Below are 247198 nucleotides of genomic sequence, written 5' to 3' on the forward strand. Positions count from 1 at the left end.
CAGCAAGGGTGGACAGTGTCAACATTGTGGCATGGGGCTTCCTTAGACAAGCCACCACGCCAGGGAATTAAAGGCCTAGAGAGCCCTGCTTGGGCCCAGTGCCAGGCCCCAGGGCCCAAGGGTGAGATACTTAACCAGGTAGGCATTGGTTTTCTCATCTGTAAAATGGGGACAATGAACCTGGTCACCTTCCTCTTTCCTGGGGAGAGTTCAAGGTTAATGAATGCCCAAGACCGGACATGACTATACTGAAGATGGAGTACAAGCTGCCTGGAGGGAAGGGAATGGCCTTGGTGACCTTGGTTCTCTCTTCCTGCCTAGAACTGAGGGACTGTGAGACCCATAGTTCAGCTGTGGCTGCTCATCTTGGTCCCCCACCCTGCCCTGGGTGAGCCTTGGCTCAGAGGCCCTAAATGCTTGCTAAGCACCTACTACACTTATTTCTACCTAAACTGCCCAGCCTCATGCCCTGCCCCTCCAGTGCTATGGCCACTTCCAATACAGGAAATTGGATTTCCTTGTCCCTTCTAACAGAAGCCTACCCATAGTGTTCTGCTCCAGGCAGTCTTCTTTTTCATCTATCCTGGTAGCATTTAAGAAGGGCTTGGGCCCTAACTGCCCCTCAACCTTGACCCCATCCTTGTTCTAAGGTAGAACTGGGGCCCCCGGAGTGTGACCTGGCTGCTCCTGGGAAGAGCGGTCTCCGTGGAATGGGGGTAGTAAGATGTAGCTCCCTGTTGCCGTGACAACGAGAAGCACTCCTGTGAGCCTCTTCATTGGCTACTGAGGCTGAGATCCCGCCTCTGCCATCAGAAAGCACCAACCAGAAGCAAGCAGAGTGAGTCGGAGGAGGGGGAATTAGAGCGGGTGAGCCTCTAGCTTCCTATCAGGCAGGGAGACCCAGGGACACGTGATCGCACCTATCCTGGCTACAGTGGAGGTGTGTCCAAGAGCCTGTCGTGGGTGAGGGTGGGGGTAGGGGAGCATCTCGCTGGACGTTTCTCAGGCCGAGCTAGGTGAATGGACAGGGGAGGAAACAGTTTTTCTTTTCAGCAGTTCAGGCCGGGGAGGTCCGCCTCCGTGAGGCTGAGGCTGGGAGGTCCCCGAGGGCTGCCAGGTGGAGGCGGGGCGGGGTAGGAGGCTGAGGTGGAAAAGTATTAAGGAAGAGGGTGGGGAGAATCTCACTCGTAAAAGAGGTAAACGTTCCTGGAGGTAAGGGTCTGGGCTTGGAGTCCCCAAAGAACCGGGTTTGAATCCTCTCTCTGTCCTTGCCAGCACACACGTGTGCCTTCCTCTCTCCGTTTTGGGGAAGGATTCCAACACTCATGACTTTGTGCAGATCCTTGTGCTGAACATTACAGGACTTTCCCCTCCATGATGCCCTCAAAACGACCCTGAAATAGGTGGGTGCCATTTTATGGGTGAGGAAACTGAGGCTCAAGGAGGCTATGTGGGAGAAGCCGAAGGTGAGCTCAGTCCCCAGACGTGAGAATGATCCGGCAGTTATATGGAGGGAAGTGGAAGGTGCCGTTCCCACCCCCACCCCAGGCATCCTGGCCTGTCCGGAAGGAAGGGTCGTGCCAAGCCTTGAGGCTTGCGTGGTTTCCTTTAGCAAAACTGCGTCAGGCTCTCTCTGGGGGGTAAACCGCCTCTGACTCGTGACAGCCTCTCTACTACTTAAGATCAGAAAGGGGAAACCAGTAGATTTCATTGAAGTTCCCTGTGCAGGAGCCGTGGGTTAAAGATAAAGCCGCCCTTGAGGAGGGAGGGAGAGAGTGCTTATAACTTTTTGCCCTTTTCAAAACCACCTAGAATTACTAATGGAAGCCTTCATTTAACAATAACAGAGCCATTTATTAATTTAGCCTAGTTGGGATTGAGACTTGGCAAGAGGTGGCCCCACCATGGGACCGCACTGATGTGCTCCAAGGGAGGGGCTGAGCCAGCAGAGTGGGTGGTAGAGTTAATCTAACTTAGACTGTACCTAATCTCTGAGCCTCACATTCTTCATCTGTAAAATGGGCTTCATTGTGAGGAGTGGAAAAATAATCATGACACCCACTAGAGCTTTTCTTGGTGCCACCTGTGATCTGGATGGAAAAGCAGTCCTCCCTGAAGAGTGTCCTCCACCCCACCCTTACTCCCCAGTTTTCTGGGACCTCTCAGTTACAGGAAGAGGCTTTTTCCCAGGTGCTCTTGCAGTTCACTTCCCAGGGCCAGATTTGTTAACACTTAAGGTTACTCCTTGGAAGGAAAGTTATGACCAACCTAGACAGCATATTCGAAAGCAGAGACGTTACTTTGCCTGCAAAGATCCATCTAGTCAAGGCTATGGTTTTTCCAGTGGTCATGTATGGATGTGAGAATTGGGCTGTGAAAAAAGCTGAGCGCCGAAGAATTGATGCTTTTGAACTGTGGTGTTGGAGAAGACTCTTGAGAATCCCTTGGACTGCAAGGAGATCTAACTAGTCCATCCTAAAGGAGATCAGTCCTGGGTGTTCATTGGAAGGACTGATGCTAAAGCTGAAACTCCAATACTTTGGCCACCTCATGCGAAGAGTTGACTCATTAGAAATGACCCTGATGCTGGGAGGGATTGGGGACAGGAGGAGAAGGGGACGACAGAGGATGAGATGGCTGGATGGCATCACCGACTTGATGGGCATGAGTTTAAGTAAACTTCAGGAGTTGGTGATGGACCCGGAGGCCTGGTGTGCTGTGATTCACGGGGTCGCAGAGTCGGACACGACTGAGCGACTGAACTGAACTGAACTGAACTGAACACCTAGGACTTCCCAGGTGGCGCTATTGGTAAAGAAAACCCTGGCCAGTGCAGGAGATAAAAGAGACATGGGTTTGATCCCTTGGTTGGGAAGATCCCCTGGAGGCGTGGCAACCCACTCCAGTATTCTTGCCTGAAGAATTTTATGGACAGAGAAATCTGGCAGGCTATAGTCCATGGGGTCTCCAACAGCTGGACACGACTAAAGTGACTTAGCACAGCATACATGGAACACCAAAGAGTTGCTATTAGGTGGCTAACATATGTCACAGTCCGTGGTAAGTGTTGGACTCTGATCAACCCTTTGAATCACCCTAGAACAACCCTTCCTTTCTTCTGAAAAATGCTTTTATCATCATTCCCTTTTTGTAGAAGAGGAAACTGAAATTGACAGAGAGGTTAAGAAAGTTCACTATGTAAATTTCAGACTCTTTCTGATGCAAGTGACAGAAAAACCTGACTCAAACTGGTTTATGCCAAGAAGAGAATTTACTGACTTGGGAAACAAAGTTGAGGTATGGATTGATCTGGAAGCCCAAACACCTCATAAAGGCTGAATCTTTCCACTCTGCCATCAGTGGTCGTCTACAGCTCCAGGTTCATATCACCCCAAATTCTAGGTCGGTAGAAAAGGGTCTCTTCTTAGTAATCATGACACAGGTCCCAGGGTTTACTTTAATTAGACAACTGGTGGTCACATGACCACACAAATAAAAACCCTGCCCAGGAAGGCTCAGTGCTGTCTGATGGGTCTGGTCACAGGTCCCATGCCAGCAGCCTCACCTGTTCCGATGAGCTGGAAAGGAGGGAGGAAGAAGTGTTTCTCCAAAGAAGCACTGGAAGAGATGAGGGATGGATGCCCGCAGCTAACTCCCCCTCTGTCCCCCACGCTGATGTCACAAGGTCACACAGTTGAAAAGAGGTAGAGCCAGGGTTGAACCGTGGCAGTCTGGCTCCAGAAACTATGGCCCTTCTACTACAGGCGCTAGCCTGGTACTAAGGTTCTAGTAGAGAAAACTTAGATGTGGGAGATGAGGCTCCCCCTCACCCTGGGAGGGAGCCTACCACTTCCTCACTGGTCCCAGGTCAGTCCTCATCACATCTGGTGCGCATCCCCACCTCCGGCCCTGGCTCTGCTGTTCCCTTGCTGGTTCTGGAGCCCTTCTTATAGCTGGGCCTGGGCTGTTGCCAGCCACGCTGCCAGAGGCACTCCACGTGTTGGAGTTATGCACTGTCCTGGGGGCAAGTTGCTTTCTGTTTCTACAAGCAGAGAGGAGGTTCCTCAGGGACTGAGACTGTTCTCCCTTGCCCCCTGTGTGGTCCTCCTCTGGGACCTGGCAGAATTTGTGCAACAGGCAGCAACTGATTTTGAGGGACCCTAGGAAGGTCCTTCTCTAACCCCTATATTCCTCCTTTACTTTTGAAAATTCCACCATTAAATAGGATTTCACTCCTTTAATTCCTGTTAAGATTCAAATTCCTCTGAGAGGGGGGCATAGTAGGTCTTATTACTCATTCACACTTTAGTGAAATGTAGTTCACAGAATCTTTCCCAAGAGCCACCATTTATTGAGTGCCTGCCATGCATTCTCCCCTAATTCAAGAGTTTCTCCTATATTATCTCATTTAAATCTCACAACTCTGTGACGTGAGTGCTGAAATCTTCCTTGTTTTACAGATAAGAAAACTGAGGCCCACAGAGATTAAGGATCCTGCGCAAGGTTTGCAGGCAGTAGAGCAGGAATTTGAGTGTAGGAATTCTGGTTCCAGAGCCTAACCCTGCCTGCACCAAGACAGTCCCTAACACTCTTCAGTTTACAAGTGGGTTCAGTGTATTCACAGACATCTTTTGGACCTCCCTACAATTCAGTGAGTTAGTTGGTAGGATCATCCTCATTTGTCAGAGGAGAATGTTGAGGAGGCTAAGTTCAGTCAACTGGCAAGAGGCAGATGCAGAATTCAGACCCAGCACACTCCCATCTCTGCTCAGCTCTCCTCCCTGACCGCATGTGGCGCAACACTCAATGAGAGGAGCTTTGAGGCAGCTCCCAGGTGGGAGAAGGAAGATGCAGTGGCACGAAAGCAGCTCCTTCCTCTCTTCTCCCCCCCTCCCTCCATCTCTTCCTTCTTTTCTTCCTTCCACTCATTCATTCATCCACCTGGGCACCAAGAATGGTCAGAACAATGCCTCATGCCCTTATAGGACTGACGGTCAAACAAACAAAAACACTTGCCGTTTCTAAAGTGTTAAGGATAAGCTGGGCCCTATGCTGAGAACTGAACATGCGTCACGTTCCAGAGCCCTCTTTGTCAGGTAGGAGACTGGGACTTAGGAAGGGAAAAGTGCATTATGTCACTCATATTTTAAGTCCATTCAGACTTCCAGGTTCCAGCATCTCAGCATTTGGCTGAACTGCCTCCCTCTTGGGGTACAGTGAGGAGCCAGTGAATATTTTCGAAGTGATAGACACACACACACACACAGAGCCCTGGCTCTGTGACCCTAGCACCAGAGTCAGCTGTCTCTGCTGTCTCCAGCACCAGGAGCCAGGCCCCATCCCATACAGAAAGGTGACGGGAGAGGCTGGTACACTTCAGAACCTCCGGGTTGAAACTCCCAGGGACGTTGAATGAGAGGGATCTAACCAGAGGTGCTGGAAGGAGAAACCAGGGCCTGGGGTCCGGGGGCGGGGTGGGGGGGAGGCGTGGGACAGAGAGGCCCTCCCTGGGCAGCCTTTCAGCAAGTCTTCCTTGGGCCTCAGTTCCCCATTCTGTAGGTTGCTCTGCTCACAGCTGTGTTTGAAGTAAGAGCCATCAGATGCTTACTAGAGCTGGCAGGATGCTTCATCCTCCCCACTTTCTGACCTGGGTTTTCTAAGCTCTTCACAGGGATTTAGTTTCCTACTTTACAGATGAGGAAACAAGGCTGAGAGAGGCTGACCCATAGCCACATAATGAGTGTTAGAAATGTGATGAGAACCCACCAAGGTCTGAGTCTACTGCCCTGGCAAGAATCTAGTAAGTACTCAGTGGGGTGTCAGAGTCTGAGCTGTGCCCAGGACACACAGCAGTGAGCAGGACGGACTTGTCCTACCTCCAGGAGCATCAGTTCCAGTGGAGGGTGACAGACAAGGGAGGGAATGTTGAAAACGTTGACAGGACAAAGTGGCAAGAGCCAGGAGACCTTTGGCGGGCAGAGGTCGACTTAGGGTTGTCTCAGCTCTCGCACTTGGGCGGATCCGGGCAGGGCAAAGGTTTGGTGACTGGGGAGCTGAAGTGGGGAAAGCTGGGGTCTGGGACCAATATTCCCGGCTCAAGTGGGGTGCTGACTGGGAGAGGGAGTTGGAGCTGCCCTACCCTCAAAAATACCCACCCAAGGCCACTTTCAGCCTCTGTCGGCTGCTTCTCTAGTGTGCTCTGCCTGCAGGGAGTTTCCACCTGTTGATTTCCTTGTCTTGGGTGATTTCCAGTCCCACCTGCTCTCCAGTCCACTCATCGTTCTTGCCAGGCATATACCAGGGTCACTCTGAGTAACTCTAAGGACCCAGGGTGACCTTAACTGCCTCTGATTCAGTTTGACTCATCCTCCCCATTTCTGGAAGGCGGCTCTTGGCCATTCTTATGTCCTGCTTGGGCACCCAGGGCCTGTGGGAGTGGCATATCTCCCTCCCCACTCTCGACAGGTTAACCAGGCAGTTAACCAAGTCTGTGTCACACGGGAGGTGCGGGAGCCCTGAGGAGGGAAACCTCATCTGTCCAGATTAATTCACTCCCTCTCCAGCTCACTTTGGACATCTCCTTTCCGGTGATCATGGACATTGTCCAGCCTACTTTCCTGTTTTTAACCGGAAAAGGACAATGTCTAGGAAGACTGTTGCTAATTGACCGCTTACTATGAGCTGGGCACACTGTGCTGCTAAGTCGCTTCAGTTATGTCTGACCCTGTGCGACCCCATAGATGGCAGCCCACCAGGCTCCCCCGTCCCTGGGATTCTCCAGGCCAGAACACTGGAGTGGGCTGCCATTTCCTCCTCCAGTGCATGAAAGTGAAAAGTGGAAGTGAAGTTGCTCATTTGTGTCCTACTCTTAGCGACCCCATGGACTGCAGCCTACCAGGCTCCTCCATCCATGGGATTTTTCCAGGCAAGAGTACTGGAGTGCGGTGCCATTGCCTTCCATCATTAAACTCTCAAGAATTTCATTATTGGTCTACATTTTCTAGATGTGGAAGGCAAAGTTCAGAGAGGGAACTTGACTTGTCTGAGGTCACACTGCATGGGATTGGCTGAGCTGGAATTGGAACCCACGTATTCTTGACTCCAGAGGTGTTTGGCCAGGGCCCCTCACCTGACCACGCCCTCTGCTGCCCACAGGAGGAGGAGGTCAGAGGGAGATCATCCAACCCCCAGCCTGAGCCGGTGCAGGTCCAGCCTCACACATCCTCAGGATCCCTTCATTGTGGTATTGGAGGGGATAGAAGCCCCATGAAAAGCCACCATTTGCTTAACCCAGGGGTCTGAGGGCCATCACTGTCTTGGTGGGCAGAAGCCCAGACTAACATAGGAGGTGATCGCCTCGTGAGTGGGCCAGACCTGTGCTGCTTGGTAGGAGTCGTGGCTGGTCAAACCATCTCATTTTTAGGTGTGCCCAGGCCTGCCACCTCAGCTGCCCTGCCCTTTTCTCCCCTGCCTGCTCCGAATCCCTCCCCCAGGTCTCTCCCACCCAACCTGCCTCCCCATCAGATGAGGCTGCGTACCCCGTAGTGGACGCTAGTCACAGCCCTTGAAATGTGACTAGCACAGCCAAGGAACTGAGTTATCATGTTCTTTAATCAATTTACATGTAAGCTTAAAAACTGATACTCGACGCAGTGGCTAGAAAACATTACAGTATGTTTGAAACAACTTGAATATGCGGGTCTACTTTTTCAACTGCAAATTTCCTGAAATCTAAATATAGATCATTTTCTGACAAAAATTTAACAAGTGCTGCGTGTGCAAACGAGGTACCACATCTTGAAGACATAGTAAAATAAAATGTAAAAAGAACTCATTAATATTTTTGAGATGATAGTATTTTTAATATATCAGATTAAAATGTTAAATATTATTAAATATTTAAGTATTTAAACTATTATTAAGATTACTTTCACCTGATTCTATTTTTAATGTAGCTATTAGAAAAATTTTCAGTTACTTATGTGGCTCATGTTATATTTCTATCAAACAGTGCTAATCTAGAGGATAAATGTGTGGGTTCAAATTCTGGCTCAGTGTGTCCTTGAGCAACTTACCCAACCTCTCTGGCCCTGTTTCCTTACCATTAAGATAAGGATAATAGCAGCACCTCCCTCATAGAGTTGTTCAGAGGAGTAAGTGAGATAATGTTTGTAAAGCGTTTAGCACACTGCCTGGCATACAGTAGTCCTCAGGAAAAACAACAACAACATTATTATAAGCTTCCTTTTGTCATCGGACCCAATTGTAGTTCAGTTAAACTCGACAATGTATATGGAGGGCCAGCTGTGTGCCTGACTCTGAGGAGTCAGTGAGGAACAAGCTGGCCTCTGCTCTCATGCAGTGTACATCCTCCAGGAGGGAGGTGGCCTCTGAAAGAAATAAGTACAGGTAGTGATGAGTGCTGGGGAGAAAATGAAGCAGGGAGGTGTTGCTAGAGACTGCTACAGCAGGAGTGGCCAGGGAAGGTTTCCCTGTTTAGCATGGCCGACTTGGAACCAACCAGGTGACGCTGTGAGGGAAAGGTGTTTCCAGCAGAGGGAACAGCCAGTGCAAAGGCCGCAGCAAATCCCCTGTGACGGCTGTCTGTCTCCTGGATTGCACCATCTGCTTCATCAAACTTTCCGCTTCTTTCATCTACCTCTCTCCTGGCTACTGCCCAGCTCCTATGTTCATGGCAACCTTTGTAAAGCTAGTCCACATTATTCTCATCTGTTCTGCTGTCTCCTGTCTGCCCCGGAAAACCTCCTCCCTCCTCTGGCCCTCCAGCTCAGGTCCCCTCTTGCAGGAAGTTTCCTCTGACAGTTCCTGTCCCTGCTGGTCTCTCTCTGGGATTGTTCTGGACCGAACACTTTGTTCTACACCATCCCCATTCTGTCAGCCTGTTCTTCTTACTGTGGCAGTTGTGCCCTTTTCCCAGGGCAGGAACCAGAATCAGGTCTTCCATTCTTCCTAGCACTCAGCCGAGCTGTCCATTAACACCTATGGATTGCCAGGTCCCCGGGGAGGCGTGTCTGCCCAGGCGGAGTGGAAAATCCCTGGCTGCGGGGAAAGGCCGTGGAAATTTCTTCTTAACATTCTCCTTACAGACTTGGACTTGTCCCAGGAAGCGGTGAAGCCTTTGCCCAGTGATCTGCAAGGCGGCTCTGTTCTTCCTCCCGCCCCTGCCCCCACCCCACCCTAGGCTTGAACCCAGGGAGCAGCGATAGGGTGGGGCAGGGGAAAGAAGCAGAGCAGCAGCTGGCCGCTGAGCTCTGCCACAAAGATCTCTTGGTGTCATCCAGGCCCACCCCCTCAGTTCAAAGATAAAGAGACAAGGTCAGGGCCAAAAGCATTCTAGACTGCAGATTTCCTCTCTCCAGTTTAAGCTCCTTCCATTGGCCCACGTTCCTGGGTTTCCTCATCGCTAAAATGGGAATAATAATAACAGGACCTACTTCACAGGACTGGTGATATGTTAAGTGAGCTAAAGATGTAAGAATAAAGTGAAGTGAAGTGGCTTAATCATGTAAGACCCTTTGTGACCCCATGGACTGTAGCCTACAGGCTCCTCCGTCTATGGGATTTTCCAGACAAGAATACCGGAGTAGGTTGCCATTTCCTTCTCCAGGAGATCTTCCCAAACCCAGGGACTGAACCCTGCTCTCCCGTATAGGCAGATGCTTTACTGTCTGAGCCACCAGGGAAGTGAGCTAAAGATGTAAGGATAAATGTAACCCTAAGCCTGCCGTTGCTCTAGCCCTGTGGAGGAGTGTGCGGTTCCCATTCTGCCCGCTTCAGACTTCTGGGGGTGGGGTAGGGAGGCCGGGAGGGCCTTGAAAGGGGTCGATGTTTTCACCAGGGGCTGGCAGATTCCAGCAAGGTTTGCCTGGTGTTGTCTGAAGGTCTACAGCATGTCTGGCCCATATTCGTGCTGCTGCTTTTTTAAATGTCAGTAGATGCAAATTTGGTGAGTAAAGTACATATTCACTTAACATTGTTACTGAAGTCACAGGCTTGTTATGTATTCACTCAATGAATGATAGTAAAAGTCAAAATTTTTGGAGGCTGAGAATTGGTTGGGGGCAGATTCTCCAGCCCTCAACCGTTTCTCTCCTGGGGCCCAGGTCCCTCTCCTGTCCTCTGAGATGTGCCATCCCAAATCGACTCTACTGCTCTGTCCTCATGCCTCAGCTTACCCTCTCCCCTCTGAGGGAATGGGAATGTGGTGATAGGAGGCCCAGGAGAGAGAATGGGAAAAGCTGCCTTCACATTTTCAGAGCTGAAATCTCATCCTTCCTACTCTGGGACCCTGTGCTCACTCTGTCTCCAAATTCCTGCAGATTCATCACCCTCATACAGCCCTTTACCACTTACCACCTACAGCCATGGGTGCAGTGGGCTTGACTGTGGGGACAATTTGGACCTGAATTTAGATGTGGAGAGGCATTAAAGTGCTTGGAAGTGTGCACTGTTGGTAGGAATTTAAAATGGGGAAAATGATATAGAAAACAGTATTGTGATTCCTCAAAAAATTAGAACTAGAATTATCATATGCTCCAGCAGTTCCACTTCTGAGTATATATCCCCCCCAAAATAAAAGCAGAGTCTCAAAGAGATATTTGTACACCAATGCTCATAGCAGCATCATTCACAATAGCCAGTGGAAGCAACACAAATGTCCTTTGACAGATGAAAGAATAAGAAAAATGTGGTATATCAATATAGTGCAATATTATTCAGCCTTGAAAAGGAAGGAAATTATGACATTTTCTATCATATAATTGAACCTTGTAGACTGTGCTGAGTGAAGCAAGCCAGGCAGAGTAAGACAAATAGGGTATGATTCCACTTATGTGATGTATCTAGAGACATCAAATTTATAGAGACACAAAGTAGAATGGGGTGGGAGATGAGGCATTGTTATTTAATGAGTGTAAAGTGTCTGTTCTGCAAGATGGAAAAGTTCTGGAGATGGGTCACACAACAGTGTGAATATATTGAACACTACTGAACTGTCCACTTAAAAATGGTTAACATGGTAAATGTTACGTTATGTGTATATTACCATAATAAAAAAGAAAGTATTTGAAAGTGGCTCCAATGGGCCTCTCAAGGAGTTGGTGGGTTTGAGATGTCAGGATCTTTTCCATTTGTCTTTTCTTCGACATATATGCATTGAGCATTTTCTAGAAGCCAGGCACTTTTTTAGGGCTGACATTCTGTTGGCAGAGACAGACACTAAATAAAATTTGAACCAAAATGCTCATGGCTTCTCTTTGCCTTCCTTAGTGAAAAATTTACTATATTTACACTAAATGGAACCCTAATTATAGCACTATAATAATTTATGCTTTAAAACTTCTAGGGGTCATTTTATGTACTTTTTTCATATGTGTTAAAATCTTTTAATTGATGTATAATTTACATACAGAAAAATGCACCCTTTTATTAGGTGTTCAGTTCTATGGGTTTGAAAAATGTATACTTCAAAAAAAGTCTTATTGATATAATTTATAGGTGTGCTGCCATCCATGGGGTCACAGAGTCAGACAGAACATAGCAACTGAATTGCAGATTTCCCCTGTTAAAAGTGTAAGGTTAAATGGGTTTTAGTGTATTCACAGAGTTGCAGAATTTAGAATGTTATCATCACCCCCAAAAGAAACTCTGTATCTACTAGCATTCACCCCCATCTTCCCCTGTCCCCCAGGCCTAAGCAACTCATCTACTTTCTATGATTAGTTTTTTCTGGACATTTCATATAAATGTACTCATACAATATGTGGTCATGACTTGCTTCTTTCACTTAGCATGACATTTTTGAGAACCATCAAATGTGGTAGCATGGATTAGTACTTCATTTTTTTAATTGACAAATAATATCTCCACTGTATGGATATACCATGTTTTATTTATCCATTCACGTGGATGGACATTTGGTTTGTTTCTGCTTTGATATTATGAATAATGCTGCTATGAAGATTCATACATACGCTTTTGTGTGGACATACATTTTCATTTCTCGGGTATATCCTAGAAGTGGAATTGCTGTGTCATATGGTAACTATATGCTTAACATTATGAGGCACTACCAAACTCTTTTCCAAAATGACTGTACCATTTTACAAACCATCCAGCAATGTATGAGGGTCCAGTTTTCCCACATCCTTGCCAATACTTGGTATTGCCTGCATCTTTGATTATAGCCATTCTGGTGGTATGAAGCAGTATCCTATTTTACACTTCCCTAATGACCAATAGTTAAAACAATTTTGTTCATAAATGCTTATAGGGCATTCATATATCTTCTTCGAAGAAAGGTCTATTCAGATCTTATGTTCATTTTTTAATTAGGTTGCATGAGTTCTTTATATATTCTACATGAAAATTGCTTATCATGTATAGCAAAATATTTTCTCCCAGTTTGTGGGTTGTCTTTCTACTTTCTTGATAGTGTCCTTTGAAGCACAAATATTTAAAAATTTTATAAAGTCTAACGTGTTGAACCTCTCTTTTAAAACTTGTATTTTTGGTGTCATATCTAAGAAGTCATTGCCTAATCCAAGATCATGTAGATTTACTTCTATATTTTCTTCTAAGAATTTTATAGTTTAGTTCTTCCATTTAGGTCTGTGATCTACTTTGAGTTAATTTTTGTGTATACATAATCTTTTAAAAAGTTCAGATATTATGGTATAATTTACATTCAATAAAATTCACCATTTTAAGCATACAGTTTAATTAGTTTTATCTTATATAGGTATACTTTTAATCTTTCTTGATTGTTAGATTTTTTTTCCTGGGAAGTTAGGGGTAGGGAACATTGAATATATACCCATTTTCTCTCTCTCATTTTTCTTTGCCTCACAGTTTTGCTTGTAAAAGTATGTGTGTGATTACGTGGGAGTCTGTGTGTGTGAGAGAGAGAACTTTGACTTTACCATCAGCTTTTTAAGGGTTCCCACTTACTTTGGCTTTGTCTTGCAGGTCCATGGCCCCATTTCATTATATGCAGGTTGACTAAATGAATGCAGTAATCAAGTGACCATCCATCTACCAGTGTCTGCCCTCTGGAGCCATCAGTACTGCTTGGCCACAGATATTTTCATGCAGCTGCCCGTTGTTGGGACTGAGATGGAGACTCCCCAGCTGGGACCCTGCATGGATGTGTCTGGATTTAATGGACTGTTTTCTAATTTGTGATTCCTTCATAAGGAACCCCCCTTTCAGGATAATTATAGAGTCCTGTATTAATCTATTAATTGGGCCTGATTTCTATGCCTCATGTTTCCTCAGGTTGCTGCCCCAGCAGCAAAAGCAGGATGAGGCTGACCGGGACACCTGAGCTGGGGAACCAGGAGGGTTCAGTGAATTGAGCCAAAGGCCCAGGAGGTAGGAGACACTTTTCCTTCTTACCCCTGCTCACTGAGCCGCTCTGAGCCTTCGAATTTCCTTCTGAAACATGAGGCAGAATTAAAGGAACCTTATGTAGGCTGCTTAATATGCACTGGGCTTAGAAAACTACAGCTTAGAAGTGATGCTATCTGAGCACATTAGCCCAATATGATGTTTTTTACAAGAACTTATTAAGGTTATATATTGACATGACTGTTGTTAAGATGATGACTTTTGAGCATTAGAGGAAAGTCAGATCAGAAGGGAAGGCAGTCAAAGGTGGTTTCTATCACAGGGTGTTTGCTCTGCCACAGCTCAGGCCTCCCATCTCTTGCCCAGCCACTGACTTCCTCTGCCAGTGGTGGACTCCAGTTATACCTTTTCCCAGATGGAAACTGCAGTCTTTCATTAATTCAGAAAGGTCTGAGTGTCAGGCTAACTACTGAAAATTCATAAACCCTGAAAATTGAGGTCCAGAGGGAAGTGGGAAGTGACTTGCCCAGCATCTCAGCTCAGGGTCCCCATGCCTAGACTAGTACCTGCCCTTTCAGGCCACACTCATGGCCTTCCTGCCTCAAGATATATCAAGGAAATCAATACAAATTGTATAGGCCAAACAGAATGATTTCAGAAAGCAGTTTTCAAAGTTGGATTTTATATGGAAGTCTCATAAGCTTTATTAGCTTTCAGTCTTGGCAACAAAGAAACCTGCTTCATCTTCTCTTCAACAGCCCAATACCTAGGACAAAGCTCCCTTAGGCCTCATAGGAGGTCTAAGAGCCCCAACCGGGGTGGGGGGGGTCTTTCTATCCTATTTGGGGGGATTTTCAAGCACCATGAGAATGAAGAAAGATAGTCTGGCCACAGGAAAGAGCATTTTAGCTGACCCTTCTTGGGAACGCAAGCTTTCCTCTGGTCTTCCAGCTAAGAGAAGGAATGATCTGAGGGTTCTTGCTGCTTCCTGGTCTAGGAGAGGGTTAATGTTTATCACTCTATCCCTCTCTTGCCTCCGAACACCAAAAAGACTCTAGACATGATTGTTTTCCTCTTTAGGGGCCAGGGAAGCACAGCCATGAGCATTGCCCCTGATCTCGGTTCCTGGGAGAGTGCCCCCAGACACCACCCAAGTGCCAAGTCTGCCTTACTTTCAGCCCCACCCTGAGGGGCTAAGAGTGGGCAAGGACAGCCAAGGTCAGAAGATATGTTCATTTAGGGGTTAGGCCTCTGTTAGTAAACGTTTCTGCTCCAGCCTGGACCTCCCCCCAGCTCCAGAGACACATACCCGATCACCTACTCCACTTGGATGTCAAATAGACATCTATAAAACTGTTTACTAATCTGTAAAACTTTACTAACCCTCACCCCACCCACCCCTCCCAGGGTGGCTATCAGGAAGATGTGCCAAGAAGTAAGGGCTCTCTTAAAACTGCTCTGGGCACCTTCTTACTTTTTACCACCATTTTCAAATCTAGTTCTAACCACTTCATTCATCTTGGGGAACAAGTCATTTCATTCCACTAGAGACGCGAGTCTTCTAGACCATCCCAAAGTTCAAGACCATGTCAGGATCCTGAATGAAAATGCAGATTCCTGAGGCCCTGCCCCAGACACATGCAATCAGAATCTCCACCAGGGCAGGGGGATCTGTGTTTAATTCAGGCCCCAACAGATTTGACTCTACAATCCAGTGGAAGAAATACTGTTTCACAGTTGGGCAAACAAGGCCTGTCTCAGACAAGGAAGAGAAACAAAGAAGATAACAACCCTCCAGAGGCTGGTGTGGGAGGACTGGCCGAGTAGCTGGGAGGGAGGAGAGGGAAGGGCCCTGGCCTTCATCTGGCCCAACCCCAATTTCACTGATAAGTAAATTGGGGCCCAAAGAGTGTAACGAGTCCAGGTCACCAAGAACATTCATGAAATGTTCTGCAGTCTCCTGGCTCCCGAAGCCCTCACCACAGCTCCTGTGTATGTTGTGCGTTTTGTTCCTGCCTGGGAGGTCTTACCCCTCTGAGCCCTAAGTTCCTTGTCTAGTCAGAGGCTTGAACAAAGTTAAGTCTTTTTCAAACTCCATGCCTTTTGCTCCTGCTCCCTAGCCTTTTCTTGTCCGGAGATAAAATGTGTAATTTTCATGACTGTGGAACAAATATAACTGTGCCTTTTTTCACACACACACAAAATGTCTTTTGCAGTCCTTTAAGTGCCTGTAAGAACCTTGGGCTCAGCAGTCTTTTGTGCCAGGCCCTTCTAACCCAAGGCAGTCAGGTGAGCTCTTTCTACTGAGACTCTGACTCTGTGAGAGGTCTGACTTCCTCCTCAGTTTCCAGGGCTTTTCCTTGGTAGCCTCAACCAGCAGAGCAAAGGGGGCCAGGGTTCTTGACACAGAGGGCACTCAGCCTGCATACCTCCAGTACCATGCTGGCAGGGGGCCTCAGACCTTCCTGAGGAACAGAGAAACACAGAGCTGCACCAGAGTCTGATGAAACCCACCTTCTACAGCACCCATCTCCCTCCCTTTTATTTCATGGCACTAATGACAGACAAGTGTTTTAACAAACTTTTTTTTATTAGAAAAGTAAAAAACATTGCATAGGTCTTAATACTTGAACATCAAGTGTAATCATGAACAGCGAGTATCTTCATGTAAACAGTTCTAGATGGAAGATCCAGATGGTACTCCTCTGAGGGAGGGGTTCCAGCCCCCACCCCAATCAGCCCCATCCTCTCACAGCTCAACCCTTTAGTACACATCCAGGGATGGGCCACACACAGCTCCCAGGTGTATTTATTCTTTAAGTGTCAAAGATCCCCAAGTGATCCTAACACCCACCCCTTCCTACTCTTACATTCATGCGTCTGTAAGATAGCTGCCTAGAACAGGTCAGTAGTGAAGCTATGATCAAAAAACAAAAACAAAGAACCAAACACTTGGGCCCTTCAGACCATGAGATACACGAATCACCTCGATGACCTCCCCCCTCCCACCAGGGCCAGCTATGGTGAAACACAAGTCCCTTGCAGAGGCCAGAGCAGCCCAGCTGCCCTCCTGGCTCTGTCACGCCACTGTTGTCTTAACTGTCAGTAACAATAAAAATAACTGGGTACATGCTACATACACATCCAGTCAGAAGCCTGGTTGGCCCCTAAGCCTTTGTTTCATGCTACAGTACTGAGGGGCAGCGTGTGCCCCTAGCAGGGAGCCGCCAACTCACACCTCAGTGAGCTTCCTAGGGAAACACCGTGTTCCCCCACCTTGACTTTTCTACCCTCAGGTGGCTGTTGTCGGTTTTCTGAGGGCAGGCACCAGTTCCTCAGCCTCTGCTTGCCCCCCACCCCAAAAGTTCTCTGACATGGGGGCATTATCGGCCCCCCAGGCCCAAGTTCAACACTCCTCGATGAGAAGTTGCTCCGAGCTGTACAGTTTCTTCTTGATTACTCTGAAGCCAGTGCTCAGCGTCAGGGACTGGCTGAAGCCAGGGACGAAGGGAGAGTTGGCAGAGCTAAACAACCCCTGGATCTTGGGCCAGAGGCGTGAGTCCAGGCGCAGCACGAGGGTCAGCTGGAAGGTGGGCACCAGGCTGGGGTCGAGGGCCAGTTGCCCCACGCTGTGGCAGCTCTTGCCCTGCTCTACGCAGACGTCCAGCAGCGCCCCTCGCAGGCCGCACGGCTCGCTGTAGGCCAGGCGCAGTAGCTCTTTGCCCACCTGGCTCACCAGCTGACCCGGCATCAGCAGGCGCGCGGGGCGCCGCGAGCCCAGTCGGGCCTGGGCCAGGCTCTCCTGCAGCAGCTGCATCAGGCTGGCACACAGGTGCTCATCCTCGGGATCGCTGAGCAGCTCGAAGTCGGGCAGGGACACCCCATCCAGGTATGCAGAATCTGCAAGGGAAAGCAATAGGGGAGGATTAGGTAAGAGAAGCTCCAAACGGAGTAAGTGCTGTTTCGCTAAGAAACCAGCACTTCTTTCCAGTCTGTGCCTCAGTTTATGCCCCATGATAGTACCCTATACCTCAGTTCCTCTCCTCTGCTTGCCCCCTTCCGCAATCCAGATTCTGATGGGATAGGAAGTCTAGGGGGGCTTTGACTCCTAGCGCGGTGTTTCCTCACCTCCCCGGCCCTTCTATTCGCGTCCGGCTCCTGCCTACCGCTTACCTTCCTCCAGCCCAAAGCCACTGTTGCTGCTGTCCAGGGATTCGCAGTCCGAGCTCTCCAGGCTCTCGCAGCGGCCGAGTCCTTCTTCTCGGGCCGCCGACCCCCACGCTGAGCGCGGCGGCTGATTTGGGGTGGGAGTTCGGGACAAGGACGAGGACGAAGACGACGACGAGAAGCGATCCCAAAGGCTAGGCATGGTGAGGATGGACGCCAGGGCGTCTGCAGATGAGCTCAGGGTGCTGGAGCTCAAAAGACGCTGTAAGAGAAAAGCGGTTCAGATTGGGCGTCAGTCTGGGGGCTGGATCAAACAGAGAGCTAAGACCCCCACGGCCGAGGCCGCTCGGCTCAGCGATCAGCATACACAGAACGGACACTCACCAGTTACTGCGGTCAGCGAGAACTGTTGGGACAAGTGCGTACTGCCGCTTGAATGAGTGCGCGAACTGGTGCCAAGCCCCGAGCTCTGCCCAGACCTGTCCCTTCTCCCCACCCGCACCTCCCCCTAGGCCTGCCGAGGTCCCTAGCACCAGCGCCGAGAGACCTATAAGGGCTAGTGCAGAGAGGCCACACCCCTTCCGCGCGGCGGCCCAATCCAGACCCGGGAGTGTGGCCCACCTCGGCCAATGGGCTTCAGGCGCACGTTCGCAACGTTCTCTCCTGCCCAGTGACAGCCGCCTGGACCCGCCCCCGCTGAACCCAGAACACTCAGGGACGGACCCCCGAGCCGCGGCCACGCCCCCTTTCTGGAAGGGATCTGTGGCCGCTGCAGCTGCCAAGGTCCCCGAGGGCGCTCGCGGCAGGGGAGGATCAAGGAAAGACTTGTTTATTATACGGTCGTATTTCTGATGGAGGGGGTAGGCCGCAGCCGCTCGGGGGAAGAGGCAGGGGAACTTGAGAGGGCAACAGGCAGGGAAAACGGTTGCACCCAGCGTCTGAGAGCCTGCGAGCTATGGGCACAATTGGGTGCCCGGCTGGATACTCGTGGGACGGCGGCGCGGGGAGCAGACGTTAATCCAGCCGGCTCTCGCACACGTACCCCACGCTAACCTTGCCTTACGAAAGGACTGGGGGTGGGGTCCAAAGACTGGGCTGCTCCGGGCACCGTTCTCCCTCTTCCCGGCCGCCCCACCTGCCCGCCCGCCTGCCCTCCAGCCCCAGGGGATGGATTAATGCGGGGGCCAGGGTCCGTGCCCGGAATGTGAGCCTGGTCCCCAAACAGTGTCCGCTCCCTCCAGCTGCCTACAAGAAGAGGGTTTGGGAAGTGTGGTTAAAGCAGTATTGATGGGCCCGGGTTCCTAGCCCTTGGTTCTCGAGCTGGGTACTGACTCATTATCATAGAGACACACAGACCCACCCGCCTGCCCTATGGACCGACTGCGGTGCGGCTGTCTCTCCAGTCCGCTGCGGCGAGAGAACCCAAGGCGTCTGCTGGGTCCTAGCGCCCCTCTGCGCCAAAACGCTTTGTGTAAAAGACCCGGAGAGTTGCGTCAGGATCGAGGACCTAGATCTCCAGAAAAAGCCCCGGAGAGCAATCGCCATCCCCTGTTTCGTCAGTCAGGCGGTGCCACAGAAAATGTGACCCGACGGCGGTAATATAGAAAACTAACAGAGATTGCTGACGGTGGGAAGAGGTTCGGACAGATTCGACCTTTATTTACTTGAGATTTATCAACCTGGGATACCGAATCCTGATGGAAGAGAAAACCAAACTTCCATCAGACGCTCCCGTGCCGGGGCGGGCCAGAGCCTAACCAGATCAGACTGGCGGGCCTCGCTTCCGGGCAGACTTGTGTGACCAAAGGCACTTGCCACTGGAGTAATCAGGCCACTGCTAGCCACACACCCCGCTCCCATTAAAAAAAAAAGACTGACCCGTGGGTCTTCCGGGCAAACCAAGACTTAAAACTAAACGATCAGAATTCAAACCCTGCACCCCGTCTGCTTTCAGCAGATGAGAGAACCATCCCTGGAGACAAATTCATGGGTAAAAAATAAATCAGATGACTCAGATTAGGAGATACCTTAAACACTGATGCAAAATAGAATAGCTTTTTGGCTGCCAGGGCTTTCGAGGCCTGAACACTGGCCCTTTCTTCCTGTTCTCCAAGCTCCAGTAACTTGCTGGGAGCCTTAAAGACACCAGGTGGTGACAGTTGGGTGAAGCGCTTGGGGGACTAGGGGAGGTGACATCCTCTTGAAATTACCCTTTACTGAGGTGAGAAGAAAAGAGTTGGGGTGACCTGTATGGGTGTGTCTTTCTGTCACTCAGAGTAAAGATCAGGGAATTAATGTATCAGGACCATTCTCTCCTCCCAGGCTGACTGGACTGGGGAGACAGCAAGAGACAGGGTGGTTTTCTTCTCTATCCCCCATTCCCTGCGTGAAAAAACATTCTGAAAAATGTGGAACACTAATCTATGAAAAATAGAGGTTTTGTAAGCAAAAGGATCCAGAGCTATTCTAGAAAGGTCAATTTAGTAGGAATCATTCATTCTATTCAATAAATAGCCATGGAAGTAGTGTGTTGTGGAGCCATATGCTGTGTGCCAAGCACCTTTTTTCATTCACTGTCTCATTCTGTTAATAAAACAGCTTAAAAAAAAAAAAGACACACAGCTTTTTATAATCAGAAAGGTTTATGTTAAATGAGCACTGGATAATTTTGTTTCTTTAAAAAAATATATCCATTAATGTCTCATTTTCAAAAAGTGATGAAAAAAGGACAGTCTTAACCTTGAAGGTTTTTCCCATAGTAGGAGAGAGTAAGCTATAGGGTAAAAGACCACCCAGTAGGAGGCCTAGCTGCAGGGGGATGAGGGTGGCGGGCAAAATGGCTTCTCCACTGACATTCTTCACCCATACTGTTGTCTGTTAGGAGAACCTTTGGATCTAAAGGGGAGTTTCTTAACAACCCCTCCGAGGGGCCTGGTTGAAGGGTCTTGATTCATCCTGTGAGGTGAAGGGCAGGATCCCTTCCCCATGGCAGTGGCTGGAAAGACATTGTTACCATCTCACAGCCTGAAACAGATGGGATGAGGGGGGACCCCAAAAGGTGGTACTTGCAGGAAGGAGACAGCTACATCTCCTAGCCTCTGAGCCAGGTCTCTTCAGAGCCTTCAAAGATCCTATGAACCCTGCATTTGGTGTGCTTCTATCCCTCTCAGGCCTAGGCTGGCTGCTGGTGAGGCGTGCCTGGACATGTTTCCACTAGCAGATTTTGAGACCAGCTCTGGCATCCTGTCCTCCAAGAAGACCTCCCCAGCTGGTGAATCCAAGTCACCATCCCTTAGGTGTCCCTCCTCGGGTCCCCCTTGCACCTCATGCACATCTCTGTTAATAACTGTTTCCACTTTAGTTTTCTCCCTGGACTATGAGCTTCCTAAAGGTGGTGTTCTTCCCTCTCTCTCTCTCTTTTTCTTTTTTTTGGCCACACAGAATCTTAGTTTCCTGAACAGGCATCTAACCTGTACCCCCCTGTATGGGAGAGCAGAGCCTTAGCCACTTGAACCACCAGGGAAATCCCTGTTCTACTCAACTTTCAGCGTAAAGCACATAGTAGAGGCTCAGTGAATATTCCTTGTGTCACGCGAGTGTATGTTCCTTGGGTTCTTTGTCTCGTTACAACAAAGATTTGGAGTGACGGACATTAAAGCCCCCTCGGTGTGTCGCAGCTCTTGGGTCTTGGACTGACCGTGTTATAGCTCTCAGGTCTCGAAAGGACCATGTTATAGCTCTTAGACAAATCAATGTTACAGCTCAGTGTTACAGCTCTATTTTATTGAGAAGATAGCAGGAAAATCCATCTTCGAGGCATGGGGGCACCTAGATCCAAAGACGCGAGGAGAAGATTGCCCCAGTGTGCAGGAGAGAGAGAGAGAGAGGGAGCTAGCTTTGGCTCCTCTTTTTCTCTCCCTGGGCCTGTCCTATGTAAATTGGGCCAGCCAGGAGTGTTGTTTGTTTTGCCTGATGTCCTCACTCCGGTCCTCGGACCTTCCTTTCTTCTATTTTCGCGAGCTTTTCCCTTCTTTGTCTTTTAGCCACCGCCATTTTGGACTCCTTTTCCCTGTTCTACCTACCTAACACTTGGATGAATAAATGAATTAATGGATAAAGCAAGAAGGTGGATTTGCTGAGAACCGCAGGCCTACATCTGGATTCTCGTGATCTGCTGGACTTTGGGGAAGGCCTTCAGAACTGCTTGCTACCTTTCTATCCCATTTCTGACAAGTGCTGCCAAAAGTGTTGGATGTATCTGAATATTTCCCTTCTTCCTTTGCTCAGGTCTAGCAGTGGGGCTTCCAAAGTAACCTAATTCTTTCAGTTGGAGTACAGTCGGCAACCCCAGGAAGCTGGGGAGAGAGGTACATTGTGGGAAACGCACGAGGTGCATTGTGGGAAACGCACACACTGGCAGAGAGGGCTGACTTGTGGGAGATCTTTTAAAGCAATTTGTACTTTCCTTTCGAGTGCCTTAAAAAGACTTAAAAAAATTTTTTTAATTAAGATGAAATTCACATATCAAATGAAACTTTTTAAAGTGCACAAGCCACTGGCATTTTGTGTCCACAACGCTGCGCCCTCACCACCTCTGTCCATTCTACAATATCTTGGTCATTCCAAAGGAGACCCTGAGCTCACCAAGCAGTCACTCTCTTCTACTTTTGAAGTTTATAGTCCTGTGTTGGTGGGAGTATGGATGTCCCTTTGCACAATTCCAGAGGGCACTGTTAACCATTCAAGTCTGTGCATTTACATGCGTCTTCTGGGGAAAGCACTCCTAACACAGACACAGTGTGCAACATGGAATCTGCGCCAAGCGACCCTGAGAGGGAGATGGCTGAACTCCCAGTAGCAGTGGGCTAGTGTCATGTCCCTGTGACTCAGGCCTCTGGAGTTGGTAACCAGGTCCCAAGTCCCAGTCTCTGTGGCCAAGGCCCTGCCCATGCAGACACTCACTCCGCATCTTCCCAGGCTCTGCAGTCTTCCCGTAGGACCCACAGCAGCCTGCAATTTAAAGTCAATGAGCACTCACTCCTTGGCCACCTGCCCCTCCCTGTTCTGGTGGTTTCTGTCCTGCGCACAGATTCCCAGGGCCTCAGTCTGGCAAGTTGCTCCAGTCGGGTTTGGGGAGTTTAACCAGATCTTGGGGTGGGAGTGTGGTTCTGGGAACCCCAGAATTCAGGATGGGAACCCCCTGAAGGCCAGCCAGCATGCCTGTGTGGCTCTGCTTGGGGCGCCTCCACAGCCCTTTGGAAACATGTCATTGAGGGGAGTGGAAGTGGCTGGAAGAGCGTGGGAGGTAGGGAGAGGGTGGAGCAGTGGTGGGAGGTGGGGACAATGAAGCCAGCAGAAGTGTTCCCAGGACTTCTGCGGCTTTTTTTCCTTGAAAAACAACTTGGTCAAAATAGCAAGATTATAAGTGCACCTGGTTTACGAGGAGGGCTGTGAAAAGCTGTTGACAGCTGAGGACTACAGTAGGATTTTAACTGTGCTATTGGAGGGAAAATTAAAAATTCAGTGAGGAATCTTTTTGCAAATGAAGCTACTTTTTGAAATGGAAATACTGACAATACATTGTATTATGCAGCCTTTCAAAGAAGCTTTTGAATTGTATTATCTACTTACACCCAGAGGAATGAACACAATGCCATTCTACAGGGGAGCAAATTGAGGCCCAGAATAAGTGTCCTGTAATCTTTCCATCAACTAGTGGCTTTTAAGCCTGATTGATAATTAGAATCTTCTGTGGAGCTTGTAAATCATAGATTCCCACCTCCCCAACCCCCATTCTGATTTGGTAGGTCTGAATGGGACCCTTTTGTACAAAAGCTCCTCGGGTGGTCCTGATGCTCTTGTTTAGTTGGGACGTCTAAGAACTGAGGACTGACTTCTCAGGAAGAAAGGTAGACCCTGGAAGGAACACTGGGTTGGCTCCCCAGCCTCTCTGTGGGTGGGGGGTGGGTTCGGGGTTGGTGAAATGGCAGACAGCTATGGAGAGTAGGCCTACTTGTGGCAATGGTGAGCTCACAGACAGCCAGTTCTGCTGGGCTCCCAGGTTTCACAAGAAGCCATTTTCTCTGGGGACAGGACAAAGGGCAGAGGGAACCCCACGAAAGGCTGGCTTGTTAAACCACCATGACATAGGCGGAGCTAGGAGGATAGCCTGAGGCTCCTGCCAGAATTCAAGCTACCCCTTGCACTGATGAAAGTCCTGACGGCCTACCAGAACTCACTGCTCCCCTCCTCATCTCCCACGCAGCCAGAATTGCCCATGGGACCCAGACTCCAGGCACTCTTTTCTCACTGACACACTGCACTGCCTCTCAGGAAGGAATCCCATCTGTGGGGTCAGCTTTTGGCCAGCTTCCCAGAATCGCTCTCCCATCCTACATCTGAAGTCTTATGAGAAAAGAAAATAGTGAAGTGGAGGGAGGGTGAGGCGCAACACCCCTCTCCAGTTAGTACCCAAAACTGCTTTCTGAGGCAACCTCGGGTCCTGTGAAGGGACAGGAGTCGGCTGACCCCAATTCAGGCTATTTGGCTGCTAAGGATGAATAGGGTACTGGGCTGTGGCCTGAAGCAGCCCCTAGGAAGCATAATGTCTTTGAAACTCAGTATTTTCATTACAAAGTATCATTTTATTTTATTACTTTTATTACAAATAATATAATCTTGCATTCTATTTTATATTTTATCTGTGTATGGGAATTCGTGTTAATTTTAGTAGCAAACTTTAAAATGACTTAATAGTTAAATTTCTTAATCTTCCCTGCCCCCACAAAAACCCTTTTTAACAAAAGATTCACTGCGTTTATACTGTGGCTTCATATACTGCTGGGGATTTTCATACCCCAGTTTTGAAAACCCAGAACTAGAGAGTCTCAAAGGCCTATTCAAGCACCACAAAGATCGTAACAAAGAAAAAAAAGATTTAAATTCTATGGAGCTCCTTTTCTAAAACTCCCAGGCCTGACCTGTAGGGTGGTGGACCATCTGGAGGAGGCCTGCCAGAGAAGGTAGAAACAGACGTCCCAGTTCAGCCCTTTCAGTGTGCTTGCTTTTTGAGGGTTTCCAATTGCCATATATCAAAGGGGGGAGGCGGGGTCAGGTTGGGCTTTGTTCCCTCAAGCTGGGGGGTGGAGTGGGGGTGGGGGATGACCAGGGTGATCAGAAGCTGCTACACTGGGGACAGCCTGAATCCAGGCTTGCTGCCTGTCTGGGAAGTAAAATGAGCTCAGCCCCTCTACCCCCGCTGCTACACACACAAAGAAGAGAGACCAGGAGGGCTGGCCACCTTCTGGGTACCCTAAGGGGCTGAGGTGAGGTGAGCAGGGCTGGATTAATACTCAGCAGAGAAAGAGGTCAGTCTCCCACTGTCAGGATTCTTCTGTCAGTGGAGTGAACCTTAAAATCTTTGAATGTTAGGGCCTGCAGCTCCTGGGAAAGTGCCTCTTTTAGGAACCCCCTCCCCACTTTATGGATAAGGAACCAAGCTGGACAGCAGGGAGCCTCATGAGTTCTCCTAGCAATTAGGCCTTATTCAATCTTCAAGAACTTTCTTTTCCCAGGCTTGTAACCCCTTCCTTGCTCCTGTCAAGTTTCTTAACTTCACTCAGAATCATGGTTTTTCTCTCTAGTGGCCTTAGTAGCCAAAGGCTTGAAAAACTCAGGTCTGTGCAAAAAGGCAACCACCCAGGATCTGCATCCTGAGTCTTTGTCTGGAACTCCTTGGCTTGCTGGTGATAACAGCTGCCAGTTCCACCTGGCAACACGGCCACCTCTTCACAAAGATCTTTGACCTTTCTGGAACTCCTTATGGTTTTAAAAACACGCATATCTTTAGCATTTTCATAACTCTGTCAATAAAACAACTTTTATTTGCGTAGTGTAGACAAGACAGGCCTCATCAGTGTCATTTTACGGGTAAGAAAACAGGCTTGGATAGATGCAGGCACTTGCCTAAGGTCACATAGCCAGTCAGCAGGCTGGAGCCAGGACTCTAGATCCAGGCTCATTTCCTTGATTCCAAGCCCCTGACATCCTGTCAGCCGAAGGAGACTGCATCACTGGGAAAGGGGGCCGTACACACTGGGGACACATGCATGGCGTAGAACAGGTGGAGTGAACACCTGGAGTCGACACGGTGTTGTTGACAAAAAACTTTCTCTGCTGGTTTGGCTCTTATTTTATCTGATGAGGCTCTTCCTCCCCCTGCAGAATTCACCAGGGCCCAGCGGTGCTGACTCAATGGCAAAACACAGTGTCGCCCAAGGGATCACCTTCAGCTAAACAACCTCAAGCCCAGAAGTGACAGTGATTGTGTCACGTTCCCCCATCCCAGCATCCTCCCCGAGAGCTCTGGTCTCCTCTAGGAAGGCCCATCTGTGAAGTGGTGGGCCAAGAGGGGTCTCTCCCTGCCCCATCTGTTCCTCTTGTAACCCACAAAGGACAGACTTTGACAGAGGAAGCCAGAAGCCGTGGCTCAACCTTTTTGTACTTAAAAATCAAAGGCAGAGAAACACACACACAAAAATCTAGACCTCTAGATTCTGCTCTGGGAAGAGGTGAATTTAAGAGCTGAACTGACTTCCCTGCTGTGATTGGTCTGCAGTGAGGGCCCGCGGGATGGGGGAAGGGAAGACCCTTCTTCCCTCTCCTTTCCCCTCCCACCCCCTACCCTCAACCGAGATGCGCCCTCTGGGGAGCCTGGCAGTGGAGGTGACAGATGCTGAGCAGCTGACTGGCGAGGGGGTGTCCATCTCCACGGACCCCCTGGTGTGTGCCGGGGGGAACGGGGACGTGACTTGGAGAACGTGTGCGTGGGGGACGAGGGGAGGGGAGGAGGGAAAGCGAGACAGAGGAGGGCGGGGCCAGTGATAGCTCCGCCCACTGGGGGGGGTAAAGGAAGGGGACTCCTCCTACCGTCTAACAGGAAAGCGGCGGGGGTGCGGAGTTGCTGAGCTCAGCGCTACGGCCGTTCGGCTGCTGGGTGGGGGCAGGGCGAGGGGCCGGCGCCTCTCTGGTGAGGGCAGAAGAGCAGAGAGAGACAGGGAGGGAGGGAGGAGAGGCTGAGGAGGCCCTCACAACCCTGAGGCTGTAACTCTCCTCCGACCGGGTCTGCTAACAAAGCGGTCTCTGTTGGGGTCGCGGAGGCCTCCTGGGGACGCACAGAAGCCTTATGAGGGTGGGCGGGGGAGTGTTTGTGAGTTACCACCCTACACCCCGATTTAGGTGCAAGAATTCATGGCAGAGGCCGAGCCCTTGTGCCCTCTGACCCCAGGATTTGTTCGGTGGAAGGAGTGCACGGAGAAGTGCCTGCTCCTGTAGGGCTGCAGGTCAGAACTGCCTGGGCCAACTCCAGCCCGTGCAGGAAGGTACTTTTATTTAAGGTAACCTTATAAAAAAGCAGGGAAGGTCTGCTTGGGAGGGGAGTGAAGAAAACTCTTTGGACCCACTTGGCACAAATGGTTACCTAGGTCAAATGAGTGGGTGGCTATTTTTGAGCTGACCTACATACCTATTTGCCTCTTTATCTTTTTATTATCACACGTGGTTATTATGGGAGCTTTTCTTTAGCACTCGGTGCTGCATTTACGGAGGGCTGCACAATGAGGCTTGTTTCGTCATTCTCCCAGAAAGTTTTAAGAGTCTCTGGCCCAGGAAAGGACATCAGTAGGCCAACAGAAGCTTCACTAAGTTGCTTCCCAAAGGAGCAGGATCCGAACCCAGATTCACCAATCCAGAGACAATTAGCCTTGGAGGCCAGGAATGACATTCAGATTTGACAGCAATGTCCCCGAGTTTTGCACAGGCTGGTTTAAAAGCCCGCTCAGCCTGGGCCTCATTGTTTGCCAAAGTTGACCTGGGGTGCTACAGCCCCACACTGGCAGGTGAGGCTTCTTCCCTTTACAGGTGGAGAAAATGAGGCAGAGACGAGTTGTGGACAGACTTGATTTGGGAGTTCCTGCTGTGGTTGTGGAGGTAACTTTTTGTTATCTTAAGGAGAAACAAGGAGAGCCTAGTTACTATTGTTCTGCTTCCCACTACCTTTAGAGCAAGTCTGGCTCCATACCTTGGCCTCACAAACCTCCAGCTTGACTATCTCTAGCTGCATCTCCTTCCTGAAGCGAGGAGGGGAAAATCCCAGATGGTTCTAATTACCTCTGAAATGCTCTTACATTTTCCATACAGTACAGTGTGCCTGGCTTTGTGTGTACAGCTTTGCACAGTAATATGTATGTAGTTGTGCCACATACAGTGGGTCACAGAACATCAGCAAAGTACAAGCACATAATTCACAGTGTTTTCAATCATGCTAAAGAGAGACACGTAGACTTGGAAGTGGGACTGGCAGAGGGAACATTTCTGTCTTCTCCCATCTGGTGCCCTCTCTGGGGCATGAAATCTTTGGCTCCCATGGGACAACGGGGGATGCTTGCATTCCTTAAACTGCTCTTTTGTGCTTGGATTTTCTTCCAAGGCTGGTGTAGTTGACTTTGCTCAGTTTCCCTGTGGGTTAATTTTGCTCTGTGAAGTCAAGTATCTTCCCTTCAGCTTGTTCCCATCTTCACACAGATTACCCTTCCCAGATGCCCTTCTAGCTCTTCTGACTCAGACTCCAAGCTTGTCTCAGCTCCGGGCCCTCCAGGAGCCCTTTTTGAACACACTTGGAAAGTTCCATGTTCTCTGGCTGGGGAGTGCAGGACAGGGAGTCCAGCCCAGAGCTGTTTGCCTATGAAGCTAGTGCTCAATTCTCAGAGCTGTGGATGAACTGTGCTCTCTTCTCACCTGATGGATATTGAAATAATCCTCTCCTGGGTGTAATGCTCCATCAAGTTGTAAACTTCTTCAGAGGTCACCTATTTTAAATTTTTAAACACCTAACACCACAACTCGCCCCAACACACACACGTCCCTACCTCTGTATGTTATCTACATATGGTATATGCTCAAGAAGTATTTGGCCTGGAGAACTCTGCTACCATACCACTGAGCTCTGATAGCGTGTCTTATTGTCACTGAAAGTTAAAACTGCAAGGGGGATTTCCCTTCTCATCAGCTGAGAAGAGTAAAGGGGAAGTGGCCTAGAATGGAAACCAGATCCCACGGTCTGCCAGCTTCACTGGCCCTCGCTCCTCATGGCCCCATCCCATCTCCTTGGTTGTTTCCTTTCGAAGCCCTCATCCTATATGTAATTATCCATGTATTTATCTGTGTGTATGTACAGTGCCTTTCTTTCCCACTGAACTGCAAGCTCTGAGAGGCGGGGGTCTGTATCTGTTTCATCTCAGAGCTCCAGTGCCCGGCACAAGCCAGGGCCCCAGAGTTCTCAGCATACAAATATGAAAAAAGAAAATGAATATTCACATGGCCTGAGAACCTCCTTCCACTTTCCCAGGGCAGCACTGAGATTGGCTGAAAAACTGCACAGTTGATAGGGTGTCCTTGTCAGGACCTCTAAGGCTAACACCCTGTCCTGAGCTTAAGACCAAGGAGGAAAGATAAGACACCGCGTGTATAACCCTAATGCAAGGAAGACAGCTGATCGAGGAATGATAGACTGGGTGTTGCAATCCAGCAGCGGTGTGGAAGGCAGATTGGAGGTTTGAGACCAGAGGCTGAGAGTCAGCTAGATAGTGACAGAAAAAACTGAAAACCACCTTGAGTGTCTGTGGCAGACAGTTAAATAAGTTCCAAATCATGGAGCATTATGTGGATGTTAAAAAGAGTGAGGTCAGTTTTGGAAAAATCCCCAAGATATGTTGTTAGGTAAAAAGGACAAGTTGCAGAACGGTTTGTATCCTCTCATCTCATTCTGAAAGAAAAACAGAGGACACTCCCCAGCAGACACACACTTACATGCGCAGAAAAAACATCCAGAAGGATACTGTCCACAGAGGTTATCTCTGAGGGATAGAGGGGAGGGAGAGGCTTTTACTTTTTCACTTCGTATCTTTTTTTGTTTGTTTTTCAGGTTAAAAACCAAGGTTACCTTTATTTTGCTTTGTAGAGACACCGGCAATTGGATTTTTATCATGAGCTTGTATTACTCTCACAAGAGATTTTGGGGTTTTTTTTGCTATTGCAGGACTGCTGATGGGGTTGTGGGTTAGACAGAGGTGGGGTAGAGCTGCGGCAGTGGAGACCCAGTGAGAAGGGGGCACTGACAAGATCTGGACAGAGGGAGGGAGGGTCTGTGACAGCTCTGTGATTCCAGATGGGGAGAAGTAAGGATGGCTGTGGAGATGATTGTGGAAGCACGGGGCAGCGTAGGAGAGGCTCGTTCAAGGTGACTGACCTCCACAGTGCCTGTGACCCTGGGTAGGGGACAAAAAGCCCAAGGCCAGGAAACTAACATTTGGGAACAAGGGCAAGGAAAGGAAGAAGGTCGACTTTTAGGACCCTACGGATTCCTTGGCTGTTTCACCATCCTTTGAGTACAGACTGTTCTTGCTGCAGCTTGGAAACAAACAGAGCAAGGAGGGGCCAAAACCAAAGGAGCGGGAGGAGTCAGCCGGCCTTCCACTGGCCGGTTGCGGGTGTGGCCTGGGTCTCTGCCCCCACCCCCGCCTGCTCTTGTGGGCACACGTCCAGGCTCTGGTGAAAGGTCAGGGCTTCTGGCCCCTTCTGGAGGCAAAGCAAAGGAAATCAGACGAGAATCAGGAGCAAAGGAAACCAGAACACTGCTGTTCATGGAGAGATTGGGAAAGAGGGAGCTGAGTTGGGGCAGGAGAAGTTTCTTGGCTCAGATAAGCCCATCAAAGCCTGGAGAAGGTCAAAGATGAGGAATGTTCTGTGATTTCTAAGACAGCAGCTCATTTATCCCGTGAACACTTGCTCTGAGCCTGAGTCCGGTGCTAGGGCTGCCACCGTGCACGCTGGATACAACCTCATCAGAGGGACTCTGTTTGGAGTCCCATCTCCATGTCTCCCTACAAAAGTGCCTGTGAAAGGAAAGGGGCACTTTCACAGGGGCCTGTTCAGTCAGCACTCCAGCCTCCTAAAGGAAGTGTTCTTTTACAAATCAAGAAACTGAGGCTGGGGAAGATAGTCCCTTGCCCCTGACCGCATGGTTAGGACGTGTTAAAACTGGGATTCGAACCTGGGTGTGCCTGTGTCCCACTTATAATTTGGTTGCTTGGAGCTCAGAACACATTTTCCCATCAAAATAATGCTGTAAGTGGTGGTTTGGTTGCTATAATGGCCTAGCTCACCCAGGGTATAGCTGGAATTAATTCTATGTTTCATTGCGGTTGTGGATGAATCAGGCTTCTGTGGGCTAGCCTGGAAACCCACAGGAGAGGGAAAATGCATTTCAGGGTGTGCCCAGCTGGGAACTCTTGCCCTTACCATAGCGCCTGATTCAGGGCGGTCAGGGGATTGGTGGCTTAGGGAGCACTTGTTCATTTCCAGAGCTCTTCCAAGCCAGCCCTGGTGAGCTCCAGCTGTTCACTGGAGGGCGCAGAGCACTGGGCAGGTTTGGGGTTTCTAAGACAGGGAGTGTACGTGAGAATGTGCACTGATTTTCAGACTCTGACCATCTTAGTCCTCTCCCTTCTTTCCTTACACTGCCTCTCAGCTTCCTGTAGTCATCTTTTATCTTATTCCTCTAGGATAGATCCTAAAGACAAGATCTAGGATTTATTTTCACCACTAAATCTGATGTCTGTCTGTGAAGTATGTGGGCAATAATGACTCCACAGGGTTAGAAGTGATAGAGATCAGAGCAGCTGCTAAGAGAAGCAAGGATCCATCAGAGCTTCTAGAATGACTTCAGGGAGAGCAATCACATATTCATTCAACAAACACTGGCTGTGGGTGTGGTGGTCAGTGTACTCATTCCTTTCTTGGCACTTCTGTTGCCAAAAGAATCCTGGGAAGGACTGAACATGGGTCTCAAACCCAGAATCTTAGCATTGGAAGAAATCTTTTTCCAGATGGAAACTGCAGCCATTCATTCATTCAGTAAGGTGTGAGTGTCAGGCTAACTACTAAGAATACATAAATCCTGAAAATTGGGAAGTGACTTGCCCAGCATCTCAGCTCAGGGTCCCCATGCCTGGACTAATACCTGCCCTTTCAGGCCACTCTTATGGCCTTTCTGCCTCAAGATATATCCCAGTCACCTCTGATTTGGAGCCTAGAGCCTAGGGGAAAGCTGCAGGGAAGTAGCAGGATTCCTTTCTCATGGACAGTAACAACGGCTGGACTCTACCCTGAAGTGAGAACTAGATTTCCCACTGGTGGGGTTCTGAAGACAGAAGACATTTCTCAGTTCTTTCAATGAGTCACCTGCTTTACCTCTGCTTGAAGCTCCCTTTCCCAGCCTCCTTCCTCTGGCTAATTCCTAACTCCCCTTTGGGTCTCAGTTTGAAGAGCTCTTCCTCTTTTCTGGGCCCTCAGCGTCCTTAGGTCTCCCTGCTCTGCATGCAGTCACAGCACTCTGGACTTGCTCTAGGATAACCCTGGACCCTTGGAATTGTTCTTGCTTATTGAATGCGTTTCTTTCCAGAAGACTCTGATCTCTAGGAGGGGCCAACACCATGGCTGCCTTTCCATTGTTTTTATGTTTGTTTTTAGCAATTGTGTGCCCTTTATCAATCAGTGCTTACTTAGTACACAGTAGGTCCTCAGTGTGCAGATGGGAATAACTTTGCTCCATAGCTACAGGCACAGCCTTCTTTCCGGTGAGAGATTTCCATTCAGGTCGTTCAGCAACTGTTGACCAAGGACCAGCATACCCACAGGATACAAGGATGATTTGGAAAAAGAGGCTCACCATCTGGAATTGACAATCCAGAACTCACTTTGAAAATTGTAAAAGTCTCTTCTAACCAGAGCGCTTCCACCCCCTCCTAAGGCCCCTTTCCCGCTTTACTGGCCCATTCATTCTTGGCTCCTTGGGCTGGGGCCCAGCATATTCCTCTGAGTTTCAAGACCTACCCAGGCCCAGAACAAGCCAGGCTCCTGGTGGCAGGTCCAGGGAGCTGAAGCACAGGGCAGACAGCACTGGGCTCTCCAGGCTCCTCTGGACAGTTCTACAGCACATGCCTAAGCCTTTAGTAGTTTTGGAGAATTTGTTAGGAAATCACCTTTTCCTCAAATTCATCTGGAGAGAAACTTTGAGGGTAAAGGCTTACATTCATTTTAATGATTTGAAGTGCTGGTCTTAAAATAGTTATCCCTAAAGTGTCAGGTTTGCACAGCAAGTAAAAGACATTACTCTGCCAACAAAAGTCCATATAGTCAAGGCTATGGACTTCCCAGTGGTCACATATGTTTCTGAGATCTGGACAGTAAAGAAGGCAGAACGTCAAAGAATTGATGCCTTTGGACTGTGGTGCTGGAGGTCCTGAGAGTTCCTTGGACAGCAAGGGGATCAAACCTGTCAATCTTAAAGGAAATCAACGCTGCATACTCACTGGAAGGACTGAAGCTGAAGTTCCAGTATTTTGGTCATCTGATGTGAACAGCCAACTCATTGGAAAAGTCCCTGATGCTGGGAAAGATTGAGGACAGGAGAAGAGGGTGTCAGAGGATAAGATGGCTGGATGTCATCACTGATGCAGTGGACATGCACTTGGGCAAACTTTGGGAGATGGTGAGCGACAGGGAGGCCTGGCATGCTGCAGTCCATGTGGTCGCAAACAGTCTGACATGATCGGGCAACTGAACAACAGTGTCAGGACATCTGGGTCCAAAAACCTTGAATTTCTGATTTTGGTTGTTCCTCCCAGTTTCCCAGAGCCTCAGTTTTGTCATCTGAAGGCTGTTTTGTCATGAGGAACATGAGATGTTATTACGTGACAGTGCCAAGCAAGTTGAGGACGCTTCAGGATGATTGGGAACATCAGTGCCCACAGTCTGGTCGTGGGGCCTCACGCAGTATGGAGGGCACAATGGCAGTGGCCTCCTGGGGTCCCACAGTGGGCTTCTTGGGGTGCAGGTGAGCGAAGGCCGAGGCTAGTGAGAGGCGGCACTAGGACCCAGGGGCCGATTCTGGAGCGGGCTCAGCTGGGTAAGTTCACAGCCAGAACACAATGTTCTCAGTGTACCCACAGGAAACCCTGAAGAGGAGAGCTGCACATGGCCTTCTGCTGGGTGTGTTCTGGTCCTAGCCTTTTATTCTTTTTCCTAACCTCAGTCCCCACTTTCACATCCTGTGACCTGCAGAGCTGCAGGGCCCCACCCTGCTGGGCTGGTCCTAGGCCCCGGGAGAGCAATCAATGCAGGAAGCCCAAAACCTGGCTGGCCTTCACCATTTTCAAATAAGACCATTTGCTTCTAACCTTGGTTTCCTGAATCAGCCCTTTGTGATGGAAACTTTTCACGGTGCGGAAGGCAGACACAGGGGACAAAGTTGAGTTTCTAACTGAGGCGGGGGTCTTGGCTCAGAAGCAAGGGAAACAGCTGATACCTCTGAACCACCTCCTCCCTTCCTCCCTGAAAGCCAGACTCCACCTGGGATGGGGCGAGGGCCTCCACGGCTGCTGCATAAATCAGGAGGAACTGGGAGCTGCCTGGGAAACCAGGGCCAGGTTTGGAGCAGAATGTGGTATGATGTGGTTCCTAGTTTTTATTTCCACGAATGCTATAATATGTTGTCCTACCAAGCTGTTTTTATTGAATGAAAAGATTTTAAGAAAGCAAACCTCTACAAAACCAACAGTGCTCTGTTACAGGGAAGGACAAGGTGAACTTTTCACTTCCTTCCCCACAGCCTATCAGCGCATCTGCGGTTTGGTATCACCCACACTTCCGTACTATATTCAATCTCAATTTTTGCCTCCTTGTTTTTGAAACTGCAAGAGCAAGGCTTTTCAACTCATGTTGCTCCTGCATGTTGCATGAGACTTGCAAAAGAGTCTTTTTAGTGAGTTGTCACAACTGATTGCAGAGAGGCTAGATGCCAGCCTGGAGGCAGAAGTAAGCCCAGAGAGTAAACAGTAGGGGAGTCTGAGCAGCCAGCACCACCCAGCTGTACTCAGCAACCTGCACTGTTGGGGGCAGCAAATAAGCAGCAAAGCTCTTCCTTTATGACACCCATAGGTCTGCCTCCTTAATGAGGGGTCTGGTCATTGAAAATAAATCCTGGTGCTTATATTATGCTCCATTAATAAGGCTTTTTCCACTCTAGCATTTCAGAAAGTCAAGTCGCTCAGTCGTGTCCAACTCTTTGAGACCCCATGGACTGCAGCCTACCAGGCTCCTCCGCCCATGGGATTTTCCAGGCAAGAGTACTGGAGTGGGGTGCCATTGCCTTCACCTATCCCAGATGGTAAAGCGTCTGCCTGCAAAGAAGGAGACCCAGGGTCGGGAAGATCCCCTGGAGAAGGAAATGGCAACCCACTCCAGTACTCATGCCTGGAAAATTCCATGGATGGAGAAGCCTGGTGGGCTACAGTCCATGGGGTCTCAAAGAGTCAGATTGACTGAGCAACCTCACTTTCACTTTCATTAGTTATCCTTTAAGGGACTTCCCTGGTGGCTCAGATGGTAAAGCATCTGTCTACAAATGTGGGAGACCCGGGTTCAATCCCTGGGTTGGGAAGATCCCCTTGAGAAGGAAATGGCAATCCACTCCAGTACTATTGCCTGGAAAATCCCATGGACAGAGGAGCCTGGTAGGGTACAGTCCGTGGGGTCGCAAAGAGTCGGACACGACTGAACATTTCAGAGTCTTTCCCAAATCTTGATTTGTGAGAGAGTTTTAGTGTGTCCTCCCCACAGGCTGATAGAGATTCGACTGGGTGCTTCCCAGACTTGTCCAAGCTCAGAGATCCCCTTCTTAGAGAAGGAACTTCCCAAAGCCAGCACTACTGCTACTCCGGGGAAGTAAGCACAAAGCTTGCAGCGCCCAAAGACCTGGGGTCTAGTCTTAATTTTGCCAATTTGCTGTGCAACCCTGTGCAAGTCACTTTCTCACTTGAGACTTCAATATCCTCGTTTATAAAAGGAGAGGGTTTGGTTAGATACTGCCGCTATTACAGGTGTAATTGTGTCCCTCCTCAAAGTTTATATATTGAAGTCCTAACCCCAGTGACTTGGCGTGTGACCTTATTTGCAGATGTTGTTTAGTCACTAAGTCATGTCCGACTCTTCGCATGCCCATGGACTGTAGCCTCCTGGGCTCCTCTGTCCATGGGAATCTCCTGGCAAGAATACTGGAGTGGGTTGTCATTTCCTTCTCCAGAGGATCTTCCTGACCCAAGGATCAAACCCACATCTTCTGCCTTGGCAGAAGGGTTCTTTATCACTGAGCCACTTGGAGATAGAACCTGAAAAAAGGTAATCAAGTTAAAATGAGGTCAGTAGGGTGAGCCCTCATCTAAGATGATGACTGGCATCCTTAAAAGGGAGATTTGATACAGAGACGTGCATAGAGCAATGATGATGTAAAGAGACACTGAGAGGAGGTGATCATGTATAAGCCAAGGAGAGAGGCCTAAAATAGATACTTTCCCTCATAGCCTCCAGCAGGAACCAACCACAGTGAACCAACCATGGTGGCATCTTGATCTTGGGCTTCCATACTTCAAAACTATGAGCTAATTAAGTTTCTGTTGTTTAAGCTACCCAGTCTGTGTACTTTGTTATGGCAGCCCTAGCCCAAAGGAATACAGTTGCCAAGGGGCCAGGGGCCCCTCAGCTCTTAGATTATGGGGTTCTTTCCTGCCATCCCTTCTTTGGTGGCTTCCTCTGCCCCACATAGCCTTTCTGCTACCCTCTCCCTGTAAGTAAATGGCGTCATGTGTCTGACTTAGCACAGTGCCCCACATATAGTAATTCCTCACTACATATTAACCATGATGAACGTTCTTCGAGTCTCCAGTGCCTGGATATGATCTGTACCTACCCTGAGAGCCTGTGTGCCAAATGAGAAGTGTGGGTGCTGAGCCTGGGCCCTCATGGTTACTCATACTCCTGCCTTCATTCCTGAAGCCTTTCCTATCCCCCTTGGCAGCTTTTAAAAAAAATTTTGAAAACATTAATTTATTTATTTGGCTGCACTGGGTCTTAGTTTGTGACACGCAGGATCTTTTCAGTTACAGCATGTGGAATCTCATTCTTTGACCAGAGATTGAAGCAGGCCCCCTGCATTGGGAGCGCAGAGTCTTAGCCGCTGGACAACCGGGGGAGTCCTCCTCCCCTTGGCAGCTTTTCAACTGAAGAGTATTAGAGTGATACCTTCTAGGAGCTGAACTCTTTTTTTTTTCATGGAAAGTTCATTTTGGCCACAGAGCCAGTAGGACTCAAAAGAGACTGCGAAAGCTCAGGCTGGATGATGGTTCCTCTGTTCTTAGATTCAGTGATTCCCCGGGGTCATGAAGAGGTGTAGAAGTCTTGAGGTTGAGCCTCTGCTTTCATATTTGCCCAATGAGGACGCCCGCTGGTTGGCAGCAGAGTAAGGCTTAACTACGGGTGCAACCAGGGCTTGCGCTCCCAGACAGCCCAATGCTGCCTTCCTCCTTGGGTATCCCTCCCCGCTCCTGCTGCTTCTATAGCTCTGCTCTCAGAATGAACTCTCCTCTGTACTGAGAGATGGCATGGGGATGAGGTCTTACTTTCTTCCTGGCTCCTAAGTCTATAGGTCTCTGGAGGCAGCAGCACCTGGGTCCTCCAGCTGCCATCTCAGGCAGGCTGGGAGACTGTGATTTTCCTTTTCATGATCAGGAGTGCTTTCAAAAAGCACTCTAGCCTTGAGCATTGAATCAGTATCACAGAATAAGCCTTGAGTCTTCTCTGGGAAATGACACTGTTCCAGGATAGAAGGTCCTAGGTTGTCTTCTAGGCAATATGTTGGAGAGCTAAGTTGCCGTGACTTCATAGAATATTCCAGACTTACTGTATTTTGGAGAGTGCAGAAAGTTAAGTGGGTAGAATCTGACTCCAACAACCCCCAAGCATGAACTTTAGGTTTGCTAAACAGATGAAATGCCCATGCTTGTGTGGTTTATATGCTTGGAGATTTCTGAGAAAAGGAGAGGGAGAGAGGGTGTGGGAGTTTACTTCAGGCCTTCAGGGCCAGGCAAGGAAGGAGGAGAAACCAGTCCAGAGGGAACAACATCTCTCAGCATTGTCCATATACTTTAAATTTGATCCCTTCAGACCGCCTCTTATCCTGGTTTGGCTCAGAGCCCAGAAGGGAGGTTCCTTCAGTAATTCTGAGCTTGGAACATCTGCCTTCCCCTAAAAGTAAGTAAATAAGTACAAATCTGTCAATGCTTTGTTTCTCAGCCAGAGCAGCAGTACTGTGAACAGTACTGCCTAGTGGCCGGTAGAGATCACTTCGATGCCTTATGCCAGCCTAAGGGGCTTAACCTTCCGGGCCCTGAGGAGCCTGCTTCCTGAGTTATTCATTGTGAAGGGCAGGATTCTTGGTCTCTTTCTTAGGTGTACCCTGGCCCTGTCAGAGAAATGCTGTCTTGATGGAAAGTAGAGCATGGCTCAAAACAGTCTGGTTCTTGCTTCCTTCTCCTGAGAGGGCACACCCCTCCTCAGTTTACAGGCTCAGCTCCAGCCACACCAGATGACTTTCGGAGTTCCACGAACGCAGCCCTGCCTATGCGCGTGCTAGCCCCTGTACTTGGAACGCTTCTCTGGCATCTTCCCCTCTACCCCGACTGACCAGTCCGCTCAGGCCCAGGCTCACCTTCCCTAGGAAGATTTCCTTGTCATCTCCCCTTCCTTCCCACCACCAAGCCCCCTTGGCTTCCACAGCACCTCGTATAGACCAGAGTCACGGAGTTATGGTGCTGTATAGATTCCATGTTTCTGCTTACTTGTCTGCTTTTTTCACTGGTCCACGTGTTTTGTCAACAGGCTGCAGGAGAGTTACATGAAACCCCCAATTATAGACCTGCTGGCTCCCAGGAATCATGCTAGCGAGTCTGTACTTTTATTAAGCTTAATTCTGAGGCCCAGCTAGGTTTGGGAACGATTGCCCCTTCTTTGTATTTCTGTTGCCTTACATATTACCAGAGACAATAGTAGGCCTTTGAGAAATGTCTGACCCTTCTAATCTCTCTCTGGCAGCCTCTTCTTGTTTTCACTCCCTTCCCTCAGTAGCCTCAGACCAACCATCTGCTTACCCTCTTGTGCTTACCGTGTAACCACCAACTATGCATTTTTTTTTCTATTCCTACTGCCGGGCTGCTAAGAGCTCCTGGTATACTTCTCCAATGACTGGTGCCATGGCAAATTTAGGGACTTGAACTGCAAATGGCCCCTGAATGTGCTTGGCAGTCTGACCCTGGTCAACTCCTTCCCATTCTTCACAGGCACCATTCCCAATCCCACTGTTCCCGCCTCCTCCTGCCACAGGCCGCAGACCAACTTGCCTCCTGCATCACAGAGAAAATAGGAGACTTCTGATGGGAATTCCCTCAACGTCCTGCCACCTCACCGGCATTTACCCACATCAGCACTACCCTTTCACCCTCCTTCCCTTCTAATAATCGCTCCACCTGGGCTCTGGACCCCATCCCTCCCACTTGCAAGGGACCTCACACCCTCAATTATGCCTTCTTTCTGGCCTCTCCCAAAAACAAATGTCTTGACTGTGTTTCTTCCTTTAACTGTCACCCTCCCTGACCTTCATTTTTGCTTCCCCTTACCACTGAACTTCTTAAAACTGTTGCCTAGATTTGGCCCCACATTTTCGCCTTCCGCTCACTCTCCCAGCCACAGCAGACTGGCTCTGCCTCCACTGTACCACTTAGGTGGCTGCTGTTGAGACAAGGTCGCCAACAAGCTCCTTGGTAAAGTCCAAAGGCCTTCTTCACCCCTGTCACTTAACTGCTTGGCTACCCCCGATACTGATGTTTGCAGCAGCCCCCTTCTTAAAATGTCCTTTCTCCTGGTTTCCTTGATGCCATATTCCTCATTTTTCAGTTATTTCTGGTGACTTCCTGCCAGTTGCTTTCCTGGGCTCCTCCTCCTCTGAGAAGGTTCCAATTCTCTTCTCACTCTGGGTTCTCTGCCTGGGCAGTGCCATTCATGCCTATCTTTGGCTGCATATCTCTAGTCTGGAGAGTCCCAAATCTAACTCTAGCCCATATCACTCTCCTGAGCTATAGACAGAAAGTCACCTGCCAGATATCTCCTTGAATCCACATCTCTCCCTGTATCCCTGTCTCAGTGAATAGAATCCCATCCATCAGCTATTTAGACACGAAACCCAGGTGTCCTACTTGAATTCTCCAAGTCTAACGAGTCACCAGGTCCCACAGAGGCTATTCCTTGAGTAACTCTCAGTTAAAATCTATCCTCTTGTCTCTACATTTTTAAGGTTTCAGTTAGGTCTCCCCTGGATTTCCATGACAGCTCCCAAAAGGATCTGGGTCTTATCACTGCTAATTTGCACTGTTCCTTGCAGCAGCTGCTGCTGCTGCTAAGTCGCTTCAGTCCTGCCCAACTCTGTGCAACCCCATAGACGGCAGCCCACCAGGCTCCCCAGTCCCTGGGATTCTCTAGGCAAGAACACTGGAGTGGGTTGCCATTGCCTTCTCCTTCCTTGCAGCTAAGATTTCTAAAGTGAAACCAGATCTTGTCATTCCCCTACTTCAACCCCTTTAATGGTTCCCCACTGTCCTCTAGTTGAAGTTCAGATTCCTTAGCAAAACCCATCCGGTCCAGTTTTGTCTCATCTCTTGCCTTTATGAATCATCCATAACAAAGCAACCACAGCCCCACAGAAGCACAATGCCCTTCCTCACTCTTGGGCCTTTGCATATTTTGTACCTTCCATCTAGAAAGTCCTTCCTTCTCACCCCACCTACCTGTTTGCCAGGTCTTAGCTGGAGTGGGTTGCCATTTCCTTCTTCTTTTCTAACCCTTGCTCAGCTGGGTTAGCTGTCTCTGATTTTACATGGTTTCTGTTATCATACAGTTTTTAGACTGAAAATTACTTTTATCTCTTTTGATATATTTATATAAACTCAAAGCTGATGACTGTCTTGATTGACAGCATATCCTCAGCATCTAGCACATGCTAGACACAAGTAAGTGCTCAGTAAATGTCTTTAGAATGAATAAAAGACATTTGGAAATAAACATCCACTCTGTTGTTCCTTTGGAGTAGGAAATGGCAACCCACTCCAGTATTCTTGCCTGGAGAATCCCAGGGACAGAGGAGCCTGGTGGGCTGCCGTCTATGGGGTTGCACAGTCGGACACGCCTGAAGTGATTTAGCAGCAGCAGCAGCAGCAGCAGCAGCAGCAGCTGTTGTTCCTGGTAATAAACTGTATGTGGTTTCATTACCTTCCCTAAAGAGCTTATATTATAAAAATGAAGTAAGTGGATTCTGGAGAAACAGCTTCTCTAGGGAGACTGGTGGAGAAGGAAATGGCAACCCACTCCAGTGTTCTTGCCTGGAGAATCCCAGGGACAGAGGAGCCTGGTGGGCTGCAGTCTATGGGGTCGCACAGAGTTGGACACAACTGAAGCGACTTAGCAGCAGCCGCAGCAGCAGCAGCAGGAAGACTGGACAGACTGGAGAAATCAGAGTATCTGGAGAGGTGGAGGGCAGCTTGTGGAGCTGATGTGTAGAACCACCATCAGGCCTGTGTGCAGGAGCCTATGAGGAAGGCAGGGAGCCACCAGCATCATTTGCCCAGGCTCCTCCCATGGCTGTTTTGGACACAGCTTCCACTTGTCAGTACAGCATTATAGAGAGCTCTGGGCTGGGCTCTGGCTTATTGTCTTGTCAATTAATTACCTTAGGCGTTTCTCCAGTATGGATGCTGCACCATAGCTAGCCCAGCTTCCACATGAGGGTAAACAGAAACGTACAACAAATTCATACTTCCATTCACTCAGTAAATGCCTGCAGCATACCTACCATGTGCCAGCTAGTGTTCTAGCTACTGAATACACATACAGCAATGAATGAGACAGAGAAGGGCCTGTTAACCAGGCAGATGAACCAGATGGTCTCTAAGATTTCTTCCATTCAGCTCTAAATTCTGAGACTTCCTCTTTGACCAGATGCAAAGAAAGAAGGCAGGCTAGTAGCACAGGGTCCCGTTCCAGCCTCCTCCTTCCATTCTTCACTCTTGGTGCCATTTCCATCCCAACTCAGCTCTGGGAAACCAGAGATCAAGCATCATTTGTCTTCTGCCTGCAACCCCAAACTTCCCCAAGTATCTGTTAGTTAAACCCCGGACCTCTTTTGTGGAGAGGATTTGTCTTGCTTGGAACTTTGGGCAACTACAAGGAGGCCAGGTGAGATATTTTAGGCAAGGTTAGGTGCTCTGACAAAACGAGAGGGAGAAGCATAACTGCCTTCTCCCCCAAGTGTGTTATCTCTTGAGTTTGCCTGAAAGGGCACCATGTCCTTGGGCTGGTTCCTCCTCTTCCTTGTGGGTGATAGGCATCTCCTGGTCCTATCTCTTTTCTTCTACCTTTGGCTTGGCCTTAAGGTCCAAAGTTTCTACACTTCAGTATCTGGCATTCTGATCAGGAACAAGGGATTTAGGGCCTCCCAACCATGTAGGGGAAGGGAAGCTGAGGGTTTCGAGTAAATGGACTGAGCAGAGAGATCATAGGGTCAGGAACTTGATTTAGAGTTCCAGACCACTGTCATTCCAGGTGAGTATCAGGCGTAGGATGGCACTAATAAATAAAGCACTTATCAGTGAACACTGAGAACTTCAATGCTGATCTTAGATAATTAAAGTCAAAAAGTAAGATTTTTAACTTCGTAAAAGTAAAACCAGCTTTATGTAAGTTTACTATTTGTGTCTTATTACCATGAGACAAGGCACTTATATGGAATTATGTATCAAACTGATGTGAACAATTCTCTATTAGCAAATTCTGCCTTCACATTTTCTAGTGTATGACGAACTAGAAAGCATAAAGGTTTGAAAGGCCTATATTATTAACTACACTTTGGTTAATAATCTTGGTACCTTACGTTCTCTGTACTGGTTTCCTCAACTGTCAACTACCTGCCTCATTTATCTCACAGGGTTGATGTGGGATTCAAGATGAGACATTTATGAAACTGCAAAGTGTTTTATGCACTGAAACACTCGTTACCATCAGCTTTCTTAAGATGGAGGCTGTCTGTGAAATCCTGGCTGTTAGCTGCCATCTTCCCTGTCTTCCTCCTTGCACACACAAGAGGAAGACAGGTATACACATATAAGGTATGTATCCCTTAAGCATCTAACTTCATCATGCCGAATCTTAAAAGGTTATGTAGATACTGACATAGCTACTTCCTATCAGTTCTTAAAGGAAGAGGCTGTTCCTTCATTGTACCTTATCACCAAGCAGTGAGAGGAAGCAGGGAGGGTAGTAATAAGGTTTATTTCCTCCAGGTAGTTAATTCATTTTATCACTAAAAAAAAAAAAAAAGGTTTTAGGGTTTTTCTTTGTATGAGGCACTAGGTTGGGGTCAGTGGGATGAAGCATGGTACATATATGTGTGTGTATGTATATATATATATAAACCTTTCAATTATATATATATATAATATATAAAATAATCTCAGCTTTGGAGTCTGGCACATTCAGTTCAAATCCAGACTTGGCCACTTACTTAGCTAGGCAGCCTGGGCATGTAGTAATGCCTTCTCTGAGCTTCAAGTTCATCTGTATTAGGGTTTTTTTTTAATACATCTTGCAGTGTTACTGAAAGGACTATAATTAGTTCCTTTGAGTGACTGGCACATAATGAGTGCAGAAGTGATGAAAGATGAACAACAACAGGTCCATCTTCAAGCCCAAAGCGTAGTAATAGGAGTTATGGATGAGGCATAATGGCCAACAGAAAGGTGCAGAGAGGGAGAGGCCATCTTCAAACAGTGAGGGTCTTGCTTCTGGCAGCATTCAAGGAGAAGCCGAATGGTCACTGGAAAAGGGGCTTCGCAAAGTATTTCCACTGAACTGTAAGGCCATGAAAAGAAATGTACAACTTAAAGAGACAAAAATTCTTTAAGTTCAATACCAGAGGGTAAAGACGAGGTAATACAGTGTCTGGGTCCTATAGTTACATAAATCAAATGGAAGTTAGTGATTGCTTCTAAACTGTCACTGAAAATATGATTGAAAGGTTTATTGCAGACTAGGTATTTAAAATTTTTGCTTTGGTAATCATGAAGATGGTTGATACCCAACAGGACAATGTTAGGAAATTCAACGGCTTTCAATAATGGAACTGGTTTAGGTTAAGAAGTATTATATGGAAATTAGTGAGTTTGAGGGCTGGTAATTTTTGTGCTCTGATGTGCTCCAGAGACAAGGTTAGTGGGCTGAATTGTCAATAAACTGCAATCTGTTTTAAGATTTTCTTCGGTGTCTGGGTTATGTGGCCATGTGCGGGTCTTCATCTTCCCTGTGCTCAGACTCCGTTATCAACTCAATGAGGCCACCACCTCCCTGTCACGGAGTATGTATTAAAACATTCTGAACTCCTGAGATTAAGGCCAACTGCTACTGGGATTTTATTTATTCATAATTAACTAACTCTAAGCAGGTCAGGAACAAGTTATTAATGAGGAGAAAGGCAAATTCTGTCTGGGGCAAAATTTGCATACAATCTAAATGACTCTCCTAACTATGTAGGGTGGACGTGGGGGTCCCATGAGAAAAAACAAAAGATCATCTCTTAGCTTATCAGGTTTTCCCTTATCATGGTTAAAAACCTACTTAGATATTGATGATAAATTCATATACTTCTGGGGTGGGAGGTGGGAGGGGGATCCGGGATTGGGAGCTTGTATACACCCGTGGTGGATTCATGTCAATGTATGGCAAAACCAATATAGTATTGTAAAGTAAAATAAAGTAAAAAAAAAAAATTAAAAAAAAAATTCATATACTTCTAAAAAGACAAATATCCCTGAGATGAAGCAAATCTACCATTTGTTTAGGAGAAATGGTTGTTAGATTCCCTTCTTATAAAAAAGTAATTTGACCTCTTCCCCCTATCCCAAATCCCTGAGGCTTTGAAAGGATAAAGAAACCAATTTGGAGTTCTTTCAAAGGATTTATTTGCTACAGAATTGCCAGAGCCCACCAACAAGATGAACTCAGGATTTCTGTGTTTAAAAGGATTTTGCTCACTGCTTTATTTTTACAAGAACTTCAACATTCAAAAAGCAATTCTTTTTGCCAGCATTTGGCATGCCTAGAAGAGGTTAGAAAAAGTTAGAATCTATAGAATTAGATGTCTAAAAATAGAAAAAATCCCAAACATTAAAAAATTCCTAATTTGGACAAGTCCTGAGTCGAAATCACATTCATCTGCAAAAAGAAGGGTTTTAGGTCAGAAATGTATTTTATAATTCCAGATCCTGACCTTGGGCTTGACTGGTGAGGATTCTAGGAACTGTGTGAATGACAGGAGGGATGTCTTTCGTCTGGCCAATTCTGGCATGTGTCCTGGATTGTGAAGTTTTATAAATCTCTTTTAAACCCAAACTTCCTGGTTCTCTGATGTCGATTGTCTAAATCCGATTCTCAATACTTTTTTAAACAAATAAGCAAAAAATTTCCCTGCAAGATCACACACTTAAGAATTTGTTGCTTGTGTATAGATACAGAGAAACCAAGTATGAATGTGAATTAACAATTCAGTGGTGGAGCCGTGAATCTCTGGATGGCTATATACACTGTAAGAAAAGTTCCTTGCTAGACCTGCACTTGCTGTGCACCCGAGACGACCATCCAGGCCAGGTTAACCTGAAGAGGGTGTGAACCCCAGCAGCTGCTCGATGGGTTTAAATCGCCACTCATCTGCCTCCAGCTCTTCTACCAAACCAGCTAATTTTTCCATCCGAGCAACTTGCTGATCTGTAAAGAATCAAGGAGATAGTATTTATTAATTATACACCAAGCAGCAAGATGATGACTGATTTAAAAATAATTTCTAGAAAGATTTTCCCCCCTCAATATTCTAGTAATGGGGTCTTACCCTATGTTGTCAGAAGACTTAATCTTTTAATTTACATTTTATTTTTAATTGTAGGATAATTACTTAAGACAATCTTAAAAAAATAGTAGTGCTTATCCTCCATGCCATTTGTGTACTAAATTTATGATTGGTATCCTAAGAATCTAGGGTTACAAGTAGTTAAGGTTCTGTGTTTCCACTGCAGGGGGAACTGGTTCTATCCCTGGTTGGGGAACTAAGATCCTGTATGCTACAAAAAGCAAACAAACCCGAAAAGCCAAAAACCTAGGGTTACAAGCAATTGCAGCTCCCCCTACCCCCGCCCACCCCAACATTATGTTCTCAGGGGAGAAATAGTCTGGTTTGGTGGTGGAACAGAGTTCCCTGATGCATAAATGAAGACGGGTGAGGCATGATAGAATAGAAAAGGTGCTACCAGGATCTTCGAATCCAGATAGACCAAGAGGTATTACATACATATCTGAAGATGCAGACAGTGGTAACAATGGAGGACAACAGGAAAAGAAGGTTTCAGGAAGGAGTGGAAAAAGCAATACAAGAGGAGTAGGAAGCATTAACTCCCCTAGAAAACTAACCCCTTTGACTTAAAATTTAAGTCTTAATGTAACATTATCTGTGGATTAAGAACTGTAGAATGTTCTTATCTGCAGGCAATTTGGGAAGTCCACTTAAGTAGCCTTGCTGAGTTTTTGTTACAGAGCACTCTGACCTTTCTAAGTCCCCCTCTCCCACCCTTCCAGTTCCTAGTAAGTTCATTTTCACAGTTAAGTACACAGTACTCACGTGCTTACCATGTTTCACCTGTTTGAGCGTAGATGCCACTTGATAGCTGAAAACAGATTCACAGAGGAATCTCTCAGAGCCATCTAGAAACAGAAGAGGACAAGTTTTAATCTGCTCCAATCCATTTTAATCTAATGGCTTCTGATAAATGTAGTAAACACACCCATTCTCCCTGCTTTTACATTCAGGGTCTAGTTTTCAGTGTTTACAAAGGGCTTCTGTTTCACTTAGAATTAACACTGCTGTGTTATAAAAGCTACTTCTATACTCTAGAATGTTAAAATAGTCCCTCTACTTGTTCAAGAGTTTAAAAATAGTGTTAAAATAACAAAAACAAGAAACCCCAGTATGATGTCCTGGTCAACACTTCTCCCATCCTAACTTGACAATTTCTTAATGTTCTCCTATTTTGTATGTCAAGCAAACACCGACAACTAACACATTTGGCCATGTGGACCCGAACTTTCAAAATACAAAGGTACACCAAAACTCTTAATTGTTTTCATTCTAAACAGTAAAGTTGAAGAAAAATAGCTATTGTCAATATTTTGTATATCAAGTTATATCACAATGACCATCACAAAACACTGCTGGGAAATTTCATTCTGTAAACGCAAACTACAACCTTGATTTTCCAACTTAACTAGAACACTGCAATTTGGATGGTTATAAAAGTATGGTGCAATTTCAGAACCTAGCATTGTACTGATGCCAAGAACTGGATACATGAAGGTAGCTAATTCAGTCACCCCAGTACGTGGAAGATGATTGTGAAACATAAGCTAGTTCATGTTATTCCTTATCAGGCAAGGGCTGATACAACAAAACATACCCCTACAGACGTAGAACTCATGTAGGAAAATGTGACTTCAAGGGGTAGCAGAAACCATTCAGGGAAGGGATCTTATTGCAGAAATTCTAAAACAAATGAAGGGAGAGGACACAGCTGTCTTTTTTTAGGCGGCGGTTCATGCCAACACTGCTGGATGTCAAGCACTCACCCATCAATCACGGGTTGCTGCCGTCAGCCAGCTATTAAGTGACAAGCAGACAGGACTAACATATTCTGGCTTCATGCTGAGTTTCACGCAAGGCAGACCTTATTTCAGAAGCTCATGATAAATAAGAAAAACCATAGATACTATATTCAAATAGCTTAAATATACGACCAAGAGGGCTTCTACTATTATCTTCAAAATTGTTTCAAAAATATAATTATTCCATACATTATATGAAATTATTATGTATTAATATATACACATATTATATATTATGTCAAAATATAATTTCATATAGTTATGTAGACTTTATTATTCTTTAAATTCAACTTCTTTTCTAAATATTGTGTCATATGGGGATAGATCCCATTCCCTCCTCCCACTCCTATTCCTCTGGCAGAATGTAACTCATTTAAATCATCTAAACTGAGCAAAAATTTAATTTTCAACTATTGAATATTATACTGGCTGTCCAGTCTAAAGATCTAGGTAAGCCAATGATATTACTGAGTTTTTCAAATAAGGGAAATGGCCTGAAAATAACTATGAATCCCACTATGGGAAGAGGGGCTGTGTGAACATTTGACACCAGTGATGCAATTTATTATGCCTAATAAATTGTGTAAGTATGCCAGCATTCATACCCTTGATTAAAGAATCAAATTATAACTTAAGTTTTATTTTAGGAAGAGCAAAGCATACAGAATTAGAGCTCTTCTCAGGTGGTTTGATCCTGAACTTGAGGCTATCACACCAAGGCAGTGGGGATTCTGGCTGTAAGGACCAGGCCAAGATTTGTTTGCAAGCTCTTCAAAGTGCTGCCTCCCGCTTACATTTAATCACAGGTGTTATTAGGATAAATGCTTAAATTATAACATTTGCATATTTCCCTTGATAATGAACTTCAAAGCAAAAGGATACGTAAACTAATCTTTCAGAAAGGCACCCGCATATCACTTTGCTGCTTTGCATGTCTATGGAACACATTTTTGCTGATTTGCAGCTCTGCATTAACCACAAAGTCCACTGCTTCTTGGCTACATCCTATTAGATGTGATATCTGTAACAATCTAAAGTCTGGAATTTCTCCAGAGAGGAGTCAGCCTGGGGCAATCTGTCTTCCATTTAGAAATTGTAATCAAACTCTTTGTAACACACCAAGTAGCAATACATCAGCTTTCCTCTTTAAGGGACAAGTAAAGGTTATAAATGGTGAAAAGTTCAGTAAATTGTCCAAATCTAACACCACTGTTAACTCCAATAAATAGGATGCTAACAAATTCATTTAAAAGACTTATTATCCCACAGCGGGAAAACAGGCAATGGCAGATAATTTATGCTCCAGTGGCGTACAATGCCACCAAAATTCAGCCATTTCAGGACTGGAAGGCAGTCTCCAATTTGCTTACTAATATCTGGGTGAGACAATCCTAGCCAAAGGCAGGAGAATGTTGAAAAGTCCTGTACAGTACACTGCATATGTGAGGTGTCTTGATATCAGACAGCAGATACACAAAAAAGTTAATACACAAGGTTAAGTACAGGTTATTTCGGTTTATTATCCTAGACTTGGGAGGATGCAAGACCAAGTTGAACCTGTTAAGATAATAAACAGCACCTAATTGCTTTGTTCTTACTCTGAAGAGGCAACTGTTCCTACTCTATTTTCATACAGGCATATCTCAGAGATGTCATAGGCCTGGTTCCAGACCACTGCAATAAAGCAAATCACACTAATTTTTTAGTTTCCTATCACATATAAAAGTTATGCTTATACCATGCTGTAGTCTGTTAAGTGTGCAATAGCATTATGTCTAAAAAAAAAGAATGTACATACCTTAATTAAAAAATACTGCTAAAAAAATGCTAACCATCATCAAGCCTTCAAGGAAAGGTAACCTTTTTGCTGGTGGAGGGTTTGAAATACTGTCAGAATTACCAAAATGTGACACAGAGATAGGCAATGAGTAAATGCTGTTGAAAAAATGCCGCCAACATACTTGTTCAAGGCAAGGTTGACCAAACCTTCCATCTGTAAAATACATGGTATCAGCAAAGCCCAACAAAACAAGGTATGCCTGTATTCCATTAAAGTTCCGTAAGAAAAATGGTCAGGTACATGTGCATTAGATTACCTGCATAATAGTATCACCTATAAACATAGTAGGATGAGGTAACCAAATCTACCATCCCTTTTAATTCACATTTAAGGGTACCCTTTTCAATTTAACATTTTTCACTTGACTCAGGATAGTTCAAGGGCTGCCACCTCTAAGTTTTCATAGGTTGTCCTTAAATGTAAATAGCTTTAAAGTATAGGTGAAACTTTAAACCTAAGGAAGAAAACCCAAACTGGGCACTGCAAATTTAAACTTAAATTCATTGTACAGTAGAAAGGCAACATAGTCCCCCATGAAGCATACTGAGATGGAATAAAAGTGGACAGAAGTATCACTTGTTAGAACATCAAAATTTAGACTAATCTCAGAAGCCTTTCTTCTTTAATGTTTCCAAGAAATCTGGTATACACTGACAAAGTATGCTGACAGCTCTGAGACCATGGAGGTACCGCTGTATTAAATTCCTCCTGTAGCTAGACTTTAAATGACTTTAATCTTAGGGTTCATTGTTAAATAAGGATTCCTTTTCTGCTGCCATAAAACTCATTAAGAAATTAAAGTGCCTCCAACTTTTGATTTGTTTTGGGAGAAACTTCCTAATACCAGGTCTCTGAAGCATATAACTTACATCATAATTTATTTTTAGTGCCAAATATGGTAAACAAGGCCCTAGATGTTCACTACCTCCAGACTCAGTGATGTTAGCTTGAGTATTCAGTTAACATAATTGAAGAAAACAAAAGGGCATAGACAGAAGTATCAGTACATGCACCTCATGTATCACTAACTACAATATCTGGTTGTTTACTTCACCAATCATGATTTGAACCAATTCTAAAAAGTCTTCCTATATGTAGTCCCAGTCTTCCCTATGGTCCCAGTCTTCCTGTGTTTTCCTGTCACAAGTGATACTTCTGTCTGCGTTGGCTTAATCCAAACCTCTGCTTTTTATTATACCTGATATAAATGAAGACCACCCCCCAAAAGCTGACTCTTAACTACAGTCTGTGCCTTTCTCAGATATTTCCAGATTTTTAAGTATATTTACTGAAATTTGCAATATTTAAAGCAAAAAGGATCAATATACAATTAAGCACAGATGTGCTTGAATCAAGTAGATTTTGAATCTTTAATAGGTTCTTTGCTGATTTTTTTCGAGGTATGAAGAATAGTTTAATAGTTAAGGGCCACTTTCATAAGAATCCCCTGGATGTTAGTCAAAATGGAGATTCTTGTGCTATAACCTAGACTAATTTGGAATCTCTAGGTGAGCCAGAAATGTACATTTTAAATCAGCTCTTCAGGAGGTTTTAATGTTCTCTATTAAGAATTTATTGGTCCATCTCCTAAAGTGACATGTACCTGATGAATTCTAGGTACTAAAGTTGTTTCATGTTTATAGCCTGTGCCCTGATCTTGGCCAGCCAGTTTGCAAATGTGTGCTGAATAAGATAGGGGATGATTTGATGCACATCCAGCTCCAGTGCTTGAGAAACCACACCGCACTGTCCTGCAGTGGGCCACGTAAGAATAGTAGATTGGTTTTTATTTTCTCTCAGAATCTCTTCATCTATCTGTAGGTCAATTATATTAGAAAAAATATATATGAAACCTACTAACCATAGGGAAGCCGACTGGTGCCAGGATAAAGCAAACTGGAGCAGGAGTTTAATGGAATTCCTGGTCCAAGTGCTGACTGTGTCTTTTCACATGGTCAAATCACTTTATCTTTTCTGGGTCTAAATAACTCTAAATGACCTCCATGATTTCCAAAGTCTTTTTCAGCTCCAAAACCCTAATTCTGGAGAAAGATTTGTGTTTTAAAGATATTTTGAAATGAGGACAAGAGATGAAATGTAGAGCTGAAATCAGGACAAACTCGTAACTAATCCACTTAATAGCTTCTTTACAATTAATATTCATTGCAGGTCTGAATCCAATTATTCAGCAAAAAGCAGCATGAGATCACCTTCCAACATCTCTCCAGCTCCTTTGGGGTAGGTGAAAAGGGCTTTCCGTGGTGGGGCAAGGTCTGAGACACTGAAACCAGATCCAGTGACAGAACTTCCACTGACCCCACCAGCTGAGGAGGACGATGAAGAGGCAGCCATTTCCTCTCTGGCAGAATTCTCACTTCACTACAGAGAAAGAAAAACAGCAAATTGGCAGTTTATGGACGTGAGACCGACAACATTTCATTCCAGCTACCATGAAAGCCAGCATGCAGTTTAGTCAAGAATTAGTTCCAAATTTTCTACCCTCTGTACTCACACGATCTTTTAAGGCTCCCTGGGCCAAAATGTCACTCAGGATTTTAAGTGAAAATATGTTTATTCTTAGTTTTTCTACATAAAACACTACTTCCTACCATGAACAAACTGTTTATGTCATTTGGGATTGACTGTGGGTGATTTATGGGTTATGAAAGGGTGATATGGCAGTGCCAAGGCAGCAATTTGACTGAGGAAATAAATTATATGAGGATAAAACAACCATGCCTCATGGGACAGTTTGTCTTGGATACATCCTGACCAAGCCACACCAAGAAATTCACTTATAAAATTTTCCAAATAAAATTCCAGAATAACACTGTGTTCTGTTCCCAAGGAAGGGGAATGGTTAGGAAATACATATTGGCCCTTTCATTAAATTAAAAAAAATTTTTTCATCCAAATGTAATACCCAAATTGATCACTTGGTGGTGTCCCAAAACTGGAACAAAATAGTTCAAGAATGATCTTAGAATCATGGCTTATTAGGAATTAGAGGGGCTGTGAGTGTTTAATACTATATCAAATTAAAAAATCAAAAGGTCCAAACGTAAATGAGAAAATCTGTACCAAATATATGTCTCCTTTAAAAAGTTCAAAACAAAATAGCAGCTTACACTACACATTTACAGAAGATTCCAAAAGGTTTATGTTTTCTATATAAAAAGAACAGTCTTCTTTCAAACTCATAACTATCATTCAAGACATAGAACAGCCAGGGTTGAAAAGTGGAGTGCAGAATTAGCAACAACTTTAACACATATTAAAGTAATTTGAGTGTGGCTCAGAGGTTAAAGCGTCTGCCTGCAATGCGGGAGACCCTGGTTCGATCCCTGGGTCAGGAAGATCTCCTGGAGAAGGAAATGGCAACCCACTCCAGTATTCTTGCCTGGAGAATCCCACGGACAGGGGAGCTTGGTGGGCTACAGTCCACGGGGTGGCAAAGAGTCGGACACGACTGAGAGACTTCACTTTCACTTAACACATATAAGCAGTTTTCTGCTGAGATGGAAAGATTACCTAAGTAATTTTTAGCTTTAAAGATATAGGTTAAATTTTGAATGCTACCAGCAGGTGGTAACCAAAGTTAAAGTGAAACTCACAATAAACGCTAGTTTGGAACTGCTCTATAAAGGCAGGCATTCTGATCACCAAGACCAAACATTATGCTTGGCTTATACCAACTAGCTGTTGATTTAAATGTTTGCTAAATGAGTTGACATTTCACAGGAACCACAAGATTCCTTAAAGGCCATCTAATCCAATCCCCCCATTTTGCACACAGGCATACAGACTTCAGCTTATTTGTTGTGCCATTTTTTAAGCAATGGCTTTATTGCATTGTCATGTGCTATATGGGCTTCCCCGGTGGCTCAGTGGTAAAGAATCCACTTGTCAATGCAGGAGACATGGGCTCGATCCCTGGGTTGGGAAGATCCCCTGGAGAAGGAAATGGAAACCGACTCCTGTATTTCTGCCTGGGATCCCATGGGGACACAGGAGCCTAGTGGGCTATAGTCCTAGGGTCGCCAAGAGTCAGACATGACAGAGCGACTAAACAACATGTACTCTGTGAGGTGAAACAGCACAGTGATTAAGAGCTCACTCTGAAGCCTCTTGGCCCAGGTTCACGTCCTGGCTTTGTTACTTGCCGTCTGATTCGGGACAAATCACTCCACCTCTCTGCTCCTCAGCTGTCTCATCTATAGAATGCAGATAATGATAGTACCTACATCAGAGGTGTCAGGAAGGTTAATATAACTAAAGCATTTGGAACACTCACAGGCACAGTAAACAACAGCTATCCAAAACTACCAATGAATATTTAGTCCTGAATCTTTTTTTTTTTTTCCCCCTGCAGATTCCAATTTTTCATACTTAGTATGTTTCAACACACTCATGGGAAAAGTCTTAATTCTCTCCATCTGACACAGAGTGTCAATGTCAAATGTCTCTTAGAATGGAAAGTGCATGCTCAAGAAGAGGGAAAATGCACCCCATTCTTTCATTTTAAGGTTAATGATCTTAGGAAGAACCCTTTTCTTAGGAAAAGGGGAAGGAGTTGTCTTTTTACTCTCAAGGCCTAGCACAGAACCTGGATTAGTGTTTCCTGAATGAACAAGGAACAAATGACAGAACACAGGGCTAACAGGGGATAGAAAAGTTTGATGTCAGGAGGGTTGGTCCATGATTGGTTTTTTCTCCCTCATTCTGTAGATCTGTTTACACAACTGTTTTTCCAATTAGGCTGCCAAGCCCAAGGTAGGTGCTCAGTAACATTTTGTTGAATATTTAAATACTAATGATGAAATAAGCTGGGACTTGACCCAATAAGGGAAGCTGGAACTATTGGCAGTAGAGATTCTTACAGGAGAGCAGAGATACTGCATGGTTGTGTTCAGTGACAGGATGATCAACACATTTACTTCATGCATGACAGGGATGACCTCGTATTCATAAACCACTTTCCTTCCTAGCAGATACATGCTTATATTCTTGAAAAGAATCCTTTTTAAAAAGTCTCCTTATCAAAAAGACAAGCAATCATTAAACTCCATCATCAGAAATCATTCCAAATAGCTGGATTACCAATCAAAAAGGTGCTGCAGCTAAAAACAGCTTGGGTAGAAAGGGGCTGAAGAGGGGATGGGTCAGAATGTCAGCTATTCCCAAGCTAACTCCAAGCCATGACCCCACACCCACCCAGACCTCCATCTCACCCCACCTCCCCGGTCTCCAGGGGGCGACTCCACTGGCGCCATCCCACTGCGCAGGCGCCACCGCTTGGCCCGCATGCGCAATTGTCTCGTGCGGCCTGAGGAAATTTCCTCTTATACGCCCACTGCGGCAGGCTCCAGTTCCTCCTCCTCCTTTCTCCACTTTACTAGTCCCTTCAGGTAGGATCCCAGGGATCAGCTCCCTTTCCAGCAAGCTCCCGAGGGTCCCTGAGCCCTCGACCACTTACCTCAGCTGCTTTGGCACTTTACAGCCCCGCCCCCAACTGCAGCGGCTGCGGTTTCTACGACGAGGGCGGCGGCGTGCTCGCGCCCGTGCGGAGGGAGCCCGCGGCGGCCGCGGCGTGCGCGCGCCAGTGCAATGGTGGGCGTGGCCGGGGCGGAGAGCCACGGAGACCCGGTTCTGGGAGAGACCTCCTGCGTCCTTGGTCTGCTCTCACTACAGCGGTTTTCGTACCACCGCGGAGTCCTTCTCTGTTCGCTTGCTTTGACGTACTGGGGTTGGTTTTTGCTCGCTTTTATGTATGATTCAGGGTTTCATCTTCGCTCCCGGACCTTGTAGGCCTTCTGCTTTCCTCTGTCTCTCCAAACCACCACGGAGCAGGATTAAATTGGCTATTCCCCCATCCTTCCTGAGTAGTCTTGTAGCCCAGGGCCTTATAGGAAAGGCAGATGGAGGGTTTGCTATCTCTGAGACAACCCTCTCTTCCACAGCTCAGTTTGAGGACCTACCTTGACACTGAAGTCTACTTTTGTTTGAGGACCTACCTTGACATTGAAGTCTACTTTTGTTTGAGGACCTACCTTGACACTGAAGTCTACTTTTGTGACGAGCCTTTTTTTTTTTTTTTTTCCTGTGAGAGGTCCTGGGGAATTGAGTATTAGGGTGTAATGTCATTAAAGTATTGCTAGTTATGCCTCCTCTTTCGATGTTCAAGTCTGTTTACCTTGTATATTGTTGTTTCTCACAACACGAAACTAACTCATTGGTTCTGTAAGCAGATTACCAATGAATGAAAGCGATTTACTTCCTGAGGTTAGATTGAGCATTAGTGTGTTTAGTAAGGATTGATCTTTTTGGAGGGGGACCGCTTAAGTTATCTTGGGTTTCAAGACCATGTACCATAAGTGTTAGGAACCTTGGTTAAACGTAACCAGAGCTACCCCTAAGAAGCTTTGCTTCCTAAATTGTTAATTCATTAAGTGGTGACTAGAAACTTGGTTTCTCCCTGAGTGATGTACAGTTTTTGGCAGTGACTATAGAAACTGAATTCCTTCCCTCAGCAATGTGTTAGTTTGAAGAACCATGTTGGTTAAGTCATATTTTAACTTTGTTTTAATAGGCAACTGGATCTAATTGTTGAGTATGTATTTCTAGCACCTGTAAAAGTAGTTAAGGTTTTTTTGTCCTCCCCTTGAGGATAAATGTATTCAGTTCAGTTCAGTTCAGTTCATTTGAGTTCAGTTCAGTTCATTTCAGTTGCTCAGTCGTATCCAACTTTTTGCAACTCCATGAATCGCAGCACACCAGGCATATCCCTAATTCTCTTAACTGTCATACTGGATAAGAGGGTGAGACACTTCACAAATGTTCAGATAAGCACAGAGGTTGAATTTTACTCCTTTTAGTTTAAAGTAATGAGACCTCTAGTCTCTCTTCCAAAGTCATGGACAGGCTTAGTATCTTATAATCACTTTTTTTGAGGAATGCTGAATAGTTTGCAAATTACTGTCTTGAGTGTGCCAGAAGTGGAATAGTGTAGTGGAAAATGCAGCAATTGACTTAATAAAACAGCTTCTAGATAGGGGAAATCTAGTGGAAACAGTAATGCTTTTGCTTAGGATGGACTATAAACTGATGCCCAATTCTCTCCTTGTAGGCCTGTGTAAAGATCCACATGGAAGTTCTGCGTCCACAGCTTATAAAAATTGGTGGACGGGTTTATAGGAAGAATCCCATCCAAGAACAGACTTATCAACATGAAGAAGATGATGACTATTACCAAGGTAATCTTAGTTGCTTTTTGGTCAGATTAGAAGTACAATGTTATCCGTATTGTAGAAGCAATTCTTTGTTTCAGTGTTTCTGTGAGAGCACTGAAATTTGACTTGTTTGGCCTCTCACAGCTCCCTTGTTGATTCTGAGTGGGCTGGTGAGTTTGTTTGAGGAGGTGTTCTCAGTTCATAAGTTAAGTTGTGTCTCATCTTTGTGCAGAGGCTTAAATGTAATAAGGGGTAATTTTAGTTAGCTATTAATATTAACAATTGTCTCTGGCAAAATTAAGTTCTTTTATCTGTAAAGCTATGAACTAGTTTTTATAAATTGTTGAAATAAATGAACATACGCCCAATATTAACTGTTATTGTTGTGTCATAATTCTTTTCTTCTCTGCAGTCATATTCAGGCAGTTTCAAATATACAACTGTCGTGGCTGTTTCCCTTCAGCCCTGGGGCCTTGAGCTCTTATTTCAGCCTCCTGTTTTCTCTTTGTCTTGGCTGTATGGAGTAAATTCTCCAGTATCACTCCTACCTACCTCATTCACTGAAGTGATTTTGTGTCCTAATACTAAAAACCACTGAGTTGTACATTTTAAGAGTATGAATTTTATGTGAATTATGTCTCCGTAAAATAGTACACAAGATTTATTTCTGGGAGAAAACAATTAAATAGTGGTATGTAGATACTCCTTTTCCAATGTTCCAAGATTGGAAGATTTAAAATAATCATGTGTTTTTATTCTTTATTTTTTTGTCTAAGAGCAGGTGAGGAGGAACGTTGGAGCAGTGTTCTGCAGTGTAAAGTGTATGGCTGTTCTTTGTGTGTGTGTATTGCTTTTCTTTAAACCTCAAGAATGGTTGGACAGCTAAGGAGAAGAAAGACTGTTGTCCACAGAGCAACAGCTCTGAGTGAGATGTTATGATTTCTGTACAGGCCTCATGGAGTGTGCAGAAGAGCCCTGTGAAACCTACGAGGTGGTGCAGACCCCACAAGGTTTCCGATGTACCGTGAAGGCCCCGAGCCTCCTCTACAAGTGAGTGATGCCCCTTGGCAGCTTCATGGGAAGGCACTTCTAGGAAACTTAGAAGGAAGCTGATTCTTCTCCTTTCCACACTTATTACAGTACTTATTAGTGACAAAATGGTTTAGTGTTTAACATCCTAGAATTTCTAAAGACTAATTGCAGATCAGTTTCATCATTCCATATACATCACCAAGTCCTGTTGATTTTGCCTCTTAAGTATCTTTTGAATCTACCACTTACTTTTTCTTTATAGCCATTCTGCTACCTCTTCTGTGAATTATTTCAAATAGCCTACTTACTGGTCTCTCCACACTGATTGTTGCTCTCTTCCAATCAGTTCTTCACATTGAGGGTGGAATAATCTTTTTAAAAGGAAAATCTGATTATTTTATTACCTTTGCTTGAAATCCATTAACATTCTTCCCTGGAAGATGGAATTTTATTCCATTAGAGCAGTGGCCAAAATCTTGAACATGACTTAGCCAGCCCTGCATTTTTCAGTTTCAGCTCACACCACTCTTTCCCTGGATTTGCACTTAAGGTTAACTGGTTTTCTTCAGTTCCTCAAATGTGCTTGGTTCCTTCCTACCTTCTAGCTTTGGCATATGCTGTTCCCTTTCCTTACATTACCTAGTTATTAATATATTCTCCTTCCTTAGGGAAGCTTGTTTTGACACCAGCATCCCCATCCACCACATTGATTACCATAGTATATGTTTTCATAACACCACTACTTTTCCTTTATAGCATTTCTCAAGCCTAATGTTTATATTTATTTGTCAGCTATTTGATGTTTCTTCCGCTAGACAGGAAACTACTTGAAGGCAGGAATGTGTCTGTTCTGTTGTCCTCCAGTTCTTGTCAAAGACTAAAATGCTTTTTCCGGAATCATCGTTAGTTTTAAATTGCTTGGAAGCTTTGTGATCATTTCAATCTGTGCCTGCTTGCCTTCGTGTTGATCATATTCTGTCTCTTATTAACCACTAATATCGTTAGCTCATGTAGCTGGCTGGCTTCTTTTGGGCTTGCACCTCTGAAGATAGGATGGTCTAGGAAGTGATAGATTGTTTTTCTGTGTTGTACCAGATGAATAAAGTCTGTCTGTACTTCTCTATGAGAGGAGGTCTCCAAATACAGAATCATACACCTGTAAGTTCCAAGAGGTGAATAGTTGCATTTTTTTCACCTTGAGAATTTTCTGAAACACCTATTGAGGATGAAGTTTCTCTCCTGGAATGGGACCAAATGAGAAACCAAATGCTAATCCTGACAGCTCACTTTCCTCCCAGGTTTCAGTCACATTTTCTTCTAAGAAATGTGATTTTAGAAAGCTGTGACTCAGATTCCTGGTAAAAATCAATGCAACATGTCTTCCTTAATGTATAAATTTGTTACTGCTAAGGTATGTAAAGATTCCTTAAATGTCTGATTCTAACCATATGACCTTTTGAATTTTATATATTCTAAATACTCATTTTGTTCCAGATGACTTGCATGTTAGATTAAGTATTGGTTCTGCTAAATCCTAATTAATAGACAATATTTACTAGGAAGACTTCTTTCTTTTTTCCTTTCTTCTTCCTTCCTTCTCTTCCTCTCTTCCTTCCTTTTGGTCTTATTGACAAATACATGGAAGATTTCTTTCTTAAGAATCATTTATGTAAGCTTATTTGGTCCAAGGAAGAAATTACTTGACCAAACTAACTTATAATCAAAGTCTAATAGTGGTGCACATGTCCACAGACGAGGTCTAATACTGTGGCTCTCAACTTCAGGTACACATTAGAATCACCTGGGGAGTTTTAAAAACTCCTAATACCTAGGTGTACCCCAGACCAGTTGAGTCTGAAATCTCTGGGAGCTGAACCCAGGCATTATTAGTTTTTATAGCTACCCAGGTGATTCCAGTGTGTAGCCAAGATTGAGAACCATTTGATCTGGCAAGAATTTCCACTTATACAATAAGGAGTCATCCTTTCACTGTTTATCTGTATTATTTTAGTGAATGCTTTAGACTTTCCATGTAAACGTCTTTTGGGTCTGTCTGTACTCTCAACTGGAAGGATGCCATCATGAGTTTAATGAGGATGACATGGTCTATACTGAGCTATGTGCCAGTCACTGGGAAGTCCTTTCATATATGATCACATTTAATCCTTACGACCAACCTTATGATACTTAGGTATTATTCACTCCATTTTTTTAAGTGAAGTAGTAGGCTAAGCGTGGTTAAATGACTTGGCCAAGGTTTGTTTGCTTCTAAAGCCTCTTTAACCTCAACCACTTCCCTTTCTAAGGTGCCTAGACTATTAATAACACTTTGAGGCAACTACTTTATGAGAGGTTTGTCCACTAGCCATGTGCTAACAAACAGGAACCTGACTGAAAATACTCCTTTATTGATAAGACCTGGAAAGGCAAAGGCTGAGGGAGTTGGTGTTAGCTCAACACAGAGAAAAACCACGTGGAAACTGTGGAGTTCCAGTCCTCTTCTGAACATGTTTTATAAAAAGCTGGCTTACTACAATAAATCTTAATGGAAATAATCGGACTTGGTTATTCCATGTAAAAACAAGTACAGAATTTTAGGCACAGTCACCAATGCTGTAGTGTACTGTAATTGAAATCATCGAAGTCAAAATACTGTTGATGAGGAAGTTTTTTCTCTTAACTTTATGGTCCTGTGATGGTCTGTTAGTGCTTTATTTAGACTCTGAAACTTTTCTCCTGGGAGTAAAGTAGTCTCATTTGCTTTGATACATCTAATTACTATGGGTTCCAGAAGATAGCTTTGGATGGTCAGAATTATTTATACTAGGCGGCCTAAGTAGGTAATGTGAGCCAATAGATGATTGGAGTCAATAAAAGACAGTAGGAAGTGGCAGGGATTGTGATGAATTCATATTCCATTTTCAGAAATGAGCTCATGTTCCAGCCTATTTTTGCCATTGAGTAGTCAGATCTCCCAATTTTTTGAAAGAACTTAGAAATCAATATTTTTTAGGTGAAATTTCCCAAGTTTTAGGTGAAATCTCCCAAACAAGACATGTCTGTGTGTTTGAATTCAGCCTGAGGGTTACCTCTTTCTGTGCTTGCATCTGTCTTGGTTGGTGGACCCTGCTCTTTGCTAAGCTCTTTACCATTATTTAATTAATGAAGGATAATTCCCCTAGGATGAACTCAAAATGTAGTTAATTTGCTGTCTAAGAGGGCAAGATTTTCCCCCTTCAAATTGTAGACCCATTCAAGTGTCCAATGAAACTATGCTAGCTTTTCTTTCACTTAACTGCAGACCCAGATTTTGAATCTAGTTTTGAGAAGCAAACAGGCATTGGGTTTAATTATTCTTTCTAGGCATTGAATTGGCTGTAGGAGTATTGTCAGTGAATATAATGCAACATGTTCTATAAAGCTATATAATTTGTTATTTCCTCTGTGAAAACTGAGTTTGTACTGAAGCACTCTTCTATGAGGGAGTATCTCTGGCCACATAGGATTTAAATATGATGGAGTTCTTTATTCTGGTATATTTTGACTTACATTAATTAACTTTCTCTATATTATAGGCATATTGTTGGAAAGAGAGGGGACACTAGAAAGAAACTAGAAGTGGAGACCAAAACTTCTATTAGCATTCCTAAGCCTGGACAAGAAGGAGAAATTGGTGAGACTCTATATATGTTTGCAGTCACTTTTGTATGTGTATGGAATACTGTGACCCAACTGCAGTGTTTGATGATTATATTTTTTATGTGGTTCTGTAGCTGTTGTTCTTTTTATGTCAGTATCAATCTCTCAGATGAGGAAAGATGTACTTATACAGCCTTATCTTGATTTGAGTACCTGGGCCTTAATTTGATACTTTACTACACACTGATGGAATAAAGCTTCCAGATTTTATTGTGGACTAGGAGATTTCTTGTATGCTTCAATAGCTTGAAATGGAGTTTGTGAATTATTCGAAGTTAGAATTAGAGAGAAAAAGTGAGATCAGCAAATTTGAAATGAAGCTCAGCCCTTTCCCTATTAGTTATCTTGTTTTTATCTTGCTTTGTAGACTAGGAAGGAAATTGTAAGAGTAATAATTAAAACGACAGCCTGACTCAAGTAAGTGTTCAGGTGAGGAAAAATAGTTTGGCAATAGAAACCATGTCAGAAAGTTCTGTACTAAAGCATCAATGTGAACCAAGTGCACAGACTTGTAAAGTGACTTTGAGTGAGGGGTACTGAAGGGACAGAATTTTTAAAACAGTAGGAATTTTTCAGCATCAAGTAAGTGCCGCAGCCTCCAATAATCCATTTTCCATAAACACTTGTAGATTGTATTAAGTTTTAGGAGAAAAGAATTATAAGTACTCTTCTTATTTTGTTCTATGTAAAAATAATCACTGTGGCAGATAAATAGCGGTTGACTTTAGAGTGGTGCTGTCCAGAAGAACTTTCCATGATGGTGAGTATATTGTATATTTGCAGTATCCAAAGAGCCACTAGCCAATCGTGAGTGAGTACTTGAAAGGTGGCTAATGTGACTGAGGAACTGAATTTTAAATTCTATTTAATTTTAATTCATTTATCTTTTAATTTAACTGGCTGCATGTGGGCTCCTATTTTGGACAGTGGCGTGCTGGAGTTTTCCCCAGCCCCTTGGTAACGAGTAAACTCTAACTTCAGAACTTTAATGACATTTTTGAAGGACTCTCATTAAAATAGATATTTAGTTCATTAGAATTACTGTTTTTTTAAAAAAAAGCTTGTGTCTTTCCTTAAGTGTTAAAGTTCAGGTTATAAATACTGAAGTAATTTTATTAATTGCATTAAAGCTTCTTTCTTTTTCTGATTTAAAAATTAATACATGCTTTCAAAAAGAAAAGCTTGTAGAAATTATATATAAAGTATAAAGAGAAATCTTTTATGTTATGAATTTCAGCCATAATTGTTGCTGACAGTTAATCTGTTTCCCATTTTTTTCTATGCGTATAGTAACAGATGGCTAATGATTTTTATTTTGGTAAAAATTATAACATGCAATAAATGTGAAGACCTTAGCTGTTTTAAGATACTGGAGTCGTTCCAAAGCTTATCCAGAAAAGGCTAGACAGGTTATTGACTTGAAAGCCAAAATATTTCAGTGTGAATAATAAGGGTGTTTAATTGTTAAAAGTAAGAATTTAGTGGAACTAATTTAATTGAAAAGCAAGAGGATAAACTGGCTTATTGGTCTTGAAGGGAAGTAAAGTATATAAAAAAATTGAATTTACTGGTTACAGTAAATTGGGTTCTGATGTGAAATCAAAACTGCAGTTGTATTGGTGTGGTATATGTTGTAATTAGTTGTTTTGCCTCTCCTAAATTAGAGAAACTAGAGAAGAAAATGATCTGGTAGGTTTCAGTTTGTCCTCTAGATAAGAATTTGGTCTAGTCTGTTTTGAAACCTCAGGCAATGGGATATAAGAATGATTTTTTTGTGCGTGTTTCAGCCGTATCCGACTCTTTGTGACCCCATGGACTGCATTTGGCCAGGCTCCTCTGTCCATGGGATTCTCCAGGCTTTTAAAATGGTTTTGTCATTTTAGTTACGCAGTTGGTTTTTATAAAGTTCCACATCAGTACCTTTGTTTTCTTCCTCTGTATCTCTTGTTGTAATCCTTAGACCCATGTCAAGTAAATTCTGGTCCTCTCAGATATTTGTAGTTTTAGAATATTTCTAACCTCATCATATTTGCTCTGTAGTTATTGTTTACTCAGCTTTGAATTTTTTTCTGGAAATAAGTCTGAGCACCTTTGACATGCCCTTAGCAGTTTTCTGTGTTTAAAAAAATGAAAACATCTTACTAGTCTTACTCTCTGCCAAACTACCTTCTTAGTGCAAAAGGATAGATACAGTATTTTGTACTAAATTTTTATAGAACTAAACATAAACAGGAGTTTTAAGCTTCCCTCCCCCGCATACTTTTTTCTTTTAGTTTCTTACCATATTTTTTTCCTTGTGCAGAGATAATTATTATTTCTACTTTACTTTAACATTATTCCAGTTTACCATTGAATCCTCCTTTGTCAGTATTTCTGTGGCACATTATTTGAATGCCTGCTCGGACACTTCCCCTCACTGGGCATTTGAATCTTTTGGATTCTCAAAGTGTTCTATTGAAAATAAAATTATATCATCAAAAAAATACCATGTCTCTACTTCTAAATTTTTTTGTGCATGCTTGCCAAGTCGCTTCAGTTATGTCTGACTCCTTGTGACCCCATGGACTGTAGCTAGCCAGGCTCCTTTCCTTTGTCCATGGGATCTTCCAGGCAAAAATAACTGGAGTGGGTTGCCATGCCCTCCTCCAGGGGTCTTCCTGACCCAGGGATTGAACCTGAGTCTCTTATGTCTCCTGCATTGACAGGTGGGTTCTTTACCACTAGTGCCATTTGGGAAGCTCTCTTACATTTTTTGGTTATGACTTCTGTCAATTTTCTATTTAGGCAAACAGTTTTTAGGCTTTCTGTTAACTCATTCATGTGTGCGTGCCTGAGTGCTCAGTTGCTTAGTTGTGTTCGACTCTTTGTGACCCTATGGAATGTAGCCTGCCAGGCTGCTCTGTCCATGGGTTTCTCCAGGCAAGAATACTGGAGTGGGTAGCCATTTCCTCCTCCAGGGAATCTTCCCGAATCAGGGATGAAACCAATGTCTCCTTAGTCTCCAGCATTGGCAGGCAGATTCTTTTATCATTGGAATCCCAGTTCATTCATAATTTACTTCTTTTCCCAGAAATTTCCATCTTGTTTCTTTACAACAAAATGGGTATGATAATTTCATTTTTATTAAAAAAAAATTAGGCTGTTCTTGTAGAAAATTTGAAATGCTTTAATGGGAAGTATTAGGACAAATAAATGGAATTATTTGTTTAACTTCTGCAGTTGCTTGGAAGGAACAAGCTTTGTGGTCTTGAAAGTATGTAGCAGATTTTGCCACTATTTAAGCTAATACTTCAGTATTTTATATCATATTCAGAAATCTGTCCTTTCCTCTTTAATAAATCCTCCATTGAGATGCCAGTTTTGTTCATTGTTCCTATCTTCTGCATTTTCCTTCGTTTATGTTTTGAACCAAGCACTGCCAGTTCTGGAACCTAGAGGTTTAATCTCTATTAAACAGAGGTTATGTAATCCTTAAATGATTTTTTTTTTTCTTTACAGATTGTAGTATAAGATTTTGTGGTTTCCCCCCTTATTTTCATTTATATATAAAGACAGCCCAGATCAGAGAAGACCAAATTACACTAAGGTGTGGAAATTTGATATCCATACATAATAATGCAGATATAGATAAACATTTTTATTTTAACCTTGTATTTTTCATACAGTTAGGGTAGGATCATATATATTGTAGTAGACTCTGTTTTGCTCTTTTACTATAGCAAATCATTAAAAATTTTGTCACAGTATTTTTTAAAATTGAGGTAAAATTCACATAACAGAAAACTCTACTTTTTTTGTTCTTAATTTTTATTGTTTGAGTTTCTGTGTAATATATTGTTCTTTTTTAAAAAATGGTAGAATATACACAACATAAATTTACCATTTAGACCACCTTAAAGTGTTGAATCGAGTGGCATTATTAGTACATTTACAGGCTTCCCTGGTAGCTCAGACTGTAAAGAATCTGCCTGCAATGCCTGGGTGGGGAAGATCCCCTGGAGTAGGAAACATTTACAGTTGCTCGACAACCACTGTCTGGTTCCAAAACATCTGTCAGCCAAAAAGGAAACTTCATATCCATTAACCAATCACTCGCCATTCCTCACTACTCCCAAGATCTTTGTTACCACTAATCCGCTTTCTGTCTCTCTGAATTTGCCTGTTTAGATAGTTCCTATACGTGGAAACATGCAATATGTGGTCTTTTGTGTCTGGCATCTTTAACTTAGCATAATGTTTTCAAGATTCATCCATTTTTTTGCATGTATGATTACTTCACTCCCTTTTTTTCTTTTGCCAAATAGTATTTCAGTGTATGATAATACCTAATACCACGGTTTATTTGTTTATTTATTGGTTAAAGGACAATTTGTGTTTTTCCACCTGTTGGCTGTTGGGAATAAAGCTGTTATGAACATTTGTACAAGTGGTTTTTTTTTTTTTTTTTAATACCTGCTTTTACTTCCTTTGAGTTTCTACCTGGGAGTGAAATTCCTGGGTCATGTGGTACTTCTCTGTTTAATTTTTTATGGAACTGCCAGACTTCTACATATCAGCTGTACCATTTTACATTTATACTAGCAGGGTATGAGGGATTGCTTTGTAGCTTTTGAATTCATTTTCTTACTTCATCAGATGGTCTTAAGGTTATTCTGTTTAAACCTCATTCTGCTTAGACTGGATTCATTAACAGCTTTCTTACTCTTGGTACTGTCTGCTGTTCAGAATTATGTACACATTCATGACAGTTTTGTTCCCCAGAGATGACAGTTTTAAGAGGTCACTTATTTTACAACCAGTTGATGGTCCTTGAGCGTGTTAAATTTTTTTTTTTTTTTGCTTACAGTAATCACTGGCCAGCATCGAAGTGGTGTAATTTCAGCCCGAACTCGGATTGATGTTCTTCTGCTCACTTTTAGAAGAAAGCAGCCCTTCACTCACTTCCTTGCCTTTTTCCTCAATGAAGCTGAAGTTCAGGAGCGATTTCTGAAGTTCCAGGAGGAAGTCCTGGACAAGTGCTCCATGGTAAGCAACAAATAGAACAAAATTAAAAGTTGAAAAAGTATAAGGAAGAGTACAAAAATGACTCATAATTCAGACAGTAAAAAGATACACATCTCTTCTCCCACTGAAAAAGGGAACCATTTCTGATGGTTTCTTTTAATTCTGAACTGAAAAAAATATCTACAGATGTATCAGCACATGAGTTTCCATGTATTACAGAAATATCCTCTAAAAGATGACACAGAAGGATCATCCTAATGTACCTACCATTCTCCATCTTGTGAGTGTGTTTTTATGCATTTTAACACATGTATAGATTTCTTAGCCACTTAACCACAATCAGGATACAGAACAGCTGTACTTCCCCCAAAACTCCCTCACGTTGTCTCTTAGAGTCACCTCTTCCTCACCCCAAACCTTGGCAATCACTGATCCCTTCTTGGTTACTATTAGTATCGTCTTTCCTGAGAATATACTATATGTGAGATTGTGTTTTTTTTTCACTCAGTATAGTGGCTGAGTGGTGTGTTTCAGTAGTTTATCCTCTTTCATTGTTTCCAGTTTTTGGCAATTATAAGTAGAACTACTATAAACATTTGTGTACAGGTTTTTATGTGAACATAGTTTTCATTTCTTTAAGTACCGAGGAATGGGATTGCTGGGATATATGGTGGGTGTATTTTTTTTTTTTTAACATTCCAAAAATATTTTTAATATTTTTTAATATTTTTAATATTCCAAAATGTGATGGGTTTATTTTATTTTACTCTGATGTAAAACCAAAGATTCTACTACCGTACAGAGACCAATACATTGTAAGGTCATGAACAAGTGGTGTGGGACATGAAGGACGTGATGGACAACTGGAGGGTCAGGTCATCTCCTTTGAACATGACACTACACTGTTGCTGAGGAACACTTTGAAAATAACACTGCGGAACTGAACTGAAACGTGGCACTAACGTGACAGCTTCTGGGCACGCCTTCAAGCACCTCCCTTAGGATGGACTCAGTACCCTAAGCTTCAGTGTGGGGAGGAGTACAATTCTTGGGAAGAATAAAAAGTTCACACTTTTGAAATTTCACAGAAGAATTTTAAGGCCAAAACATAGTGGGTTCATTTCTCTTCATCTCCAGGGACAAAGCTGATGCTTTATTCAAAACTACATTAAGCTTCTAGTTCAAATCCCAGACCGACCTTGTGCCCTCCTGCATTGAAGTTCTTTCCATCTGTCAGAGCTGACAGGGTCAGTTTCACTCCTGGTCGAAGGGTCTGAGCGTAACCTAGTCCAGTCAGGCTGGCATTGTTTACTTTCACAGAGAGAGAAGTTCTGCAGTCCAGCTTGTACTTAGCAGTGATGCCGAAGCGGATGTTGTTACTGCCGGCTGTCCACACGGGGTTTATTGATGTTTCAGTCTTCTCATTCACTTTCTGGTAGATCGACCCTCCAAACTCAGTGCCATCATTCACGAGTGTGCAGCTGAAGTCTGCGGCCTTGTAACCTAGGGGGAAATTATTCTGTGACAGTTTGGATTTGGCTGTGTCAAAACTCATCTGATAGCCAGCAAGCCAACCTTCAAAGGCCAAAACGGCCCAGCCATAGATGGTTGGTTGTGAAAAATCTATATCAACATTATTGCCAACACTGAAACAATCCCATTTATATGAGGCCTTCAATTTCCCACTCTTCTTTCCTGTGTTCAGTACAAATATAGTATCAAGAGTTAGTTTCAACCCTTCGGCCAACTTATTCTCCTGAGAGGTTTCTGTCCCAAGAGTATTGTCTGTGTTCCACTTCTGGGTGAAGGTCAGTCCATAGTTACAGATCTTGTATTTGGTCTCTAGGCTGCCTGATGCTGTCCCTGTATCAGTGTAAGCATGACCAGAAGTAGAAAATTCCACTCCACTACATGACTTGGTTCTCAGATCTATTTTGACCATGCCAAATCCATATCCTTTGTTGAAGACATCTTTGGCAGCCTTTCCTAGGTCACAATAAGTCGGTGTGTTGCAGTCAGTCTGAAGGTCTTCTTTGGACCAACGCCATCCGCGCCTGCACAGCCCCACGCCCGCAGCGCCTGCGCTAGGTGTATTTTTAACTTCATAAGAAACTTCCAGACTGTTTTCAGAGTGCCTTTATTACCTTACACTCCCATCAGCAGCATAAGAGAATTCCAGCTGTTCTGCATCCTTACCAGTATCTGGTGGTGTTGGCAGTTTCATTTTAACCATTCTAATGAGTGTGTAGTGAGATCTTATGGTGGTTTTAATTTGCATTTCTTTAATGGCTAATGATGTTGCACATCTTTTTATTGTGTGTTTTTTAACCATTTTTATATCTGCTTTGGAGAGGTGTTGACTTTTTTTTTTAAGATTTATATTTTTATTTGTTTGATCGTGGTGGGTCTTTGTTGCTCATGTAGGCTTTTTGTAGTTGTGGTGAGCAGGGGCTACCCTTTGTTGCAGTTTGTGGGCTTCTCTTTGTCGTGGCTTCTCTTGTTGTTGCACAAGCTCTAGGTGTGTGGGCTTCAGTAGTTGCAGTGCATGGACTCAGTAGCTGTGGGATCTTCCTGGACCAGGCAAGGTGGATTCTTAACCACTGGGCCACAAGGGAAGCCCATGTTCACTTCTTATGCACAGCTTAAAATTGTTTTCCTACTGCTGAGTTTTGAGAGTTCTTTTGTAAATGTTACACATGCAAGTCCTTTCAAGGATATGTGATTTCCAAACTTTTTTTCCCCAGGCTGTAACTTATCTCTTCATCCTCTTATCAGTGACTTTTATAGAGCAAAAGTTTTAAATTTTGATGAAGTCCAATTTATTAATTTTTCTTTTATGGATTGAACTTTTAATGTCATATCTAAGAACTTTTTGCATAGCCCCAAGTCACAAAGATTTTCTCTTAGAATTTTTATGGGTTTGCTTTTTTACACTTAGATCTGTGATCTAGTTAATTTTTGTATTTGTTTAAGTTGTAAGGTTTAGGTCGAGGTTCATTTTTTTGCATATGGGTGTCCATACTGTGTTTTCTCAGTCTTGTAGTAAAGAGAGGAATAAAAGCATGTGGATAAAATAGAATGGTGGTTAGTATTTTTTTTGGTTCTTGAAACAGATGGACCTACATCTGATTCTGAGTTCTTCAATCTGTATAGACTTGAACAAGTGAACCTCTCCAAATTTTTACAGCCTGCTTTGGAGAGTTGTAGGAAGAATTAAATGAGATAACATATAGTACTCAGCACGGTGCTGGATACATAGGAAACATTTAATAAAACGTAACTGCTGTTCCTGATATTTTTATGACTGGTTAGGTTAAAAGTATTAGTATTACTTGGAGTATTCAGAGTAGATGAGCACTGTATTTGATAATTGTGGGCAAGGTCAGTGAAAATGATTTGGTGAGAGTTTTGGTAAGATCCTTTCTTCTTTTCCCTTTCCTTTCTCCATCCTGTCCATATTGCTCAAGCTGGATCTTAGGTATTAGGATAGAGTGAGATACAGGTATCCAGATATAGAGGTATTAGAATCCAAGTACTTTTGTGGGACGGGGGTGACAGTTGATCAACTTGATTATTTAAGATGATAAGATACAGACTGGACAAATGTGAGTAGATAGTACAGAACTGTATAATCTCAAAGTTTCTTACTTGGCATTTATGTGCTTGAACAAAGGTACATCTGTAAGTTCAGTACTCAAATACTATACATATGTGTGTATCCATGCATACGTATATGTGATTAGAAAGCCATCAGAATATTACTCATTGTCTTTAGTCAACCACCAGAGTATCTTTTTTCCCCTTAAAATTTCATAGCAAGATGATTTCATTCTCAGTGGGAGTGGAGGGTAGGGTAGGAGAAGATCAGGAATACTGAAGTTTCAGTATAGTTTGGATAAATTTTGTGGGGGTCATGCTGGTAAGTTTTGGAATTATTTTACCTTGTAAGCACCACTTATTGAAGCTTAATGATTATTTATTTTTTGAAATATTACAAATACCTGATATGTGACAAGCAGATTGTAATAAATTGGCTTTTTTCTTTCTCTTTCTCTCTATATATGTGTGAATGTCTTTCACTTTTCTTTTGTTTCCTGGCATGGGCTGAAAAGGAATAAATATTGGAATGATTACTTTAACTCAGCTGGAATGAGATTGGCCCCTGTGTGTATCATGCTGGCCTTAATCAGTCCCAAGTACTTCCTTCCTGCTCTCAGGGAGACTCCACACTGACATGTCTTCTTCCTGCTTTTAAATCAGATCTTGATAACAGCAGGGAAGTAAGCACAGCATAAAACAGTAAATAAGGAACCATTATCTACCTATTACATGGAAGAAAGTTTTACTGAATTTCATTCTAATGTTAGACTGATAAGCAGATGGCTATAAAACCATGCAGGCATTTTCCACTGGTACTCTGCTTTTATTTTTCCAACTGAGGAGAGTTCTTTTCTGGTAACTTGGAAGAATGTATACCTGTTCATTGAGATATCAGTTGTTTCCTGAAAGACCATGTGGCTCTCAGTCTTATTTTGATTCCTCTGACACTTATCTGACATCTCTGATGAGAATTTCTTCATCTCTAAAATAGGAGTGGTCTTAGCATTTTCTTCCTTATAAGAAAGAGATGACATCTCTTGGTATAAAGTTGGCTCATACATTAAAAAAATTTACATGTGTATGTATTATATATATTTACTAAAATTGTTACACATAGTGTTTTTTAAATTACCTTTTTGGGTTTTTTTTTTTTGGCTGTACATGGCTTTTGGTATCTCAGTTCGTTGACTGGGGTGGAACCAGGGCCATAGCAGTGAGAGTCCGGAATCCTAACCACTAGGCAACCATGGGCCTCCCTATCTTTTTGATTTAACAACATGTTTTGGGTCAATATATATAAATCTAATTGGTGCCTTTAGGTGCTGTAAGATCCTAGTCTATGTATGTACCATAACTTATTTCATCAATCCCCTGCAATGGACCACTAAAGGAAATTATTTCTATTACATAATGCTATAATGAACATTTTTGTAAATACATCTTTGTGTTTTTGGCTGACAGTTTCTTTGGGGTACATTTTGGGATAAATTCTTAGAATTGGAATACATGGGTTCAGTTCAGTTCAGTCACTCAGTCGTGTCTGACTCTTTGCAACACCATGAATCACAGCATGCCAGGCCACCCTGTCCATCACCAACTCCTAGAGTTTACTCAAACTCATGTCCATCGAGTCAGTGATGCCATCCAGCCATCTCATCCTCTGTTGTCCCCTTCTCCTCCTGTCCCCAATCCCTCCCAGCGTCAGAGTCCTTTCCAATGAGTCAACTCTTTGCATGAGGTGGCCGCAGTATTGGAGTTGCAGCTTTAGCATCAGTCCTTCCAATGAACACCCAGGACTGATCTCCTTTAGGATGGACTGGTTGGATCTCCTTGCAGTCCAAGGGACTCTAAAGAGTCTTCTCCAACACCACAGTTCGAAAGCATCAATTGTTCAGCGCTCAGCTTTCTTCACAGTCCAACTCTCAGCTTTCTTCACAGTCCAACTCTCACATCCATACATGACCACTGGAAAAACCATAGCCTTGACTAGATGGACCTTTGTCGGCAAAGAATGTCTCTGCTTTTGAATATGCTATCTAGGTTGGTCATAACTTTCCTTCTAAGGAGTAAGCGTCTTTTAATTTCATGGCTGCAGTCACCATCTGCAGTGATTTTGGAGCCCAGAAAAATAAAGTCAGCCACTGTTTCCACTGTTTCCTTGTCTATTTCCCATGAAGTGATGGGACCAGATGCCATGATCTTAGTTTTCTGAACGTTGAGCTTTAAGCCAACTTTTTCACTCTCCTCTTTCACTTTCATCAAGAGGCTTTTTAGTTCCTCTTCACTTTCTGCCATAAGGGTGGTGTCATCTGCATATCTGAGGTTATTGATATTTCTCCCAACAATCTTGATTCCAGCTTGTGCTTCTTCCAGCCCAGCATTTCTCATATGTACTCTGCATATAAGTTAAATAAGCAGGGGGACAATATACAGCCTTGACGTACTCCGCTTTCTATTTGGAACCGGTCTGTTGTTCCATGTCCAGTTCTGACTGTTGCTTCCTGACCTGCATATAGGTTTCTCAAGAGGCAGGTTAGGTGGTCTGGTAATCCCATCTCTTTCAGAATTTTCCACAGTTTATTGTGATCCACACAGTCAAAGGCTTTGGCAGAGTCAATCAAGCAGAAATAGATGTTTTTCTGGAACTCTCTTGCCTTTTCCATGATCCAGCGGATGGTGGCAATTTGATCTCTGGTTCCTCTGCCTTTTCGAAAACCAGCTTGAACATCTGGAAGTTCACAGTTCATGTATTGCTGAAGTCTGGCTTGGAGAATTTTGAGCATTATTTTACTAGCGTGTGAGATGAGTGCAGTTGTGTGGTAGTTTGAGCGTTCTTTGGCATTGCCTTTCTTTTGGGATTGGAATGAAAACTGACCTTTTCCAGTCCTGTGGCCACTGCTGAGTTTTCCAAATTTGCTGGCATATTGTGTGCAGCACTTTCACAGCATCATCTTTCAAGATTTGAAATAGCTCCACTGGAATTCCATCACCTCCACTAGCTTTGTTCATAGTGATGCTTCCTAAGGCCCACTTGACTTCACATTCCAGGATGTCTGGCTCTAGGTGAGTGATCACACCGTTGTGATTATCTGGGTCGTGAAGATCTTTTTTGTACAGTTCTTCTGTGTATTCTTGCCACCTCTTCTTAATGGCTTCTGTTTCTGTTAGGTCCATATCATTTCTGTCCTTTATTGAGCCCATCTTTGCATGAAATGTTCCCTTGGTATCTCTAAGTTTCTTGAAGAGATCTCTAGTCTTTCCCATTCTGTTTTCCTCTATTTCTTTGCATTGATCGCTGAGGAAGGCTTTCTTATCTCTCCTTGCTATTCTTTGGAACTCTGCATTCAGATGCTTGTATTTTTCCTTTTCTCCTTTGCTTTTCACTTGTAAGGCCTCCCCAGACAGCCATTTTGCTTTTTTGCATTTCTTTTCCATGGGGATGGTCTGGATCCCTGTTTCCTTGGTCCATAGTTCATCAGGCACTCTGTCAGGCACTCAGATCTAGTCCCTTAAGTCTATTTCTCACTTCCACTGTATAATCATAAGGGATTTGATTTAGGTCATACCTGAATGGTCTAGTTGTTTTCCCTACTTTATTCAATTTACATCTGAGTTTGGCAATAAGGAGTTCATGATCTGAGCCACAGTCAGCTCCTGGTCTTGTTTTTGCTGACTGTATAGAGCTTCTCCATCTTTGGCTGCAAAGAATATAATCAGTCTGATTTCGGTGTTGATTGTCTGCTGATGTCCATGTGTAGCGTCTTCTCTTGTGTTGTTATAAGAGCGTGTTTGCTATGAGCAGTGCATTCTATTGGCAAAACTCTAGATAGGTGTTGCAAGAGGGCATCAGAGGGCAGACACACTGAAATCATAATCACAGAAAACTAGTCAGTCAGATCACATGGACCACAGCCTTGTCTAACTCAGTGAAACTAAGCCATGCCATGTGGGGCCACCCAAGACGGGCAGGTCATGGAGAGGTCTGACAGAATGTGGTCCACTGGAGAAGGGAACGGAAAACCACTTCAGTATTCTTGCCTTGAGAACCCCATGAACAGTATGATACATGGGTTAGGGAAATGTAAACTCAAAATTTTTTGATAGATTTTTTCCATTTTATTTTAAAAATCAACTTTATTGAGTTACAACTTACAAAGAGCATAATGCACATATAATATAAAGCATAATGCTTAAAATATAAAGCATATTTTAAGAATATGCTTTGAGTTTTGCAGCTGTGCAACAACCATCAAAAACGAGATGTAGAACATTTCCATTAGCCCCAAAAATTGCTTTGTACATCTTTGCAGCCACTTCCACTTCCTGCCATCTCATCTCCTACCAGTAATTCCAGCCAACCACTTATCTGCTGTTACTATTGGATTTCCCTTTGCTAGAGTTTCATATAAATGGAATTATGCAGCGTGTAGTCTTTTTGCTGTTGTTGTTGTTTGGTTGTGCCATGCAGCATGTGGGATCTTAGTTCCCTGACCAGCGATTGAACCCATGCCCCCTGCAGTGAAAGCACGGAATCTTTACCTCTGAGAAGACCCCAGGATATAGTCTTTGTGGCTTTTATTATTTTGTTCAGTGGAACATTTTTGAGCTTCATTCATGTTGGTGTGTGTTACAGTAGTTCATTTCTTTTTGTTGCTAAGTATATTCCTTTGCATGACTGTACCAAAATGCGTGTGCTGCTGCTGCTGCTGTTAAGTCAATTCAGTCGTGTCCGACTCTGTGCGACCCCTGAGACTGCAGCCCACCAGGCTCCCCCGTCCCTGGGATTCTCCAGGCAAGAACACTGGAGTGGGTTGCCATTTCCTTCTCTAATGCATGAAAGTGAAAAGTGAAAGTGAAGTCGCTCAGTCGTGTCCGACTCTTCGAGACCCCATGGACTGCAGCCTACCAGGCTCCTCCGTCCATGGGATTTTCCTGGGAAGAGTACTGGAGTGGGGTGCCATCGCCTTCTCTGTCGGTGGTTTCCAGTGTATTGTCAATGAACCTATTTTAATCATTTGTATAGAAATCTTTGTGTTAAGTATGTTTTTATTCCTCTTGGGCTGGTATTTAGGAGTATAATTGTTGGATCAAGTGCAGATATATATTAAATTTTATAGAAAACTGTTAAAACTATTTCAGGTGTGGTTGTGCCTCTTCCTACCACTAATGATGTATGAAGAGTTTAGGTTCAACATTTGGTGGTGTCTTATTTTTTCAATTGTTTATTGAAGTATAGTTGATTTACAATGTTTTGTTAGTTTCTGGTATATAACAAAGTGATTCATACACATACATCATACACATACTCTTTCACATTCCTTTCCCTTATGGTTTATTATAGGATATTGAATATAGTTCCCTGTGTGATATAGTAGGACCCTGTTGTTTATCTATTTTATATATAGTTTGTATCTGTTAATCCCAATCTCCTGATTTCTCTCTCACTAATCCTTTTTACCCTTTGGCAATCATAAGTTTGTGTTCTATGTGTGTGTTTCTTTGTTTTGTAAATAAATTCATTTGTATCATATGTTTCCACATGTAAGTGATGTCATATGATATTTGTCTTTCTATTGGACATACGGCTAGGACCTTGAATGTAGTATTGAGTAGAAGATGTGAGAGGGGACATTCTTTTCTTGTTCTCCATCATAGGGGAACAATATTCAGTCTTTTACTATTACTATTATTGTTTTTTTGACTACACCACAGAGCATGTGGGATCTTAGTCTGTTGCAGTGAAAGGGCTGAGTCTTCCCTGCTGGATTCCCAGGGAAGTCCTCAGTCTTTTAGTATTAAGTTTTACAGATGCTCTTTATCTGGGTAAGGAAATTCCATTCTCTTTCTAGTTTGCTGAGAGTTTAAAAAAAAAAATCAAAACTGAGTATTAAACTTTGTTAATCTTTTTAAATATGAGATTTATGTATTTTCCTTTATAGTATAAATGCACTTGATTACATTTATTAATTTTTTAAATGTTAAGCCGGTCTGGCTCTTTAGATAACCTCACTTATTTTTGATGTATTATCATTTTTATATTTTCCTAGATTTGTGCTTGCTTTAGCAACACTTATACTAAAACTGGATTTTGATGGATTTGATTTACTAGAGCTTAATTATTAAGGAGTTTTATATCTCTGTTCATAGGAGATACTGGTTTTAATTTTTTTGTGATGTCTTCACCTGTATGTGTTTGTATAACTAGCTTCAGGTGTGCAGCAAAGTGATTCAGTTATGTGTGTGTATATATGTGTCTTCTGTTTCAGATTCTTTTCCATTATAGGTTGTTACAAGACATTGAATATAGTTAGTTCCCTATGCTATATAATAGGTCCTTGTGGTTTATTTATTTTCTACATAGTAGTGTGTATATGTTAATCCCAAACTCCTAAATTATCTCTAACTCTTACACCCCAGCCCTGCTATACTTTCTGGTAAACAAATTTGTTTTCTGTGTCTGAGTCTATTTCTGTTTCGTAAATAATTCATTTATATCACTTTTTTAGTCTTCATCTGGTTTTGGTATTAGGGGTAGTACTAACCATCTGATTAAAAACCAGATTAGTCAAGTGAGTTAAGAAGTGTTCTCTTCTAACTTTCTGGGTTCGTGTAAATTTGTGTAGGTATTGTTTTTTCTTAAATGTTTAAGAAAATTCATCATTTTAAGCCATCTAGATCTGTAGGTTTCTATTGTCTGACCCTGCGACCCCAAGGACTGTAGCACACCAGGCTTCCCTGTCCTTCACCATCTCCTGGAGTTTGCTCAAACTCATGATCTTAGTTTTTTGAATGTTGCATTTTAAGCCAGCTTTTTCACTTTCCTCTTTCACCTTCATCAAGAGGTTCTTTAGTTCCTCTTTGCTTTCTGCCATTAGAATGGTGTCATCTGCTTATCTGAGCTTGTTGATCTTGATTCCAGCTTGTGATTCATCTAGCCCAGCATTTCACATGATGTACTCTGCATATAAGTTAAATAAGCAGGGTGACAATATACAGCCTTGACGTACTTCTTTCCCAATTTTGAACCAGTCCACTGTTCCTTGTCCGGTTCTAACTCTTGCTTCCTGACCTGCATACAGGTTTCTCAGGAAGCAAGTAAGGTGATCTGATTTTCCCTTCTTTTTAAGAATTTTCCACAGTTTGTTGTGATCCACAGTCAAAGGCTTTAGTGTAGTCAATGAAGCAGAAGTAGATGTTTTCCTGGAATTCCCTTGATCCAACGGATGTTGGCAATTTGATCTCTGGTTCCTCTGCCTTTTCTAAATCCAGTTTGTACATTTAGAGGTTCTCGATTCACATACTGCTGAAGCTGAGCTTGAAGGATTTTGTGCATTACTTTGCTAGCATGTGAGATGAGTGCAATTGTGTGGTAGCTTGAACATTCTTTGACATTGCCTTTCTTTGGAATTTGAACGAAAACAGACCTTTTCTAGTCCCCACTGCTGAGTTTTCCAAATTTGATGACATATTGAGTGCATTAAGTACAAAAAAGATCTTCGCGACCCATATAATCATGATGGTGTGATCACTCACCTAGAGCCAGACATCCTGGAATGTGAAGTCAAGATGTAGGAAGCATCACTACAAACAGAGCTAGTGGAGGTGATGGAATTCCAGTTGAGCTATTTCAAATCCTGAAAGATGGTGCTGTAAAAGTGCTGCACTCAATATTCCAGCAAATTTGGAAAACTCAGCAGTGGCCACAGGACTGGAAACGGTCAGTTTTCATTCCAATCCCAAAAGAAAGGTGATGCCAAAGAATGCTCAAACTACCACACAATTGCACTCATCTCACACGCTAGTAAAATAATGCTCAAAATTCTCCAAGCCAGGCTTCAGCAGTACGTGAACCGTGAACTTCCAGATGTTCAAGCTGGGTTTAGAAAAGGCAGAGGAACCAGAGATCAAATTGCCAATATCCGCTGGATCATGGAAAAGGCAAGAGAGTTCCAGAAAAACATCTATTTCTGCTTTATTGACTATGTCAAAGCCTTTGACTGTGTGGATCACAATAAACTGTGGAAAATTCTGAAAGAGATGGGAATACTAGACCACCTGACCTGCCTCTTGAGAAACCTATATGCAGGTCAGGAAGCAACAGTCAGAACTGGACATGGAACAACAGACTGGTTCCAAATAGGAAATGGAGTACGTCAAGGCTGTATATTGTCACCCTGCTTATTTAATTTATATGCAGAGTACATCATGAGAAACGCTAGGCTGGAGTAAGCACAAGCTGGAATCAAGATTGCCGGGAGAAATATCAATAACCTCAGATATGCAGATGACGCTACCCATATGAAAGAAAGTGAAGAACTGAAGAGCCTCTTGATGAAAGTGAAAGAGGAGAGTGAAAAAGTTGGCTTAAAGCTCAACATTCAGAAAGCTAAGATTATGGCATCTGGTCCCATCACTTCATGGGAAATAGACAAGGAAACAGTGGAAACTGTGGCTGACTTTATTTTTCTGGGCTCCAAAATCACTGCAGATGGTGACTGCAGCCATGAAATTAAAAGACGCTTACTCCTTAGAAGGAAAGTTATGACCAACCTAGATAGCATATTGAAAAGCAGAGCCATTACTTTGCCAACAAAGGTCCGTCTAGTCAAGGCTATGGTTTTTCCAATGGTCATGTATGGATGTGAGAGTTGGACTGACTATAAAGAAAGCTGAGCGGCGAAGAATTGATGCTTTTGAACTGTGGTGTTGGAGAAGACTCTTGAGAGTCCCTTGGACTGCAAGGAGATCCAACCAGTCCATCTTAAAGGAGATCAGTGTTGGGTGTTCATTGGAAGGACTGATTTTGAAGCTGCAACTCCAAGACTTTGGCCACCTGATGTGAAGAGCTGACTCATTTGAAAGAGGCGGATGCTGGGAAAGATTGAGGGCAGGAGGAGAAGGACAGAGGATGAGATGATTGGATGGCATCACCAACTCAATGGACATGGGTTTGGGTGGACTCTGGGAGTTGGTGATGGACAGGGAGGCCTGGCATGCTGCGGTTCATGGTGTTGCAAAGAGTCGGACACGACTGAACGACTGAACTGAACTGAGTGCATTACTTTAACAGCATCAGCTTTTAGGATTTGAAATAGCTTGGATGGAATTTCATCACCTCCACTAGCTTTGTTTATAGTAGTGCTTCCTAAGGCCCACATGACTGCATATTCCAGGATGTCTGACTCTAGGTATGTGTGTGACCACACCATTGTAGTTATCTCAATCATTGAGAGCTTTTTGGTATGATTCTTCTGTGTATTCTTGCCAACTCTTCTTAATCCCTTCTGCTTCTGTTAGGTCCTTGTCGTTTTTGTCCTTTATTGTGCCCATCTTTGTATGAAATGTTTGATTGTTATCTCTGATTTTCTTGAAGCGATCTCTAGTCTTTCCCATTCTATTGTTTTCCTCTATTTCTTTGCATTGTTCACTTAAGAAGACTTTTCTTGTCTCTCCTGGCTATTTGCTGGAACTCTGTGTTCAGTTATGTATATCTTTTGTTTCTCCTTTGCCTTTCACTTCTTTTCTCAGCTGTGTCTGGTGCTGTAAGTAAAGTCTGATGCTGTAAAGAGGAATATTGGATAGGAACCTGGAATGTTAAGTCCATGAATCAAGGTAAATTGGAGGTGGTCAGGCAGTAGATAGCAAGAGTGAACATTGACATTTTAGGAATCAGTGGACTAAAATGGACAGGAATGGATGAATTTAATTCAGATAACCATTGTATCTACTACTGTGGGTAAGAAATCCCTTAGAAGAAATAGAGTAGCCATCATAGTCAGTGAAAGAGTATGAAATGCAGTATGTGGCTTCAGTCCCAAGAACAACAAAATGATCTTGGTTTGTTTCCAAGGCAAACTATTCAACATCACAGTAATCCAAGTCTAGGCCCCAGCCACTAATGCTCAAGAAGATGAAGTGAAACGGTTCTGTGAAAACCTACAAGACCTTGTGGAACTAACACCAAAAAGACATGTCCTTTTCACTGTAGGGTATTGAAATGCAAAAATTGGAAGTCAAGAGATACCTGGAATAACAGGCAAGTTTGGCCTTGGACTACAAAATGAAGCAGGGCAAAGGTTAAGAGTTTTGCCAAGAGAACATACTGGTCATAGCAAATACCCTCTTCCAACAAGAGATAACTCTACACATGGACATCACCAGGTTGATTATATTCTTTGCAGCTGAAGATGGAGAACTATATACTCAGCAAAAACAAGACCTGGAGCTGACTGGGTCTCAGATTATCAGCTCCTTATTGCAAAATTCAGGCTTAAATTGAAGAAAGTAGGGAAAGCCACTAGGCCATTCAGGTATGACCTAAATCAAATCTCTTATGATTATACAGTGGAGGTGATGAATAGATTCAAGAGATTAGATCTGGTAGACAGAGTGCCTGGAGAACTATGAATGGAGATTGGTAACATTGTAGGTTTCTGAAAAGGTTTTAAATTAGGAATTTATTTAGTCGAGTTAGAAGTATCCAGATTATCTACTTCTTGAGTATGTTTTTGTAATTTGTGTCTTTGAGAGAATTTGTTTGTTTCATCTAAAGTTTTTGAATTTCTTTAGATGGAAGTGTTAATATTTTATCATTCTTTCATGTCTGTCGCCCTGAAGTGATGTTCCCTCTTTTCTTGCTGATATTGGTAATTTGTGCCTAGTCTTTTATTCCTGATCTCTCTGGCAAGAGGTTTATCAGTTGTATTGGTCTTATAACAAGAACAACAGAAAGCTTTTGGTTCCACTGATTTTTCTCTATTGTTTGTCCATTTTCTGTTTTATTGACTTCTGCTTTTATCTGTATTGTTACATTTCTTATGCCTAGCTTTGGGTTTAATTTGCTCTTTTTTTGGTTGCTTAATGTAGTGACTTAAAATTACTGATTTGAGACTTTTCTTAGTATTTTAGTGTTTTAAAATATTTTAAGTAAACATTTTTGAGATAATTGTCAATTCATTTGCAATTATAAGTCTTGTGATTTATTTCATCTATTTAGAAGTATGTTGTTTAGTTTTCTACATTTGGTTTGGGTTTTTTTTTTTGTTACTGTTACAGATATCTCTGTTACTGATTTACAGTTTGATTCTGTTTGTCAAATAATGTTCTGTATGATATCAGGTCTTTTAGATACATTTGTACCCTGTTTTCTGTTACAGAATATTATCTATCTTGGTAAATGTTCTTTGTACATTTAAAAGGATGTACATTCTGATGTTTTTTAATTGATCTATAAATCTGTAAATATACCATCTAGGTGTTAGTGATCATTGTCTTGTATATCCATATTGATTTTCTGTCTACTCGTTCTGTTAACTACTGAGAGAGGACTGTTGAAATCTCCAACAGTAATTGTAGATTCGTCTATTCCTCCTTTCAGTTGTGTCAGTTTTTCCATATCTTCTTGGCAGATCAGTTCCTTTATAATTATGAAGCGTCCCTCTTTATCCCCGACAGTATTCCTTGTTCTGAGGTCTACTTTTTTAGATATTAATATAGCCACTCCAGCTTTCTTTGATTTGTATTTTCCATTGTATATATTTTTTTATTCTTTCACTTTTATTTATTATTTTTAAATTAATTTATTTTTGACTGTCCTGGGTCTTCGTTGATGGTTTCAGCCTTTCCCTAGTTGCAGCGAGTGGAGGCTACTCTTTGTTGCCATGCTCAGGCTTCTCACTGTGGTAGCTTATTTTCCTGCAGAGCATGTTCTCTGGAGTGCTTGGGCTTCGGTAGTTGTGTTTTGTGGGCTCAGTAGTTGTGATGCACAGGCTTAGTTGCTCTATGGCACGTGGGATCTTAGTTCCTAGGTCAGAATGAGCCCAGGTCCCCTGCATTGGCAGCAGATTCTTAACCACTGGACAATGAGAAAGTCCCTAAGTGGATTTCTTACAGATAGCATATAATTGATTTTTTAAAAATCTGGTCTGTCATCTCTACCTTTTAAGTGGAATGACTAGATTGTTTACTTTTAATGTAGTTATAGACATAGGTGGGTTTAAGTCCACCATTTTGTGATTTTTTTTTTTTTTTGGTCTTATCTTTCCTTTGTTCATTTTTTCCTAACATTTTTTAGATTGAGGGTTTTTAAAACTTTCATTTTCTTGACACTGTTGGCTTATTAGCTACAACCATTTTATTTTTTAGTAAATGTTGATAGGTTTACAATATGTATTTAATTCATCACCTTCAAATAATATTATATAACTTAACATATAATTTAAGAACCTCACAATATGTCATTTTTTCCCTTCCTTCTGTCCTTTGTCTAATTGTCATTAATCTTGCTTCTATTTATAAACAACTTTCTGTAAGATTTCTTATAGTCTGCTGGTACTGGATACACTTTCAGTTTTTTTTTTTTTTGTATGAAATGTCTTTAATTCGTCGTCTTTTTTGAAAGATAATTTTTACTGGTTATAGGATATTTTTTCTTTTGGAATGTTTTTAAAAATTATTTATTTATTTACTTTTGATTGGAATGGACGTTGGATGCTGTATCCTGCTTCTCGCTGGCATTTTCCTCAGGCTTAGCATCCACTGGTGATTCTTACCTGATGTTGCTTGCAAAATGATTCTAGCACTTGCCCTGCATTTAGTATTCAATTTTCTGCATTCATTTGTAAGCAGGAGACCTTCCTTCTCACCTTACTTTTAAATTTATTTGTTATGAGCGTGATTTCACAAATTTTATTTTCCAACGGCTTATAATTTACTGTTGTGCTTAATTATTTTGATACTTAAATTGTCTCAGATTTATCTTGGGGTCCTCTGAAGCCTTTTCTGGGGATGCATTTTCTTTGGCCTGTATTTGTACTTTTGTTTCAGTTCTCCCATATATATGTATACATGTCTGCTTTAAAATGTCTTAATTTCTCTAAGTTCTCACCCAGTGCCTCCCCTTAGAGCTTTAGTTATTCTGTTGTATTCTCCCAGTAATCTCTTGTCCCCAGTAAAAGATTTGCCATCTCCTGTAGTTCCTTTTCTCCGTCTGCAGGCAATTAACACTTCTTACAGTGGCCTCCAACCTGATATACAGACTATGCTTCTGTCCCCAACAGCACTGCAAGTTAGGCAAGACAGAAACCAGTTCCTCAGGCAGCCTCTTAATAAGCCGGAACATTGCAAACCACTTTTATTCTTCTTCTCCCCTGCTGGAGGAGCAGAAACTGGGTGGCTTCCTTCTGATCTGTTGTGATGTCCTAGGGCAGAGTATAGGGCAGGGGACAGGTAGAAAACATGAGGGTTCCTACCATTTTGAGTGCAGTTTTCCTTTGGTTAGGTGTTTGTCTGGTTATTGCAGGTTCTTAACTCATCTCTAGCATTCTCCCAAAGCTACTTTCGTCCATATGTTGTTTATTTAGTGTTTCTGTCTGGGAATGAGAGCTTGATTCTTCTTTGTGATTGCTCCCTCTTCCCAGTCCCTAACAGTCACTAATCTACTTTCTGTCTCTGTGAATTTGCCTATACTGAATATTTGACAGAAATGGACTCATACAATATGGGGCCTTTGTCTCTGGGCATCTTTCATTTATAATGTATTTAAGATTTATCCATGTTTTATCACGTAGTGCTACTTCATGTCTTCTAATGGCCAAGTAATATTCCAGTGTATGGCTGTACCACATTTTGTTTATGCCTTCATCACTTGGTGAATATTTTGAGTTGTTTCTGCTTTGGGCTTTTATAAATAATGCTGCTATTCATACATGTTTTCTTGTAATAATTTGTAATATTGTAAACAAGGCTGAGTTTCCCATTTTTATTCATTTAATTGACCTTGATCTGATAAAAGAAAATAACTCTTGCATTATGCTAGACAGTGTTCTAAATGCCTCCTTTGCTTATTTTGTGTCATCATCAGTGTTTCCCTTTGAGTGAGATATTGCTTTTCCATTTTACTTATTAAGAAACTGAAGTTTAGAGATGATAATTTTCTCAAGGTACCACAGCTAGTAGGTCCATCATGCTAAGCAGGACAGATGATGCAAAGTTGTGTAGGTTTATACGGCTGCAGTTTATACAGTCCAATAGAACAGGTAGATGAAATTGGTTCTTGGAGTCACTGTGGAAAATTATTTGAATGGAAAAAAAAAAACCGTTTGGGGCTTTCCTGGTGGTCCAGTGGTTAGGACTCTGTGCTCCCAGTGCAGGAGGCGCAGGTGCAGTCCCTGGCTGGGAAGCTAGGCTCTCACATGCTGCGCATCATGGCTAAAACCAAAACCGTAACCAAAAAGCCTCCAAAAACTGTTCAAATTGAAGATACTTTGCTTATCTGTAACCACTTGCACCAGTCTTTCAGCAAGATTTTTTCGGGCCCAACCTTGACTAGAGTTGGATAGTGATTTGCACGGTACGGGTTTCCCTGGTGGCTCCTGCGGTAAAGAATCTGCCCACAATGCAGGAGAACTGGATTTGATCCCTGGGTCAGGAGGATCCCCTGGAGAAGGGAATGACTACTCACTCCAGTATTCTTGCCTGGTGAATTCATTCCATGGACAGAGGAGCTTGGTGGACTATAGTCCATGAGTTCACAAAGAGTCGGACATGACTGAGCAATGAACACGTTCACTGAGCATTCAGAAAAGCTCCACGGGGTCTTCCCAGTTGTGCTTGGGTTTTTCAACTCCAAATCATATTCTGTTCTCTAATAGTTAAAAAAGTTATCATGTGGATCAGATGTTAAAAAGAAGGACTTCTGTTTATTAGGGTTATCCATCTTCACTCCTGAATCGGGACCGAAGGAGGTAAGATTCTTTATCTTTTTAAAAATTCGTTCATATTATTAGTTTTTTTCTTTCCTTGAGAAGGCGAATTTATCCTTCTTTGTAGCTGTGCCAAGTGTGTGAAGTTCTTTTGGGATCTCTGAGGTGCAATAGGAATATAGGTAATGTTGAAAAAGGAATTTATTAGTTTACATTTAAATCTTGCTCTTCTATATTCGGTTTCTACTGCTGTGTAATAACTTACCACAGTCTTAGCGGCTTAAAACCACACTCATTTATCATTTCACAATATTGTAGTAGTTTTGTAGATCAGAAGACCTGGTGGACTCTATGGCATTCTCTGCATAGAGTCTCACAAGGCCAAAATCAAGGCATTGGCCAGACTGATCTCTTATCTGGAGGCCCTGGAGGAGAATCCACTTCCAGGTTCATTCACAGTGTTGTCAGATTTCAGTTCCTTGTGGCTATGGGTCTGAAGTCCCTGTTCCCTTGACATGTGGCCGTTCTTGTTTCTGTCATATCCTTTCTGTGCTTCACAACTCTGACTTGTGCCACCAGCCAGAGAATACTCTGCCTCATAAAGAGGTCATGTGTACAGATCAGGCTTACTGGGGTAATCTGCCTATGTTAAGGTCAGCTGTGCCATTATATACTATAATATAATATAGTATAATCATAGCAGTGATATCACATTCACAGGTTCTATCCACAGTCAAAGGGGATTCTATGAGGTTAAGGGTCTTTGAGGATCATTCTTAGAATTCTGCCTATCATAGCTATTAATGTTCATTTTAAAACATTGTGGTGAAGGTCACATTTTTGATTCAGCAGATAACTTTTCTACTCTCGGGTTTCATCGTTCCCTTCCCTCACCCTTCCTAGAATTCTTTTCTTCCTTAAAATAGTGGGCCCCTTTTCTTTCTTTATTTGATAGTATGCTTGTCCTTGATCCCACCCTTGATTCTCTTAAGGAAACCCTGTATTTACCTTTTAGAATAACGTTTCCTGAAATAATTTTCTTTTATGCTGATCAATTATATAAGAAATGTTGTTTGACTACAGACGTTAACACCATCATCTTTGTGCTTCAGCTCCCTAAGCCTGAGTATTTAATGTAGGATTTAGCTACTCACAGACATCAGAAAGGTATTTTTCATCTATGTGATCTGCAGATGAACTGCACTTTTTCACTGTTTGCTATCTTGCATTAAGATTCAAAGATGTCTTGTCTGCAAGTTCAAGAAGCATAATATATTAAAACCCTGTATATCTCTCAATCTATCTATAGCTAGTAATGCTGCTATAATTCCATTTTATCTCACAGCAGGGTCTAGTAGAAAGCACATCAGTAATGAAAAATAATAATTCAAAACTGTGTTCGGTGGAGCATTCTGAAAGCTTATAGATATGTCTGAAGCAACAGGGGACTTTTTCGGCTGCCTGGAGAACCTGATAGGTTATAGACCAGAAACTACATCATTCTGCTCATATTGTAGTCTGAAGGTTGACACTAGGCAGAAATGGCTCTTGGATCTAGGGTTCATATCCTCTCCCCAAGTTAGGATAATTTTTTTCCATTTAGTAGTATTCACTGAAGAAGAAAATTTATATATAAAAGCTTTAGTGTATAATTTAGGGTTTTTCATGTGTAAAGGGAGCTGCAGGATTTATAATTATCTTGTGAACTAATTTAGAGCAAAGACAGATAACAGGCATACCTTGGAGATATTGCAAGTTTGGTTCCAGACCACTGCAATAAAGTGAATATTATAATAAAGTGAGTTACATGAATTTTTTGGTTTCCCGGTTTGGTGTCTAAAAGCGTATATATCTTGATTAAAAATAATGTTGTTTGAAAAATGGTGCCAATAGTCTTGCTCCACTCAGAGTTGCTACAAAACCTCAATTTGTAAAAAACGTATCTGTGAAGCACAGTAAAGCGAAGCACAATTAAACAAGGTGTGTCTGTAGTTGTCTTTGATTGTAATAAAAGTTGTGAATGCCTGAGGTCTTTCGTTAGATGGGAAAGTCAGAAAAGGAGATGTTATAATAACAAGGTTCATATAGTGCACCATTTGGATGGAGATGGTGGTTGTGTTTATCTTTTATTCATTCGTTAGCTATTTTTTAAACATCTGTTATTGGCCAGACTATATATTTTATACTAACAATGGACTTTATCTTGGATATTTACCTTTACTTTAATATGGATCCCATATTCTAGGGGGAAAATAGTGTTCTTGTAGAAGGAGTTACAGTACTGAGAGTTAAGTGCTATTAGAAGGAAGTATAGTGGGTGCCCAGAGGAGAGATTCTCCAGTGTTTGGAAAAGGCCTAATAAGGGAGGCGACACTTGAACAGTCTTGAAGGAAGACTTTTGCTGTTGTAATAATAGTACAGGTTACCATGTAGGAGATGAGAGTCTAACCTGAATAGGAGGTTTACCATTAACTCACCACTACTGTTTGCGTGATCGTTGTCTTTGGGAATAAATGTAAGTTGGTAGGTGGATTGCCAGCTGGTACTTACAAGTAACTTATGGAGGAACTAGTTAAACTTTTAGAAAAGTAGGTTTGAGTACTCATTGTGCTTATCTACTTAAGAGAGATGTATCCTTTAGTGAAGGGGAGATACCCTTTGCTCCTTTTTAATTGGTAAAGATATTTAAACAATAAGTGAGAACATTCATTTTTTTCTGGTCACTGTAAAAGCTGATCCTTGAATATTTGCTCTTTGTTTTTAAGAGCCTCTCTTCTTTCCTGTAATTATGTCTGAATAGAATTTATAAGAGAGAAGAGTCAAACCCTGTTTTTAAGTTTATTCAACATAACAACATAACATATAGAGACTCTCAAATCAAAGTCAGCTTTTGTGAACATTCCTAAAGAATAGATATGACTCAGCAGAGCCTAATTAGCTCTTGGCCGTGCTTTAGAAGGAAGAGTAAAGATGGCATTTAGAGTGTTGCATAGTCACATGAAAAGCAAGAAGGGGTAAAATCTGTGCTTACTACATACTACTGTGTTCCAGAGGCTTCAGTGCAACCCTTGTTGTCTGTTTTAGAGATGATGAAATTGAGTTTCAGAGCAATGACTAACTCACCTCAGGTAATATTGATAAGTGACAGAAATAGAATTTGACCCTAGGCCTATCTGGTTGCAAAACCAAATGCTCTTTTTTATGAATATATGAATAACTTTCTGCCTATATGAATAACTTTCCTATGTGAATGAGGTTTATATCATTTACCCAGGAGTGATTTTCTGGGATTTGGCCATGAAAAAAGAAAATATAATGAGCACAGGAGGAGAAGACTTCCATACTAATTCCCTCTTTTCTTTGCATAGAATATCAGGAAGTGAATTGGTGGACACCTCACAAATACCTGTTTTGTATTTATTTATAGGTTTTGTGAGAGCATGTAAAAAATCTATGTAGGACCTTTGAGTTAGAAGTAAACTAGGCCATCTCCCTTGTCTTACAGAGAAGGAGACCAAGGTCTAGAGAGGTGAGATGGTGCCTGATCATAGCTGGTTTATGAATGCATTGAAATTAGAACCTGAGACCCTGTATTCCAGGTTACAAGACTTGTAGCTAAATCCCAAATCTCTGTTATACCTGGAGTTCCTGGAAGATGATATATGTGAATATAATTGGAGGATTACTCTTTTGTCTGTGCCTCTCAGCATGTACTGTCAAGGCAGTGTGCTGTAAATTATGTTTTGTGCTACATGTTTGGGTCATATTCATAGGCATTCTTAACTCGTGTAATTGAGCATGACCTTTGGGATCTGAATCTGAGAGGCTTCCTTTCTGCTAGCTGAGAGCTCTGGCAGATATATCTAAGTTATATCCCAACCTCAACAGATCAGTTTGAATTCTTATTGGGGCTTTTTGTTTTATTTTTATTTATTTTTAATTGGAGGATAATTGCTTTACAATGTTGTGTTGGTTTCTGCCTTACATCAACATAAATCAGACAAAGGTATACATATGTCCTCTCCCTCTTGAACCTCCTTCCCACCTGCCACCCCATCCCACCCCTCTAGGTTGTCACAGAGCATCCTACAGCAAATTTCCTCTGGCTATCTATTTTACATATGATTAGGTAATGTATATATTTCAATGCTACTCTCTCAATTCATCCCACCGTCTCCATTCATCCCATCCCATCTCCATTGCTGTCCTGCAGACTTACTAGGGCTTTAAGGAAAAAAAAAACTTGAGCTAATCCATACTTCTCTCTGTTGGCCTTTTCCCCAAGCGTGGCAATTGTTAGATTTCACTATTCATTCTGATAGGACTGCCAGCAGTTCTGCCCCCTGGAGCCTGAGGGCTGGATTAAAAGTGAGATCAGTGAAGAGCCTGTGACTGTGTGGTTGGTGACTGCTAGTAAATCATGGAGCTATGGGCTTCCCAGGTGGCACAATTGGTAGAGAATCCATCTGCCAATGCAGGAGGCATAAGAGATGTGGGTTCGATACTTGGATTGGGAAGATTCCCTTGGAGGAGGGCATGGCAACCCAGTCCAGTGTTCTTGCATGGAAAATGCCATGGACAGAGGAATTTGGTGGGCTACAGTCCATAGAGTCACAAAGAGTCGGATGTGACTGAACCAACTTAGCACGCACGTACACTGAGTTACAGCTTGATGTTGAACTCTGAACTTGGGCTTAGGCCTGCACACAAACTTTCTGTGGAGGTAGCTTTTGCGTGTATTTTTTTCCTTAGATGAGGTCTTATTTAACAAATAAAGAAACTGAGGCTCATAGATGTGGCTTAGCCGTAAAGAATACGCCCCCCACCCCCAGTAGAGATAGAACTGCCCTAGGGAGTTCCTGTTACTTCACCCTTTGCTTCTGCTTGCTGGGTGGAAGGTCACCACCATTAGAATTTTCAGGCGCCAGCCTGGGTGGCCAGCCTAATGAAGTAAAATAGTTCCAGCTCCGAGTAATGGTGAACTTGGAGCAGGGCCCAATGTAATTAAGCCCCTGGAGTAAAGAATTTGTTGTTGGCCTTTATTCATTTCAGTGAAGAGGCTTGCGGGTAGGAATATGATATATTCCAAGCAAAGAAAAACAGTGACTCTAGAGATTTATGCCATTGCCTTGAAGATTGTTTGGTTCCACATTAAATTTAGATAATTCAATAAGAGAAGAGCTTTTCTTGGTAGATGGCATTGCTAGGCAGGGTAAAATTTAGGGCGTTTCTTCATTTATTTAAAGGATTGTCCGGTAGGGTTGCATATGCATTATATAATCTCCAGTATAGTTGAAGACAGTTGGAACTCCTATGACTCAGAATTCCCCCAGAGACTTCAGATTATGTGGCCTTTAGGTATCCCATCTGTTCCTTTTCTTGCTCTTTTGCGTTATCTATGTTTGGCTTCCCAGTATTTGACATTTTTTGTGGCCAGTTAATACAAATTGACTAGAGTGGTAGGCTACCAGAGAATAAGGTAAGGGAAAAAGGTTCTTGAGCTTCTTTTTTCCAGATAGTAACATAATACATTTGTATTGTTTTTAAACCTCTAAGTGGGCTTCCCTGATAGCTCAGTTGGTAAAGAATCTTCCTGTGATGCAGGAGACCCTGGTTCCGTTCCTAGGTTGGGAAGGTCTGCTGGAGAAGGGATAGGCTACCCACTCCAGTATTCTGGCCTGGAAAATTCCATGGACTGTATAGTCCATGGGGTCGAAAAGAGTTGGACACAACTGAGTGATTTTCACTTTCAAACCTCTAAGTTTGTGGTAATTTGTTACAGTAGCGATGGGATACTGATAATTTTAAACTCACGGAAAAGTTGTAAGACTGAGAATAGTACCCTTTACTCAGATTTGCTTGTTGTTAGTATTTTACTTTATCGTTCTCTCTTTCTCTTTTTTCATTCTTTCTGAACTTCTATAAAGTGCATTGCATTTGTCATGGCCCTTTACACTAATACCTCAGTATATGTTTCCTGAGAATTGGAATTCTTTTGAATAACCGTGTACATCTTCCCATGTTTGAGTCATTTTTATTTTTGTGAAGTGTCTTGTTTATGTCTTTTGTCCATTGCTTAATAGCAATAGTATTTTAGTCATTTTCCTTTGGTTTTTAAAAGTTCTTTATATATTAGAGAAATTAACCCTTTATCTGTGACATATATTGTAAATATTTTCTTCTAGTGTATTGTTTGTCTTTTGACTTGCTTATATATTCTGCCATATAGAAGTTTTCTCTTTTTAAATAATCAAATTTATTTGTCTTATTCTTACTATATCTGGATTTCTAGTCTTAGTTTGAAAATCTTTTTCTGCATTCAGGTTAAAGAAGAATTTACTCATTTTTTTTACTTGTATAGTTTGTTTATTTACATTTCAGTCTTTAATTTGAAGTTTATTCTTGTGTCTGGTGCAGTGACTACATATAATTTTATTCTTTTTCTAAGTGGCTATCCAGTTGCCCTAATATGATTTATTAACAGAAATGATACTTGCTTCAGTTATTTGAGATAATACCTTACCTTCCACAAAGATTTTTGTATGTACTTGGTATTCTTAACATTTTGAAAGACCTTTGGGAATCAAATCCAGAGGGTCAACTAAGAGTTGATCAGAGGGTCAAATAAAATATTCCATGATAATTGAGTTATAAGAGAAAACTTATTTCAGGATTGCTAAGATGGTCTTAAAAAGAAAAGACATATACATTTTTATATTTAACAGCTTTATTGAAGTACAGTTTACATACCAAAACCCCACCCCTTTCAAGTGTATGGTTCAGTCATTTTTAGTAAATTTACGGAGTTGTACAATCATTACCATAATCTAAATGTACTTTTAGAACATTTCTGTCACTGTAAAAAGATCCCTTATGCCTAATCCCAGACAACCATCTGTCTTTCAGTCTCTATAGATCTGCCTTTTCTGGCTATTTCATATAAATGGAATCATATAATATGTAGTTTTCACATCTGGCTTTTTTACTTAGGTATTATTTTTGTGGTTTATTCATATTATTACTGTTGCCCAATAGTATTTCATTGAATTTCTATACTAAATTTTGTTTATCCACTCGTCAGTTAATAAACATTTGGATTATTTCCATTTTTTGGCCTTTATAAATAATATTGCTATGATGTTCACTTACAAGTCTATATGTGGACTCAGGCTTTCATTTCTCTCGAGTAAAGTCCTAGGAGTGAAATGTCTGGGTTGTATTGAAACTTCATGTGTAACTTTTTGAGGAACTGCCAAACTTTTCCAAAATGGCTGCATCATTTTACACCCTCCCAGCAATGTGCAGTTTAGTTTCTCCGCATCCTCACCAACACTTGTTATTGTCTGTCTTTTTGATTATAGTTATTCTAGTGAATGTGAAGTGGTATCTCATTTTGGTTTTGATAGACTAATGATGTTCACTTCGCATATGTTTACTAGCCATTAGTATATCTTCTTTGGTGAGTTATATGGATACTTTGCTCATTTTTACGTTGGATGGTGTATCCATTTTATTACTGAATTTTTAAAAACTTCAAAAAATTGTATTTATCAGATATATGATTTGCAAATATTTTTCTCCCAAATAATTTTTTTTCTCTGTGGCTACTCTTCTTACTTTCCTAATGTGTCTTTTGAAGCACAATTTTTAACTTTGATCAAGTTCAGTTAATCCTTTTTTTTCTTCTTTTATGAATTATGCTTTTGGTGCTCATATCTCAGAAAAGGCAAGTATTAAAACTACCTTTCTTTTCATGTAATTATGAGATTTTCCTTATTTTCAGGACTAGTCTGATGATCAGACCCATTTATTGTGTGAGTTTTATTGAAATGTGTAAGGCCTTGCCTCTGGGTGATAGCCACATTGTTGCAGCTTTTTCAGGGCAACTATTACTGGAGAGGCTGTGTAATATTGATCAAAAATGTAGGCTTTGGGACCTGACTACCTGGGTTTGAATTTTAGCTTCATTGCTTCCTACCAGTGTTTCTTTGGGTTAGTGGCTTTATTTCTCTTTGCCTCAGTTTTCCTCATCTGTGAACAGTGAATACTGCTACTTTGCTCACAAGATATTTGTCTATATAAAGTTTGTAAGAAATGCTTAGGGCAGAGTAAAGGGCTTAGAAAATATTAGATCTTATTACTAGGGGATCAGTTCTAGTTTGTGATAGGGTTGTGATAGGTTGGCATCATTTGGGGGACTTTGCTTGCCTTTCTAAAATGACAGCTTCTGCCGTGAGTTACACCAGCTAGGGTTTGATAAGCATTGCGCTTAGTATTCCTTGACACTTTTGAAGTTGATTGTTCCTTAAAATCACTTTTATTAAATGAGGCAATTTGAGTTGATGTGTAAAATCATAAAACTCTTCATCAGATATAAAAATAGGTCAAGCTCTGTTAACACTTAGAAAATGATTACTCTATTAATTCTTCTTGCCAAGACAAAATTAGTCTTAGGCAAACCAAGAATTGGGATATAAGACTGTCTGCATTTGATAAATATATTCTTCTGCCTTTAGGCTGATTTACTAGTACACAGATCAGATTATGGGATAAGAACTTGAAATTCAGAGGTAGAATTCCTGTTTGTTCCTGTTGGAGGAGAAGATGCTCAATTTTTTTTCTTGACTTCATTTGCAAAATGAGTTTAATGAAAGTTGAGACCTAATTACCTTCCAAAGGGATACATGATTTAATAGGGGACTAATATCAGAATATATAAAGAATCCTTATAACTCAACAATAAAAAGACAGAAAATGGGCAAAGGAGATGTACAAATGTCCAACAGGGACATAAGAAGATGTTCGGCATCATTGGTCAATAGTGAAAAGCAGATCAAAACCACCTTATAGTAGATGTAATACCATTTTATACCTACTAGGATGACTATAATGAAATTTAAAAAGGAAAATAATAAGTATTGGTGAAGGTGTAGAGAAATAGGAACCCTCATACATTGCTACTTGGAATGTAAAATTGTTCCGTTCCTGTGGTGAACAGTTTGGTAATTCCTCAGTAAGTTAAACAGAGTTACCATAGGACCCAGCAATTCCACTCCTTAGTGTATATCCCAAAGAATTAAAACGCATGTCAACATGAAGTGAAGTGAAGTGAAGTCACTCGGTCGCGTCCGACTCTTTGCGACCCCATGGACTGTAGCCTATCAGGCTCCTTCATCCATGGAGTTTTCCAGGCAAGAGTGCTGGAGTGGCTTGCCATTTCCTTCTCCAGGGGATCTTCCCTACCCAGGAATTGAACCCGGGTCTCCCACATTGCAGGCAGATACTTTGCCGTCTAAGCCACCAGGGATGCACATGTCAACATGAAACTTGTACACAAATGTTTTCTTTTTAATGTAAATTTATTTATTTTAATTGGAGGCTAATTACTTTACAATGTTGTATTGGTTTTGCCATACATTGACATGAATCTGCCATGGGTGTACCTGTGTTCCCATCCTGAACCTCCCTCCCCATCCCATCCCTCTGGGTCATCCCAGTGCACCAGCCTGGAGCACCCTGTATCATGCATCGAACCTGGACTGGCGATTCGTTTCACGTATGATATTATACATGTTTCAATGCCATTCTCCCAAATCATCCCACCCTTGCCCTCTCCCACAGAGTCCAAAAGACTGTTCTATACATCTGTGTCTCTTTTGCTATCTCGCATACAGGGTTATCATTACCATCTTTCTAAATTCCATATATATGCATTATTATACTGTATTTGTGTTTTTCTTTCTGGCTCACTTCACTCTGTATAACAGGCTCCAGTTTCTTCCACCTCATTAGAACTGATTCAAATTTATTCTTTTTAATGGCTAAGTAATACTCCATTGTGTACATGTACCACAGCTTTCTTATCTATTTGTCTGGTGATGGATATCTAGGTTGCTTCCAAGTCCTGGCTATTATAAACAGTGCTGCGATGAACATTGGGGTACACACGTCTCTTTCAATTCTGGTTTCTTGGGTGTGTATGCCCAGCAGTGGGATTGCTGGGTCATAATGCAGTTCTATTTCCAGTTTTTTAAGGAATCTCCACACTATTCTCCATAGTGGCTGTACTAGTTTGCATTCCCACCAACAGTGTAAGAGGGTTCCCTTTTCTCCACACCCTCTCCAGCATTTACTGCTTGTAGACTTTCGGATTGCAGCCATTCTGATTGGCATGAAATGGTACCTCATTGTGGTTTTGATTTGCATTTCTCTGATAATGAGTGCTGTTGAGCATCTTTTCATGTGTTTGTTAGCCATCTGTATGTCTTCTTTGGAGAAATGTCTGTTTAGTTCTTTGGCCCGTTTTTTTATTGGGTTGTTTATTTTTCTGGAATTGAGCTGCAGGAGTTGCTTGTATATTTTTGAGATGAATTCTTTGTCAGTTGCTTCATTTGCTATTATTTTCTCCCATTCTGAAGGCTGTCTTTCACCTGTTTATAGTTTCCTTTGTTGTGCAGAAGCTTTTAATTTTAATTATGTCCCATTTGTTTATTTTTGCTATTATTTCTGTTACTCTGGGAGGTGGGTCATAGAGGATCCTGCTGTGATTTATGTCAGAGAGTGTTTTGCCTATGTTCTCCTCTAGAAGTTTTATGGTTTCTGGTCTTACATTTAGATCTTTAATCCATTTTGAGTTTATTTTTGTGTATGGTGTTAGAAAGTGTTCTAGTCTCATTCTTTTACAAGTGGTTGACCAGTTTTCCCAGCGCTTGTTAAAGAGATTGTCTTTTCTCCATTGTATATTTTTGCCTCCTTTGTCAAAGATAAGGTGTCCATAGGTGCATGGATTTATCTCTGGGCTTTCTATTTTGTTCCATTGATCTATATTTCTTTGTGCCAGTACCATACTGTCTTGATGACTGTGGCTTTGTAGTATAGTCTGAAGTCAGGCAGGTTGATTCCTCCAGTTCCATTCTTCTTTCTCAAGATTGCTTTGGCTATTTGAGGTTTTTTGTATGTCCATACAAACTGAAATTATTTGTTCTAGCTCTGTGAAAAATACCGTCGGTAGCTTGGTATAGGGATTCCATTGAATCTATAGATTGCTTTGGGTAGTATACTCATTTTCACTATATTGATTCTTTCGATCCATTAAGACAGTATATTTCTCCATCTATTAGTGTCCTCTTTGATTTCTTTCACCAGTGTTTTATAGTTCTCTTTATATAGGTCTTTTGTTTCTTTAGGTAGATATATTCCTAAGTATTTTTTTCTTTTCGTTGCAATGGTGAATGGAATTGTTTCCTTAAGTTCTCTATTTTCTCATTATTAGTGTATAGGAATGCAAGGGATTTCTGTGTGTTGATTTTATATCCTGCAACTTTACTATATTCATTGATTAGCTCTAGTAATTTTCTGGTGGAGTCTTCAGGGTTTTCTATGTAGAGGATAATGTCATCTGCAAACAGTGAGAGTTTTACTTCTTTTCCAATTTAGATTCCTTTTATTTCCGTTTCTGCTCTGATTGCTGTGGCCAAAACTTCCAAAACTATGTTGAATAGTAGTGGTGAGAGTGGGCATCCTTGTCTTGTTCTTGACTTTAGGGGAAATGCTTTCAATTTTTCACCATTGAGGATGTTTGCTGTGGGTTTGTCATATATAGCTTTTATTATGTTGAGGTATGTTCCTTCTATTCCTGCTTTCTGGCGGGGTTTTTTTTTTTTTATCATAAATGGATGTTGAATTTTGTCAAAGGCTTTCTCTGCATCTATTGAGATAATCATATAGTTTTTATTTTTCAACTTGTTAATGTGATGTATTACATTGATTTGTGGATATTGAAGAATCCTTGCATCCCTGTGATAAAGCCCACTTGGTCATGATGTATGAACTTTTTAATGTGTTGTTGGATTCTGTTTGCTAGAATTTTGTTAAGGATTTTTGCATCTATGTTCATCAGTGATCACAAATGTTTTTTAAAGCAGCATTATTCATAATACTAGCCAAAAGATGGAATCAACCCTAATGACCATCAAGAGTTAAATGGATAATCAAATTGTGTTATATGCATACACTGGAATATTATTTAGCCATTGAAAGAAATGAAGTACTGATATATGCTTCAACTTGAATGAAGTTTGAAAGCATGCTAAGTGAAAGAAGCCAGATGCAAAGGTTGTATTTAGTATGATTTATTTTATTTGCCATGTCCAGAGTACCAAACTCCAAAGAGATAAAAAGCAAACTAGAGGTTACCAGAGGATAAGCGATGAGAAATAATAGAGTGATTATTTAATAAGTATGAAGTATTTTTATGGGGTGCTGAAAAAGTTTTGAAACTAAAGAGAGCTGGCAGTTGTACAACATTGTGAATACACTAAATACAACTCGATTGTCATCCTAAAATGGTTAGTTGTATGCTAAGTGAATTTTATGTCTTTTTAAAAGTGGCAGTGGGGTTCATAAATATATTTACTTTTTCTGCTTTCAGAGACAAAAGTTTTAAGTGCAAGGAATGATGATGCCAGAAAAGGATGACCATATTTGATGTGGCAACTCCAGTGTCTAGATATTTCTCTGAATTCATTTTTCATCTGTCTTTGCTTGGGGACAGTTTGTTCTTAACACAATATTTTACCTATAAATACTGCAGTGTCTGCTAAGATAAAAACTGTCTTTTATAAAGAGTATATTATCTTTGGGTAAGGCCATAAGGGGCCCAGTTGCTCTGAACTAATTAAAAGCCGATGAGGAACAAAAGATTATTAGAATCTATAATTTGGTAGCATTCTGTTTTTCCTGGACATACCATTTTGTCAGGCTGCCAGTTCAGTTTTTAAAAAATACTACTTTATTGAAGTGAAATTCATTTAACATAAAATTAACCATTTTAAAATGAATGATTCAGTGGCATTTTGTACATTAGCCGTATTGTGCAACTACCGATTCTGTAATATTTCAAATGTTTTTATCACCCCTAAAGGGAATCCCATACCCTTGATGCACATCCTTGCCAGCACTTGTTGTTTTCCACTCTTTCGATTATAACCAGCATGATGGGTGTGAAATGGCACCTCCCTTGCATTTTGAGTTGCATTTCCCTTAATGGCTGAAGACACTGAACATCTTCATGTAGTTGTTAGCCATTTGTATTTCTTCTTCGGAGAAATGTCTACTCGAGTTCTTTTTCCGTTTTTTAAATTGAGTTGTCTTTTAGTTGTTGAGCTATGTAAGTGTTCTTTATATATTGTGCATACTGTATGACCCTTATCAGGTATATAGTTTACAAATATTTCTCCCATTCTTTAGGTTGTCTTTTCTACTTTCTTGATACTCCTTTGATACACAAAAGTTTTAAAGTGTGAAGTTTGATTTACCTAATTTTTCTTTTGTTACCATACTACTGGTGTCATATCTAAGAATCCATTGCCAAATCCAAGGGGTCATGAAGATTTTCCTGTCTTCTAGGAGTTTTGTGTGGAGAAGGCAATGGCAACCCACTCCAGTACTCTTGCCTGGAAAATCCCATGGATGGAGGACCCTGGTGGGCTGCTGTCTCTGGGGTCGCACAGAGTCGGACATGACTGAAGCGACTTAGCAGCAGCAGCAGTGTGATTATATGGTTTTTGGCTCCTATATCATTGGTCCATTTTGATATAGGTTTTGTATATAGTATGAGGTATGGGTTCAACTTCATTCTTTTGCATGTAGGTATTCAGTTTTCCCAATATCATTTGTTGAAGAGACTCTTCTTTTCCCACTAAATTGTCCTGGCAACCTGGTTGAAAAGTCAGTTGGTCATGGATGTGTGAGTTTATTTCTTTCTGCTCAGTTCTGTCGTGCCATTTAGTTTTGTATGGGCTGAGTTTCTTGTTTTTCTCCCTTTGATAACAGGATCATGGGGTTGATAGCAGCATTTTCCAGAACCCTAAAAAGCTTCACCTAACTATTGGGATGTTGGTGCTTTTGAGTGAGCAAGAGATCCAGCAGACATGTGAGATGCTACAGCAGTGTAAAGAGGAATTCATTGAGTGAGTAATCCAGAGGAGTGGGAAGGGTGGTTGCCCTGTACTGGTCTTTTTCTCTGGTATCATAGACTTGTTTTTGGCTTAGGGAACTGGGTGACATGGGAACAAGATTTATTGACTGACCCATTTGTAACACTTAACATTGGATTTCTTGTGTGAAAGGTTTAAAGTGGATTTAAAGCATATATTTACAAATTTGTATGGAAAGGCTCTACCTTAAATTTTGCTAATTCACTAAGTAGTTTTTATTCTTTAACAGGACATCCCATTCCTATGTCAAAAAAGAAATTCTCTTCATTATCTGTATGAGTGTATTAGTTTTCTGTGCTACTGTAATATATTACTGCAAGATTGGGATCTTAAAAAGACACAAATTTATAATCTATAGTTCTGTGGGGCAGAAGTCTGATACAGGATTTACTGAGCTATTATCAAGTTACTGTCAGGGTTGTGTTCCTTTCTGGAGGCTGCAGGGGAGAATCTGTTTGCTTGCCTTTGAAGTCCTGTTTTTAGAGGCCACCTCATTCCTTGGTTAGTAGCCTCCTTCCTCCTTCAACACTAACAACATTGCATCTGTTTGGCGCTCCGTCTGTTGTCACATCTCTCTCTCTGGCCATAGCAGGTACAGGTTGTCTGCTTTTAAGGATGCGTGTGATTTAATTTTCTGCAGGTAATGCAGAAAAATCTCCCTAGCTCAAATTCCTTAGCCTTCATCACATCTGCAAAACCGTCTTTGCTGTCTTTGAACTAGTGTATTTACAAGTCCAAAGAGTAGAACACGGGCATCTTTGGAGGCTCTTACTATGTTTACCACAGTTACTCAGACATTATAAGATGATTGCCTAGGAGAGTCTTCATTGTATTTCTGAAATGCAGAAGACATTTTCTTTTTTTTCAAATACAGGTAATTTTGTTTGAGTCAATAAGGATACCAAAAACTATCCAAGCAGTCTGGACAGGGAGAACATTGCTGTGCTGATGGCTGACTTCTTATTCTTTTTTACTGTAATATTTTAACTTGTATGTACATCTGACGTAACAGCTCTGTTTCAAAGGATCATCTCTCCCCACTGACCCCTTCCTTTACTCTTTTCACATAAGATTGATGCAGAACAAGAGCAATTTGAAAATTTACTCACTTGAACAATTTTATTTTTGTGCAGTTATAAAATACAGTTCAGTTCAGTTACTCAGTCGTGTCTGACTCTTTGGGACCCCATGAATCGCAGCACGCCAGGCCTCCCTGTCCATCACCAACTCCCGGAGTCTACTCGAACTCATATCCATCAGTCGGTGATGCCATCCAGCCATCTCATCCTCTGTCGTCCCCTTCTCCTCCTGCCCCCCAATCCCTCCCAGCATCAGGGTCTTTTCCAGTGAGTGAACTCTTCGCATGAGGTGGCCAAAGTATTGGAGTTTCAGCTTTAGCATCAGTCCTTCCAGTGAACACCCAGCACTGATTTCCTTTAGTATAGACTGGTTGGACCTCCTTGCAGTCCAAGGGACTCTCAAGAGTCTTCTCCAACACCACAGTTCAAAAGCATCAATTCTTCGGTGCTCAGCTTTCTTCACTGTCCAACTTTCACATCCATAATGACCACTGGAAAAACCATAGCCTTGACTAGACAGACCTTTGTTGGCAAAGTAGTGTCTCTGCTTTTCAATATGCTGTCTAGGTTGGTCATAACTTTCTTGCGAAGGAATAAGCGTCTTTTAATTTCATGGCTGCAATCACCATCTGCAGTGATTTTGGAGCCCCCCAAAATAAAGTCTGACACTGTTTCCCAATCTATCTGCCATGAAGTGATGGGACCAGATGCCATGATCTTAGTTTTCTGAATGTTGAGCTTTAAGCTAACATTTTCACTCTCCTCTTTCACTTTCATCAAGAGGCTTTTTAGTTCCTCTTCACTTTCTTTCATAAGAGTGGTGTCATCTGCATATCTGAGGTTATTGATATTTCTCCCGGCAGTCTTGATTCCAGCTTGTGCTTTTTCCAGCTCAGTGTTTCTCATGATGTACTCTGCATATAAGTTAAATAAGCAGGGTGACAATATACAGCCTTGATGTACTCCTTTTCCTATTTGGAACCAGTCTGTTGTTCCACGTCCAGTTGTAACTGTTGCTTCCTGACCTGCATATAGGTTTCTCAAGAGGCAGGTCAGGTGGTCTGGTATTCCCATGTCTTTCAGAATTTTCCACAGTTTATTGTGATCCACACAGTCAAAGGCTTTGGCATAGTCAATAAAGCAGAAATAGATGTTTTTTTGGAACTTTCTTACTTTTTTGATGATCCAGCAGATGTTGGCAATTTGATCTCTGGTTCCTCCGCCTTTTCGAAAACCAGCTTGAACATCTGGAAGTTCACGGTTCATGTATTGCTGAAGCCTGGCTTGGAGAATTTTGACATTACTTTACTAGCGTGTGAGATGAGTGCAATTGTGCGATAGTTTGAGCATTCTTTGGTATTGCCTTTCTTTGGGATTGGAATGAAAACTGACCTTTTCCAGTCTTGTGGCCACTGCTGAGTTTTCCACATTTGCTGACATATTGAGTGCAGCACCTTTACAGCATCGTCTTTCAGGATTTGAAATAGCTCAATTGGAATTCCATCACCTCCACTAGCTTTGTTTGTAGTGATGCTTTCTAAGGCCCACTTGACTTCACATTCCAGGATGTCTGGCTCTAGGTGAGTGATCACACCATCGTGATTATCTGCGTCATGAAGATCTTTTTTGTACAGCTCTTCTGTGTATTCTTGCCACCTCTTCTCAATATCTTCTGCTTCTCTTAGGTCCCTACCATTTCTGTCCTTTATTGAGCCCATCTTTGCATGAAATGTTCCCTTGGTATCTCTAATTGAAGAGATGTCTAGTCTTTCCCATTGTGTTGTTTTCCTCTATTTCTTTGCATTGATCTCTGAGGAAGGCTTTCTTATCTCAGCTTAGTAATCTTTGGAACTCTGCATTCAGATGCTTATATCTTTTCTTTTCTCCTTTGCTTTTCGCTTCCCTACTTTTCACAGCTATTTGTAAGGCCTCCTCAGACAGCCATTTTGCTTTTTTGCATTTCTTTTCCATGGGGATGGTCTTGATCCCTGTTTCCTTGGTCCATAGTTCATCAGGCACTGTGTCTATCTAATCTAGTCCCTTAAATCTATTTCTCACTTCCATTGTATAATCATAAGGGATTTGATTTAGGTCATACCTGAATGGTCTAGTGGTTTTCCCTACTTTCTTCAATTTACGTCTGAATTTGGCAATAAGGAGTTCATGATCTGTGCCACAGTCAGCTCCCACTCTTTTTTTTGCTGACTGTATAGAGCTTCTCCATCTTTGGCTGCAAAGAATATAATCAGTCTGATTTTGGTGTTGACCATCTGATGATGTCCATGTGTAGAGTCTTCTCTTGTGTTGTTGGAAGAAAGTGTTTGCTATGAGCAGTGCGTTCTCTTGGCAAAACTCTATTAGCCTTTGCCCTGCTTCATTCTCTACTCCAAGGCCAAATTTGTCTGTTACTCCAGGTGTTTCTTGACTTCCTACTTTTGCATTCCAGTCCCCTGTAATGAAAAGGACATCTTTTTTGGGTGTTAGTTGTAAAAGGTCTTGCAGGTCTTCATAGAATCGTTCAACTTTAGCTTCTTCAGCATTACTGGTTGGAGCATAGGCTTGGATTACTGTGATATTGAGTGGTTTGCCTTGGAAACAAACAGAGATCATGAAATACAGGTCCCATCTTATTCTGACGTGGTCTTATAGAAATGGGCTACCTGATTCATTGGGTAAAACAAGATAAAATGTTGTATATATAAGGAGATCCAACCAGTCCATCCTAAAGAAAATCAATCCTGAATATTCATTGGAAGGATTGTTGCTGAAGCTGAAATTCCAGTACTTTGGCCACCTGATGCGAAGAACTGACTCATTTGACAAGACCCTGATGCTGAGAAAGATTGAAGGCAGGAAGAGAAGGGCATGACAGAGGATGAGATAGCTGGATGGCATCACTGACTCAATGGACATGAGTTTGAGTGAACTCAGGGAGTTGGCGATGGACAGGGAGATCTTGCGTTCTGCAGTGCATGGGGTTGCAAAGAGTCGGACATGACTGAGCCACTGAACTGAACTGATGTTGTGTATGAAACTGTAATACAGAGACTTATCTGTCAGCCAGTTCTCATTTTTTCCATTAATTATTTTGAAGACAAAATATTTTTCTTGAACAAAATCATAAGCTGATCAGGTTTGCAGCTACCTGTTCTTTCTGAATTTCAAACAGCAAGGAATACTTTGTCTTGTTGTTTGCTCAGTGATGGAAATAACTATTTTCTCTCTTATCTTACTTGAAATTCAAAATAACTTGATGTTTGTATTTAGATATTTATAGTTTTTCTTGCATAAAATGAAACTTTATGCTTTACTTTATGAAGCAGAGCCACTTTACCTTGTTGAAGATAAAATACTTGTGATACTTTAACTTCCCAGATTACTTTTTGTTAAATAGAACTGGAAGCAGCTGCAATTTTTGGCTGCCATTAGGATAATCCTGCTAACAAAAAAATTAAAGACAGATAAAATATTTGTTTAAAGAAGTATTTGTTTTTTTTACTTTATGAAAATGAGGTCACAGGATTTTAACCATGGAAGCTTTATCCTGAGCTATGTGAGTATTTAGCTGAGTTCTTCCCTTTATGTCTGTTGGTGCCTTTTGTGACTAAATGCCAAATCTGAACCCTTTAAGCATGTCAGGGTTGGTGTGCATAGGGAATGAAGAGCATCCTTAATAGTTACTAAGAATTTTTGACATGACAGGATGAAAACAGTAATTGTAGATTTTCAAATTCAGCAAAGCTTTTGAAATAGGACACATTACCCTGCCAAAAATCTGCAGTGCAGGCAAAAATTTTTTGAAGATGCTCTTTTCAAAAAGCTGAAAAGATTTGAAACCAACAAGTAAAGCAAGCCTTTCCAGCTGCCTTCTCTTACCTTCTCTGCCACATACACTTGTTTAAAAAATATATAATGCAAAATTAATTTACCTGATTGGCTAGGGGGACGATAATCAGTATTGGTTGGTTGTCTCGATATGCCTGATTTTCCTAAAAGAAAGAAAAGTGAAAGTGAAGTCACTCAGTCGTGTCCAACTCTTTGCGACCCCATGGACTGTAGCCTACCAGGCTTTTCCATCCATGAGATTTTCCAGGCTAGAGTACTGGAGTGAGCTGCCATTTCCTTCTCCATGGGATCTTCCTGACTGAGGGATCGAACCCTGGTCTCCTGCATTGCAGACAGATGCTTTACTGTCTGAGCCACCAGGGAAGCCCGAGTACTTCTAACAAAGCCCTGGTGTAAATTGCATCATCTACCTTCTTTTTCTTCACTATTCTTGACCTTTGATCTCAGTCTTTGCACTTGGTATGCTTCGAGAAAATGTCAGTAAATAATGGCATTTCTAACCTGAGCCTTTTATGATGTAAAGATTTCAAATTAAAATATAAAAATGGAAAACATTGGGAATGAATTTGTGGTTGTTCAGGCACTCAGTCATGTCCTACTCTTTGCGACCCCATGGACTGAAGCACACCAGGCTTCCCTGTCCTTCACCATCTCTCGGAGCTTGCTCAAACTCATGTCCATTGAGTCAGTGATGACATCTAACCATCTGGTCCTCTGTTGTCCCCTTCTGCCTTCAGTTTTTCACATAACATGCTGTAGCTTAATTTGATGGCTTTTTAAATTGAGGTATTAAATAAATGTGGCTGTATTGGAATTTAATTAAAACTGTAGTGATATATAAATATTCTAAAGAAATGGGTGGTTGATCATTTATTTCAAATTTGGGGGTGATAATTGAGTTTAAGGGATGTTACTTGACTAGAAATAGAATTTTGATTTCAGTTCTTAAGCTTAAGGCTCATGTAGCTGTGTAGATTTCAGATGAATTATTCACAGTGTTCAGTAAGTACTGATGCTCAAATATGTCCCTTGTGACTTTTCTTTGTGAGATGTGAAACATAAACAGTGCAGTGGTTCTGAGTATACAGTCTGACAAATATGCAGCTCTTCTTAGCTCCTGTATCACTCAACTCATACCTGAGTGTTCCCAGTAAGCCTGAAGTAAAACCAAAAAAGTTAAAAAGGGAGGAGAATGAGGAGAGAAGAAAAGGAAAAATACCCATGGGCAAATGTTCCTAATTATTGCCTTGGATGTGTCTCCATTGTAAAGTGTGCTCACTGGTGTCCCAGGTGAAATAGTTTGGTCACCAGGACAAAGAGCATTTATCAGCATTTTTCTTTACTGCTCTTTGATTCTCTCTCTTGATAAATCCTAGAGATAGGTTGAAAGAGTTTCTGTTTCTGCTCGTAAGGCAGACTTTGGATCCTGTTCCAGTGTTTTGTTTTTGGTACCCCGTCTAATTCCGAGGGTTTTAGGTCATTTAGAGTGAGAACGTATATACAAAAGAAATGTTAAAGTCAGACAGATTAGAAACCAGAAAGATGGAATGGGAAGAAAATTCTATCTAGAAACTGAGGTAAGATAATAATTGTGCTAGAACATTAAAATGTAGTGCTGTTTTCAAGTGTCAGTATACTTGAACTAAATTCTAAAAAGGAACACACCAGTTATAGTTCTTATCTGATAAAAAGAAGCATAACAATTTTAGGGGAGAGAATCCTTTTCTGGCTCTCAGTCCAAGAAAAATTTGTGTAAATCTTAGCATAAAGACCAAGAATGATGATGAGCAGTGTCTTTAATGGGAGTTTTGCAGAAGATAAAAAAAACATTGTTCATGTGGGTGTGACATGAAATTGAGGGTGTAACGTTAAGTATAACCTGGTACAAGTTTTTTAGTGGGAAACTAAACCAATGGTATGGTGCTTTCTGGTGGTCTAACGATGCAGAGTTGGAGCTGAAAAAAATGTAGAGGAATGTATACGTAGTATTAAACTTTTTTCCTGAAAGCAGTTTTGTTGACTGCACTTGAATGGATTGAATGGCAGTCTTTCATACTGAATTCTTTGGCTGTTAGTAGGAATGAAGATACACTGTACTACTGATTGAAGCTAAAGTCTTCAATCAGGTGATATTTTGGAGTTTGGCTTGTGTCTTCGAATATCCCACTTATTGGAGGTGGTTATAGAGTGATTGAGGCTGTTATTTTTTCATTCAAGTGACTGTCTGAAATAGTTGGGTTATTTAGTTTCTTAGGAAAATTCTGGTCTTGTGAAATAATAATGACCTTAATGTTTTAGGGGAGTCTATCATTAGGATTCCTAAGAATCTCCCTGGGCCTCAATTAAATATCAGTAAGACTTTTTTGTTTTTCTTTATTTGGAATTATCTTTTGATTAATCCTAACATCCTGTTGTCTTTGAGCCAGTACCACATTTTATTCAATGGTAATATAGGCGTGTGTCCATAATCACGAAACTGTCCAGAATGTCTTCTCCATTTATAGTGGAACATCATCAGAGATTTATGAAGGACTCACTTTACACAAGGCACTGTTCCAGGTGCTGGGGATATGGGGGTAGAAAATATGAATAGAGTCCTTGGCCTCACGAGGCTTGGAGAAGGCTGTGTAGTGAGCTGATTTTTAGCTGGGTTTTGGGTTGGCACAGCTATTTACTAGTTGAAGTATAAGTCTGTTTAAGGGGTCTGTGAAGAAAGCAAGATGGTGGGTTTTATTTAACAGGAGAGCAATACATGTTAGCTTTATAAAAGCCCAAAATTGTAGATAAACAAGATGTCCCTTGTAGTATTGTTACCTAAAGATAATTACTGTCAGCACTTTGGAGCATATGTCCCCATACCTTTTTGTATTCATATATGTATTTTTTCTTTACAGTGTTTTACTTACAGTAAAATGCATGGATCTTAAGTGTAGTTGATAAATTTTAATAAATGTGTACACCCATGTAACCTCACCCAAATCACCATGTAGAATATTGCCATCACCCTAGGATGTTCCTTCATGCTCTTTTCCAGTAAATTCACTTCTTCCAGAAGTACCTGCTGTTCTGATTTCTATGATCATAGATTAAATGTGCTTGTTCTTTAATATCATATAAATAGGATCATTAAGCACATATACTTTTATGTTTGGCTTCTTTTTCATGTATGTGCAGTATATATACTTCTTGTATTTGGCTTCTTTTGCATGTATTTTTTTATTTTAACTTTTTACTGAATAATACATTTACATGGTTCAAAAAATTTTTAAGTACAAAGGATATGTGTTAAAGGGTTTCCTTCCCACTGCTATCCCACCAAGCACTCTGATCTCTAAAGGCAACAGATTTTAGCAGTTTCTTTGTGTTATATCAGTTCAGAGCGTTTACATATGTACAAGCATATATATGTGTGTATATGTGTGTGTATATATATGTATTTAATGTATATGTTTAATTTTTCTTATCTCCATCCTTGGTGGCTTCTCTGGTAGCTCAGATGATAAAGAATCTGCTTGCAATGCAGGAGATTTGAGTTCGATCCCTGACTTGGGAAGATACCCTGGAGAAGGAAATGGTAACCCATTCCAGTATTCCTGACTGGAAAATCCCATGGACAGAGGAGTCTGGAGGGCTACAGTCCATGGGGTCGCAAAGAGTCCGACATGACTGAGTGACTAACACTTCTGCTTTCCATCGTTTGTACAAATAATGAAACTGATTAAATATTTCATCAGGGGTTGAAAAATGGTGATATTCTGATTCTGGTTTTACTTCTGCATTTATCTGTTGGAATTCTTCTGAAAGAACCTTATTGGCTGTGGTTGGATATGTGCCTGAATTTATGATTATTTAGGCAAGGAGTTCAATTGCTTGGGCAAAGGGTTTCTATTCTTGAAGACTTTTTATAAATATTGCCAAATTGCTCTTAAAGATGTGTTACCAATTTGCACCTTCACTGTTGTTACATGAATAAAATACTGTTTGCAATTTGTAGAAATAATGAGGTAAAAACTGGTGTTTTGCCGAATGTTTGGCTTTGTTTTAGGTTTGAAGGATTCATTAACAAACCACTCATTACACACAAATAAACAATTTTAACTTCGAATAGAAGATTATTTAACTTAACTTCAGTATACAGTCATTGGGGAAAAAAAGAAATAGAAACAAGAGAGAGAAGTTGCAGAGAGTATACATCACCAAACTGAGCTGACACCTACACCCAGACTTGAACCCTTCTTGGAAATACCTCATTAACAGCAATCTGGAGTCTCAATTGAAAAGGGCCCTGGGCCATTCATCTACTCAGTGGGCGAGATTTTGAATTGCAGTTTGGGGGGCTCCCATTTATAATCCCAGGCCACAAACTGGTATCATCGTCAGCTTGTGTGCAAAAATGCAGCTGTGGTTTTACTTTTACGATGCTGATTGTTTCATCTTGTGAGTCACCAAATTTCGTTAGACTCCAGTGGGGTTAGCCAGGCCTCCAGGGGCTTGAAAAATTCCAAGATTCACTCCCTTTCTTATATAAAGTGCCAGTTGACTTACTGGTAACGATTGGTGTGTTCACAAGCAGGCACATAGTCCAGGCAGGGCCTAGACAAGGTCAGAAGTTGGTTGGAGGCCTCTCGCCTACTTACGAAGCCTGAACAAGACCACCTCCATTTTAATTTCCCTAACAGCTGGAGAGGTGGGCAGTGCAGTAAATGTCTTTGTCAGTCAGAACTGTCATCACTTGGCCTTTCATTAGACATATCTTAGATATGCTATTAATAATAAACTGATGTTGGAAAAGATATGGTGTGACTTTGGGAATACTTGTGGTTCTAGTTTGTGTTCATTAAACATGTATCAGTTTGAAATTAGAAGGACAGTTAAATCATGTTAGTTAAATAAAAAAGCCCCAACAACTTCATTTTTGTAATATTTGACTCTGTATATTTACCATGTTTCAAAATATAATAGCCCTCTTAGCTTAAAAAATTATGAAAATGTAATGTTTTTTCCTTTGCAGTGACATTTCAGGGGGCAAACCCCTGGAAGTAGAGATGGCAGGGATAGAATACATGAATGATGATCCTGGCATGGTGGATGTTCTTTATGCCAAAGTCCATATGAAAGATGGCTCCAACAGGTATGTTTCTGAAATATTCCTTTGTTTTAATCAAGAGGTGCCTCAAAGCATTCTTGGAAGTTCAGGTAGTTTTGATTCCTTTTTTTTGAGATCTTGTTATTGTAAGGAGTGTATTTCTTATTCTGAAATAGTAAGTTAATACTTTGCAAGAGGAATTTGTTGTTGGAAGAAGTATCAGACTTTTAGTTTGGTAATTATTGAATTACTTGGATGGTGGATATTGATAGTAGCAATCTAGTTTTTATGGAACTCAGTACTTCCTTCATGTTTTCTAGGATAATAGGCAGAAGAATGGCATACTAGGATGGTAGTTTCAAAAGTGACATAATGCAGATCTAATGAATAAAAGGGCAAAACAGGGCTGTAACACAAATTACATAGGAATATTAAGATTGAATTAATATAAAATTCCTAGATCAGTGCTTGGCACTTGCTAACATCATACATTAAAAATGGTTGCTGCTTTTAATTTTTGTTACTGCTGCTGCTAAGTCACTTCAGTCGTATCCGACTCTGTGTGACCCCGGAGACGGCAGCCCACCCGGCTCTGCTGTCCCCGGGATTCTCCAGGCAAGAACACTGGAGTGGGTTTCCATTTCCTTCTCCAATGCATGAAAGTGAAAAGTGAAAGTGAAGTTGCTCAGTCGTGTCCGACTGTCGCGACCCCATGGACTGCAGCCTACCAGGCTCCTCTGTCCATGGGATTTTCCAGGCAAGAATACTGGAGTGGGGTTCCATTGCCTTCTCCAAATTTTTTTTGTTTTTTTTTTGTTACTACCGCACCTTAATCCCTATTAGAGATTCTCAGTCTGCAGCCCATGCTATTTCTGAGGCCATTTTCAGTGTTAGTGCTACTTTTTAGCCTATGCAAGGCCTTTGGTGAGCAAAGGAGCCCATCTTGAATCGGAAGTTTGTTTTTGTGTGGCCTTTTCACTGGGAAAGGATAAAACAGAGCCCACATTGAACTAAAAATCCTCTAGAGAAAATCTATATCTCTAGGCAGGCCTCCAAATTGCTTTCCTGGAGGGTCTCTTATAAAGTTTCGCTTATCTCAGTTTGAATTAATAATCTCAGTTGTCTCCTCTTTCAATTCCAATGAAAGTGAATTTTGAGTTAATGGAAGAAAAAAAGGGTACAGAATCAGTTTTGTATGTGTGATGAATGTCAATTATATCACAGGAAAACTGGAGAAAAAAGTACACTGATATCACTACTAATTTCATTAAAATCTTTAAGTATGGGAAGCTGTCAAGCTCATGATAGCAGATACATGTTTTCCAAAATTCTTGTTTTCACTTGAAAGCTTGAATTTTGTTATTGGGAAAAAAAAATTTGGGTAATTGTTTTCCATGAAGTTCTTTTTTGAGAAAATGTCTGCCTAAAAGCTAAGTCTGAATAACCATAATTTGTCTGTCAGTTGTTCTTTGAAGCAAAAATGGTGTTCTGTGGACAAAGAGGCTAGTTGAGCTATAAATCTAACAAGCTTGCAGATGCCTTTCCTACAGGCAGCCATATAGTCTCATATACAGTCCAAGTGATTTACATATCCTGCTAATTTCATCACACAGAATACTGAAAAGACACCTACTCAAGGTCTGAGATTCAATAAAATTGATCAATTTAATTTTAATGGGCCTGACTTTGTGCTTAGATTGTTTTATCTGTATTCTATCTTCATAACATTTATATAAAATAAATACTTTTATTATACCCATTTTATAGATCAGGGTGGTTCAGAGAGCTTAAATAACTTGGCTAAGGAACACATAGATAGCAAAACCTTGCTCTGAATTCCTGCGGTTTTTAGTGTGTGTATGCTCGGCTGAGCAGAATAAACTGTGTTCCAATTCTTATTCCTAAAATAAAATAGAAAATTGTGACCTACATTTCTTTGGAAAGTGGTAGATTTCATATAATAAAATTAATCATTTTAACTGTTTTAAAGGGTATAATTGAGTGGCATCAAGTACATTAATAGCATTGTGCAACCATCACCACTGTCTAGTTCTAGAACATTTTTATCACCCCAGAAAGAAATCCTAGACCCATTAAGCAGTCACTATCTGTTTCTCCCTTCCCCCATACTTCCCTCTTCCCAGCCCCAGCCTCTGGCAGCCACTAGTCTAGTGACTCTATGGACTTGCCTATTCTGTATATTTCCAAATGAACCATACAGTATGTGGCCTTTTGTGTCTGGCTTCTTTCAGTGTATGTTTTCAATATTCATCCATATTATTGCATGTATCAGTACTTATTCCTTTTTATGGGTAAATAATATTCCATTGTATGAAAGGATACCACATTTTGTTTATTCATCAGTTGATGGGCATTTGGGTCTGTTTCCAACTTTTGGCTATTGTGAATAGAGCTGTTTTCAGTTCTTTGGGGCTGACTCACTTTTAAAAATGTTTTAAAGTCATGTTTCTTATTTCCTTGATAAACCTTGTAATTTTATAGAACATCACAGTGACTCAGCCCAACCTCTGTCATTTCCTTATTCTCTGTTTCAAGTCTTAATTTTTGTCAATACCTTACTGTTGTGAGACTAAAATCTGTGATAGTGTATAGTTAGGCAGGTAACATGAAGCTATATGGAAAATTTACATGGATACAGTGTTTCATTAAATAAAATAGAGAATTTTTCCTAATCTAGGGCTTCAAGTCTGTTTTACCATACATATATCATAGACTGCACAGTTCTGGTTTACCCTATTTGAGGTGGCTCCCAGGGAAGGGAGGGTGTTCATTAAGTAAGGGTAGTGAAATCATTATTTTGAGTGTTTCCGTTGAGTATGTTTAATGGTTAGATCCTTAGTTCTGTAGAAGGTCTTTCAAGTATTTTGTTGTTGTTCAGTCGCTAAGTCATGTCTGACTCTTTGTGACCCCATGGACTGCAGCACGCCAGGGTTCCCTGTCCTTCACTCTCTCCCGGAGTTTGCTCAAACTCATGTACATTGAGTCAGGAATGCCATCCAACCATCTCATCCTTTGTCATCCTCCTCTTTTCCTGCCCTCAATCTTTCCTAGGATCAGGGTCTTTTCTAGTGAGTCAGCTCTTGGCATCAGGTAGCCAAAGTATTGGAGCTTCAGGTGCAGCATCAGTCCTTCCAGTGAATATTCACAGTTGACTGCCTTGCTCTCCTTGCTGTCCGTGGGACTCTGAAGAGTCTTCTTCAACACCACAGTTCAAAAGCATCAGTTCTTTGGCACTCAGCCTTCTTTATAGTCCAATTCTCACATCCGTACATGACTACTGGAAAAACTATAGCTTTGACTATATGGACCTTTGTTGGCAAAGTGATGTCAACTTTCAAGTATAGAAAAGAATTGCTTTTTGAAATGCGAAGGAAAATAAGAGCTATAGAAACCAGATGTCTTTTGAAGACAGTGCTCAGACATAATTTGTCCTTACATTAATGGAAAGGAAAGGTCTTAGGAGGTGAATGTACCCTTTATGTTCCCACAAATCCAACCAAAGTGGGAGGGAAGGGGGTAGGGCACAACCTTTAAAAGAATGACATAGGCTTTGTTGCCCAGTCATGTCCAGCTCTTTGCGACCCCATGGCCTGCAGCATGCCAGGGCCCTCTGTCCCTCACCATCTCACAAGGTTTATCCAAGTTCATGTCCATTGCATCGGTGATGCCATTTAATCATTTCATCCTTTGATACCCTCTTCTCCTGCCTTCAATCTTTTCCATCATCAGGGACTTTTCCAATGAGTCGGCTGTTTGCATCAGATGACCAAAATACTGGTTTCAGCTTCAGCATCAGTCCTTCCAATGAGTATTCAGAGTTGATTTCCCTTAAGATTGACTGGTTTGATCTTTTTGCTGTCCAAGAGACTCCCAGGAGTCTTCTTGAGCACCATAGTTAGAAGGCATCAGTTCTTCTGTGTTCTGCCTTTTTATGGTCCAACTCTCACAACTGTACGTGACCATTGGTAATACCACAGCCATCACTATGCAGATCTTTGCCTGCAGAATAATCTCTCTGCTTTTCAACACACTGTCTAGCTTTGTCATAACTTTCCTGCCAAGCCACAAACATCTTCAGGTTTCAAGGCTTCAGTCACCATCTGCAGTAATTTTAGAGCCCAAGAAAAGGAAATCTGTCACTACTTCCACGTTTTCCTCCTCTAATTGCCATGAAGTAATGGGGCTGGATGACATGATCTTAGTTGTTTTTTTTTTAAATATTTAGTTTAAGCCAGCTCTTTCCTCCTTCGCCCTCATCAAGAGTCTCTTTAGTTTCTCTTCACTCTGCCATTAGAGTGGTATCATCCACATATCTGAGGTTGTTGATGTTTCTCCTGCCTATCTTGATTCCAGCTTGTAACTCATCCACCTTGCATCATTGCATTGTTGTAGTGAAGGGGCTTGTGTAACTCGATGAAGCTATGAGCCATGTCGTGTAGGGCCACCCAAGATGGATGGATAATAGCAGAGAGTTCTGACAAAATGTGATCCACTGGAGGAGGGAATGGCAAACCACCCAGTATACTTGCTGTGAGAACCTCATGAACCGTATAAAAGGATGTAGCCATAGGGCATGGCAAAAGCTGGTTATAACCAACTATGTAGAAGATGGCAGAAGATTTGACTTCCAGTGGACCTTGAGCCTTATTGTAACCTCATTGTAATATATTAGCATTAGCTAAGTGAGACACCCACCAGCTCCATGACAGTTCCAGAGTGTGTGTTGGTTGTTCAGTTGTGTCTGACTCTTTGCAACCCCATGGACTATAGCCAGCCAGGCTCCTCTGTCCATGGAATTCTCTAGGCAAGAATAGTGTAGTGGGTAGCCATTCCCTTCTTCGGGGGTCTTCCCAACCCAGGGATCTAACCTGGGTCTCCTCCATTGCAGGCAGATTCTTTACCTTCTGAGCCACCAGTTTGAAGGCCAGCCATAAAAGGTCAACATGTGGATGGTGACCCAATTCCTGGAAATACCTGCGCCTTCCCAAAATAATTGGAATAATCCTACCATTCCCCAAATTGCAGTGTCTAAGAGACTTTATATATCTCTTATTTAACTCAACATTAAAACTATTTGAAGGTCTCCTTTGTGCAAGGTATTTTGCAAGACTGTAAATTGATAGAGAAATGAGTAAGACATAGCTCTGTTTTTAAGGTACATCCAATCGTTTGTGTTATTTTAATGTGAAGAGACACTGTTCAATGCAGTCATGGAGGAGAGGCCTTGTTGTAATTAAAAAAACATACTCAGCTTTCTCTGTGTGGTTTCATATATTTTTAAATCAAAGATTCCCTTAAAATGCTAGACTCTGAAGTACCTGACCTTCAAAAGAATGGAACCACTTAGATCAGATTTTTCCTCTGAAAAGAGAGCTGGGACAGTATAGCTACACTTATTGTTAGATCCGTACATTTTGTAAATCCTTGACTGTGTAGGGCATTTGCATTCAACCGTTTTACTCACTGCTCAGTAGTCAAGTGTTGCTAAGACTAAGCAGTGAACACAGGGGCTGTTCTGTCCTGTCTCTTATTCTCTTAGGCCTCCACCCTTGCCCCTCTAGAAGAATACCTTTCTCACGTTAAACTGAGCATATGAAGCCAAAGCAACTTCCTTCCTTTTTCCCTTACAGTCTTCCTGTTTTCATCATACCCACTCCATTCAGTTTCACACTCATTCTGAAGAACAGCATGCATTATCTCTCATGAGGCTAACCCTTTATTTGCCCTGGGACCCCATTCCTTCTTATCTCCGCAAAGACCTGACCCCATCAGTTATTCCATCTTGCAGGGCATTTCCAGTCCCCTTTTCCCTCAGGCATTTTTCAAGTGCCCAGGATGTGAAGTGCAGTAGACCCTAGGGATTCTTTCTCATGGATGAGGCAGATATCAGTAACTAGTCTGCCTACAATGCAGGAGACCCGGGTTCAATCCCTGGGTTGGGAAGATCTCCTGGCGAAGGAAATGGCAACCCACTCTAGTATTCTTGCCTGGAGAATCCCATGGACAGAGGAGCCTGGTGGGCTACAGTCCATGGGGTTGCAAAGAGTCAGATACGACTGAGCGACATCATTCCACTTCAGGATACACTAGGGTGAAGACTGTTACTGAGATTCTGGAGGTGCATGGATGAGCAGCAGAACTATGCCTATGTGCATGCAAATTTTGTAAAGGAAGGCTTCAGAAAGGAGGTTTCTTTACTGAATGAGGAATTTGCCAGCTGAGGGAGTAGCATGTTAGGAAAAGGGAACAAATACCAAGTACAGATCTAGAGGTAGTGTTATACACCATGTGAAAGCAACATTGATCTGTGGTCGTTTGTTTATGCAATAAAACTTTATTAAATGCCTGCTCTGTGCCAGGCACTGTGCTAAGCTGTGAGTATAGAATGATGAGTAAAGCCAGATAAAGTCATTGCCTGCTTTGTAGTTTGCAGACTAATGGAGAAAACAGATGTTAATAAATAATACATAAATATGTCATTGCAAAGTGTGACAAAAGTGAAGCAGGGGGAAAATGGTGCTCTTTTAAAGACAGAAAATATGACAATTTAGACTGCGGGAGGGCAGGATTACGGAAAGCCTCTTTGAGGAATTGATACTGAATTGAGGTCTAAAAGAGTGAGAGTTTGCAGGCAAAAAGAAAATGTGGAGCATCAGCCCTGTGACAGGAAAAACCCAGCAAATTCCAGTGTGGATGAAGCATAATGAGGGAGTGGTAGGGTCACATGAGATGTCCATATGAAGAGATGAGAGGGGCTTGGATTGAGGCAGTAGCAAAGATAAGAGAAAAAAAGAATAAATGCACACAGTAAATACAAAGAAATCCATATCAAGATAAATCACAATGGAAATGAAGAACACTGAAGGCAGAAGAGTTTAAAAGATGTCATCTATGGAGGATTGACTATTACCAGGACTGCGGACCTCTCAGTATTAACAATGGAAGCCAGAAGACAGCGGGCTGTTTTCTAGAGAAAATGGCTGTCAACCTGGAATTATTTGCTCATTTTAAAAAACATCTTAAAAAACAGAAGTGAAATAAAAACTTCTTGTGTCTAAGTGCTGTCTTTCCTTATTGCTGTCCTTCTTTTTCCTCAAGTAGACTCTAAAATTTTGGAGGGCAGAGGGTTTGTTGTACAATTTGTAAATATACGTTTACTTTTCCCCCCTCAAAAGTGGAAAGAGCGAGCAAGAGAGAAATACATTCAGTTCAGTCGCTCAGTCGTGTCCAACTCTTTGCAACCCCATGAATCGCAGCACGCCAGGCCTCCCTGTCCATCACCATCTCCCGGAGTTCACTCAGACTCACGTCCATCGAGTCCGTGATGCCATCCAGCCATCTCATCCTGGGTCGTCCCCTTCTCCTCCTGCCCCCAATCTCTCCCAGCATCAGAGTCTTTTCCAATGAGTCAACTCTTCGCATGAGGTGGCCAAAGTACTGGAGCTTCAGCTTTAGCATCATTCCTTCCAAAGAAATCCCAGGGTTGATCTCCTTCAGAATGGACTGGTTGGATCTCCTTGCAGTCCAAGGGACCCTCAAGAGTCTTCTCCAACACTACAGTTCAAACGCATCAATTCTTTGGCGCTCAGCCTTCTTCACAGTCCAACTCTCACATCCATGCATGACCACAGGAAAAACCATAGCCTTGACTAGGCAGACCTTAGTCGGCAAAGTAATGTCTCTGCTTTTGAATATACTGTCTAGGTTGGTCATAACTTTTCTTCCAAGGAGTAAGCATCTTTTAATTTCATGGCTGCAATCAGCATCTGCAGTGATTTTGGAGCCCAAAAAATAAAGTCTGACACTGTTTCCACTGTTTCCCCATGTATTTCCCATGAAGTGATGGGACCAGATGCCATGATCTTCGTTTTCTGAATGTTGAGCTTTAAGCCAACTTTTTCACTCTCCTCTTTCACTTTCATCAAGAGGCTCTTTAGTTCCTCTTCACTTTCTGCCATAAGGGTGGTGTCATCTGCATATCTGAGGCTATTGATATTTCTCCCGTCAATCTTGATTCCAGCTTGTGTTTCTTCCAGTCCAACGTTTCTCATGATGTACTCTGCATAGAAGTTAAATAAGCAGGGTGACAATATACAGCCTTGACGTACTCCTTTTCCTATTTGGAACCAGTCTGTTGTTCCATGTCCAGTTCTAACTGTTGCTTCCTGACCTGCATACAGATTTCTCAAGAGGCAGGTCAAGTGGTCTGGTAATCCCATCTCTTTCAGAATTTTCCACAGTTTATTGTGATCCACACAGTCAAAGGCTTTGGCATAGTCAATAAAGCAGAAATAGATGTTTTTCTGGAACTCTTGCTTTTTCCATGATCCAGCAGATGTTGGCAATTTGATCTCTGGTTCCTCTGCCTTTTCTAAAACCAGCTTGAAATCAGGGAGTTCACGGTTCACGTATTGCTGAAGTCTGGCTTGGAGAATTTTGAGCTTTACTTTACTAGCATGTGAGATGAGTGCAATTGTGTGGTAGTTTGAGCATTCTTTTATATTGCCTTTCTTTGGAATTGGAATGAAAACTGACCTTTTCCAGTCCTGTGGCCACTGCTGAGTTTTCCAAATTTGCTGGCATATTGAGTGCAGCACTTTCACAGCATCATCTTTCTGGATTTGAAACAGCTCAATTAGTCTGAATATATAAACATCTTATCAGTGGCTGTTTTATGATAGTAATTTTTTTTCTTTTAGGTTATCAGTTTGTTTTTTTTTTAATTAAAATGTTGGTAAAGCAGGCAAGTGTTACAGTTGCTCAGATATACCTGGTATACTTCATCATACTGAGGTCAGTAGTAATCAGTATGTGCATGTAAGTGACAGAATTATGGTTTGACCCAAATGTGTTTGACTGTAAAGCCTGTGCTCATGGGGCAGAAAAGGGAGATTCAGAATAATTGGAGACAGACCACTCTTTTGAGAAGTTTGGTGAGAAGATGAGAAAAGTGTAGTTAAATTCTACAACTGTGCAGCCCAGCATCACTGTACTGTCTTCCAGTTTGCCATCTTCCTTTCATATTTTCTCTCAAAAAACTAAAGCCTCCCAGATGGGTAAAATGAAAATTAAATGGCTCCCTTTCCCCCTGCCCTGACTTTCCCTGTATTCCTCTGTGACAGATTGTAAGCAGAGCAGATACTGCTGAGAGTCACTGTCTGTGCATATTGTTTTATACAAACTGGACCACATTATTCATATTATTCTGTACATCTTTTCCAGAAACGTTACTTAGACATTACTTTTATGTCACTGTGTATAGATCCTACTACTACATCAGCCTTTCCAAGCTTTAACCTGTATACAGTAGGACTTACTATTACTTAAAAATCTCCCATCCTTTTACATCGTTCTTTGAATTAGTTCATATTCTTCAGTCTAGTAGTTAAGATCTTGCAGGGTGAAACCAACTTAATATTTCAACTTGATCTTCCACTATCTTGCACTTGCCCCAAGCCCTAGCTAGCTTCACTGCTTGTTGATGATCCTTTGTATCTTTCTTAATGTCATTTCTTATGACTAAAATTTCTGTGTTGCTCCTCATCTCTTTCTGTCCTTGCTATCCTTCCTTAAAGCTCAAGTAGACTTTAAGATTCTTGGGGGCAGGGAGTGTCTTATTTCAGCATTATGTATCCACTAGCTTTTATAATTCATGGCTTATAGTCAATGTTCAGTGAATGTTCGTTTATTTAAGTGATTTACTTATTCAGCTGATTTTTCAAAGGTGAAGTGAGTCTGGTTAACTTCTTCTCACCCCATCCTCCTGGTTGCCTTTTCTGGTCTCAACCTAACAGTACTGTTTTCCACCTTTAAATTACGAAAGCACTTTGTATTGTTTGTGTCATTACCAGCGTCCTCTTTATAGTTATTTTAATAGGTTGTAAGCTCCTTAATGACAAGAACTGTGTTTGCTTAGTTTTTAATTCTTTTAGTGACTGGCATAATGCCTGTATACAGTGAGCACTCAGGAAATGTTAATTGGATAGAACTGAGTTAAATTGGAGAGGGGGTGGCAAACAAAAGTCTGGAATTTGTACTTTCTAGGGAGTCAGTGATCATTCTGCTGTACATCTCCAAGCCTCTGGAATGTTTGAGTGCTGATAAGCCTTTAAAGTAAGCGCAGATTCAAGACATTAATAACTGGCTTCTGTTTTCAAACACACAGTTCTGTCAAAATGATAAAGCTGCTTAAAAACAATTTGCTATTTTTCTCACAGCAACTCTATGTTATTTTTAATTCGCTTATGAGGATGCAAAGGCATAGAGAAGCTTTGTGACTCTTTCATAATCAACCAGGAAAAGGATCAGTGAAGTAGGAATTGAAAGACTATACTGTTAGAAATATACTGACATACTGTCAAATGTAGTATCCGTGACAGCAGCCTGAAATTTAGTGTGTGTTTCTAAGCACCCTTAAGTTCTTTTAGGAGATCTCCAAAGATTTGTCATCTGTGAATTCATGCATACATACCTGCAACAGCTATTCATTGAGCACTGATGATTTGTCAGTTAGGCATTAACTTGGGTGCCAGTTAATCCTTGGGTGCCAGGATAAGGCAGTGAATAAGATAAAGAACCAGCTTCATGGAGTGCACAGTTAATTGATAGCAGAGCAGCACTGGCTGCCAGGAGCCTTGGAGTCCCTTTCTCTCTGTCATGACTGAGCACCTCGACCTGTCTGCTTCATTTCCTCTTGTCTAAAATGAGCAGGTTACGGTAGGACATTTTAAAGGACTTCAGTCTCTTCAAGGTTCTGGGTCTGTAAGTTTGTCAGGAGTCTTAATTTTCCAGAAAGACAAAGCTGGAAACTGGACTCTTTCATTTGATCAATTTAATTTCCCTCCTCTAGTATTAACATGCTCGCTTGTTTCTCTCCGTCTGAGCTCCCTGTCCACTTCTTTAATAGGCAAGAAGGAACAGGGAGGCATCATTCTGTTGTGATTTGAAATTGAGGGGAATTTTGCAGTGCTTGATTATGTTTAGACTTGTTGCAATATTTTCAAATATTTTACAGTTTATGAGGTGGTGTTAGTTAATCAGAAACTTTACACATGATAATGTAGGTCCTGGCTTGGAGAGCCACATGCACAGTTAATTAAGTCAATTAACTGCAAAATCAAATTATGTGCATTGTGAATATATTTTATTTTCCCTTTAGGAATGTAGGAACAAAGTCATTTTCTTGAATCAGTCCTCTTTCTCCATCCTTATCAATGTATTATTGGTTAACCCTTTTGGTTAAAATACTGGATTAAATACTTGAGAAAAATATTTTATATCATGGGGAAATATTCATAGTATATTGAATAAGCAGGTTACAGAAAACTGTTTTGTCTTTTTAAAATTGATGTATGTCTGTAGCAAAAGACTTAAAAATATCTGACCCCCAAATAAGTGTTTTATCTGTGGATGGTAAAGTTTTTTTTCTTTTTCTCCTTTTCTGCACTTTCCATTGTTTTTTATAACTAGCGTATTATTTTTGTAATCAGAAAAAGATTAAGACAACTATGCGAGGAAGCACAGCATCTGTTTTAACTTGCTTCCATGCCTTTAGTTTTCTCCTCGTGTATCTTGCTTCTCACCTGGCTTTCTTAGGCCTGGCAAGACTGCAGCTGCCCTGCCTGACACACAGGAGCCTTCATAGCCTGCTTCTGCCTGTCTCTGTTTCATCGCTGCCCTTCTCTCTCCACAGAATTTCTCATGATCTGGGAGTATGGTTTATTCTTTGATATACACTCTTTCAGTTGTTCAGGACAAAAATTCTTTTAGAATCATTATCTTCGACTCCTGACTGCAATGTGTTAGAAAGGCCACCAGCCCCTCACCACCAGCGCTGATGCCACGCCCGCCACCTGGGTTGCGACAGCCTCTGGGCTGCCTTCCTGCTTCCTTCCTTGCCCACCACTGTCTGTCCTCCATAGGGCCGTGAGATGTTTCCTTTTAAATGTCAGTCAGATTATGTCCTTCTTATGCTGAAAACTCTGCAAAAGCTCATTACCTCACCTGGACTAAAAAACAACTCCTTACAGAGGCCTAAAGAGCCTTAGGGAAGCCCCCGTGACCTGGTCCTCCCGCCTCATCACCTCTCCGCACAGCTTCATTCCATACACTGACTTCTTACTGTTCCTCTGTCATGCCATGCTGCGTCAGATGACTCTATCTGCTGTTCCCTTTCTTTGAAATGCTGTTCCCTTAGGTCTATGCTCAAGTGTCACTTTTATCAGGGAAGCCATCCCTGATCACCGTGTCTAAAATAGTACACTCAGCATCAGACCCTTTCTCCTCTGTCTCTCCCATTTCGTTTTCTTCATGGTGCTTAGCACCACCTGATATCTTGTTCAGTTCAGTTCAGTTGCTCAGTCGTGCCCAACTCTTTGCAACCCCATGAATCGCAGCATGCCAGGCCTCCCTGTCCATCACCATATCCCAGAATTCACTCAAACTCATGTCCATCGAGTTGATGATGCCATCCAGCCATCTCATCCTCTGTCATCCCCTTCTCTTCCTGCCCCCAATCCCTCCCAGCATCAGAGTCTTTTCCAGTGAGTCAACTCTACGCATGAGGTGGCCAAAGTACTGGAGCTTCATCTTTAGCATCAGTCCTTCCAAAGAAATCCCAGGGCTGATCTCCTTCAGAATGGACTGGTTGGATCTCCTTGCAGTCCAAGGGACTCTCAAGAGTCTTCTCCAACACCACAGTTCAAAAGCATCAATTCTTCAGTGCTCAGCTTTCTTCACAGTCCAACTCTCACATCCATACATGACCACTGGAAAAACCATAGCCTTGTCTAGACGGACCTTTGTTGGCAAAGTAGTGTCTCTGCTTTTGAATATACTATCTAGGTTGGTCATAACTTTTCTTCCAAGGAGTAAGCGTCTTTTAATTTCATGGCTGCAGTCACCATCTGCACTGATTTTGGAGCCCCCAGAAATAAAGTCTGACAGTTTCCACTGTTTCCCCATGTATTTCCCATGAAGTGATGGGACCAGATGCCATGATCTTCGTTTTCTGAATGTTGAGCTTTAAGCCAACTTTTTCACTCTCCTCTTTCACTTTCATCAAGAAGCTTTTTAGTTCCTCTTCACTTTCTGCCATAAGGGTGGTATCATCTGCATATCGGAGGTTATTGATATTTCTCCCAGCAGTCTTGATTCCAGCTTGTGTTTCTTCCAGCCCAGCATTTCTCATGATGTACTCTGCATATAAGTTGAATAAGCAGGGGGACAATATACAGCTTTGACGTACTCCTTTTCCTATTTGGAACCAGTCTGTTGTTCCATGTCCAGTTCTAACTGTTGCTTCCTGACCTGCATATAGGTTTCTCAAGAGGCAGGTCAAGTGGTCTGGTAATCCCATCTCTTTCAGAATTTTCCACAGTTTATTGTGATCCACACAGTCAAAGGCTTTGGCATAGTCAATAAAGCAGAAATAGATATTTTTCTGGAACCCTCTTGCTTTTTCGATGATCCAGCAGATGTTGGCAATTTGATCTCTGGTTCCTCTGCCTTTTTTAAAACCAGCTTGAACATCTGGAAGTTCACGGTTCACGTACTGCTGAAGCCTGGCTTGGAGAATTTTGAGCATTACTTTACTAGCATGTGAGATGAGTGCAATTGTGTGGTAGTTTGAGCATTCTTTTATATTGCCTTTCTTTGGAATTAGAATGAAAACTGACCTTTTCCAGTCCTGTGGCCACTGCTGAGTTTTCCAAATTTGCTGGCATATTGAGTGCAGCACTTTCACAGCATCATCTTTCAGGATTTGAAATAGCTCAACTGGAATTCTATCACCTCTACTAGCTTTGTTTGTAGTGATGCTTTCTAAGGCCCACTTGACTTCACATTCCAGGATCTCTGGCTCTAGGTGAGTGATCACACCATCGTGATTATCTTGGTTGTGAAGATCTTTTTTGTACAGTTCTTCTGTGTATTCTTGCCACCTCTTCTCAATATCTTCTGCTTCTGTTAGGTCCCTATCATTTCTGTCCTTTATTGAGCCAATCTTGGCATGAAATGTTCCCTTGGTATCTCTAATTTTCTTGAAGAGATGTCTAGTCTTTCCCATTGTGTTGTTTTCCTCTATTTCTTTACATTGATCGCTGAGGCAGGCTTTCTTATCTCTCCTTGCTATTCTTTGGAACTCTGCATTCAGATGCTTATATCTTTCCTTTTCTCCTTTGCTTTTCACTTCTCTTCTTTTCACAGCTCTTTGTAAGGCCTCCCCAGACAGCCATTTTGCTTTTTTGCATTTCTTTTCCAAGGGGATGGTCTTGATCCCTGTCTCCTGTACAGTGCCACGAACCTCATTCCATAGTTCATCAGGCACTCTATCTATCAGCTCTAGGCCCTTAAATCTATTTCTCAGTTCCACTGTATAATCATAAGAGATTTTATTTAGGTCATACCTGAATGGTCTAGTGGTTTTCCCTACTTTCTTCAATTTAAGTCTGAATTTGGCAATAAGGAGCTCATGATCTGAGCCACAGTCAGCTCCCGGTCTTGTTTGGCTTACTTGTTTTTGATGTCTTGTGCATGTTTGTTTATTGTTTGTCTCCTTCCACCAGGATGTAAGCCATTCTAGGGCAGGGACTTTCTCCGCTCATCTCTGTGTTCCTATCACCTATGACACACCAGCCCTTCTTGTCTCATTTGAGATCTTGTTCTGTCAGTCCCCTCTCTTGCTTAAGCTTTCATCTTCCTTCTCTGTTGGATAGTTTTCTTGTTGTCAGTAAGCATTTTCAACTCTTTCTCCTCATTGAAAGCAAACGCAAATAACCCGCCCTTGATTCTTTATCTAGTTAGCAAGGCAAAAAGTTTTTCCCTTCCTTGCAAGTTTCTTGAGTTTATGTGCCCATATCCTTTCCCTGTCTTGCTGGCCTCTCCCTTGGTCCTCTGCAGTAAGGCTTTTCTTGCCAGTATGCCAGTGAAACTGCTCTAGCAAATAATGTTATGATTTTAGGAAATCAATAGGCATCTTTTGCTCCTTTCTTACTTTTCTATAGCATTGTACTATACAGAGTATTCCTCCCTTCCCACTCCGCCCCCACCTTTTGTAATTCTTTCAGCCTTTCTGAAGTTTTCCTTTTCTTGTTCCTCATCCTTATTGTTTTAATTCAAATTTATTTTTTTAATTGAAGGATAATTGCTTTACAGAATTTTGTTGTTTTCTGTCAAACCTCAACATGAATCAGCCATAGGTACACATATGTCCCCTCTCTTTTGAACCTCACTCCCCACCCCATCCCACCCCTCTAGGGAGATACAGAGCCCCTGTTTGAGTTTCCTGAGCCATACAGCAAATTCCCGTTGGCTATCTGTTTTACATATGGTAATGTAAGTTTCTGTGTTACTCTCTCCATACATCTTACCCTCTCCTCCCCTCTCCCCATGTCCGTCAGTCTGTTCTGCATGTCTGTTTCCATTGCTGCCCCGGAAATAAATTCTTCAGTACCATTTTTCTAGATTTGGTATATATGTATTAGAATACGATATGTATTGTTCTCTTTCTGACTCACTTCACTCTGTATAATAGGCTCTGGGTTCATCTACCTCATTAGAACTGACTCAAATGTGTTCCTTTTTGTGGCTGAGTAATATTCCATTGTGTTTATGTACCACAACTTCTTTATCCATTCATCTGTCAGTGGACATCTAGGTTGCTTCCATGTTCCACCTGTTGTAAATAGTGCTTCACTGAACAATGGGATACACGTGTCTTTTTCAGTTTTGGTTTCCTCAGGATACATGCTTAGGAGTGGGATTGCTGGGTCATGTGGTGGCTTTATTCCTAGTTTTTTAAGGAATCTCCATAGCATCTTCCATAGTGACTGTATCAATTTACATTCCCACCAACAGTGCAAGAGTGTTCCCTTTTCTCCAGACCCTCTCCAGCATTTATTGTTTGTAGACTTTTTGATGATGGCCATTCAGACTGGTGTGAGGTGATATCTCACTGTAGTTTTGATTTGTCTTTCTCTAATGGCGGGCGTCCTGCGATTCATGGGGTCGCAAAGAGTCAGACTCGACTGAGCGACTGAACTGAACTGAACTGAATAATGAGCGATGCTGAGCATCTTTTCATGTGGTTGTTAGCCATCTGTATGTCTTCTTGAAGAAATGTCTGTTTAGGTCTTTTTCCCATTTTTTGATTGGCTTGTTTTTCTGGCATTGAGTTGTATGAGCTGCTTGTATATTTTGGAAGTTAATCCTTTGTCAGTTGTTTCATTTGCTATTTTTTCTCCCATTCTGAGGGTTCTCTTTTCACCTTGCTTATAGTTTCCTTTGCTGTGCAAAAGCTTTTGAGTTTAATCAGGTCCTGCTTGTTTACTTTTGTTTTTATTTCCATTCCTCTAGGAGGTGGGTCATAGAGGATCTTGCTTTGATTTATGTCATCGAGTGTTCTGTCTATGTTTTCCTCTGAGTTTTATAGTTTCTGGTCTTACATTTAGGTCTTTAATCCATTTTGTGTTTATGTTTGTGTATGGTGTTAGGAAGTGTTCTAATTTCATTCTTTTATATGTAGCTGTCCCGTTTTCCCAGCACCATTTATTGAAGAGGCTGTCTTTGCCCCATTGTATATTCGTGTCTCCTTTGTCAAAAATAAGGTACCCATGGGTGCATGGGTTCATTTCTGGGCTTTCTATCTTGTTCCATTGGTCTATATCTCTGTCTTTGTGCCAGTACCATACTGTCTTGATGACTGTAGCTTTGTAGTATAATCTGAAGTCAGGAAGGTTGATTCCTCCAGCTCCATTCTTCTTTCTCAAGACCGCTTTGGCTATTCAGGGTCTTTTGTGTTTCCATATGAATTGTGAAATTTTTTGTTCTAGTTCTTTGAAAAATGCCAGTGATAATTTTCTAGGGATCACACTGAATCTGTAGATTGCATTTGGTAGTAGGGTCATTTTCACAGTATTGATTCTTCCTACCCATGAACATGGAATATCTCTCTATCTGTTTATGTCATCTTTGATTTCTTTCATCATTGTCTTATAATTTTCTGTGTATAGTTCTTTTTGTCTCCTTAGGTAAGTTTATTCCTAGATATTTAATTCTTTTTGTTGCAAACGTGAATGGAATTGATTCCTTAATTTCTCTTTCTGGTTTTTCACTGTTAATATATAGAAATGCAGGTAATTTCTATGTATTGTTTTTGTATCCTGCAACTTCGCTAAAATTCTAGTAATTTTCCAGTCATCCTTATTGATTGTCCTTGCGGGTTCCTTTCGGCCCCTTACATAGGAATGTCCCATAAGGTCTCTGTTCTTAGCTATCTTCTTGCTCTGACTCCTCCTCACCCTGTGGTTGCATCTTTCCCACACTTTTAACTACTGTTTTTGCACTGATGACTCCCAAGTCTGTCTTTGGCCCAGATTTTTCTCTTGAGCCTCAGGCTTGTTATTTCCATCTCTCTCCTGGACATGTCCCACTAGATACGCAGTGCCACACATGCAGAAGTGTACACACTGTCAACCCTGTCTCCACCACTTCCCACCTTGGTCAGCGACACACCCAGTCATTCATTTAAGGTGTGCTCTGGGGAGTGGCTCTCTGCTGCTTCCTCTCCTGTGACACTGTCGTGTCTGCGGGTCCCAGCTTCTCTCTCACAAGCTCTTTTGAGTATTAATACATGACCCTGTCTCTGTTCTCCCTGTCCCTGCCATAGTTTAGATGTTCCTTCCTTTCTCCTTTATAGTGTGGTCCTCTGAAGCCAGACTGCATGGGTTCTCATTTTGGATATATCACTTATTAGTTATGTGACTTTGGCCAAATTTTATAACTTCTCTATGCCTCAGTTTCCTCATTGGTAAAACAGAGATAATTTATCATGAAGATTAAATGATTTAAGAGATACAGAGTGCTTAGAATAGTGCCTGACACATCATGTTTGTGATTATTTCTATTATTAATACCACCTAGCTGACCTCGGTACCATTGGTTCCTTCCCTTCTGAAGCATTTTCCAGTCTTCCACAGTGTAAGATTAATGAATGGACATCTGACAGCATCATTCCCTTTTAAAAAATTTCCGTGGCTTCCCATTCTCCAACCACTTGCTTACATTCAGTTCATCTCCACTGTCCTTTTTCTCTCACTTGTTACAGTTATATTATGTAATTAGTAGTTTTCAAGGTAAGCTGTGGTCTTGCATGCCTTGGCATCTTTGCACGCTATTTCTCCTGCTTAATGTGTCCTTCCTTCCCTGGTTTCATCTGCAAACCTTTAATGATCTTTCAAGACCATACTTATTTTATTTTTTAACATTCAGTTCTCAGTTCTTAATCAGTCAAATGCATGAGTTAACCAATCATAGCAAGTAGTTACAGAAAGTGTAGTACAGTGGTGCTCTGGTGTTATACCCAAGTCGCGAAATCTCCCAATGACCACCAGGGAGCCGATATCCGATGCAAAAGCAAGAGAGTTTTTATTACCAAGCTCAAGCTGGGGCTTCCACCGATACCGACACAGCAGCTATAGGGAGGAGTCCTGAGCTCTGGGTTACATTGCTTATATAGGGTATTAGGGTATTATCGCGTGAAAAATTCAAAAAACGGGAGTCTCCGGGTCTGATTGGTCACCTTCTGGTGAAGGGTTAGGTGTTGAGTTCTGATTGGTTCTCCTTTCCCAGGCTTGACTCGAATTTCCCGGGCTGGCCAAGGGTTCTGATTGGTTCGCAGGTGGTGGGGTGAGGTCAGAGGATTTCCAAAGGCTCTTTTCCCGGAACCTTACAAAATGGAGTAGCTTTGATTCTTCATTCCCCCCTTCTCTAGGATCCAGGACAGACCCAATCATGGGTCTGAGGTCAGCTCTATATTGTCTCCTGCTAAGGGGACCGTTGGTAGGGCCGCATATTGGGATCTGAGTACCATGAGCTGCACCGTGTTGATGCAGTTTTTAATGAAGGCCACTAGTTAGTTTAGTAAGCATGGCCTGAGGGTGAGTAGCAGTAACAAGATAATCAGGGGCCCCACCAAGGAGGATGTGAGAGTTGTGAACCAGGGGAATGAGTTGAACCAGGATTCAAACCAATTTTGAGACATTTCTCTCTCTTTTTTTTTTTTACTCAGCCCTTTTCTTATTTTGGCCAGGGACTCCTTGACTACCTGAGTGATTCACATAAAAACAACGTTCTTCCCCTAACACAGCACATAGGCCCTCTGAGAGACTTCATACTCAAGATACTTTTTGGGAATTGGGGCGGAGGTCTCTTTTTTCTGTAACTTCTTCCTGCTGTGCATGGGCGTAGGCCTGCCTAATAGAGCAGAAGTCTCTCTCTACCTGATCTAAGTTGGGGTTTTCCACATCTGAAACCAGCTTCTACCCTTGTAGTAACAGCAATTTAGTTGGCCCCTCTCAGAGATGAGATAGACAAGGGCCAAACAGGAGACCTAACAGGATGGTCATCTCTGGTCCCCGGAAACAGAAGGCAACATTTGGGGTGAGGGTTGCAGGCTTTGTGACCCCCTCTGATGGGTTGGTGGTGAGGCAACAGAGCTGTGCTCCAGGAATCTTGTGTTCAGTCTGAAGTTACCATCTTCCACCTGAATGGGGGCTCAAAGACATTGTTACGCATATTTCTTTGAGTAGGAACCAGGACTCTGTCTGGAGGCTGTACCAACCTTTGATTGTTTCTGTTTTTGTAGACCCTCCCTTCCCTGCTTAGCAATTGTTTGAATCCATGCTTTGGAATTCAGCGAAGGCCAAGGAGGCTGAACAAAGTCTATATCCTACAGATAAGAAATAGAGAACACAGAACAGATCTGCACTCCAGAGCCCCAGAGTCCTGCTCAGTTTTAATTTTAGGGAACTAGGCAACTGTGACTGATAACTTCCTGTCAAAATGGGGCATAGGACTGCCCCAGCTTGGAGTATAGACACTGAATTGGAAGTATTTCTGAGTTCCAAATTTTAGATCTGAGTCTTGTATGATTAAAATCTTAATCTCATTTCTTTTTAGAAGAATAGGTCTGAAACCCAGTCTGGACCTGGCACTGCAGGGAGACTTGTAGCCATGTAGCCAGTTGCCTAGTTTTATAAAAAGTCAGGTTAGTAGCTTCCAGCAGACATTGTTTTGAAAATGGTGGCATCCAAGCCTGACACGACTCAGAAAACTCAAGGGTTTAGCAACACAAGGTCTAATCTGAAAGTACACTCATAGCATCACCTAGTTATTTCCCAGGATTATCTGAACCATAGCTACTCTATTTTGACTTTTAATTGTAAACTTTTCCTTAATAGCCAAAGCAGATTTCACTGTTAATGACGTCAGTTTCTCTAGGTATGAGAAGATGCAAGAATTGGGACTCATAAAATCTTTTCCTGAAAAGATCTAACTATCTGAAGGCCTGTTCTGCCAGTTTTTCCCAGAGCACAGAGTGTCTCATTCCTGATTTTCACCCTGAACTCCTTTCAGGGGCGTTGAAAGTCAGCAGTTGCAGTGGCCATGATTTAATCTTCGTAGATGCAGATGGCGAGTGTCAGTCTTCAGTTGGCAGAGCACCTTTTTGCTCATAAACTTGACCATGATTATGAGGGGGGCACTTCATGACCATTTTATCCCATGGTGCTGAGAGTGTCCATTCTCAGGTAAACAGGCCACTCAATGTGCTATTACTGGACTAGGCCATGAAACAGTATCTAAAATTCTCTGGACCACCTGTCTTACTAGCTTTTTGGTCCAGGAGAATATTCCTTCTTGTTGCTTCTTGCCATATCTAGAGTTACACTGTTACCATCATTGATCTCATATGGGACTATGTATTATTCTATTAGAGGCCTCACATACATACAGTGTAAGAAACAGCAATTTTGTAAAACAGGTGAAATACAAATAACATAGCCAGCAGTATTAGTAAAGTCACAAGTAAGACTTATGTTAAGAACTTCCATTAGATGTAGCCCAGTATATCTTCAGGTTATCTGACTTAGTCTGCCCTGTAGAATCTTTATCTTCCAGGGAAATTATATATAGGCACCATCTATAAGGAACATAGCCCAGTTTTCTAGTGTCACTAGACTGATTATCTTTAGTTTGATTTAATTTTTTAAGTAAATTTTCTCAGGGCCAACCAGTTAGAGTCTGGTAATAGAGAAATTTACCAAGGTAACCCAGAACTAGACACAGGTAATTGGCCACAAACCCAACAATTGGATTGATTTTGAAACTAGCGTAGGATCAGGCCTATGATAGAAAAGCATTTGACTTATATGCAAAGGTCTAAGAAGTCAAGAAAACATAAATGATCATACGAATCAGGTCCAGCATCTCAGGGAAGCTGTCTACCTTGATGTCGTTGTCTTCTCATCCTGGTGTAGTGTAGTTTCTCCTGATAAAAAAAGTCCTTCCATCCATGTTGGAGACGACAGTCTCTTAAATTATGTCTTTTTCCAGTCCTGGTTGCAGGTCATGAGGCATCTGATCTTCATCCAAAGATAGATTACTGAGATAAGGTTCAGAAACAAACTTAGGGTGTTCTTCAAGAATTCAATTAAATTTTACATTAACATTACATAACAGTAAAGAACTATCTAAGAGATGAGTCTTACTAGATGCAGACCTCCATTAACAAACTGGTATTTAACATTTTGAAATATCTTTTTTTCCTTAAAGTTACCCTTATTTTTATTAAATATAACCAAATTAAGGCTAGTTTGTTTGCAAAATAGGTCTGTTCTCACTGATTTTGGTCTGATGATTTTTATAACCATAATTGATTATAGGCTTTTTATTTTGCTGAAACATTTATAGAGTCTCAGATTGAACTTTTAAAATAAAACAGGGCTGGGAAACTCACACCAAAGGCTTATCACAGATTTTGCATAACAAATCTAGGTGAATTTTTCCCTTTTAAGGTCTCAAAAATTTCTTGAGATTTTTGTATCCATTAGAAAACCTTCCTAACTCATTTGATAAACTTACTGCAAACCTAAGAACTTCTAATTTTTGGAGGAGTCAGATAGAAAATATAATTGTTTTGTTTATAACGTTTAATTTTACCAAAGTATTGTCATGATTAGTTTGAGAGGAAGATTTCCGCTACTCCCTGAAAACATAAGATTCAACCCCATAATTTTTCAGATAGAAACCGTAAAAGTTATAAGCATGTTCACTGGTTCATTTAGTCCTTTTGCTAACTTTTGTGAAGTCATCAGGTTTTTCATTAAAATACCAGGACATATCAGAATGTTAAAAACTCCATATAATTTTTAGGATATCTGTATTAGTAACTTTACCCTACATTATAATATGAGCAGATTTATTACTCATTTGATAATCTTTTTTTAATGTAATTTAACCAACCAAATAAACACAGTTTAATATCTCTTTGGGATGCTTCAGGGGCCCTCTGAAGCACCCCAAAGTTAGCTAGAAGCCAAAAGTGCTGCATAGAATGATTTAGGAAGTTTTGTCAACAAATACCAGAAAGGTTTCGAGCACTCAGTCAGATGGGACTATAGGTCACTGTGAAACAATAGCTATTCACTCAGCCAAAGTAACAATATGGGATTTCAGAGGCAAATACAGAACAGACCATTTAAGAAGCAAATGAACTTAAATCTATTGTCAAATGCAGTTCAACATCTGAAGAAAGTGTGTCCTTTTAACAGAGAGAAAAGCCAAATTCAAGTTTTTGCGCCAGCTTATTTTTAGTCATTAACAGTCCCAAATTTCTTTAGCTTCTTTGTAAGAGGAAACTAATGTTCAGTAATAAATGTTTCAAAATTTTACTCTATTTGGAAATGAGCTAGCTAGCCAGTGAACTTCCATCACTTAGTTTAGCACAACCCAATTCAAGTTACCCCAATTTGGACAGACTATTTCAGACAGACATTCCTAAAGCATAATTATTCTTAATAGAGTTTATCTAAATGCTCATATCTCATTTACATTTTTTAGAAGTTTTTCTTACTTGAGGTAATTTTCTTATTGACAAACTTGTAACAGATATAATATTTAACTCATATTAAACCTAGGTACAATGAAAATATTTTACTTAACGTTAAGTACTCTAAGACATGTCTATATTAAATAGGTCAACAAACAAACATTAATATCAGGTATTTAACACTGAATATTTCCCAGTTCACATAAACCTGGAATTTATTGTTTAATTTAGAATTACTTGATTTGTAAGCGCTTACCTTTTTTTAAGCCAAATAAATAGAGATCATATACAAAAATATTACCAAGACATATTTAGACAGACACAGTGTAAGATCTAGCTTTAAGTCTTTTTTTTTTTTCCCCCTCAGTGTCAGGAGCTAGAGATGGTCTAGATACGTGTTCCTGAGAGCCCTGGTCTCAAGGCACAGGGAAAGAAAATCAAGTTTTAACAAAATGGCGGCAGGGCTAAACCACATGGTTGCCAGACAAAGCAAAATTTCCTTTTCCAGGGGATCTTCTCGACCCAGGGATCGAACCCAGGTCTCCCATATTGCAGACAGACGCTTTAACCTCGGCTCCACCAGAGAAGCCATTAAATACAAAAATACAGTCTCTCAGAAAACCTCCTATAGAGACACAGAACTTCAGATCCAAGTACTAACATCAAAGATTTCAAGGAAGGAAAGGAAGCCAGGTTGAAAAAGAAGGGAGAGGAGGCAGGAGAGGGGGGGCAGAAGGGGTGGCCTTACAGACGTCTCCTGCCACCTACAGATACCCAGGCGTTACGGGACTTTTCCCTGGGCCTCCAGAGAAGGGAGGACTGGAACTCGGACCTACCAGAAATCAGAACCAGAATTCGAGTTCTCTGCCAAGAGGAGGTGATCAGTCTCCAATCCTCAGCTCAGGCTGAGGGCCCTTTGACCAGATTCCTGCGTCCAGGACTGGGGGACTAGAAAAACAGGGAAGGATAGGAAGGGTTAAGGAGAGGAGACAGAGAGGGAAGGGGAGAGAGATCAATAAAGTCTCTTGTTCCTTACCGGTTGGGGCACTCTGGCCAGTTGTCCACGTCAGGAGGAGACCAGGGATGAAAGGGTCCCAGTTGCGACCGCTGGGTCTGGTCCATTGGCAGGCAAGCTGGCCCCTGAGTACCCCGAGTGGTCAGGATGTCAGTCTCGGCGAAGAAGAATCCCCGCCAGAGTCGCCATTTGTTGCAGGAAGTGGGACCCCTTCCAGGGCCCGAAACTGGGCTCTTGTCTAACACTCGGAAATGAATTGTCCGAGGAGACACATGTGCTGACAAAGGGAACTTGGTCAGGGTGTCCGATCCGCGGTCAGAACCCGGTGTAAAGTTCCCAACTCAGAGGTGCCTTCTGAGGGCCAGCCTACATGGAAGGTCGGCCATTCTGCGCTGCAAAAAGTGATTAATTTATTTCTTTTAATTTCTACACTGAGGTCATGAGCGCGCATCTTGACCTCCTTAAAATTATCAGTAACCAAGGATAGAGGTGTGGGGCTAGAATGGTGTTGCCCCATCGTCCCTGGATCAGTCAGATGTTGGTAAATTAACACAGACAATACGAACAGCCACACAAACAGCAAGAGAGACAGGAGAAATACACCTCCGGGAATCCGGAGGTAAAACCGAACGACGACGGCCTCCGGCTGTTCAGCGGGAGCGACCCGCTATTGTCTACAGAGAACAGGGGCACTCCGTCCCGCCACGCCGGGGTCGGGGACGTCTCCCAACGACCCCCACCGGTGACTCTCCAGCGCGTCCGCCTGAGTCATATACCAGTCTCAGATACCAGGCCCTCCCAGGAGTGAAAAGACAGACAGAAAAAAGCTTACCGGCTGCAGATGACTCTCCGGATGGGTCTTCCCGTGGAGCCGTTGGGAGATCCCGGATGAGCCCCCAAATGTTATGCCCAAGTCGCGAAATCTCCCAATGACCACCAGGGAGCCGATATCCGATGCAAAAGCAAGAGAGTTTTTATTACCAAGCTCGAGCTGGGGCTCCCACCGATATCGACGCAGCAGCTATAGGGAGGAGCCCTGAACTCTGGGTTACATTGCTTATATAGGGTATTAGGGTATTATCGCGTGAAAAATTCAAAAAACGGGAGTCTCTGGGTCTGATTGGTCACCTTCTGGTGAAGGGTTAGGTGTTGAGTTCTGATTGGTTCTCCTTTCCCGGGCTTGACTCGAATTTCCCGGGCTGGCCATGGGTTCTGATTGGTTCGCAGGTGGTGGGGTGAGGTCAGGGGATTTCCAAAGGCTCTTTTCCCGGAAGCTTACAAAATGGAGTAGCTTTGATTCTTCACTGGCAGATACAAGACAGATATGCTGTTGAAGAGCAGACAGTCCAGTGGGGGAACAAGACAGACAAGCATGAAACATTAAGGGACTATCCTTGGGAAGATTAAGTAGAGCCTACTTAGTGGGGTAGCATTTCAGAGAAGAGCAGACTCTTTGCTCATGGATACCGAGGGGTGGTTGTGTTAGGTACTTAGAAGGACTTCATGGAAAAGTGGGATTTTAACTGGGCTTGGATACTAAAATCTGTATAGATGGAGGGAAGAGGAAGTGGGCATGTGGGGCCCAGGTAACAGAAGGCACAGAGGCGGCAGTTGGAAGCTGCTCAGTGGAGGAGGCCTGCTAGGAAAGTGTGCATGTCGAGGAGTATGAGGATGTGAGGCCGCCCCAGCAAATGCTGTGTCAGGCGGCAGGGAGTCACGGGGTCTGCAGAGCAGGAAGCATCCTTGGGTTCTGGTATGTCCTATGCCAAACTGTACTGAGGCAAAAGGAAAACTCAGTAATACTGATCCTGCCTTCATTCAGAAATGTGGTATTTTGTTCATCATGAGTTTTTTTGCATTAGTTTTGAGTTTTAAAACTATTTCATTAAAGCCTTATTTATCTCTTTTATAAAAAAAAATTAGTTCTTGTGATTACTGCATTTTTGGGCACATCCTTAAATTGTGTGCCTCACGCAAGTAGCTCACTTACCTCACTCTCGTCCCAGCCCTGTGTTCTGTTTCTGGAGGTCAGTGGTGAGGGTATGGATATTTATTTTATTATTATTAATTATAGCTTGTTGTTGTTGTTCAGTTGTTCAGTCATATCTGACTCTTTAAGACTCCATGGACTGCAGCACGCCAGGCTTCCCTGTCCTTCAGCATCTCCCGGAGCTTGCTCAAACTTGTGTCCATTGAGTCAGTGATGCCATTCAGCCATCTCATCCTCTGTCATCCACTTCTCCCCCTGCCTTCAGTCTTTCCCAGCATCAGGGTCTTTTCTAATGAGTCAGCTCTTTGTATCAGGTGGCTTACTCATGTTTAAATATTTTTGGTTAGTAGATGACATTTAATAAAAACAATTAAGATAAAGAAGTTAGAATTATAAAAATATTAATTTGGAACTTTGGAGCCTGAAAAACATGAAAGGGAAAAGAATTCTTTGTGCTTCTGAGTTAATCTCTACGGGAGGATAACCCCCTCTTGCTTCAGCGTATGAGTGCAAGCAGAAAATGGTTGTTTTGCCCACGTTCTGTAACTGAGAAATAGGGGTACCAGAGGCTGCTGAAGTTGTGGATATAGGCATTGGGCAGCTCAGCTGTTGCAACCAGAGATTCTGCCCCATGTCCTCAGGAAAACTCCCACAAATGGGCCATGCAAGGTGAGCTTGACTCACATCTCACATAAAACAGACCCATCCAGCCTGCTCAGAGAGAAGCCACTCACTGGGCCACAGTGTTTTACCACAGGCCATGTGCATCCCAGGTGGCACAGTGGTAGAGAATCCACCTGCCAATGTAGGAGACGCAAGAGACTCAGGTTCAATCTTTGGGTCTGGAAGATCCCCTAGAGTAGGAAATGGCAACCCACTCTAGTATTCTTGCCTGAGGAGCAAGGTGGCCTGGTGGCCTACAGTCCATGGGGACAGAGGAGCCTGGTGGCCTACAGTCCATGGGGTCACAAAGAATTGGACATGAGTGAGCACACACACGTGGCCCAAGAAACAGTGGAAGATTCACAAACCCTCCAGATGTCTCAGGGCCAGTTGCATCTGGGAAAAGAGGTGGTGTGTGATACAAAGAGCATTACTAGTATGTACACCTAACATGTAAAAGCTAAAAAAAGTGAAATCTGTTGTTCATTAGTACACTGGTGACGAATGAAAGATTTTGAGCCAGGAAAGTTAGAGTGCAGTACAAATCTCAAAAAAACCCCAAGGGAAAAGTGGAAAGGAGCATGCTGCTCTCTGTGCTCATGGCCAGGTGTGCCGTTCTATCCCTTGATGCAGACCCCCCCGTGAACACCTGTGTTCAGAGAGAACCTCACCAGGCCCAGGGTGGACGTTCGGGCACAATATGTGAAAACCACAGGCTGAACTTCACCATCAGATAAGTGGGTGGTCACATAAGGTGGCTGTTTTCTGAATACTCCAACCAAGACCTGCTCCACCACACCCTTGCTGGAATAGTGACCCCTTCTCAGTGGCACAACTGGCAAAGTTCTTCAGAATTGAAGGGGGAGATAAAGAGTTTTTTAGACAAACAAAAAATGAAGGAGTTCATCACCACTAGACCAGCCTTATAAGAAGTGTTAAAGGGAGTCCTTTAAGCTGCTGATCAGAACACCTGAACAAAGGGAAAAATTCTTGTGCAAGAATCGTTTCTGGTGGAGGTATTGGAATGAACAGCCATCATCAAGACAGAACTCATCCACTACAGAGCCCCAGTGCTGAGAGCCAGCTGGAGTCCCTTTGGAGCATCAGTCATGGTGCCTGTGGATTTTCCTGCAGTCGTCTTCATTGGTACCACACTTCTGCCCCTTTGATGTAGTGGCCAGGGCTGCCAGGATCTTCACAGTGCATGTTCCTTCCCGGTGAGCAAATGTCTTATTCGAGTTGTGGCAGACCTCACTTGATCCTGGCAGAAACACATCAGTCATGGTAGCTTTTGGTTCTGTGACTGGATTGACCTCTAAAGCTCTTTCAGGCAGCTCTCTGTTGAACCTGGCTGCTTGCACCAGATTTCCAAGATGATAAACTTCCATGTTCCTTCAAGACCATGCTTAAGCCTCCTGTGAAAACCTGGTCCCTCCAAATACAGTTGGTCACTCTCTTAACATTCACCATGATGTTCTACGGTTGTTTGCAGGCCTGTTACCCACACAAAACTGTGCATTTCATGATGGTAGGGACTGCAGCCTCTCTTTTGAGGGCCTTGTGCAGTAATTGGGTCAGAGCAGATGCTCTGTAAATGTTGAATTTGTAATCAGGGTTCAGGAGTTTACTAAGGTTTCTGTGCTTTTTTCTTCAATTTCCGCAGGCTGCAGGAATTGGTTGATCGAGTGCTGGAACGTTTTCAGGCATCTGGACTAATAGTGAAAGAGTGGAATAGTGTGAAACTCCATGCTACAGTCATGAATACTCTGTTCAGGAAAGACCCCAATGGTAAGTGCTCCATAGAACCACAGTACAGTTTGTGACCGGTAAGGTCTAATGATATCCCTGGGGTTTGAAGAGAATGGGCTATCAAAGGATCTCTGACATATCTTTTTTATATCCATTATCTTGTTTTGATGAGTACAGTGGAAGAGGGCAGGGACATATCATGCATGGGACTATATAGCTTCTCAAATCTTATACTCTTCTTGCACATAAGGTTGCTAGATGTAGCAAATAAAAATGCAGGATTCCTAAGTAAATTTTAGGTGGACAGCGAATAATTGTTTTAGTGTAACTATGTCTTAAGGAATGCATGGCAGTGCTGGGGTCCAGCCCTGGTGGATCCAGGGAATTCGAAGGGTGGACGGCGTTGGCGTGGAAAGACTTGTTTAGTAATATAAGATTAGATTGAGAAACAATAGTGTAGTAGGAAGATTAAGTGGAGAGAAGAGGCTGATTAACTTGGGTTACGTGGAAAACCAGTAAAGTTCCAGACAAGGAGCTTGCACCATCTACGTTAGGCCGCCGGCGCCCATTTGAATATCGGAGAGTGCCCCGCCTTGGGCTCTCTCTCTCACAGATCTTAAAAGCCGGGACAAGTAAGTAGACATAGTGAGCCTCCACGTTCCAAGGGATCAGCTTGAAATTAGAGTAAAGAGGAGACACGGGGGAAACCAGTCCAGCGACTGGCTCTCCTTCTATTGTCCTTCAAGGCCTTTTATACTTTAGATTATACATAGAGATCAATGGGTAATACAAAATAATGTAGTGTTAGCAGCCCAGACTCTTTCTGTATATCTTTTTGTATACAAAAGGTCTCAGGTGATTTACAGTATCTTTTGGCCAAGAGGCTTGTTAACACTTTTTGGCTCTCTTCCTTAATGAATGTTAATTTCGTTTCCCCTAAGTGCTTTTCATTAATCTGCATCTCCTTAAAGCGCTAAAGTTACATCTCTATAGAACAAAGGCACAGTGGGTTATAACAAAGAAGGTACTTAACTCAAAGATCTAATGTTGCTAATACCAGGTCTACTACCTGTATTTCTATATACCAACTATATCTAAAAATAAAGGATATGAAAATTTGGCAGCAAGTATTGGCTCAACAAGTGAAACCTTTAATCAGTCCTATTCTAAAGATTTTGTCTCCTCGGAAGCCCCTGCATTCCTAGGATGTTTTAAGCTTCCTGTGCTTCCAGTGGTCAGGAGGCCTCAAACAATCACAGGCGCAGCTGTACGAGTCCTGCAGGCAGGCTAGAAAGCCATCAGAGGGGCTTTTGGATTGAAACACTCTTTCAAATGCAGAAGACTAAAGCCCTGAATTGACTTTTTCCAGAGAATGTCAGAAGAGTGGAAAAGCAGGCAGATTCTTATTTTTTGAGGGGGTGGATGCTCAGGAAATTCCAGCGGGAAAACCTGAGGTCTGATTAGCCTTGTCATCAGAGCTCTTGCCGCATGACCTTGTCACAGGTGGAATTCCTCACGCTGGCTCCCGGCATGGCAGCTTTTTTTTTTTTTTCTCCCAGAAACAAGAGAAGATTAACTAATAAAAGTAAGTGTTAGAGCAGTGATTCTCAACTAGGGGCAGTTTTGTCCTCCCAGAGGACATTTGGATTCTCTGGAGACACTTTGGTTGTCACATTTAGGGAAATGGGAGTGGGCTGCTACTGGCATCTAATGCATAGAGGGTTAGGGGTGCTGCTTATCCCTTTCCAGTGCACAGGACAAGCCCCTCATAATGAAGAATTTTTCAGCCCTGAATGTCAGTAGCACCAAGGTTGAGAAACTTTGTGTTAATGTTTTTTTTTCCCCTTCTAAATCTAAAAGCCTTCATATAAAAATGCCTTGTTTTAACCCTTTACTTGGGATAATAATCTGCATTTTAAAAAGGATTATTTTTTTTCCCATCCCGACCTGCCAAGTGAAAAGTGTCTGGCACATTCAGCATCTATTTGAACAGGAGCTACAAATTCAAGTTATGTGCAGCTTCTTCTTTAAAGCCTGTTGTTCAAAATATACCACCACCAAACCCCCATATTTAGGTTTTATTACCTTTGTTAGGACTGACCTTGGTTTTAGAAAGTCTTCATTGGAAGAGAACTTCATTAGGACTCCATTAGAAACCATGAACTATTTAAGATTTATAGTTCAGGACAGTTTTTGTATCCCTTTTTGCCAAAATACATCTTTTAATTTCTCTCAGATACATACTAGAGATCTCAACTGTAAGCTGGTTCGGTTTGATTAGAGCCGCTGTAGGACTGAGAGAGATGTAGCTATCCAGTTCTTAGTTCTAGGGTTACTGTTTTTTTGATGCTAGATTGTATTTTAAGACTTTTTAAAAATAAATTGTTGTCTTTAAATCTTAGTTCAGAGCTCTTACAACTATTTCATGCCCCATTATTACCTAACCTCTTAACATGAAAGAGTTAAATTATATAGGAATCTGTTTCTTATAAATTGTGTGGATCCAGATGTATATTCAGTTGGCACCAGAGTGTCATGTAGTAAAATAGTCTGTGTTGGCAGTCTAGTTATCCTTTCCTATTGACAGATATTTTAAATGTAACAAGCTTTATTGAGATATAATTCATATAGTATATAATTTATCCATTTAAAGTATATAATTCAGTAATTTTTAGTATAGTGAGTTATGCAGCCTTTGCCACACTACATTTTGAAACATTTTCATCACCCCAGAAAGCAACTCTCTAGTTACTGGCAGTGACTCCTCGTTTTCCCCTTACCGTTCAGTCTTTGGCACTACTAGTCTACTTTCTGTACAATGAATTTGCCTTTTCTGCATGTTTTCACATAAATCTTGATAGAGTCATGCAGTATGTGATCTTCTGTGACTGGCTTCTTTCACTTAGCATAATGTTTACAAGGTTCATCCATGATACAGTGTCATTCCTTTTTATTACCAAGTCATAACCCATTGTACGGACATACCACATTTTATTTATCCATTCAGCAGTTGATGGACATTTGTATTGTTTCCACTTTTGGGCTATTGTGAATAATGCTGCTGTACACATTTATGTATGTATTTTTATGTTCTCATTTCTATTAGGTAAATACTTAAGAGTGAAATTGCAGAGTCATGATTAACGCAAAGTTGTAACTTTTTGAGTAACTGCCAGACTGTTTTCCACAGTGGCTGTACCATTTTATACTCCCACAAGCAGTACAGTAGCGCCCTCCCCCCGCCGCCGTCTTATCTGCAAGAGATACGTTCCAAGGTCCCCAGTGGATACCTGAAATTATGTACCAGACATCCTATATTTTTCCTATGCATGAGTACCTATGATAAAGTTTAATTCATAAATTAGGTGCAGTAAGAGATTAACAGCTAATAGTAAAATAGAAGAATTAAACAATATCAGTTCAGTTCAGTCGCTCAGTCGTGTCCGACTCTTTGCAACCCTATACTATAATAAAAATTATGTGAATGTTATCTATCTCTCTCAAAGTTTCTTCTTGTACAAATTTAATGCCTTTTTCATTTTCACTAAGTACTTACCATGCACCGATAACTTTTGCAGTTTGAGGTGTGACAGCAAAACTAGTTATGAATTTTTTTTCCCTTCATCCCAGTTTCACTGATAGATTTGTTCTTACTGTAGATCTTAGCAAACTTTAGCTAAGATTTTTTTCTTTCCTTATTAAGTCACGAACTTTCACCATTTCACTTAAAGAAAGCACTTTATGTCTTCTCTTTGGCATATCCAAATTGCTAGCATCACTATTTTTGCTTTTCGAGGCCATGATTAAATAAAATAAGGGTGACTTGACACCAGCAGTGCAATACCTTGGCAGTCATTATGATAAGTGAGAGAGGGGGGTATGTTGGACAAAGTGATGATACTTCCTGGGTGGGATGGATCACACTGCTCAGAATGGTGCATGATTAAAAACTTAGAAATTGTTTATTTCTGGAATTTTCCATTTAATGTTTTCTGACCTTAGTTAACCATGGGTAACTGAAAAGGTGGAAAGAAGAACCATGAATAAGGAGGGATGCAGTACATGAGGGCTTCAATTTCTCTACATCTTTACCTGCACTTATTATCTGTCTTTTTTGTTATTGCCATCATCTTGAGTGTGAAGTGGTATTTCATTGGGGTTTTGATCTACATTCCCCTCATGGCTAATGCTATTTACTTATAGATTTTGAACCTGTTAGTAAACATTTCAATTTTCAGATTTCATTACTGCTTTTTTAAATTGACATTTACCTGGTATGAATTTTGCTTTGTCACGTTTTCCTTTAACAGGGGACCTGTTTTTAAGTTGTGAAATATATATGGGACTGGGTTCTTTATAAGAGAATAGTTCTCATTAGAGAAGTAGTCCTATAGTTACCTAGGTGTAATTCCAGTGGACTTTCTAAAATATATTATTTTCCTGGAATTAGCTCTTTGAATATATTTCATCAGTTCTGATGTGGCAATCTCCATAGTTACATACAATAAAAGAGTATACTCAAGTAAAAATACAGATACTTTTAAGTGTCTGTTGGTGGGCAAGAAAGAGTTGGTATTTCAGGAAATATTCTGAGAGTTAAATAATTATTGAAGATGTTTTGAACTTTATATACCCTGGCTACTTCTCTATCTTGTATTTTCTTTTGAAAAGGCTGTTGAATACATTGTTTTGCTTTTTCATAATAGTTATCCTTTTCTTTGATATCCATTTTTTTCCTGCTGTATTTGAAGGACATCTTTTGGGATAAGCAAGCTAAATTAATACAAGGAGTTTTAGAGCACAGCTTTGAGGCTAAGGTCATAGATTTGCAGATTTCTGTGTAGAATGTAGGGATACCTTTGATTGCAACTGGAGAGGTTTTTCTCATTTCAGGGGAGTCCTTAAATCAACCCAAACCATGATTATCAGCACTTTTTACTAGTTAATAGATGAACTTTTATGTATTTTTATGTATTTAAAAATGTGTACAGCTTATAGGGAATCTTGGGTTTTAGACTGCAGGGAATCTTTGGAAATCACCCACTCTTAACTTCTAACTTTGTAAATGAGGAACTGAAGAGACATAATTTGCCTAAGAATATGGTTTGTTATATAGTTTATGTACAGTGAGTACTTGGACAATGTTGAATGCATAAATATATACCGAATGAGTTGATGACAGAGCTGACTAGTCTCTTGACTATAATAATCTGATGTTTTCCCTCCTTGTTATGTTACTTTCCAGGCTTCCCTCATAGCTCAGTTGGTAAAGAATCCACCTGCAATGCAGGAGACCCCGGTTCTATTCCTGGGTTGGGAAGATCCCCGGAGACGGGATAGGCTACCCACTCCAGTATTTTTGGGCTTCCCTTGTGGCTCAGCTGGTAAAGAATCCACCTGCAATGAGAGAGACTGGGGTTCGATCCCTGGGTTGGGAAGATCCCCTGGAGAAGGGAAAGTCTACCCACTCCAGTATTCTGGCCTGGAGAATTCCATGGACAGTCCATGGGGTCGCAAAGAGTTGGACACGACTGAGTGACTTTCACTTCACTTCACTTGTGGCTCAGCTGGTAAAGAATCTTCTTGCAATGTGGGAGATCTGGGTTTGATCTCTGGGTTGGGAAGATCCCCTGGAGAAGGGAAAGGCTACCCACTCCAGTATTTTGGCCTGGAGAATTCCATAGACTGTATAGACCATGGACTTGCAAAGAGTCAGACACTCAGTGACTTTCACTTTTTCACTGTGTTACTTTCTAAGTAGTACATGAAGATCTTGCTAGTTGTCCCTGTAGAAATCCAAGAGAAAACAGACAGCTCAATAACCCAAGCTTCTGTTCTAACACTGTCTTTGGAATATTTACAGCTGAAGGCAGGTACAATCTCTACACAGCGGATGGCAAATATATCTTCAAGGAAAGAGAATCATTCGATGGCCGAAACATTTTAAAGGTTAGTACAAATCTGAGTGAATTGGAAATCCTTTGGCATGTGTCCTAAAATAAGGGAGGACAATAAGTTTTCCTTTTAACAGTAAAGTGTATTTTTCTTATACTTCCCATGAGGATTATTGACTGAAAGGACTGTTAAATTTTTTTTCATTGTCCTAAAAGAGAAATCTTTTTGCCTTGTTAAGGCTGTTGGTGTCTCTCAGAGTACTTAAAGTTGATGATTTAAGAAACAACTGTACTATTTGGATCCATAGGAATAAGTTGCTTTTAACCTTGTGAGTCTTACTCTGTATTTTACCCTTGAAGGACTGAGTGTGCATTTTTTAAGTGAAGAACTGTCTTGTTCTAGTAGATTTTTCTCTTCACCCACAGAGTCACTCTCCAAAGCTCCTGTGTAATCTATTTTTACTCAGGAACAGCCCATGTGCTAAAAAGTAGGTGGTCCATTTCTGACTGTTGAGGATTTGCTTCTGAGTGTTAAATTAACCTAAGAAATTTAAACGAAAAGGGTTCTTCAGGATTCCATTATCTTTCTCCCACAGGCCACATTCTGTAACATCCACAGTTTTAAGCCCTCTCTGTCAGGTTAACATGCCATTGTGCCTCTGGGAAAAGGGAAACATAAGTTGATATCAAAGGAAAGGTTTTTGATTCTTCATTTTACTTGTTCTATAATGGTTTGGGTCATGTATTTTCAAGGCCATGGGTGTTTTTTGGAGCTGGGAGGGAGAAGATGTAAATAGTAAAACTTCAGAGCAAGCTCTAGCTTTAGAAATGTTTTTTCTTTTTCCTCCATTCCTTTATCTTGTCACTTGACAGATTTCTTGCCAAATGCCTAATGTGACCCCATTGCCTCTAATTAATGACATCACTCTTCAGCAGCTGCAAGCTTCTCATTGCAGAGCCTAGCAGAGCAATGGCAGCATTCTCTTACAGCAGGCATTCCAGCTCCCATATTACAGAGCTTTGTTGATTCCTTCTTTTCCTTACCTTTCCTCTCTTTGAATAGTTTTATTTTCAAAGCAGCTCTGGTAGCTTCAGTTTGAGTGGCAAGTTGCTAATGAATTCAGTTGCAGTTAACTTTTTTCCCAGGCCACAGCTTTATTGTGATATGAATCTCTTTCCTCCTCTAGCTCATTTCCTGAGGCTTTTAAAATAATAGCATTCATTATTTTGCTTTTTTTGTTACTGTTAATTTGATAAAGAAGCTAGAGGAATGGGGAAAGAAATCTGTTGGAATGACTCAAGCTAAGTTGGTTCCTTTGAAATTACAATTAAGCCCAAAAGGTATATTGATGCAAGTTGAGGGTGAGGTGCTTTAACATCTGTAAGAAGGAGGTAATCACAGGTAGCCTGAGAAGTGGCTGTATGAACAGTATGGGTCTCTTGTTTGGTATTTAACTTCTCTCATTCTGGAAAGTCGGTTTGCCATTTAAAGATGCTTGACTTGGAAATCTTTCCAACCCACCCCAATGATAACATGGACATAGCTCCCTCTAGTGTTGACAAAGCTTGCTGTAATAGTTGTACCCTTACTGTGTAATGCCTAATTGGGATTTTAGAACTGGGCCCAATGAGGTTCTTGCAAACTATTTAATCCAGTTCCTCATTTTACTCTCTAAGGGTGCAAGATCCAATATGGTTAAAGTGACTTGCCAAAGGTTGCTGCTAGATAGTAGCAGAGTTTAAATCAGAAAAAAATATTTAAAACTCACAAATTAGCGTTTCTACCTTCTTTATAAAGATGCTCAGTGTTTAGGCAGAGATCAGTAGATACTTGAAATTGGGCCTCTCTGTTTGAAATGTGATAATATCTGACGACATAAATGTTGGGGCAGTGGGTGTGCCAGTTAGTCTAAAACTGGCTAATTAACAATTAGGCTTTTAAGGTGAATGTAATACTAAGACCAACAGAACTATTGACTGTGTGCTATCTGTCAGACCATGTGCTCTGCAGATAAAACAGTCATTATGATACAGTCCCTACCTTCCAGGAGCTTCCTATCTCTGAGAGATATAGCTGATTAATAGGTAATTACAGTATAAAATGATGGGAGCAGATTATGAGATGGAGGAAGAGAAGTACCTTTGAACACAGGTCCTTTGAACACAGGTAGTTGTAACAAAATATCTTTTGATAGAATCTACAACACATTACTTTTTAATCATTAGTTCCAGAAAATATAATCTTTCACTTATATTTAATCAAAGGAATTAACTTTTCTTTGAGAATAAAGATAAAATGTAGCATCCAACACTGCTCCCCAGACATATAAGAGGCAATAGCTATATTTATAAAGTAGCTGTAGCAGTGTACTTTTTTGGAATTATAAGTCTTTCTCAATTAGAATATGAAAACCCATGGCCCCTGAATCCCTTGCAAAAAAAAAGACAATCGAGATTTAAAAAACCGATGGATTATATATGTAGTTTTTGTACCAGATAAAATTATTATGTTCAGAAAGGGAAAAAAAAATCACTTTCACTAACAAGATAGGAACTGACTTGGAGTAAACAGAAAGGTTAACAGCATTGGTTGTTAAGGAGCCCAAGTATATGTGTGCAGCATATTAACAGCTACACAGGTCAAGGATCAGGAATGCTGGTGATGGGAAGCAGCCTTGGAAAAAAATCAACTTCATCTGCTATTCAAAGAGAAACAAAACGAGAATGCGAGTCATTGCTCATTGCTGTAAGAATTTAATGAGTAACAGCCAATTGCTATTCTACTCCATGAAGAGAATTGGTCCTTTTGACTCAGTGCAATATTATGTGTTCTGGATGCCTTAATAAGAAAAAAAAAAAGATCTCCAATGACTTTTGGAGGTAGAAGCTATGTTTTTCTTTTGTATAGCTCTTTTGAGAATTCTTGCAGCTATTATAGACTAGTATCTGATTATTCCTAGTCAAAATAAGAATTTTATTATGCTAAGAAGGACTTTGAAAGAAGAACTGACAACTAGAGAATCATTCCCTTGTGTTTTTCAAACAAGAAAAGCAATGTATTTAGTAATGGTAGTTTTTTATGGAAGACTGACAGATGGCTCTGAAAGGAAGATGTACATGCGAGTGAAGACGACCTTGGCCTCATTAATAGGATAGTGTCCTGTCAGAGTTTCCATTTCTCATCTAAGAGATAGGAGCAAAGATGTGGTTTGGTTATGTGTAACGCAGTGATAAGCTTGTAAATGGAGAAATCGTGCTGACCTAAAAACATTCTGCCAGGAAATAACTGCTCCCTCACTAGCTAGAAGTAGGATGGTCATTGACTGCCAGCTTCTGGAGGGAGAAGTGGTCTTAGTGGCAGTCTTGTTTGGGGGACCCATTAAATGCCCTTATTGCAGTTGAATCAGTATTCCAAGACTATGCTTTCAGCAGATTGAATAGGGGTGCAGTAGTAACTGTTTAAAAGCATAGCTTCTAAATGCAAGGTGAAGAGGAGACATTAGAGCCCTAGCTTGTACTCTCCACAGTACAAATAAAGACACAGTAATATATTTGGGAAGGAACAGAAAGTGCTGGAGAAGGAAATGGCCACCCACTCCAGTATTCTTGCCTGGAGAGTCTCGTGGACAGAGAAGCCTGGTGGGCTGCTGTCCATGGGATCGCACAGAGTCGGACACGACTGAAGTGACTTAGCACGCATGCATGCATTGGAGAAGGAAATGGCAACCCACTCCAGTGTTCTTGCCTGGAGAATCCCAGGGACAGAGGAGCCTGGTGGGCTGCCGTCTCTGGGGTCGCACAGAGTCAGACACGGCTGAAGCGCCTCAGCAGCAGCAGCAGCAGCAGCAGAATGTACTGTAGGTCTAAAAGCAAAGGACAAAAGTGCCATTTCTTTAGAAACTTAAAAATCCTGGAGCATATAAACCAAGTGAAAAGCACATGTGTTTCCCTTTTATATATAAGAATATTTAAATTTAGAGAAAGAGGGAATTGGCAGTATTTTACTATATTAATATTTAATAGTACTTTACCTGAGAATATGTTTTAAATCTAGTTGGCTACATTGAGAGTTTTCTTGAAGGATGTAAATAAGAGTGACTCAAGTATTTCATTCAGTTTTGCTCTTTTTCCATCTCTGGCTCTTAAAGTATTTAAGAGGACAGTAGAATGAATACATTTAAATGAGAGCTTTGTTTAGTTTTTTTACTTAGGGAAGTTTCTATAAGGAAGATGTTTAAAAATGCATGCTATTTATTCTCTTGGTAAAAGTGCACAAACATATATGTACTTTTAAACAAATAATCATAAAGTGAACAGTGTAACTACTACCAAGGTCGAAAAGCAGAATGTGCCTCACATGCCCGTTCCTGGCCAACTCTGTGGTCTGTTTGTCTTAAGGTAACAAAGGCACAATTAAGTTCCTAAACACTGTTAGTGAAGAGGTTTGTTTTCAATGATTACTTTGTTTTGGAGTACTAGAAGAATATTGAAAAAAAGAAATTTATTTTTATTCTTTCAAAGGAAGAGAAATTAGATTGAGAACTCAGTCATGATTTTTTTAAGAATATATTAAAAGAAATTATATCAGAAAATATACAAAGGAAGACAAGCATTTAGAAAGTATATTATTTCTGAGGAAGAAAATATTGTGTTTTTTATTATCCAATTCAATACTAAGCTGTATTACACACTGTTCTTGAAAATTAATTCTTAGTCTTATGTTTCATCTTTAGAACTTTTTCCTCAAACTTACCTTTTTCAGAAAGCCTGTCCTTGAAAATCTATCACTAAATGTTTCATTGCACTATTACATCAGTATTAATAACAGCAAATTGAATGTAGAAAGAAGTTGCCATCTCTCATTACCACCACAGCTGTGGTGTCATTTTTGCTACCTGATATTTCTGTGACTTGAAATTTTAATTTTATTTAAGTAGAATCACTAAGCAGATGCTACTTTCTGTTTAAGCTGTTCATGCTTATACACCATGGACACTTACTAAATTCACTGTGCTTGGACATACTAATATTTTGTAGTAGCTTTTATCCATTCATTGAAAGCAATCACATCGTTCTTGACAATCATGTAAAATAGGCAGCTTGTTAGAGGAACAAGTGTACAACTTTCTGAAGAATTTCACTTGGAAAATAAAAATGAGATGCTGCAGAAAAGGTTTCTGTCAGAAGAGAGTTCATAGAGATAACATATATACCCACATATGTATATATTCAATTAAGGTTTAGAAAATAATGTCAGGGAAATGTCTGACAGTGTAGAGAGAGACAGAAAATATGACGGAAAAAATCTGATGAAGAGGATCTTCAAACAGTGCAAAAATTAACTGTTAGGATTCTTAAGGGGAGAAAATAGACCTTGGAGTCTTGAAGTTGGATGAAAGAGCCCCAGGACTGGTAGTATTTCCAGGGACTTGGCAATAGTAAAGAAAAAAAAAAAACTCTCTGGAAAAAAGTCTCATCACTCTCTGCCTAAAAATATTCTTCCAAAGGATTTTTGCCCCCCAAATGGCCAACACACAAATAACTAGGCTTATGAGAAAATTACCCACCATGAGCAAACAGACATCCAGAACTCATAGACATGAAATACTGAAATTATCATCAGACTTTGGCTAAAAATAACTTGTTTCTAATCAGGTAGTTGGAAACTATTGCAAAGAAAAAGTGATGTAGCAGTTTTGGAAAAGAACCAAGTAGAAATACTAGAACTATGATACTAGAACTATGAAACTGTGTAAGTGAACATAAGAGCTCAGTGGGTGGATTTGGCAGCGAATTAGATACGGCTGCAGAGGGAAGTAATGACCTAGAAATTATATCAGAAAGTATGATCCAGCATGTTACATTTGCAGAGAGGAAAAGTAAAAATTACAGATAAGAGAAAAAGAGGCATATAGGAGAGAATGAGACGCCCTAACACACATTTAATTTGAATCCCAGAAGGAGAGGAGAGAGAGAATGGGCCAAAGCTGATGAAAGACATCAACCTACAGATTAAAGAAGCCAAGTGAATTCCAGTTTTGTTGAGTGAGCTTACATTGCACTTTTCTTTCCTACAACTTGTGACTGAATCATGGACAACATTAACTAAACTACTTAGACCCCAGCACTTTTTAAATTGAATGTCCAGAATTCGTTGGCAGTATCCACATTACAAAGGACGAAAACCAGGAAATCAACAGAAGAATGCTTTGATTGAAGTTGTTATTATTATTATTATTTTAAAAAAGGATAAAAGGTATCCAGGAAATCTTTTTACAGTTTTTGTAACTTTCTGTAAGACTGAAACTTCATCGACATACAAAATTTTTTAAACTAAAAAAAAGCAAGGAAAGACAATGGAAATAGGACACTACCATTTGTAATAGTTGTGTTTTTGTTTTTTTTTTTAAGAAAATTTGTTGAAGTCTTTCCTGTGTTTTGTTCAGCATTTAGGATAGATGTAACTTTTATTAATTCTTGATCTTGCCACAAAATTTGGCCCATTTAATTTCAAAGGATATTAGAATTTAATGTAAGAAACAACTTCCTGATTAGGATGTCTCATATTGAGCCAGCTATTAATAAGGTAGTGAAAGTAAAAGAGGTGACTTTCACTAAAATGTTTTTTGTTTGTTTTATTTAAGAAAATAGTGTATATCTCTATAAATCTATTCTTCCCACCACCATCCCTTTCAGGCTTTTCCCTGTTTAATTGCATGAAACCTACCTGTCAGCTCTATCATTACACTGAAACAGCAGGATAGAAAAGTCACCAACAGCCCCCATTTGTCCCGTGCCTTGACCTCCTTTTATTTTTTCCCAGTAACCACATTGAGAATTTTAAGCCCTTTTCTCTTTCAAATGTTCTCTTCACTTGGCTTCACTGGCAGTTGGTTGTGCTGGTTTTTTCTCTCTTTTCTGGATCTGCCCTTTTTTTTTTTTTTTTTTTAATTCATTGGCTTATATGGCTAGGTCCTGAAGTTTTGTCCTTATCTCTCTCTCTTTTACTGCAGTCTTGTTCTATCCAAATCCTACTCATTCTTCAGAGTCCTATACAGATGTTGCCTCCTCTGTAGTGGTGAGGGCCATCCCAGTCAGTGGCAAGCTTCTAGCTTTCAGTGCCTTGCCTCCACCCCTTACTTTGTGCAGAGACTGTCAGTGCTTAGCCATGTCTCTTGTGCTTGCAAGCATTCAGGAAGCTAAAACTGTTTTCTGTAAAGATCAGAAACCTATAAATTTCTGTTGATTTTTCTTTTCAAAAAAGAAAAAGGTTTTGTTTGACAAAGGGGGTGTTTTTTGCCCCATACTTGAAATTGTAAACTCTCAGGAGTCAGTAAGCTATGGTCTAAGGTCCAAATTTGCCCTGTTACCTGTTTTGTTGTGTGGCCCTCAAACTATGAACAGTGTTTCTATTTTTTTAATGGTTGAAAAAAATTAAAAGAAGAATAATATTTCATGACATGTAAAAATTATATGAAATTCTAATATCAGGGTCTCTAAGTAAAATTTTATTGGAGCACAGCAATCTTCCTTTATTTATCCATTGACTGCGTTTGTGCCATAGTGCCATAGTTAAGTAGTTGTGATGGCAGAATATGGCTATTTGATCCTTTGTATATATCTTTATACGTGTATGGGACTTCCCAGGTGGATCAGTGGCAAAGAATCTGCCTGCAGTGCAGAGACTCGGATTTGATCCCTGAATCTGGAAGATCCCCTGGAGAAGGAAGTAGCAACCCACTCTAGTATTCTCGCCTGGGAATCCCATGGACAGAGAAGTCTCGGGGGGCTACATACAGTCCATGGGTTTGCAAAAGAATCAGACATGACTTAGCAAGTAAACAACAACAGCAACTTGATCCTTTATGGAAAAAGTTTTCTGACCCCTGTCTTAAAGGTTAGTATTTAGTTTAATTTTTTTTTTAATTTCACCCAGTGTCCTTCCTGCTTTATGATTAGATATGATGCTCATATTTAATAGGTGCTCGAGATATATTATTGCCAAATTCAGACTGAAATTGAAGAAAGTGGTGAAAACTGCTAGACCATTCAGGTATGACCTAAATCAAATCCCTTATTATACAGTGGAAGTGAGAAATAGGTTTAAGGGACTAGATCTGATAGACAGAGTGCCCGATGAACTATGGATGGAGGTTCATGACATTGTACAGGAGACAGGGATCAAGACCATCCCCAAGAAAAAGAAATGCAAAAAAGCAAAATGGCTGTCTGAGGAGGACTTACAAATAGCTGTGAAAAGAAGGGAAGCGAAAAGCAAAGGAGAAAAGGAAAGATATAAGCATCTGAATGCAGAGTTCCAAAGAATAGCAAGGAGAGATAAGAAAGCCTGCCTCAGCAATCAATGCAAAGAAATAGAGGAAAACAACAGAATGGGAAACACTAGAGATCTCTTCAAGAAAACTAGAGATACCAAAGGAACATTTCATGCAATGATGGGCTCAATAAAGGACAGAAATGGTAGGAACCTAACAGAAGCAGAAGATATTGAGAAGAGGTGGCAAGAATACACAGAAGAACTGTACAAAAATCTTCATGACTCAGATAATCATGATGGTGTGATCACTCACCTAGAGCCAGACATCCTGGAATGTGAAGTCAAGTGGGCCTTAGAAAGCATCACTACAAACAAAGCTAGTGGAGGTGATGGAATTCCAGTTGAGCTATTTCAAATCCTGAAAGATGATGCTGTGAAAGTGCTGCACTCAATATGCCAGCAAATTTGGAAAACTCAGCAGTGGCCACAGGACTGGAAAAGGTCAGTTTTCATTCCAATCCCAAAGAAAGGCAATGCCAAAGAATGCTCAAACTACTGCACAATTGCACTCATCTCACATACTAATAAAGTAATGCTCAAAATTCTCCAAGCCAGGCTTCAGCAATACGTGAACCGTGAACTTCCAGATGTTCAAGCTGGTTTTAGAAAAGGCAGAGGAGCCAGATATCAAATTGCCAACAACCGCTGGATCATCAAAAAAGCAAGAGTTCCAGAAAGACATCTATTTCTGCTTTATTGACTATGCCAAAGCCTTTTGACTGTGTGGATCACAATAAACTGTGGAAAATTCTGAAAGAGATGGGAATACCAGACCACCTGACCTGCCTGTATGCAGGTCAGGAAGCAACAGTCAGAACTGGACATAGAACAACAGACTGGTTCCAAATAGTAAAAAGAGTATGTTAAGGCTATATATTGTCACCCTGCTTATTCAACTTATATGCAGAGTACATCATGGGAAACGTTGGGCTGGAAGAAACACAAGCTGGAATCAAGATTGCCAGGAGAAATGTCAGTAACCTCAGATACGCAGATGACACCACCCTTATGGCAGAAAGTGAAGAAGAACTGAAGACCCTCTTGATAAAAGTGAAAGAGGAGAGTGAAAAAGTTGGCTTAAAGCTCAACATTCAGAAAACGAAGATCATGGCATCCGGTCCCATCACTTCATAGCAGATAGATCGGGAAACAGTGGCTGACTTTATTTTTTGGGGCTCTAAAATCACTGCAGATGGTGACTGGAACCATGAAATTAAAAAAACGCTTACTCCTTGGCAGGAAAATTATGACCAACCTAGACAACATATTCAAAAGCAGAGCCATTACTTTGCCAACAAAGGTCTGTCTAGTCAAGGCCATGGTTTTTCCAGTGGTCATGTATGGATATGAGAGTTGGACAGTGAAGAAAGCTGAGTGCTGAAGAATTGATGCTTTTGAACTGTGGTATTGGAGAAGTCTCTTGAGAGTCGCTTGGACTGCAAGGAGATCCAACCAGTCCATTCTAAAGGATGATCAGTCCTGGGTGTTCATTGGAAGGACTGATGTTGAAACTGAAACTCCAATACTTTGGCCACCTGATGCGAAGAGCTGACTCATTTGAAAAGACCCTGATGTTGGGAAAGATTGAGGGCAGGAGGAGAAGGGGACGACAGAGGATGAGATGGTTGGATGGCATCATTGACTCGATGGACATGACTCTGAGTGAACTCCGGAGTTGATGATGGACAGGGAGGCCTGGCGTGCTGCAGTTCGTGAGATCGCAAAGAGTCAGACACGACTGAGTAACTGAACTGACTGAGAAGATACATTATTTATGTCATAAGTATTTAGTTAACAGTGTCAATCTTATTGCATTTTTGTTAACTCTTTTCTAGCAAATATTTTTTAAAAATTAGTTTACTATATTCCGGAAAAGAGAGCCCGGAGTCAAATATACCGATAACTCATACCTCACAATCTTCTGTTGCTAAGTTTATTTTTCAATTAAATTTGATTGTAACTTTATTACTTCACATCAGCAACGTTCAGCTGATAGGAATAATTTTGAGCTTGAATTTACACTTAAATTTCTTTTATTTCAAAATACATCCAAAATTAGTCTTGGGTTTCTCTGTGAAAGTGAAAAAGTGAATGTATTAGTCACTTTTCATGTCCAACTCTTTGCGACCCAATGTACTGTAGCTTGCCAGGCTCCTCTCTCCATGGAATTTTCCAGGCAAGAATACTGGAGTGGGTAGCCATTCGCTTCTCCAGGGGATTCTTCTGACCCAGGGATTGAACCCAGGTCTCCTGCATTTCAGGCAGGTTGTTTAGTGTCTGAGCCACACTGATTAACTTGAAACATGAACAGTGATTTCTTTCACATTTTCATTTATGCCTTATTGCAGAATGTGTTAATAAAGTATTGAATGAAGAGTAAATGCCGGTGAACTTTTCAGTAAATCAGTCCCAAATACATTGCTAGCATGACTCTCAGAAAAATGTGACATATAGGAAGGAACCTGTGATAAGACGCCTTGCCAAAATATGGCTGCTCTTGCTTTGCTGTGTTAGTGATAAAATGTGCCTCAGCCTTCATTCTTGATGATTACAGAGTGAAACTTAAGCAAATGGGAGATGTAAGAAATCACTAGGGGCTTTTCATATTTTGCTAGTAATAGAAATAATGTGTTTTATGTTAAAAATCTGAAAGACTTCTGCCAAGTGATTAGAGCATCAGATACATAAGCAAAAGTACAGTTTGAAGTGCTTCAGTTTGGTTTGGTACATTTCTTGTTTTAGATTACTGGGTTGGGGGCGGGGAGACAATTCAAATCGAAGTAGGATTTCACCAAAACTTATCCTCTGAATTTGCTTCATGTGTCACTTTGCCTGGAAAGTGAAGTCTTAAAACACTAATGAGGGCACCCAAAAATATGACTGTCAGTGAGGCAAAACCGTTGTTAAAATGAAACTGGAAAACAAGCTGTTAGCTGATTTTTGACAGAGCCAGCATCCATTCTAGAAAGATGCACCCTCCCTGGTTTGTTGCTGTCTGTTTATACAAGATGTTTTTTCCTCCCTTCACTCTCTTTCGAATTTCTGTTTGTTGGCTGTTCGTCTTTGCCATGGTTCTGGGATACTTCATGCCTTGTCTTGGCTCAGGCAGGGAATGACAGGTTTAGAAAGCCTAACCTATGTGATGACAAGAAATAGGAAAAGACAGTGAGAGTAGAAAGTAATTATGTGGTTAAAATTGCTTTTCTTAAAATCATTTCTGTTTTTTATCAGAATGAAAAATATTTTATTGAATCCCTCCTCAATGTAAAACACTAAGCTACTGTTCGCTATATTTCTGGGAGATGGGGACAGATATTCAGCTGGTCTCTCTGATCCCATTGCTGTGAATTCTTTGAACAGTGTACTTGTTATTATTGTGGGAAATATTCATCTCTTTTATATATTCATTTCTAGGGGTCTAGTATATCATTTGGGGTGTACTTTACAAATGAAGGGAGTTGGGTTATGATTCGCTTGGATCCATTGAGTTCTATGGGGTTTTTTAGTTGTGGTGAAATATACATAAGATTCACCATGTTAACCACTTTAAGTATATAATTCAGTGGCATTAATAACCCCATCACATTGTCCTATAACAGTCACTACCATCCAGCTCCAGAACTGGCTCGCCCCAAGTTGAAACTCTGTACCCATTAAACAGTAACTTTATTCTCCCCTCCCGTCTGCCCTTAGCACTCATTATTCTGCCTTCTGTCTCTGTGAATTCGGCTCCTATGTGTACCACATATGAGTGGAATTATACAATATTTTCCTTTTTTCTGGTTTATTTCAATCCTATAACATTTCCAAGCTTCATCCACATTGTAGCATGTATCAGGATCTAGTTTAAGACTGACTAATATTCCACTATATGTTTACATGCCCATATAATATTCCATTTTATGCATTATATGGGCTTGTATTATATATTCCATTGTAGTTTTTTAGCTACAGTATAAACACACCACAAAGAATCTGATGCTGGGAAAGACTGAAGGCAAAAGAAGAAGAGGGCAGCAGAGGATGAGATGGTTAGTTATTAATAGCATCATCAACTCAATGGATATAAATTTGAGCAAATTTTGGGTGATAGTGGAGGACAGAGGAGCCTGGTGTGCTATAGTTCATGGGGTCTTAAAGAGTCGGACAGGACTTCGCAACTGAACAACAAGCCAGTATAGATCTGTACCTAGAGAGGTGACAGGGCACTGTTTTTTGAGTCAGCCTATTTAGAGACGAGGCCAAATGAAACCATGTTAGATTAGGTGGCTTGGTGCCAACAAATGTCTAAGTGTTATTCCAAATGTTGGAGGACATCATGGGAAGAGATAAAGAAATGAGAGTGAAGTTCATGATGCCATGAAACTGTGATGATTTCTTAAGAAATAATGTCCTCTTTCCCATATCTCAGTAATGAAGCAATTTTAGAATTAATGGTCATAGGTGAACATTATGATTACAAAATAAAAGTAGAAAAAATATAAGTCATTCAGAACTCTAGTTCAGAGTTTGTTCTCTCAGTTGTAAGTTAAAACATTAATACCAGTTCCTTAAATTGTAGAGATCTTGCAACTCCTGAAGTGTGTTGGCGGGGTGGGAGTGATAACCTTATCCCTTTCCCGAGGCCTTTTGCTTATTTGGCGTTTAGCCCACACCTTTGCAGAAGGGAAGGAGGCCATCTGGACTGGATTACAGATAAGAGCGTGTCATAATAGATAATGTTGCATTGGTGCTACTGAAAGCAGGTTTCCTATGGTCCTGACAGAGGACAGAATATTTCATGTTCTGTTGTCTAATAAGATGATTTAGTTGAAAATCTAAGATAACATGTGGCAGCCTCTCTCCTATCTTCCAAGGAAGCATTTCAAACCCAGCTATTTTTTGGACAGCTCTTATTTATATGTGTATATACTCTTGCCAGTGCCTGATGTTGCCAAGGGGCCTCTGATTTGCTGTTTTAACTTTTCTGATTGCTGTCCTCCCATTGGAAAAGTTGGAGTGGAGGTGGCTGCACCTGATGACCTTTTCTCCCATCTCATTATTCTTTTTCCGAATTTGTCACTTGACACAATAGTCAGCATCTTTGTGCCCTGGCAGCCTAAAGCCAGTTGCCCAGGGAACCCCCAGGTTGAGCAGAAATCATCTCTGCCCCTTTCTGCTGACTGGCACTTCCTTTCTCCTGTATGATATGTATGATACAAAGATCAAACACTTACCTCCTGTTGCTGTTGTTTGAGGGACAGTTATGAGTAATCCCTGAGGGAAGATGACCAAGCTGAAAGTAAGAGTGGTAACACATTCGAATGAGCATTAGGTGGCCGCCTTCTGAGGGAAAGAATTTATCTGTGGAAACAACCTAGGTTCTGAAAAGGGCATCTGCCTTTAGGGTTGGTGGGCACAGGCCTCAGGCATTGAAGAGTTCCCGCTCGCCAGCAGCCACCTGGGGCAGTTTTGCCCTGAAGAAGCAATAATATCGATGCCTGAAGGCAAGGCTTTCTCCGGAAGTGATTTTGCAGCAAACTGAATCCCAGCGGCCTCTCTCTGATGCTAATTCTGCATGCTGCTGTGGAAACTGGCAGAGCGTGCTGGTGTGTGCTGAGATGAGGTCGGGTTCTTCAGCCGTGTCAGCACAGCTTCTTCTCTCTTCCTGCCTCCTACCTCCACCCCACATTTTTTTTCTTGTTACTTTTAAAAACCAAAAAAGGAAGGGAGGGGAGGGGAAGTCCCTTGGCATTTTGAGTATTGAGGTGCTCAGCAGAACTGCCTGGCATTCTGTTTGTATAGAACGGTTTTAATTCACTCTCTTAATAGGTCATTTGACCTTACCAGCTGAGTCTTAAACTTGATAATCCTCACGTCAGCAGTGTGGCTCAGGCCACACATCCAGAAGTGCAACCCTGCGAAATTATTTGAAGGAGGTTTTAAAGCCTTCATTCCTTGGCTGTTTGTCTGGTTTCTGCCTGACGGCTCCTCAGGTCAGACTCCTCATAACATTCCTCATGCTCACTGCAGCCGAGACAGGCACATGGTTTGGGAGAGCAGAATCAATGAGGGAAGTTCACATTCCTATTCTGTGTGCGCAGCCTGACGACATTCCCATGCCATTGAAGTCAGTGGAGACACGGCTTTGGCTCTGGTGACATGCAAGCTTTTTGGTACTGATGTAATGGAGGTGCCCAAAGCAGGAGTGATGTGCTAATAGGGTTGGAAAATTGTGGCTGAGTCCTCTGATTACAGAGGTAGCTGACGATAAGGATTACTTCTCACACAGACTGGCCTTGACTTGTTCCTTGGCTCTGAGGTGCCCCTGGCCTTCTGGAAATACATTATGTCCCATTTTTATTGGCTATTATTAGCTGTTATTATTGGCTGTCTCACCACTGATTACTGTAGTCTCAGATTTCAGATTAGATGTGGTATTTGAGGTGGAGTTAGGGCTGTATTTGGAGAAGACTGGGAGAGTAACCACCTAACAGCCACATTGTCTTTTATTCTGAAGTAGATGTTTCTGCTCCATTCTTTAAAAATATTACAGCCCCATGAGGCCAGTTGATGACTGCAGAGACTGTAAGCTATCAGAGTTCCTACTTGACTTTTCTTATTTTCTTTTAAGGAAGCTGCTTTTTGTCCTGTGATGATGCATTGGAGGTTTTAGTTGGTGAGTGAGAATAATAGAGCTCAAAATACTGTCTAATAATTGATCTTCCTGTAACTGCAGAATATCCTTGTAAGATGTTGTCCCTGTGTAAAAATGGAAAAATTGAGGGAGAGAGTAGCTGTGTGGTTATTGACAGGAAAGCACTGAAGTCTCGTTTGCCCTAATAACTGTTTTGATTTCTCTCTTCAATAAAAAAGAAGTTTCTATCTTTGGTTTCCAGGTGAAGTTGTGTATGTTTGTGTGTGTTTGGTGGGACGTGGCTTACCCCAGTGTGAATAGACTCCATTGTATTCTTCCATGAAGATTTAGAAAGAATCTATGTGAGTGCAGCCTATATGAATATGTTTTACGTGGATGGAGGGTGTTTTGGATCTGAGGTGTTGGATCATCATTTTCCTTCTTGTCTCTTTGCATCTTTCATATTTGCTCTCTTCAGAAGTAATCTCACACATAGCCAGAAGGAAAATGCAAGGTACAAGAAGGCTTGAAAGTTGGAATTCCTGGGTTCCTTGACAGAAACTCAGAATCATTTTTTAAGGTTTGGGGGATTTTAACAAATAAGACTTTGAAACAAAACTTACTTGTAGGAAAAGAAACTTATTTGTGATCCTAACTCTTAAGTGTGATTAGCAATATAGCATATGAAAAGCTGTGTGGTATTTTTCAAATTTTTACAGTTTTAGTCTAATGTCCACATCTTTCTGTTTACTGCCTAAAGTCTTTTAATTATTGTACCTAGAGGCCAATTGGGTAAAGAATACTTATGAAGTATACCATTATTTATTTCGTTGTTTTCAGTTAGGATCATCTAAGGGCTATGATTCCCTGGAGAAGGAAATGGCAACCCACTCCAGTACTCTTGCCTGGAGAATCCCATGGAGGGAGGAGCCTGGTAGGCTACAGTCCATGGGGTCGCAGAGTTGGACACGACTGAGCGACTTCACTACAAGGGCTATGATTAAAGTTTTTTCACATTACTTATTTCTCTTTCATGGCCACAAAACCAAGTGACCACTTCCTTTGCTGTCAGATTGCATACCCATAGCCCACAAATGGAACTTCTTCCCCACTTAGCGTTCTTTCGTACAGATTTGTTACTCGGATCGTGAGACAAATGCACACTGCCATATAGACATGGCCTGCTACTGGCCTATGTTCTAGGCCTGGTCCCAGAAACTATTAAATTTATGTCACAGTGTTAGTGGTCCTAGCCTGTCTCTGTTTCTTGTCTTTTAAATGAGGATAGTAATGCTGAGCTCTGGTTTATGTCACAGTGATTTTTGGAAGGGTTAATGATCTGGGCTTTGTGAGATACTTATAGATCCTTAGATGAAAGGTGTTATTTAGCCTCAGCAAGGCTTCCTGCAGGAGTGCCTTCCAAAGAGCTCAAAGTGTTTATCAGACTATCTTCCATTCATCCTCATACCATCCCTGGTAAGGAGGGAAGTGGGTGAGCATTACTATTAAGTACAAAATGGTGTTATTACCGTTACTTTTATCTGTAAACAGGAGGTAACTGTGAGAAATAGAAGTTGGTAAAACAGATTATAGAAGAAAAACACTGGGAAAACTTCAAAGTAGTGTGCATTTGCTATCCCTGTGTATTTTAGGCTTCAGAAGTCTAATTGCCATACATGGAAACAATAAAGATCATCCTTTGTTGGGGGAGAAACAGGACTCACTCTGTCCTTCTAAGTACTTGCATAAATTGAATACTAGTATTATTTTCAGTTGCACCAGATTATGTTCTAAGAGTTAGTTTAACTCGCATATATCAAGAATGACTATAAATTTCATAGGACTTACATTTTAAAATATATATATATAGTTGATTTACAATATTATGTTAGTTTCAGGTGTACAGCAGAGTGATTCAGTATTTTTATAGATTATGCTCCATTTAAAGTTATTTCAAAGTAATGGCTATGATACCCTGTAGTGTATGATATATCTTTGTTGCTTATCTATTTTATACATAGTATTTTGTGTCTCTTAATCTCATATCCCTATCTTGCCCCTTCCCTCTTCCTCTCCACACTGGTATCCACTAATTTGTTTTCTATATCTGTGAGTCTGTTTCTGTTTTGTTGTGTATATTCATTTTATTTTTTAGATTTTATATATAAGTGATAGCATATAATATTTGTCTTTTTCTGCCTGATATATTTAAGCTAAGCATAATACTCGCTAGGTTTATTTGCACGTTGTTGCAAATGACATAATTTCATTCTTTTTTATGGCAGGGTAATATTCCTGTATATATACACACACACAAATATATGTGTATATGTATGAATGTGTGTGTGTGTATTTGTGTATATATATATACATTAGATACACCACATCTTCTTTCGTTATCCATCTACTGGTGGATACTTACTTTGCTTTCATTTCTTGGCTATTATGTAACAGTGCTGCTATGAATATTAATGTGCATGTATTTTTTTGAATTGGTGTTTAAAAAATTTTTTTAATATATATCCAGAAGTGGAATGGCTGGGTCATATTCTATTTTAGTTTTATAAGGAACCTCCATGCCTGATGTACCAGTTTACATAGTGGCTGTACCAGTTTACATTTCCACCAACAGTATAGGAGGATTCCCTTTTCTCCATATCCTCATCAGCATTTGTTATTGACTTTTTGATGATAGCCATTCTGACAAGTGTGAGGTGTTATCTTATTGTTTCCATCTGCATTTCATTTGTCTAATAATGAATGATGTTGAACATCTTTTCATGTGCCTTTTAGTCATCTGTATGTCTTTTTTTGGGAATATGTCTATTCAGGTCTTCTGCCCATTTTTTAATTTTTTTTTTTTGGTTGTTACTGAGTTTTATGAGCTGTTTATTTATTTTGGATATTAACCCCTTATCAGCCATATCATTTGCAAATACTTTGTCCCATTCATTAGGTTGTCTTTTCATTTTGTCATTGATTTCCTTTGTTATGCAAAGCTTTTAAGTTTAATTAGATGTCACTTGTTTATTTTGGCTTTTATTTCTTTTGCCAGGAATTACATATTTTGAATCTTCATTTTAGACTTCAAAACTGAATTTCCTCTTTTTGAAGTCATATTAGACAGTAAACAGCTTGCTGAGTCTACCTAGCACAAGAAATAGATTTTCCTAAAGGAGAAATCTTTAAAGAGAGTAGAGTGGCCACTACTTTGTCTAAGATTGAAGAAAGAGAGCGGGCCTTATTTGGGAAGTCCAATAGACAGGGATCTCCAACATGTCTGTCATTATGCTGTCGAGGGTTGGCCATTCATTCAGTTCTGTGGCCCTTGAGATTGTAGCTATGAGAAGATTCCTCTCCACTCTCCTCCCCACCTCTCACTGAGATTTTCAGACTCATCTTTTCAGCCTTGTCACATGTGGAATTATGTCTGGTATTTTATGGTTGTGTCATGGAGCCTGGGAGGAAGGAGTAGAAGGTCTGAAATGAGTACAAGGAAAAATGACCACAATTAGCCCTGAAGTCTTGCTATTTGCTTTCTTTCAGTGTGAACCACTATACTACCAGAAATAATAATTCCTTCTGTGTTCTCCCTAGGAAACAGCCATGTACAAACTAAAAAATGGTAAGCTTCACAGATCATGTAAGCAGGGGACAGCAAGATGGTTAGATCTTGGTCTTGAGATTCTGTCAGGGAAGCTTTGGTTTTGACCAAAAACCTTTTCATCTTGGTGGTCGACATTTCCCTCTTTACTCGGTAATAGGAAAACTTTGTTTAATTTTCTGAAGATAACTGTGAGTAGTGTAGTCAATAAAGGATAGCAAATGTATGGTTGACATTTTTCAAATGTCATACTTAGGTTTTAAATATTCTTCTTAAGTTGTCCAAATTAGTACATATTACTTACAAGTGATGTTGCAAATATTGGCGGTCTTAAACTCCGTTTTTATTTTCTTGTCAGATATTTGTAGTTTTGTGCAGCTGTTCATTGTTTTGTTCCTTTATGGCAAACTTTAAAAAATACTGGCTTCCAGCACAGCAGGGCTTTATGTGTGTGCACATCAGAGAGAAATGTTTTCAGAAAGAAAAAGGTTTAGGTTTCAGAATCCCCAAGGAATTGTTATAAAACAACAGTGAGGAGAAAGAACTCAACAGGATTTAAATACCTTGCTGTAATTCTTTTTGAATTTAAAATTTTCCTGTTCTGTCTTTTATTTTCTAAGCAATAGACCACTTTGCTCTTCTTGGACTACCTTAGCCTAAACGGAGCAACAAAGTTTCTCTTTTCTTTTCTAAACTTGTAGTTTAAGCTTTTTCTTTTCCATTCAGGTACCTAATTAAATTGAGCCATTTAGTTGATTTGTGCTTATTTTCAACCAGAATTCAATTAAAATTCTTCTAGCTGAACTAGAGCCACTGATTCTTAAACCAGGTCCAAGATAAGAGATTACAGTGAAAGTAGAAGTAACAAGGAAAGAATATGTTCATCTCAGCCTTTGGGAGTTTTGTGAGCCAAGCTTCCGCTCTGTAGTTTAACAGGGCCAGGTTTTAAGGGATCTCATCTACTAGGAAAGAGTGCAGAGGTTAAAGAGCTTAGACTCTAGAGTTAGGCTGCCTGAGTTTGAGTCTTTTTTTTTTTTTGTAATTTTAATTGAAGGCTAATTACTTTACAACATTGTAGTGGCTTTTGCCATACATGGACATGAATCAGCCATGGGAGTTTTTATGTGTCCCCCATCCTGAGTTCCCCTCCTACCTCCCTCCGCATCCCATGCTTCAGGGTTGTCCCAGTTCAGTGGCTTTGAGTGCTGTGTTTCATGCATCGAACTTGGACTGGTGATCTATTTCACATATGGTAATATGCATGTTTCAATGCTATTCTCTTAAATCATCCCACCCTCACCTTCTCCCATAGAGTCCAAAAGTCTTCTTTATATCTGTGTCTCTTTTGCTGTCTCGCATATAGGGTCATTGTTACCATCTTTCTAAATTCCATTTATATGTGTTAGTATACTGTATTGGTGTTTTTCTTTCTGACGTACTTCACTCCGTATAACAGGCTCCAGTTTCATCCACCTCATTAGAACTGATTCAAATGATTCTTTTTAATAACTGAGTTATATTCCATTGTGTATATGTACCACAGCTTTTGTACCATTTGTCTGCTGATGGACATCTAGATTGCTTCCATGTCCTGGCTGTTGTAAGCAGTGCTGCAGTGAACATTGGGGTACATGTGTCTCTTTCAATTCTGGTTTCTTGGGTGTGTATGCCCAGCAGTGGGATTGCTGGGTCCATGGGTCATATGGCAGTTCTAGTTCCAGTTTTTTAAGGAATCTCCACACTGTTCTCCATAGTGACTGTACTAGTTTGCATTCCCACCAACAGTGTAAGAGAGTTCCCTTTTCTCCCCACCCTCTCCAGCATTTGTTGTTTGTAGACTTTTGGATAGTGGCCATTCTGACTGTTGTAAGATGTCACCTCATTGTGGTTTTGATTTGCATTTCTCTGATAATGAGTGATGTTGAGCATCTTTTCATGTGTTTGTTAGTCATCTGTGTGTCTTCTTTGGAGAAATGTCTGTTTAGTTCTTTGGCCTATATTTTGATTGGGTCATTTATTTTTCTGGTATTAAGCTGCATGTGCTGCTTATATATTTTTGAGATTTAATTCTTTGTCAGTTGCTTCATTTGCTATTATTTTCTCCCATTCTGAAGGCTGTCTTTTCACCTTGCTTATAGTTTCCTTCATTGTGCAAAAGCTTTTAATTAGGTCCCATTTGTTTATTTTTGCTTTTATTTCTGTTACTCTGGGAGGTGGGTCATAGAGGATCCTGCTGTGATATATGTCAGGGAGTGTTTTGCCTTTGTTTTCCTCTAGGAGTTTTATAGTTTCTGGTCTTACGTTTAGATCTTTAATCCATTTTGAGTTTATTTTTGTGTATGGTGTTAGAAAGTGTTCTAGTTTCATTCTTTTACAGGTAGTTGACCAGTTTTCCCAGCACCACTTGTTAAAGAGATTGTCTTTTCTCCATTGTATATTCTTGCCTCCTTTGTCAAAGATAAGGTGTCTACAGATGTGTGGATTTATCTCTGGGTTTTCTATTTTGTTCCATTGATCTATATTTCTGTCTTTGTGCCAGTACCATACTGTCTTGACTGTAGCTTTGTAGTATAGTCTGAAGTCAGGCAGATTGATTCCTCCAGTTCCATTCTTCTTTCTCAAGATTGCTTCGGCTATTTGAGGTTTTTTGTATTTCCATACAAATTGTGAAATTATTTGTTCTAGCTCTGTGAAAAATACCGTTGGTAGCTTGATAGGCATTGCATTGAATCTATAGATTGCTTTGAGTAGTATACTCATTTTCACTATATTGATTCTTCTGATCCATGAACATGGAGTCTTTTTGTTTTTTTAATCGAAGTATTGTTGTTCAGTCACTCAGTCGTGCCCAACTCTTTGCAACCTGATGAATTACAGCACTCTAGGCTTCCCTTTCCCTCACTATCTCCTGGAGTTTGCTCAAACTCATGTCCATTGAATTGGTGATGCCATCCAACCACCTCCTCCTCTATCACCCCCTTCTCCTCCTGCCTTCAGTCTTTCCCAGCATCAGGGTATTTTCCAATGAGTCAGTTCTTTGCATCTGGTGGCCAAAGTATTGGATCTTCAACTTCAGCATCAGTCCTTCCAGTGAATATTCAGAGTTGATTTCCTTTCAGACTGATTGGGTTGATCTCCTTACTGTCCAAGGGACTCTCAAGAGTCTTCTCCAGCACCACAGTTTGAAAGCATCAATTCTTCTACGCTCAGCCTTCTGTATGGTCCAATTCTCACATTTGTACATGACTACTGGAATTGAAGTATAGTTGATTTACAATGTTGTGTTTGTTTCAGGTATACAGCAAAATGATTCACTTGTGCATACATGTATATCTTTTTTTTTTCCAGATTATTTCCTCATGTAGATTATCGCCCAATATTGAGTATAGTTCCTGGTGTTATACAGTAGGTCCTTGTTGGTTATCTATTTTGTATATATAATAGTGTGTATAGGTTTGGAGACGGCAATGGCAGCCCACTCCAGTACTCTTGCCTGGAAAATCCCATGGACAGAGGAGCCTGGTAGGCTGCAGTCCATGAGGTCACGAAGAGTAGGACACGACTGAGCGACTTCACTTTCATGCATTGGAGAAGGAAATGGCAACCCACTCCAGTGTTCTTGCCTGGAGAATCCCAGGGACAGGGGAGCCTGGTGGGCTGCCATCTATGGGGTCGCACAGAGTTGGACACGACTGAAGCGACTTAGCAGCACCAGCAGCAGCAGTGTTTATAGGTTAATCCCAAATTCCTGACTTATCTCTCCCCTACTTTCCTCTTTGGTAACCAGACATTTGTTTTCTATGTCTATGGGTCTGTTTCTGGTTTGTATATAAGTTCTGAGTTTTAATCTTAGTTTCCTTTTTCTCCCCTTTTTCATACTTTATGAATGTCAGTTTTCTACTATTTATTTGCTGTGTATTCTTGGGCAAGTTACTTTAGCCTTTTAAACTTCATGTTCAACTCAAAATGAGGAGGCCATCAGATGATCACATACAGCCCAAAGTGTGATGCCTGACATGCATGGTTACTCAGTAAACTCTAGCTGTTATGATATGTATTTCATTAGTGTTATTGTCAACACTTATATGTTTGTTGTTCACCTTGATCTTTTAATATATAACAGTATTTGCATTAGGTAAGTTTGTTTTAAAAATCTATTACGATATATTTGAGTTTATAAAAGTTTAAATTGACCTGGCAAAAATCACCATAAGTAAAGTCAAAAGACAAATGACAAACTGGGGGAAAATATATTTGCAGTTCATCACACAAGTAGTTCATTTCCCTAGTATATAGAGAACTACTACTCAGTTTAAAAGAATGGATAGTTGTAAAGTTTTTTATGGGATGTGCTTCCACTTAACTGTGCTATAGATGTCATGCTTTTCATTTATATTCTCAGAGCATACCAGGCAAACCCTTGGTTGGAGAAGGGCTTGAGACACACAGCTAAAGATACGGACCTGAACTGTTTTTGTATTTCCCTATAGAATCGCTCCCACTCAGAAATACTCTGCTCCTGTCACTGGTGCCCTCCCATACCCTTTACCCTGCCATCCATGACTTTTCTTGTCTCCTGTATCCTCCTTCATATCCAGAAAACCACAGAGTCTGTTCTGTGTTTCATTCATAGTATTTCACATCTGCTCCAATCTTTCTAGGCCCACTACTACTATTTTTAGTCAGGAGACACTCAGTATGTCACAACTTAAATACTACACTGGTCTCCTTTTCTTTATTCTCTTGTTCCTTTCTCCAGTTAGCGTGATATATATCACACCCAGATTAATTTCCTTTGGTTTTCTTCTTGGGCCCCAAGCTTACTCAGAAGCCGTCAGTGGTTTCCACCATCTAGAATGAAGTCTCACTTCTGAATCTCACCCTCAGGACCGCCCCCTCCCCGCCCTTTAATCTGATTCACCTTCCTTATGTCTCTAGCCTTAGTGCTTCTCACTGCGTCTTTTTAGGAACCCTGCATACATCTAAACTGATCTTGACCCTCCAGACCCATTTCTGCCTTCATGCTGCCCTTCCTCCTCCTCTCCTCTAAGTCTTAGACTTGCTACAAGGCCCAACTCAGTTTCTGTCTCTTCTAAAGGGCTTGTCTAGAGAGCGAGCCCTCTCCATCGTTTTCTTACCTCCCGTTGCATTTACTGATTGCCTGTACCTCTCCTCCCACACTTAACCTTTACTGTCTATATTGTGTTAGGTAAATTTTTGAATTGAATACATAACACAATAACTTGTCACAAGGTGAACACAGCCGTGTCATCAACATGCCTGTTTTCTGACACATACCCCGTCTCCCTAACCAGGTGGCCTGGGATACAGCACCACGTCATATGCCTCTTTACAAGAAAATGCACATCATCAGGTGCTCAGTGACATGCCAGATCAAAAGTTTGAGTCAAGACTAGCCTTTGACAAATAAGAAACATAGAAATTTAAAGGAATATATGAAATTTCTGTTACTAATAAAATTTTTCTTCACAAGTAATTATAGTTGAGGTATAATTAGAAATAATACCATTGAGTAAGTCCTCAAGGATTCCTAGGTGGTGATCTATAAATAAAATCTTTATATCCACCTAAACAAGGCCATGTTTTCTCTTTTCCAACACAAAGTACACAGACATTTTCAACATTTGTTTTTGTTGTCACATTTTATCCAACAAATATTTATTGATCATATACAGTCTCCTGGCTACAGTTATAGCATATAGTGGAATTCAGCTTTGAAGAACAGAAAATAACCTTTTCCAGAGTGCTTATTTGAATCACTAGAAATAATTGGCAAAACTAAAACAAAAGCTTAAGACTGAAGATATAACAATGACTAAAAATAAAATAACTATGAAAGATTGTTACTAAATCATCATAAATACACAGAGAGAACAAGGACATGGGGACAGAAAAGGCCAAGATGAAGCTTGACACGGCAGTAGGGACTTTGGATAAGAAGTTCATTTGATTATGATGTTACCACAGGTGTGGAAGAAGATGGCAACCTATGAAGGTAGAATAAGGACAGGTTAAAAAAAGTGCCTGCAATGGGGGAGACCTGGGTTCAGTCCCTGGGTTGGGAAGATCCCCTGGAGGAGGGAAAGGCTACCCACTCCAGTATTCTGGCCTGGAGAATTCCATGAACTATATAGTCCATAGGGTCGCAGAGTCAGACAGGACTGAGTGACTTTCACTTCACTTCATCACTTCAGAAAGAGCAGAGAGATGTTGTAAACATCGTAGGCAATATTTACTTTTCAGCAGTGCTTTGCAGTTTATAAGGAAGGTACTTTGACTTATTCATCTTTTTGAGTCCTTGCCCTTTATGGTCTTGTATTGTGGGTGGTGGTGTCTGTCCACAGCTCCCACATGGCCTGCTGAAAGTTTAGACTGAACTTCACTCTTCCTACCCACTGCTCTTGCTTTAGAGAAGCAAGAGAATTTGTGTTCAGTCTGCTGTTTCAGTTTTGTAATTACTGCATTGAAATCACATCCCAGCAAACTTCATCATAGTTGTATTTACTCTTCGCTTCAAACCTAAAGCATGAGAAATCTCCCTGTCAAATCATGCCAAAGTGAAGTCAGAGATAAATACCTTCCAGCTCCTGGCTGTGGTGTCTCCATCACATGGAAACATAGGCACAAAGAGGAGAACCATGGGCTGCTAATCCCTAAAAAGTAACTCGTTGAAAGTATTATGAGTTCCCTTTTAGTTTTGTTCTTGTCTTGTTTTTTATTGCCCATTTGGTTATGTCTTTTTTGTACCTAGAAGGCTTCAGTTTGTAAAGCTACAAATCTGTCAGTCTTGTTGACGTGGTTTTCACTTCAAATTAATGTTCAGCAAAGGGGATTAGCCAATAAACATTTCAGGCAGTATTTTCTTACACAAAAGGGTAGATACGGTTTGAACATGCTGCCAAAGCCAGGAAGGGAGGTTAATTGTGTAAATCATTGCAGGCAGGAGCTGATCACCTTTCTGAAAGACAAGACAATGCAGCACACAAGCTCTAAATAGATCTTTGGGGTCAAGTTGATGTCATGCTGAAGAATCAATATTTACTGGACTTTATAAAGTTAGCCTTTAATGAACCCCAAGCATTTTGCTAGGCGGTTAATTGCAGGAAGAGAGAAGGTGACAATGGCTAAAGTCCATGGCTGTAGAGAGAGTATAAAAATAAGTGAAGAGACAAGACAGTCACTTGCTAGTGTGCAAAGGTCTCAGCCTTAGGTTCTACTCAAGCATTGTTGGTTCACGTACTGAAAGGCTTTCTTGGGATCATGCTGACATTTAAGAAAGAGCAACTCTTGCATCCTAACAGAAAAAGGGCAGCCCTTTGCCCTTTGACACTCCTTATCTAAGCATTGTAGCTTAATTTTCTTGGGATGAATTCTGATGTCTTTTTGCATTCTGCCTTGTAAATGTGCTCATCACGGGAGTAGGTCTTTCTCAGAATGTGGTTCATCCCTTCATTTGACAAAGCTGAAAGCTTTTAAAATAAAGAATTGTAGTAAAGAGCATTTACTTTAAGATGCTGGCTTGAATCCAAAGTCCTATGAAAGGTTTTGGATAAACATAACATTTGTACTTGTTATATCATTGAATAGAAGTGTTTCCCTGGCTGTTTTGTGTGTGAGAGTGTTCTGAACTCCTCACCAGGTTATCAAAATCATTTGTAGGGCAGGAACCTTATCTTCTGTTTATTTTAGTCACTGTTTCTAATAAATGTTGTTGACGAGGTAGAGGAATGTATTATATCAAATTTTATCCTGGCTGTAACAAAACTAACATTCCCCATGGTCAGTAACTGAAAGTCCATAGAAGCAGCTTTGTTAAGCCATGTGAATCAGGGTATGGCCCCAGGATGTTTGTTACAAGTTCTTGGTCATATCTCCTCAATAGACACATTTTGGAGTTGGCTCCTCAGACCTCTTTCTCTGGTGCATTTTGTCAGAGGAGGAGTCTTTTCAATCAGTCGACGAAGAGTTGCTGTTTTTTTCCCCACTCCCACTCCTATCCCTGCTCTCCAGGATCGTTTTTCAGATGAGAATACTGAGGAACAAAGCATAAGAGGTTTGTTGGGATTGTTGTGGACACACACAGCAAGAGATTTTTACAAGAGAATCTGATGTTTACTATTTCTGTCTGTGATTTTCTTTGGATATTCATTCTGGGTTTTTTATTTTTCCTTTTCAGCTATTTGAGAACTTCTCCTTTGGTACCCTAAAGCTCAATTCAATTCACATCTCTCAGAGGTTCACAGTGGACAGCTTTGGAAACTATGCCTCCTGTGGACAGATTGACTTCTCCTGAGGTGGATCTTGGGAAGCACCGAAGTTAAACATCCTCACAAGGTGCTGAGGGAGAAGTCTCATCACTTTAAGCGATGGAGGGATGTGGGAAACTGGGCGGTAACTTCCCTGGGCAGCTCCCCGAGGATGCCACGGTGCCTGGTGGTTGTCACAGTCACCGCAGTCAGCCAGGATAGTTTTGGGCATGGGGAGAACATATGCCTGTAACATATGCCTGTTCATCTTTCACAGAATCTACCTCTGTTTCCAAACCTCTTCTCTGGAAGTGTAGCTCTGAAGCCCACTGGAGCTCAGACTCGCAGTATTTCTTATATACCTACTGATTTTGCCCCAGCCTTTAAACTCTTTTGTATTAATATTAATACTTTAAGAGAATTACAAATGTGTGATCTTATTAATCTCTCCACCTAGATCAAATATCAACAAATTCTAGAAGGTTTGTATTTTTCCCTTCTTACACTCTAATTTTTAATCAGTACCCAGAGTTCTTTTTCATTGTGGTAAAAAACACAGAACGTAAACTTTACAGTCTTAAACCACTTAAAAGTGTACAGTTCAGTAATGTGAATTATATTCATCTTGTGAAATATCTCCAGAACTTTTTCATCTGGCAAATCAGAAACTCTGTACCCATTAAAAAAACTCTTCTTTTCCCCCTGCCTCCCAGCAACCACCATTTTACTTTCTATTTCTATGGATTTGACTACATCGTATAAGTGGAATCATACAATATTTGTCTTTTTGTGACTGGATTATTCTCCTTAACATAATGCCCTCAAGGTTTATCTATGTGTAGCATGTGTCAGGACTTCCTTTCTTTTTAAGAATGAGTAATATTCCATTGGATGTGTATACAGTCATCCCTCGGTTCCCTTGGTTCCAGGACCTCCCTCTGTATCTGTGGATTCTCAAGTCCCTTATATAAAATGGTATAGTATTTGCATATAACTTATACGTACCATCCTGGATACTTTAAATCATTTCTAAATTACTTTTAATGACCAAATACAATGTAAATGCCATGTAAATAGTTGCCGGCACACAGTAAGTTCAAGTTTTCCTTTCTGTAACTTTCTGAATATTTTTGGTCCACAGTTGACTGACTCCACAGATGTGGGATCCATGGATGTGTTGAGGGCCAATTGTACCGCATTTTGTTTATCCAGTCTTTCATCGATGGACACTTGGGTTCCTTCCACCTTTTGGCTGTTGTGAATAATGCCGTATGAACATGGGTGTACAAATATCTGAGACCCTGCTTTCAGTTCCTTTATTATTTAGAACTTTAACTTAAGCAAAATAGCTGGTAAAGGTTTTAACCTCTTACTTTGATCTGTCCTTTTTCTTCTGAAGTTGGTCCCTTTTATGCTTCTTCAGTTCCTGTTCCTTCACCCTATCCTAACCCTTGCCTTTCTGTACCACTGATGGAGCTGCAGTATTGTGGCTCTTTTCTGTGTACTTCCCAGAGCAGCAGCAATTGAAACGATGATATCAGCAGGACTGCGCAGTTTCTCAGGAGAATGGCAGCCACAGAAGGCACTTCTTTGCTGCAGACCAGCAGAGGGTGGGGGTTCCTCTGCTTAGCCCCACCTGTCAGCCCTGCCGCATTCTCTGCTAGGGAGCTCCAGCCTCACTGTCACCTCTCATCCTTGCCCCCTCACAGCTTTCCTCCCTCCATGGCCTCTGTCTTTCCTTCGCTACTTAGTCTCATCCTGATTATTATTTTCTGTTTGAGAAGTCTGATGCTGAGCCCCATGTGTTAATAAGGCCACTAACTGGTAAGACTGTATGTAACACTCAGATTTGTTATCATTGTGACAGCACAAATCATTTGTGAATAAATGGATTTCTAAAGTGACTGAAAATAAATAAATAAATAAAGTGACTGTGTTTTTCTTCTGATATTCCTGTTTAGTTTTAGTTTGACCCCCTTGATGTACATCGGGATACAGTGCTGCCATCACTTATTCACTGGCATAGCTATTTTATTCTTCCAGGACTTAATATTGGTGCCTGCAGGGTTGGTTGTTTTCCCAAAAAAGCTTTCTACAGGTAATATTCAGGTTTTATTTAAGTGGAGCTTTTACTTCACTCACTTCTGATTGTCCGATGGCATATGGGAATAAGCGCTCCCAGGGGTAGTACTAAATAGCAGAATCGACTGTGGAGTTGAGTGCCCTCCTCTCATCTGGTACTGCTTCTAACTGGCTTCTTTCTGACAGCTACCATTGAGTGACCTTGGCCAGAAAATAAAGATGTCTTCTTTTGAGTGTCAGAGGTATGATTTCTTTTTTAGAAATAAAATTTTTGTCTTTGGAAAATGTAACTTTATATGTTTTGTTGTTTAGTTGCTAAGTCATGTCTGACTCTTTTATTACCCCATGGACTGTAGCCTGCCAGGCTTCTCTGTCCATGGGATTTCCCAGGCAAGAATACTGGAGTGGGTTGCCAGTTCCTTCTCCAGGGATCTTCCCAATCGAGGGATTGCACCGATGTCTCCTGCACTGGCAGGCAGATTCTTCACCCCAAGACATAAATTCTTAACGGAAATTCTGTTACTTAGTATTTAGAGGTAACTGAGCATGCAAGGACTTAGCGTTACTGTTAAGTGGAGTTTTCTAGCAGCTACATGATAAGGTGGCATCATCACTCTGATGGCTAATAGTGTATGTGCCTGTGTATTTTTGTGTTTTGTAGAATTTTGTAGGTTAGTAGTTATCGATAGAATTGGGGGAAAAAAACGTGTTTATGTTTTAAGTTGGTTTTTTTTTTCCTGGATGCCAGTAGACAAATTTTTGAGACACCATAGCTCTAAAGAAAGTACACTTTTAACTACTATTGTGGAGAGGGAGTAGCAGGTAGTTTTGATGTATAACAGAAATTTTATGAAGAGCAACAGTGTAAGCAAATAATTTTTGATGGTGCTAACAGAATTGTTTAAGATTCCATGTCCCCTTTCACCAAACTGTAATGAGGTCAAGGTTGGAGGATTTGATCTCTACTTATAATCCAGTCTCCCTTAGTGTTGCCAATTTGCAGTTCATTCTGCACTGAAATAGAGTTAAGTTGCAGCTGACAAGTTGCAGCTAACAAGTTGCAGCTGACAAGTTGCAGCTAACAAGTTGCAGCTAACATCGCTCCGGTTGACTTTTAAGGCACCGCTGGCTTCACCCTTAACTCTTTTAAGAAGAAGAGGGGGAAAAGAATCTCTCACCACGATTGTTACATGAGATCTGTGTTGTTATAAAAAGAACTTTGTTATGAGAATAATTTTGTGGGTTTTTTTGGATGGGGTATAATGAGTTACCCCCAAATAAACTCCATACCCTTGGTAGAGACATGATAAATATTACTTACAATGGTTATTTTTTAAGTGAACTTCAGAGTTTACTAAATTGGACACTGATGAGAATCCAGCTTCATAATGACACAAAGCTTAGTTCAGGTTTGCTCTTGCACTCTGCCATTTTCCTGGCACTAAAGGGAGCCAGAGGGGTATGAGTTAAGGAACACCTCTCAGATTCTGTCTTTATGCCTGCAGGGAGATGGATAGCAAAGCCCAAGGATACTATAGGTAAGAAAAGTGGCAGCTATTGTGGTTGTTTATCAATAACTTTGTTGTTAATAAAATGATCTCTTAAAGGTAAGATAAGCTTACTGTGTGAAAAAGCATCAAGCTATATACTTTTATGTCTTCAACTTTTTCCAGTGTGTGTGTTATGCTTCAATTTAAATATTCATTTAAAAAATAAATTTCCTCATCCACAAGTTACTACTTTTTATGCATTTAAGCACATGTATCATATTGCTAAGTAATTTTTCACAAATGATAACAGCTAATATTAACAGAGTATTCACATTTGTCATTTATTTGTAAATGTGTATTTATTCATTAAATCTTCACAAGCCCACTTAAGTTGGTGTTGAAGTGAAGTGAAGTGAAAGTTGGTCAGTCATGTCCAACTCTTTGCAACCCAATGGACTATATAGTTCATGGGATTCTCTAAGCCAGAATACTGGAGTGGGTCACCTTTCCCTTCTGCAGGGGATCTTCCCAACTCAGGGATCAAACCCAGGTCTCCCGCATTGCAGATGGATTCTTTACCAACTGAGCTATCAGGGAAGCCTTGATAAGTTGATAAGTTGGTGTTATTGTACCTCATTTTAGAAACTGAGATTCAATAAGGTTAAGAAATTTGTCTGAGGTCATAAAGCTTGTATCTGTGGTTCTCAAAATGTAATTTTTGGACCCCTCAGAGTCCCTGATCCTTTAGAGGGGCGAGAAGATCCTACTATTCTCATGAAAATACTAAGATATAATTGACCTTTTTCACTCTAATTCTCTCCTGAGTGTACATTGGGGTCTCCAGAGGCTATGTGATATGGTAACATCACCACACTGATGGTTAATAGAATAGTATGTGTGTATATTCTTACATGTTTTCTAGAATTTTATAAGTTGGTAGTTTTAGGTTTTAGGTATATGTTTTTTAGAGATAACTTAGTTTGCTCTCGGTACTTCTGCTGTGCTATTACTAGCTACTTCCCATTATACCTGCTGTTACCGGCTGAATTGTGTCCCCTGAGAATTCATATGTTAAAGCTCTCACCCCCTAGTACCTCAGAAGGTGACTATTTTGAGATAGGACCTTTAAAGAGGTAGTTAAGTTAAAATGAGGCTGAGGCTATTACTGTGGGCCCTAAGCCAGTCTGACTGATGTCCTTATAAGGAGAGGAAATTTGGACGCATGAAGAAACATTGGACCCCAGACTACCAAGATCAGTCCCTGGGTCTGTCTGCAAAAATGTTTGGTTGATGATATTGCCTAGTAACTGGTGATTAGAGGGGTCTGAGAATGACAGTGAAACTGACTGATACGGAACAGACCGGGCCAGACTGAGGAAGTTCCTTTTGCCTCTTCCCTGATCATCCAAACCCTCAAGGAATGCCCAAGAGACAGAAGGAGGCAGAACATTAAGCACAGTGGAAATACAATTTTTGATGAGATTGTCAGCATTGCCCAGCAGATGTGGCACTTATTTTTAGTTTAAGAACTGTCTGGAATCATTAAAGAGATCCCAGGTACTGCCCAGTCTGTGGACTGCAGTGTTGATGGCTGCCGCCCTCAGTGACATCATGGATGACATCAACAATGGTCCAGTGGAATGCCCAGCTAGTTAAGGACAACAAAGGAAAATACTTAAATAAAGGATTGTTTGACAACCAAAAAAGAAAGAAGCATCAGCTATGTGCATGTACAGAGCGAAGACCATGTGTGACAGTAAGAAGGCAGACATCTGCAAGCCAAGAGGAGACAAGAGAAGCCAAGTCTCCCAGCACCTTTTTCTTTTTTTGGCTGTGCCCAGGGATCGAACCGGGGCCCAGCACTGAAAGCAGAGTCTTAACCACTGAAGTACCAGGGAATTCCCAAGTCTGCCAACACCTTAATTGTGAACTTCTAGCCTCACAGAATTTATTGAAAAAATAAATGCTGTTTAAGCCACCCAGTCTGTAGTATTTTGTTATGGCAGCCCTAACAAACTAACAACACTTGCTATAATGCAGAAGCTAATCTACCTTTCTTCCTTTGGGCCAGACATTAAAGAGATATGCCAAAGTGTAAAACAGTACTACATTTTGTGGAGAGTATGGTGAGGAATATAATTTTTTTCCCACAAAATACATTATTTTGTTAATATGAGTCAGTGTTGTTATTTTTAAATGAACTTTTTGGATGTGAGAGTTGGACTATAAAGAAAGCTGAGCACCGAAGAATTGATGCTTTTGAACTGTGGTGTTGGAGAAGACTCTTGAAAGAGTCCCTTGGACTGCAAGGAGATCCATCCAGTCCATCCTAAAGGAGATCAGTCCTGGGTGTTCTTGGAAGGACTGATGCTGAAGCTGAAGCTCCAATACTTTGGCCACCTGATGCAAAGAAAGAGCTGACTCATTTGAAAAGACGTGGATGCTGGGAAAGATTGAGGGCAGGAGAAGAAGGGGACAATGGAGGATGAGATGGTTGGATGGCATCACGGACTCAATGGACATAGGTTTGGGTAGACCCCGGGAGTTGGTCATGGACAGGGAGGCCTGGCATGCTGCAGTTCATGGGGTCGTGAAGAGTTGGACACGACTGAGCAACTGAACTGAATATTAATTTTTCCTTGAAATATCTTTTAGAGCAGTTTTAGGTTCACAGAAAAATTGAGAGGCTGGGTTTTTGTTTTTTTTTCAAGTACAGTATATCAGTGTCTATACTGTATATCTCATATAAACAAAAATAGAAGTTCTTTGGACTGCTCTATAATCTTTCCGTGTGCAGGATTCCTGAGACCAGAAATCTGAGAACTGCTGCACTATATACTATGTGCGTGCATGCTCAGTCGCTCAGTGGTATCCAACTCTGACCCTTTGGACTGTAGCCCACCAGGCTCCTCTGTCCATGGGATTTTTCAGACAAGAACACTGGAGTGGACTGCATTTCCCCCTTCAGGTGATTGTCCCAACCCAGGGATCAAACCTCAGTCTCCTGCATTGCAGGCAGATTCTTAGTGCTGAGACATCAGGGAAGCCCAACCTGTGATACATGGTCTTCTATAGTAAGCTTTCATTACCCAGTAATATGCAGTGGACCATGTTAGTTGTCAGTAGATACAGAGTTACATTATTTTTAGTGTCTGCAGAATAGCCTTTTGTATGTTATTATAATTTAACTCGTTGGTCCCTAGCTAATGGACATTGATTAGGTTTCCACGTTTGGCTATTTTAAATAATTCTGGATTGAACATCTTTGTATTTTTATGTCTGTGAGGTCCTCTAGAAATGAAGTTAAATGGTTTTAAAGATGTGGTTAAATTTAAATTTTCTTATTTGGAAACTAAGACCCTTCTTCCATTTCGTACTGCTAAATATTAAAAAAAATATATGTACCATTTATCAACTATACCCAGCAACTTTGAGACCCCTTTGGTTTGAAAAGGCTGACCTGCCAGTAAGTCTCTCAAAATTTAGGAGAAACTTTTCTTCTTTATAAACTATAGTTATTGTCCATTTTCTACAACTTTTTTCTTATCTGGAAATTTGAATTTTCTCTAAGTAGCTTTACAGTAGAATTAACAGTTCTGGATTGTTGATTTGCCCGTGGCTAATACCCATCTTGAAGATGCTACAGAAGGCAAGTCCCATTGGAGGCATTACCCAGGAATATGGGAAACATTTTGACCTTCAAGGGTCTGGAAACAGCTATTGTCTTATTGATGTGCATCTTGTTAAAGCCTTTCCAAACTCTTTTTTGGGCAACCACAGTCATTCCAGAAGATCAGGGACTTCATAAGATAGTATTGAGATGGGAGGTGTATGGTATCTAGGTTCTGCCTCCTTAATGACTGGGAGGCACATAACTAGCTTTGCTAAAAGACTAGGATTGAAATGGAAGAAGATGGCAAATTTTAGTGTGTATTCAGAACTATGGGACATCATAGCTACCTCTTCCCAACCTGCTGCTAAGTCACTTCAGTCATGTCCAACTCTGTGCGACCCCATAGACGGCAGCCCACCAGGCTCCCCCTTCCCTGGGATTCTCCAGGCAAGAACACTGGAGTGGGTTGCCATTTCCTTCTCCAATGCATGAAAGTGAAAAGTGAAAGTGAAGTCACTCAGTCATGTCCGACCCTCAGTGACCCCATGGACTGCAGCCTACAAGGCTCCTCCGTCCATGGGATTTTCCAGCAAGAGTAATGGAGTGGGGTGCCATTGCCTTCTCCGTTTCCAACCTGAGGGAAGAAGAAATAGCATTTTAGAAATGTTCACTATTCCCAGGCACTTAGTATTTAATTTTGCATGAGTTCTATAGCAGTCTTCTGAGGTGAGTGGCATCATCATTAATTTATAGATAGATATTTTGCCCAAGAACCCAGCTAGTAAGAGGGAGTCTGCCCTCAGTATATATGACAACAAATTGCTCTTCCACTATACATTGGGGCTGAGTACAACTGGGCAAGGCAAGCCTGCTTTATTTACTGTGAGATGAAAACATCAATGGCCAGGGCCTCATTGCAGCAGCACCTCTAAGTCCAGCTGCAAAGAAAAAAGAAAACACGGAAAGGGAGCTATTGTTTTCTGTTTTCCCAAGGAACCGCAGCCCAAGCCCTTGATGCATTCAGAATTCCCAGGCAAGCCAGACTCAGGGTGACTATGAACCTTGTAACCTGTGTTTTTTCTTCCTATCGATTAAGATCATGTTTTTCATTGCCTTTGATTTCTTTCTTTTTTTTTTTTTTAAGTTTGTTTTTTCAATAAAAACAATCCAGGGCTTGGGTCCTAAAAGTTTAATATGTTTTGTCCTGTCAGATTATCTGTTTCCTCTTCAATTTATTTGTGATGTAAACCTCGCCCTATTTCTGCTCCGATCCTGGGACTGTGCCCAGAAACGTGTAAGTCAACACATTTCTAAAGGCAGTGATAAAGATCACAATTTTAACAAAAACACCTCAAAAAACCAGCCTCCCTACACCCTGTTCCCCAGTGACTTACTAAAATCAACTTGAAGTCAAAACTGTAGCAAATGTGCCTATTTCAGATTTGAAGCCTCAAGGCAGATGAAATGGCCAGACATTTGTCTTTTAGGGTTGCCCTCAGAAGAGCTAACAAAAAGGGTGACAGCCTTTAAACAGCTGCCTGGGGAGGAGGACATCTGCCTCTGTTTTACCAGCTATTCAGTGCTCAGGCCTTGCCTTGAAAAGAGCATGTGGGGCTTGGCAGCAATAGTTCTGAGGCAGCCAGTTGTTATATGGCTTTTGTCTTAACGAAGCCACCCATTATTGTAGAGCCATAACTTGCAGGAAGCCAGCTGTCAGGCTATGGCGCAGGCCCCTCTGGGTGGGAGGCAAGGGGAGAGAAAAGAGTGTCTCTGGCCAAATTCCCTTTTAGACACCTGAGCCTGGTTGGCTTTGTAACCGGAGAGTTTTGTCTTCCTCACTCCCATCTTCCCTGAGGAGGCCCGGCACCGATTTTGATCTCTACCCTTGGAGAGACAGCAGGGACATCTTGGGATTTGAATTCCTTGGTTTGCAACTCCCTAAGTGCTGGGCTGGGCTGGGCTAGGCTGGGCTGGGCTCTGCGGCGGCTGACTGGCATTTGGCACTCCGATTAAGCGCTTCCCTTTGAAATCTACCCCCTCCTTTTTTTTTTTTTTTTTTTAAACCAGGTATGATGATGTCAAACGTGATGCTGATGCTACAGTTACAGACACGGCCCCTACTGGCGCAGCCTCTCTGATTCTCTCTTCCTCTCCACGTCCAGCGCTGGGTTTTTTTTTTTTTTTTTCAGACAAGTGCATCTCCTAACCAGGTCACATTTCAGCAGCGACCCACACTATCCGTCTGTCATCGGAGACAGACCGCAGGAGGAAGGCTGAAGAAGACGAGGACGTTTGCCTCGCCAGCTGCAGGGTGGGAAGGACATTAAAATACTGCAGAAGTCAAGACTCCCCCACGCTCCAGGTCGAATTCAGACCACGATGCGCGCTCGGGGCTGCGGGCGGCTGGCGCTGCCGCTGCTGCTGCTCTCGGCAGCTGCCCTGGCCGAAGGCGAAGCCAAAGGGCTCAAGGAGGGTGAGACCCCCGGCAATTTCATGGAGGACGAGCAATGGCTGTCATCCATCTCGCAGTACAGCGGCAAGATCAAGCACTGGAACCGCTTCCGAGATGTGAGTCTGCAGGGCTGAGAGGGCCGAGGGTCCGCGCGGGGGTTTAGGGAGGGAGCTTCGGAGCAGAGACCCTGGGGCCAGGAGTGGCGGCTGCTCATGGCAGCCACGGGCTCCCGCAGCCCAACCGGATAATTGCCCTGAGAGTAAACAGCGCGCACCCACAGGGCTCCTGAACCCCTTCCTCATATTCCCCTCAGCCCCAGAGCTGGCGGGCTTGCGACCCCCAGTCCCACACATACATGCCCCGAGCGAGGAGTTGCTCTGGGGGGCGTGCATTAGCGATAAGCTCTCCTCTGCAGGCTGGATGCGGAGAGGGGTGCGAGATGCAATGCGGAGGGTAGGGGGAGGAGGCAGGGAGGGAGGGACGGGGCCCCGGCTTTGGCTGGGTCCCTGACCTACTCTTTTTTTTGGTGAGCCACCCCAAGGTGGGTGGATGCTGCAGGTTCCACATACGGGCCACTGCGGAAGGGGCAGGTCTGGGTGGGGCCGGCGGGGTAGGCAGCATCTTCCTGTGCTTGCCCTCTATTTCCATCTTGGGCTTTGGGGTGGGGGCGACAGGAAGGACCAGCCCGCGGTTGGCGCTTTGAGTTGGGGTCAGGGGGGCGCTCTGAGCAATCCTCCTAAAGGCGAGATGGTGAAAGGCGTGTCCGTCCGTCCGTAATGGGGGGCGGGTGACGGCAGTGAAAATACCATAGGCCACCTCTGGGTGGCCGCCAGAGCCAGGTCTGGGGTTCCCACTGAGGGACGCGAGCACTAATGGAGGATAATTTTCCAGGACCAATCTTTCATAGGGTAGAACGACCCAGAAGTTGAACCTCCAACCTGGAAGGAAGACTCCCTAGCCCAGTAGACTTGAAAAGGGTAGAGAGCCCAGTAGCTGGGTCGGGGGACCCTTTGCATACGCCCGCTGGAACCCAGCTTAACCTTGTGCGGAACTTTGCTGTGTAGAGGGTGTGGAGATGGCTGCGGAGGAGCAGGCAACGCTGCAGCACTTTGTTTACAGGCACCTGTAGATCAGAGGGGAAACTGAAGGCTGCCTTGTTCCCAGAAGGGGAAGTAGGAGTGAGGAGGGGCGAGCAGAGGGCGTGGCTGGGACCCAGAGCAGGGTGGGGGCGGGGTGTGAGGTGGAGGATGGGCCCGGATGCTCTAGAGAAGAGGAACGCTGGTGTCCGTCACCCGGTGCCCTCCAGCGCCCTGACCCCCAGGAAGCCTCTTCTACGGCCCCAGTTCTTGCTTCTCCAGTTCAGTTCCCCAGATTCCCATATCAGACCCACCTAGTATAACACCGTGACCTTTCTCATCTTATATTGTATGCATCCAAAAGTTCCTTAGCAATGCATTTAGAACACACATGCTTCATGTGATAACCAGCAGAATGATGGAAACAGGCAGATACGCATCTTTTTGTTACCCTGAAACAAACGACTGTTTATCTCAAAAGTCAAACTGGTGGCTTGTAATTCATCAGAAGGACTCGCCGGCTGCCTGGTCCTCAGGGCTGAGTGACCTGGGCCCCAGCCTGCAGTTTGCCCCACCCATGGCTGGTCCAGTGACAGGAGCCTGGCACTCCAGCAAGGCCTCTTCCGAGTCCCCTGCAGGCCCAGCTCAGATTAGCTGCAGTCTCCTGCCGCTGCCTGGGAAGCAGCCCGGCCACAGCAGTGAGACGGTAGCAGCAGGCTGGCCCATCCTGAATCCATGTGTCACTGGTCCAGGCCTCCCTCTGACTCTCTGGCAGTTTGCTTTTCCAAAATGGAACTGGTGAAGGTCAGAGAGAAAAGAAATGCTTAATCAGAGCAGTACAAGTTTAAAAACAAAAGATTCCTCCCCACCTTCCTTCTTCCACTGACTTCCAATAGCCAACTCTGTGGGTGAGGATAAATGACTGACTCCATGAACCCCTGGCACAGGGCTGCCCACCTGTCTCCCTGTACTGGTGCCAGTCACTTCCCCCTTCCTCCCATGCTCATCAGAAGAAAGGCGCCAGCGTGAAATTCTGCAGGATCTGCCTCCATAGGATTCATGGAAAGCTTCTACGAGGCATGTAATGGTTTGGGTGGTCTCAGGCACGTTATAGGGTAGATTTCCTCTAAAACCCCATTTAAGGTAGCCCTGGCTATAGGAGAACAGGGTCAGGGAGAGAAGGAGGACAAGGAAGGCTTGGCAGGAGGGCCTGGCTGAAGGGATTCTCTGGCAGCCTCTGCAGAAATGCGGGAGGCTGCTGGCTCAGAGCCGCTGCACTGCATAACTCTAGGGGTGCCGTCATGTGAATGATGCCCCTGGAGTTGTGCAGTGCACAGACCATACACAGGGGCCATGCCAGGACTGCAGACCATTGTCATCCCTCCTCTGTTAGTAGAGGCCCCATTTCCCACCCTAAGGACTGAAGGCCTTCTAGTTGGGCACAGTAGCATTGGGCTTTATGTACCTTTCCTCAGGAAGTTTTCTTGAAACTATGCTCCTTGGCTCCTCAAAAGAGAGGTAGGAGTTGAACCCCTAAGGCATTGCCAGGTTGAGCCAGAGTCTTGTTGATTATCAGTCACAAAACGGTGCAGGGCCCCCACTCTGCCTTGGTGCAAGGGAGGCACGCAAGCAGGGGGAGTGGAATATTCTTGGGGAAGAGGATCAAGGAGTCAAATGTGGGTGGGAGTAGTGTCTCATTAAATGGTTGGACCGAATTGAGGGCAGGGAGATTGAGGGAATCACGTCAAAGCGGTCAGGAGAACCAAGATGAGAAGGAAAGCATGGCCATGGTTCCAGTGTGGAATTGGTCTGAGCTGGTCAGCTGGGAATTCAGCTTAGCATTCTTCCTCTGAGCAGTAGGATTATTGAGGGGGTGGGTAGGGGGTGTTGTGAAGGGTTTACCGACAGAGTAATCCTCCTCTCCAGTGGGCTTGGGGCTCTCACATGTGTCTGGATAGATCGCTTTTAATGCCTCGTGTCCTGCTTCCAGGGAGGAGGGAATTTCAAGTCAGAGGAGCTGGGATCTGGCTGCACCCCACTCTGTGCAGGCCTGGGCTTTTCAGAGCCCTGCTCCCCGGTGCTCCCATCTCTCGATTTAACTCCCTGCAGAAGTGGGTGGATTTTACTGCAGTCTTTGGAACAAAGCATCCAGGGCCTCATAGATAGAGATGGACACTTAAGAGGAGACAGGCCATTACGCAGCATTCTTCCAGGCAGGCTCCAGGAGCTGGCTGGACAGTGCTGACTTCTCTTTATCTTCTTGGCTCCTCTGCTTTGTACTCTACTTCAGTTACATTTTAATGATATTTATGAGTGTCCAGCACAGTGTTGAGCACCCGGGAAGCACACATCACTGGTTGTAGGGGGTGTTTACATCTGCCAGTCCCTGCAGTCAGCACTTTATCCCTGTTCTCTCTTGTGGCCACTGCCAGCAACCTGTGAGACAGTTACCATTACTTTGTAGTCCACCCATTTTGCAGCTGAAGAAAAGGAGGCACAGAGAAGCTGAGTAGCGTATCCACTATCAAATCACTAGCAAGCGGCCGAGCTGGGATTTGAACCCAGGTCCTCTAACTCAGCTTTGCTTTTCGAGAACTCTTGGCCTAACACTTAGTGGAGATGGAAGAGAAGGGCCTAACACTTAGTGGAGATGGAAGAGAAGAGCCTACCCTGGCTCGTGTCCTGTGGGCTCAAGGATGCCTGGCCAGGAGCACCGCCTCCTTGGAAGGAGGGCTAGGGCGCTCAGTGTCTTCGGCAGCCTGCCACCCGCCTGGCCTAGCGACCCTCCAGAGGCAGCTCTCCACCCAGGAGAGGCGTGAAGCCTGGGGTCAGGTTCTGACTCTTCCACTGCCTGCCCACACGATGCCAGGTACGTCACATAACCTCTCTGAACTTCAGTTTCAGTCTGGGAGACTGTGAGCATGAAGACATCTTGTCTGAGGGCTGGAGGGCATCCATTTCAGGCAATAGAGTAAGAAACTTCAGCCCCATAGAAAAACCACCAGATGGATCAGTGTTTCTGGGGCTAGTTCACACCAACCTCCATCTCCATGAGAACAACACTGGTGTATGTGCACTAATTCACTCATTCACTGCAGATCTTAGCACCTCCCTGGAGCCCAGGACTTCACCATGAACCTAGGGTCTGGTCCAGGAAATACCACCTGCTAGCTACTTAGTGATTCTCATATATGAGAATTCTCATATGTGTGTATGAACACCAAGTAGGCCAGTAGCAAGTTTCAGCCACAAAGAGGCTCCCCTCTCTCCACCCCACACAGCCAAACCAGGGCAAGTGTGGGATTGAGCTGCACAGGTGTTTGTGGATAAGTGTGGGTGTGTGAGAAGAACCCCAAACTGGGTCAGAATGGATTCCATCATTGGGGTTTCAGAATAGGAGGCTGGGCCCCGCTCTGGCCTCTATCTCCTCCACCGTAGTTCCAAATCCTCTCCCACTCTGGAGGGGCTGGCATCACCCCCCAGAGCAGTGTAGCACGGTGAGGGACTCTTGAACACCCAGCAGGGCTCCAGGCCCTGAGCAGAGAGGGACAAGAGAGGGCGAGAAGAGCACTCTGCCTGGAGAGGCCGTCTTAGTCTCCTCTTGACTTCCAGGCAGTCTGAAGAGGATGGCCGCCCACACCACCCTTCCATTCTCCAGAAGGTCAGTGGGCTCTCTGGAGGAGTGGGAGAACTCTAGCCTACCTGAGCCCCAGGGGCCCCGGGAGGGCTCTCAGCTTGTCTTCCTCCCTGGCAGAGCCACTTCCCTTTGCCAGCCCTTGCTTTTCCTCTGGGTTTAATGGGCAGCCCTTGTCATCCTGTGACGCCGGAAGATGGCACTAGAGCCCACCTGCATGCATCTCTTACCCTCCACCCCTACCCTTGCCACAAGCTGAGCAGCAAGACTTTGAGTTTAGGGAAAGGATTTTCTTTTTTGCTCTTAATGGCAACCCACTCCAGTATTCTTGCCTGGAGAATCCCATGGAGGGAGGAGCTTGGTGGGCTACAGTCTATGGGTCGCACAGAGTCGGATACGACTGAGCGACTTCACTTTCACGTGACCAAATCGGCATTGAGTGTGTACTAACCAGAGACAAAGGAACCTGAGAAATGAAGCCTAATGGCATCCCAGGGCAAACACCAATCTGGGGATGGCCATGTCGCTACTGTGTAAGGTTCCCTTGCAGGTATCATGTGAGTCTTTTTAGGGCTGTAGACAGGGAGAATGTATCTGTGCTTGGTAGGCGGACCCAGGCCCAGCTTCAAGCTAGGGTGATGTGATTCTTGAAATGTCCCAGCCTCTGATCCCCTGAGGGCTCAGCCAGTGTTCAGTTGTCGATATAGCCCCTTCCTTGGGGTTCCTGCCACATTTATTGGCCATAAACTCACTTGGCATATGTTGGTACTGCCTCCCTGCACCCTTTACACTGTGGGCTTGTAACTTAAGAGTCCTCCTGCTGGTATGTATCACGTTCCTCCCAAGGCAAGTCCCTGAGGGCAGGGTTTAGAGATAGACTGCTTTGTGACCTTACACCCCATCCTCAGAGCATTGCATGGAGTGGCTGTGCACATAGTAGGTGCTCAGTATAAATGTATGCACCATGGAATGTGAGAGCCAGGAAGGATCTCAACTAATCTGTCCTCTGAGCCCCTCCCACTTCCCTCCAGGTAGCAGCACCATGGGTTCAGGTGGGGCTTTGGGCTGAGCCATGCTGACTGTTTGGGGTGCACTCTTCCCCTTTCTGGGCCCTGAATGGTTGGGATAGTCAAAGCTAGAATCCCAGCACTGACTCCAGTGATTCATTTGTATGATAAGGAAATGAAAGATGCCAGGAAGGAAGATTGCCCCCAGGCCTCCCTGTTTTATCGGCCTGGACCTGGGTGCAGCCAGCCTCCTTTCTCCTCGGTGAGGGGATGCATAGGGGACTCAGAATTTCCCCCCACCTCAGTGGGCCCAGAGAGCAGGTCACCCACCATCAGACCTGTGTGTGGGTGAGCACAGGGCTACCTCAGATGGAGACCAGGTTCCCCGAGACAGGGCATCCTGCCCCTCCAAGTCTCTTCCCCGACATCTGAGAACAGGTCAAACCTGCACACAGCAGGAAGGACAAGCCAGGCCCAGCCGGTGTCTTAGCCCTACTTGGATGCAAGCTGCTGGCTTCTTCCCTGATCCTTGGCTCCTTTGCACAGGTTAGAGGACATGGAAGAGTCTAAACTTGTTCAGGCTCCTTTTCTGCTCTTCTCAAAGTTCTCAGTTTAGGAGAGAGGGGAAGCAGAACCATGGAGCCTTGGCAGCATTAAGCACTGGGCACTTGCAGGTAAAGAAAAGGACCAGACACAATGCCACGTGCTCTTTCATGACCCCATGCCTGTGCTTCCTCAGCTCCAGGGTCTGGGCCTCCTCAGAGAATCTTGGATTGCAATCCTGCCCCCGACTCATGTACTAGAAAGGAAACACAGGCCCTGAGGCAGCTCAGAACAGAACTCCAGGCCTGCTCTGCCCTGTCTCTCTCTGCTGTTCTTGGTCTTCTGTGGACCCCTGGGACCACTGCCTGAACCGGAAACCCAAGGACTGGAGTCTAAGATGCCCCTGGAGCAGTGGAGAGCTCAGGCCCCATGGAGTCTGGGGGTGGGGTGGGGGCTGGTGCAGGCATACCTAAGGCCAGGTAGAGATCCTGGCATGCAGAGAGCAATAAGCACACTTTTGTCCTCCAAGGAAATTCCTCCGAGGGAAGAGGTGGGAGGCAGGGAGTCTGCCAGATGCCTGTCTCCGTCTGTTTGTCCAGGCCTCACACAGCCTCCACCGCTCCCCCTGAGAGAGGGGCAAATATTTAATGACTGCCCCCCCTTCCCAGTCTCCTCCTTGCGGAGGGTGCTGCCTCAAGATGCCTTCTGCCTGGGCACGCGATGGGGGTGTCAGCCTCAGCTGAGGGGGAGCCAGGTGGCCCCCACGTCGCCCCTGCTCGTTCCTTTCTGGGCCCCTCCCTCTGTGCTCCCTGCTGGTTTGCAGGGAGGCACAGCAGGAGCCCCCAGCCACAAGTTCCCCACTCCTGGGCCTTCTCAGGGGACTGGGTTCCGTCAGAGGTTCCCTCACCTGAGGAATGAGGCAGAAATAATGCCAGCTACAAGGCTTTTCAGAGGTTGAGAGAGGCCTAGCCCACTTCCATTTTTAGAGGTTCTTGATCTATTAAAAAATGAAGAAATGCCATCATAGGGTTACAGAAGTTGTGGTTTCTTTAAAGTCTCATGATGCACCTCTTTCCGTCCTGTCAGCGCATGTTAGAGCCTCAGCTGGAGACAACGTCAGAAGTCTGCACTTGAGGCTCCTTGTGACTATGACACCGGGAAGTACCTCTCATCCTCACCTTGTCCCCCAGACTCCCCGTATGTGCCCAAGAACCCAGCTGAAGTGCTCCTATTGTGTGGGTTTTGAAAATGTAGGCTTTACAGTTTGCAAAGTGTGCTCACAGCCACACTGGATCCCTCCACACCTCAGGGAGGAAGGCAAGAGAGTCATCCTCACTTTGTAGACCAAAGGCTCTCCAGCAAGGCTGTCCTGCCCACATCTTGTTGGCAGTCAGGGGCCAGGCCAAGTGGATACCCAGATTCCATGCCAGGGCGGGGGTAGGCGGTGTCGGTCTCCCCATCACGCTGTGCTGCAAAGAGGTAGGTGGAGATTCGCCCTGGTGGTTTTCAGCCCTGGGGCGCTGCTCTTCTGCTTGATTCACTGCCGTGTCTCATCCTCCCCACCAGATGGAGAGGTTGGGAGAGATTGGGTTAATTCAAGCTGTGAAGTGAGCGGGTGATTCGGGTGCTAATTAAAATGACAGGAAGTAAACAGCGCTTGGAAACACCCAGCATGTGCCCCCCTAAGCCCAGCTAGGCCTGCGCACTCACCACTGTTTCTCCCCCAGCTTGGCACAGTGGGCCCCGTCTCCATGGCAACCGGGCTGAGCTGCCGAGATCAAAGCAGGAGACGGGTTAGCTCCAAACCAGCCCAACCAGGGGTGTGTGAAGGGGTTCTGGAAAATGCCTGAAGAAGGGGGGCCCCCAGGTGTCTTCCTCCACCACTCTCAATCCCTCCATTCTGCTACGAGACTCCAAACATGGGGTTGGAACAGAACTGGTGTAGAGGGAGAAGTCACTGGGGTTAAGCTCCTGGGTTCGGTTCTGAGACTTTTTTTTCTAACATTTAAGGAACAGTGTGAGTCCTGATTAGGGGCACAGAGTCTGGAATCCCAATTCTTGGAGTTCCAATACTTTTCTGCTGTGCTATTTGATGTGTGATCCTGCATAAGTCACTTAACCTCTCCAAAGCCTCAATTTTACCACCTGAGAAATAGGATAATAGTAGTAATTTTCTCTTAAATTTTTATGAAGAGTAAAATGAGCCAATGAGTGTAAAATGTTTAGCACAATGCCTCCCACATGGTCATTTGTGAGAAACGATTAGCTATTCCTCGGGTATTTTTATTATTTGTTAGGTGCTGGGCATAGAAAAGTGAACTTCATATGGTCTCTGTCGTCAAGAAACTGGCCATCTAAAGAGGTCAGAAGCTATGGCACTGCTTCACGTAGCCAGAGTAATAATAAACTTCTACTAGGTACAGTCGGCCTGAAGGAAAACTAGATATGGGGCAAGGTTAGGGAGGATAAAGTTTGAAAGCTGAGTTTTGAAATACGAATTGACGTTCCGGGGGCTGGATGCAAACACGTTCCAGAGCGGGAAGAAGGCTCTGCCGAGGACTGGCCAGACTGAAACATCTGTTGGAAGGACATGGGGACAGGAAGAGACTGAGAGAAGGTGGACTTTCTTCTGTCAGTGACCGGGAACCTGTGTGGGTCTTTAAATATGATATTTATTGTGTTTTTTTTTTCACCTTCATTACAAAACTAATACATGTTCATTGTAGAAACTTTGGAAACTTATGAAAAGGCAGAAGGATGCCCCAATTCTCTATTCCTCTCCCCAGAGGAAGTCACTGTTAATATTTTGATTTTAATCCTTCTTAACCTAATCACCTTTAAACAGTTTTTTTCAAAATGAGAGAAAGTTGCATATTCAGTGAAGGGTTTTAAGACAGGAGAAGTATGATCAGAATTATGTTCTGGAAAGATCCCTGTGCCTGAAGCGGTATGGGAGTTGGGTGGGGCCAAGGAGAGCCCAGGGGAGACCCTGAAGTAATTGAGGCCAGGGTTGCTAGGGTGGGACCCGGTGGGTGTGGGGGGGGGGGCAGGCTGGAGAGAGAGCAGTTGTGGAGTGGGCTTCGTGTCATGAGATTTGAGAGAATAAATGAATGTGCACTTCAGCCACAGCATCCCCTTTGGACTTCCCTGGTTGCTCAGACAGTAAAGAGTCTGCCCGCAATGCGGGAGACCCAGGTTCAATCCCTGGGTCAGGAAGGTCCCCTGGAGAAGGAAATGGCAACCCACTCCAGTATTCTTGCCTGGAGAATCCCATGGACAGAAGAGCCTGACAGGCTACAGTCCATGGGGTTGCAAAGAGTCAGACAGGACTGAGCAACTAACACTTTCTTCACTTTCCAAAGGAAAAGGCTTCAAGCTGGAGGTCAGGAGATCCAGGGTGAGTGAGTTGGCCTGAATATCTGCTTTGTGTGAAGTGTCCTCAGAAGGAAGTGAATGACTGCTCTTTTTCCTCCCTGAGGCCCCCTGTGAGAGCAAATGAGAACATTAGACACAAGAGGCAGAGCTGGAAGGACCTGACACCTGAGGGCTGTTGCCATGGGCTCACTCAGCTGCCTGCTGAGCGCCAGGGGAGCCCAGGGCTGCCTGCCCTGTGGGCTTGGGTGGCGCCAGCGATGGAGGGCTGAAAAAGTTCCTCAGGTTGTTCCAACGTTCAGCTGTTGCTGAGAGAAACACCAAGAGGGCAGTGACTTGCCGAGGATGCACAGCAACCCAAGTTTAGAGCAAACCCAGGGTCCAAAGTCCTTGCTACCCATTCCCCTTGTCCCCCTAAGAGCAAAGCTTTCCTGTATAAGGTTAGGGTCATAGGGTCAGGGCCCAGATGGGAAGTCCTGGCCCAGCTCTTCATCTGTCTTGGGACCCTTGGCCTATTGCCCTGCCTCTTTGAGCCTCCTTTTCTCATTTTTTTGTGGAGCTGATCCTATCCATTCTGCCCTATTCACAGGAATCTGAGAATAAAAGGAAGGCAGACATAAAAATACATGGAGAGGACTTAAATTAAAAACACCATGACATATAAGCTGCTTATATATCCCAGCCTTTCCCCATGTGCCTGCCCTGTGCTGAGCACCACTGGATGCGGGGGTGGTCATGGCTGGTTCTACTACCAGATGAAATAGGTGGGCTTTCCCTTTGCCTAGAGCTTTGGGTCTCAGCCTATGATCTATCTGCCCTCCAGCCTGGCCCTGGCCCCAGAGGACTGGAGGTGAGCGCTTCCAAATCCCCATTTCTCAGGAGAGGACAGGGTTGATCGGCAGCAGAGCCGGGATGGAAAGAGGCCTGTTTCCTGAGAAGTCTTTGGTGCCCTTATCAGACCATTTCTCATAATTGCTAGTGAGCCCACTTGGGTGCCATAAATAGACATCCCTGCTTTGAAAGGCATTATTCACACTTGCCAACAGATGCCCCCTTTGTACCTTATAGATGGACCAGCCCACACCTGACCTTAGGAGCTCCTAGGTGTGCCCCTGGTCTGGTCTCTGCCTCCAGAGCAGCCATTCTCATGCCGCCCACTGGACTTCCTCATCACCCCTCTCACTGAGGCCCCTTGGGGGTGACCCTGCTCACCCCCCTGTGGTCTCTGCTCTCCCAGTGGTGGCCACTCTCTTCCCCACTTGCAGGGGCCCCTCGTGTAGCCTCTCCCTGCTCATTTCCTGCCCCTCCACTATTTTCCATCTGAATTCTCTGGTCTCTTCTGCTATAACGGCTTTTATTTGTTGAGTATTCTGTGAACACCAGGCACTTTTCAGACCCTATCTCCTTTCATCTCTGAGTGGTCCCAGGAGATAGATGCTAAGCTCCAACAGGCCAAGGTACTTGCCCAGGTGTACTGGTGGGGAAACGGGCTTCTGTGTGACTCCAGGGCCCTCTCCTCCTCACGCTTTCTGGCTAGCTGCTCCCATTTTCCTGGGAGTAAGGGCCCTGGAATCTAGAACCACTTAGGCCTCCCCCTACCTCATCCACATCAGTGGAGACAAGCTGCTCAGCTAGAACCCAGGACAACACTTGTATACGAAAGGGGCTCAAACCTTGTATCCTGAATGAGAGGAAGGAGTCCTGTCTTTGCTCAGGTTGGGGTAGGTGCGGATGGCTCCCTACCAGGGCTCTCACACAGCAGCTGGACAGGGAAAGTCCCTTTCTTAGAACTCTGTCTTCCACCAGCCCACTTCCCCCTGGATTTCTAATCAGAAATTCTTGGTATTGACCTTTGAGAACCTACTTGGTTCTGAGTCCCAAAGGCTTCTGCTCACAGCCTGGTTAGAGGTTAAAGCAGCAGGGTAGGGCCAGAGTGATGGGGAACTGAGCAGGCATTGAGGCCCTCAGCTGACACCCTTCCCTGGTCCAGTTCAGGTGTGGGTGGGTTCTGTGGCACACAGACCTCGTTGGTTGAGAGCAGGTGACTCACACCAGCTACTTCCCCTGTCCTCTTCATAACCTCATGCCCACTCCCCTCCCAAAGAATGCCGGGTCGGTGAGAAGAGCCCAGTTCAGTGGAGGCCAGCCTTTACCTTTGCCCCAACTTGTAACTCTAGCCTCGACCACTTGGCTACGCTCAGCCTCATTTCCCATCAATGGTGGAGTAGACACCGGGGGAGGGACCCCTCACCCTGATGAGTTCCTGGAGAAGAAGGGCTGGGTCTGGGCTGGCTTCTTTTGGTTCTGGCAAACAGGGAATTATGCTATAGTTCCCTAAGGGCTGCCCTGCAGTCTCCGTAGAAGCTTGCCCGGAGGTGGGGCACAAGAGGACACCAGCCGCCCTGTGGAATCAGTTGGCTGCCTGAGCCAGGAGCCTGGGCTGGCCTGTCCAGTGCCCAGGGGGCCCCTCCTGTGGCCTTCCTCCTGCTGCTCCTGGATCCAAGGGCTGGGGACACTTGGCTGCTTGGACACATATGTGGGTTATTACTTCATTTTCAGAGAAAAGATCATCTAGCATTGGGTGAACTTTATTGAAGCATCCTGTTTACCTATGAACACCCCGCACACACTGTTGCCTTGGGTCCCTAATGGTGTGTTGTATCCAGCAGAGAGTTCTGTGCTGGGCACCGGGAGACCTGGGCTTCGAGATGGTGGGACCTGGATCACGTCCTCTCTTGTCTCTGGGCTTCCTGGCTTCTCCTGCACACAGCGGGGGCTGGGACAGATGACCTCAGAGGGGCTTTTCAGGACTTCTGAGTCAGGATTTGCAGCTGGATGGTGGAACTGAGAAAGCCATCAGGAGGGGCCACGACCCCCCTTTCTTTCAGTGCACCGTTTGAGTTCTGCAGGAAAGTTAGATGTTGACTGAAAAACAGTCCCCAGGTAGCCCAGAGGAGAGGCCTATTCTGTCTCACTTGCTTGGTGGGCAGGTGTCAGTTGAGGCAACTGCCCAGGAAAGGACCCTGGCAGAAGGAGAGAAGGCATTTCTCAAACAGCCAGGGCAGAGGCATGAGAATCCCTTCCCAGACAGTACAGGCCCCTCAGACATCCGTCCTGGTGGTGGGACCAGGGCTGGGCCTTTGGGACCATCTTCAGGGCCTGGAGTGGAAGGATGGGACCTCGTTCTCAAAGTCCCGAGCCTCACCTCTACTGTTCCTAAGGCCAGCCCTGAGCGTGCCCAGGCCTTAGGCTCTCTATTGTAAAGACAGGAATACCATCCTCCAATTGGAGGTCATAGAGATCAGAGGACCTTAGCAGTCAAAGATCATTGCCCACACCCACAGTCACGTGATGAAGGCCTGGGGAGCCCTGAGACCTGGTGGTCTGAGGATAGGCTGCACACTAAAATCACCATCCCTCCTTCTCTCCTCCTGCTCCGTTTCCTGTGGCCTGCTGCTGCCGCCTGATCCCTAGGAGGTGGAGGTGAGTTCTGCCTGGGGCCCCCTTGCATATGGATCTGTAGCTCTATACCCCACTCTTCTCCCTTGCACCCTCACCCCAATTTCTCCTTCCCTGCAGCATTCAGTGTGGGATGGGGGCTCAGAAATAAGGAACTTAGGGATAAGGCCAGAAGGGATTCTGGACATGGGTTTAGGGGCTAAAGGTCTGGGGCAGGCAGCTGGCAGGGCCTGGGTAGACAGGGTCACCTGGGAAGCCACCAGAACGGTGGCAGTTGGCATAGGGAAGCAGTGGCCCGGGCCCTTGCTCTGTTGGCCCTGGAGTTGAACTTTGGCTCTAGGTTGTTAAATCATAGCCCTTTCCTTCCCCCTCACCCACTCTGTCCTTCCCTAGGATGACTACATCAAGAGCTGGGAGGACAATCAGCAAGGAGATGAAGGTAACATGCCCCTCTTGCAGGGGAAGGTGACTGATACCCATGAGGACTTGTGACCAGAGGGCAAGTCCTGATTGTGGCCTTGGAGGCTCCTTGGGGAGCCAGGCCCAGATCGAGATGAGACTTCCAAGTTGAGGAGCTGTGGTTATCAAGGGCTGCTAGCGAGGGGGGCTTCCCAGTTCAGAACTGGGGCTGTGGGTTCCTGGGCTCTCTGACACTGAATCCCAAATGACCTGTGTCCTAACTGTATGTCCCCTGCAGCCCTGGATACCACCAAGGACCCCTGCCAGAAGGTGAAGTGCAGCCGTCATAAAGTGTGCATCGCCCAGGGCTATCAGCGGGCCATGTGCATCAGCCGCAAGAAGCTGGAGCATAGGTGAGGGCCCTGGGGAGGTGGAAGGGCTGGAGGGGGTTTGCGTAAAGAGCAAGGGCTGAACTGATTCTCTCCTAGGTAACAATTATCTTTTGCTGCAGATCAAATTACCCCAAAGCTTAGTGGCTTGAAGGGACAAATGTGCGTTATCACACATTTTCTGAGGGTCAGGAGCGAGACGTGGTTTTATTGGGTGGTTCTGGCTCAGGGACTGTCAGGAGGTTCCAGTCAAGATGTGTGCTGAGGCTCCCCTCATCTGAACGCTGGACTCAGGCTTGAGGATCCACTTCCAAGCTCACTCACTTGGCTGTTGGCCCTAGTCAAGTGGACCTCACAGAGGAAGGAAGGAGTGAGGAGCATTTGAGGCTTTAGCTCCAGTCCAAGGACAAGACCCTACCTGACTCTAAGACCCTTGAAGAAGGTCTCATCTTCCTCCTCTCTCTCCTTAATCATATAATCAGACACCAGGGACTTGGGATTGCAATCTTAGATGCCTTTAGGGGCCTGGCAGGTAATGTAAATGCATGAAGAGAGAGCTTACATTGGTGATGAACCAATCTGGTAGGCCCAGGCCTTATGGAAATGAGGGACCAGGACTCCCATATCTTCCATTTTACCTAGGCCAGAAATCCAGGATTTTTATGTGAACTTTTCCATTTTGCAAATGTTGGTAAATAACCCAATTGAAAGCAAAAATCCTGAGGGGTGCAATAAAGTTTGGGTCTACAGACCACAAGTGGCCCTCAGGCCATCAGTTTGCAACCTCTGATTTGGCCTGACCCCTTATACGAGTACCACTCCCATTTACATCTTACAGTTGAACCTGGAGCTGAACCTGAGGGCCCTGCTGGAAAGGGGAAGCAGGGAGTGTCTATACCCTGCCTGATTGGTTCTACTTTTGTGAGCGAGAGGGTCTGACTGGGGGTGATGGGAGGGGGGGCGGGGGCAGGGAGACAGCTCCAGATGCTGTAGGTCACCAAGAGCAGCTTCTTGTTGGAACCAGTCTCCTGAACTCTCCCTTTGCCTGTCTGTCTCTCACTTTTGCTTCCATTCCTGTACCCTCCTATCCCACTCCTCCTGTAGGATCAAGCAGCCTGCTGTGAAACTCCACGGAAACAAAGACAGCATTTGTAAGCCCTGTCACATGGCCCACCTTGCCTCTGTCTGCGGCTCTGATGGCCACACTTACAGCTCAGTGGTGAGGAGCCATGGTCCCAGGTGGGGTGGAGGTAGGGTGCACTTGGGGCCACAGGGAGTGGAGAGAACAACTCAGCCAGGCCTTCTGTGTGGCTCCCAGTAATGATGCGGGGCCAGGTGCACTTGTCAGCACATCAGTGTGGCCAGCCACAGTGCAGGCACCAAGCGCAAGAGCCTGAGACAGATCCTGCGCCTGACCTTGGGCAGGTGCAGGTGAGGGGTGGGGCCTGGAGGAGGCCGGTAACTACACGTCAGAGCAGGTGAGGGAAGGGCTTCATGAAAACATGGAAGAAAGGTGTTCTGTCATCCAGGTGTTGGGGGTTGACATCTTTCCATGGTTGGGTATCCATATGGACAGGATGGTTCACCAGCAAGCACCAGGCATTCTGGGACAAGAGGAAGTAATCCTTCATGAGGTGACGGTGTGGGAGGGAATGGTGGTCGGGGGAATGAAGACCAACTCTGTAGGATTTTTGTAAGGGTTAAATGAGACAATGTTTGTGAAAGCATAAACTTTTAAGTACCATAGAAATGCAGGTGCTGACGGTGAATGCTTCTGCTAGCAGCGAGGACTTGTTTGGTGTTTGGAGGGCATGGACTGTTAGCTGAAGTTGGGTTCTAGGCTTAGGAGCCCATCTAGGGTGTGAGGCACATTGAAGAGTCATCTGCTGTAGGTGATGATTGAAGTTGGGGAGGGGATGAGGTCACCAGGGAGAAGAGGAAGAAGAGAGAGAATAGGCTAGAGGGCAGAAGCTGCCTGGAGGAGGCAGAGGGTTACAGAGGAGGCAGGTTACAGAGGAGCACCAAGTCACACCACCTGAGGGCAAAGCGAGGTGTGGGCAGGAGGCTGTGGTGTGAGGGTCCCTGCCCTGCCCAGGGCAGAGGTGGAGGTCATTAGAAGGTCTGGATTTCAGCTCACCCCTGGGCCTTAGCTGAGTCACTGGGCCTCTCTGAGCGTCCGTGTTCTCTGCTGAGCACAAGAAACACAATTCCTCCCTCATGGAGCTGAGGGGGACCAGGTGAGATCATGTTATAAGATGCTATGAGGACCTGAGTTTCGTGAGCAGTCATCCCATGGGGAGAAACCAGACACGACCAGAGAAAAATGCTTTAAAAGCAAGGAATAGATGAACCTCGCAGAAGCTCTAAAGGCCAGGGAATTAGCAGATGTTCAGTAGGTAGTAGTTGTTTGTTATCAAGAGAGCCCATGGAAGTGACCGTGGGAAGGCCGTGAGGGAGGGGCCCATAGCTGGTTACCCAGGAGCCAAGCGACTGTGGGGAGGGGGAGGAGAGGCCAAGAGGGCAAGGAGGGGTGGGTGCGTGAGAGTGAGGGCTGGCAGGTACCCTGGGAAGGACAAATGCGCAGAGAGGGCAGGCTGGTGCAGAGTGGGGATCCCGGGAGCATTTCATTTCCCGCTTTCCTGGGCCTGCTTCCTCTGACCAGTGTGCACCGTGACCTGCAGAGGGAGTGGGGGACCTTTCCGCGCTATTTGCGGGTCTGTCCCTCCCACCTCCAAGGGGGAAGGCAAATGTGGCTGCCATGGTAGGCTGGAGGGTGCCCCCAGCAGTGCCCCCGTCACCCAGCCGACTTTCTTGTCCTGCAGTGTAAGCTGGAGCAGCAGGCGTGCCTGAGCAGCAAGCAGCTGACAGTGAGATGCGAGGGCCCCTGCCCCTGCCCCACAGAGCAGGCCGCCACCTCTACCTCCGACAGCAAACCAGGTGACGAGTGCTGGGCCACGGCAGGTTTGGGGTGGGGGGCGGCTCACTGCCAGGGCTCCTGGGGTCCTCTTTCAGAGCTCTGAAAGGGCAAGGGGAGTTTGTAATGGGAAGGGAGAAGTGACCAAAACCAGGAACAGGCCTGAGGGACCTGTGGAGCTGGAGGGTCTGCTTTGCATGGAGCAGGAGGGCTTGGCCTCATCACAGGGAGCCTGCACTGTGTGCTTTTGGTCCTAGGAAGTGAGAGGGAGGGGAAGATGGGAGAGGAGGAGAGAGAGCCCCTGGTTTCTAGCTCCCCTTCCCCTGGCGCTCCTAACCACTGCCCAGCCTCCAGGCCTGTAGGGCACCACCCCCAGCCGAGACCATGCTTGCTGCTTCACCCCACCTTCACCCTCTACTCCTTTCTCCCTGTTCTGCCAACTGCAGAGACGTGCACCGGTCAGGACCTGGCCGACTTGGGGGATCGGCTGCGGGACTGGTTCCAGCTCCTTCATGAGAACTCCAAGCAGAACGGCTCAGCCAGCAGCGGAGCCAGCCCGGCCAGCGGTATGGGAGCTGCTTGCTGTGCCGGGGAGGAGGGCGGGAAGGTGGGGAGATGACTGTGCACTGGGGCCACTTGGTTCCACTGGGGAGCACCCACATTTTTCCCCCTCCTGCCAGACACTGAGCGCCTCAAAGAGCCTAAACTTCAGAACAAGGGGAGGTAGGCTTCGACTGAACTGGAGGGGTTTGACTTAGCTAACAGGAAGAACTCCTTAAAATGGGTGGAAAGAAACTAAACCCTGAAGTGAGCAGCCAAGGGAAGGTAAGGAATTACTTTCCCTGAAGGACTTTCTAAACAGGATTTTGACTGGTTTGGGTGGTCCTGTAAAGAGGCTGAGGGGTGGGCCTTCAGCCGTTCTTGATTTTCTCACCGCTGTGGTCGGATTGATTCTGAGCTGTCCTGACCCTGAACAGAGAGGGGCTGACAGAGAGTTGGAGGGATGGACAGACAGATGGATGGAGTGATTTACCTCAAGCAGGTCTGAACTGTGGCTTTCTCCTCAGGGCTGGACAAGAGCCTCGGGGCCAGCTGCAAGGACTCCATCGGCTGGATGTTCTCCAAGCTGGACACCAGTGCCAACCTCTTCCTGGACCAGACAGAGCTGGCTGCCATCAACCTGGACAAGTACGAAGTCTGCATCCGCCCCTTCTTCAACTCCTGCGACACCTACAAGGACGGCCGGGTTTCCACCGCTGAGTGGTGCTTCTGCTTCTGGAGGGAGAGTGAGTGGGGCCCCTTCCCCAGGCCCCCTGCCGCCCATGCAGGCTCTGCCCCTCACTCCAGGCTCTCTCTGGGAGTCAGGGTGGCTACCTCTTGGCCACCTCCCACCACCCAGAACCTTGCCAGCTCCCCAGCTTCCTGCATTCTTTAGCAGCTCATCTCTTGGAGCCCAGGGGAACCAGCACATGGACCCCCTTCCTCAGCAGGCCCTGAGTGGATCTTATGGGTCCTGAAGCTTATTCACTTTCAGAGGCCTTCTTTGAGGAAGAGTATTAAAAATTACAAATGTAAAATTTCTAGGGCCCCTCAGAGGGCTTGGAAGAGGCTAAGGGGTCCTGAAGGTGAAGCTTCGTTGGCTTCTCAGTGATTCCACTTTTGAACCCATCCCACAGTATACGCCCCAAATATGGGTATGCATGTGATCATGAGCCTTAGAGATGTGGTGTCATTTGCCAGCTTTTTATATCCTGAACCACTGAGGTCAAGGGGTAACCATCTTCGATGGGGAAATTGAGGTTCCAAGGGGTCCGCTGACCAGCCGGAGGAGGGGCAGCCCCTGCTCTGCCTCTGGTGTTTGGCCTGGCCCCCTCTGTGGTCCTGTGGTGGGCGTGTTACAGCATCTGTGGCCTGAGGCTGGGGCTTCCGTTAGCGCGCCACCGTTAGCTGGTTTGGGACCCGGGGCGACTGAATGGGGAGATGACAACACCTCAGAGGCTGTTGTGAAGATGACGTGAGAAAAATCTGGGTGCAGAGCATCGTGTAAATTGCAGACCCCCCTGCCAGTGTCTCATTTGATCAGTCTCACTGCCCCTAACTGTCCAGCCTTCCACTCTCTCCGCATGGCTGCAGCAGCACTTCTTACTTCCTAGGCCTTTGGAGCTAATGCTTTCTGTCCTGTACAGCAGCCGTCTAGCTGGGAGCTGATCTCATTTTACGGCCAGTCAGTCCTCATGCTGGGAAGAGCTAGGGGACTTCTCAAGGTCACTGACAAGTTAGATTTGGCTGCCAGTTATTTTCAGGCCTCCATTGAATGTTCCCTCCAGCCTTATGTTGCCCTGGAGGCCTCTCACCCTGGGGAGTCTGTGCATTCACCCCACCTCCTCTTCTAAATCCTGTTTACTTATCCCATGAGTCCCCAGTACCCTCAGGGGGCCCTGGGGAGCCTCAACCCATCCCACAGCCTTGGAATAGCCTCTCTCAACTGGAACCTGGGTGTTCTCACCTGGCAGAGCCCCTCTGTCATTTCAGGGGACCTTAGAGGGATCAGTGCATCCTGCAATGGGCAGTGTGTCAGAGCCCGGGTATTTTAATCTTGCAGAGCCCCCTGCCTGGTTTCTAAGCCTTGGGTAGGGGGGCTCAGTGAGTCCTGTCAGCACCACGGGATGGCCCCCATCAGAGGCTGCTTCTCTCCCCACAGAGCCTCCCTGCCTGGCAGAGCTGGAGCGCATCCAGATCCAGGAGGCTGCCAAGAAGAAGCCAGGTGAGGAGGCAGGTGCCCCAGGGTACCTCTGAGGCCCAGAGGCTCTAGCCTGTGGATGTCATGGAAGAGGCTGAGTTCAGAAGAGGCCCTGGCTTAGGAAGACAGGAGAGGGAAATTCCTCTCCTATTTATCCTCGTGGTGAGGCAAGGTCTCCCAACCAGCCCCTCAGTGTGTTTTAAGCACTAATTTTGTGCCCATTCCTGCTGGGGCTGTAGGTAGAAATAAGGAAAGTTCCTTGAACCCTCCTTTCAATTCAGTTCAGTCAGTCAGTTCAGTTCAGTTGCTCGGTCATGTCCAACTCTTTGGAACCCCATGAACTGCAGGGTGTGTGCAAAGCTCGAGGGAGGACCCGCCCCCCCGCCCCCCCCACAGCAGATGCTCATGTTCTCAGCAAATACTTGAGTGCCAGCTCTGGAGAGACAGCAGCAAACCCTCGCAGAGCAGAACTGATGGGCAAGATAGACGTGGTCCCTGGATTCATAAAGCACACAGGCTACTTGGGGAAACACAACCCACAAATTGACACACCAGAAAGAGCGCCCAGTTGTGGCTCCTGTGCGTGTGGTGCTGAGGGAGAGCGCAGTGGACAGAAGTCAGCCAGCAGTCAGCAAAGGCCTCCCTGGGGTGCTGGTGTCCAAGAGGAGAGCTGAGGGGATGAGAGTGAGCCAGGCAGGACCAAAGCCGAGGGCAGGGAAACGTTCTTGGGAGACAGAAAGCTCATGCTCTTGGCTGAGCGTGGTGGGTGAGCGGACAGATGTCCACGAGGCAGGTCCCATGGGGCCTCCCAGTTCCTGACTGCAGCTTGGCCTTTAACTGAGCAGTGATAAGCGTACATGGAACCACACACTAGAGCCTCCCACAAAGCCGCACTGACTGGGAGCCCAGTGGCCTTTGGGGTGGGTGTAGCGCCACTTCTATCAGGAAGCCAGTCTCTGCCTCCTGGGAGCAGTCCTCTCTGGTCTGTGCTCCTGGAACGTGTGCATGTCATCCCACAGAGTGGGCAGTCTGTCTATCCCTGGGGCCCCGGAGTGGGGATCTAAGCAGTCCATTGAGTGAACTAAGGAGCAATCTGAAGGAAAGTGGGTGGCCCCAAGGGCAGGTCAAAATCAAAGGGCTGGGAGGAAAAAGCTGGGCATTAGCAGGCCTAGGTGCAGCCCAGGACCCAGGGCGTCCGGCACAATGAGGTCAGATTGGTCATCCTATAGGACTGGGGGGCCATGGAGGCAAATGGGACCCATAGCAGGGGCTGAGCAGGTGGCTTAGAAAGGGAGGCTTTTCTGTTTGTTTGTTTCTGGTCCGTTGAACTGGAAGAAACGCTGGTGTCCAGCCCTGGATGTCCGAGCTTGTTAAGTGGTTGGTAGCTGGTCTGGCTGGACCCTGGTGGGGCCCACGTGCCTGTGAGTCCGAGGTTCCGGGGGCCACCTCTCAAAGGAGGCCCCTGCTCTGACCCTGCGGGGCCTGCCCCATGCAGGGATCTTCATCCCGAGCTGTGACGAGGATGGTTACTACCGGAAGATGCAGTGTGACCAGAGCAGCGGAGACTGCTGGTGCGTGGACCAGCTGGGCCTGGAGCTGACCGGCACCCGCACACACGGGAGCCCTGACTGCGGTAAGCTGGGGGTCGGCAGCCGGGGGCCCCCGCTTGCTGGGCTGGGCTTCCCTGCCGGCAGGGTCCTAACCTGCCCCTTGGCTGGTTCCCCTCACAGACGACATCGTGGGCTTCTCAGGGGACTTCGGGAGTGGTGTCGGCTGGGAGGACGAGGAAGAGAAGGAGACGGAGGAAGCAGGCGAGGAGACAGAGGAGGAGGAGGGCGAGGCGGGCGAGGCGGACGATGGAGGCTACATCTGGTAGATGGCCCACGGGGAGCCGGGGCAGGCCAGGGTGCTGACGGCCGGGGAGACACGGCAGCAGAGACCTGGACAGAAGCAGGCAGATTACAAATGGATCCAGAAAATACAGCCTAAAGGACCCTGGCTCCATTGGGGAGGACCAGACGTGTGAGTGCGCACGGCACGTGTGTGGATGCACAGCCAGGATGTGTGACTGCGTATGCAAGAGTATCTGTGTGTGTGTGTGTGTGTGTGTGTGTGTGGCATGCACTGACAAATGTGTCCTTCGTCCACACTGCTAGTGGCAGAGGGTCACCCAAAGGCCCTGAAGTCCTCTTGTAGTTGTTTTCTTCCATTTGTTACTTTTGAAATACGCACATTCGCACATATGCACACCCTGCAAAGTGAAAATTGCTTCAGAATGGATTCTGTGCCCCCTTGCCAGCCCCCCAGCCCCAGCCAAGCCGCCCTGTCACCCTGGGTTCCTGGACCTGGCTTTCTGTTCTTGCCTCAACCAGCCTCCTCCTCCTGCCCATGCCCTTCCCCCGTCCCTTCTGGAGTTAGGCCCTGGCCTGGTGGGATGGGTCCCAGAGGGGAGGGAGGGCAGGGAGCTGTCTGCTGGCCAGTTTGGCTCTGACATTCCCCCTCCTCAGACTCAGATGAGGTGAGTCGGGCACCCACCTTAGGGAGCCCTTTCCCTCTGCTGGACTCTCCTCCTAACCCAGGCCAGGGCGAGCAGTGGTGGCTGAGAAGAAGCTGGGGGCAGATGCTGAGAGGTGGGGGAGGAGAAGGACTCACCAGGCTGCTGGGATTGTGAGGGGGGCCACGTGAGGGAGGGGAGGGGCCAGCGGGAGCTGCTTCTGCAGATCCGGGTAGAACTCTTAGGAGTAGAGGCGGGGTCACCCTGAATGTCAGAACAGCTGGGGTCCTTTCCTGCAGCTCTCAGGTGGGGGCCTGGTCTGTGCTGCTCTGTGGAGGCAGTGGGTGGTGGTTGTGCAGCTGAACTCCCCCTGTTCCTGTCGGGGTAGGGGGGTGCACACCTTCCCCATCTCGCTGGTTGGGGTCCCCACTCCAGGAGCCTGAAGATCAGGCAGCAGATAAAGAGCCTGGGTCTTGCCAGTGTGTGTGCCACCTCCTCCCCGACCCTTTAATAAATGCTCCCCTCCCATCCAGACTGACAAAAGGCATTGTCCCTGAGATCCTGTGACGGAGGGGACAGCTGCAGCCTTCTGCCCTCAGAGACCATGACATTTCCCTGTCCCTCCTCCGAGAGAGGCATCCCTGGGCCATTTCTAGCCCCAGTCCTCTCAGCTCCTGGGTTTTTCCTCCTCCCCTCTGAGGGATCCTAGGGCTGCTATAGTGAAGGGCCTCTCAAGCTCTGGGGTGTGTAGGGCTGTGAAAAATCAGAGGGGACGGGTCTGGGGTACCCAGAATCTGAGGCCCTGTCTCAGTGCTTCCCCAAATCTCCTTACCAGGTGGGAGCTTGTGTGGATGAGCAGGTACCCCCTGGTTTGTTTTGTTTTTTTCCTACTCTGACCAGTTCTCCCTGTTGAAGCAAATTTCCTAACACTTTGGTAAAGAATTTCTTTCCTGGGTTTGGGCCTCTGATGCCCTTTGGTGTATGGCGAGTGCTGTGTGTGTGTGTGTGTGTGTGTGTGTGTGTGTGTATGTGTGTGTGTGTGTGTGTGTGTGTGTGTGTGAGCCAAGAGGCCATCCCTGGGGGCCTGGCGTGTGAGGAGGAGCACCCTGTGTGCTGGGTGGTGGCAGGTGTGGGGTCTGCGTGGTGAAGTCCCCTGGGCAAGCCTCCCAGCCTGGCTCCCTGGCTTCTTTACTTCCACCCTGGGATTTGCATCTTTCAGGCCCTCCCTTGGGGGGAAATAACGAAACTCCAGTTAGCCCCATGAACCGCTTCTCATTCTCCAGCACAGTTCCTGCCGTTAAGATGTCCCGCGCTGCCCCAGATACCCCTTGCCCGTCTCCCGCCCTCCCCTTCCCGGCCTCCCAGCCCGCCCTCTGGTCCCCTGCTTAGTTCAGGGAAACACCGGTCCACGTCAGCCCTCTGCTCTCTGAGCGCAGCCCCTCTCAGAGCTACTTGAAACTTTGTGCTCTCACTAGGATTGGAGTTTGTCTGTTTCCTCCCTCTGCCTTGGCTCAGACTTCTGGAACCATCTCCTGGGCGCAGCTGTTAAGGATGCTGAGGCGTCCTGGGGTGGGTGAGGGGCTCCCCTCTCCTCTCACAATGGCCCTCCCCTCCTGGGGGCACGCATCCTCTCCGTGTCTCTGGGTCTTCCGGCTGTGCACGTTTTATGACCTTGTAAATATGTTGTAGAAAGAAAGCAAAAGATGCTGAACTAGACCCTGGACTCAGGGGTCCAGCCTTGCCTGTCTGAAGCCCCTGCACTGCTTCATCCCACTTTCTGGGACCAAGGCCCCCCAGAGTTAGACCAAGCAGCTCGAGCCCCGGTGGGCTGAAGGCCTTCAGGTTGCTTCCTGTCAGACAAGGTGCAGGTTTCCTTGTGAGCAAGACTGCAGGGCTGTCCCTCCTCACTCCTTGGATGTGTGCCCTTGACCAAGCTGTCTGCTACCCGGCCTCTTCTGCTCCCCACTTCTCTGTGTCTTCTCGCTGTCCTGTCCCCACTCCTTGGGCTTAGGCAGGCAGTGGAATTTGAGTTGTGTTGAAAAGAGCGCGACCAGATTTTCAAAAAAATTTCTGGCCTGGCCTTAGAGCTGCCCTTGGCCACCTGAGTCTCCTTTCCCCTGGGCGCTGGGAGAGACAGTCACATCTAAATGGGGCAGGTTGGAGTCAGAACAAACAAATGTGCCTTGAGAGACCACTCAGAGAGGGTTCAGGGCGATAGGGAAGGAGGTGTGGGAGCTCAGGGAGGAGGAGGAGGGAAGCACAGCTGATGAGAGCGTGAGGGGGCGTGACTGTGCCCCATTATCCCCCTGGGGCTGTGACCACATGTGGCCAGTGGTCACACTTCCATCCTCATGTCACCCGACCTGGGCAGGCCACCCACTCACCTCTCATGAGCTCCATGTGCTTTCAGCTTCACCAGAGGGGGTGGAGGGTCCATGGGGATCAACCTGGGGCCCCTCCATTTCACCAAAGCCTCACCCTCAGCCCTTGGGGAGAATGAATGGCTAATCCACTGACCCCCGGCATCATCATGAGGCTGTGGACTGGCAGGGGTCAAAGGGAAGAGACACTGGGGGTGCAAAAGGAGACTCGAGACATCCAAGGAAGTCCCAAGCAGAGCAAATTGCTTTATAGCCTGAAGCCTACTTAAACTGTGTTCTGTGCAATAACTGAGCTTAGAGTTAAGAATTGTGTTCAAGTGCTTGGATTTCCGTCTGTATATTTAAGTGCTGAAACTGTATCTCAGTAATTTTAGATGTCTTTAAAAAAAAATCGAAAAACAAAGTGTTAGACCGTGTCTGTGCGTTGATGGGCACTCAAGCGTCCCGTGGGTCACCCACCCTCTCCCCTGTGCCCCGCCTCCCTTTCACACACCCCCTCCTCCCGCCTCTACTTGGGGACCCTGCCTCGTGTTGTCTTTATCTGCCTATTAACTCAGCCTAAGAAAGCAAGTACACTTCACACATGCATAAAGGAAATCAAATGTTATTTTTAAGAAAACTGAAAATAAAAACTTTATAAACACCACCTATTGGCACTACTCTGATTATTCTCTCCCTCGGTGTCATTTTTCACAAAACAAGTTCCCAGAGTTCAGGCTTGTGATCAGCAGGCTTCTCTTATTCAGTTTCATATGTTAGACCTCCATGAGGGTGGGGCTGCAAGGAGGGGCCTGATTTACTGAGGGAGGACCAGAAGCAACTTAGAAACATTTCTGGTATTATTATAAATATATGTCCTATATATATTTGTAGATAGGCCAATATATATATCTATATCACAAAGCAGAGATCAAACTCTATATTCTGCTTTTTAAAATTCAGCCTATTATGAACCTTTTCCTATGTCATTAAAATTATTTGAAGACATGCCTTAAAAAAATTTTTTTTAAATTTTATTGAAATACAGTTGATTTACAACGTTGGTTATTTTCAGATATACAGCAAAAGAATATATATATTCTTTTTTAGATTCTTTTCCATTATAGGTTATTACAAGATATTGACTGTAGTTCCCTGTGCTATACACGGGTCCTTGTTAGTTATCTATTTTATTTATAGTAGTATGTATATTTTAATCTGAAACTCCTAATTTATCCCTCTCCCCCACCCCAATATGACTCTAGTAGTTGCATAGTATTTCACAGTATGGATGTACTCTAATGAATTTAATCATTTCTCTGTTTTTTACTATTTCTATTGTTCCTAATTTCTTTCTCAACAGTGAAGACCCTACATAAATGTTGAGCTATGCCCCTCGTGCCAGCCCGTAGTGCAGACTTTGCCCATCTGGCTGGAATAGATCCTAAGGAAGAGGAGCTACCTCCTGGGTGGGGGGAGTCTGTGTGTGCTGGTTTTCTGCTCTCAGATACTTCTTACTGTCACCTGCAAGGTCCGACTTGGAAGCTCAGAAGTATTCCTGGAAGGAAGTGTAAAGATGGATGTGACTTGCCTAGAAGCTGCTCCCAGCATGCAGGATACAGGAGAAAGTAGGTTGGAGATGGAGATCCCTGGACACTGGTTCATTCTCTGGGTTTGTGGGGAACTATAGTTTTGGAAGTAGGGGTGCCATGGGGGAGGTGTGGGGTCCTTGAGGTTGGATTGGTCAGTGGAAGCATCTTATACCAGCTCGTGAAGTAGGTACTATCATTAATGCCCATTTTGCCAGTGAGGAAACAGTCTCAGAGAAGTTTGGTAACCTGACCAATGATATGCAGCTAGTGTGAGGCAAAGCCTTGATTCTTCTTCCTAATGACTACCTCACACAAAGCAGGCTGTCATCAGCGTCCAGTGACTGCTCCTTGTACGCCCCCAGGCTCCCAGAGGAGGATGGTCACCCGCACAGGGGTAAGCCAGGAAGGCTTCCTGGAGGAGTGGGACTTCAGCTAGGCCCCCTACATGGGGAGGAGCTACCTAGTGATTCAACCCTGGTCGCATATCAGGATCACCCGAGGGAGTCCAGGCCCCAAGCCCCACCCACAGAGATTCTGATTTCATTGTAGTGCTCTAGGGCCGTCACTAGACAATGCTGATGTGCAGCCAGATGGAGCAGGGCTTGTCCCTTAAGTGAGGGCAGGATGTGCAAGAGGCCAGGGCAGGAAGAAGCCCTTGAGGAGCCAGGACTGGGCCCCTATCTCTGGGCGGGGGCAGTGTGAGGTGTGCAGGCCAGTTCACGGGCAGGAGGTCCGGCGGTCCCCTGGCAGTAGGTCTTCCGTTTTATTGTTTCATCTAATGTCAGTCACCAAGCCGGGCCTGGGTACTGGATCATCGAGGAGCCTGTAGTCTGCCATATATGCCTGTGTCCACCCCTTAGGAAGCGTGAGTATCTTCAGCTTTCAGGGAAATGTTGGTGTTTGCACTTCATGATCAGCATTTGTTCAGGCAATGGGGAGGCAGAGGCTAGGCAGGGCCCAGGCTTCTGGAAAAATTCATCCCTTGTCATCATAGCCCAGCATCCTTGGCTCCCAGGGCAGTAGACAGAGAGCATCTCCTAAGGCAGGCCCAAGAGCTGATGCAGTAAGCTAGTGACTGGGATGCCCGCTGCCGCTGCTCCTCCTGGACATGGTCCCTCAGCCCTGGTCTTCCCACCCGCTCCCTGCACTGTGGGTGCCACCCTGGTCTGGTACCTTGCTTTTCCACAGGATTTAGCCTCCTGGAGACAAGGACTGTGTATTTACTGCCCTCAGGTGAGTAGCCAGGACCTGAGAACAAATCTAAAAGAAAAAAGAAAGTCACACATAAACCCATAGAGAACCAGCCTCCCCACCACCTACCCTGTGGGGCCCATGCCTTTGGCTGGTGTCATCCTTTTTGGGTAGAGTGAGCTTGAAGAGTGGGTAGTTTTGACCAAGAACAAATAAGACACCAAACACAAAACACCCCCTAACTTAAAAAATAATTTTTAAAAAATTTATTTTTGAGCAACACAGGTGAGGGAAAGGAGGAAAACACAAGTGTTTCTCTCTTTTCATCAGCATCCCACCTGCTTATTGCATTATGTTGCTTAATCCTCCCAACAACCCCAAGAGACAGGTACTGTTACCCATCCACTCCTGTTCATGCAGGCAACAACTCTCCAGGGGGTGACCTTGGTTCACTCCTGTATCCGTGATGTACATGTGGCCTAGCCAACTCCAGTGTGAGCCTCCACGTTCTGCTGCCTCTGCTGGGTGATCCCACAGTGAGACAGTAAGTACCGCAGAGAACCCACGTCGTCATAAACAAGTCACGGCAAACATGGACAGGAGCTTGAGTGTCGGGGGAGAGCTCAGAAGTGAGGCCACCTGGGATTTGCCTGGTCTGGTCTCTGAACGTGGGTCAGCACCTCCTCATGAGCCCCAGTTTCTCCAGCTGTGAGATGAAGGGGTGGGACCAGACTACCCGGTTTTGTGATTCTGTGCCAGAGTGCAAAGGCAGGAGTCCTGACAGGCTTAGAATTTTCTTGCTCTCCCTCTCACATTCCACACTTCCTCTAATTAACCCCAAGGGCTCACACATTTGCAGAGCAAAATTAACTGTGCTTTAAAAAGAATGCTGGAGAAGGGCTGTGAGCTGTGGGAGCCATCTTTCGGAAGGCTCAAAGGACCAAAGGATGGAGTGCTTCTGTCAGTGACGACTGGAGGTCGGGAGGCTAGGGCCAGATGGGAGCAGGGTGCTTCCCACAGTTGAGGGGACAGGAGGAGAGAGGCATGCACTGTCCCCTTCAGCCCGAGCACACTGCCATGTGACAGGGAGGGGCCCGCGGAGGTCACCTCGCTGACACAGTTCCCAAGCGGGTGGCTGGGCAGACAGTGACCTCAGGCCCAGCCAGGTCAGAGCCTTCACGTGCATGATTTCATCCAAGCATTACATGCATGAGGACACTTACACAACTGTCTGTGACAAGTCCTCTCACTAGTCCCGCTTTACAGAGAGGAGGCGGAGGCACAGCTGACAAAGCGCACAAGGCTGAGTGAGGATGAAGAGTGCACGTAGATGGTTGGGTGCTGGGACCCCTGGGGACTGTGATGGTCAGTCCAGCTAAGTGAGAAGAGTGGATGGAGGGAAACGCTTGCAGATGGCTTGGTTCACAGAGGACTTGCTCCACACCAGGCCCTGTGCCGTGGATGCACTGACCCAGGCCATCTCCTTCACTCCTCGTAGAGTCCGAAGAGCGTGGGGAGCTCTGAGGGCCTTGGAGTCCCTAGAGAAGAGGTGTGGGGTGGGATGGGAGGAGGCCTCCCCTGCCCCCCAGGGGAGGAGGGCCTGGCCTGCAGGGCCTGTGCCCAGGCAACAACAGGTCCCAAAGCCCATGGGATCCCTAGCAGTTCCTCAAACACAGGCCAGGGCAGAGGCTGCAGGATGAGCCCACATCCATGCTCCCCTCCTAGAGTTACAGAACCCCCTGTTTATGGCGGGGCCCCTGGCCACCCAGACAAAGGCCACACCTCCCAGCCTTCCTTGCAGCTCCCCATGAGCAGAAGTGACAGACACCACTTCCTGGTGGTGGTCTTCAGGAGAAGCTGCCATACCCCCACCCCCAGCCCAACTCCTGCCTCTTCCCACTGCTGGGAATGTAGACATAGCTGCTCCATCTGAGGTGACACAACCAGGAGAAGCAGCCCGGGCCCCACTCACCCCAGAGTCACCATTCCAGCCAGTAGAGAGAAACGTAAGTTTATTTTGTTTAAATCATTGTTATTTTTAGTCTCTGATACAAGTGCCAAGTTGCTTCCGTTGTACTCGGCTCTTTGCGACCCCATGGACTGTAGCCAGCCAGGCTCTTCTGTCCATGGGATTCCCCAGGCAAGAATACTGGAGTGGGTTGTCATTTCGTCCTCCAGAGGATCTTCTTGACCCAGGGATTGAACCCGCATCTTTTAGGTCTCCTGCATTGGTAGGTGGGTTCTTCCCTACTAGTGCCACCTGGAAAGCCCTCTGATATAAGAGCCAAATCTATACCTGAATTCCAAGGGTCTTGAACTCTTGCCCTGATCACAGGAAGAAGTAGATTTTACACTGGGCTGTGTGCGTGTAATCAGAATAGGCCTTCATGAAGCAATACCACCCCTTCCCACACTCTGCATTCAATATTTTAACTTTAGTTTTTTTTAAAAAAAATGCTTATTGTGTGCTCACTAAATTTTGTCATGGACCTGAAGTCTGAAAAACACTGCTCAGACTATTAGCCAGGTTGACGTTGCTCCCCTTAGGCCACCAGCTTTCCCACTTTTCTGTGACCACCCACTGCCCCCCACTATCTCTCTCACACCACTCTTTTTTCCCCCTATTTCTAATAGTCATTATTCAAAAGACGTTTATGAATTACTTACTCTGGGGCAGAAACTGCTCCAGTGGTTATCCTGCTAACAGTAGCTGGGAGCTGAAAGGGAGAACTGAATCAGTGTTCAGGGGAGGCTTCCTGGTGGAGGTAGCATTTACATCGGTCCTTGAAGGGCAGAGATACGTGTGGATGAGCAATGCATCGCAAGACTGGCCTCAGTATTAGCCTCTCCGAGCCTTCCAGTTCTGAGGCTCTAGCCACACGGTTCTTGCTTCCCTGCCTGAAAAGAACCCAAATCTTTCCCACCTTAGGGCCCCCACACTCTGTTCTCTGTGGCTGGAATGCTTTCCTCCCCTTTGATCATCCAGCTTCTACGCACTGCTGAATCCCCAGCACTGATCACCGGATCTGTGCCTGTCTCTAAGCAGGTGGTGATCAATAAGTATATGTTGAATGAATAAATTCTAACTTAGCCCGATTCGTCTGTTGCTTGGACAACTACAGCAGCCTTCAAACTGGCCTTCTAGCCCCTTCCTCTCTAGGACTCCTGGTCCATCTTGGTCACGGCTGCCATGGAGGCAGGATTTGTTTCCTCTGCATAAAACCCTCAGTGACTCCCTATTACCCGCGGAGTGAAAGTCAAATTCATTTTGACTGACCTCCTAGGGGCCTGATGATTTGACCCTGGCAGTCCTTTTGCTCCTCCTCTTCGTCTTCTTCCTCTCCACCTCCTGCACCTCAGAGTCTTAGTTTAGTCTGTACTTCCTGCCTGAAGAACTTTCTCCATTCTCTCCCTTTACATGGTAAACTCCTACACATTCTTCAAAACCCAGCTCCAACATCATGTCTCCTTCCCACCTCCACACTGCTTCTTCCCTCATTGGCCTGTATTCTGTCCTAAGGTCACTGGCTGCATTTCCTTGATTCCCCTGCTGGAGGTCCTTGAGGGCGTGGATCATGTCTTGTCACACGTGTTTCCTTGAGTCCTGGGCCTGGCACAGGGCAGATAACCAGGATGTATATGTTAAATAAATGAGTGGCTAGATGAATTATCTTGTCTCAGTTCAGCCTGACATCTTCCTTTAAAAAAGCATCACTCCTGGTGCAGTTTATCACCACTAACTTCTCTTCAGGTACGTGAACAATTTTACTCTTTCCTGTAGAAACTTTCTTCAAATTGCTGCCAAGCTAAAGTGTCACAGTCATTTCATGTTGGAAACTAAAATGTCAACATTTTATAGAAAGTGCTGAAAATTTTATGTTTAGTTAAAAGAAACAAGCTTCTATAATTTTTTTTTAATCTAGTGAATTTGGTGCATTCAGGTATATAAAATTTTTGGCAAATTGGCTGCCTTATTGCCTCCTGAACTGCCCTCCCAGCTTATATTTCAAAAGAAACACTAGCCCAAAGGAATGACTCTCTAAGAATGGAAATGGGTGTCCTTTGGGGTAGAAAATAGAGAGGCTTTCATGCATTATCTTCTTTGCATTGTGCTTGGGTTTTTCTTGCAGTCACACTCCTGTGCTTTTTTAGTGTCACCCCAATAGCACCAAGTACTCACGTGTTCATCAGAAAGTGTTCGGGTGACCTCTCTCAACTGGAGGGAGGGCCACCAGCCTGGATGGGAACCATGCTCCTTTCTCTCATTGGCTGCTTGGCCACTGGGGATGAGAGAGTGTGGAAACAGGACCGTATTAGCCAGGACCCTTTGGTGCAAGCAACAGAAACTCAACTTAAGACTAGCCTAGGCAGAGAAATAATTTACTGGCCCTCATAAAAAAGGAAGATATTGGGGCCGTTCTTGGAAGTGAAGGATAAAGTCTAGGAACCAGGGCCTCTGTGATGGCAGCTCCCCGGTGCTGCTGTATTGTTTTTTTTCACCTGTTGGCCTCACTCACTCTGACTCCTGTTCAAATGTTCTCCGTGTGGCAGAGAACTTGGCGGCTCAAGCAGAGAGAGAGCTGCTTGCTCCCAGAGGCTACGCATCAGTCACAGGGAAGGATGACTGGACCCATCAGCGCTGCCAGGTGGGTGGGGTGCTGTGAACGGCCAGCCTGGATTATATATCCACCCTTGCAGCCAGGACATGGGCTGTGACCAGGGGGAGGGACACAGGCAAGCATCTTGGAAAGATACAAACGAACAGTCCTCTATACAAATGGTGGTTAGAATAGTTTAGCCTGAAGAAAAACCCAGGGATGTGGGTAAATATCACATATTTTACTTAGCTTGCTTGGGAGACCAGGACTTTTAGAAATTTAGACACTTCACACTTAATTCCCACCGACTGACCCCACCCAGATACACACTTCCCTTCCAACTAAGCTCACTGCCCACTGCTCAGAGAATAAATATTCCTAGAATGAATGAATGAATGAATCAGTCAATCAGTCTTTATATGCATAGCCCACACTTCCCTACTTCTGGGCCATCCACTGTTCCGTCATCTGGAACCTGTCACCACCCCTGTTTCCGCTTGTTTTGATCATGCCCATCATTTAAGGCCTACTTCAGGTGCTGCCTCCTCCATGAAACCCCTGAGCCCATAACCAGTAGGGATTTGTTTCTTTTTAAGAGTGGTTTCCCTCTTTATAGACTCCATAAAGATTTTATGTTGTTTTATAGACTTTTATAGACTCTATATGATTTTATGTAGTTTGTATTATGTATTGGTTTAGCAGGAAGAGTTTCCAACAATTAGTCCATCACAATTACTTCATCACACCAGTGGGAGGTGGTAAGTTCCTTGTCCCTGTAGGGTTTATTTATCTATTTATTGATCGGTCAATATGTATTTATGTGGCTGCACCAGATCTTCGTTGCAGCATAAAGGTTCTTTTTTTTTTTTTAACCTGTGGCATGTGAAGTCTTAGTTGCGACATGTGAGATCGAGTTCCCCGATCAGGGATTGAACCCAGCCCTCCTGCATTGGGAGTGCAGCGTCTTAGCCACTGGGCCACTGGGGAAGTCCATCCTATAGCCTTTAGAGCAGAGGCCTGTTTGGGGGTTGTTGTAAAAAGGTGAGGACCTCTTGGGTACTGTAGATTAGTTTACTAGGACCACTGTAACAAATTACCACAAACTGGGTAGCTTAAAGCAACAGAGATTTATTCTCCCACAGTTCTGGAGGCCAAAACCCCGAAATTACATCAGTGGGGTTGTTACTTCTGGGCTGTGAGGGAGATGCATTTCCATGCCTCTTTCCTGGCTTCTGCTGGTTGCCAGCCATCCTTGGCACTCCCCAACCTGTAGAGACATCACTCCAGTGTCTATTTTCACATGATGGTCTCTGTGTCCTCTCTTCTCCTTATAAAGACATCAGTCATTGGATTTAGGGTGATCTCAAGATCCTTAACTCATTGCATCCACAAAGACCCTGTTTTTCAAATAAGATCACATTCTGAAGTTCCAGATGGACATGTATCTTTGGGAGACACTATTCAACACGTTCTGGGGGATCCTGTGTAGGACAAACTAACACAAACCAAAGTGGCCGCAGTAGAAGCCAGATAGGTACCTGGAGAGCACAGACCTCAGCCCCAGGGATCCTCAGTTCTGGTTTTCAAAAGAAGCCAGAGGTCAGACTTTGTAGGGAAAATATCTGGATTTTTAAATGTGGACAAAATATTCAAAACCTGTAAAAGTATTATGAGCTATACATCTGTATATTTATAGACAGTATATCTGTATATCAGATTTGGCCTGTGGAGCATCAGATTTGGCCTGTGGAAGCTGCTGCTGCTACTGCTAAGTCACTTCAGTTGTGTCCGACTCTGTGCAACCACGGAGACGGCAGCCCACCAGGCTCCCCCATCTCTGGGATTCTCCAGGCAAGAACACTGGAGTGGGTTGCCATTTCCTTCTCCAATGCATGAAAGTGAAAAGTGAAAGTGAAGTCGTTCAGTCGTGTCGACTCTTCGCCACCCCATGGACTGCAGCCTACCAGGCTCCTCCGTCCACGGGATTTTCCAGTGGAAGCTACAGCTTGGCTTATAATGAGTTCAGAAAAGAACGCACGGCCCATGCACTTCTGCGAGAAGCCACCAGATGGCGCGCTGGCCATTCCATTAGCCAGGATTTGAGACATCCAGGGGCTGAAATCCAAGTGATTTTTTTTCAAGTCAGAGGTGGAGGCGGGGTTGGGGGTGGAGGCAGGGTTGGGGGTGGGGGCAAAGTAGAGAAGTGGGATTAAGTTGATGATCAGAGTTCATTCCATTTAAAACTTTACGTCCTTTTCTCTTTATCTTTGATGCCTGCTATTTCTTGTCTGCTAGTGATACCTACTCCCTTGGCAGACAACACAGGTTAAAAAAGTAGTAAAGATATTACTACAGGAAAAAGAAAGGAAGAGCCAATTCAACAGCTTTTTCTTATTATAAATACATCAATTAAGTTTAAAAAAATTGACACATACACACAGCAAACCATACAGGATATTCCTGCTCCCACTGCTAACACCGGCTGTCTCCCTCGTTGCTTCGAGAGTTCTGAGTTCAGGGACTGGGATTATTGTTGTTGTTATTGCACACATATAATACACTTCTCTTACAAGGAAAATTCTGCATTGTTTGTACAGTTGAATTAAGTACATCAGAATAGATGATTGCTAACTTCTATATTTATGAAAGTGAAAGTGTTAGTCACTCAGTCGTCTCTGACTCTTTGCAACCCCATGGACTGTAGCCTGCCAGGCTCGTCTGTCCATGGGATTTTCCAGGCAAGAATACCTGAGTGGGTTGCCATTTCCTTCTTTCTATATACATGACCCTGATCATCGTAAACTTGGAAAATTCTGAAGGAAATGGGAATACCAGACCACCTGACCTACCTCCTGAGAAATCTGTTTGCAGGTCAGGAAGCAACACTTAGAACTGGACATGGAACAACAGACTGGTTCCAAATAGGAAAAGGAGTACGTCAAGGCTGTATATTGTCACCCTGCTTATTTAACTTCTGTGCAGAGTACTTCATGAGAAATGCTGGGCTGGAAGAAGCACAAGCTGGAATCAAGATTACCAGCAGAAATATCAATAACCTCAGATATGCAGATGACACCACCCTTATGGCAGAAAGTGAAGAAGAACTAAAGAGCCTCTTGATGAAAGTGAAAGAAGAGAGTGAAAAAGTTGGCTTAAAGCTCAAAATTCAGAAAGCAAAGATCATGGCATCTGGTCCCATCACTTCATGGCAAATAGATGGAGAAATAGTGGAAATAGTGGCAAACTTTATTTTGGGGGGGCTCCAAAATCACTGCAGATGGTGACTGTAGCCACGAAATTAAAAGACGCTTACTCCTTGGCAGGAAAGTTATAACCAACCTACACAGCATATTAAAAAGCAGAGAGATTACTTTGCCAACAAACATCCATCTAGTCAAGGCTATGGTTTTTCCAGTAGTCACATATGGATGTGAGAGTTGGACTATAAAGAAAGCTGAGCGCCAAAGCGTTGATGCTTTTGAACTGTGGTGTTGGAGAAGATTCTTGAGAGTCCCTTGGACTGCAAGGAGATCCAACCAGTCCATCCTAAAGAAAAACAGTCCTTAATATTCATTGGAAGTACTGATGTTGAAGCTGAAACTCCAATATTTTGGCCACCTGATGTGAAGAGCTGACTCGTTTGAAAAGACCCTGATGCTGGGAAAGATTGAAGTCAGGAGGAGAAGGGGAGACAGATGATGAGATGGTTGGATGGCATCACTGACTCAATGGACATGAGTTTGAGTAAACTCTGGGAGTTGGTGACGGATAGGGAGGCCTGGCATGCTGCAGTCCATGGGGTCGCAAAGAGTCAGACTCGACTGAATGACTGAACTGAATTATGGGGAGGGGACATTTCCAGGAACTTAATTACACCTAATCACAGCTTCAATTTTAGATGCAATGCTTAATGATGTATTCTTAACTTGTAATATAAATGTATATTTTTTATAATGGAAGTGTTAAACATTCACAAAAATGGAAAGCATAGTATAACGAACCTGGGGATATTGGTGTTGGCTCTGTGTGATACTCATCATGCTGTTAGGAAGCCCAAACTATCACACATGAAGCAATCACATGGAGAAGCCCTGAGACGACCTGAAGAGAGAGATGCTTGGTCATCCCCCCAGCTGCCACAGTCCCATGCAGTTCCAATGCTAGCTTCCAACTGACTACAACCTCATGGGATCCTGAGCCGGAACCACCCAACTGAGCCCAGCCTTGACTTCCTGGCCCACAAATACCATGAGAGATAATAAGATTGTTGTTGTTGCTTTGGGCCACTAAGTTTTGGGGTGATCTGTTACTCAGTAGTAGGTAAACAGAGTGTTCTGGGAATTTCCCCCTGGAGATAGGTAGTGAGAACCTCCTAAGCCTTGGGTGGAGTGAATAACTTTCTGTGTGATCGGATTTCAGTCACCCCCAAACATTCTATTGTTTGTGCCAGAAGGTCCACCATTAGTGGCTGACTCGTTGAGATGTGTCTTTGACTCTCCTGTGAGAAGTGAACAGAGAGTTTCAGACCCCATCTCACCCTACGCCCCTGCAATGGAATGAGTCAACTCTTTTCCTCAATGGGGTCAGCAGAGGGGGGCTGCAAGGCATACCCCTGGACAGATGACCTGTATTAGCAGACCCCTCAGCCACACATCAAATTTGTCTTGCACCCTAAGGCTAGACAGCGGGAGGCTTTGTAACACATACATTTTATATACAACTTAAATATCTAGTCATGGCATTATATGACAGTGACTTCTACAAGACAGTGACTCTTAATTTCTTGGGAGCTGCAGTCATTTCAAGAAACTCATGAGACTTTTCATCTTTTTCCCATGAAAATACCCTTAGGCATATAGACGTACAAATTTAGTTTTAGATTCTATAAACAAATAAACTCTTTATGCTAAGTCGCTTCAGTCGTGTCCAACTCTGTGTGACCCCATAGACAGCAGCCCACCAGGCTCCCCCGTCCCTGGGATTCTCCAGGCAAGATCACTGGAGTGGGTTGCCATTTCCTTCTCCAATGCATGAAAGTGAAAAGTGAAACTGAAGTCGCTCAGTTGTGTCCGACTCCTAGTGACCCCATGGACTGCAGCCCATCAGGCCCCTCCATCCATGGGATTTCCCAGGCAAGAGTACTGGAGTGGGTTGCCATTTCCTTCTCTGAAACTCTTTATAAATATAAATAAATTTGATTATCTAGCTATAAATTTAATTGTTATGACTGCATAATATTCAATTGTGTGGCATTATTGTAATTTATTTAACCAGTCTCCTATGGTTGAAACTTAGGTGGCTTCCAAGGTTTCTGTGTTTTCAACTGTACTAAAAATCTCCGTCCCAAGATTTTTATAAGCATCTTCTCCTGGTTTTTAGTTTATGCTGGTTGCATCTTATGTGTCCCTGTGGCCGTTTTGTATTTTTGGAACAAGACGGGACATGTTTAATAAGTGCATACAGTGTTTTAAAAATGAGAAATACACGAGTTGGAACCGCCCCTTGCTGTAGCCTTGGGGTGCAGCCAGGGGCTCCTGGCTTGGCCTCACCCAGGCCTGGGAGAAGGGAGGGTGCTGCATGGAGGGGAGGTGCTGGGAATGTTTTCCAGCCAGCAGGGTGTCAAGGACGCCTGTGATGCAGGCTGTGGGGAACCTGGCCTTGCTATCTAGCTGGAAGAGCAGTAATTTATGTCGTGGGATGAGGAAGAACAGGAGCTGTGTGTTCCATCCTAGAGTGGGGGGGTCCCGGAGAGTGGGGTGGGAATGTGGCAGAAAGGTGGAAACCGCTGCCTTCCAAGAGCCTGGGTGCACCGGCCGACAAATCTTTATGTCCATAAAGTGAGCCTTCAGCAGTGGGCAAGGGCCTCTCCTGGTGCCACCAGCAGCAGCCAGAGCCTGCCCTTGGAGGTGGACAAGGCCCAGTGAAAACAGGCGGCAGAGAAAGGGGCCTTTGTGGAGAGCGGAGGGTGGTCGTGGGCTGGAGGGAGGTGGCCGCCATGGCAGGTGCTGCCACCGGGTCAGCCCTGTTTACTGGAGGAAAAAGCCCAACCCAAACTGAAAGTAAAAAATTCAGTTTTATTTGGAGTTCTTACTGAGGACTATAGCATGCACAGACAGCCTCTCAGATGGCTCTGAGGAGCTGCCCTGGAGAGATAAGGGAGGAGCCAGGAAGAAACCGCAATTGAACATCCAAAGATTACAGCTAATCACAAAAAAAAGCTGTTATCTCCAGTTAATTATTATGGGAAGATACAAGAATCTGGGTTCATTGAAAATTTTTCCCCAGATACACGTCTTAACTATCTAGGGCCAGTAGCCAAAGCACAGAATTTTCCCTGCTTTTCTCCATCCTGAATTCCCCTCAGGGTGCACTGTCAGTGGGAAGCTGCGGCAGCTAACGGCTGGATCCTTGTAGAGCTGGGGCAATGGCAGCATTCCCGTCCCCACTCTGATGCTGCTGCACTGGTGGGGGTGAGGGTCGCTAGCAGCGAAAGGGACCATATGTAGCATATATTGTGCTAGCGGGTGGGGACTTTGGTCTCCAAAGCGGTCTGCCTTCCTTCCTCCTTTTCTTCTTCCCTCCCTCCCTTTCTCCTTTTCTCCTTCCTGCTTTCCTTCCATTTTATTTTTGTTCTTGTTATTCTTTCATTATTTTTCTTTTAAAAGGTCTTTCTCCTAGTTAATTTTGGTAATTACAAGAGTGAAATGCACTCATTTGCCTGGTGAATCCATACAAAGATGGAACCAGGCATAGAGATCCTCTCCCTCCCCGTTCCCATATCAGCCCTGGGGAACATTTCACCCTCCTGTCTGTACAAGCACGTGGAAAGTTCTGTACAACTAGGATCTTACTAATATTTGCTAAAAAAAAAAAACAACCCCAAAACCCACCTCAGGCCTCACCATCCCAGTGGTTTTTAGCATGGAATATTTAGAAACATGTTAAGGCTTTTTTGTTGTTACTTTTTTTTTGACAGTGAGGAGGCAGGGTTGGTGTGACATGAAGGGAAAAGGGATGCTGAATGTGCTGTACTGTGTGGGGCAGTTTTGTACCTGCAGTTCCTGTAGTGTCCCAACTCAGCAACACATTTTCTAAATTTCACAGGTTGTGCACAGTCCCCCAGACAGTGGAGCTGTGTCTAATCTACTTAAAAAAAGAAAAAAAATGCAGACTATGCAACAGGAGGAATCTACCATGTTCATTCAATCATTTCTCTATAAGAGAAATGGCTCTTCAGATACTTACATTGTTTCGAGGTATTTTTTTTTCCCCCACTATTTCAAATTGTATCACAAAATCACTTCTTTTTATATATCCTTTTGGTGGGTGTTTCTATTCCTCTAGGAAACCTGTCAGTGTTGGGGCTGTGAGGCTATAGTACTCGTATTTTGTGTAAATAAAATAACCTGAAGAAAGTGTCAGGTTATTTTCCCAAAGCGTGATGCAGTATGCTTACAGCAGAGCACAGCTGGCTTCCCGGGCACCCTCAGTACCCCTGGCTGTTGCTGTTTGGTGTTTGAAATTCTTGCCTATTTGCATAATGAAAACCAGTATTTCATTGTGGCTTTCATTTATATTTTTCTGACCTTTGAGCATCTTTTAAAACTTCTTTTGGCCGCTGCTCCATAGATGCCTCCGGGGAGGCAGTCCCCTTGGGGAGGCAGTCCCTCGGGGAGTCAGGGGATCCCACGGCAGTAAAGTGCCTTTCTCATCATACCATATCAAAGTGTGTGGTCAGCATGACTTAACGCCGTTGATGACAACCTTGCTTAGTAATCTTTGCACAAGGGCCCTGCATTTTCTTGTAGGACCAGGCCCTGTCTCTAATATACACATCCTTCAGCACCCGCTGGGGCAGCTGCCTAGGCTCCTGCCTTCCCAAACCTGCTTCTCTGCTCTCCAGTATCCCAAACTCTTGGAGACACAGGGCAAGCTCTCTTGAGAACTCTGCCTGTGCTTCTGGGTCACTAGATGGCAGCCCCTCCTCCTTGCAGGAACCCCAAGTTTCCATGCAGAATTCTGAGGGTCCCCCCTACTGGCGACAGGGTGAGCCACCTTCCCACCATGGGGCCAGGTGAAAAGAGTTATTTGTCACCTGAATTTTTCCCCCTCAAGGAATATCATCCTCCACACTGACTGAGTGAGGGTGGAAGCTACTGGGGTGGGGTCAGTTTGGCTGGTGTTGAGGACTCTGGGGAAAGGGGTTAAGCCCCAGATGGGAGGCTCTCTCAGCCTGGGCCCCATTCTGCCTTAGAGATCTGCTTTGCTTTTCTGCTACTTTTTGAAACCATGGGACAAGTCTCTCACCCTCCTGTTATGCAGCTGAATGAACAAGTGCGTCCTGGTGCTGATTCTGGGCCCTCTTCATAGAGACCAAGCATCTGCTGTCCCTCAGCCCAAGCTGGGCACCGGGCTGCAGTGGTGAAACAGAACCAGGCAAGGCCTGGACTCTGAGGGGGCTCTCACGTGACAATGAATCTGAAATAAAGTGGATAAGCAGCAGTCCTGGGCATGAACACCCAGCAAGCTGGAGAGGAGACTGCTCCTCTCAAGTAGATTTGCGTTGGGGGTGGGGGTGAGGAGTGGGCAGCGTTCCTAAGAAAGAGTTTAAACTGAGACCTGAAGGGTGAAGGGGCAGAAAGTGTTCCAGGCAGAACTAAATATGCACAATGTGAGAGCTGCGAGTTTCAGTTTTATTGGATAACTTACTGGGGACTACTCAGTAGAAGGAGGAACCGCTCCGAACCGGTAGAGGAGGTCAGCATAAACGTGATTTTGATGAAGGGGGTACCTGCAACCAAGAACATATCTCAGCAGAAGTTGCTGCTGGTCACGCGGAGCAGAGGTGTCGGTTAGTGCTTTTAGCGCTTTTCTAAGTGTGGGAAGATGCAAGAATCCGCATTTGAAAAAAATTTCTGATGGAAATACTTGCCTGTCTGAAGGCCTGTTTTGTCGGTTTTCCCAGAGCACAGAGGGCCTTGTCCTGATCTCTGTTCTGAACTCCTGGGTGTGTTGAAGGTCAGCAACTGCAGTGACTAATGACTTAATTCTTGTGGAACTGGGTGGCGAGCGACATTTTTTAGTTAGCAGGTCAGCAGGACAATAGATCTCACCCTGCCGTGAAGTGAAGGGAGGAGAGGGGAGGGATAGCTCCTGGGTCATCCCCACTGCTTGCCTGCCAGCCTCAGTTCTGGTGGCATTTTCCTGGGGTGGGCGCCCCCAGACACACCTGGTTGCAGGTGTCCGTCTCCACGGCTGCCAGCCACCTCTGGGCAGGAAAGTGTGGACATCAGGCCTGCTCTTCCCTGTTCTTCTGTCCCCACCCTGGCCTTGCCACCACCACCTCACCCTGTAATTTCCCTGTCTGCCATAGGAGCTTCTTTAGGACTTAACTGGAACTGCTCCCTCAACGCCCTCCCTGAGACAGGGCCTCGCCCACCCCCCACCATCCCCTCCCTGCAGAGGCCTTGGTCACGTGGTGTGGGTGACTGAGTGCTGCTTGAAGACGGGGCTCAGACCTTGTCTGGCCCTATTGTGGCTCCCTCCTTGGCGTGTCATGGATCTCTCAGCATCTTTCCAAACTCTTAGCACAGAGTTCATCTGAAGGGAACGTAGAAAACTCCGTAGGATCTCAGATGGCAAGGAACCGGAGGTAGAAACTGTCCCCATGCTGCGGAGGGAAAAACTGAGGCCGTATCATAACCTGCTGGTTCAGGGTCTTCACAGTGTGGGGACAAGAAGTCAGGCCTACAGGGTGGGGCTCTGTCCTGGTGTCCACCAGCCATGAGGTCTGGCCGTGTAAGACTCTCAGAACCTCGGTTTCCCTGCCTGCAAGTGGAGATAAAGCTCTTTCCATCAGGGCTGCCATGAGGTTTAAACAAAGTTAAAAGACTGCAAAGAGACTAGCTCCTGGGGAAAACTTGTTTGTAAGACACGCCCCTCGCCTCAGCCCTGCCCAAGCCTCTCAGTACGTAAACCTTGAGCAACTTCAGACAGAGCTCAAAGGAACAGATGCTGGAGATGCGTTTTCCTCAGTAGCCAGGAGGAATCTGGGAGGGGCAAGGGGACGGAGGCAGACATTCTTTAAGGGTGTCTCTGTGACAGTGGCCAACTTTGCCCTGTCCCTGACCCCAGTTTCCCTATCTGTAGAGAAGAATCCTAAAACCTCACCTATGCATGTATTTATTAGCCACTCATCACATTAGAAGCTGTTATTATTACTGTTACTATTACTATTAGTTGCTTTGCATTGATGAGGGCGATGTGGGGCAGACGTGTGTCCCTATTTTACGGATGAGGACAGTGAGCAATAGGGGAACCCCAATGGCAAACTTGGCCCCTCTTTGTGCATCCTCGCAGAGAGAGAGTTGTGGCTCTGGAGATGAGAAGGTGGGGTCAGGGCGGGCCTGAGAAGCAGGGCTAGGATCCAGATTAGGTCACTGGGGGACAGGGTGCTGGAGGAGACGAAAACAAGCCCAGACCATTTCCTGGTTGGGCGCTGAGAGCCAACACCACCTCTTTCTGCTCCATAAATAAATTTCACATTTAAATAAATATGGAACGGCATGACATTATTTTCCTTCTGTAAAAGAAAAGAGCATTTATCCGGTCTCCAGAAGCTGGTTTCTTATTTCCAGCTCCTCTCTGACCTCACCCGGGGCAGCCGGAGAGAAATTTTCTCATCCCCTGGCGGGGGGAGTCAGGTCAGGAACAATGTGTGGGCAGCGCTTGGTCCTAAGCCGCAGACAGACTCTGTTCCTGAAATTCTTCTATAGGTAGTTGTTGGGAACTCGAAGTGGATTTTCCCTCTGAAGTAATGTTGTCAGGGCTTCTTTCATTCCCAGGCTGGCCCAGCAGCCTGTTTTAGAGGAAGGGAGGAAAAACCAAGGGTGCAGGAGTCAGATTACCTGGGGTAACCCCAGCTCTGCTGTGTGGTCACTGTGGCCCTGGGGAAGGGACTCAGCCTCTCGGGGCCTCATCTCAGGCTGTCAGTGTCAGAAGACAGTTCTCCAGAGGCCTCTGGAATTTCTGGAGTCTTGTGACACCTTTTGTTCTGGACTATCTTTCCAAGGGTGTTTGTTTAACAAACAGCCTTGGCAGATAAAGACAGTGTCTCCCTTGGGCAGAGGGCAGATTTGTTTGCTTTCCAGGACAATGAAAACAATGTCTCCTCCAAGGCAAAGATCCAGCAGGTTTGCTAGAAGCCGCTTTATAAGGCTAGGGGTTTCCTAATCTCAGGATTCCTTGGCTGTGACACCAGCCCTTTGTGGGCACAGAGTTTCCCTGGGCCTGCCTCCCACTTGGCCCATGAGACAAGGGGGCAAAGGAGACCAACATGAACATGGAGCTTGTGTCCCCTTTTACCTAACAGGTCTGCTGTCTCTGTCCCAGAAGTCTTCTACCTTCATTCATGGCACCGGCAGGCTGACTGCTGGCTTACGAGCAAGAGGGAAATCTCAGACCTGCCGCCTTTCTTGGCAGTCCATGCCTGACTCTAATACCCACCCTGCTGTGGGAGGGTAGGATGCCTGGCCCTTGATGGGGAGTTAATAAATGATGTTTGGAACAATTTTACTATCAGTGGATGGGAGGCCGGTTATTCACAAAGAGCCAGTGAGAATTCCCACCCAAGACGCCAGCAGTACAGCACAACCTTGGCCCTGGGGTTAGGAATTCTATCTTGGCAGGATCTGAGACAGGCTTTCTGGGGCAAGGGCTCCAGATGGGTAGACTTCAAGTCCCTTTTGACAACCCCCTCAGCCCCCTCCCCTCTCAGAGGCAACCTCTATGATCAACTTGAAATACATCTTTCCAGACCTTTCCCTGTGCATAGATATGTTTAGAGAATGTATACTTGACTTTTACGGAAATTATTTATACTATATTCTCTTGCACTTTTCATTTTTCTCTTAAAAATACATCCTAGACACCTTTCTGTGTCAGCCCACTTGGCTTTTAAGAACTGCTGGACAACATTTCTAGTATGATAGTTTTGACCGATAACAAAAGTTACAACCTAGAAGTCAAGAGGTATATTTAACTTGGTGGGCTTTCTGAGGACTTCAGGTCCAGAAGACAGCATCTCAGATGGCTCTGAGGAAACTGTTCTGAATAGGCAAGTGGAGGCGGTGGTGGGGGGTGGGGGGAGTGGAGGGAGCCAGGGTATTTAGGAGTTATTACCAAAAAAGACCAGGTAGGTGGAATATCAAAAGATTACAGTTAATAAAGGAAAACCAGTTATCTCAAGTTAAGGAATTTGGTGCTTTTCTGTGTTTCTGTAAATGGGAAGGTGCAAGAGTCTGGGCTCACTGAAGTCATTCCTTTGCTATGAACCTCAGCTCTCCGGGCCCAGCGTCCTGGGTTTTCTCAGCCTGAGTTTCCTCAGGTGCACCCCTGGGGGTGACTGCTGTACGGGCTTGGCAGTGGGCACCCCCTTTGTCTCCATCCTGAGTTCCCTCAGGGCTCACCGTCCAGGCGGCCATAATGTAATGGCTTGGTGGCTGCAATATCCATCATTTACTGACAGTTTACTGATGGTTTTAGTTCTCTGATGCCATTTATTTACCACTCCCTTCTGGATGAACGTTTAGTTGCTTCCACTTTTCATCAGCACAAAGATGCACATTGTACATATTGAAACACCTCCTTTGGTATATGGGTGAGGGCTTCTCCGGGGCAGAAATGAAGGTGACACTGCCCCCACCCCCCCACCCCCCACCCCCGCACCCCCACCCCCCTACCCTCCCACCCCGCCCGCAGATTAGAAATATGGCCGTGGAGACCCTGAGGGGCTGCAGACTTCCTCAGATCATGCTGGTGGGTGGAAGGATGCAGTGATCTTAGCCCCAGGGCTCCCTCTTCCTTTCCACTGGGAGTCTCCACCCTGCAGGGAGTGAGAGGGCCAGGGCACCAGGCTAGGGGGGAAGGAGCTAAGGGGGGCTGGGCCACAGCAGCTCTCCCCGAGAGGCTGGTAGGCCCAGAGGAGACAATTGCTGAGGCACCACAGAGGCCCCTGAGGAGCCATCATGTGGGTACCCAGAGGGGAAATACATGCTTGTCAAGGGCTACTGGGCCCATGTTTCCTAAGAACCCTCTCTTGGGTGCCCCAGTTTGGAGAGAGGCTCTGTCAAGGATGATACTGGACTTAAAAGCTAGGGGGTCCTCTTGAGGGGCCCAGTCCTCTCAAGCTCAACCCAGAGACCATCCACCACTCCTAAGTCTGCTAAACCTAGCTACCTGTGGCTACCTGTCACATTTCCCTGTGGCCCAGGCACTCAGACCAAACCAGTCAGGCAGCCAACAGGGCAAGATCTGAGGGAGAGACCAGCAAAGACACCAAGCCAGGCCTCAGAAACGCCAGCTCGTGTCCACGAGAGCCCCTGCCAGGCGCTGTGCTGGGCCTGCCGAGGACAGCTACGGAAGGCACTGCTTGCTGAGGTCAAGCCAGCACAAGAATATGACATCCAGCATAGCAAGCAAGACAGAATGAACTCACCGTTCAGTAACTAACAACTCGCAGTGCTTCCTGGGAACGGACATGCCAGGCTCTGTGCTAAGTTCTTTATTCTATTGCCCCTATCATCACATTAACCCTGTGCGGTGGGCTTAATTATAACCCTGTTTTGTTTTTTTCACAGATGAGAAAATAGCTCAGAGAGGTTAAGGAACTTGGTCCAGGTCCCGCAGCTAGTAAACCATGTGCCTGGGACTCAGACCCAGGCTTCTAACTCTGGCCTTCTGCTACCAAAGCGTTCTTAACCTTGAGAGTCATGGACCCCCTTGAGACTCTAATGACAGCTCTGAACCTTCTAATCAGAAAAGTGCCTCCAATATAAACACCCGACCCACTCACAGGCGTGAGGCCCCCTTCCTGAGCAGGCGGCCTGTGCTCAGAAGGGCCCCAGGCCTGTTGTTACCATCATGAAATTTTTAATACTTTCTGAACAATGGGTTCCACATTTCATTTTGCCCTGGGCCCTGCAGATTAGGTCCTGCATAAGCCTGCACTTCTTATGCACAAGCCACACACACCACAATTTGCAAACGACTTCAGATGTGTAGGAATCCCATGAGACCATTCAGAGACTCAAGAAAGACACTTTTTGCTTTCCCCTGCTTCCTGGAAGGCCGTGTATGTGTACACACTGCATGTGTGTGTTTGCAGGTGTGTGCGTGTGTGAGTGAGTGTGCTGTGCGTGTATGTGGCACACTGTCAGGTAGAACTGTGTTCCCCAGGGAAGGGAGCAGAGGAAGAGGCGGTGGGCTTGACATCGCCCTCCACACAGTTTGTGGAGCAACTTCTTCACCTCTGAGAGAGGAAACCCAGTCCTGGTGATAAACAGCCCTGGTACTAAACCCATGTCCTTAAAAACCTGCCACCTCCTGAGACAGGACAAGGAGGCTTTGTCCAGGTGGTGGCCTCAGGGTAAATGCAGAAAGGTGGCCAGAAGCGGATGCTCAGGCCTAGGACTCTGTGCGCACCCCTGAGAGCAGAGAATCCTTGGTGAGGGGCGGGCACTGGGGTGGCACATGTGTCTCTGAGGACACAGAGGGCAGAGAGAGCCTTTCCAGCCAGGAGCGGGCTGCAGGGGGCTTTTATGCAGTTTTCGCTCTGATCTGTCACCTTGGGCAAGTGGTTTAATCACTGTGACTCAGTTTTCCCACCTGTTTAATGGTTGTTGTTGTTCAGTCGCTCAGTTGTATCTGACTTTCTGCGACCCCATGGACTGCAGCACGCCAGGCTTCCCTGTCCTTCACTATCTCCAGAGTTTGCTCAAACTCATGTCCATTGAATCAATAGTGCAATCCAGCCATCTCATCCTTTTTCACCCTCTTCCCCTCCTGCCCTCAGTCTTTCCCAGCATCAGGGTCCTTTCCAATGAGTCGGTTCTTCACATCAGATGGCTGAAGTATTGGAGCTTCAGCTTCAGCATTAGTCCTTCCAATGAACATTCAGGACTGATTTCCTTTAGGATGGACTGGTTTGATTTTCTTGCTGTTCAAGGGACTCTCAAGAGTCTTTTCTAGCACCACAATTCAAAACGCATCAGTTCTTCAGCACTCAGCCTTCGTAATGTCCAACTCTCACATCCTTACTGTTTAACAGGGATAACAGTAATACCACCCCTGAGGTTATTGTGAGTGTTGAATTTAGTTGAATGTCCTTCCAACATAGCACAATAAATGATAGCTATTGTTGCATTCCTGGAGAAGGAAATGGCAACCCACTCCAGTATTCTTGCCTGAAAAATTCCATGGACAGAAGAGCCTGGCAGGCTACAGTCCATGGGATTGCAAAGAGTCAGGCATGACTGAGTAACTGAGCATATTATTGTATTGTTATTAAAAACTGGATAGGAGGACAGGGCTTCAAGCATAACAGCTGTGCTTTTAGTTTGGGGCTTTATTCTTCTTGTTTTTAATCATCCCCATGTGAGATACCACTGTGGGGGGCAGGATTCTGTGGCTAACAACTAGGGAACCAGTGCTGGGATGGAAAGTGCCCTGAAGGGAGGTGAGCATCTGGGGGGAGGCTCATCCCTCAGGACAGGGGTCCCAAGATCCCAGGAGGCCAGTCCCTGGACTGGCCCAGACTCTGGGCAGTTGGGTTTGAACAGGAGAATTTCTTTTCAATAACAACAGCAGAGGATGTTTCTTTGTCTTCAAGGGTGACAGATTACTGCATTCCCATCCTTACCCCCCCGACCCCCGCAGCCTCCCTATGAGCCAGGTCACAGGGAGGAGCTCCTGGTGCACATAGGAACCGCCTCCTGCCTCAGAGCAGAGCAGGGTGTTCAGGGGCTGAAGGAGGCTAGCAGCAGGGGCTGGAATGATGTCCTGCACTGGGGCTCCCAGCAGATCAGAGCTCCGCCTGCGCTGGGGGTCTGCCCCGGGGCTCTATAGGACCGACTGAGGGGGTGGCCTTTAGTTATCACTGTCCACCCTCCACATCTCCTAGAGTAGATGTGATTTTGAAGTTCATCGCTGCCATGTGTGTATGCTAAGTCATTTCGCTTGTGTGCAACTCTTTGTGACCCTGTGGACTATAGCCCATCAGGCTCCTCTGTCCATGGGATTCTCCATGCAAGAGTACTGGAGTGGGCTGCCATGCTCTCCTGCAAGGGATCTTCCTGACCCAGGGATCGACTCCATGTCTCTCATGCCTCCTGCATTGGCAGGCGGGTTCTTTACCGCTAGTGTCACCTGGAAGCCATAAGTGCAGTTAACATTTTTTTTATTTAAGATTTTTTTTTTAACTTGACTGCGCCAGTCTTAGATCCCATGGCACGCGGGATCTTTGATCCTCATCGTAACGTGCAGGGTTGCTGCTGTGGCATGCGAACTCTTAGTTGCAGCATGTGGGATCCGCAAAGCAGACCCAGGCCCCCTACATTGGGAACACAGAGTCTTAGTGGCTGGACCACCAGGGAAGTCCCTAAGCTAACATTTTTGAGGCTTTCTACCTGCTGAGTTCTCTCCTAAGCTCTCTGTCTGCATTATCTCATCATACTTCACAGCATTCCTGTAACTCCAAGAGTTATCACAGACAAGGAAAATGAGTCTAGAAAGGGACAATAACCAGGTAACACACTGCAGTTCCGTTCAGGGGATGTCAGAACTACATCCTCAACCATGGGCCTCTCAGACCCTGGGCCCCAAGCCCACAGCTTCACGCTGACTTCTCTCCACGGGACAGAGGCCCAAGGAGGCCGGCAGGGTCTGAAGGCTGAGAGGGAGCGGTCCTGTGTGCCCTCTTCCTCCTCTGGCCAAGATGACTGATGACTCACTCTAAATAACCCTCACACCTTGGTGGCAGTGGAAACTTTGAACATTACTTTCAGATAAAAAAAAATCAGGTTGGATAAAGTACTTGACCCATTGTAGGTGTTGCATAACTGTCTGTTGTTATCATTAGCTTTGGAATGGGGTCACTGGCCTCCCCAACCCACTTTGAGGATGCTCTATAATCCTCCATCGGAAGGGTGAGGACTCAGCCTGAGGGTGAGTAAGTTGCTCGGGCCACTCACATGCCTCATTCCTGGCACCTTGACCCTCATAGACACATCATCCCCCTGCTAGAGCGCTGAGTAATAGGGGCGGGGGGCGGGTTGTGAGTGGACGCCCCCAGGGAGAGAGAGGTAAGCCAGAAACCAGAGAGACATAGCGAGGAACTCAGGAGGCCAGGTATGGCTTGACCATTCCCCAGGTATGTGGCCTGAGGTGGGATGCTGACCCGCTTTCGTGGGAGACATGGCAGAGAATGATAGAAGTGACACCTTGACCACACCCCAGCCAGGCTACTTTGAGTCCTCTTGTGGAGCAGGCCTTAACCTTGAACTAGAAGGAGCCGAACAGGACTTCCCTGGTGGCACAGTGAATAAGAACCTGCCTGTCAATGCAGGAGACACAGGCTCCATCCCTGGTCCAGGGAAGATGCCACATGCTGCGGGGCAACTAAGGCCTCCCCTTACTACTGAGTAGTGCCTCAACTACTGAGCCCATGCTCTGCAACAGGAGAAGCCACCGCAGTGAGCAGCCCACGCACCACAATGAAGAGTAGCCCCTTCTCACTGCAACTAGAGAAAGCCTGTGCAAAGCAAGGAAGACCCAGCATAGCCAGAAATAAATTTAAAAAAAATTTTAAAGAGACCTAAACAGACACTAACAGTTTCTAACAGCTCAGGGCCACATTCCTAGGATGGATGCTGGTCCCTTTCAAAGTGCCCACTTGGGAGAACTCATGGCTCCTGATAGAACTGACTGTCCCAGCTGTTACCTGAAGAGATGGCCCACCTCCCAGCCTCCATGGGAGGGGAGGAGCACAACGTCTAGAAGGCCAGTTAGCCAACACTCAGGGCTTTCATTTGGACCAACACCTTGGTCTTCACTACCCTGACTGTCCTGAGCCCCTGCTTACCCACCTCCCTCTTCCCTCATTCTCCCTTTAAAATGCCCAGGCACCTCTACACAAGTCCAAGTTGAGTTTCGCCCCCACCTGACTCTTCTCCCTACTGCAGTGGTTACTACTGATTAAAATCTGTCTAGACCGCTCTAACTAGTGCCAGGCTCTTTCGTCTTCCTCAGAGGCATCTCAGGCCCGCTGTGAGAGTTTAGATGAGATCCTCAGCCTGTTGTTGGGCATGGCCTTGCTCATCGGGCATCTCCACCAGGTGTGTTATACTTTTGTAGGTGGAAGGTGTTAGAAAATGACATGCAAGAACATTGACACCAAGACTTTAAAACGTTTGGATTGTTTTCTTCCTCTCTGGGCCAAGCAGAGAGGAATCCTGCACCAATCCAACAGTAGACTTACTGGGGGTGGTGTTGGGCAAAGATGAAAACTTAGGAAGAAAAGATGGGATCTGTGTCCAGTGGGGCTGGGAGAAGTAAAGGGTAGGAACCTGGGATAGAGGGCAAAAAGGTATGTGAATCAATATACAAGCACACACACCCTTTCGCATGTCCAGTTTGTTTATGTCAGACTCTAGGAGGCGCAGCAGGTCAGCTGTCACACCTCCCAGATCTATGCTGGGGCCAGACCACCATCCCAGTTGGTAAAGATGGGAAAGACAGGGGCATCTTCCTTCTAGATCAGGCCTATGGGTGGGACCTGAGAGATGAGAGCCCAACAACTGTCTGTTCTAAGGAGAACACTGCATCCTATTTGGGTGGGGATGGTAGAGAGGAAGAGGGGTTTTAATTTATAGGAAGTTTTCAACATCCTAGATGAAGATTTTATTTATAAGAATCCTCGTTTAAATAGATATCATGTTTTTTAAGGACAAGTGTAAGAGAGGTTTTATGAAGTATGATCCTTGCTTTTGGAGACTGACAAGAATAACATGATTAATTCTCATCATCAACATGGCTCCAAATGCTTTATAGACCTCTCATTTCAGAAGAAGTAATTATCACCTTGGATGGAGAGTTAAAATTAGACAGACTAAGGTACAAGTTATTCATCTTATTGGCTCTGTGTGACCTTCAACAAGAATTATAGGCTGAGTTATGTCCTCCAAAATTCATATGTTGAACTCCTAACTCTCAGAACCTCGGAATGTGACCTTTTTTAGAAATAGGATTGTTAAAGATGGAATGAGTTAAAATGAGGTCATATTGGAGAAGGGAGGGCCCCTAATCCAATATGACTGATGTTCTTATAAAAAGGGAGAACTTGGAGGCAGACACGCATAAGGAGAACAGCATGTGAAGATAAAGGCAGAGACTGGGGTGAAGGCTCTACCAGCCAAGAAACACCAAGGAGCTAGGAGATAGGCCCGGGACAGATTCTCCTTCACTCCTCACAGAAGGGACCAACCCTGTTGACACCTGATCTCAGACTTCTAGCCTCCAGAGTTCTGAGACAATCAATTTCTGTTGTCTAAGCCACCCAGTCTGTGGTACCCTGCTATGGCAGCCTTAGCATGGCACCTCTCCACTCAGTCTCAGTTTTCTTGTCTGTAAAATGGGGATAATAATAGTACCTACTGGGAGGGGCGGTACAGAGGTAGGGGGAAATAAAAGTGTCATTATGGGATTATATGAAATCGTGTGCGTGAAATTTTGTAAAGCATTATAGAATTTAAAGAATCTTTTTATTTCATTCAATTTTTTTTAAATGGTAAAAAAAAAAATACAGTACTTACTGTAGCAGAGATAGTGACAGTCACCAAACGTTCTGTTTGTTCCCCCATATTTCCCACCCTCCTGAAATTGGGTAGGTGTCATGTGATTAGCTCTGGCCAATGGCCTGTGGGCTGAATGACATGAGTCACTTCTGGGAGAAAGGGTAAAAGAGATGGCGTCCAACCCTCCAGGTTATTTCTCTGCCTCAGCACCAAGGCCTCCTGTTCAGTTGGTTGAGCGACAAGATTAAAGCTACCTGGCTTGCTGAGTCACTGTATGAAGGCAAGATGCCCCAGAGAGGTTCATGGACCCACAGCAGGCTTCATGTAGATAAGAAGTAAATTCTTGTTGTGTTAGGCCCTGAGACTTTGGGAACTGTTTGTCACCATGGCACACTCTATCCTATGCAGATTAAAACACCACCTCTAGGACTGTTGTGAGGATTAAATGGGTCAGTATATATAAAGCAAATGGCATATAGTATTGCTGCTGCTACTGCTAAGTCGCTTCAGTCGTGTCCGACTCTGTGCGACCCCACAGACAGCAGCCCAACAGGCTTCTCTGTCCCTGGGATTCTCCAGGCAAGAACACTGGAGTGGGTTGCCATTTCCTTCTCCAATGTATGAAAGTGAAAAGTGAAACTGAAGTTGCTCAGTTGTGTCCAACTCTTAGCGACTCTCACCAGGCTCCTCCGTCCATGGGATTCTCCAGGCAAGAGTACTGGAGTGGGTTGCCATTGCCTTCTCCGGGCATATAGTAAGATGTTAGTTATAACAGTAAAGGTTAGCTACAGCTGTGTGACTGTAGGTAGGATATGTGACCTCTCTGAGCCTGTTTCCCCTTGAAAATATTAGAAGCACTGACAGCATCTACTATGGAATTGTTGTAGGGATTAAATAAGGTTCTACCTATAAGTGCCTGGCCTAGGGGTGGTAAAGTGTGTTTATTCTTCTCTCATTATGGCGGCCTGGTCAATGTGCTTGCCTGCCTGTCTCTCTGAGGCTCCTCTGAGCAGGACTTGGCCGGCAGCCACTGACCTTTCCCTCCCTGATGAAAACGCTCTGGGCCCCATTCTGCGGTGAAGTCATTACCGAAGCATCTGCTCTTTGTTTTGTAAATCTTCCCACAGTGGAGCTGGAGGCCCACCCTGACACTGCTGCCAGGTCTTGGAGGCGGCTTTATGCCCATGCAGACTGAGGATCAGCTGTGTGCTAGGCAGACTGCACTTCCCAGGGCTGGCCAAAGTCTTGTGTTCAGTGGAACTTGGCTTTTCCATGGATCAAGATGAGTCAGCTTTCCTTGGGCTGCGTCATAAGGAAGGCGTGCCACAGGGGCTTTCTGTGCCATATGCAAGGAAAGGGAACATTTCTCTTGAACCAAGGGAAGAGAGAGGATGTTAAATCACCAGTGGACTTGCAAACTGAGAGCTGAGAGCTGTGACCAAGTGCTGAGGCCCCAAAGATCAGCCAGAACCAGGGGCAGAGCAGGGATGTGCAGAAATGACCTCTGTGAAGTTACAGACCTGCTAAATCAGAGGGAGATGTCAAGATTTTCCTTTAATGTAAAAAAGGAATAGATATTAGACAAGGCCATAGTTGAGAACAGCTGGATTCTAGTAAGTACTTCACTGTTAACAGCTGTTTGTGCTGAATGTGCTCTTGTAGTTGATCTCACTTCAGTTGGCCCTTGTGGTGTTAGTGGTGGTTCTCCCAGGATCTCCTGGGCCCTGGTGCCAAATCCAGCGTCTGTACCTTGACAACAAATTAAATCTCAGAGACAGAGTTTTGAGTGAAGTAGAGAATAGCTTTATCGCTTTGCCAGGCAAAGGAGGCCGAAGAGGTCTAATGTTCTCAGAACTGTCCTAACCGGAAGGTGGGTAATGAGGAGTTTTATAGTAAGGGTTCAAGGAGCAGGGCGTGATCAGCTCATGGACGTTCTTCTGATTGGTTGGTGGTGAGGTCAGTGGGCATCAGCATCATCAACTTTCTGGTTTCAGCCTTCTGGGGTCTCAGAGCTTGTGAGCAGCATACAGCAAACTTTTTCCCCCTGGTGGGAAAAAGCATCTGTAATAGGCTCAGAAGTATTGTTATGTATATTCCCTGAGGGGAACCGGGACCCTGCCCCAAGCTGCCCTATTGTTCCTTGACTGTTCCACCCTGTCTCCAAATCCATTCCCTTCCCTAATTAGTGCCGGTTTGAATCTGCGGCTAGGAACTCAGGGAAGGTCATGGAGGCTGAATGAAGTCTATTTCCCGTAATCAAGAAATGGGGGACACAGAAAGGCTTTTGTGCCCAGGAGCCCCATGGGGTCCTGTTTGGCTTCAGCTCCTTTAAATAGCAGTTGTCCAGATCCCACTCCAGATCACTTGAGTCAGTCTCTGAGGACAGCAGGAGGCAGTGGCTCTCAAAGTGTGGACCGGGGACCTGCAACACCAGGGCACTGGTTAGAATGCAAGTTCCCCAGCCCCATCCCAGACCAACTGAATCAGAAACTCTGGGGTGGGGTCCCCACATCTGCATTTTACCAAGTCCTCCAGGAGAGTCCTATGCACAGGAAAAGTTTAAGAAACAGTAGATTGTTGTATATAATCTTACTTATTTTCCTATTTATTTCTGGCTGTGGTGGGTCTCTGTTGGTGCATGTGGGCTTTCTCTAGTTGCGGTGCACGGGCTTCTCATTGCAGCGGCTTCTGTTATTGCAGAGCGCGGTCTCTAGGGCACAGGCTCAACAGTCACGGTACACTGGCTCAGTTGTTCCATGGCGTGTGGGATCTTCCTGGATCAGGGATCGAACCCATGTCTCCTGCATCTGCAGGTAGATTCTGTACCACTGAGCCATCAGGGAAGCCCAGCTGGTAGTTTTAATGTGTGTCCAGAGTTAAAAACTCCTGGGTTTGTGTTTTTAAAATAAGTGGGTGGGTGAGGATTGAGTTTAGCGGCCTCTTCAGTGGTGGCTTATTTCCTCCCTGCTGAGGTTCAGAGTTCAGGATGAGAGGAGCTGGCCTCTACTCCCTGTAAGGTGAAAGGGGACATTGACCTGCCCATTCTTTGAATAGCTTTTGCATACGTAAGTGAGGATGAGGCCGCACGGTGCGCACTGCTACCCCTCTGCTCTTTCACCAACACCCTTAACAGGGGAGGCTGACAGGCTCAGGGCATCCTTGACGAACTGTATTTTGAGACAGTGCTGACTTCCCTGGTAGCTCAGACTGTAAAGTGTCTGTCTACAATGCGGAAGACCAGGGTTCAATCCCTGGCTTGGGAAGATCCCCTGGAGAAGGAAATGGCAATTCACTTCAGTACTATTGCCTGGAAAATCCCATGGACAGAGGAGCCTGGTAGGGTACAGTCCATGGCGTCACAAAGAGTTGGACAGGACAAAGAGTTGGACAGGACTGAGCGACTTCACTTTCACTTTCTTTCACTGAAAAATGCAAAGAGGTGGAGCCCAGGCTCCCTTAGCTGCAGCTTAGTGAGTCCCAGCTAAGCCAAGTTCACACCCTGAAAACATAAAGCCTTTTTCTTAGGTTTTGGCACATTCTTCACAATCCTAATCCTGGAGGAATTAATTTCTCATTTTGGAGTAATAGAATAGTTGTGGGAAGTGGGTGGAGTGGGAATTTCTAGGAATCACAGCTTTTTTTTTTTTTCATTCACTTCTTTATTTTCAATTTAATGTCCCTGACTGTTCCGATGCTCCACCCAGCAACAGTTACTCTGCTTTGTCTTGGGATCATGTATTGGTATTTCCAAGCAGAAGGGACTAAAGTACGCATCTGGGTTACAGCAACTGGAAGTGAAATCTGGCTAGAACTCCATACCCTCTGCTTTCCCTGCCTGGAAGGGGGTGTGTGCATGTGTGTGCACCTGTGTATGTCTATGTAGGGGATGGAACATGTTCCCTAATCTGGTTCTTCCACACCTGGAGAAATCTGTGTCCCATATGAGCCAGCTCTTGTCTAGTGAGGGGCCACAGGCGAGGAAAGAAATTGAGGGTAGGTGGACAGCTGCTGGAGGCTTCTGTGGGTTCCAGGGCCATCTCTTTCTCTTCCTGGCTCAGCCCTCTGGATTCTGAACACATCAGCTTCCTGTACATGCCTTGCGCCCCAGGCGCACCTCAGTCCTCACTTGGTTATTAACCACCCTCCTCTTTCCTGTCTGTCTCTGCCTTTCAGGGCTTCTGCTGGCAACACTGTGGGTTTCTCCTTGGCTTCTTCCAAGTCTGCCGGGCTAAGGGAGATGTCTTGGATTTATGAAAATCAGCCCCATATTGGGGCCAGATGCTTCAGAGAAAATGAGGTGGTCAGGACGAAGTCAAGAAACAAACAGGGGGAAGGAGGAGGCCCAGCAGTGAAGGGCAGTCTCCTCCAGGGGCTTCTGAAAAGTCTCCTTTCTCCGCGCAGCGTCTGCTCCTTCTCTTCCCAAGCCAAACATTTGCTTATGGTTTTTGTAAATTTCCATGTCTCACTCTGGGGCCAGCACACCAGTGTTTGCTGGGCTGTTTCTTCCTCTCTGTGGACGGGGCGAGGAGGACGGAACACGGGAGTCCTGGCAAGTGTGAATTGAATGCCTTGCAGGAAGTTGAGGGCAAATGCCAGCCCTGAGTGGGGACAGCTAGCAGACATGGCTTTCCGAGGTGGGTGAGGAAGCAGGCAAATGCTCAGGCTCTTCTCCTTCCTAATTGCATGACTTGTATTATCAGAAACATAGTTAGTCATAGAAATCATACCAATGGTGATGATAAATCACCCTGGGGTACTGTACTGAGAATGTCACACACACCTCATTTAGAGCCTCCAACACCCCCTAAGCAGGTGCTTTGGTGTTGTTATTACCTCCATTTGTACTTTGAAACTCAGAGAGGTTTCCATGAATCAGGGATGGAATTGAGATTTGAACTCAGGCAGCCTGATTCCAAAGGCTACACTAATTTTTTCCTTTGTTTATATAAATCATTTATGTGACTGGGCCAGGTCTTAGTTGCAGCACACGGCATCTTTGATCGTCATTGTGGCATGCAGATTCTTTTTTTTTTTTTCATGCAGGTTCTTATAGTTGCAGGATTCGATCTCTTAGCTGCAGCACGTGGAAACTAATTTCCTGACCAGGGATCAGACCCGGGTCACCTGCATTGGGAGCATGGAATCTTAGCTACTGGACCACCAGAGAAGTCCCCAGACACTATGGTCTTAAAGACTATGTGATGAATGTAAGGAAGCCGTGTTTGTTAAAGAAATTGTTTAAAATTCAGATAAGTAATTTACTGTCAACAGTTTGGTTTATGTCTTTCCAATCATTTCTCTGTGCAAAATATTTCACATCATAAAAAATATTTTGTGTAAATGGAATTATATAGACTACTTTTGTTTAATATATCCTATATATCTTCAATGTCATAAAAGGCCTTCTGTATGATTATTTTAATAGTTGCAAAGTATCCCATCATATATGTAACCATAATTTATTTGACCAGTTCCTTATTATTCAATAGTTAAGAGGTTTTTTCTGTTTGTTTTTCACCAATAGAAATGTTTAATGATTTGAACATTAAATCTTAGCATTCAGCCACAGTTATTTCCTTAGAATAAACTCCTGTACTGGATTTGACAGATGAAAGGGTATGAAAAATATTAAGGTATTTGATGCATATTACCAAACTTTCCTCCCAGCAGATGAATGGGTGTTTCTCTATGCCTTCACCAGCATTAGGTTTTAGTATTTTAAAAGACTGTTGCCAATTTAAGAGGTCATTGTTGTTTTAGTTTGCATTTCTTGGCTGTCTGCTGAGTTTGAGCTTTATGCCTGGGTATACTATGGGCCTATATCTGGAGGGCAACAGGAGAATTTCCTCCAGCAGCTCTGCGGGTGATATTTCTGCCTTAGCTCCAGTCTTCTGGCACTGAAAGCCAAGTCCTAAAGAGAATCCCTGGTCCCACTGCTTCTTTCTTGGCCGGGATCCTATGAGCGCTGTTCACAGAGGCAGATGACATCTGCAGGGATTGCCTCAGATCCCAGACAACTGGACTGACAAGTGCCTTTTATATACCCCTGTCACCGAGAATAGGATTGAGGGTGCCAAAGCACGCACAGGTCCCCACAGTGATGTGGCATGGCTGGCCTGAAGTCCAGTCCGGAGCAGAAAGACCTCGTTTTGCAACCTGGTCCACCCAGGGTCTGCCTCTCCAAGACTTAGTTTCCTTACCAGTAAAATGGGGCGATATGAGTAAAATGATCAAATCAAGAGCCACTTTCACAGGGATGGAAGGATCATCCAAGGAGATAATGCTTGGAAGGTACTGGGCATGTGCCAAACTCATTAATCATCATCATTATGATTATTTTTTAAATTGTTCTTTGTGACCTTATATATGAGATTACTCATCTTTACCTTCCTCTCCCCACCCCCACCCCCAACACACATACAGCAGCTGCAAATCAGTTTTCTTCTCTTTTTTTGGCTACCGTGGATGGCATATGAGATCTTAGTTCCCCAGCTAGGGTTCAAAGCCATGCCCCCTGCAGTGGACACATGGAGTCTTAACCACTGGACCACTGGGGAAGTTCTTCATTATGATTACTGATCAGCTGTGAGTATCTGGAGGGTTTTGAGAGAGGTATTTTGAATGAATGGAGGTCTTAGGCCTCTGAGGAGACTGATAAAGCTCAGGGAGCTGTTGCTACAGGTAGAGACTGAGTGAGGTTGCATTGCCAAGGTCAGAAGGGAGCTGGTGACTTACACTTGAACCAGTGAGGTCCAAACCACTTGCAATTGGACAGTGCCATCTGTCATATGCAGGGAGGGATGGACACAATCATTGGGTCTGATGGTAGGTTTTATTCTTCCCTTATCGGGAATTTATTGGGACAGATGATTACAAATTAAGCCATATCAGAATTGTTGTTGAGTTTCCAATGAAATGGAAAGTAGAGAAGTAAGTGATACTGAGTCTGCCTGGCAAGTCTGACACGGGCTGTCTGTTGTCACACAGACGGGGACGGTGCTCTTCGCTTCCATGCCCTGTGGCCCGGTGTGGGGGCTGCATGCTGTGAGCACAGAGCCAGTGCTTGCTGGGCTGAACTACCACTACTTTTCATCACACCAAATTCCTTAAATCTTGCAGATGCTCGGTTCCTTTATCTTTAAAATGGGGAAATCATTTCCACCTCAGTTGAGAGTGGTACTGAGGATTCAATAATAGATAATGAGTGAGTCCCCAGGACAGTGTTAGGGTCATAGCACGAGCTCAGGAAATGTTCATTAAATGAAAGTGGTGCCAAAAGACAGAAACAACCCAAGTACCCATCCGCTTACGGATTCATAAACAAAACGTGGTTTATCCACACAATGGGCTATTATCTAGCCTTAAAAAGGAATGAAGTTCTAATACATCCTACAACATGGATGAACTTTGAAAATATTATGCTAAGTAAAAGAAGCCAGAAACAGGAGGTCACATATCGTATGATTCCATTTATACGAAATGTCCAGAATAGACAAATCCACAGAGACAGGAGCAGATTTGCAGTCGCAGGGCATACGGGGTTTCCTTTTAGGGTGATGGAAAGGTTCTGATGATGGTTACATACTGTGTGCATGTGTGCGTCAGTCACTGCAGTCATGTCTGACTGTCGTGACTCTCTGTGACCCTGTGGACTCTAGTCCATCAGGATCCTCAGTCCATGGGATTCACCAGGCAAGAATACTGGAGTGGGCTGCCATTTGCCTCTCCAGGTTACACATTATGAATGTCCTACTTTCACTAACAGTAAATTTTAGGTTATGTGTGTATTGCTACTATTGGAAAAAAATGTTTATTCCAACTGCCTCTTAAACTTCCTCTCCATTCATTCATTCATCCACCCACCATTTGTGCTGTGCCAGGAGACACGATGGGAAGGCTTTCACTGAGACTTAACCACCCGTGAAAGAGAATATGAAGGGCATGTATCAAGAAGTAAGTTGTCAGGAGCATTTCCCTGTTGTGAGCTACTTGGATTCCTACTTCCAAGGGCAAGTCTCAACACATGTCTTCTCAGCTGTTCCTCTGCTCCCAGCCAAGCCAGACTTGCTTCGAAGTGGTAGGCTTCAGACCAAGTCTGAACACACTTCCATTTGGGCCAGCCAGACCCCTCAGGGGCCAGGTCATCAGGGAGAAGTGTTGCCCATTGGACAATGTTTTGAATGAATTGACTTAAACCCAAATCTTCTTGGTTCTCAAGGGTGAGCCTTTCCACTCATACAGACAGAAGGTAGAGGGCAGTTTTTTCCTGAAAAGGGAACTGCTAAAAGAAATCAACATCAAGTCAGAGGAGACTGCTGAAACGTAGAAGTGGATTAATGAAAACTTCCAAAAGGAAAGGGAAGATAGCCTCTACTCACTCAACCAAACTCTGGGAGTTGCTCTGTGGGCCATCTGAGGGTCATTCCTGGAAGCTCAGCACTGCTTTTTATGATTTGTCCTGCTGGGGCAGATACTGAGGGACCTATTCTATTTGGTCCCAGGCTCCACTGTGAGCTCTATTTAGGATTCCCTATAACTTTAAAAGGGCTTCCCTGATGACTCAGTGGTAAAGAATTGACCTACCAATGCAGCAAATGTGGGTTCAACCCCTGGGTTGGAAAGATCCCCTGGAGAAGGAAACAGCAACCCACACCAGTGTTCTCATCGTGGGGAATTCCATGGACAGAGGAGCCTGGAGGGTGATAGTCCATGGGGTCCCAAAAGACTTAGCAACTAAACAACACTAGCCTTCAAAATATTTGTTGATTCATTGATTAACTGAGGCATCCAAAAGAGTGTGAACATAGGGTGAAGGACCTCTGTTTTCAAGTAACAGCAGCCACTGTTTACTCAGGGCTTACCATGAACCAGACATGCTACACTCACCCTTCACATTGATGCTATCCCTGTTTTAATACATGAGCAACCCGAGGCTCAGAGAGGGCAGTTTACTGTCCAAGGTCACACAGCTGGGACACCTTGCTGGAGAAGAGCAGACTCAGGATGACTTTGGAAAGCTGGCACATAGGGAAGAGGTTAGGCTTGTTCTGTATGATCCCAAAGGAAACCCTTTGGTTCTGGATCTCCACAGCATTTTCGTGGCCTGTGGGGTCCTAACAGATGGAAGTGGGAGAGTTGAGGCAAAAAATGGGACAGAAGGGTCTTCAATGAGTAGGGATGTAGATTCACGTGTTGACACTGCTGGTCATGTCAGCTTTCTGTACCTCTCTCTTCTCATCTGTAAAATGGGATGTAACTGGTCAGGCCAGCCCACGTTGCTTCACTCTATCATTCAGCAGCTCCCTACAGTTCTTGGGATCAAGTCCAATCTCTTCTTAGCATGGCTTGGAGGCTCCTTCATATTCAGGTCCTAGCTTTCCTCTCCAGCCTCCTGCCTCGTCACCACCTCAGCCAGAGCAAACTGTTTCTTGGTCCCGAACCCTTCAAGTCCTCTTCATCCTGAAGGCCTTTTGACATGCTGTCTCCTGGGTCACCCTGTTGAATGTTCCTGGGTGGGCAAGAATGGGGTGGCATCTGAGCCCAGGCACTGAGGATTGCCATAGTGAACATCACAAGAGCACACCCAAGGGGCCTGTGAGGCCCCGCAAGTGAGCATCACCTACTATGTGCATCAGAGCAGAAAGACATGGAAAGCTTTCCAGGGAGGGCAGCACTGGTATGGACCAGATGCTGCGTGGCCCCGCCCACCCTCTGCGTGGGAAAAGCACCTGCGTTCCGCCTCACTGTATATTCTGGCCTCCTGCTCTGGTGGGCAGCAGCTGTTTTGGGGTAGGGGTGAGCAGGTGAAATTCAGGTGTGTGTGTGGAGAGATGGTGAAGGGAAGGGGGAAGGTTAAGTTCCACGGTGTTCTGACCAGACAGACCTAGGCAGAGTCCACAGTATCCAGAACTAACCACGTTATGCCCAAGGTCTAAGCATTAAGGGCCCCTCAGTGGGCCTGTTGGGGAAAGCCAACACAGACCTCAGCATTCCACCAGGACTTCAAGTGGGGTTTGAAAACTCAAATGCTCCAGGGCCTGGGTGCTGTTGCTAATGAATGGGTCACACTGTGGCCTTCCTGGCCCGCTGCTTTCTCCCTTTGGATGGCCATGGATTCACAGAGAGGAATCCATGTGTCCAATGTGTCCGTTGGAAGTAAAGCATCAATGCTGATGCCGTGATCAGTGGTGCCTTGTGTTGGAGAGACCAGAGGGAGCCCGGGCCCCGCCCTTCTCCACAGCTGCAGCCAGCTGTTGTGCCAGGGTGAGAGCCCTGGATGACTTACCACCCCAGGGAGCAGGTGCTATCAGGCCCCTCCCCTCTCACATACCTTACTTTGGAAACTTGCACGGTGCTCTGGAAACTTCCAACCACTTGTATCTTCCTTCCTTTCTGGGCCTGACAGCTTTTTTCAGAATTCCAGAATGTTCTGCCAGCAGGGCAAATGCTAAGGGAATTACTACATCCCAAGAATGGCCTTCAGCCAAAGACTGACGGGTCTTTGATGTAGGTATGCTCTCAGTGTCTTCACCTTGCCCCTCAGCTCGGGTCATCCCGAGGTTCAAGCTTCATGCGCCCCCTGGACGCATTCAGCTCCAGCTGTCCCCGGTGGCCACTGGCTCAGCACTGCGCCCTTTGCTGCCTGTCGCCTCCCCTCTTCCCCTGCTGGGCCGTCTGCAGCTCCATCATAAACCATTTGCTCTCAAACCTTTGTCTCAGAGTTAGCTTCTTGTGTGACTCAAAGCAAGAGGCCTGATTGTCAAGATGACAATATGTTTTTTATAAAAAACCCTTAATTTTTAAGTGTTGGTCAGTTGTTACAAACAAAAGCAGCCCACGCATGGACCACGCATCCGCAGGGTAGATTTGGTCCATGGCCAGTGATGTGTGGGGCTAGGTGTGCACTGGGCCTGTCCTGACCCTGGCATCCCTTAAATGCTTGGGCATCATGGCTGTGGCTATGCTCATGGGTGTTCTTTCCAGCAACATGGCTGTCTTCCTTCCCTGCATCTCTGAGAATGTCTCTTCCTTGTTACTCTCCTTTCCTCCCTCCCTCCCTTCCTTCTCTCCCTCATTCTGATTTTCTTGGGCAAGCCTCTCCAGCTGAGTCTTTACTGCTTGCTTGCTCTTCTAATAAACTGCACAGCAGCATTTAGCAAGGGCTTTACTAGCTACTAAGGGATTGCATCTCGGGAACCTGTTTACTGTTAGTAACCTTTGTCCAGATGTTTTAGAAATGGTTCCTTTAAGAACTATCCTAAGCTCGAGTTTCTCAATTCAGTAGTGTCCCGTGATGTTTATGCCTGGCCTGGCTCTCCAGGGTCCCCACTCTCCATAGGGGTCACTACATCTTTTGGGTAATGCCACAGAGGCCCCGCAGGTGTGGGTTGATTTGAAGACACCAAGGGTTTCAAGCCACCAGCAGGTTTTATGACAGCAGCATGGATGTGTTGGAGCTGTGATCTCTGTCCTCCAGTGACCCTAAGGCCAACTCTTGTTCCTGGCCTGCAGCTCAGTGAGGAGGATGGGAAAGCAGGAAGGGGGCCCTGAAACCCTGGGCTTTTTCTCCCTTGAAGTAGGCAGCTACGTCACCTACCACCCTACTGTCTGCTTACCATGGCTTTTAGTCCTAAACACTTACCCTTGCAGGTTTCTGGTAAGTACAAACTGTTCTGTAGAATGCCAAAGTCTTGAAAATCTTATTCAGGAAAAAAAAAAGTTTACGTGATAAAAATTCCACCCATAAAATTGGTTTTGAGGGAATCCTGGTAAACTGGATCAGTCAGAGGAAAGCAGGGCTTCTCGGAGCCTTTAATACACTAATGTGAACTGTACTCCCTTATAAGAGGTTAGGTGACCACAGGTCCTCCAAAGACTTGGGGACACTGCTGTGGACCCCAGGACCTGGCAGGGCTCTGTGCACAAGTGCACAGGCCCAAGGCCTCTCTGCGCGTGATCAGGCTGCCTGCTAGGACCGAGCCAGCTGACTGGCTGTCTCAGCGACCCCATGGAGTGTTCAGCTCCTCCGCAGGGTGGATAACTTGCGGTGTAGTACAGGAACATACAGGAGCCCTCAGAGGTCTGGGAGTGGAAAGAGGCTTGGCCTAGGCTGGTGGCTGAGCGTGGGAGGGTGGGGAGGTCTCCAGGCTTCTCGGCTCTATGATTAGGGCAATTTGTTTCTCCAGGGGGCCATTTGTGGTAGGAAACACAGCCTAGAAATTAAACTAAATATATCCAGCGCCCAGAAGATTGGAAACAGCAGTGGCACCTGGCTGGGGGCCGGATGGCCAAGATTTCACCCAGGTTGGGTGTCATTGTGCTGCCTCCTGTATTTTAAGGGCTGGGAGGGGAGTGGTCTGAGTCTCCAAGGCTTGGCCTGGGTGGAATGACAGATACAGGTTTGAATCTGCGGGGACGAGCTCTCTCGTCCTCATACCATGCTTCACTCTGTCACCCCCTCATTCCAGGGACTACTGTCCCCAGTTTCCAGCTGTTCTCTGCCTCTTCATGGCTGCTGCTGTTCCTGCTTTTCCTGTGTCCCCAAAACCACAGAGCTCCACAGGCTCTGCCTTCTCGGGTTCTAAAATGAACCCTTCTTCCTGGGGCAAAAACCGTTCCCTGCAGGTGGCTGTTAGGAAACAAAAGTGTGGAAATCTAACTTGCACTAAGTTGGTTTGACTGATGCAGCATGTAATTGCCCTGCACTTCTTAGCTGCAAGGGTTCTTAGCAATCTCAGGTGATTCTTGAAATTTATTTGAAGGCCAAATGAATGCACAGCTGCTCTGAGTGGGAAAGCATTGCCTGCCCTTACAGCTGACTTCAGTCCATCCCAAAAGGGGTATATATTTTTGGAACAATGGTTGTTAACTACCAATTACACCTTTCATTGTAAAGGCAACTGGGGTACAGATTAAAGGAACTGAGTTACCCAAAATCATAGGACCAGAAAGTGGCAAAGCTGGGACTTGTCACCAGGTCCCCTGGCCTCTAACTAACGTCCCTGACAATGCCTGGGTATTTCTCTCTCAGACACTGTCCTTGCAGCCAACTCCAAACTGTTATTGCTGGCTCTGCCATTCTGGTAACATAAAGAACATTCAGCTTCACCACAGCCGCTGCATGTATCACTACTTTCCTTGTGCCTTTCACCTCTCAGGAACAGGGAGCAGTTTCTGTGACTTGCTTCATGCTGGAAGCTACCCCTTTCCTATGGCTGCTAATTTTTTTTAATTTCTCCCAACCCTGCTTTATTGAGATATAATTGATGTATGTTTTCCTGTTAATTTTTACAACCTAATTGCTGCTGAGAATAAATACAAAGAGGACAGAGACACACTTCAGATTCTGCTTGTTGCATGTTTTCACTTTTAATTAAATAATTCACATTCTGTTCTGCAAAGCAGATCCTGACTGGCAGTAGCCACCAGCTTTCTGAAGGCAGCCCCTGTATTTTCAGGAGACTGTAGCCACGGCAAGAACATTGATGGCAACGACACTGATGGCAAGGGGGCTGGGAGCAACAGGGCCAAGCAGGCTGAACTACATGCTACACATACAGACGTGTGGACACATATGTACATACCAGGCCACCTATGGCCAGGAAAGGGGTATCCTGTACTACGTGGCCATGAAATATGACATAAGGCCAAGGTCTTGGCAAAAAGTTTGCAGGATCCAGGAGGGAGCAGGTGAATCAGGCAGATTTGGCCTAGAAAGTACAGATGAAATGGAGACTGTAGGGGGTGCCCCGCTCAAGCCCAATGTTAGAAGAAGCAAGATACATAGGTCATTTTATTTGACAAATACAAATAAAATACCTGGTCCACAATATGGGCTAGGCCCTGAAGATGGCACTATGTAATCTTGGAAATGCATAACTAATTTGTCCCCCATGCACAGTATGGAATGACAAAGGTCACAAGACCCTAGGATCTTGAAGTTCTTAAGACATCTGCAGTTGCTAATTCTGCTTCATCCTTTTGAGGTAAAGAGCAGCTTCCACTCTTCCTGAAACCATGGTAGTTGAAAGACCACGTGGCTGCATTCAGGAAACCTTGGGCCTCCTCCCTCCCTTTCTAACTGGACCATGTCCTAGGAATCTTCCCAGGCAAACCCATCAACTTTGGATCTCAGAGGATGTGTCTTCTTTAAATGTGAGCAGACTGACAAGACCTGCTTCTTCTTGGATCTCATCAGTCTGCACAAATTTAAAGGAGCATCCTCTGCAGGCATCTGTTCCCCCCATCACCTCCCTGCCTCAGGGACACAGCCATCCAGTCTTCTGCCCCCATCCTTCATAATCCAGGGCCTCTTAAGGGACAGGCCCCACAGTCAATTAACACAGGCCCAGGGCTAGAAGAGACCTTCAGGGTTAGGACCAGAGCATCGGATGCTTACACCTCCTGTCTGTTGATTGGCTAAGCATACATCTTCTGGGACACGGATTCCCTGGAGCTCATCTGGAGAGCAGAGGTGGAAAGATGTCATTGTAATGGGTTCAGTGGGACTTTTGCTCTTAAGGGTGTGGTCAGCAGCCGTCCCATCAGACCAGATTCTGGCACAGCTCCCAGGCTGAGGGTGCTGCCTGACAAACATTTTGTTTTTCTGTTTTTATTTTCAAGTGAGTGCATCACATAAACAGACAAAGGGCTAGAATTTGCTCGTGTCTCTCCACCTGAGTGATAACTTGGTGATAACCTGCAGGAGCTGTGCTACAGAGCCCTGTGTATCTGCATATCTTCCCTCTCTATGGGACTCAGGAATCCTGCCCCCTCCCAAATCCTGCTCCCATAGACCTTTCCCCATGTCCTCATCCACTCCAAGATTTATAAACAAGGTCCAGAGGAAAAGCCAGGAATGGGCAGCAGGGGTGACGCCCTGAGGGTGCTGGACACTGTCCTGTCTCACCAAGGCCTGGAATGTTCTGAGCTATTTTTATAGGCTGGGCTAAAGAGGTCTTCATGAAGAAGAAAATGAGTAAATGCTCATTGCTGAATGAGCCTTTTGTTCCGGGGGAGCTGGCGGCTGGCAGAGGTGAGGCCTCAACGCTCCCTGTCTCCAGGCAGGTGGGTGTTGCAGAGGGAGGCTCCGGTATGAGGAGGGAACACAGCAGGAACAGAAAAACAAACCAAGGCTGGCTTTGCTGGAAAACGAGGCACTGCCTCTCAGCTGGACCACTCTCCCTAACCCAGTTCCCTGCTGGTAACACCTCATGTGGGTCTCCAACCAGGTCCCAAGGAGTATAAAGTCAGTAATCACCCCACCCTGTCCTCCCTAAAACCCCAAGGGTTCCCAGAGCATTGCTGAGCCCAAGGCAACACTCAGGTGAGTTGTGTCTTATTTCAGACACGTGGGCAAAGGTAATAATGCAGAAAGGGTCTTACTGTCGTATCTTCAAATCAACAAGAGGAAAAAACCCAAGCTAAAAAAATACCCTGCAGCTGTCACGACTCCCATGTGCTCAGCTTTGTCCTCTGGTGTATTCTGAATTGTCTTGGAGTGTCCTTGTATACATGAAGTGAATGGCTTCTATTACTGTTGTCTTTCTTGATTTGGGTACAGCTTTGAGTCCCTGCAAATAATAAAATATTTTTCCATCTCTTCTTTTTCACAAAATAAATAAATTAAGTCAACCTGCAGTATACAAATTGTCAATGTCCTGAGAAGTCCCAAAGGTCCATTCTCCACACAGTCCTCAGGATTCAGGGGTAGAGGCCTTAGCCCCAAAGGCATAGGAAGGAAAGAAGTAAGGAAGAAAGTCTGCTTTCCACATTAGGAGAGCCCTAGGACCCAGGAAGGGTGCTGGACAGAGGTGTCTCCCCACCTCACCCCCAAGTAAGGGATAGTGGAGGGAGCAGGGCAGGGGCTGGGGAAGAATGGCCAGCACTTCTGGGCCTGCCAGAACCATCCTGGCACCACTCTGCCCCAGGATCAAGTTTTCAGAGCTAGAGTACCTTTGAACCCCAAATTAGAGCCAGTTCCCTGTGCAGTTTATGCTTGGACTATAAAACCTAGAGATTTCCTTGACTGGCTGAATCCATGGTGATGGAGACCCAGGGCACTGATTGTAATGGATCCCACAGGATGGTCAGTGTCCTCACCTTTTCAAAGGCTGGCTTTCCACCAGGATGCACCCCTTTCTTCCCTATAGCAACCCCAGCTGGACTCAGATCTTGTATTTCCCTGCTGTCCATAATACTCGAAACAAAACTCAGCCCTCCAGGCTTGATAATGGGATGGATCTGATACAGAGGTTGTCCAGGAAATCAGAAACAGCCCTTAGTGAACTTCTGATTCTTCCTGCAAGTTTTCAGGGGGTACTGAGTTCTGCTCCCTGGTTTGGGGTGAGAGTGGGGAAAGGCTTCCGCTTGGGGGACATCTGGTGCTTGGTCATATTTCCTTCAGGAAATATATTAGGGCTTGGGAGAGATTTTCAAATCTGGCCTCTTCTTGAGGAGGGGGTGAGGACTGCTAATTTATGCGGCCTCGGACACTCAGCAAAGGACACTGGTGATTTCTGAGATCTGTTCCACATGGGTTCAAACAGAAAAGCCCGTGGGGCACTGTGGGCTGCCATGTGGCCATCTAGGCTCTGATCCTTTTGGAGGAAGTTTCCTTCTCCTAATCCTCTCTCTGGGGCAGGATCTAAACTGCTCCCCACTGATCCTCCCTGCCCCGCTCAAGGCCACAGTGCTTCCAAGAAGCACTCCTGCAGAAACAAACCTG

The 247198-nt window shown here is 44.1% G+C and overlaps 4 protein-coding genes and 1 pseudogene across 8 annotated transcripts; 2 read left to right on the forward strand and 3 right to left on the reverse strand.

Annotated features, from left to right (window-relative positions):
- Positions 1-15945: 15945 nt before the first annotated feature.
- On the reverse strand, positions 15946-18052 carry DDIT4 (DNA damage inducible transcript 4). The gene is made up of 3 exons (XM_052639828.1): positions 17920-18052; positions 17542-17797; positions 15946-17268 (listed from the first exon to the last, which is right to left on the reverse strand). The coding sequence occupies exons 2-3, from the start codon at positions 17735-17737 to the stop codon at positions 16775-16777; spliced, it is 690 nt and encodes a 229-aa protein (XP_052495788.1). The 5' UTR covers positions 17738-17797; positions 17920-18052; the 3' UTR covers positions 15946-16774.
- Positions 18053-44519: 26467 nt separating this feature from the next.
- On the reverse strand, positions 44520-54705 carry ANAPC16 (anaphase promoting complex subunit 16). 5 transcript variants are annotated; one of them, XM_052639504.1, is made up of 5 exons: positions 54603-54705; positions 53244-53340; positions 51337-51505; positions 46258-46332; positions 44520-45345 (listed from the first exon to the last, which is right to left on the reverse strand). In XM_052639504.1, exons 3-5 carry the CDS (start codon positions 51476-51478, stop codon positions 45230-45232), a joined length of 333 nt encoding a protein of 110 aa, XP_052495464.1. In that variant the 5' UTR covers positions 51479-51505; positions 53244-53340; positions 54603-54705; the 3' UTR covers positions 44520-45229. The 5 variants fall into 5 exon arrangements, with proteins under 5 accessions (XP_052495464.1, XP_052495467.1, XP_052495465.1 ...); XM_052639507.1 differs by having other exon boundaries at positions 53290-53340; positions 54603-54696; XM_052639505.1 differs by having other exon boundaries at positions 53244-53366; positions 54603-54640.
- A 39-nt stretch (positions 54706-54744) lies between these two features.
- Positions 54745-171363, forward strand: ASCC1 (activating signal cointegrator 1 complex subunit 1). Its single transcript, XM_052639502.1, has 11 exons — positions 54745-54872; positions 56253-56379; positions 57306-57405; positions 60963-61060; positions 65933-66111; positions 98226-98362; positions 108326-108445; positions 136638-136762; positions 142587-142672; positions 169370-169527; positions 170581-171363. Exons 2-10 carry the CDS (start codon positions 56271-56273, stop codon positions 169484-169486), a joined length of 1071 nt encoding a protein of 356 aa, XP_052495462.1. The 5' UTR covers positions 54745-54872; positions 56253-56270; the 3' UTR covers positions 169487-169527; positions 170581-171363.
- On the reverse strand, positions 67113-68061 carry LOC128047353 (voltage-dependent anion-selective channel protein 3-like; annotated as a pseudogene).
- A 7271-nt stretch (positions 171364-178634) lies between the features above and the next one.
- Positions 178635-201242, forward strand: SPOCK2 (SPARC (osteonectin), cwcv and kazal like domains proteoglycan 2). The gene is made up of 10 exons (XM_052640088.1): positions 178635-179192; positions 192561-192606; positions 192865-192979; positions 194060-194174; positions 195778-195892; positions 196316-196435; positions 196937-197155; positions 198571-198633; positions 200105-200242; positions 200340-201242. Exons 1-10 carry the CDS (start codon positions 179004-179006, stop codon positions 200483-200485), a joined length of 1266 nt encoding a protein of 421 aa, XP_052496048.1. The 5' UTR covers positions 178635-179003; the 3' UTR covers positions 200486-201242.
- Positions 201243-247198: the final 45956 nt, after the last annotated feature.

The sequence above is a fragment of the Budorcas taxicolor genome, chromosome 5 (assembly GCF_023091745.1).
Source record: "Budorcas taxicolor isolate Tak-1 chromosome 5, Takin1.1, whole genome shotgun sequence".
NCBI classification, from domain to species: domain Eukaryota; kingdom Metazoa; phylum Chordata; class Mammalia; order Artiodactyla; family Bovidae; genus Budorcas; species Budorcas taxicolor.

What these genes read in the sequence shown, in the direction of transcription:
- DDIT4 (XM_052639828.1), bottom strand. Translation starts at nt 17,737, where the DNA reads ATGCCTAGCCTTTGGGATCGCTTCTCGTCGTCGTCTTCGTCCTCGTCC. An exon ending in TGGCTTTGGGCTGGAGGAAG is followed by an intron (nt 17,269 to 17,541) that starts GTAAGCGGTAGG and finishes TTTCCCTTGCAG; the next exon opens with ATTCTGCATACCTGGATGGG.
- ANAPC16 (XM_052639504.1), bottom strand. Translation starts at nt 51,478, where the DNA reads ATGGCTGCCTCTTCATCGTCCTCCTCAGCTGGTGGGGTCAGTGGAAGT. An exon ending in AGCTGGAGAGATGTTGGAAG is followed by an intron (nt 46,333 to 51,336) that starts GTGATCTCATGC and finishes TTCTGTTTCTAG; the next exon opens with ATGGCTCTGAGAGATTCCTC. An exon ending in GCTCAAACAGGTGAAACATG is followed by an intron (nt 45,346 to 46,257) that starts GTAAGCACGTGA and finishes GATTCTTTACAG; the next exon opens with ATCAGCAAGTTGCTCGGATG.
- ASCC1 (XM_052639502.1), top strand. Translation starts at nt 56,271, where the DNA reads ATGGAAGTTCTGCGTCCACAGCTTATAAAAATTGGTGGACGGGTTTAT. An exon ending in GCCCCGAGCCTCCTCTACAA is followed by an intron (nt 57,406 to 60,962) that starts GTGAGTGATGCC and finishes TCTATATTATAG; the next exon opens with GCATATTGTTGGAAAGAGAG. An exon ending in GTTCAGGAAAGACCCCAATG is followed by an intron (nt 136,763 to 142,586) that starts GTAAGTGCTCCA and finishes GAATATTTACAG; the next exon opens with CTGAAGGCAGGTACAATCTC.
- SPOCK2 (XM_052640088.1), top strand. Translation starts at nt 179,004, where the DNA reads ATGCGCGCTCGGGGCTGCGGGCGGCTGGCGCTGCCGCTGCTGCTGCTC. An exon ending in CTTCTGCTTCTGGAGGGAGA is followed by an intron (nt 197,156 to 198,570) that starts GTGAGTGGGGCC and finishes CTCTCCCCACAG; the next exon opens with AGCCTCCCTGCCTGGCAGAG. An exon ending in GGCTGCCAAGAAGAAGCCAG is followed by an intron (nt 198,634 to 200,104) that starts GTGAGGAGGCAG and finishes TGCCCCATGCAG; the next exon opens with GGATCTTCATCCCGAGCTGT.